Genomic DNA, 282446 nt, shown 5'->3' on the forward strand with positions numbered 1-282446 from the left:
TGCTTGGAGTAGATCTATAAATGCAAATATTCAAATTCAACAATCATCTCTCACTACTAGTGAATCATGCTATTGCTATCTGGAGACTAGTTGCTATGGCAGAAAGCTGTAGCAGTGGCAGAAGGCCAAGAATCCTGCCTTTGAGATGTTAACTGAATTTAACTCTTGACTTTTCTCAGACAAGGTTCATTACTTCGTGTGACTGTGTCATATTAAATGAGTGCTTTGTCTGCCCTGGGTACCGGTTTGGAAGGGATATTATTAATCACCAGGACAGCAAAGCAGGTCAATATCAACCATTTGTCAATAAGGATTTTTTTAATACCTTCGAGTCCAATATGTGATAGCTGCAGTATGTAAGGGCCTTTTTGCTTTCATTTCTTTTTCTTCTTTAATGCCTTTCTCTTTTTTTTCTCTTTTCTTTTTCTCTTTTCTTTTCTTTTTTCTTTTCTAACTTGTCTCCTTGCTTCAGGCAAGTTATATCCTTTCACAGCACCTGGACGCCCTCGGAGCATACCTTCGGTGCAGGTGCAATGGTGTGATGAGATCCTCTACTTTGAACAGTTACAGCCTGGGCACAGACATGCTGCTGCTCCATTTAAATGACAATGTAAGCTGCTGTCTATAATATCCACCAGGAAAATCAGGAGTTTAGAGACTTCAGCAAGGAACAGGTATAAACATCAGTTGAAAAGTAATTTTGTGAATGGCAGAACTACCTACACACAGAATTTAGGCACAAGCTCTTCTTTCAGATGCCTGAAGCATAGATCTGGCTCCCGGCTTAAAGGGTAGCTGCAGGTGTGTATATCGCACTTTGGCTTGAAGATCTCAGTCCTTTACAGCTGTGTAAATGAGATCCCTCAGATTTAGTTAGTGGGCCAGATTTGGCAATTTAGGATTACTGAGATCCAAGGAAACACCTAGATTAAACACCACCAAATTTTAAGCAGTGGTGCATCTGACATCTTTTCTTTAACACTATGATGAGCTATTAAGAAGGACATGCGCTTTGAAAGATAACTGAGAATGGCAGAATAAACCAGATGGTGTTACTGTGAAGACAACTATCAAAGAGAATAGCATATAAGGAAGAACTGCATAGGGAAGTGTAAGAACTGCATAGTTATAAAGATGCAGATTCACAAATTGTGACAATCATTTTTCTCCCACAAGCACAGCAAAGGCACTACTGTTGCAGTGGAGAAAGTTTGAATATAGCAGGCTATGTACAAAATTATAGCGGAGGCTGAGATGGTGACGGTAAAGGTGGAAGGCTGCTGTACAGTATTTCTGCTCCAGTCTGTACCTCTGGAGTTTTGCCCAGTCCCCAAAGTAGCTCATTAACTAACTACATGCCCCTGTAAACTGTTCTGTGGCCTGCAGAACATTTCATGTTCTACCTTCAGAAATCTCATTCTGACTTTCAACACTTGTTTTCCTCTATTACACAGTTCTATCTTCCAGGAATGAGTTGGCAAGGTAAGAGTGTTCTCGCAGTCTCTCACGCTTTCCTTCTCAATAGACTTTGACTACGTCCTCAGACTTGAAGGAGTTATTCCAGAGAAGGGAAACACGAAAGCCCTGCACAACATGCAATACACTGCTAGAGAACACTTAAAAAAATGACTTTGCAATATCACCCATGTTCTTTGTCATCTTTCATTAACCATGATTTCGACTGCTGCATCTCCCCTTCTCTTCTCAAGATAAATTGATGGTAAAGTTTTTTTAAAAAAACAACCCTAAATCATGTAAGCCACAAGCTCCCAATTTTGTGTTTTTTTTCTTTAAACTATTGGATCACAGTAAGATTTCAGCTTTTTTTTGTAGTTATGCATATAGATATCATTTGATGACACACATTTTCCTGTTTAATAGGGGTCCTTAGATCAGATGCAGAATATTTATTGTAACTTTGTAGACCACAGATTAAATCTTTGAAATTCAAGGATCCCTCAGGTATACCAGTGAAAAGCAGGCTTCATTGAAAAAGCAACAGCCAGGAACATTTAAAATGAACCATTTATTAAATCAAACTGTTATTTTAACAGTTACATAAGTTACACAGCATGTTTAAGTCAAAAGATTTCACAAGGAAAAAAAAATTAAATTTTTATTATGCAGGCAAAAATAGTACCACACAATATGTACCTGTGAGGGAAGAAGGGAAGGGGAATCTCTAAACATTCAAATAAGGCCATAATTATTTAAAAACAACAATAAAACAATAATAAAACTCCCCAAAGATCCATTTTCCTTTCAGTGTGTTCAGTGCTGCTAACTATATGTACTTTTAGTGTACAGATGTAATCGAGGCAGTGATATCTTGATAGCTAGTAATGTTTTAAAACACTATCAGAAGTGGAATAAGGCTCATTAGTACATACAGCTGCCCTTGGAATGTCAATCTCAGTTGCCTTCATTAACTTAAAATTCACAAAGTGCACAGTTAAGATATGCCAAAAAATTGAAACTGCTACTCTACCAACAGCTGCCCATGCTTAATACTTAGTGGTCTATTGGAACAAAGTATGTTCTTTCAAAAAAGAAGTGTAAGAAAAGCCACTGAAAACATTTAGTTTCAAAGATGCACTAGGAGCTTTTTGTAAACTGAAAAGTAGAAAAACATGGATTAATTATGTAAAGAAAAGAATACAAAAACCACTAGAAATGACCATCAAACTTTCAAAGAACAAGCACCACAATGGACATTAGCATTCGATTTTGCAGTGTACAGCAATGTAATAATTTTACTCTAACCAATCCACTTCATCAAATTCTGAATCATCTTCCGAATCACTGTATTCCACAGCAATGCGACGAGAAAGTATAGTAGCAACATCATTCTCAATACGCTCATGTTTAGCTTCTTGTTCACGTTGCTCTTCAACTTTGCGTAGCTGAATACCTAAAGAACATCAAATCACAAACATGTTACTCTCCTCCTTTATCATTATACAAAGTATTCACTTCATGATTCACAAAATGCTTTGCAAGCAAAAATGAAGGCTGAGGACATTGTCCTCCTCAGATGAAAGTTCTCTGTCAAAGTTTTAAAGAGAGGAATGTCAGAATTGCAACGGTAGACTAGATCATCAGTCCTTCCACCATAATATCCTGCTTCTGATTTCTGATTAAAAATACACCCACATTTTTAGTACCATTGTGATTAAGCCATTTATATTATTTGCATTTCCAGACACTTTCTGTACTCTCTCTTCATGATTTCAATTAGAAGTTATAGCTATTTGAGTATCCTAACAAGACAGGACTTCTTGTAACCCAGCTTTGATTATGTAATGATCTGGTCTGGGATGAAGTATTACTTAAAGATCAATCACAAAGGAGAAATAACACATCCTAACAGTATGAGAAAGTTAAATCCAGTAACTTAGTTAAAAACATGACAGAGATCATATATTTTGGTTTTATACCCATGACACCGCTGTTGCCAACTGACAGACAACACAAGCACAGGTCCTTAGGTGAGATTTAAGCTGTAGTAACTTGAGCCTTTGTTTCTTGCGCAAGACTTGGTCAAAAGCATTTTCAGGAATCACCTGAACTATACCAGCAGGCTCTCCTTTATTAGGTTTTTCACTGACATTCTCTACTAATGTTCAGGCACCACTGCTGTACTCAACTGTTGTCGATACTTCTTTAGATTCAATGATGTTATCAATTCATGTGCATACAGATGCTTTAAAAATATTTTGAGTTAGTATTACAGCCTATCCACTGATATTACAGTACCATACAGATTCTGTACTGGGTTGTAGGTGCAGGGGAAAAACAGAACAATGTAGTACTTGAAACATTTGAGAAAGATTAACTATTCAAAGATACCACACAGTCAAACAGCAGCACTCACAGTGCAGTGGGGATTTTTCTGGCCGTAAGCACATAAGCTGAAAGGTACAGCTTGTACATACAGCTCCTTGCTAGATCAGCAGGAAAACATTGCCCTGCACCTCTGCCATTCACTTGCACCCTGCCAGCGGGGCACCCTGCAATGTAAAGACTACTCCACTGCCGTGTTGAGACGTGTCAAGATTAGATACTTAACAGCTTTAAGTCTTAAGCAACAATTCCTAAATGTCATTTATCATAGAATCATAGAATGGGTTTGGGTTGGAAGGGACCTTAAAGACCGTTTAGTTCCAACCCCCCTGCCATGGGCAGGGACAACTTCCACCAGACCAGGTTGCTCAAAGCCCCATCCAACCTGGCCTTGAACACTGCCAGGGATGGGGCATCCACAACCTCTGGGCAACCTGTTCCAGTGCCTCACCACCCTCACAGTGAAGAACTTCTTCATTACATCTGACCTAAATCTGCCCTCTTTCAGTTTAAAACTGTTACCCCTTCTCCTATCACTACACTCACTGATAAAGAGTCCCTCCCCATCTTTCCTGTAGGCCCCCTTTAACTACTGGAAGGCTGCTCTAAGGTCTCCCCGAAGACTTCTCTTCTCCAGGCTGAACAACCCCAACTCTTTCAGCCTATCCTCACAGGGGAGGTGCTCCAGCCCTCTGATCATCTTCGTGGCCTTCCTCTGGACCCGCTCCGACAGGCCCATGTCCTTCTTATGTTTGGGGCCCCAGAGCTGAATGCAGTACTGCAGGTGGGGTCTCACCAGAGCGGAGCAGAGGGGGAGAATCCCCTCCCTCAACCTGCTGGTCACGCTGCTTTTGATGCAGCCCAGGACAGGGTTGGCTTTCTGGGCCGCGAGTGCACATTGCTGGGTCATGCTCAGTTTTTCATCCACTACTACCCCCAAGTCCTTTCCCACAGGGCTACTCTCAATCCACTCATTGCCCAGCCTGTATTTGTGCTTGGGATTGCCCTGCTTGCACTTGGTCTTGTTGAACTTCATGAGGTTCACACGGGCCCACCTCTCAAGCCTGTTGAGGTCCCTCTGGATGGCATCCCTTCCCTCCAGCATGTCGACCGCACCACACAGCTTGGTGTCATCAGCAAACTTGCTGAGGGCGCACTCAATCCCTCTGTCCATGTTGCCAACAAAGATGTTAAACAGTGCCAGTCCCAATACCGACCCCTGAGGAACGCCAGTTGTCACTGGTCTCCACTTGGACATCGAGCCGTTGACCACAACTCTTTGAGGGCGACCATCCAGCCAATTCCTTATCCAACAAGTGGTCCATCTGTCAAATCCATGTCTCTCCAATTTAGAGACAAGGATGTCATGTGGGACAGTGTCAAATAGTCATCCAGGTAGATAACATCAGTTGCTCTTCCCTTACCCACCAATGCTGTAACCCCATCATAGAAGGCCACCAAATGTGTCAGGCATGACCTGCCCTTAGCGAAGCCATGTTGGCTGTCACCAATCACCTCCTTATTCTGATATCATTTATATGTTGTTGTAATACACTGATACATGATCAAAATTCCAAAGCAAATTGATCTGTTCTGCTTTTATGTAACAGTCTGTGAAAAACAATGTTTTGGTCTTCTACACAATCTGTAGGTTATCAGAAATAGCTACTTTTTCAGGTAAACAGAAATGAAGAGATAAGCTCCGCAGATCATCTATAAACACATGTACTTTTTTTTTTAAATCTAACTTCCAAAGAGAACCAGTTTTGCCATCCAAACTAAACATCTGATAAGTGCAATTACAAATTGAAAAAAACCTGTCTACTTGGCAATGCATACACTGTAGAGAATAGAAAGCAGAAACAGACTTGAGATGCATACCTCTAAACTAACTTCTTACACATGTAAAGTATTCCATCTCTCAAAGCTAATGTGTATTTAGCAAGTTTCTGAGACCGTTCTTTTTGCCCCTTAATAGCCAAACATTACCTTTCCGTATTGCTTCCAGCAGAACGCTTCTAGCATCACTGATTACAGGAAGAGTTGAAGGATGGCGTTTGGGTTCAGGAGCAGGAATCACTTGGGATGGTGGAGATGGAGGCATTAGGGGGGCATGAGGGCCAGGGACAATGGTTGTGGGAGGAGGGTGCAGAACAGGAGGAGGGTGAGAAAGGGCTGCAACTGTGACAGGAGAGGAGGGTCGAACGCCAGGAGGAGGCAAGGGAGGAGGTGGGGGTGGTGGAGGAAGTCCCTGTACTTCAGCTTGTGGAGGAACTGGGTGAACTGGTACAGCTTCGCACACTTGGGCAGCTCTAGTGACAGGGGGAGAGGGTTGTGCTAGGGGAGGAGCAATTGGAGGTGGAGCTGGATGTAGGACTCCAGGAGCTATCTGGAGAGGAGCTGGTGGAGGTGGCACAGCCGGGGCTTGCAGAGCCGCTGTGGGAGGGGGTGGGGGAGGTGGGACTGGGGGTGGAGGGGTGGAAGTCATTGCAGCTCTTAATGATGAAGTTGACAAAGCAGATGGAAGAGGCGGTGGTGGTGGAGGAGGAGGAGTGGGGCTCACAAACACTGGTGTTCTGCCTGTTGCTGGTGACTGAGGACGATTTTCTACCAAGCCAGTAGTAGAACTGAAACAACCAATAACAGGACAAAGTTATTAGAGCTGGAGAGTGGAAAAAATAGTAATAGATTCAATTCTGCAACTTAAGAATATTGAACGGTGGGCATTAAAGAGCATTACGTACTATAATGATTTCAAGGTATTCATACCTCATATACAAGGAAATCTAATTCTCAGTATGGAGTATGCATCAGTCTTCCAACAGACCTCTGCTCAAATTCAGCTATTAACCAAGGTTATGCTCTTATACAAACCTGCATCTTTATCAAAGATTTCCTATACTAGTATAATTCTGCCCTCCCATCTCTAAGTAAATTGAAATTATTTTTCTGAAGTAAGCGAACTAGCAGTTGATTAACTGCTTCGATTCACTGAACTTTAAAAACAAACCAAAATATTATAAGTGATGAGGACAAGTTACATTTGAAATACATATTTAAGGTTTGATGACAAGATGAGTAAGGCTCATATCAAAGGTCGTCAATTCTACGTACAGAGTGGTATATTTATATGCTAGATACTCATAATAGTGCAATGAATGGGTGAAATGAAGAAAACAAAAGGGAACAGTAAAATTATTTTCCTGAAAGGCCACCAGAGGATTTCTTTCAGCTGTTGTGGAAAATTAATCTAAAGAGCTATGCATTTCTGTGTATAATCTCCTGAACACTAAAAAGACATTCTTTTCAAGAGACTAACATCTTGCCGATATAACAACTGTGTCTGAATTAACTGTCCTCTATTCCAAGTTGTATGTACCTGACCATAAAGTAAGACTTTGGGTATAAAACAACAGGGGAGTTACAACCAGATCCTCACTCTAGAAAATACTCTAAGTATGTAGGCAGTTCTGGAAAGGTACAGGGAAATAGAAAACAAAAACACTTGGGGGAAGAATGACAACAACAAAAAAGCACTTAAAATTTAGCCAACATGATGAATACACAGTTTTGACAGCTGACTGTCTTACTGCAATATATTCTTCCTTTCATGTAGGCTGAAACACGGCTCAGTTGTACAAATTTCAGATTTCCAAATTTCCAAAATTCCAAAGCTAAATCCTGAGATTCCAACATCTTTCACAGAAACACCTTCCATACAGTTGTCTTGCCATTTGACTCAGAAGGTGACACAGTCACAATACTAATGGCAAGATGAGGCCTGTCTCCACTATGGCACCCTACGGGGTTTAGATGCTGACCTTTCTCTCCAACTCCTGTGTGGCCCTGCAGCTGCAGACATGTCAGGACTGTGGGCTGACGTAGCCCCTAGGATGTATGTACTGCCTGGGCTGCACAGATATAATACTAATGACTATTAGCGGGGTGGTGGAAAACTAAAACTCCCCAATAAACCTGCATGTGGCTTGACTACTTCATACCTAACACAAGGAGGCACAGGTTTCACATCTCCTGCTCCATGCATGGGAGGTGGTGGTGGTGGTTCATGTGGTCTGACCAACACTCGCTCTTCAGCTCTGTTCAGAAGTTCAGACATCTGGCTATAGGGTAATGCAGAAAGCGAATATGATCCATCCATATGGTCCACATATGCTTGAGATCTGTAGGAAAATAGTGAAAAATGATCCAACGTAACCTTTAGTAAAAGTAAGTATTAGTGCCCTCAGCTACTGTTCTATACTTCAGTTTGATTTCTGACTTCAAGTATCTTCTCTGCACCAATGCTGCATACTGTACTTCATGGCTTTTTAATAATTTATCCCACTTTCCATGCCACTGCTTCTAGCAGCTCAAGGGTTTAATGATTTTGACAGGTATATCAGACAATTTCTACAGTATGTGTGTGATCTTAGTGTTTATTAGTCACATTATTTTGAGTTAAGTAAACATAGCAATACAATCAGAAATACGCATATACCAGAGTGTATTATGAAACAGACATTATACTCAGTAATTGTTTCTGCTCCTCAATCCCTATTTATATGCAACCATATTCTTTTATAACATTCATGAAACATCCATTGATGTTACAATGGTAGAATTTACAACTAAATAATTTAGCTGAACTTCTGTCAGAGGATCTATATTTCAATATATATGGAGAACTCACTACTTTAAACCTTATAATTAATACTCTTTTACAGTGTGCTTTTGGCCAGCAAAGGATAGGGGAAATATGTAACTATTTTTTGGAGGACAGTAAATACTTTTTAATTAAAAAAAACCCAACCCCCAAAAAACATGCCCCCAAACCTCCTAATATTACTTGTCAGCCCTCTTTCCTATCAGATGTTTCTCGGCTGGCAAAATGGACTTGGTTTTGCACAAACACCAGAAGCATAAACACAGCAGGTGTCTACCATGTCAAATGGTACTTTTAGCCACCAGCAAATACGTGCTGTGAAATGAGAATCCAACAGGTTGGATTTTGTAATAGACTATAACCAGAAATGTCAATCAAATCTTGGATTTGCTCAAGAGTAAAGAGAAGCTCAGCGTTCTCATTTGAGTTCCAAGCGGATGTTTGTTCACATCACACCCACTATACAGTCTTGGCAGTGTCTGCTTAAGAAAAATCAAGAGACTGGAATAATAGGGATTTTGTAGGTCAAGGCTGGAATGTAGTGACACACCTGGGTGCAAGCTTGCAACAGTGACAGTACACCTTCGTCAAGGAGCAGACGACAACACATCCTCAAGGATACAATGAATTCCAAGGATATAAGCTACTCTTAAAAATAATAAGATAATAACTACTCCTTTAAGGACACACTGACTAAGTATTTTAAAACTGAGTTTTGATTGAGCTAAATCAATGATTTCCAGTGCATTTCAAGAATAGCAGTAGCATCTCATCATTTACCATTTCTCAAGCATGTTCACTATGTAGTATGAATATCTGTACTTCAAGGATAGAAAAAATAAGAAGAAACCTTGATTCAAAATGTGAAGCTGGGCCATTAGCAACTTCAATGTGCTTATGTAAGAGGTTAGCGTCATCTTCTGCGAGCTCCGGACCTTGGGCTAACTTCTGCCACTCTCTCCGTCTGTCATGAGGTGCCCTTGGCACTTTTTCTGGTTCATGAGGGCGATCTAGATTTTTCTGCTGTAGGAGAGTTGTGCAAACAAAACTGACAACTAAGACAGTGGTTTTAACTAGTTGCGTTTAAACATCAGCCACAAAATAATGAAAAACTATCCCAATTGAAGGGCAAGAAAAATTTACTTTCAGTTGAAATATGATATGTAAACCAAAAAGACTTGTAAAAGGCAGAAACTTCAGTCTAGTCGATAATTAGCTGAATAATACAGAGAAAAATAACTGTGTAAGTAGCTTTTCATTCTAAGTCTGAAATGAAATTATGAATCCGACACTTATATTTACTGTCTCCATGTATGAAATATACAGAATAATAGTGAAACAAAAAAGTAGCATTACCTTTGCAAAAGTGTTTGTTTAATTTTAAAATATAAACAAAGCATTCTATTCCTACTGATTTCTTTCTAGTTTAGAGTAAACATACCTATCAGAATGTCATTCAAGCTTTTTCACCTGTGAGATTGTCAGAATTTTGTATTATGAGTGTTCAAGTGAAATTCTTTATTCTTGCTGTATTCCTCCTTTTTTCTCCTTTTTGCGTCATTGCTAGAAGACTTACAAGTTTTTGCAAACCTGCTGTTTTTTATATTAAGACAGCATGAAAGCCCTAGGCCCTTCTATATTATTTTATTATTATTACTATTAAATATTTATTTGTTAAAGATGATGGAATTGAATGAATACAAATAGTTTTAGTTGAATGAAGATGACTCTGTAAAGTTTGGATTGTTAATAATTGCATAACCAAAAATGTACCACATCTGCAGGCAAACCCTTTCCAGGAAAAAACAACCAGAAGCTATGTAAAGCTAACACATATACCTTTTGCTTCCTCTTTTCTTTTCTTTTGTCCTCCGTGTCCTGCAACATTTTTTCCTTCCACAGATCAAAGAAGTATGAAGGATTGGTATAAAACTTCAAACCCTCTTTTCCATCATCCCTGAAATATAGTGATGCAAACAGGGCATACTATTTATTTGACAACACATGAATTCACACATTAAGGCAACGGAAAGACATATTAAGGAATACCTAGTATCTCAGACCCTGAAATATTTTACTGAAGAGCATTTGAAAGATGAACATTGACCTCCTGTGCCATCATTCTTTACTATCTTTCCTTGTATTCAAGGTCTTGATTTTAGAAAAGTAACTTTAACGCAAGCTGTAGATAAAAGAGTATCATAAATCAGAGAACTCCCATTTCAATGACTCAAATCTTGCTCTTAAAATAATAAGCAAATTTGTGTGGCTCCTCGTGTTCAACTACTAATTCAAACTGACTTCGGGACAGCAAACAACATTAATTTCCATTAAAGACCTTTCTTTCTACATACCTAACTGCTTATTTTCTTCACATCCAAGAGCATTACATAGTTTAACAAATACAGGTAATAAAAATGGCTTTTTCTTACCATTGTTACACTGGGGTAAAATTTGAGTAAACTGGAGTGAAGTTTTAAGGTTTACAATGTCTTCTGCTGCCTGTATTCCTCCAGCAGCTTCACAGTTTTCTAGTGTGGCTCCTTAAATAATCAAGTGCTATTCAACATGAGCAAGGTGCCTGCATATAGCATCTCTGTTACATAAAATAAGCTAGAAATTGGTTTTGATTAATTGTATTTTACTAACCTGTAAGGGGTGAGAATGTTAAGTGGAGGAGGCTGCTCACAAATGTCATAAGTTTCTTGCAAAGGAATAGGCAGAGTTTTGCGGTCAAACAGCTGTTGATCTTGAATTGTGGAACTCCGGAAAGCTTTCCTCATTGTAATGTCCTGCAGCGACACTGAAAGGGGATATTGCCATTTAAAAAACCCATCAAAGATAGTTTATTTGGATTAATCTGGAATTGCTTAAAGCTGGTTAGAATGTAAATATTAAGCATTATTCCAAGTATCTTACGTGTTTTACAGCAATTATAAATTCATCTAGCACTACTACCATGGGAAGATATTGTCAGACTATGTGAAAAACATGCTTGTAACGTTCTAGCACATTATTCTCTATTTAGCTTCGCAAGAAATTTTTGCTCACCTGGATAGATACCAGAACTCTGTCTCTCCAAAGTAGTTCAATCAGATTGCTTACTGTAGCTGTAAAATATCATTCTGTAGTTCAGAAGTACCTAATAACATTTACCCACTGCATTTCACAATTCTTTTGGTACTGAAAAATGACTCTCTATCTTGAGGTACAGATTTTACCTTTATACTATCAGCAAGCCAAACTTTGCATGCCTTGCATGTAGGTACAGTTCCACTGAAGGCCCACTGAGATGCCAAACCAGCACATCACTTATGCTACTGATATCAGTGAGTTTTAATGGGAGGTGATACTATGTTCCAACACATGAAACTAGTCAAATGTTGTTTTTTAATCAGACTGTTTAATCGAGATGAGACTTCTCTGTTTAATTTAGGTGAGACACCTTGAGTTTTTAAGCACAGTAGTTAAGAACAATCAATTATCTTTATGTAAGATTCAAAGGAAAACAACAGTAGGTGAATGCAATAGATTAAACAGTGATTTGAAATATACTGACTTACTGCTGTTAAAGCCCATGCAATCTTTTTCTATTTCATAAACGTTAAAATTTAGAAAAAGATTAATGGAAAAAGTGACCAGAACTGATGAAACTTGCACTTTTAATTCTGGAAACAGTGTACATGTTCAGTCTCATGTTTCTCTCCTTCCCTGATCTTCAGTTACTACATCTGTGAAGTCTAGGTGTGTCTCAAGACTAACTTTGCAGCCAGCATTAGACTTCCACTCAATAAAGAAGCAGCCCTTTTCATTGGTTTGGGCTTTTTTTTTTTTTTTAAATCACAAACAATACTGAAAACAGGTTTAAGACATACTAGCAAAGAGAGTATTTTCAGCACATGTATTTTACCTATAAATAATTATGTTTAATTTAATACAAATAAGTTGATAGTAGTGCCCCTTTACTCAAGATGAGAGGACACCCCCACTTCTATGTCACAAGGGCCTTTGGCAACAATTTTTTAAGAGTGCATCTTTTTAAGCTGAAAGCTGCATTTTACTCTGGCTGCTGTAACACATACAAGTGTACACATACGTATGTGCACACACACACACAGAGCTGGATTTCTATTGTATGATCACAAAGGGGCAGAAGGCAGGATTTTTTTCAGAGGGCTTGCAATTCCTGGAATGTTCTATCTTCTTACCTAAGCGTATTGGCAACATCCTTTGTGAGGCTAAAGATGGGATTTATTTGATTTTCAGTTTGGCTTTTGAAGTTTATAACAGTTGGCAAGGTTGTGTGTTCCTGGAGAAGTTTCCTCCTTTTTACCCTTAGGTTCTATTTCACTACAGTGTCTTTTATTCTTTTTAATACCTTTAATTAGCTGCTCAGAAGCCTTTTAAAGTATGTGAAAGCAGTATTATAATGTATGAATATCAGCTAGGAGTCTCTCAATTTCTGCAGGCATTTTTGCACTCATAAAAAACCATATATATTTTGTACCTGTCATGAAGTACAGGTTGTTATTTGCTGGCAAAAGTTCACAGTTGGAAGAACTGGGGTTCACCTCATCTAAAACCCTAGTCTTAGATTCTTTTATACTTCAGCTGCTTTTCCTTTGGGTTGTTGGTTTTACAAATCTCACCAAATGTACTTGTTCAGAGTTTCTTGGCAATCCTGCAAGTCTTTAAACTGTCTGTTACTTACTGGAGACTATGCCAACAAAAACAAAAGTTAGTATACTTCTCTTTGAACCTGTGTCCATTCTGAAGGCAATGAAGTAAATTAATTTATTGCAATAAATACAGTTCTTTGTTTTAATATTAAAATGCTCATAGAGTATTTGGCATGTACACTGTTCTATAAACTCTTTATTATCATTCCTTGATCTCTTCAGTGAGCAAACGCAGCCAGTCTAATTGATAATCTCCATTTTCTTGTTTAAATATCCACTTTTAAAAAACAGGTAAAAGGGGATAACACACCTGAGGATAATCAATCTCCAATAATAAGCATAGATTACTTTCTCTCTAAAACTAAGCTACATAGCAAAGGTCTTCATAGAAAACATACGCTGTGGAATTTCAAACAGCTAACAGCATTTCCTGCACTGATATCCAACGACCGGCATTCACGGAAAAGCGTGCCATTATTCAAAACAACTGACTACATTACGGCAACATTACTAAGGAAATGTAAGGACGTGGCACACAAAGTACTGAGAATCATGACACCGATATAACTCGCCTACAGACAGGGACCAGGTAAATCCCACGTGGCAAGCACAGCGTAATCCTGGGCTGTGCACAGTTTGGCTTACAAAGCCATTTGTTTAGCTTGCCAGCTGGCTAAGAAACAGAAGCCCTGCGTGGCTTACCACCTCAGGGGGCAGAATATGTGAAAACCTGGCTGGTCATCCAGGCACTTAGCTTTGGCTGATTGACAAACTGGCACAGCAAGAGGACAGGTCAAGCAAATTGGATGTATGAATTCAGGTGTGAGAAGAGACGAGACTCCGAAGGAGGAGTTGGAAATGATGCAGGTATTTGACTTGATGCTGATAAATTTAAGCTTCCAGTTGCCTAATTCCTAACCTTCGTATAACCCAAGATCACAAATTTCATATGGATACATTTTCCTGAAAGTCCATCTGCTGCAACACTTGTGTTTACTGCAATGAACAAAAAATGGGGTCTTAAATAATTTCCTTAAATGTTGAGATGTTCACAATTTAAGTTAAAAATTCATTCAACAATCTGAACAAATGCCAGTTTATCTGTAGTGTGTCTGTTGTTTGGGTTGTACGAAAAGACCTATTGTGTATCAGCCAGTCTAACCTTCTGTACACGACAATATTTTCCACATAATTAAAAATTATCTCTGTCAGAAAGCTAAGCTACCAATCTTCTGTACATTTGCCTTTGAAAAAGAGATGCCAGTCCATTTTTATTTGTAATCAACAATGAACTGGGAAAAAGAAAAGGTATTTAAATTGCACTCTAGTAAGATACAATAACTGGATTTCTTTTGGGCTGAACTACAAATTAAATAAAAGAACACATCAGTAACATATATCCATAATAACGTTTTACCTCTTGTTAAGCATCTCATTAAACTGCAATCCCCACTTCATAGTAAAAGTCAGGTGAGGAGCACATGAGCGTATTGACAGAAAGTAGCTACTTTTACATTTCAAAGATATTAAATATTAACATTTTATTTTACCTCACCAGAAGAAAAAAACCTGTTACTAGATTTTTTAAATTCTTTTAAACTCACTCCAATGTACAATTTATGATGAGGTTCTAGGCCAAAAAATACCATTCTCCTAAAGGTGGTAAATAAATAAATTAATATATATTCCTTTTAAAAGCTTGCGCTCTCAACACTTTCTGCAGAATTTCATCCTGACAGCTTTTAAGACCATGAACTCTTGAATGCCACAGCTATGACTCCTTGAAGAACTGAATGACTATGGGAAATTATATACAAATCAATGAACTCACTTGCCCACAATTCCCTTTCTCTGTTCAAAATCTTACCCAGTGATATGAAAAGTACAGGGAAGAAAGAATGACAATATCAAATGAATAACTTAGTAATGAGATTCCACTTAAAGGTAATTCATTGGGGGGGGTTAAAAATTCTCTTCAGATAAAGATTTGTGTGATTCAGTTCCTAAAGATGCTGCCATCCCAAAGTCTGATTTCTATATCATATACATATATTTTTTTTTTTAATGATTATCCATTTCAACAATGCCTAGAATCGCACACATATTAGGTTTCTCTGCCATCAGAATACTTCTGATGTCACTACAGGTTTAATAGTTGCTAAGCAGAGAGACTACTTCTGCAGAACAGAAACTACTCTCCTTTGGGCTTGACCCCAACACAAGAAATTAAAATTTTCTGAAATACTGATTTAAAAAAAAATCCATAAAAGCTCGAGCACTCTTTGGATGGAGAATGTATGTAGCTTCACTACTATGTAAACAAAGAGAAGATGTAAATGTTAGAGCAATCATTTTAAGAGGACTCAGAAGCTGTTTTAAATGCAGCGTGTAGAACCAGGGAGCCCCGAGCAGCCCGTTAGGGAAGACGTGAATCACCCAGCTGCATCAAGCACTGAATCTGCTGGTGAGTCTCAACAAAACCGCCACATTATTTACCAAATGACATTTTGTCCAGATCCCTCTTTTTATATACAAAATACAAATTATACAGTATCATAGCTTTACCACTGAACTATTAAGCCTTGGACACACTAATTTAAAACTGATTTACTTACTAAATAATCCATAAATTGAATCAAGGGCTAAGAAAATTGGAGAAAAAGCATGCAGAGCAGTTGGAGCTCAGCCCATCTGCACAGATCTTTGAGGGAGGCACACTCAAATCCAACTTTCATTAAGTGGAGATGTGCCAGGAAAAGTGACCTGCTATTCAATTTAATTTAACAGTCTTTTTCTTTATTTGACTTTGGGAGTAAAAATTCTTATGAATGAATTAACAGTAGTGTTATTCTCCACATTAACATATTACACATGGAGGTCACGACCCAATTTTCATGTGGTCCCTGTTCTTAACTTTGATTACATTTATACTCAAGTCACCAAATTCCTCTTCAGAGGCGCATACTCAAATTCCTCTTCAGAGGCTAGAGACAGTAAGCAAGCTGCCCCTTAAAATGGGATTTACTACCCTTTCCTTCTCAGTCTCACAATGGGCTGAGTGTCCTGATTTGAAAGTTGACTGAGTCTCCCATTTTCAGAAGTATACAGACCACAATTAGCTGTCAAGCTTTTTAGGTTTCTCCCCACCAGATGGTACCTCTTTTGCCCATAGCAAAACATTAAATCTCTCTTTAGCATTAACCCAGCAAACTTCTAAACTACTATCCCTTTTATGACAGGGCAGTATTTCTAGAATGTTTAGAAAAAAACAAGCACATGTATTCAAAGCCAGAATCCTACTGAAATACAATTCAGAACATTGATTCCTTTCCTGAAGTATGCCAGGCTGCTCACCCATAGCACTTCAGCCATCAAGTTTTTTAAGCTGCTTATCACAGTTGTAACAGATATGCTGTAGAAATCAAAATTTGATACACTGCCTTTGAGATTAAAATCCTCTTCAGTTTGAGATTTAAATAGAATTAGGCAGTTCATATTAAAGAAACACTAAATTAATACCAAAATATACAGATAAAGTCTTAGTTTATGAATTCTCCTTCAGTCATGATACCATTTATCTGAGTGATACACAACTGTTTTCTAATATTTCATTACATTGTACATCAGAGCTGTACTGTGTATCCACATTTCAAAAAAGAACATAAAAGCTAAAATGCTTTTAAAAATTGTCAGATTTCTACAGATATGAAATTATTTACTTGTAGCAGCACTTCAAGCTTAATGGCACAAATAAATTCACAAAAATGTGGTAATTAACAAAATCTATTGTTATATTTATAAAATTTGCATATATATGGAGAGAGTTAGAAATGTTATTTATAAAGTAAATACTGAAATTAGAAATGGTTGCAAAGAAACTATACTCTTAGGGTTTATTTTCTAACTTATGAGGATATCTTACATTGCAGTGCTACTGAAACCATCAACCTTAGTTCACCTCCATAGCAAGAATGTGTTTTTCCAGTCCTAAAAAGACCCCAGATATGATAACTCTTGAATAAATATAAGCTAGTTTCCCATACAATTGAAATGAAGTTCAGTTTACTGAAGGAAAGCAGAGGATTTCTTTTCATCTGTATGCAAGTTTAGTATCTCTTCTGAAGGGGAAAAAACACATGTATGTAAAAAAGAACGTAAAAAAAATCAATTACAACATGAAATTAATAATTCTGAGAAATCAAGAATTTGAAAACAGTGTAGTAATTCAAACCAAACCAAGTTCATAGCATTTCTTCTATGACAGAAAGATTCTGCACCAGGAGTTAGTTCCTTCAGGATACAATCCTAAGCTTGCTTTCCTTTGGTTTTATTCTTTCACAGAGATATTGCAATAATTCAAAATGAGAAAACACACAGACTATTCAAAAAATTCAGAGCTTTTTATTACTTTGACTCTACCAGAAACATCTTGTCAAGTGTCTACACCTCATTCAATGAATCTGACTTGGGCCATTTTCGTTCATGCCACTTAGCTTTAAATGATCCTTAATTTCTTCCTCTTGTGTAATAGCATGGGCCCAAAGGAACACATTAAATTTTCTATTACTGCCTCCTGGCAAAGAACTAGCAAATGAGACTCATTTTACAAGTATAGCCCACTTTACACATGCTGTTAGCTGAGTACTGAAATTTGCTTAATTCTTGCATAGAGGGTTAAGAAAGGTAAATCCAAATGTTTTCCCACACCTTCATGCATTAACATCCTCCAGTTATTTTAGCCCAGATCAGGATTAAAATGAAACTATTTGTGAATTTCTGAATTTCAAGCCCAAAACAGGATACTGAAGGAGAAAGTTTCCTGATCCCTAATTTTTGAGGAAATATAGTATCAAATTTCCTCTCATCTCCTTTGTCCTCATCTGGTGACTCATTCTGGGCAGACATTTGTGAATAAGGAACAGTGGGTATGGCTCAAGGACTGGATATTCTTAGGTTAATAAAAATAGACATTTAATAGTTCCTGACACTGAGGACTGCATGTGTTCCTCTGAAGTACTAGCAGTCACTGCTATTCTATGGCGTCAGAGACAAATCCAGGGTATCAGGTTTGGGTCACACTTAGCCACTCTGGACTTGATCAAGTAGACCTCTTTTCAGCCCTGTTTTCTTTAATTGCAGTGACTGTCCCTTTCTTTAGCTATACAGTTTAGCAAATGCTACAGTATGCATAGTTCTGTGAAAAGTTATTGATCTGGTGCATTTGGGACTACATACTATTTAAAAGTATTTCTAGCAATTCTCAAACAGCAAATAGTTATGAACATTTAGCACTGAAACCTACAGCCAAACTTGTCAACGGCCATTTACACAGGAAAGTACAATTTCCATCTTGCTATCCTGTAACATCCTTAGATGCTTTAACTCAATGACTTAAAATGGTCTCTCCATTTTCCTGACATGTGAATGGTTGCCATATTAGATATGCCATATCAATACACATCCCACTCGGATTTAAACCAAAAACTAGGCTGCCAAGGGTAAACATAGAAATGACTTTTAAAACTCTGGAGTATTACAGCTCTTACAAGATTACAATTGCTGACAATTTGTTACTGTACACAGAAAGGATTTTTGTCATTATCCAATCATAGTAAACATGGTATTTTATTGGAAAAAGACGTATATGTGTATGATGTATGCTCAGTTGTCAAGAGACTTGGAAAATCCCATTAATGTAAGAATTCCCTTAGGCAAGTCATGATGTTGTGGAAAATCGGCTACTAGCTGTGAACAGCTGTCATTCGAAACCTGCTCTAAAATTAATGTAATGCAAAATACAGAATGAAAACTTCCTTAGCTTAAGTTTGCTATTAGTGAAATTTCAACATCAGTAACTAAAGACAGCCTGAAGACCATGTTCCTGGTTTGACACTTCATTTTTCCTGAATGACACACAGCTGGTATACCTAGACATTCAGAGCTGAAACAGCTTTCTATACTTTAAAATTGGATCCCACAAAAAATCTGAAGTTATTTTTCATGATAGGATGTTGGTCTACTTTCTAGGTCTTAGCTATATAGTCCAGAACACCCTAAAACTGCTTGGGGTTACAAGACCTTTCATAGTTCCACCTGTAACCAACAGATATTCAGGAAGGCAAAAAAGCTTCATGGCATTTACATATTAGGTGGTCTATGTTACTGTAGTCATCACAAAGCCTATGCATCATTTAAATTCCATACAAATTCTATCTTATAGGCGTGAGCCATACCTTATTGACTTTTGGAAATACTTGTTTTCTCAGTGCCAACCATTATTTATAGCACTTAAAGCTATTTAGGAAGAATCCAAGGGGATATATAGCATCAATAAATGAAGCTATAGAACTGTAACTTCATAGAGAAAGTAAGATGGTAACAAGTTAAATGCAAAAACCCTACTTGGACAAATGGTTATGATCTCATGGGAATTTAGTAGGAAGGTTAAAAAAAAAGAGTAAAGACTTACCTCCAAGCATTAACATAATATTACATATTATTAATATTATTAACACTAATACGTAACACTACTGAAGTGACACATAGTCCTGTAGCAGTTTTTATGTAAATTCATTGGTAACAGTACTGTTCAGTAACCATGAAAATGTTGAGCTCAGAAAGCTGCACAAGGCTGTGAAAGAAACCTGTAGCAGAAATAGAAATGGATCTCTTTCTCATGATGCTTTGCTCTGTGTTCTTATAAATATAATTTAAACTATTATTATTTCCATTTCACTTATCAGTGGTGTCTGAGTGACAAAATAAGAAATCTTCAATCCAGGAGTTAACTTACATTCCTCTTCCTTTGGATCAAGTTGTGTAACACTGACAGATAAGCGATCTACACGTTCTTGTAAGGAGTTGACTCTAAATGAGAAACTGTGTGCTTCATTGAAAAGTTCACCAAATATATCTTCAGCATATTTACCTGAAATATGAAAAAAAAAAAAAAAAAAATCAAGCATACTACAAGACAGCCAAATGAGTTTGCCTTGAAAAAGATTTCTATTTTGTTTAAGTAAATCTAAGATGCATGAGTATCACTTGTAACAACCTGTACTTACTGAGCCCCTTAAGAATGCTTCAGAAAAGTAAATAAAAGTTAAATAAATAATTTGTAATTTATTTATCAGAAATGAAATTATTTAATACATTACAGGCCAGATATTCAGCTGATATAAATTGATTTAACTATGCTGATATGCAAGAAACTAGACTGATTAGTTTCTTGGATATGTATAAAAGGATGATTTCCAGCACCTGAAGCTGCTCTTGTATGACCAATAACTAATCTTTACAAGTGAAATTTATCTCAACATTTCTCAAAATGAAGCACAGCTTCCACTCCTACTGTACAGAGTACCTGTCAAAACAGAAGATCAGATATTTACATCTAGGTTAATTAGAACCAGCCCATTCAAAAATACACACTAAAATAATAAATCCTACTTTGAAGGATCAAAATTCTAGTAACTGACCAATTTATACTGAAGTAAAAGAAGAATCTCCTTTGTTCACTTCAATGGCCATCACACATTTAGCTCAAAAGAGCAGGAGATTCAAATATCATGAGAAAAGGATCAATAACGAGTTTCTTTTCTACAGAGTACTCCATATAGTGCTTCTAATGCCCCCCTACAACTTGAGTAGTCTGCCAATGCCACTGAAAAAAACCACCAGACTGCCTAGCAAAATTTGTAGTCACATTTCTGAAATACCACTTGATAGCTTTTAAAACTTTCTACCATACTGTGCATATGTAATCTGTGTACTGTTTGTGCACTTACGTTGGGTTTGGAAGTATAAATCTCACAAATTTCTAACTGCCTGGTCCGCACACAAGTTCTGACAGGTACCATAGGAAAGGATAGTTATGAAAATTTTGCCTTTGGTGAACAATACATCTTGAAGTATACATAAAAATGAGGACATTTTTAAAAAACACACATCAAAAGGACAAAAATTCAATCCCTACAGGTGCTGTGGAATCTACTTAAGGATACTATGGAGTAAGCACAAGGCCGGTGCATACCATTTATTAAGACTTAGGTAATAGCAATAGAAAATCAGCATGACTATAAACAACAGGATATAAAAGGGGGTAATAGAAGAAACGTACAGATGAAGAAAATAGAAAGGATCATAAATTCTGGCATATTAAACATAAAACCCAAAAACTAGCCTGAGGAACAACTAGCAAACTAATAATAAATATTCCTTCAAATACGTGAGGAGCAAGAAATCCTTCCACGGAGTCTGTAGAGCCAGCTGGTAATGAAGGTATAAAGGAGTACTCAGAGAAGACAAGACCCCTGTGGACAAGCTAATTTAACACTTTCCACTGGTGTTCAGTGAAAGGAACTGGCGAGACCCTCCTGCCAGAACTCTCTGTGGGAGGCTCAAGTAAACTGAAGGGACTATGTAAAAATTAAAAAACTAAATTGACAAAATGACCAGTAAAATATTAGTAACAATTTGTAAGTCTCCTTAATACACACTGAAAGGTGGCAAGCACAACAGTAAGGTTCAAAAATTTTTTCATGGAACATCTTGAGAGCTACAAGCCTGTAAGCCCGACATCCAGACAAGTTAGTATAAATCACTATGAAGAACTGAATTAGTAGACACCTGGATGACTTGTTAGAGAAGAGACAACACAGCTTTTTTAAAGTGAAATCTCTGAAGGGTTTATAGGCACACGGATGGAGACTATGATCTAGTTAGATATCCAAGAGAGTTTTGAAAATCCTTAATCAAAGCTTTTTAGGAAAACTTAACAGATGGGGCATAAAAAAAGCAGCAACATGGCACAGATAAATAATTCCCCAAAAGGTACAAAACAGGAGTAAATCACCGGACTTCACAGTTGAGAAAGGTGAGTTTTCATAGGTTTCTGTACTGGACCTATGCTATTCAAGATACCCGTAAATGACCTGAAAAAAAAAGGAGATTAAAGTTTGCCAATGATACTAAGTAATGGAAGAGAAACACACTGACCACTAGTAAATACACAGAAACCCCAGCTGGTCGAAGAGGCTTCCACGCTGGAAAGAGTTGGAGGCTGGGACATTAGTAGGAGTATAGTACATGCTTGCCTTGCTCTCATTCTTGGAGCATCTGCTATTAGCCACAGTGAGAAGCAGATCAAAGGTGCAGCCATTCTTAGAACCTTTGTCTTTAAGTACCAGCCCGCAGTAAAATAGAGGTGGAAAGTTAGTAAAGTCTACTTAGCTGGCAACTCATCTAACATAAGACTTTCTAATATATGTCTTGAAACCCTGAAAAGTTTATGTTCTTTAACCTGTATCTGAAGCAAGAGAAATTACTTAAAAATGTGATCCACTAAGAGCAAGATTACTAAACTTTTAATACACATTTACTACAAATTTAATGTATTTCAGATAATATATTCAGATATATTGTTCCTTTTAATTAGACAATTCATGTAATATTCAGAGACATGCAAATTAGCATTAAAACCAAGTGTAAAATTTCAAGTATAGAATAAAAAGTAAATTGCAGGGGTCTCAAATCCAGTAACTTCCCTTTTATAGGTGTATCTAAAAGCTACAGTTTGTTTTATCTATATCATTTCATCAGGCTTACAATTCATCTACCTCATTAATGAGCTCCAATTGCAAATAATCTGTCTTAAAAATCTTTTCATTATCTTGCATACAGCCACAAACATATTGCAAGGAATAATTTGCCTATGTTTATGAACACTAATCCTCAAATGGGAAATACATTAAAAACAACCTGTCGTGTTTGAAGTGGTATGCCAACCATAATGTCTCTACCTACATGCCCGTTGGCAGCCTCTTTATTTAGCCTGAAGTATATTTAACTAATGCTTTTTCAAGCAAAGCAAAATGTTTGCTTTTAGTGAAATGTACAACTTTGTTCAAAAGAATACTGTATGTGAATGTATATATGTATACAACATTTATAAACCAGTATTTGTTTATGTTGCTGTCTGTGTGTATTCTATATGAATGTATCTTCAATTTTGAATGGATTACAAAAGATAACGATTACAGGTGATAACACTGAACAAAGTGTCACAAACTCAAATAAGTAAAAAAAAAGTATGAGAAAAAAATATATTAGTAAACAAAGCTGATCTCATTCTACTTAATTTATGGGTAATATGTTAGAAGAGTAAGGAATCAAAATTAATTCCATTATATAGAATGGATATTCCAAAGTATTATTAACATTTCAGAAAATTTACATCATTATGGGACTGCTTGATGAAAAACTCTACTCGTTTCATGCAGTACAATAAAGCGAATGACAGCTGACTATGACAATTAAAATAATAATGCCCTAGGATCTTGGTCACAGCTGGATACATAATACAAGCTTAGAAAGACCAGTGATCTTCGTTTGCTTATTAAAATAAATGACAATATAGACTTCTGTAAATAAATTATTTTAACATCTGTGAAAAGCTTATTTTACTGTATTTGCAAAACTTGCTAAATTGACCAGAAATAGACAAAAATTTGTCATTTGCAAAAGGCAAGCCATATTCCTCCAATATTACTAGCTGTTCTCTCAGTCCATCATACTGGCATTTATTTTTATTAACAGAGCACAAGTTTTTTTCATTTAAATAAGAGGAAACATTATTATTTATTTTTAATTAAGGAATGTATTATTCACCTCATTATTCTTTTCACAACTTTTGTCTTGTCTCAAAGGGCTCTATTCACAATTAACCCTTCAATAAGAAAGGGATACAGGAATGCAGCTCCCTCTGGTGTCAGTCAATGTCTTTTTTTGTGACAGCGAAATAAAATGTCTTGGAAGCAACATGTTGTCCTTCCTCCCCTAAGAATGTGCATGTATTTTGATAGCCTTTTTTGAACAATTATTTTCCTGACATTTAAAACAGACTTATGAGCTGAAAAGAGAATACTAGCTAGTAGCTACTAGCTGAAAATAGAATAAAAATAATACTGCTCGCTGCCTTCCTCATTTTTTTTAAATTAAGACCACCAAAACATGTATCATCCACTCCTGTTCATTACCATGGCAGCAAGTGTACAATGGCTTATAAAATCTGAAAAAACAACTGATCAGTTTTACAGCTCTCCTCTTTCACCATTTGTTTCTCTTAAATTGTTTTATCTCCTAATTTCCCCCCATAATTTCTCAAATATTTATCGAGCATTGGCCTCCATGCACAAATGAATAATTTCTAACTATGCAATACACTAACATGAGGGGATACTAAGGTAAAAGAAAGGTTATTTTTGTCTTGTTCTGGGGGACTGGCTATGTATCAGTTACAGAAGTCAACTACAATCACCACGTAAGGTTCTGAACCTTATTTCAGGCTAATTAAACAAAGCATGGCAAAGAGTTGTCTAATAAGTCTTATATATTGTGTTGTACAAATTGCTAGAACCATGCTAACATGCTGCAGGATAAGGGCATAAATTAGCAGTCCCCTCAAAACTCCAGTCATTAAATTCACCTCAAGTACGCATTCTCTATGCTGTATCCAGTAGCAAACCTTAAGGAAAGGGCATTTAAATTAATCATTTTACAACAGTAGATCAGTTACCATCAGATTTAGTTACAGGCTCTCAGACAAGGAGTGGGACACAGGTCCTGAAGCAGGACTTGTGGAAGAAGCCACTTCTTTACTATCCTTTTACATTTTTAAAGAAAAAGAGTTCCAAACTATTCAACTGCATCTAAACCTGAAACAGCATCCTGCAGATTGATTATGGCATCAGCAGACTCTAGGAACCATGGTCTAAATTTTAAGTAGCTATCTGGATAAATAAATTGAACACCTAAAGTGCTCAATGCTATAAAACAGCATCATTTGTTGGAAATTCAAGAGGATGACTGGTAAATCTCAAGCCAATGCAAGATGCATCAAGCAGGACAATCAAAATGAGACAGTTGTCCAATGTTGCCAAAAGTATTAATCTTAATTAATTTCACCTTAACTAATCTGTCAAATTTCTGGAGGTCAGCGGGGAGGGGGGTTTAACATGTACACAAACAAAATCTAAACCAACATATTTATCACTGGAATTGAATTATAAAAATGTTTAATATATTTAATATGCCATGACATTATTAAATGCAATGTATAATGAGGTGTTATATAATGAAATTTAATATTATTAAACATTATTTAAATATTAAAATAGTAAATACATTGATATATTGAAATATACAAACCTCAAAATATTATTACAGTTAAAAAAATATAGGTTTGGCAATTTGATTTTTTTAAAAGATGTAGAAACTGATAAAACATCAGAAAGAATAAGCTAAGAATTCAGTCTGTTACCGACCTATATGCTATCATTCCTTGGTTTCTATTATTTCAATCCCATTCACACACTAAACGATATTTTTGCCCTAAAAAATAAAAGCATAGAACAAAAGCAGCTGTAAAACCTGTCTCATGTCCTACTGCACAATCCCTTCCCAATATACTTACACTTCAAAATTACATTATTCACTACTGAATAGTTCCTTCCTACACAATATAGTGTATATATTAGAAAATACTCTTTCAGAATAATTAGTTACCCCATAAGCCGCTAAAAATATATAACCAGGGTCCCTTTATAAAGCAAACCAAGAAAGTTATTCTAAGTCTATTAATACATTTTTCCTCCTCCATTAATTCTGACACATAATTTAACATATCCATTGCCTGTTGATTCAGCTTCAGAACTTCACTACATTAATTTTATTTAATTGAATGTTTTAGCAAAAAAATCAAGGTATATCTGAGTTTCACCCGAAACCCTAGGCTTGTTTCACATCACAATCATTTCAATCTTAACAGCTCAGTGGCTAGGAGATGGACTAAAAGCTAGGAGACTGAACTGTCTCCCAGGCTTGGAGATAAGAACCTTGGTAGATCCTTGAGACTTTAGTGGCTATGGCTGAGTGAGCTCTGAAAAACAATGTACTAAATATTGTTCAGTGATGCTAATTAGGAAGCTACCATTATGAAGGTTAAGGGAAGTCCACAAGGACTGGATTTAAGGATCTTAGCAGGAATATCAGAGTAAGGAAGAGGTAACTTGGTTCCTTTAGCCAGCAAAATTGAACCAGGCATTTATCAGACAACCTGATCAGGGTATCAAAAATATCAAATAAACTGTGTTAAAGGCCATCTCTAGAGCAGGTCTGATGCTTCTTGTTGACATCCAAGAAGAAAAAGTCAGCCTTCCAAAATCTCCAGTCATGGAGCTCTGAGATACCATTTCTTATCTCCCACTGAGGACAGCATCAAGTAAACTGGCTGAGATTATCCATTAGGGATTCAGAAATCTGTGAAAGAGACTGCTGAGAGGTGAACCTGATGTGGAAAGCACCAGTCCTAAAGATCATTTCACAGGGAAGTCTTGTTCTTCCTTTCCTTTTTTAATATCACCTGAATTCACTGCTCTATAGAGGCAAGGAATTAATGACAGGTAGGACTTTTTTCTGCTAACACATAGTTGTTTTCAATGAGAAATTACTGACCATTTGTTCATCCCCTCATTATCATTTCAGGTGGAGACAAAACAGCATCACATTGCCAATACTGCCACTGCCGGGGAGACAACATCAAGCAATCAGACAGAAGTCTTTGAGGGGACAGGGGTCTCTGAAAAGCAGAGTAAGCCTTTAGTTTTCAAGTCCTTTAGTTGCCTTACCTCATAAGAACACTTTCTTTAGTGTTCCCTGGCACTCATAGTAATAACAAAGGAAGAAGGGTGACTAATGAAGAAAATTCACAGACTATTGAACAGGCTTGTGAGCACAGTGAGAAGGAGGATTCCCAGGGCAGGACCTGCCACAGGGATTCTGCTGGTTCTCAATTACTGACTGAAGGTCTAGCTGCAGATCTGCAGAGACCTACCTCTGACCATGCAACATGCAGGGGCCTCACCATGTGCTGAAGACGTTGCCCAGACAGGATGAAGAAAGAGAGGCTGGTCTTTGAGCTGAAGTCGCCTGGTTCTAAACATTAGTTGCAGTCCAGACACCTTGTTGGCAAGTATTTACGGAGAAACATCTCCTATTTATTGAATGTTAACACCCTAAGCCATGGCAAACTGAAGGTTTGCCTGAGGTGAGAAAATGTCTCTCAAGATGAGCAGTGTTTAAAACCCTCTAGGGGGTGGCATGGTAAGCAAAAAATAAGGAAGAAAAGTTAAAAGCATCTAAGAGGGAAAAAAAGGGGGGGAAAATAACATGCTCGAAAGTCAGGGTTTCACTCCTGAAAACTAACAAATAAGGGGTGAGGAAAAGAAATAACTAACTAAGAGAACATGGTAAAAACAGGAAACAGTACAAAGAAAAGATAGAAAGAGGGGAAAGGCTACTGAAGGTTCCATGTTAATTGAAAATTGTTTTCACTAACATAAAAGGCACTCCAGCTTAGCAAACAGAGTTATGCAGCATTCTCTTTCTTTATACAGAGGTAGAAAAAAAAAAAAAAAAGGGAAATGACATCTTGCTATGATTGAATAAAAGGCCTGGTCTGAATGCCTGCAATATAAATATTCATTAAAGGAACATACTCAAAAGGAGAAATGTTGTCCTCCCGAGCTGGAGGTGTCAGAGACTGGGGCCAAGAACAAACCTCATCAGTTAGGTTTCTTATGTGGTACTGAGATTCTGTGTACAGGGAACAGCTGAATAAAAGGAAAAACAAGATTGGTCAATAGCTGTGAACAAAATGAGGAGGTTACATTCACACAAGAGAACTATTTATCCATCTTCTAACAATGGCACAGCTACACAGTGCTATCAGTTGTGTTTCATGTATGCCGGAATGCTATGGGCTGACATACACCAACATATACCAACTCAGGCAGTACTGGAGTACTAACGTATCTGCAATATTGCTGAAAAAAATAGGTAAGCACTTCTCCAAAACAGATACAGTCAGAAAGCAAGAAATACAGGGAAGAATGGCTAGGAAACTAGAACAGCTGTTGCTGTTGTCCAGAGAGTTTCTGTTGCCACAGTGCTAAGAAAAGCTGTCAAAAGACAGATCCTTTTATGAAGTTAGAGAAGACTGGGAATAGACAGGGAAAAAATTACTTACTGGCAATTTTGTATGTTGGATCAAGACAGAATGATGTGTTTTCATGCTCCAGGGAGAAAGGCAAGGACTATCACTCAAAGCAGAAATAAATATTTCATCCTTTCATCTCTACTTCTTTTAAAGGTCAAAAAATTTCTCAAACTGAACAATTAAAAGCAACACATCAAATAAACTATGAAAGGATTGAGAATTTGTATGGAGACACATAGCAGCTATTGCTGACATACTGATGTAAAGCTCTTTTCATTTTACATTAAAACACAGGAAAACAGAATTCCTGTCATTTAATAGGTATTGTTTCTGCAGGCATGTCCTACTTACACATAGTATCCAAGATCATAGGAACACAGTCCTGTTCAGGTTGAAAAGACCTCCAGAAGTCATCTAGTTCAACACCCTGCTCAAAGCAGATCCAGTTAGATCCAGTTGCTTCACTAATCCAGTCAAGTTATTAGTACCTCCACGAATGGAGATCTAATGACATATATGACAAAACTCTACGCTTAGCTTTTCCAAATAATGGTTTTCGGTATCATTTAAAGTACTGGAGCCTCTAATTCCATCACAGCACTCTTTGTCCCTATCTTATCAGAAGAAAGGTTAAGAATGGTTGGTCTTGAGAGTCATAATGGCAGGAGATTAATCCTCTCTTTGAGGGCTGGTAACTGAAAAATCTTAGAGGCAGAAAGTGCTAATCAGGTCAAAGACCACTCATTTAAATTTGCATAACTTCACCATCAAAAGCAAAAGCAGCTTTAGTTTAAAGGAAATGAAACCCAACCAGAACACTCAGTTTCCGCTCTCAGAGCGAAGCCTTGTTTCATCTATAACTTAAAGGCTGATTCTCAAACATACACATTATCCGTAGAAAACAAAAAGGGAAGGCCTGCAGAGAAGGTGGTTGCCAGGGGACTGCTGCAAAACCATGCCTGCTGGCTGTGACTCACAGGCAACTACTAAAATTTATCTGCATGTCAGCAGGCCTCGCTGTACACCAGTAACAGTGACACACCAAGTGAAGACTGGGTATTTGGGTTTAAGTGCACTAGAGACAAAATTCCTATACCAGAACTCCCAAATCTTTTTGAATTTGTATTGCTACTAGCACAAACAGGCAGAAAAGCTAAAAGAATTCTGGAACAAAATACTTTCACAGATACTCATACCGTTGTAACACCATCTCCATTTTTATAGAGGAATCCTTAATGTTGCTGAGAAATAAGGATTATTTTGCAAAACATGTTTTATTTAATTGTAGAAAAAAATGGTTTTTTGTTGAAAACACACACAGTATAAACCAAAAACTTACTTCAGTTGGTATAAACACTGCCCATAGAAAACCTACAAACACCATGATGCTATTTGGAGGGAAGAACAAAAGATTGAAGTAACAGGTCCTGCTCATCAGCGTTTAACTTATAAAAAATTCTGAATTACCTATTCTGGGCTTGCTGTTGCAGAGTAAACCAGTGCATTTTCCCTCCTGTTTTACCTTCCTTGTCATTTCCAACATTGCATGCCTTTTTGACCACTAGTGAGTCACAAGTTCATGACAGAAACTCCTCTCAAGTGAAAACAGCTAATTTAGGGCTCATCCCTATGTATGCATGCTTCACATAGAACCACGTTCCTTTTACAGAAAATAAGTTTACATAATTATGGTTATATTCCCTTGAAAGTATCTCTCTAACTGTGCTATACATTAGGCAAGCCATATAACAAATGTGGTAGCATTCAATGGATATTCTTCAATACTTTTTTCCTCCCTTAATTGAGTTCTTTCTGTTCTGGTATTGCTTCATCCTGACCTCCTCCTGAGCAGCTGTACACAAAATGTCAGGCATAAGCTCTGTATACAAAGAAAACACAGCAAAGGCAGCCGAATCTCAATAGGTAAGTACTGAGACCCTGATGTTGAGTTAGGAGTTGGCTTTTACTTCAAAATTGAAAAACTAAGTGATTTGGTTTTTTTTTTTTAAGGTCAAATGAAACTTCCAAATGAAAATATCAAATGTAAATTTGGTATGCCACCTACAAAAGGAAATTCCCCTAGATTGAAACAAGCAAACTAAAATAAATGAATTCACTATTAATAAGAGTGACTTGGAAGGGGAGACTAGTACACAAACGGCTAGTCTGAGAAGGGCTTTTGGAGGAATGAAGCAAGACCACAGATGGTGATCATATACTGCATCCTAATCTGATATGCTCTTGGTTCACTGAAAAGAATTTAAATAGTTATTTTCCTTGCTGTTGCAGCAGCTATACTAATAATGTTCATATTTATGTGCTGTAAGCATTCCTGTCTTGATTGCATAATTCAGTGTCCTCAATTAGAGTCTTCAACCTAATAGCATCCTAACACCTTTGAAAGGCTGCCAAAACAGAGTCACCATACAGTATACCATCAAACCAATAACCAAATCAATCTAATTAACAAATTAGGCTACATCACCTATGACTAAGATACTGACGGAGCTGAAAGTTTTTTCACATTGTAGATGTATATACATGCACATTTTAATATTTAATGTGTTGGTAGTCTTACTAATGTCCTAGTGGTTAAGAAGTGCCTGTAGTATTGGAAATTCAAAATGCTATCATGCTGGTGCATCTGACAACTTGTTAAAGTTGCTGTAACGCAAAGAAAAAACAACCCAGAAACCAGCCTTTCCAGAAAAACTCCTTCAGAATTCTAGAGCTTGAAAAGTATTCACTCCTCTCAAATGCACCGAGGGAAAAATTGTTGACAGAAGGGAGAAGAAGGAAGAAAAATCTCTACCTGTTTGAAATACTATGTAATAATTACATTTCTGAGTTTATTATTTTAAAAGGCAGCTACTTTTTTTTCTGAATGACCACAACATGACCAAGGGTTTAAGTTACGAGAATTAAGTAACCAGTGATACGTTCCTCATTATGTCATATTCCCTACTCAAGAATTGCTCTAAGGTTAGCAATTACTGACTTCATTAACTACGAGATAGCTTTTTCTGTCACGTTTCACTGGTAACAGAAATATATGGCGGAAGAGTTTTAAGATGTGGTGCTGGAAAAATTCCTAGCTTTCTTTCACAGAAGTCCATGCTAGTCATTAGCCACAAAAGGAGTACATTCAAGGCGCAGCCACAATTTTCTACTGAGAATTTGAAAAAGTGTTCCTACTTCAACCACAAAAACTGTGTCTGTAAAATATATTAGTTCTAAATACAGCTATTAGGACAATGTACTTACTGAGACTACTCAGTTGTCTGATTATATTTGCCAAGGAGATATTGGTGACACATTCCAATTCATTCTTGATACCTCGGGGCAGAGCTGTGTGGCACAGGTGCCTGGGGTCTATGTTCCTTTTTACCAGCGGCATTCTGAAATGTGTCAGAGGACCAGCAAATCTGTAAAGGAGACAAAATGATGTTATAAGTTTAATTCTATTTTAAATTCAGATTATGTCTAAAGTTAAATTGACTAATCCTAACAAGATAAAAATACCTCCATAGTACTGATGGAATTCATTGCTCTGTGAGTACATAAATCTTTTCTTCTTTGCCCAATGAAAGACTATTTCATTCTCTCTCTTTAAACCTTTACCTGTCTCAGATGCCAGTGAAGTGACAAATAATTTTTTACAGTTCATGCTTTTTTCTTTTTCCCCCTGAAAAAAAAGACAGGAAAATCTTTGCGGTACAAAAACATTAAAGAATGTTTTCCTTCTTGATGGACTACTTCCTTATTCAGGCCAGGCAAAGTCCAACAACAAATTCCCTTTATTATGAGGTCAAGGTCAAACCAGTTGCTTATTCCACCTGAAAGGTAGATATGATCCATTCATTATGTAATGTCACACTACTAGCAGGAGTCACCCTTCTAGTCTAAACATAGCTTCTAAATTATACCGAATCAAGGTAAGAAAAGAGAAGATGTTTCCATTCCACCTACACTGCTACTGGCAATAAATTCAGCTAAGAACGCATCTTCCAAATACAAAAGTCTCCTCAGTAAACTTCTAGTGCAAAGTCCTCCACGACTCAGAAATCCTACCCCTCCACACCTTTCCAAATCCACATATGTTAAATTAATCAAGAGTCTTTACTAGTTCTGCAGACAGCATAAGAATCATCTCAGGCTGTGAATTCCAGGCTTGTAATTTTCTGCACACACAGCACTGATTGGAAGGAGTTTCCCAGGGGGCAAGTTATGCCTCTCATCTTCTTAGTGCTGCTTATTAAGATCTGTCTACTAAAACTTTTCTTCATGAAAAATGGATTCCTTAAAATTCTGTAATTCTTCTATCATCTGTCATGTAAAACTCTGGCTGACCAATGCAAACCTCCCATTTGATACGCAGAGAATGGATACTCTCGGTATTGGTATAACTTAGTCTCGCTTCCCATTGCAGAAGAGATTACACTTTCTCCAGACAGCAAGGCAGACAAGTTTTCCACAAACCAACCTGCAGTCCTAGTCCCTCAACCAGACAGCTTGCCACAACTTCATCTGTCCTCTGCTTAGAAGCTTTATCCCAAAATGTTCCCAGGATGCAGCTAGGGCTTCGTGTTGTGCCACAGAACGCATCTTCCCTACAGTATGTATTTAGCCACGGTTATCTTTACTTGGTCAAAACGGAGAGATTTTTTGGATAAGAATAACATAAGACCATGGCAGTAGGGCTGAAATTTTGCTGACCTAGAATGGCATAGGGAATTAAAAGAGTCAAAGACGACTGTAATGGAGTATTTTCCTCTCACAGACTGCTTAGATTTCTCCTTGCCACTTTTCCTGGGAGTATATTCTTTCACTGAAGCCAGAGCTCATAGCTGAGGGACCCAGGCAGGATCCTGAAGTCTACCTGAGAAACACCTCTCTTTCCAGGATCTGATTAGACTTCATTTGTTGCATTTTAACACCATGTCTTCTGCCCTTATTTTCTTGAGAGAACAATGAAAAATATTTTATGCTTTTGAGGGATAAAAACCAATGAAAATAATTATTCTAGTCACTGGCTTAAGGGAAAGATTATACAGTTCCTAAAATTTTGTAATTTAGTTTCTCAATATTAACAGTAAAAATTATGGAAGTGTGTATGGGGCAGGAGTAAATTATAAGAATAGATTTTTATTTTTATTGTATAGGAATATCCCAAATCTTTCTAGTCCCTCAATACCCAAGTACTAAAAAGCTAGCTGCTGCATACAAGCTAAATGAAATAAAAAGTGCAAATCTGAACGCTGTCTCGGATAGAAGCAATGACAAAGTGTTTATAATTAAAGTGAGACTTTATACCTGCTGGTACAAGACATAGGCGTAGCATGAAGCAAGGGAGATCAAACAGGCCCCACCAGCAGAGCTTCTGCTGTCTTAGGAGCGTGCAACCCCTCTCCCCCCAGTGACAAGACCCTGAAGAAACCCTTAACTACAGGTTCGTTATCACAGTTCCCCAACAGAAAATAAAGGAACCATTCTGTCACTGTCAAAGAAACACAACAAATGATACGTGAGCAATGTTCTACAGAAGCAATTAAATATTAATTCCAGAGTTAAGCCCTTTCTTGATTACTGCTTTAATGATATTGTTGTATAAACAGCACAGTAGGCAAGTCTTTTAAAAAAAAGTTCCAAACAAATATGTAAAGAAACTTTTTTACAGAAAAAGTAAAAATCTAAATATAAAAGAAACTTAAATAGTCTTTATTTCTATCTATCTAATATAGATCTGGGTTATAAAGGTAAAAATATCTGTAAATACCAAGCATAAAAGCAGTTGATGGCTAGTGCACTTTTTCTTTTATCTTATTATAATCAAGAAGTTAGTAAGTGATGATATTGCTCTCCCTCTTTGATTTTATATCATTCATGAAAAAACTTGTCCAATTTATAGCATGTACAGATAATAAAGCTTCAGATGCTCAAGTGACAGATACTCTAGAGAACTGTAATAGCAATAATAATAAAAAAATCTTAAAAGTAATTCCAGCCGTTAGCTAAATTTTAAGTAACAGCATTTGAGTGTGTACTGCCCTTTACCAGTCTGATTTGTCTCTAGAACACTTAACAAAATAGCTGAAAAGATGCAGTATTGGCCCAAATATTTTCTCCAACAGGCATAAAAAGATGCTGCACAGGCAGAGATTAAGCCAGAACTCCCTGGACCTCAAAATGTAAAACTCAGAACCTGAATAAAAGTCCATTTAAGACAATGGAAATTTTCTTGCTTTGACCTCTCTAGAATTTGCAGAAAATCTACTCTGTGACATTTTTTTCTCTCCAAAACTCCACAAATACCATTTTCTAGTATCTGAATAATGCAGTTGTGGCTGTCCTTACCCAAAGATATAGTGTAACAAAAAAGGTAGCAGAGGGAACAGTAAGTATGGTAAAAGGTATAGTTTTAAAAAAAGAATAAACTCAGAAGGGAAACAAACAACAGAAGATCTAACTGACACCTTCCAAATTATGCATCATGTTTGAAAACTATGCAAAGCCTGAACGGAGAGTATTTCCCAGTTTCCCACAGAAACAAGAACAAGTAGGCAACAAAGGAAAATAATACTCAAACATGCTTAAGACAAAGGCAAAGGCACTTCACACAATGTTTAATAAATTGTGGAACTCATTGCCACAGGATGCTGTATACAACAAAAGTACCTTCCAGTAATTTGTCCACTACGGACCACATATTCTTTGCAGTTTGTTGCGACCACTAGAAGGTCTTGATGATTCTTCCTCAATCGTACTTAGCGATCCCAGCACGGGAGCAACGGGTGTGCAACAGCAAACAGAACTTTACTGTACCCAAACAATTTCTTCACTCTTATAAAAGATGTCTTTCCTAACGCAGTTCTTAACAGAAACCTGAAAAATTCTGAAATCAGTATATTTACTGTGCAGCTTTAGAGCTGTGAAAGAGGAAAAAACAAAAAAGGCATTGTTACAATCTAGTACAGCCTTTAGGTTAAAAGCAAAAAAATACACCCCCCCACATACCCTGCTCCCAAACCATACGTTACCCAAGCCACTCGGGCAGCAAAGGAAAAATTCATTCCAAGATCATAAAATCCTGTTACCGTGTTGCTCCCAAGCAAGCCCTGGAAACTGTTCATAACCCCAGCCAGGCAGAAGGGAGAAGCAGCTTGTCAGTGCATAAGAGGATCCCTAGGCTGAAAGGTTACGTGACACCTCTTTAGAGGCTTACAGCTCTCCTGTCGCACAGGTCTCGGAGCTCTCCCTCCCCTCAGCCCCACTGCTCCCCAGCTCAAAACTCAGGGAAGGGAAGGCAATCCTCAAACACAAGTATCTCCTCTTCCCTACCGCCCCATACAAATCTTTGAGGTAATTCTTAAGAAGCAGCGCTAGTTTACACTCGAGTTAAATGGAAGTGCTTTACTCTATAGTGATCTTAAACTGAAACTCCTCTTTACAAAGAGATGCGATCTCTTTCGCAGAGCCACTATTGACAACTCTTCTCCCTCACTTCCTATGCATGCTTTGAAGCACTCTGAATCCACTCGAGAAGCCAACTCTAATCTTCTTTACAAACCCCTCTGCTACTTCAGTTGCACAATGACTGGCACAACCTCATCGCCCACACATACGCTGCGAGTACGAGTACAGAATACAAATGTGTGTACATAATGACTGTCTAATGTTTTTTATTAATCTATCATGCTTTGATACATGATTTTTTAGGAATTAGGCAACATGCTCCAGTTGCTTTTTCAATTCCTATTACTTAAAAAACTGCAGAACAATGGCACTAATGAAAGTTCATTAATATCTTTTTAGAAGAGCAGCTTTAATGGGATTTGACCACACTTCTTTTCAAAAGGCAAGTCGTTTAGTGTGCTGCGCAGCCCTCTTCAGTTATTAGGGGCCTTACGGGTGACACTTTTCTATCTCTGTCTCGTACTTCTCAAATACTGCTGCAGCAGCTGAGAAACCTGCTTGTGCCTGCACCGCAGGAGCAGTGCTGCTTCCACGGCTCCGACCACCATGGTTTCACCCAGCTGCTGGTGCCCAGAGAAGGCCCTGGGGAGCACTGCTGTAGGAAACAGCTAACGTTTTCCCTTCCATGTGCTCCTGGAGAAATATTTCAGAATCACAAGATGTGTGGAGAAATGTTACATTACTAGAAGCTTGTGAAAAATTTGAAATGTCAGTTGTCATAGTAATGATTCAGGTTTTCTAGCAAGTACAGTAAGACAAGTAGGAATGAAAGCACAACATTAAGGTGGGAAAAACTAACTAACCTGCCCAACAGTTTAACTGCTAATTAAACTATACTTCAGTTTTACTTTCAGAAGACTAATGAAATTTCACTATCACACATCTTTTTTAATGAAAGTTTACTTCTGATTAGGTTACATTTCGTCCTTACTAAACTTGACATTATTTTCTTAGCATTAATGAAAGACATTCATCTATAATTTTGATATAATATACCAATAATGCAGCACTGAATGCCCTTGCTTTCATGGAGTTAAATTTAATCCCAACAATTTCTATAGCATATCTTTATGAGTTAATATTACCATACTTGTAATTTTTCTTTACCAATGTGCAACAGCAATGCCTTTCATATGCCTCATTTAATTGATCACGTTCTAGCTGCTGGCAGAACAGACCACAGTTTGAAACACAACAACCAATTTAACACTTCCCCCACCCACCCTTAGAAACAGAAATAGAATATACAATAGTTTTTATATTTGCTTGCATAATCATGTACTAACTGCATCTACACTATACAGACTTTGGGACAGAATGAAAGTAGCTAATAAAAATCTGCAAATGTGTTAACAAATCTGGTAAAATCAAAATTGTATCAGTTAACAAAACAAGCCCATTCTCTTATCAAATTTTCTTTTAATTATACCATAAGACATCATGTTATACTAGTTGCAGAAAATCCAAAGATGAAGATCTTATAATACACACCTCTACTATGAAAAGGCAAATGTGCAAAGACTTCATGCAGCTTGTTTCTCTGCAGCTCTCACTGCAAGATCAAGGTCCAGGTAAAAGCTTCAGAAAAACAGACACCAACAGTATGGTGTCCTTCAAGAAACTAGGCTACTACCACCTACTGCTAAGCCAACATAACGATTTCAAAACTCTAAAGGCAATTAACATCCCTTAGAGGGTACATCTTGGAACTGACAAGATGACAACTGACATCTTAAATTGACAATTCAACAGAAATGTGTTAAAATTACAGTTTTGCAATCCTTTCTGTTATGAACCATGTCACAGAATGAAAGATCTCCTTGGAACACTTCCCTCAAATCTCAGTCTTCTGCAACTTGCTCTCAAAAATTTTTCTAACTGCAAGTGACGAGGAAAAGATGACCTTATTGTAACTAAAAAGCAGTGTCAAAGAAAATAAATGCAAAATATTTTACTAGAAAGTGATGTTGACATCAGCACTGTTTAAGAATGAGTGTAAAGTGAATTGTTTACATCTTAAGATCTCCTATACTAGATTGTCTATTCAAAAAAGTTTTTACACATTTGGTCAATGTAAGGAGCAATGCCTATTATAGCATATATAAAGGAAGTTGATAATTTATTTTTTATGAAACCACAGTCACTAATCAAATATTTTATTTGTAGTCACAAATATAAAAAATACCATTCCTGAAGTATAATAATAATACCAATAACAGTGTCTCAAACATTCTCTAAATAGTCTGTTGCTGAACTGAAGGTAAGATTATGCAAGGATGGATTAGTATGTCAATGGCCCACTGAAATTTCTATCTCAGCAACATTGTATAGGAAAGTATTTGATTTGCAAGATAATAATGAATAGATTGTAAAAAACAAATCGAACTTATATAATTATAAAATGTATTTTAAATGCATTTGTAATTTTTATTCTGTATTTAATACTGACTTCTGTATCGGTTTAATTGTCTCTGACAATTATTACAGAACAATCTGTAACCGTCTCAGTACATCTGTAACGTCAGATAAGCAGAAAACAGACAATGTAGTCACAAAAATGGGTAGGACTTGAGTTCTACTCAATCTCTAAGGCATAGTTACAGACACTGCTAAAAAAATTACTTTTCAGCTACTACCATCCAGCCAATCTTCTCCCAGATGTGTATCATAAGATTGCAATCTCTCCCCATGAATGCGTGCACACCTGCACACACAGAGGCACACTCATCTTTAAAGCACATGGAAAAAAAAATTTGAAAATTATGGGTTTGATTACAGACACAAGTTGCAACTACATCTACTTCCTTGCCAAAATTTCTAAGTTTCACCTTTATTCAGCTAAACAAATGAAAAAAGGGCAGTAATTTTTTACACTGGAAAAAAAATGTTTATTTTCAGCCCTATATTGGTTGCAACTATGATGAAATAATATAGTAAAATGAAGGCAGTTTTGGCAAGTTATGGGTGGGAAGAAACTGAGTGATTAATTATTTGTATGCTGACTTTTAAGAGCTTTATCTGTGATAAATTAGCTTTTCCAAAAAATCTTAAATAGTTACTGTGACTGAGATGACTCCAGCAATGGCAGCAGAATTCTCAGTATGGATAATACTGCAAAATATGAACCCCTAGTATCAATGCAGCAAGTACAACTTCTTTAAGAGAAACAGCAGCAGTATTTCAGGGAAGAAAGCTGACATACCAATTCATAAGGACAGGGGCTACCTCAAGTTTTAGAGAAGGCAACAGCATATTTTCACTGAGTGAAACACTGCAACCTGTGTCAAGTCAACAAGCTATGTCTAACAAAATAAAGCACCATAGCATGCAGCCAGCACTTTCTACTGAGTGAGTCCAACCCTCAGGGCTTCCATACCACTTCCAATTCTGTTGGGGAAGATCTTTTAAAGTTTGACTCCCTCTACAACCCGCTGTATAGCTTTGGGCTTCCTCAGGGTCCTTACACACTTGTCTGGAATTCCTCCCACCTGTGTTTTGTTTGTGCTGTCACTGGCCTCTCTTGAACCAGTACACAGATGACAAAGGTAGTCACCATCATTTACACAGTCCTCTCCTCCCCTCAAGCCCTAATGAAAGATTTCACTGCAGTCGTGTGTACAGAGCAAAAACCTAAGGTATCCTAAATACAAGGAGAGAGTACTCAGCTCAATATTGGTTTCTTTTTCCCAATACAGGTGTAAAATACAATAGAGTTAAATAAACAGCATGAGGATTTTGCAAATCTCATCCCTTTTGTTAAGCAGAATTCCTATGAGTGAAGTGGAATTCAAACACAAACAATTCAGAGTACAGCAGCTTACAAACTGTGGCTTTTTTAGATAGTTTCTTTCTACAAGGCTAAGCTCAGCTTGATGTCACGTAACTGAAGTTTTTCCCTTTGTTTTCACCTGTGATTTTTCTGGAATATAAACAAGTACCTACTGATTTGTCAATTTGTTAAGCATCGATTCTTTTAACCATGTTGCTTCCTTCATTCTTCCCCACTACCAACAGCTTCTATCTTACTATGCTAAGTGTCTTTTAAATGTAAGTTGTTTATATCAAATTTAACAAACCTACAGCAAAAGCAAAAAAAGTTGAGCCACCATAACTGCAGTTATTTGATGTGTCTTGCTAATAACTGTAAAAACATTTCTGTTCGACTTAATAAAGAAACTATTTAAATCAAATTGCTCTTGGAAAAAAAAAAAATTTAAAAAATCAGGTTCAACACTACCTACTCTGAACAGTAGGACTGCTGGGGGCAATAAGACAATAAGCCAGTTGCATTTCTGGCTCACAGACAAAATTCAATGAACAAAGTGAGACGTGACACCATTTAGCATGTCTACAGCAAGGAACATTTAGACTCATAAATTTCCTTCACAGTAAGTATTTTAAGCAAAAATGGAAATTAATAAAGATAGTGAACTTTTTTTGGTATAACAACGTACTTCCAAAATATATATAACAAAAACCACAGACCGCACAAAGAATAAAATTTCTGATTCAAAAAAATCCCTAAGTATATTAAAAAAAACCCAAACCAAAACGCTAAAGATTTCCAGATGTTAGATCAGAATTAATTGGTATTTGTTTTTTGACCCTTACGATTCTACTTCTCAGTATCTTTAAACTAAAACTTTTGTTACATATATGATGATCCAATCCCTTCATGACCTGTGATATTTTTAGTTTACAAAACAGTAAACAATCAGAAACTGAATAGAATATAATTGCATTCTTCAAATCCAAATACAAATCTTAAAGATACAAAATACTAATCACCAATTCTTTTCCCTCCAATATTGCAACTACAGTATTAAACTACAACGAAGACTTCCAAAACCAATCCTGTGAATAGTTCACAGAAAAGATGAGAATCATTGTCCCCAAACAGGCACAAGCTCTAATGACACCTTACTACAAATAATAAAAAAAAAAAAGTTTAATTAAATTAATCTTACATGTTCATGTATTAATGGAGAAGTCATGTGGAACACATTGCACTTTATTGTTAGGATACTAATCAAGGAAAAAACACAAGTGACTGCTTGCACTTATACTTCTATGAAGCTTTCTGAAGAAGTTAATTTAAAAAATATAAAACATATGCACAATGTATTTGCATTATATACATGCACACACATATACTGCTACCTCTAAATAGAAATCTTTTAAATTATTACATGTAAGATTTGAAAAAAGAGCTGCAAAATTTCTTATCAGCATTACTAAATATTATTCAGATTACCCTGTACTTGTTAGTTTTCTCCTAGTGAGCTCCTGTCAAGTCATTTGATTAAAAACAATTTTGGAAGTATCCTAGGTTCTAATTTAGGTACAGCCAAGAATGCTCAAATTAATTTTTAATTACAAGTTTTCCTCCATTCCCCAAAGGCTAAAAATGTATTAATGCATAACATACTATGTGATTTGAAATTGCTTTTTGAGACCTATGTTTTATCTGGTGACATTTTTTCTCTCAGCATTAATCTAGTCTTCCTGTTAACAGTTTCTATGTACGGTGTATAACACAAAAGCCCTATGATGGATTGCAACAAAAGGTCTTTATCGTAGTCTTGACAGAGACAGATAACTAATCCACTGTTAATTTAAAATCAGAACCTTAGTACCAGAACTAAGGGTACAGCTCCTGTGGGTTTAGCGTATCTATCATAACACACTGCCTTTGAAAATTTTCTACAATTTTTCTTTAAAATGTATATTCTACACATTAACAGTTACCTTTGTTACATATCCCTTTACCAGCTCAGGATGGGACCTATTAAACGCACACATCAATTTTATAACTTAATCTTATAAAATATACTAAACGTATGTAAAATGAATGCCAAGATCCTTCTATTTATTGCACAGATAAACAACCTGCTTTTGAACGGCCAGTACTTCGTGGCAGTAAATTATAAATATTTAAAGAAAAGGTACCTGAACTTCCCAGCTGCTAAGAAAGGTAACCTGGTAGGTACTGGGAAGGTAAGGTGTTCCACCCTGGCTACAGCACCTCAGCGGTGCACTGCCAACTTCCAGAACTCCCCACACCGAGGGAGCCCCCGGGCTGTGGCACTGTTAATCGCAGCCAACATCTCCCACGCTGGCCCTCGCTCAAAGGCATTAGAATTCAACACACAGTGCCCTGCCTTAACAACAGAGCTGCCCTTACAAAGGAAACACAGAAGCGCTCACCCCCAGTGACCAAAGCCTGCCCTTTTTCCCCAGACACAAGTAGAGAACCCCCTGAAGGCAGAGCGATTAAGAAATAATTATTCCTTTGATACCAAGCCACAGCTGGTAAATATTAAATTATGATGTGCCAAAAATGAAAGAAATGAGCGGCTGTGCCTGGGTGACAAAGGGAAGGAAGGAGAATATGACAGTCTGGGCCTCTCACGGTGTGGACCTTACTGCTGAATCCAAGAAGGAAATCGGATGCTAATGAAATAATAAATAACATCGGGAATCTACAGTAGTAATGAGACCAATGTACAGAAGGCTGTGACTAAGAAACCTCATACAATGCAGGAGCTACTTAGGCAGTTCCCATATCTTAATCCACCAGTGATACACACTATACTAAGTAGTACTCACTTGCTAAACTAAATAACAGGTGTCAACAATGACTATCAGAAGCTTTTCATGCCTCAAAACATTACTTGAGATTTGAAGAAGTGATGTTAGCACTGCAAGAGACAGAGATAAGCCATGTATTTCAAAATGAAATTTTCACTGCACTTTATGCTATGATACCAAATGCATAAATGCATTTTATGCTAGGATACCAAACCCATGAATGACAGATTACTCGTTTTGATTTTCACAGTTTTAAAGGAAGAATTGTACATCCCAACTATCAAGTGGGATGTACAGATGCGTAATAATCACCTTATTATTACTAGCCAAGCTTCTTTGTAGATGAATTTTCCCCCTTGTGAACAATAACATTCCTCAGAAGAGTGTTTGTTGCAAAAAATGTGGATGTGCATAAACCACATTTTGCCCTGTCTACTGCCATTTATGCTACTTAACATGTTTGAACAGACATGCTGTGGGAAAAAGGTATTAACATTCACAGAGAAGTTGTTTACTTTTGAACATAAATGTTATTAAATATTCAACAGTCCAGAAACACTGATGATTTATATTGTTGAAGGCTAGAAACTGATCATTTCATCCTTCACTCAGTATAATGTCAAAACTCCCCACTGAAGTGAATAAAAGATTTGCAACGTAAAGACTGGAGGACTCAGATGTGCTTGTTTCCTACCCAGTGCAGTGCTGTTTGGGACGATAATTTTTCCAGTATTTTTCCCATTCAATTTTCATCATTTTAGGTAGCGGGCTTCCAATAATTTCTTGGGTAAACTCTTCTACAACCAACTACATCTCACACACAGGAAAACGTGTCAATTTTCCCTCTTTCCCTCTCAGTTTTGTTCCCCTTTACTTTCAGATTACACATATTAATCCTTATTTATTGTTGTTTGTAACCTTCAGGTATTTAGAGATGTCATACCCTTTCTTTGCTAGCAATTCCACCAAGTTATATATTTCTGTTCTTATTTAGCAGGAAAAAAATTTGAAGTGTCACTAATTCCAGTGATGTTTATTACTCTTATTCAAGTACTGTCTAATTTATCAGCATTATTCTAGCAATGTAGTTAGTATTCAAAATTGAAAACAGCATTCTGGATGCATTTGTGTTACATGAGCATACCTAAACAAGTCTAAACATCAGGATGGTGTTTAGCCGACAAAGTGCCCTCGCGGCCCAGAAAGCCAAGCCTATCCTGGGCTGCATCAAAAGCAGCGTGACCAGCAGGTTGAGGGAGGGGATTCTCCCCCTCTGCTCCACTCTGGTGAGACCCCCCCTGCAGTACTGCATCCAGCTCTGGGGGCCCCAGCATTAGAAGGATATGGACCTGTTGGAGCGGGTCCAGAGGAGGGCCACAAAATTATCAGCAGGATAGAACACCCCTCCCATGAGGAAAGGCTGAGATAGTTGGGGCTGATAGGGAAGAAATTCTCTACTATGAGTAAGGCACTGGAACAGGTTGCCCAGAGAGGCTGTGGATGCCCCATCCCTGGCAGTGTTCAAGGCCAGGTTGGATGGGGCTTTGAGCAACCTGGTCTAGTGGAAGGTGTCCCTGCCCATGGCAGGGGGGTTGGAACTAGATGATCTCTAAGGTCCCTTCCAACCCAAATCATCCCATATTTCTATGAATACTTTCAGTTATACCATTATTTGTTACTACCACCTACTCTAGATTTGCACCTGCAGAAATTCAATTTTGCAAGTTAGGGTTGGGTTTTTTTCCTGATTAAGTTTTCATGAAAAGTTTAAAAACTTGTTATATTTTAATAAATTCTTATGTTTCATAATTTCTGCAAGCTGTAATTTAAACACCTTAAAACATATCATAAGGAAAAACTTATTTTCCAGACAAAATTAGATCTCCTTGTAATTTCATAAGCAGCATTTAAACACCTCATATTTATGTATGTATTTTTCCCTAAATTTAAATACTAAAATTAATTCTAGCCAGCATTTATTGCCACTGTCCATGTCCGTTTGAGAAATATTCTTGCCAGGAAAGGAATAAATATTGCAGAGAAAACTAATTTTTTTTCATGAACACTGGAACTAATTGAAGCTAGTCCTCCCAAGGCTTTTGTGTCATGGTTGACTGTGAGTTTTAACTAAAGCTGTTCCCATAATTGGGATATCTGTAAGGTGCCTTTCCTCTCTGGTTTCCTGTATCTATTTACATGTAAACTAACACTGTCCCCTTTCCATTGCCCATAACATTTGCAAAGACATACATTTTCATAATATATGCAGGAGTTTAACAATGTTTCAAATATCTGTTCCCCTATGAAATTGGTCTCAAATCAGACAGCAGTTTAGCAATTATTGGGATGAAATAGGAATCATAGACAAAAAGACAAAGAATGACTGCATTCGCCTCCTTTTCTTGACCCCACGTTGGGAAACTTGATGTTTAAAATAACCTAGTTTTGTGCTATGCTTCAAACAACAATTATTTTAAGTTACTAGCGTAAATAACTGGAGGCACAAACATGAAATAAGAACATTTTGAAATTCACACATTCTTGTACTTTCTGATCTGGGCTGGGAAATACAAAATCCATGGGAATGAAAACTGCCGTCACTAACTAGAGATGCCACCTCAGTTTCAAGCAGACGCAAACCAGTCACATTTGGAAGCTTTGCAAGGGAACTTACCTTCACAGGGTCAGAAGACTGTTTTCAGTTGTGCGTTCCTCTTACATCAGACTTCTTAATAAAGGGACCATAAACGTACACCTACAAGGCTTATGGCATCATCATTATTAAATCACTATGACCAAAAAACCTGCACGTACATATTTATGAGGGAAAATAAGGTGTTCCCAGTCTGCAGGGAAAACATCCATGGCCCTCAGGACCATCACATGTGACAATCACAGTATATTCTGTGATATGGGAAACACTGAGTAAACACAGATCACTGCTGGCTCCTTTGAGGGAGTCAAGGGACTACAACATGAAAAGGAAAAGAAAAGAAGATGAATCTGTTTATTGTCTACAATACAGCAATCAGATTAGCCCAGCCAGCCATGAGGAAGGGCAGACCTAGTAAGGGAGTTAATAAATTTGGCTCCTTCTTTCTTAACAACTATTTAGCAAAGGGTAGATAGTGATTGAATAGTGATGGAGAAATGAGATTATCTTTAGCTGTCTCTACAGGGAGCTCTGAAAAGATAGCATGGAATTGTTAGACTTTGAATTAGTACTTATAATTACCATGTAATAAAGATACCTGTTTGCCTCAGAGGTAGATAACGTTAAGAACCAAAGAACTCAAAATAATTCTTTCTGCATTTAAGATTATGTTAACTGTGGATATTCAGAGAATTTAGGACACAGTATTGGAATAAAACTGTATAAAATTCTAATTATCAAATATAGGTGTTGTCTTCAAAATGTTGGTTTCAAGCATAGAAAAAGGGAGGAAACTGGCATGGCTGGGAAGACAGCAACAGTCACTACAGCAGTCTCTGAGGACAGCAGTGGGAAATCACTGTACCTAGCTAAACGTCTGTGTTTCCACAGAATGCACTGATATCACACGTGCCTATAAAGAGTAGTCCAGTCCATTTACTTTTTTTTTTTTTCCTACCAAGGATGTATGGAACCAACAGGAAATCTAAAAGGCCTCCATGTACTTCAGATTAATTCTGTCTACCCTCTCTGAAGTATAGGCACCAAAGGAAGGATGGTTCTTGCCTCCTGAACAACAGCCTGCTGTTCGGAGAACTCACTCGAGTCTTGGTAAGACTGATTAAAGGATGGAAGCCAGATTAAGAGGAATGAATTCATGCCTCCCTTATTGCAGTAATCAAAAGCATTAAGCCACAGAACATTTTATGTGAAAGCACTTGAAACTGAGCAAGCAAATAAGGAAGCCAAATCTTAACCAGAAATGGGATATTAGCTGCAAGTGGCAGAACTAAGTTTCCAGATCTTAATCCCAGAAAATAATTGTGCATTTAAAAAAATACATAGTCATTAGATAAAACCATCTCCAGAATTACTGATTAAAAATTAGATATGCATCCTTCCAGTTTAATGTCCTGGTTACCTCAAAGGCATTTTTCCTCTATTGCCTAGCCCATTGTCCCCTAGAAAATGGAAGACATAGGTTCAAATCACCTAGCTTGAGTGCTGCACCCATATTTCTCAGTGCTCTAATATAAGTGCATAACCAACCAAATGCTCTATCTGTCAGGGACAGTAATGACCATTCTCACATGAGATGAAATCAGTCATAGATCTAATCCCCAGTTATCCTTTTCCAGCTTCTCCTGGGAATGACAGAGAATTTAGGAAGCTGTCCAGATATCTACACAAATTAAGCACCTCTAAGCATGTGTGGGTGACTCAACTTAAATGTCTCAGCTAGGCAGGGAGGAGCCTAATGTATTCATACACATAGTGTTAAGCAGTCTTGGAAAATAAATAGATTTTACTATCTGAGATGCCTATATTTTTGAGTGGCTAAATTGCAATCTGGGTAGGATATGTCATCCTTAAACCACAAATCTAATCCTATGCAATGCAGAAGACAACGCTGTATAATTCTATTCATGAACTAAACTAATCAAGCTCCATCTTAAATCTAGTTAAATTCTTGCCCCTGATATTAAATTTAAGCCCAATTCACTCCTTAGATGACAGGAGACAATATGCCAATTCCACTCTAGATTTTTTTTTTTCCCATTCTAAAAGTGTTCTTCATTGCCCATTTTCCTTAGAAAATTCTGTCTCTCCAACTGTACTTCTGTCCTTTACTATCTTCCCAGTTTTACATAACCAAAACATATTATAATTAAATTTAAGATAATTAAAACCAGGCAACAACATGCCTTTCTAATGGAAGGACAAGTTGCATAGTCAAGGAAGTTCAGAATACCTTGATTATCACATGGACTTTGGTTCAAGTCAAGAGCTGTTCTTCAGATGCTGATTCAGATTATTTTATTAACTTATAGATGAGAAGACTGTCCAGGATACTGTAGCTAGTATTTTGATGAAACACCAGTCAGGAATCCACATATTCCGAAGACATGCCTGACAATGAGTGGTTGTGGAATTTAGCATGGGATTCAGCATAGGGGCAGGCTGTTAGGTGGCCCAGAATACCTAAGGAGCTCATCAGTGTATGGGAAGAGGGTGTAGGGAAACACTAGGAAAAATCCATTGTACAGATCACAGCTTGGAGAAGGTAAGCATAGGTGGAAGCCAAGTCCAGAATGGGTCTGCTACTCTCCAGGGATTTGCATAGGAGTTAGTAGAGACTTTTTATCAATATTGCAAAGTGATTTGCAGGGAGCCTTTAACTAATAAAGAGAAAAGAGCTATTCTTTTTACACCACGAAAGGGATACTTTATGCATAAGAACTTATCAGCCCCAACAGCACACAACAATAATGGTCAGATCCCTACAGACTGCAAGGTGTTTTCTGCCAGACAGAGGATATAGAAGTAAGTGTCCTGAAAACCAAGAGATGTGGGCGAATATCTCTATTGAAGAGACAGTATCATTGTGTCTTGCACATTATCTTGAACCAGTAAATACAGGCATCCAGAGTTCCCCGATTCAAGATCTCTTTCTCTTTGGCATGAGAAAATAATTGCAGTAAATTCTTTTCTTGAGATGGGAAGGATTAATTCCATCTCTCTCTGGTTAGAAAAGTAGCTTCTTGTTATTTCAGGTTTTTGTTTAAAAAAAAAAAAAAAAAAAAAGAAAAAGAAAAGGTAACTGAAAAGAGATGGATATTTTAAGGCCAAGGGCTGCTAGGGAATCAGACTAGATGTAGGTGTTGCTGAACAGAATGATGTTGAATATTTCCTTTCAAGGTGAAACTGCTTCAGGACTGATCCCAAAGAGGTATCAGAAGTTAGAGCTAAAGGGAAGCATCTCCTAAGCAAAGATACAAGGAGATGTCTGAGGTACAATGAACACCGAGCACAAAAATTGTCCGCGGCAGTGGAATTGCCGTCTCCTCCACTGAGGGTTACAAAGTCTTAACATGCCTTTGAAACTCAGGAGGTTGAAGAAAACATTCAGAAAAATTAATCTTAGAACCAGAGGAAAGACTCCAAAAAGGATACCAAGGTAGCCACTGAATTCTTAAAAGGAAAGTTAAACCAGCACCCAAATAAATACCCTCCATCCACAAAAAGGAGATATGTTTTAGCAGCACATCTATAGATGAACAGCCATGTCAGCAAAGTCAAGTGATGTTTATTGGGGGAAGTAACTCCAGAATTATGTCTCTAAAAAAGTAGACCTTGTGTTAAAGGAAAATTTATTATGCAGCAGAGAAACTTTGTGCTCTGTGTTCATTACGCTTTTGGTGACACAAAAAGAAGGTCAAAGACAAGAAGCAGACAAAAAACAGCAATTGGGAAGGAATCGCCTGACCTCCCAATTCAAGTATTGCTGAGAAGTGATTGACTTTGAGTTATATGTGAAGCCAAAGAATTTTAGGAAGGATTAGTCTTTGCTTACAGCAGTTCTCATATCCCTGAGATAAGGCAGAGTCCATTACCCATGTGAGAACAGAAGAACAGTTTCCATTTGAGCTCACTCACTGTATGGAATTATTCTTACGGTGCTGTAGTCTTACACCGTAAGATTTCCTTCACACTGTTGACAACTGCTTAGGCCAAAGCTTTCAAGAAGGTTGAAAACAAACATCATTTCCGGAGCAGACTAACGATTTGGGTAGCTACACAAGTTCTTCTAGTGTCCTTGCCTTAGTACCACCAGGGAATGAAACATACTCTATGTCTCTGATTTACAGATGTCTGAGACAACCAACCTGCAGCATTCTTCAGAGTATGTCACTGGAGGCTTTGAAGACTCGGCAGAAAAGCAACTCTCTCAACTCTGGGTAACTACTGAAGTGGAAAAAGTATGAGCAACCAAGAAAGTGGCTCTAGGTATGGCAAGTATATTATGACACCAAGGTCTGTAAAGCACTGAGACGTAATACTAAGAGCAAGTAACAGGGCTACCAAAAGCATCACCTATATCCATTGAGCAAGAGTATCCCAAAGTTTCCCCTTCTTTGGCTTGTACATGAATGTCAATCAAAAATTTTGGAAGTGAGGAAATTCCCTGCCATGCTTCTCTGGCTCTTTGCAAGCTAATAAGTCTTAGAGCAGTTTTTAATGGAATGAGGAAAGCAAACCCATTGATCGTACTTACTAGAAAAATAGCTGAAGTATGAACAGAAACAGCTTGGTTGAGAACTTGTCCCTGAAATACACAATGGTCTCACAATCAGAAGCAGTCTTATTTGTCCTTGATGAAAAGTTTGGCTGAAATGAGAAAACACTTTGAACAGTTAGGTCTAGGATCTAAGCCCAAAACAATGGATTTTCTCAGAAGATTACATCTAGAGCTTCTCCTTGAATTCTGCTCTTGCATCTGGCTCAAAGCATCTGCAAATGCATTTGCCAAAGACATGGTACAGACATGGAAACGTCTGTTCCAATAATGAAATGTAGCAGTCACTCAATGTACAAACTTTAAAGCTCACAGACTTAGCTGAAGATTACTTCACAACAGTAAGAATCAAACTTCTTAATGGGAAAGGGTGAACCCTGAAGAAAACCATACCATGAGTAGAAGATCCAGAACCAAAGAGACTGGGGCGGGGGGGGGTGGGGGGGGGGTGGGGGGGGGTGGAACTAACCAACAAACAATAAAAGTTATACCACAAAAGAGAATGCACTAAAAAAAGCTAAAAAAATTAGCTGGAACTGCCAAATGCTAGAGTTTACTGCCTACAAATTATTCTGGCGCTGTAGATAAGCATTTGAAGCTCTGACCTGGCCGCACAGTTGAGAGGAGTGAAGAGTCTTTGCATCGTGTGTGCGAGGGCTGACAGTACCCTCAAGAGCGCTACTGAAGATAAACACATCTTCAGTTTTGAGAACTTCAGCATATCCACAGCTTATTTTTGAAAGGGAAAGGTAAATGCCTATGCAAATATTACTTCACGTTTTGTATCAGAGGTAGAATTCCAGTGATCAATGCCAGAAGACTAATAAAAACAAACCAAGAAGTTTTCTTCCTCTTTAAAACAGAGCTCCTACCTATACTGTCTCTTAGAGACATTGGTGGATGAGAGTATAAAGGCATCACTGTGACTAGCATCTCCAGGAAAGTTTCACAAACATTCACACAAATTGGAAACATTCATTGAGGTGCTGGAGCACATCCAGACAAAAGCAATGAAGCCAGTGTGGGGCATGGAGCACAAGTCTTATGAGGAGCGGCTGAGGGAACTGGGGTTGTTCAGCCTGGAGAAAAGGAGGCTGAGGGGAGACCTTATCGCTCTCTACAACTGCCTGAAGGGGGGTTGTAGCGAGGTGGGGGTCGGTCTCTTCTCCCAAGTAACAAGGGATAGGACAAGAGGAAATGGCCTCAAGCTGCACCAGGGGAGGTTTGGATTGGATATTAGGAAAAATTTCTTCACCAAAAGGGTTGTCAAACACTGGAACAGGCTGCCCAGGGAAGTGGTTGAGTCACCATCCCTGGAGGTATTTAAAAGACAGGTAGATGTGGTGCTTAGGGACATGGTTTAGTGGTGGACTTGGCAGCGTTAGGTTTACAGTTGGACTTGATGATCTTAAAGGTCTTCTCCAACTTAAATGATTCTATGATTCATACAAAGCTTAGTGAGAATATTCATACAGCAAATTCAGATAGTTGTCTGTCTTTTGTCAGTAAAAACTAACAAAATGAAATTAATTAATATTCTTCTGTTGTAAATTCTTGATTTCAATGAGATAGCACCGAATAATTTTACATCACTAAAATTCTTAGCAACTAATTTGAAATAAGCTAAAAATAAGCTAATATTCCCTTTTTCCTAATAAATGTAAGAAATACCAGCTGTAAATAAAACCCTTGCCTTACCCTATACACCACAATGACAGATGCAATGAAAAATGCTTGGCTTCTCTGCAAGATCTTAAATCAAAACATTTATCAAAAGGCTAGAAAATAACCAAGAAGGAAAGTAAAAAGCTTGCTCAAAAAACATACTACCTTTAGTGCAATCCAAAAGAAACTAATGCTGCTGACAGCAACAAGTAAAAGCTAAAGCAGCCACCAAATGCCATTTGTATTACTTCCAGATCAATACTACAAAAGAAAATAGACATGGCTATGCACATAATAGAGTAGATAACAAGTTCCTACTAATAGTCTGGAGATACTTTGCAACAGTAAGCAGGAGAGAATACCACACTGGTGACAAAACTGATACTGCTCTTTAGTCACTGAATAAACACTTATTTTTACATATAGATACAATGAAATGTCCCAAAGACGAGATCTAAAATCACAGATTTAAAAAAGAAAACTTAACTTGGTTTGGCATAAAATGATTTCTGCAGATTTCTCAAAAAACATACCAACTTTATCTATGTTTTTATAATCCATAACCTCAATTTAGTAGTGTTCCCAAAGGGCTAGACTCTCATGTGGGGAAAAATACTACCAGAATTCACACCTGAACCAATGACTAGAAAGACTAACAAAATTACCCACTCTGACTCACTGCAGCACACAGGTTGTAGAAATGCTCCTAAATTTTTTGCACCAACACCAGAACTTCTGCTTTGAACTACATGCATGCAAAAAGTGGAACAAACAACAGAACACCTCAGATTACGGAATACAGGCATATGCTAATTTTCCAGGAAAAAAAGCCATATGCAAACAGTTATAAATAACCCTCTTGTGGTTACGTCATGTCTGCATTTTATTTTCCAATTTAAGTTCCTGGCTATAACTGAAGACTAGTACCAGCTTAGATAATTAATATTTAACTCACATGGCAACTCCTACATGCTTGGAGTTATTCTGTTAGTACTGAGATGGTCCTTGCCGTGTACATGTTTAGATGAACTAAGGTTTACCTCACATGGCAACTCCTACATGCTTGGAGTTATTCTGTTAGTACTGAGATGGTCCTTGCCGTGTACATGTTTAGATGAACTAAGGTTTACCTCACATGGCAACTCCTACATGCTTGGAGTTATCGTCTATTAGTGTTGAGATGATCCATTCCAATGTACATGAGTCAGGGGGAGGGAGGGGCACAATAACCTGAGTATGAAAGCAACAAGAAAGGAAATGTTTCAGAATTTATATCCTAATCATACACTGAACCCACTTTCCTCCAGAGAACTAACCAGAAAGAAACTAACTAAAAGGAAAACAATAGGAACAAGAAAACCCTTCTCTTTTGCTATTAAGCTACATCACAAGTCCAAAGCATCTTCTTCCAATACCCAGTTTATATCAGGCACCACAAGAAGAATATTTTGCTAGTGTAAGAGGAAAGGAAGAAAAAAATAACAAAAAGCAACCTTGTACCAGACTTTACAGTAATACTATTAAATTATCATTGTGTAAATATTTAGACAACCTTATACATAAATAAAAAGGCTGAAAGTGATCATCCAGCACTTGTAGTCATACAGTCATTCATAATGAAGGCTATAAGTTTACCGAGCCATAATTATTCCCCATAAAGAAATTATTCCCTACTATTGCTGTAACTCAAAAATATTACTACTTCTTGAAGAAAGAGAAGCATCTTGTCACATCATTAGAGAAAATAACCAAATTATTACACAACAATTAGAGCAAAACTGTTAAGTTTAAGACCAAAGATAAGAAGAGGAGGTTCTTGTTCTTTGTAGACCCAGTCAACGTAACAGCATAGTAACAATTAAATTGAAACAAAAAAGCTTTAGGAACAGGCTTTTCTCACTACAAAAGCAGATAATTTTACTTTGAAGGTACTTTGCTGAGAATGTTTCATTTAGATCTAAGTTTTCAATCACTGCCATATTTTTTTAGTGATTTCTAATAGCTGATACTGAATGAGCAGAATGTGGAGAAAGTAAGTTTCCACAGTTCTCAGAAGTTTGCATGAGACTGATAAATTTTATGTCTTCAAGAGGCCCCAGTTTCCTACCTGCCACTTCCAACTTGCTTAAAGGTCACCTGTTTCTTCCAAACATAACTGTAGATGAGAACACCAATTTTAAAAATCCCCTTTCAGCTTCTGGTCAGGATTGCTGAAATAGTACTGAAAATATGATATTGGGCACCCCTGCACACGAGGCGGGTACAAAGAGCATGAAGCCTGCTGAAATGGCTCCACAGGTGAGTTTCCTTGGCAAGAAAGCACTCTCACCCAGAGACTCCATCTCCACTTCAGGACGCCCTGACATCTCCTGCAACAAAAAAGACACTCCACTGCAGAAAGCATGAGGAGCTCTGCCAGGGCTTTCCAAAGGTGATCTCCCTAGGGACAGCTGGCAGAATTTCCTGCTGCTTTGAGTCACTTTGGACAGACCTCAACTCAACAGTTGGACTCTTTAACCAGCCATGCTCAGCAGAGCATCCTTCATGTCTCTGTTGGCTTTCCTAACTCCTCTGGGCTTTCCAAGGGGGAGGGAGGCAGCAAAGGCACCTTCAGCAAAGCACTCCTCTCTTCAGCCTGCCGCCCTGCAGAGGTGACTTGGGAAGATCTGTCTCTGTGTTAAACCCATCCAGGTGCTCAGGAGACTGAAGACTGCAGGAATCCACAATAAGCAAATCCCAAGAGTGCTCCTGTGGGAGTTTTAAAAGACTCTAAGAATCACAAAGCTGAGTACAAGAGCAGGGAAAGTTTCAGGTCATCTACAGTCCATTCTTCCGTTCTAAGGAAGGATCAATTATATGCAAGTTATTGCTAGCAAATGATAGGTTAACCTGTCTTTAAAAACATCCACAGATGTCTCAGAAAACCTGGCAAATTCCCAAAGAAAGTTGCTGCAATGTTTCACAAAAACCACAGGTCACCTGCATACTTGAGAACAAGTATCTTTCATCATACCTGGGAATAAATCTTATTTCTCCCAAATAAAAATACTGGGCAAACACAGGAGAAAAGAAGGAGATGTGGCGGGAGAGTTCTCACAGCAAAAATAGCTTGTTAGGGAAACAACGTAATACCTGGAAAACTGTACCTTGGTTTTCTGCCTGTCTCAAAGCTTCAACCACACAAGCTCTGGCAAATCTAGCTTAAGCTATCAGTGATATCTGCTGACGTACTGAACTGAGAACAGGTGAAAAGTAGACAAATCTATTCCTGCCCTTGCAAAGGGGCATCAGATAGGTGGGACGGACAGCAGGGAGCAGCATCTTAAACCTCCATAACAAACTCCAACAGAATTCATTTGTGAAGAATCTGAGTCATCTATGTCAGCAGCATAAATGCCAGTCATTCTAGGACTTGTACTGACTCCACATAACTGCCAAAATTGTAGCAAATCTAGAGTCCTTTATGCCTTTTGTACATAAGGAAGATGGTTTATATAAAAATATTATGTCTTTATTCAACAGCTTAAAAAAAATTTAAAAAATCAAATCTCAGATACACTTAAGTCCAAGCCAAATATGACAGAATTTGAATAGTTCTGCTGTTAACCCAAACCAAACTCATTTCTCAGATCACTGGATGGCTCATGGAATGGATAAACAGTCCCTGCATCTTCTACCACTCAGCTGAAATCCAGGCTAGACTGGGAGTGGCTGGCAATAACTACTATGTAATTCTTCTCAGTAACCTGTGCAGAAACAATTAATCAAGTAAATAGATGATAAAACTCCATCGCTCCAATAAGTTTATCCACAATGGCCCGTATCAGAGCAGCTACACAGGGGTGAAAAAGCCCAGTGAAACAATGGAATTATGTTTTTACTCACAGACTAGGGACATCATTCAGAAACTCAGCTATGCTGAGTCTCTTCTATGTTGGTGCAAGAGCCTTAGGGCAGCGAGGATGACTACTTATGAAGAACATGTTTGCCTTCACCAACTACTACACCTCCTAAAACACCTCTTATATGGAAATACCAACCTTAGCCTGGAAAAGAAAACCTGCCTGAAAAGAAAGGCAGCCAGAAGAATAAACTGAGCCTGCCTCTTTATGGTGAGGATTTCTGAACTTTTAACACAAGCTCTGTTTCTGAGACCGCTTCCTACATTCAAGGTTCCAGTGTTAGTATCAGTTTCTAGTTGTGCACTACCCTCAATTACCTGCATTCAAAGTACAATCAGATGCTCTCTGATTTCTCACTTTAAAGGTGAATGCTTTTAAAACAACACTGTAAAGAACTGCATATAATCATCATACTCCATACCAAGATGCATTTTATTCACCTCTGTAGACTGAAACGGGGAGAGAAAGAGCCTATTGTCAAGCATAATTATGCACTGTGCAAGTATCCTGGGAAGTTGGAATGTGCTTGTTTCTGACTGAAAACACTAACACTGTCTGGCACTGCTGTCCCAGCAGCAAGGTCCCCGGATCTTCTCCTGACATTGTAATGAACAACCTTATCACTCAGCCGCTCTCCTGTCATCACTGCAACAGCATCTTAAACTGTGGGATTCGGATGAGTCTCTAATAAACCTTGAAATGCACACAGAGGACAAATATTTCTAATAATTTCCAAATAAGGAACCTCATGAGGGAGGGCAGAAAGTAAGAAGTGTATTAGACTCCACCTCTAGATTCTCCCGCCTAGAGAAGGCCCTGATAGTTCTTGTAATTGTAATAGGGCCAATTCAAAGTAATAAGCAATGGTGGTAAAAATATTCAAAGTATTTTTCAGGGATTAATTAAAATAATTCAAAGCAGAAAAATCAGTACATCAACAAAAAAAAATTAAATTTTTCATCTACTGTATTATTTCAAAAATAAACATATGCACTACCTGGGAGGCAAATTTCAATAGTTACAAATATTGTACACACTCAAAAATGTAATTCTTAACTTCAACTGGTAATGTTACTGGATTCTTCGCTTACATTTTCCTGTTTAAAAGAGCAAAGAATGGGCAAATTTCACAGTAAAACTAAGAGCAAGTGTTAAAGCTGTATGTTCTGAGAAATTCAAGCTAAAGCTGTTACCAGAAAGTATATAAAGTGAACACTATATTCAGTATTTAATACATTTTAAATTACCATCTTTGGCTGGGTGCATACTACATTTGCCACATTTCTGTGTTAAAGAAAGCATTTCACTTTTTTAGTATTAAAATAGACTCTTTTAAGATGCTATATAAATTAAGCATGAAGTAACTGCTTGTTCCCATGCGCTACAGGAGATTTCCTCATGCATTAATGGAACTTATATATAAAATAAGACAATTAGAAAATCTTGAAACAGTTTGTTACATATTTTAGCAGCTTATTTTCTGCATTTGTAATACTATTTTTAATTCCTTCTGACAATACAGAAATATAAAGAAAATGTAAAGACTTCATCGTACAGCTCTGAAGGGATGCTGAATTTCGAAGAATTTGGAGGGTGGAGTGAAGAACACAGATAGTGTGAATAATGTAAGTACTATTTAAACTGCAAGCTTCCTGGAGCTTGTTCACTGAATGAGGATGGTTAATCTTAAGTATCCAGTAAATTCCATGGATCAGCTGAAAAGTCTTCTGAGGCACGGATTAAAGAACTTTCACCAGGCATCTCTAGTTCATGCATGGGGTAACTACTTCAAAACACCATATACTAAATCTGTATAGGTAGAGAACACTCTCTACAAATCCTGGTAGCATAATTCTAAATTGTTCAGGGTGTTAAATTTAAATAAAGTTAATCCAAAAAAAGGCCAAATTATTTGTGCGAGTTCTCATAGTAGAATACACAGAACAAAGGGTAAAGAAGTGATCATGAAAATTGCAAAGATTTTCTTTTTGCGCTTATTATTATTTTTACTGCAGTATCATGTTGAGACTCTATTTAGTGCTAGATGCTGAATAAAGACATTACTCCTGCCCTGAAGATCTTATTTAGCTTTAGAGGCCACATCCCAAGTAACTGTGCAATCCTGACCTCCTGGTACCAGACTCACCTAATACTAGAGATCAGAGGGAGGAAATGCTGATTATGTGACTTGGCTGGTTTGGGTTTTTTTCTAAGACAAAATGCCATTTCCTTTTTTTGAACAAAACAAATTATTTACCCCTTAAAATGAGAGAGATATACATTTAACATAAAAATGTTCAGTCAAGTATGTAGTTCTAATGTAACTATTCTGGCTGATCTGTTCAGCTATTTGTTCCATTTTATTATTGTGGGCTTTCAACAGAAGAGCTGGAAAAAGTACACATTTGCATATTTCCACATCACCAGCATTTCTACATTAACAGAATGTACTATACAGCTCATACTTTTAGCGCATAGCACTTAAGACATTTCATTTTGTACTCTTCCATGCCAATTTTTCTTTTCTAATTTTCATTTTATATACAATTACATTTTAAACTATGTTTTAAATGCTTAATTTTATCAAATTATTAACGCCTATGTCTCAATATTTATGGAATGCATTAATGAAGCAGAATACATTATTTATACTTTCAGCATTAGAACAGGAATTGGAAATTCAAAGGACCATTTTAGATCAATTTCTTGTCCTAAATAAAAACATTAATATAGCAGGCATATTGGAAACTTTGTAAAAGGAAGCCTGGGGACACAAAATATACAAATAAAGGTAAACTGCGCTAGGTGTACAACAGAACTATGTATCAAAAGAGAGTTTAAGGTCAAATCTAAGTATCAAACTACCATTTCAGTGACTAGCAGACAAGCTGCATGGACTGAAATTTCAGACAGAAGTAAAAAGTTTTGCTGCATATTGCTACTTGCCCAACCATGATAGTGACACCAATCGCAACAGGGGCATCACCTAACAGACATCAGAGATGTAGCAAAGGCAGATCATTCAGTTGTATTAGACATTAAGTAGATGGAACAAACATCATAAATATGACATTTTTTAGATCCCACTGATTTTTTAGATCAGAGGTTGTTTCATGGTTAGCATCACAAAACAGGAAATACAAGCCATAACATGCTTGCACTGAGGAATGTGTAGAGCCGGTTCAAGACCTCCCAGTGAAAAGCGCCACTGAAGCAGTGACTATAATGTACTTAAAATCAGTACCACTGCATGAGCAACAAAGGCCAAGAAAAATCACCACAGTTGTGCTTATCTTCATAAGGTGGAAATATGTAAAAATGAGGATGACTGTTAAAAAAGCCAGAAGGGGCTCCTAAACCAACTGAATTCTTACAGGCAGTAGTAGAGACTACTGAAGGATACCATATTGGAAGCACAGTGCCAGAGTACACAACTTACTAAAGCAAAACCTGGTGCAGGGTAAAGTGTAATCAGCTGACTAAACAACTAAGTTATTAAGTCACTAAGCAGAGGTTCGGTTTAAAATGAAAGTAACTATGGAAGAAGATATGGTACAAACACAGAAATTAACATATCGCCTAGGCTCCGTGGTATTCACCCAAGCGTTCTAATGAAATACAGGATGAAGTAGCCAAATAACTACAACTTTTTTCATACCTAAACACTGGAGCTGACAAATACAATGCCAAGCCTGAGAAACAAAAAAGTTCTGGGGAATACATTTGGATAAGCCTGAGATTTGATAATAGAAAGTATAATAAAGGACAGAATTAGTGGACATCTCACTAAATACAATCCATCAGTGAAGAGCCAATATATATTCTGTAAAGGCAAGTCCCACTTTACAAACCTGCTGAAGTTCTCTGCAGGGGTTACAACCTTATGTACAAGAGTGATCCAGCTCACACAGCCTACTCACTTTAAATGGGCTTTAAACAAAATTCCTCACTAAAGGCTTTTCAGGAAACTAAGCTGCCAAGACATAAAAGCAAAGGTTGTGGTATGGAAAAATAACTGATTAAAATAGAGTAACCAGAAGACAGGAGTTCAGACTCAGCTCTCACAATGGAGGGAAGGCACTTGCACAGGGGGCTGTACTGGGAACTGTCCTTTTTCACACATGCAAAAGTAACATAGCAAGGGAGAAGGAGAAAAGGATGGCAGTACATCAGCGAGGTGAGAAAGTCTACTGATGGTACATACTTATTCAAGGTAGTAAGGATGAGTGCCTTAAAAAACAACAAAAACACCTTATCAGTCTGAGTGATCAGGTAATAAAATGGCTGGTGAAATTCAATTTAGATTCATGTAAAATGATACATGTATGGAAAGCTAATCCTAGCTTCATATATAAAACAAGAGGCTCTGAGTAGACCAGTAACGCTAAGGAGCAGAACAGTGGGGTTATGCTAGATAATTCCATGAAAGCATCAGCTCGATGCCTGGCCATACTAAAAAAGCAAATTAGGAAATTCAAGAAGCATTATGAAAATTAGGAAATATTAGGAAAGGAAAAGAGTATAAACTAGAAAAAGGTCATTCTATGTAATTCTATAAACTTATGTTTGTTCCATACTTTAAATATTGCATGAAGCTTTTGCCTTTTCCTCTCAATAGAGGACACAGTAGAAGTAGAAAGGGTTCTGAGAGGGCAAGAACGACCTACAGTATGAATTGCCCCCATACAAAGAATACTCAAATAGATTGGGACTCTTCTGTTTGCAAAAAATGTGAGTTTGGGAGCTGCTATGACAGAGATCTACAAAATCTTTAGTGGCAACATCTTAGAGATTAAGTATTCACGGTTTCTTCCAATAAAACAAACAAATGGATATCACATAGAGGCAGGAGGAGGCAGGTTCAAAGCAAACGTGGTAGGACTCCAAACAACGAGCAGCAGCCCCCTGGACTCTGTGCTGGGGACACTGAATGCAAGAAGCTCACATGATGAGGTCAAGGAAAAACAGACAAGCACTTGTGAGAGAGATTCACTGCAGGTACCTAAACAGACTAACCCCCAAAGGTTTACAAAACCTTCATGCTGAAAATGCTCAGAAGCTGAAAGAATATTAGAAGTATCATATGGGCTAATCCTAGTCTCACTCTTCTCTAGGCATCTGCTGGTGGCTACGGTTGAAGTAAGACTACTAAGCAAGATAGTTTGGTACAGCATTCATTATTTGGTTAGCTACTTGGGTGCAACACTTTCTGCAAACTACTAACAAACAATTCACATTACAAAGGCTGAGATAAGGGGGTACAATCATATCTAATAACCTTACATAAGCTTAAATATTTAAAAGATAAGCACTCAAATTGCATTCCACTGTCCTTGAACTCATGTTCATGCGGAAGTTCCTATCCTTAGAAGCCCAAACCGTTCTTGCAACTTAGTTACTGAACCTATGAAAGCTAGGTAAGATTACTAGTACACTAAATAGTTTATTTATAATAATTTATTTGAAATAATCTTTCTTCTGGATTTTACATATTTTCCTTTTTTTATTTCCTGTTCAAAACCAGGTACATTTATTCTCATCTTTTATCAATATAACTGTCATTTCTAAATATTTTCTGTACATTACTGTAGCACATTCATTTGTCATGTCATGGCTGTATTTTTCTCCTCCTGATTTTGTCATTAGATTGCACCATTAAGTACAAGATTATGTAAAATTCCTGTTATCTGCTATGAAAGCCCGGTCCACTTGAGACACATGCCTTGAATGTTTGTATTTTCCAAGTTAATATCCAGTGGGCAACAAAGGAGAAAAGGTTGCAGGTTTAAAAAAAACAAACAAACAAACAAAAAAAAAAACCTGAAGCCTAAACCATTATACTGGCACTGAAAACCTTGACATACCATTCTGCAGAAGGGAATCTTTTAATCAGAACTTGAACTTCCTTCACGTTATACACAGAAGGTCAGCTTACTTTAGAGTAAACCTCTTAGATGGAAGAATTTATAGAATATGGGTGATGTTCATCATTCCTTCTGTTAATACAGTGCTTCAGAGCCACAGCTGTAGACGAAGGCTCTATTGTGCTGCTCTGTGTTGCTCAAACAGCAGCATACAGCCAGACTTAGGTAAGAAAGTTCAACATGGCCAATCCTGTCATACGATTTTTCTTTAATCAAGTTCCATTTGACATCTACTGCAGGGCTATAAAAGATAAAACTTTAATTGAAAGCTATTTCCGAACGACACAACTCTGTATGGTTAAACACTCCTTCCAATTTCCGACCTAAATGTATTCATGCCCAACCTTACAGATATTTGTTCTTTTGCCAGAACCATCGTTTATCTTAAGTAATTCTTCTTCCTTCAGTATTTACCCTCTGATGTACTTACATGGGAAGGGGTGTCACAGCTCCTTTAAACTTTAACTTTGTACATCAAATAAATCACTCTACTAGTCCTTAGATGCATGTATTACAATCGTAATGTATCATTCCTGAATACAAAATTTTACATTAGAACTTTCCAGTGCTTTGTAAAATGGCACTATTTTATTCCTAGCTATTTCAGAAATACTTCATCTAATACAGCTTAATATCAAATGTGCCTTTTACAGAATTCAGATTCATTTTTGCTTGGCAATTATCATCCGGGTTGGCTAGCGCTTCTCAGTTTTCTCATGCACTCTTCTACTGATAAATGTAAAAATGCTTTTTTTGACATTTGCACTTTCTATTACATTTCACCCTAATCAATTCAGTCTTCAGAATTATTCAATCTTTCCTCTATAATATGATCTTTCACTATTTAATGATGCTTTTCACTGCCTCATCTACAAATTTCATCAACATCTTCCCACTTTCTATGTACTGATTAAGACTGGTATCTCCAAGAGTCTTGCAACAGGAGGCAAGAAAATAAGAGACGGAAGAACATAGACACAAACAGTGGCATTAGTATCGCCTATGCCTGTTTAGGTAGGTATTTGACAACAAATTAAAAGGACGGTTTTGACGGACTTTAATGAAGTATTTTTACAAATATTAAATAGTGAATACCATTAACATGAGCATGACAAGCAATACAGTTCTGTATGACTATGCATGCAAATTGCACCTGGAAAGTTTTCTTGACATACACACTGTCCATTTTGTAATATACTATGCACTGAAAACCTTTTAATTTTTTTTTTCATTGCTTGTGTTTCTTTTCCATTAAAAAGACACTCAACAGGAATCAAAGATAAGGCTGCTTTCAGAATCTTTAAAGAGAATTTTTTATATAACTGAAAAATGGAATCTTTTATTCTATAACAAATGTGCCTGAAGTGATCTCACAGAATTAACTGTACCACTTTTAACAGCTCTTGTTAAAGTGTATCCAAGGGTCAGATCCAAATAAAGGTGTGTGTAACAAATTAGGTGGCTGGCTCTAGGGATGGAATTCACAGGTTCTATTTAGTACGTTCCTTGTTGTCCTGGTTTAGGCTGGAATACAGTTAATTTTGTTCTTATTAACTGGTATAGTGCTGTGTTTTGGATTTAGGATGAGAATAATGTTGATAACACACTGATGTTTTAGTTGTTGCTAAGCAGTGTTTATACTAAGTCAAGGACTTTTCAGCTTCTCATACTACCCCGCCAGCAGAGGCTGGGGGTGCACAAGAAACTGGGAGGGGACACAACAAGGGCAGCTGACCCAAATGAGCCAAAGGCATATTCCATACCATATTACCTCATGCCCAGTATATAAACTGGGGGAGTTGGCCTGGGCGGATTGCTGCTCAGGAACTAACTGGGCATCGGCAAGTGAGTGGTGAGTAATTACATTGTGCATCACTTGTTTTGTATATTCTCTTCTTATTAGCAGTATTATTTTACCTTCCTTTTCTGTCCTATTAAACTGTCTTTATCTCAAGCCACGAGTTTTACTTTTTTTTTCCCCGATTCTTTCCCCCATCCCACTGGGGGGGGGAGGGGAGTGAACAAGCAGCTGTGTGGTGCTTAGTTGCTGGCTGGGGTTACAGTGTATAGACAATTGTCGTGGTTTATGTACATTAGGTATAGAAAAATAGTATTCACAATACTCAGTATCCTGAGTAGAGGAAATATGTACAACCATCAAAACAAAATGTGCAAGAGAAATGTTTCTGAAATTTTACCTCTTTTATGGATTTAGATACCTAAGCTACACTTGAAATAAGCACCTCAAATTATGTTAAACATTTCCCACATTTAGTTTTCTCAACCATATTATCCGTATCCAGACAACTAGATTAATTGATGTCATTACCCATTTCTTACATAACAGCCTAGGCACTAAGGGGAAACACTGATTCACTAAGCAGAAACTCCCCATCTATTCAGACCCATCCTTCTCACTTTCTAGTAGAATGCCTTAAGCACCAGGACAGAATCATAGAATCATTTAGGTTGGAAAAGACCTTTACGATCATCGAGCCCAACTGTCAACCATGCCCACTAAACCATGTCCTGAAGTGCCTGGTCTATGCACTTTTTGAATACTTCCAGGGATGGTGACCCAACCACTTCCCTGGGCAGCCTGTTCCAATGCCTGAAAACCCTTTCAGTAAAGAAACTTTTCCTAATATCCAATCTAAACCTCCCCTGCTGCAACTTGAGGCCATTTCCTCTCGTCCTATCTCCAGCCACCTGACAAAAGAGACCAGCACCCACCTCACTATGACCTCCTGTCAGGTAGTTGTAGAGAGCGATCAGGTCTCCCCTCAACCTCCTTTCCTCCAGGCTAAACAACCCCAGTTCCCTCAGCTGCCCCTCATAAGACTTGTGCTCCAGGCCCCTCACCAGCTTGGTTGCCCTTCTCTGGACATGCTCCAGCACCTCAAAGGATACAGGCATTACTACCCTGTATGTTTCTGAAATCTGGCCAAGAAAAAATGCTGTGGTTTGGGCTTAACTCCTTACTGTCTGTGCATCAAATGTGTTCAGTTTATTCCTCCTGGTTTGCTTTCTTGGAAGAATGCAGCAGTACGAATGTCCACCCATGGTTTCTAAACAGCCTTTACTGGAAAGTCAAGACACCTAAGCATGCTGATGGCTGTACCTCCAGGCCTGGGCTCAGCACAGTCTTCAAAGTTTTTGAAAGTTTTTACTAGAAACTTTACACACTGGTGATAGTTAATTAGATTTTTCAGTTATTCATATCACTCTCTTGACCCTGGAAATCTGAATCCCACACAAACTCAAAGCTGGGAAGGTATGTTAGGGGAGAATAGCTGTATACATGTCTTCCCTGTTCTTACGCTTTGCCAGTGCCATAGACAGAGTATGAGATTTGTTTCCTCCATTTTGGCTTGGCTCTGCACAGCTCTTAAGCAGCACTTCACACATCTGTGAGTTTCTGGAAATTCACTGTTCGGTTCTACGAATTTAATTAAGTTGGATATTTTACATATATTTTTCCTAACATTAGTGATTTTTTTTTTCTAACTTTACTGTTACTCTACGTTAACAACCTCAAAATTAATGCTTTGTCTGGAAAGATGGTATTTTCTACTTCAGGAAACATTTCAAGTATAGAAGACAAATATATTTATCACCTCAAAAACTAGCTGTCATTTGCCATGATAATTAAATATATGTGTAATGCAGTGATGATAGGAAATGTCAATAATAATTTCTTCAGCACCATGCTTTCTTTAATACTTTTAACATATGATGAACATACACATTTTTATATACCTGTGCTTAATCAAACACAGTCTCTAAAATTTTAAAGTGCCATTTATTTTTAATATACTTATTCTCTAATCCCCCCTGCCATAGTAGATTATCCCACTGTAAGGCATATCTCAACAAAATCATATGTTTTAAGGCTTCTGACAGTTTCTGTGGCTACTTCTATCTTGAGTCAAGGTTGTACATATATTGTATGTACAGTTGCATATAAAAAGATTTCTGCCATCCCTCTTCCTCCTTATGAAAAGAAATATATGGAGCTTACTATCAACAGGCAAAAGCAACTTTACATCATAAAGGAATTTTTAAAGCTTATGAAAATAATTACTGCAGGATAATAAAAGCTATTCCATTACACCTGTAGGGCATTCCCCAGTTCTGCAACACAGAATATATATAAGCATACAGATGCAAGTGCACACACCCAACACAAACAAAACCAGCTGAAGGACAGATTTCTTGTCACAACATGGTAATATTGTGAATTGAAGCCCTTAATATACAAGTTAGTTTTGTGAGTCTTGTGGTCAATTTTTTGCCACCTGTAAGTATCCAAATTTCTAGAGCTTTATGTCTACATTTGAATTATAAAAAGAACAAAGCCACACACCCCCAAACAAGCAAACCACAAATTACTCTTCACTTCCCAAAGTGCAGTTCTGTTAGCGGTTAGAAGATTTTCTAAAGGTGAGTGCCAACACTTTATTTACTGTTAGGAAGTAAAAAAGGCTTCTATCATTCCTTTTTATCACTCCATCTATTAACACCATTTCTTGGTGGTAGTAGAAGATTTGAAACAAACAAACAAACCACCAAGTGTAGACCAAGGCATAGAGAAAATATTTTTGATTTGTGACTTGCTCAGGCACATCCTGTGAAAATAAATCTGGCTTAATCTTCTTGCCTGAAAAAATGTGAAACTTCTTTTCAAGCACTTTAAAAATGCAGTTTCTTTTTAATAAGCACTAGCAGTGAAAGCAGCCCTATGGAATGAACATTTCAACCAATCTGCCTTAAATATTCATTGTATCTACTAGATTAATGAAAAAGGAATAAATGTTTGCATGATAAGCTGTTTCCACGGATAAAATTAACATTTGTTCAGGAAGCAGTGCTACTCCTTCCACAAACATCTTAGGAGCCTTCTGTGGAGCAACCTTCCCAACAGTTCTGGCAAAGAAACACCAGCTGACTCTGAGGAGGAAAGTAAGGGAAAATTATGAAGCTCTTCTTCCCTAGAAGACAGATCCAAGGGATGCAGTTTGCAGAAGAACTGATAGTTAATTTAAGACTATGAAAGTAGCATTTGGTCAGACCTGTGAACAACCGAGAACACAGGATGATCTCATGACTAACATAAAAAGTGAATTTATCTTTACTTCAGACAAATTCAGAATTCTAAATCAAACCCTTCCAACAACCCTGGGCAACATATGTATTTGAAAAGAGTTTTACAGAAATTCTGGACTTGGGCATATACCTCTGATTATCAACTAATACCAAAAATAGAATACATAGTGAAGTAGTTATGATAATCATTTTTTTCAACACAAACAATGTATCTCACTCTCAATTTTGCAGGGTGCTCTCCAACCTGCCTCCAGTAGAAGGAGTCTCTTCAAGAACATGGACTCTCAATTAATGGTACATGTACCTCTTACAATACCTTCAGTTCTTGAGAGCTGTACGCAGTCCAACACAAACCAAAAAAAACCCAAACCCCCAAAAACCAGCTTGGGAAAGAGTATCTTAGAATGTGGATTCTGAAAACTGATATAGAAAGATCATAATCACCCTACCTTAATTAGTTGATTATAGACAGATGGACTAACAGAAACAGATCCACATTTAATTTTTCTTTTTCCATGTAGATCATAATATAACTAGTTATAAAAGGCCATTTCATCCTTTCCTTGGGTGATGTTACCAAGATAAAACACCATTACAAGCCAACCCTAAAGAACCGAGTTGTATTTACATAATCCTAAAAGCAAACAAAGATCAAGAATTTGTGAGGAAAAGGAAATGCTACTGTTTCTAAACCTTCCTGAAATGAAAAGGCTTGGGAAAAGTAACATTTCCTTCTTTTTGAAAGTTACTCCCATCAGTAGAAGGCACAAGCATCAACGTCACACCCCAATTACTCTCTTTTGTTACTGATATGCATGCTTACCTAAACTTTTCTAAGACACTAGTATTTACTGGCATAACCTGGAGGGTAGGCTCACACATTGTTTCATAGCCTAGATGCCAATTCTGCTAAACAAAATTTAAAAAACAAACAAAAAAAAAGGCATACACACCAGAACTGTAGTCATAAACATATACATAAGAGTCCTTAGCGTTATGACTGTGATCGTGCCAAGCAGCCAGATTAAAAGCATGTAAAATGATTACATCATATTTTTTAATAAGCTAAGGAAATATACAGGGTTTTTTAAAGAAAGTTTAAAATGTCATAGCTAAATCAGCAGACATAAAACTGCTTTCAAAATTACTACTTAAAAAAAAATTCAATTAAGAGTAGTAAGGTTACCATAGGACATATCATACAAAGAATAAAAGATGTGAAGGCTGTATGTAGTTTTTTGAAATCATTATGTAATGCAGTTATTCAGTGTTGCAATACAGACCTCAAACTGGTCTAGGACAAGGTTATTAGCTCAATTCTATTAAGATAAAATCATGATGAAAATCATCATGAAACAAAAATGTATAATGTACAATTTTTTAAAACCCACCCTATAAAATAAGATATATTTACCATGTCACACAAAAATATGAGATACGTATTGCAGAGAAAAAATGCCGAAGTTTGCTTTTGGCACCTTTGTAGATGATTACCTACCTTTTTCTTCCTGCTCTCCTTTTAGCAAAGGAGAGCTGAAGACTTAAGATAGCTAACTCAGGTATTATTTAAATACAAAAGAAAAAGAATGCATGAGATCCTAACTGTCATATTAAAATAAAACTTCATGCTCTATTACAATGTTTGAAAGGAAGCCTCTCAATTAGAAATAAGAGATCACAGATTCCCTATCCCAAAAGCCTGTGGAAATCCCAATCCTACAAGCTGATCTAAAAAGAATGCTTTTGTAGTTCTACTCAGTCAAAATAATTTGTAGGAATGAGACCAAAAGTCAAACATATAAATTTATTAAAGACAGAAGGAATTAAAAAAGAATACATACTGTGGTCAAGACGGACACAGTCCTTATTTTGTACATACAAGGCATTAATGACAACGGGTTTTGTCTTGATTAAAAAAAAAGGAGGGGAGGGGAGATTATATTCAGGGGTCCAGAGTTCCTATGTAGGCCTAGTTCTCCCTCTGTATCTAATTTTTACCTGCTATCTGCAGGATGAGTAGTTTGCATTTTTGCTGTATTTGCATTTTGCTGTGATTTTTGCTGATAAAATTTGCATTTTATCACAGTGATGACAAGCCTCCACAGGCAGGTTGGTTGGGGTCTTTTTTTTGTTTTGTTTGGTGGTGGGTTTTTTGGTTGGTTGGTTGGTTGGTTTGGTTGTTGGGTTTTTGGTTTGGATTGTTTGTTTGTTTGTTTGTTTTTCCCAAAAAAAGCTTACACAAGCTTTTTAATATCACTATCTATTGTGCAGAACCTTTCTTTCCATTATTTTAAAGCCTTTTACAGAAAAACATTCATACACTCTCAAAATACCCAGCTCAGTTTCCTGTTTCTGAGAGTGGCTACATATAATGTCTAAGGAAGCCATCTAAGAACAGTGCAAGTAAAAACACATTTCTGTTACATCTTAGCAACTTTTCACCACCAGCAATTTAGGTACTCCCTAAATTATAAATTGTATCCGCATTAGTGATTCCTAACTGGCTACCTAATAATTTTCCTAAGGCTTAGCACAACTCATACTGTCAACATACACATCCAGAAGCAACTAATGTCAAAACTTAAGCATTACGTGAAAACTTACTCCCTTGTTTTAAAACATTCACATCATAATTTCATTACACTGAACACTAGCCTAATTCAGAAAGCAGCTTCTCAGCCACATTCTTCAAACTTTTGAATGTCTTTTTTCCGAGCTGAAAAATTCTAGTCCATTCAGCCTTTTCTGTAGAAACTAAGCGAAAGGCTGTTCAGTTCTAATAGAATTACCTTAGAAAATTAAAAGTCAAAGATACAATCCCATAATTGTGAAGTCTATCAATATTGTGACCGCTTTAATACCGCTTGAATGCAGTGATAGGACCTAGTCAAAATCACAGAATAGCCAGAACATATAATTACATCACATGTTCAGTCTGAAATCTGGGGTTGGGTTTTTTTTCCACTAAAATAGTGTATGGTTGGGGGGGTGGGGAGGTGCTTAATGGACCATCCTCACGTCTTTACTCCATTATGCCTCAGTGAGTCTGTACATTTCTGTACATAATACATAATTTTATTAAAGCACCAGAGCAAGATCAAACGGAAGCATGCCGTCTTTTCCACACGTGGTCCAAACCGAATCATGGGTATTTCTTACAGGGAACAATGCCATCTTCTTCCTACTATGCATAGCTCCCAGCTGCTCATCTCTCCCTTCTTTTTCCAGTCTTTGAGCACAGTAAATTGAAAATCAGAACTGAAAGAAAACCAAAACCAACCCACAAATAAAACACCTCTCTGTAAATAAAGACAAAAAATCCATGTATTTCAAATCATTATGCTTCTCTAAGGATTTTCAATCAACTAAAAACCCAGCCATTCACCTAGAATTAAATAACTAATTCAGGCTGAACAGCATCGTCTTTCATTAATTGTTTCTGCTATTTTGTGAGTATAAAAATCAGAAACACAACTATCGCCTTTGGATTATGCAAGAGTTCAGCTTTTTCATAGCAGGTCACCTCCCCTTAAAAACCTTAAACCTTGTCAGGACAGGGACACTATAAAAATTCTTAGTTACCATATTTGTGTCTATTTTGAAAAACTGATTTAAAAAAAAGCCTGCATGTAAATTACATACAACTATTCACATTTTGTTGTGCTAAAGTATGTAAGTCCTACTCTTCCTTCCAATTCTACTATTGCATATAAATGCAACTGAAGTACTTTGTGCAACTCAAAACAATAGTTTCCTTGTACATGCAATTTTGCCCACTTCAGGTCTTCAACTATGCAACTAATTTGCTGATTTTCAAAATAACTCAGACAACACTGATTTAAAAGTTAATTTAGTTTCCTGACTCCTCCTTTACTATATTTAATGATGATGAAAGTGGAACCACTTTTACTAGAGCATAAACTATGTTTTCAAGCACAGTTGGCAAGTTTCCTTTCTTTATGGCCCCAGATGATGTCAAACCAGTATCTAAGTATTTTATTTAATATTATCAAAAGGAAGAGAATGTATTTACAATCTTTTTAAACAATATTTCGGGATGTTGGTTTTTGTTTTTTCCTTTCATTTTTAAAGAGTTATATAAGCCATGGTTAGAATGAGAAGTACCAGAGACACCTTTCATGGGGACAGACAATGAGGAGGAAAGGGGGGTGTTATTTGTTGGTGGTTGGTTTTGGTTTTTTTTAATCAAACAGCTTGTGTTCATCTGTCTTGAGAATGATAAATCTGATCTGAGATCAAATTATTTAATTTTCCTTTGTCCATATCCTTATACCTATTTCTTTCTTCATCTTGTTTCCTCATGTGTTCTCTCCTTTTTCTTTTTTTTTTAGTTGAGTAACTGTCTCTCCTCTGCATTTCAATTCTGTTTTGGCAGCTTGGATCTCCGACTGTTCCTTCTTCCAGTTACCAAAAAGCTACACGTTGCCGGGTGAAGAGAATGCATTACCTCACCCAGAGTGCCAAAGGAACAGAAAAGAGGCTTAGGTCTGTGATCTGTTGTCAGAGCTTCCGCAGCCAACATTAGGACTAATACAAAAAGTGGATAGGAAAACGGGATCATTTTTTTAAAGACATCTCTTGCTTTCCTACTGGCAACGTTTTCTGTGTATATACACATAGATCTTAACTTTCTAAACCACTCAATTTTTTTCCCATGTCCTGTATCTGTTTAAACTAGCCTGACGACCTTAAGATTAACATTGTGCACAATGTAAACTGCCTAAAGTTGCATTTACTGAAGTACTTTTCATATTTAAATGTTCATCTTTATTGTACTGAATATGCTTCAAGATACCTTTTTTGTTTGCAGAAATAAAAAGATTAATAACTACTAAATTCTTTGCAAAGAGGTGGGGGGGAGTGGGGAGGAAAGTAAGTCTTGAATTTACATAACCTGACAAAATTCTACAAAACTTCTGTTATTTCAAATGTATTTTAACAACTGTTACTGCCATTGCATAAAATACAGAAAATGGGCAGACAGAACTATTCACTATATTTAGAGGAACACCTGCTAACACATACAAACCCTGCTTTTCAAGTTTCCAATCACACCACTGAGAATAATTGTCTGAAACCAAAGTACACTTAGCTATAATTAACTGTAAAAGTGAAAAATATTTTTTACGTGTTTTACTTCAAAACCATATATACTGATATGATACACTTATTACAGAAGAACAAGTAAATTTAGATCTATGTGCAAGTGTGCGCACAACTATGCAACTAGATCACTCAGTGAAGTAAGCATAATTTCATCAGCTGCACGGGTTTATATCAACTTCCAAAAACATCTCCCATAAGATGCGCACAACCTGAAACCGCCTACCATTCCAGAATATGATGTGCTGCAACATGATTTTCAGTGTTACCTCATTCCTCCTTCCTTCCCCCACCACCCGCCCATTTTCTAAGGGAGGAGAAAATACAGAACAGAACAGTGAGGACAGTCTTCCATTTGATAATCAGCATTAAAAACAATCAAACAAGCCCACACGCTGTAACTAGCATATATATGAAAAGCCATGAAAATTTACCATTATCTAATAGTATAGCCAATGTGACACTAGCTAAAGTGAAAGCTAGTTAGCAGCTAACATGAAGGGATTTGATTATTCAATACAGTTCATTTATTGTGGAGTCATCAAAATGGATCAGCATAGAGGCAAACTATCCTTATCCCAATGACAACCTCTCCATGTTACTGCTGAGGAAAAGAGAGCAGTGGAACTTAGGTACTTAAGTTGCATAAACTTACACCTGTTTTATGAACTGAAAACAGTTACTGATCTAGAAGCAAACAGTTACTTCAGATGTGTTGACCACAGATCTTTCATTGCTAGTTTGCAAGCACCCTGGTAAACTTGGGCTTCTTTTTAACCAGAAACATTTTCTTTTGCTGCACTGCCTCTATGTTACGACACCTGCACCATCAACCAACAGATGAAATTGTTCTTTGTGCATGTGCAGTGGCAGGAACTCTCAGATACAGAAATTGCAAACAGCAGGGATAGAAGGTAGGTCCTTGCGTGCGTAACAACAGCTCCTCAAAGAACTGCAGCTACAGGTGGTTAAGTTGCTTGGATCAATTCATCATACTGACCCCACTCACAGTGATTAGCAAGAATCCTTACTCCCTTTCTAAATCAAGTCTGATGAACACATGGATCTAAAATTCACAGGGAGACACAGAATCGCAGAGACATTTGGTTGGAGGGACCTCCAGAGGTCATTTACGCCAACCTCCCACCCAAATGAGGATTATTGCCAGCACTAAACCAGGGTAGCCTTGGCTTTGATTCATCATCATGTAGAGGCCTGAAAGGACAAAGACTACAATCTCTCTGAGCAACCCGTTCCAGTGCTGCATTATCCTCCTAGAATGTTTCCAGAAAGTTTAAAAAAGTCCACGTTTGAAGTTGTAAAAGCTCAGTTCAGTAGAAAAGCAAGTCAGAATAACTTTGGCCAATAAATCACTGAATCAATGCAGTTAAAAAGGACCTCTGAAGATCATCTAGACCAATCTCCTCAAAGCAGGGTCTGCTAGAGCAGTTGCTCCAGGCCTTGTCCAGGCATGTTTTGAGTATCTACACAGACAGAAAGTCCACAACGTCTGGACCACCTCTTCCAGTGTTTGACCAGACCCACAGAGAGAAAGTTTTTTCTTATGTTTAAATGGAATTTCCCGTGTTTCAGTTTGTGCCCATTGCCTCTTGTCATGTCACTGGGCACTGCTGAGAAAAACCTGGCTCCATCTTCTTTACTGCCTTCTGTCAGGCATTTATACACATTGATGAGATTCCCCCAAGCCTTCTCTCCTCTAGGCTAAACAACCCCAGCTCGCTAAGACTCCCTCCGTATTACAGATGCCCCGATCCCTTAATCATTCTTGTGGCCTTTCACTCCGGTATGTCCATATGTCTTCTGTACTGGGCAACCCACAACTGGACCCAGCACTCCAGATATGGTCTTGCTAGTGCTGAGTAGAGGGGAATTGTCACCTCCCTTGACTTGCTGGTGACCCTCTGCCTAACGCAGCTCCAGACACTGTTGTCCTTCTTTGCTGCAATAGCACCTTGCTCGCTCATGTTCAGCCAGCACCTCCAGGTCCTTTTCTGCCAAGCTGTTTTCCAGCCAGTCTGCCCCCAGCATGTACTGGTGCCCAGGGTTGTTCCTCCTCAGATGTAGGACTTTGCAATTCTCTTTGTGGAACTTCATGAGGTTCCTGTCAGCCTGTCCAGGTCCCTCTGAACAGCAGCACAACCACCTGGTGTATCAGCAGCTCCTCCTAGTTTTATATATTTTGTTAAGACCATCAAACATTTTTTCGTGATCTTTTGAAGCAGACACACTGAAGTGTGTACAAATCACAGTGAAGAACCAAAAATAAAATACTAAGAAATAATACCGAGGCATTTGGCTGAGCTTTATGGTTGTAATTTCTTTCCATCCATTAAATAAAATGCAAACAAAAACCATCATTAGAAGTCACAGGTACTTTACAATATGCTTGAGTACAGAACAGAAATTGTTTTATATATTGTATTAAACGAATCACATAAGCTCTGGATTTTTTTTCTAGTGTTTATTCTTTAATAAATCGTTACAGCCTGCTGGACAGATGTGTAAACATACTCTGGTGGTTTCTCTGTTTACATGTACAGTTGGCACTAGGCCAAAAATCAGGAACTAACAGAACTCCATCTATTTCTACATAAATTTTATTGTGAGGCAATCATAATATAGCTTTTGTTCTCTCTACAAATCCACCAATTGTTTCCCTGACCCAGTTAAAGATAGTGACTTTAAAGTCTCTAGCACTATCAACTCCAAATACCTCAATGGTTTTGTTAGGTAGGAAAAGGCAAGGTTTTTATATTAACACTTCCTCAGCTGAAGGGAGTTGAAAGAGCAGAGACACTTCGGGGAAGCTTCTTGGTTTTGGAGTACAGTTTGTATTTCTCTGCAGGTGCTGACTGTCCCTCCCTATTCTCCTGACTGCCCAGGAAAAAAAATATTAAAAAACCCAACACAGACATCAGACACATATATACCTTTATTTTACATATTTTTAGAAAAAAATAAAGACTTATTTTAAAGTAATTTTGGAGCTATTTTCTTTCTGAATATAAAACATTCAAGCATCAAGTGCTTTGTTAAATTAAAATGTATTTGATTCTTATATTCATCTTTGCAAAACTCAGTATGCCTACAGTAATGCATATGCCCAACAGGAACACAGCAACTGGTTAAATGTTATTAAAGAATGCTTTTTAAAAGTTTCATGTTTTTAATGTATGAATGTCAGGCAGCATTATTAAATTCAGTGTTTTCCCTGTAACTGTACTACAACGTTTTAGTCATTACAATATATTTAGAGACTAGATTATAGCTTTTATTAGTTCTCACTGCAAACAGTTAAAAACTCTTTATCTGCATTTTCTAAGATAAGATTAAGGTAAGATCCTTGAGTGAACAAACATACTTCAACTTTCTCCATTTCTTCTATTGTGTACATCCACCATAAACCTCCCTAGTTCTTCAAATCAGAATGGTTTGTGTTGGAAGGGACCTTAGAGACCATCTAGTTCCAACCCCCCTGCCATGGGCAGGGACACCTTCCACTAGACCAGGTTGCTCAAAGCCCCATCCAACCTGGCCTTGAACACTGCCAGGGATGGGTCATCCACAGCCTCTCTGGGCAACCTGTCCCAGTGCCTCACCACCCTCACAGTGAAGAACTTCTTCCTTACATCTGACCTAAATCTGCCCTCTTTCGGTTTAAAGCCATTACCCCTTGTCCTATCACTACATGCCCTTGTAAAAAGTCCCTCCCCAGCTTTCCTGTAGGCCCCCTTTAGGTACTGGAAGGCTGCTATAAGGTGTCCCCAGAGCCCTGCCATGGGCAGGGACATCTTTCACTAGATCGGGTTGCTCAAAGCCCCATCCAACCTGACTCTGAACACTTCCAGGGATGGAGCAACCAAAACTTCTCTGGGCAACCTATTCCAGTATCTCACCACCCTGTCTCACTTTACAATGTGTATATATATATATACACACACACACACTCTAATTTTCACCTGGTACTTATAAGTGGCTTACTCCTTGTTCCAAACACCTCAAAATGTGACACAAAATGAAGAAGCCTGTCCTGGAGCCAGCTGAAACTGTTCAACCTGGGAGCAACTCCTGGTGCTTTCTCACAGAAGCCACCCCTGAAGACCCCCTGCTACCAAAACCTTGCCACATAAGCCCAGTACAATACAACAAGATCTGATCAATTTATTCAGCTATAGATCACTTCACAGAAGTGATACTTCAATATAAACACAAGCAAAGTTGTAAATGTCATCTCCGGGGACTGGAGAGAATAACGATATCTCAAAAAGGGAATAAAATGAAATGATGAAAGAGATGCTGGCAACAAGAGCAGGAAAAAAATCTGAGATGTAACAGGCAGGTTACAAGATCAGGTGAGAAGAAATAGCAGAAGGAGGAGCACATAACAGAGTTCTAAAATGCAACTCAATGGAATGATAATTTTTATAAATTCCAAGATAAAAAGTCAGAGCTGGTAAATTCAAACGATATGAGAAGATTCCTGATGTTATGACAGCTCTGCCTTTTTCCCCTGAATGACTTCAGATTGCTAAGGACATCATGTGACAAGAAAGCATTGGGCTTCCTCATAAGAATTTTTACTGTTACCTTTGTATGTAGGCCTCCAGGACTAAGATAACTACTAACAGGTGCAAATCCTGCTCTTTCAGTGTGAGCCAAGCCCTACTTCTTCACATCTAGGGGGAGGAGAAAGGGCAGATTGTGCCAGATTATGGAACTGTTTCCTTAAACCGATGTATTTGTTTTAATTTTTCACATTTTTCCCCTTTCGGGAACCACCCCTTACTAGTAAGTACCCTTTTCAGTAAGTGTTCTTCATACACATACCAATAATAATTCATTAAAACTTAAAAGAACATATAACAATAAAAACATTAAATGGTCTGCTCTGTAAAAAGGAAGGTCAACCATTACTGCCAATGCTTTAAGACTGCCATTTAAAAAATAAAGATGTAAAATAAATATAAAATTATTAACTTAAAGAACTCATAATAGCTTTCAACAAAATGATACATTAAGATGATGGGCTTTTTTGGCTTCATTGCTCTCTTTCCTTTTACTTAAAGATAAAAGTTCAAAATTTGTATCAATGTTATAACTATATTTACAATGTTTACAATGTTCAAACTGCTACTCACACCAAGTCACTTGTAATGCATCTACATTAGCTTTTTCACAACTGTAACAGAAATATAGCCACAACGCAGAAAGAAAACACATGAAGACTACACAAGATTTTGTAGACAAAGCTTTACATTAGATATACAAGATTAAAGAACAGATTATGGAGCCTCAAAGGTTAACAAGAAGTGCAGAGCACCTCAACTATAGGGAAAGGCCGAGAGAGCTGGGACTGTTCATCCTGGAGAAGAGAAGGCTCAGGGGGCATTCTTACCAACATATACAGATATCTGAAGGGAGAGCACAAAGACGACGAAGCCAGGCTTTTCTCAGTGGTGCCCAGTGACAGGACCAGAGGCAATGGGCCCAAACTGAAATACATGAGGTTCCCTCTGAACATCAGGAAACACTTTTTCACTGTGAGGGTGACCAAGCACTGGCACAGGTTGCCCAGAGAGCTTGTGGAGTCTCCATCCTTGGAGATATTCAAAAGCTGTCTGGACATGGTCCTGGGCAACTGTCTCTAGGTGGCCCTGCTTGAGCAGGGGGGTTGGACCAGATGACCTCCAGATGTCCCTTCCAACCTCAACTCTTCTGTGATATAATATGATCTATCATATCATAATATAGTGCTCTTCCTAATCTAAACGTATACAGGAATTTCTCACAGCAGAGTACAAAGAATGCTGGAAAAGTGTTCATGTTTGAAGACACCTGAATGTGACTGTAGCATTCTTATTTACATCCAAGTGTTAAAATAAATAAAACAATTAAAAAAGGCATCTAAACAATTACACAAGAAAAACAAATCTGCCAAAATTTGTCACCATCACACAGTCCAAATTTCCAGAAACTTTTATTGACATTAGAATGAAAATTAACATCTTAATTTACTACAATATTCAGAGCCTTCCAATGGCATCATAATGCTAACCTAATGCTCATTGAATGACTACTGTTAATAGTGTATACACCAAGCAAGTGTACTGCATTCTTTATAATTCCACAGAAAGCCTTTGATAAATTTTTTACATTCCTGAAAAGCAGTTACAATTAATTTACCCAGAGAAGCGGCAGGAAAGAGACCTATCTTTGGTAATTTCAAGTAAACGTCAGCTATGCATGGGGGGGGGGGGGGGGGGGGGGGGGGGGGGAGAAAAAAATTACCTAGGCTCACAAAATATACAAAATACATGCACTTTTTTGTTCTATAAGCAAAGCAGCTCTCTGTACAAACTACACAATTCCACATATTTGCTACAACCACAGCTTTGCAGCTCTGAGTAACATCAACCATTATGGTATCTTCTGCTTGCTTAGAATTTATTACTCTAAGAATATAAATGCAGGTAGGCAGACAAATTCACTCTATCTGCATCAGGGATATAGATGCTATTCAAGCTCATAAATGAAGAAACTTAGCAATAAAGATTAATGATCCAATCCTGCAAGATGATGTAATCTTCAAATGCATTTCAATGCAAATCAGGATAAAACAATCCTCACAAGTTTATATTCCAAACATCAGCACGTGCACACAAACCCCAACAAATCCCAAGTCTCTGCCCTGATCACAAGATCACAGGCGAGCAAACAAGATTCAACATTGTTCTTCAGAAATCATTCTCAATTCAACACATCTAGTATGTGGTTGGATAGATCCAAACACTGAGATAAAACCACGATCACCAGAATACTTTCAGCCTCTTTGGAATACCACCATTTCGTGAATGACATAATTCAAGATACACATGCAACCTGCTATCCTAATTCACCTGACATGAAGTCCATGCTCTTTATTTAGGACCTTTCAAACATAGTAGGCGGAAAGAGACTGCAGATGAACCAAATTGCTCTGTAGCTGCAGTCTGCTCCTTACTGACACCTGTCTTTCTCTCCCTCCCTGTGAGAGATGCACATTCAGTCCTATGACAGAGTGGAGACTCCAGAAGAGAGAGAAGATGGAAACAGACTACAGCTACCTAACTTGTCATCAACATATTCTTGATGGTCCTCAGGAAAGAATATGATTGGGACCATACTATATAAATTGTTGTGGCCATTTCTGGATGCTGCCTTTCCAATAGACACAAGCAGGAACCTATGTTGGTGCTTTTGTTGTACTGCACATGTGCAATAAACATCGGTCCTCTCAGAAATATGGAGATCATGTGTGTCCTAAAAGTGAGCATATGACAAGAAGACGCCTGTGAGAAACACCCCCTATAGTTGAAGCTATATAGTTCATACGGAAGACAGAGAAAAGCCTATCTATAGTAAGTTTTGAGAAAAACAGAGGTTCTGTACAGCTACAGGAATTTTTCTTACAATTTCAACTAAAAACTGTACTACCTTACAGAAAGACATCACTTCTGACAATTTCATTTCTCATTTGTAGACTACCTCCCTTAAGGCTTCTGTCAGTAAGCAAACTGTCCATTAGATGCCCACTGTTGATGGTAACATTTATCTTTTAATTTCATCAGTGAAACACCAAAGCGATGCTCCCCACATGCTTTTCAGTCTTTTTTCCCACTGAAACTGTAGACTATAATAATAGAACCTGTTTCTGTCAGGAAAAAAAACAAACCAAACAAAACCACTCCACAAACACAACACAGTAAGAGCCCTTCCCTCAATTACAACTAAACTCGGTTGTCAAGTTTCAGCTTTAGTATCCAGGTATCTTTTGAGAAATATGTTTATGTCAGCACTGTTCTGTAACCTGGAACTTTGCAATTGCCTGAAATGAAATTTTGAAATGAAATTCTGAATGCTAAAAAATGAAAAATAATAATTTTGAGATTAGGGCATAAGGAGTCAGGGGAGTTGGCTCTTCTTCCAAGCTTCTCATATTGTGGTAATTTTAAGCAGACCACAAAGATTCTCCATCCCTTTAGCTTTTTGATATGAAAGACAACAGATAATTCCCATGTTTCTCACATGTTTTACTAAATCCAATTAAGCCTTAAAGTACCTAAATACCTTTAAATAAAAGATGCTGTGTAAGCAGAATTCTTAGAAGACCATATGAACTACAGAAATATTTCACAGGAAAGAAGAAACTAAACATTCAGGTTGCAATGTGTTTGGGGTTTTCTTTATAAAATAAGCATTTGTGATATAAAAGTTGCTAACATTTTCTATATCTTATTTTGAAAAGTAAATATTTCCTTCTCTATGTTAGGACAAGAAATATTCTGCTCATTTAAAAAAAAAAAAAACTACTTCCATAAATATCCAGTATCTCTCTGCAGAAGTTGCTTATGCATCAAAAGTTACCCTCAAAATGATGCTGCCCACACATAATGATTACTCATTTAAACCAGAAACTTTAAAAGAAGGGTGAACACTATCTTTATACCAAAAGAAATTTAAAGAAAAAGAGCCCAAAGAGTTAAAAGAGATAAAAGTAAAAAATCACACTTGTGGTCATAGCCTCAGAACTTCAGCTTCTATTTCCTCACTGACAATCAAAGAAAAGGGACTATGGCCTGTGTGCTGGGTAACAAAGAGATTAATGTACATCAAGCTTCCAAGCAAAAGGATTTTTCTTTTCAAAAGGTTTTAAGTTTCTATGAAGAATAATTCATGGCAGCAACAGGTTTGTGATCACAAAACACTGACTCAAAATTAGTCTATTTTCATTCTTTAAGCTTAGGAATTTCCTCAATTCATACATGGACGCACACCACCCATTACAGTGCCCAGCTCTCATGCACTGCAGCAGCCACTTCCTTCGTGCTCCAAGACCCCAAATTCAGGTGCCGTTGGCTGGCCTGATTAGCCCTACCAGCATTGTCTGCTGCTTGGGATCACAGAGCACAGGAGAGGCCAGACTGCATGCAGCCAAACAAAAACCAAACCCAAACCAAACCAAACCAACCTCTGCCCTTCTCCACTGCAAGAGCTTTGGTGGTGGTGTTTTGGGGTTTTTTTATAGCTATTCCAGCCCCTCAGATGATCTCGCATTAGCCACATATGAACATCCTCTGCTTAGCTCAGTCTGCTCCTCAGTCAACCTGAAGCAGTTTGGCTCTGTTTGCATACATCTTAAAGCTTACCTGTATATTAAAGTCTCTCTTTTTTAAAAAAATTTTTATTCTGCGTGTATTTCTATATGTATCTTACTGTTGAATCAATCTGGAAGTACTTTTATCTTTAAATAGATTTTAAGTTCCACATCCCCAACCCCCAAACATCAGTTCACAGCAATTCCTTCCTGCGCAAAATATTAGAGACAGAAAAACATTGAAAGAATTGTACGTGCTCAAAGCTTTTGTTTGCTTTTGCTGTGGTAATTACTATCCTTTGTATCCAACTACACCCAGTAAAACTCAATTAAGACCAAATGATTAAGATTTCACACATAACATAGCTACCCCTATGCACAATGTGAAACTGAATCACCTGTACCTTCAAAATAGCAAACACTAGTTAATATATTTTCCATATGCTTGAACTCACATGGTGAAAAAACTTGTAAATGAAATTGGCATCCAGGGAATTCCCTAAACACCCGGACTAGTGATATGCTACATTTTCTCATCTATGTACCTAACTAAAGTGCTCATCTGGTGAGATTCCAAAAGGCAGAGCTGATTTTTGCCTTCCTTCCCCCCACTCCCTTTTTTTAGTACTCACTTTTGCTTTTCTCCTGATGCCCTTTCAGGTTTCAAAGTGATTTTGGCTAATGGGAACATCAGTAACTGGGAAAAGACACCTCCTTCTCCCAAACTCTGAACTTTGGTGTAATATTAAATAACGACAAAAATGGACAAGCTGATCTGAAATGCCTTTACTACAGCATTATTTGATCTGTCTCAGATTTCTGTAATTTGCTTTGGCTGCTAAGCAACAAATTAAATATGATTTGGTATATTTAAATGCATTATTCCTCCTACTGCTCTTCTGACTGAAAAAATACAGTTATAATAATGCTCTTGTCACAGAGCAATAGTGTTGAGGAAAGGTCCTGCACTTCAGCAGGTGTATTAATTGTGAGCAAAAGAATATGCATTTGTATGCCCTGCAGTAAAAATCAGGAAAGAGAGAGAACACAATGTTCTACAATCTATTTCCGGAGTCACTATTGTCTGGATTGTCATGGTACCTACAGGGATTACAATTTTGCCTAAATTAGCCAGCTCGTGGCAAATTAATAGGTAAGACAAATATAAGATGGATAAGTAACTCCACCTGGGGCTCTCTGTTTGAGATCTACTAGTGTATTGGGAATTCCGTGCTTCATTCCAAGACTTCACACATGTGGACGCTACACTTCCAGCTGAGAAAAAAAACTGAACAAAACCAACCTTCAGTATCAATCAAAAATGGCCGCTGCCCAGAAATCAGAAGCACCACACTTGCCAGTCTTCCAGTTGCACTAAGCTACTACCGTATCAAAGCACAGAGACCTAAAATTTAATGTGGATTTCAAGTAGAAGTGCAGAGGATCACAACGGGCCTCTGTCTTCCAATTTATATGCACTACAAATTCAGAAAGACAGTTTTTCAGAATGCAAGAGACCACCCATATCTGTTCACCTTCAGTTTAAAACACAAAATAAAGTGCTGTCAAAGGTGGAAAATGACCTTTGAGTTTGGAGAAGGAACACCCAGCTTCCTTTCACATGCTTAAAGCAACTATGTTAAACATGAATTGAAAGCAAGTAACAGCATTTGGTGTGTGGGCAGGAGGCTTGCATTGCTACTACCAGTGTTTGTCGTGTATCTACTGAAATAAGCACTTTAAGTCTTAATCTCACAGTCTTAATTGGTAAAATGGTAACAAAACTATCAGAATCACAGGAAAGTTGTATTTGCGTACATCTTAGTATCTACTTGCCAGACAGAAATACTCTTGCATTCTTCATCTCAGTCACGTTAACTTTCTGTGCGCTCACTATTCAAATTATTTGCTATTAACTATGTTATTACTAGATGAACATTAGCTTGTAATAACAACTCTGTGAGGAATATTTTCTTTATTTATCCACATCACTATGATGGATGCTTTTAATTTCAGCTGCAATATTAAAAAAAATAAACTGCTAGATTAGGTTGTCAGAAAAACTTCCAAGTTTTTTTTCTTTTAAAATTTTAATGAACAGATTAACAAAAATTAGTTTCTTCACACACAAATATATCACACCTCATTCCTCCACTTCCTGTTCAAATTATATCTTCAAAATACTTAACTACAAAAATACTTAAATATAAAAGTGGCAAGGGGCTTAGCTTGACCCCATTATTTATATAAAAAGAATCCCAGTATTAACTGTATTAATCAAAACAAAGTATGTCAATAATTGTATTTGAAATACATGGGTATAAAGCAGGTTTTACTGCAGATACTCACAATGTGACTGTACCATTATTTTTGAAGTATCTGTCTAATTTTCCTCCTTTGAAAGCAGTTGGTATTTACATCCACAAAAAGGAGGTATTTATTCATCTATAAAGCAGATTCAACACCTGTAGTATATGGATGGACAGTCTACTGGGATGACATCCTTGAAGGCCAACACAGACTAATACCACATTAAAGTGATTGTGTAACCACTGGTAGTGCTACTACTAAGAAATTTCAGGCACACCACTATACAGCTGTTCAGTGGCAATAACTTCGCATCACTACAAAGATGAAAATTAAAATAGAAATATTCCTTTTCTCTTTAATTTACAAATCTGGAAATTTGGCTTTTTTTCCTAAGATAAAAATCTAAAAAAGCCCTTCTTTGGGGACTGGGCCTTCAAGATGTTCAGGGCCATTTTTCCCTTTGATGAGTCATTGATTCCTGAGTCGTCTTTAAGATTACCACAGATTGTAAGCAGAGTTGTACAGAACATCTAGCTCTGATCCTGTTTTGACATAGTAAAAAAAAAAAAGAAAAACAAAACAAAACCACCAACAAAAAAAACCCCACAACCAAAATCATTGTATAACAGTAAAAAGAGGGACATGGAGAAACTTGAGGAGCGAGTCATCTGAAACTGTGAAGTTCACCAAGAAGTACAGGGAGGTAGAGTTGCTCCACACGTCAGTACAGGCTGACAGCTGACTGCCAAGTGGCAGCCCTGCGGAGAAGGACCTGAGGGTTACAACAAACCCTAAGCTGAAGACAAGTCAACAATGCTTTTTCATCACAAATAAGGCAAACGGCACACTGGGCTATATTAGGAAGAAAAAGAACAAGACAGGAACAAGAACAAACATAACAAGAAAACTTACCATTCCTCTCTAACTCAGCACTAGTAAGGCAATACCTAGAATACTGCTTTCGGGATTCTCATTTCAAAAAGACTATTAGGAAACTGGAGAGGGTCCCCCTGGATGGTAAGGGGCTGAGAACTCACAGCCTCCAAGAAGCCTGGGCAAGTTAAACCATTTCAGCCAAAAGGACTCGGGAGCAATTTAGTAACAGCACATGACAACTACGGGACAGGAGTTATAAAGACAATGGAGTCAAACTTTTCTTGGTAGTAGCAGACAGTTAAAAGTGAATGGCCATAAATTGCAACTCAGAAGGTTCAGACCAGACCTCTGGAGAAAATTTCTCCACAGGAGGGTGATGCAGGGGTGGAGCTGGTCATAGAGGAGCCTGCAGAAGCTCCATCCTCATCAGTGTTCAAGACTCATCCAAAGGTACCTGGCCCGGCTTAGTGCTGGCCATAGTTCTGAGTTGAGCAGGAGTATGGACTAGCTAAAATGAGGTCCCTAGTCATCACACTAGGGTTTTATCTTATGAAAAGACTTTACAACTGCTAAGGGATGAAAAGAATATGTGGAGGCAGATACAGAAAAACGAACCTGATTTTCCTGGTGTATGATAATTATCTAAGAATTGTAGGACTATCTCCCCTTGTAGTAGTTGTATTCAATACAAAATGAAACAGGAAGTTTGGAATTACCACTGAAATAAAATGTGTCCTTTCACCTGAAGCACATAACATAAAAAGCAACAGTCTGAACTAAATGAGTCCTGATGCTATATTAAAGGATTATTTTGTGAGAAGAATGTCATGCAAAACAAACTCCCCCCCCCCATTACTTTAACTTTTTAATATAAACTATGTATTTCATTCTTCTGGAAAAATAAGCAATTACAGAAGTCTGTCTGACGTGGCATCAGATTACTGGTAACTAACTTATGCATGCAAATGCTTATTTGATTTTAGAACAATCTCCTTCTACTGTCTTACAGAACTGACAGCACAAAATCTCATTTCATTTTAACTGTCACCTTTATTGTCCATTTTATTCCAAAATCCCTCATCCCCAAGATCACCAATAAAGCTTCGCCATCCATAATGCTGCACTTACAATTAAGAAGTTAATTTAAGGATTCACAGAATAGGGTGTCTCCAGCTTGGAATAACTTATTTGCCAAAATTATTTTCTTCTGAAAAACAGTCCAAGTTTAAGAAGAATAAGGACCGTTTACAGCTATGACTTTAGAAAGAATGTTTTAACTCTGTGGAATACTCATAATTATTTCTGACAAAAGCCCAACTGATAGGTAAAGGCCAATTCCAAACCTACATAGATGCCCGATTTTCTTACTCCGCTAGTTTAAAGCTAAGCATACTGTGATGAAAATGGAAAAGATTACTTATGTCATGAAAGAGAAACCTCAGGAATTCCCTCCAGCCACCTAGCTTCCCCAGTCTACTTCTTTTTATAAGGAGTCTGATACTACCGAAATCAATTGCAAAAACCCCTTGATTTCACAAGTGCAGAAATAGATTGAAGAGAATTCTTGGAAAAGTTTTGCATAAATCTGCAAAGAATACTTAGGTAATAATTTGATAATCACTTTTTAAGCAGCACAGACAAATATCCTGCAGTTTCTTCCCCTACCTTTCTACCCCCAGCATGCAGGTAAAATTGTCTGAGAAGAACAGAAAATTAATCCAAGTAAAGCATAATCCAGCAAACAAAGCCAAAAAGACCTTGGGTGAGTACCCAATCCTGCTTACTGTAAGACCATACAAGTGTAGGGTGATGTGAATGCAAGAACCATCAGCAGGGGCTGCCTAACAAAATTGGTACCACAAGAATTTCTTGACAATCTACATTCTTACAAGTACATTTCTGAAACTCACTGAGCCTACTTAAAATACTACATCCATATAAAATCCATACTTTTTCAAAACAGAAACACAGACAAGACACAGAGACAGGGTTCCTGCCTCAAGTTCAGTGTCAACAGTGCAAGAATTTTATACAACACGATATTAGCTTAAGTTAGTCATGAAGTTATAGATTGTATGATGTTCTTAAAACCACACATTGCTGAGGCCTTGTGCAGACTGTTAACATAAGGCACTGAAGCCTCATACCCACACTTAAACAACTGGCTCTGCAAAACCTTGCGTTGCCATCTTTAAGGAAAAAAGCATCTACCAGAAGACAAGATGAAAACCTAACTGATACTCTGAGATTACAAGATGAATGACAATGGCTAATAAGATAGTAGTCTGGCTATCTAGATGTTCTTTTGAATAAAACAAATATGGCCCATAAAGAAGCTCTACTAATACCTACACACCTTTCAGATCTGCATAGGCTTTCTAACCTCAAGTTGTAGTTTAACCTAGTTTTGTATCCCATATCCCTCTTCCTCCCTCATATTTTTGTAAGACTGGTTGTAAATTCAGGTGGTTTTCTTCTCTTAAACAAGCCCCTGATGTAGGATGGATATGCGCTTTGATCCTCTGCACCCTTAGTATTTTTTTTATCTTTCTCTGCTTGCTTTTCTCCTTCCACTTTCTGTTTTTAGTCACATTTTCCACCAATTATATTTGTATACAGGATTTTGTTTCCCAGAAGTTTATTTTCCTTTCCCTTACTGCTGTTCCCTATTTCTTTTCAAATGTACACACCAGCATGTTAGAGCTTTCTTCCAAAGCTCCTTCACCTTTTATTTTTCCCTAAATTGTTTATCAACACACCAGATTTATCTTCCTTTCTCCCTTTTCCACCTCCCAGATCACTTCCTTCTCCTAGTACATCTTCTATCCTTTAATCCCTCTCCACTCATTAACTTCAACACTTCCCAGTGTATACGATCTGTATATATATATATAAAGCTCTCTATCAACATTCAATATATATCATTAAAGAAAACCTTGAGAATATTACTACCAATTTCAAAAGGTCAGGGCTTTAAATAATTTAAGAGAAAAATAGGCATTTTTTAAAGTGAATTTTCCTGAAAGAGAAAATCATAGAGAAGCCTCCAGTGCCCCTCAACACAGCAGATACTTGAAAAATCATGAATGCCGCTTTTTTTTTTCCCTATTCCATCTAACTCCTCCTTACAGTTTCTTGCTGCACTGCTTCACTCATCTTATCTTGGTGATTAACTTCTGTGCCTTCACAGATAATGCCATCTATTGATCCAACTCATCCATATGTCCTGCAGCCCCATCACACCAGGACGTGACCACACACAGCTATGAACATAACCACTCTCATTCCATGCTGAAAAAAACCAAAGACCTTCCTGTTTTGCACACATGGAAGACTGACCACAACAGGAGTTTCCTCATGTTTTCAAAACTGTTGTCTTCCTGATGTAAGTAGGACAAATTGGTAAGTATGACAGTGGTCATACTCCCCTTCTCATCATTTGTCAGGTTTAGCTATTCTCCAAGGACAGACAGAAGTTAAGTAGATAAACCACTACTTGAAAATAAAACCAAATGTCAAATAAATGGATTCAAAGCGTGAATGACTAGTCTGTGTTCTTGTTTCAGCCTTTCAGGTGAAAGGGGCGGGGGGGGTTGTTGTTGGTTTTTTAACTACAAGTTTTCACTCGCCTCTTACTTTGGTGGGGTTTTTTTTTCTTCTTCTTTAATAGTCATCCATTTTCTTCCAAAGATCTATCACAGCAGGCTTGGGAAAAGAACTTTGAAATCTCCCCATCCCATCCCCACCCACAGCCCACCTATGCTAGAAAGCTAGGTGGTTGTGATAGCACAAGAGGCCCTTAAACCCAATTTTTTCATCTTATGACAAAACTGCTGTATCCATAGTCTGTAACTGGAAAGAAAAGAAGTATGACAAGGCTTAGAGTCTGACTTTCCACTTTGAAATTTTCTGATAACTACCAAGGGAAAAACCAACTACACTGGCAAGCAAGCAAATATTAAGCTGCATTGTACTGGAAAAAATATGTATTTTTTGTAAAAAGCACAAGTTTATTGAAAGACAAGATTGCACTTGAACATACTAACTGACATATAAGGGTAGAACAAATTGTGAGTAAAGAGCTTATTTTGTACACCATCTTAGTAGATGTCAAGAGCATATTTTGTTTTGCTAAATCTGGCTCATTCCAAAAAGCTGTAATACTTTAAAAATTGTTTCCTGAGAAGCCCACATAAATTACGTGTTATAATGGTGATTTAGCAATATCCAGAAATAAGACTATTATTGCAGACAACAACAACACTTGAGGTTTCCTTTAATTTGGTGGCAGAATTTTTAAGACTCAGCTGGGAGCCTGAGCAAATTTCTTCTGGAATATAACTGCCACACATGATCCTGAACTGCTCACTGTTCTTGTTAGTAATTTCTTCTACTTTTCCACATCCTCTTTTTCACCTGTTAAACTTCATTTCTAGTTATTGGTTTCTTCCAGTTTTGAGACAATAATGGGACAAAACCAAATAGTTTTCTTCCTGCTGCTCAGGCTTTGAAAAGAGCAGAGAAGCTCTGAACATTCTGTTTGGCTTTCATTATAAGAACTATAAATACTATGTGCTGTTACATGGTATTTATCGTAGTTGTGAATGGTCACACAGAAATCCTTTAGGATTTCGCACACACATCACCTATCACCAAAGATGACTGGTTTCTCTGAACTTGTGCATGTTTCTTTACTTTAATAAACTGTTACAGTAAAAAAATCCCAGGATTATGGCTTCATTTTGTTCTCATTAAATACAGTTCTGCCTAGAACTACAATGAAAGCACAAGCAAAAGTTTTTAACAGTAACTGCAAAGTTTTGTTTAGAAAGGTATTTTTTCAAGTCCTATGTTTTCAGTCCAAGGATCTGCAGGGTGAAAATAAAAGCCATGTTCATATGGAGACTTAGAATAGATTGTGTAAACAGCACACGGATGGAGAGCCTGAGAACTTGCCATCAAAATTCAACAGCTCCAGCACAAGAGCAGCCTTGGTCTTACCAAAGTGATAACAAGGATGACAAAGATGTTGTGTCCCTTGCTCATTATCAAATGCATTGAGTTAGTTAAAAACTTCTCTCCTGAGTAAGCTTTACGTAGCATAATGTAAAAACAACACCCTCCCCAAAAAATCCCCACGTCTGAGAGTTGTTAATAATTTAAAACAAAAAAAAAATATTTAATTTTTTAATATGTGACATAAGGAATTCAAAATTCCAACAGTAAATTTCACCTTCTCTTCATATCCCTAGTTCTTTAAATTATACTATTTGTTACAAATAAAACAAAATTTTTCTTGTCTTTACATTCTAGAATTTACTGGTCAAAATATAATTCCTTTGCTATCCTCTTGATCTTGCTACAAATTTCTAGCTTTCAGTTTAAAATTCAACTGCTACTAAATACGATTTTTTGCTTTGGTTCATAATGATGAACTCCTGCTTATGAAAATAAGCACAATGTAACACATCTTATTAGCACTCCTACCTTTAAAATTTTCAAAAAAGTGATAAGCCTTACAAATAGAATAACGATGAAAAGAAAATTATGTGTTACAATTTATAGCGATTAGATTAAAAAAAATTCCAAGCAATATCTTTAATTTACACTCATTATTTAGGCTGTTAAAACGATTAAGCCTTCCACATACATTAAGGTGACCTGCCAATGTAAATAAGCATAGCTTGACACCTGCTGTAAGAGTTTGTAATACATTTACTCACCTAGCCTTGTGTACAATATCTACGCATTAAAACAAGTCCTGCATGTCATCATTCTGCTTTATCATGCAGAGAAGACTTACCTCCACAAGAAGAGAACAAAGCATTTTAGTTACCAGTTCACTTAGCAAGGAACGAAAAGGCAAGAACTGTGAACAGTAATTTTCCACAACTGAGGCTGTTGTCTCTTGCTCAAACTAGATACTACCTCAGCAAGTAAAACACTGCAATTTTGTAGAAGAGAGAAGAGAATGGTGAGATGAGGAAAAAAAATCAGAAGATAAATTAAATGCTTGTTTGTAGTGTTCATCTGACACAAAAACCAGACAAGGACAGTATAATATAGCAACAATATATCTACTAAGAAGAGTTTAAGTTACTGTTTGCTTACATTTTTTAATCTAAAAGATCAAAAAGCAGAAATCAACATTTTGCCAATGTCTGCTAAAACATGCTGTCAAGTTACGTCAATTTTTATTGTTTGGAGGAGAGTTATTTTTAGAAGACTCTAGAATAACTGTATTTAGGGTTGAGTTAAATTAGCCTGTTCACATTGCACACTACTTCTTAATACTTGTGACAGTAGCTGTTGTCTTTCTTTTATGGTCACCTTCAAAAAAATCCCATTAAGAAAACTACACTCTTGAGATCAGAGAGTAGAGCTTTAGAAGTTGTTTAACGGCCGAGTGAATGCAACTACTATCCCAAGCAGTAATGTGTATTGCAGAGGTCGGCCAGGGCTGAAGTGAAATGTTCATTTCAATTAGTTTCTAATACCTGAAGTTCAAAATGTTCTGACAAAGAGTAACTTACGAATTCCATGAAATATCCATTATATACATGTCACAACAGAACATTAAAGTGACTGAAGGTTCTTCTGCTCTTAAAAAGCAGCAGTCACACAACACCTGCAGAGACCTCTTTCTCCATGACAGCAGCTGTCAATCTGAGGGGCTTTTAACGTTGGACTGAAGCATACTGTAAGGGGTGACTCCTTACAGATAAGGCTCTCTCCGGGGCCATTTTGGGTAGGTGTGACAGACTATGGACGGCAAAGCTCTGAGGTGAGAAGAAAGGCATTAGCCAGCATTCTCTAAGGGAAGGTCATCACTGCCCTTTAGAAGAGCGATGGTTTTATGTACCTTCCTTTCTCCACTGAGAACAGACAGTGAACCTATTGCCTCTTTCCATTCCTCATTCTCAGCTGTGTTCTGTGGGTATGCACAGAGGTACAACAGAGCAGGGATAGACAAACCAAGCCGGTGGTTCTCAAAACACAGTAAACAGAAGCTCAGCAGCTTCAAGGAAAAAGGTTTGAAAACTGCTAGTTTAAGAAGTTCTATTTACATTCTTATTAGCTGCCTTACAGTAGTGGAAGTTTGCAGCACACCACCAGATTCAGGGAGAAGAGATTAAGGATATCAGGCACTGAAAAAGGTAGAAGACCACCAATAGGTGTTAATTTTTCTGCTCAAAATTTCTCTGTTGCCTATAGAAATAGATCACCTTTATAAATTCATGCTCCATTGCAATAAAAAAGCTGATAGTAAATCAGCACGTCTGGAGATGCCATATTTAGAAAATTGAGAGGAAAATGGCATGACTTTAAACCTCACACATCTAGGAAAGAACATGATCTTTCTAAGACTAGAGTTTGAGTGAGGGAGAGAAGTTTGTAATCACACATGAAACATGATTCCGCATTCTAGCAATTCTTCTTTCCCTACCAAACAATGATATGACAGTGACCGATCAGCTTCATTTTTATTGTCTGTCCCCAAACGGCATTCAAGATTACTGATAGGCTGTAAAACAAACTTAAATTACCCAAAATGCATCTAACAACTTTGCTTCAATCAATACTGAAATAATGGGAGGAGGGGACGTATTAAAAAAACAAAACAAAACAAAAAAACCAAAAACCACCAGTGTTTATTTTCAGGCATACTTCATTTTTCTAAGAAATGCACTGAGAAAGAGACACTATGACTCCATTTCCACAGATAGAAGCATGTCAGCTTTCATTTAAAAGATACATTTTTTTTTCAGTACTGCATAGACAGCTTTATTCTCACACAAAAAAAACCCAACTTGCTTCTATTTACATGTTGTGGCAAGCAACTTTGCCTTATATACCATTCAGTCAAATCTGATCATACCATTAAAGCCTAAATCTAATAAAACATTTATGGTATGTCTACCTGGACAGCTATCCGTTAAGGTATCTGGAAATGAGCCAGCACTGCCTCGGCCCCATCCTATGCCCATGGCAGTATGGACTGCCTTTCAGAGAAGAATTCTCACTTAAGCTTCTAGACTACCCACATACGGTATGATGTGGAAAGGGTATAATCTAGAAATCTATGGATGACAGCAAAGACAGGTGAATTTTATATTCCACTGTTTTCTAGATTTCATCCGTCAGATTTAAATCTATAGGCAAGCTTCTTTATCCACTAAAGATGAACCCAGCTGTTTACATTCATTCCTTCAAAGAATGAAGCAGATGTCCTCATTTTCTCTTACAAGATGTGGCCAGGAGAGAGGGTGCCCATCTTTGATATTAGGTCTGTTCCCTACAAAGCGGAAGCATCTTCCTTGGCTTTCTCAGAGTTCAAAAGCATACTTCCTACTGCTCATGGGAGAGAATACATATATTGAAGATAAACTATAGACAAACACAAATTAGAAAACTATTCACCTTCCCTTTGCAGTTGTTCCACTAACCACAAAACAATTCAAGATTCACAATAGCAGAGAAAGAGCAAGCATTACTGTATGACTCAGCGGTTAGGACACACAATACATCCTCCAGAGAGCCTTTCTGTATTTCATTTAATAACTTTCTAAAATTCTCTGTTACTACAACAAAAAAAAAGTTACAAACTCAGAACACAGACAACATCCTTAAAAACTGCATAAAGAAGAAATATATGTTCTCAGGAAGTTTGACAGTGTTATTTTCATTTTATTTGTTAGAAAAAAGTAGGTAGATACTAAACAGGACAAAACATCAAGGACAGACTTGCCTGACAATTTTTAGCCACAGTCCAAAGCAGCAAGCAGTTGACACCTTTTTTAAACGGTAAGGTCCACCACCAGTAACATTCAGTTGCAGTAGCCTGATTAAAGCCTAGCAATCCACCACCTTCTTCTTGAAAAACAAGATCCCTGAAGTTTGTGTTTTCTATCCCAAAGTCTCATATACTGGACTCACCGTATCTCAATTAGCACTAAAACAAGGCCAAACCACTTTCTCTCTCCTTTCATTTTCAGGCATGTTACACAGAAGAGATGAGCACGTACCCAAGTCTCAACCAAGCCGACAGGCATTAATTTCACTCTGCAACTTTCTGACAAAAATCCAAGCTGCAGCAGAGGGAATGAAACACACTGTGTATGAAACAGGACAAAAATTATTATTTTCTATTAATACTTGACAAATTATAGCTGTTTTACTGAAAGTATAAATTCTAAACTTACTGAGCTTTAGGTTAGTTTTCATACTTGATAAAGGAAACTTCCTGTTTACTGAGAAGTAAAGTGTCTTCTTAATATTGCTGGTTGTACTAAAGATTCAGTACATTAATTTTTCCAAAGCTAATCAAACTTACCAAAAATTATTTTCCCATATAATACATACTAGTTGCCTAAGATTTTTGAGTACTAGTTTCTGAATCTTTAGGAAAGTCTGAAAGTGGCATCCCAGGAGAACACTAAAATTAAGCAGGAGTCCTGTACCATGATCTAATTCTGATTTCATCAACAAAAGACAACTTGTCATATAATTGACACATAAAAATTGAAGAAGAAATAACAGTGTATGTAGGGGGGGAATTGTTAAAGGCCGTGCTTTTCTAAACAGGTTTTCATGTTGACATTCTTCAAAATACACTTCCATAATAAGCTCAATATGCTAAAAATAAATGCAGTTTCAAGAAAAATTGAAACTCAAGACTTTGCAAGAGTATGACTCAAATTTGTACTTTTGATGTAAAAAGTTTGGAACACAAGTGGTTGGTTTATAGAAGAGTTAAACAATGTAATAGAAGAAGCGAATACACACTTAGATCCATTTACTCCTTGTTTATCCGTGGTAGTATTAATGCTAGTTCTGATGATGAGCTTTATAATGCGCAAGCACGTCCACTGAAAATAAGTTTTGGCTCGTATTGGCCTTGGACCAGAGTCAAACTGGATGCCATTCACCCACCTGCCCAACTCACGCACTAGCTAACTATATTTAATAAACAAATTTCTCTCCCTAGCTGCACAAAACCAAACAGTATTAGCAATACTTTTACTTTCGAAATATGTAATAATTACAATTTATTTCATTTTTACTATAAACTTTCACTATCTTTGGAAAACAAGTGATTTTGAAGCACTCGATTGTAATTACACCTATGCAACAAAACCCACAGCATTTGTGACAAAAGAGATTACATATCAGTAATTACCATCATTTTGTCCAATTAAATCTAGAAATTAATTTACAATTTTATAGTTTTTAAATAGACCTGCATGTCACTTATTAAATCTTATCTCCAGAGCTTGCATAACTCCACCCAAAATTAACACATGCATTACAGTGAGATTACCAGGTACCAGTTATAAATTTTCATTAAGAAAATTAGGATAAAACCCCACCAATCTGAACAACAACATGATTATTATATTTATATTAAAATGCTTCATTGTCTGTTTTAGGCATCCTAAAATGTCTGAACTTTTTAAAGGGATGTAACTCTGCGCACAGAACATGCATTTTCTTTCTATAAGACTCCAGATATTTCAACATTCCTACAGTCTTACAGACATAAGGTCCTGACACAATATATATTTTTCTGAAGTGTATCTTTCGAATCAAAGTACTGTTCCCAAGTACAGGTGAATCAGGCTTCTCCAGAATACTTTCAACAACAATGTCCGAAGGGTTCCTCATGTTCCAACATGAATTCAAAACCATCTATCATTTTGTCTGCAACTCAAGCTTAGAGATAGCTTAGTACTCTAAAAATAAGGCTAACAGATGCGTCTTGGTATCTAAATGGACATTAGTGTCTTGAAAATTAACATAAACTGCTAACCTGCAAAATAGTATATAGGCAAGCTGCAAGGCAGAAAAAACATATGAAAAGTCTCATGTTGCAAGTCAGACTGTTGAGAAAGGTGGGAAACCAAGATTAAAAACTCTTACAGTGCATGTTTGAAAGTGTTGCAATGCGAGCTTATGAATTCCTGAACAGGGAGGCATAAAACAGGTAGAGAAGAATCTGTCCCTTCAGAGTCTTTCTCAGCCTTCTAGACAGTCACCATCAAGCAGAGTCCTTAGCTCTCTCTAGATAACATGCTTCAGAACAAAAACTGACCAACAACTAGAACAGTAAATCAACATCCAGCACTTTTTATGACTGCATCATACAGTTCTTATGGTTTTCTTTCCTAGCTGTCTCCATTTTAAAATCATATCCTTACCTCTTTGCTTAATAAAATTAATCTTTTTCCTAAAAAGATTCTCTCTCTAATGATACAGGTTTCAAAGGAAAAATGACTAACTATGAGTAAAGAAGCTCATTATAATCAAGGATGGACTAGAATACATACAACAAGCATATGGTTTGGGATTCTGAAAAAATGAAACGTTTGCTTTCTTACCACATAAAAAGGACTGGATGCTACATTCGTGCTCTAAAATCAGCTTTGGTAGCCAGTGCCCCAAACGCAAGCACTAAGCTAGGGGAAAGTGCTTACATTTCTGAAAATACTTAGACACAGAAGATGACCCATTTAGATTGTTTCTATACACAAATGGCTTTGCTTTTCAATGTATTCCCAGGCACAATGAAAGATAGAATTAAGGGACTAATTTATGTGACCGGGCAGGAGTCCGAAAGTATTCAAAGTAGCAAGGATTTTTCTCTACCAATAGGTAGAAATGAAACCTCTTACCAAGTATCACTTTAGGACAACAGTAACCATTAAGTGGCTATTTCCCATGGGAACTCTCTAATGTCTAGGCAGAGAGCACGTTCAGTTGCTGTCAGAAGTTCAGTTAATAAAATTTTTAGGCCGCAAAAGTACGTACATTCATCAAGATGTCCAACCATTGGGCCACACTGATCCACCACAAGAAGGTCATTCCAAGCATAACATGCTATGCTGTATTAAATAAATCAACAGACACTCACAGGGATGGTCCACAGGTTTCAAGAGAATAATCTTTTGGCAACACTGATCAGATCTCTAATGAATATGCAGATAGTAAACTTGTGAGGAACCTAGAGTTTACTAGAAGACAGCCTATAAACATATTAGTGCTTCAAGAATCTATCAAACATAGTAGATCTTAAGAACCAATCCCATCTACCTCAATTGCAATAGAGAGTTTGGTATACAAGGCATCAGGTAAGGCCTGAGGAGCCATAAGCATTCCTTTTCCCCTTCAACGTAGTATCACTACTATAACATTTTTTCATGAACACTGCCAGTATTTGTAAAGATTTGAGTAATGAAGCCCCACTCTGAACTCTCCTGCAGATCAGACAGATGACTGTATAGGAGGAATACAAATCCGTCCAGAGCTTAAAGACATGTACATGAGTCATCCTGGAATAAAATAATATGTTTATCAGCAGAGTAGCCACAGGTATGGAACAGAGGTCCAATTCTCCTCCAACTAGAAAAAACAGTAAGAACAAAAATCTTTCTCTTTGTTAATAAAACATTTTCTCCTTTCCCAGACAAATAACTGATTTTTTTTTTTTTTTATAGTCAGAAGTAGAATGGATGAAAGTCTAGCTAGATAGGCTAGCCACGGATAATCCCCATATCTGACTTCCATTACTGGAAACATCATAGCTGGTAGAAAGTATGTTCTTTTTGGAATGAATTGTACAGAACTTCTCCCTGTATCATGGAACTTGCTGAAGGTAGATTTACTTGAAGTTCATTCCCATGGGAAATGAAAACTGTTAACTTCTTTGTAACTCAGATTTATTTTGTTTTTAATAGACCACTCATGCTAGCTAGACCCACAGAATGCATTCCGTTGTCTTGCCTGGGGATACAGACAGTATTGTTTCAAGTGGGTAGCCACATCTGAAGTTTCCAGAGTGGAACAGTCTTGAATCTTCAAGACTATGGAATAACATCAGTTCGTTCTGTATATGAATGATATGCATATGTATTCTGCCATATAATGCCATTCTTCAGCTGCAATGTAGATCCCTGCAACACCAAATACTTGTATCATTTTTTATGTATTTTCAGAAGAGCAAATTCAAATCAGACTGCCATCAATGCCAGAAACTTTCATTACCACCTCCACAGCAGTCTAGGCCACCTATCACTTCTGAATTATTTGTAAGATATATTTTCCTCCTGCTATGAAGATCATATGATCATAGCACCTTTGAGGTTGCCCAAAGCAGAATCAACTAGAACAGGTTGCTCAGAGTATTAAGATGTAATAAAAATCACTGTTTGTATTACCAGCAGAGACTGACATTTGCACAGGGGATAGCTGCAAAGCACAGAAGTGAAATTTCCCTCCCCACAAATTACACAATTTTTGTAAAGGCCTTGCTCCTGAGGAGAGGCTTCCAAAGAAAGAGCACCTATAACAAACTCAACTTGTATTTTGGTTGTGTTCTCAAGCCTAGTAAGTTTCACAACCGCACATGGAATCACAACTGGAAAAGTTTGTCAATCACGGCCTTCTCCTTTAATATCAACAAAAAAGCAGAACCAGCTGAGCGTAAAAGACCTCTCTAAGCACTTCTGCACACACATTCAGTGACTAGTGGCTGAACAAGATTTAACAAGTTAAGCATTTCCTTTTTTAATGGAAAGCTGACTCTGCATGCCATTTTTACAAGAGCTGGTTGAACTACTTAAGTTCACGCATATTATCAAGTTACAAATGACTTGTTATTTTCCTATTTTTTTTTAATTACTTGAAGGCCCGTGCCAAAATCACTATAGAGGTTTATCTTATGATAATGAGAATCTTTTGTGGAAAACTGCTCTCAGCTACCAACAATGGCTCTTCAATAGTGACCCTGCTTACCTGGTATAGCTGATCTGGCAGACAATCTATCTGAACCCACATCACCATCCTGAATGTGCCTGAAGGTAAAAGATTCTGGACCCTCAAACCATGAACAGTATCACATTGTAGAAATAACAGCTGACAACTTTGATTTTGGCCACTCCATAGCCGTTGCTTTTGGCCACTCCATAGCCATTGCTTTAGAGGTGGCAACTGGGTGCTGCCGGACAAGCAGCTGTAATACAGTATTTAGCATAAGTACTACCAGTAAAGTACCTCAGTGTCAATCACTCTTCCAATTTTCCATAACCTATACATCTATTATGAAGAGCTGATAGTAAAGAAAAGGGTTAATCTGAAAGAGGACTCCACCCCCAGAAAGGACCCTCATGTTCCTTTGCCATACACCTTCACTATAAGCTTGCTGGATTGGCCTAAGATGGCTTCTCTTCAAACATCAATTTTCATCCACGGTTTGTGTTCAGACTGGCCATCCCCATGCTACAAGCCATTTCCATATTCAACATATTGGTGTAAGAGTTTCTCTCATTATCCCGCTGATTTGGACTGTTCCATTTTGCGTAAAACAGTTCATTACATCAAACAGCCAGAAAATTACTCCAAAGACCAGAAATTACAAAATTCATTTCAGCTATAGAAGACTGAGAATACCTCACTCCAATTAATATTTGAGCAATTTATTTGAGCAGTCATCTCTGATTAGAAAGAGCAAAGTTTGAATTATTGGTTTGAAGCAAATAAAGCAAGGAGTTTAAGCTGGTTCTGTTATTTAAGAGAAAAACTCTAACACTGAGTGACAGATAGACAGATACATACATACATATATATGGAGAGAAATACAGGTGCATTGAGTGGAAGCAGGGAAAAATTCTCAATTCACCTCTCCTTGCAAAAAAGTATGGTTTCAATAAATTGTCTTTCACTGAATGCAGCTTTTTTCTTTTACATCTGCTATTGGAGAGCATAAATTCACATCTATTTTATAACTTCCTACTCCTCACTTGTTTGATCTGCACTTCATTTCCTTGGGTAAATAACTCCAATCTTTTCAATCCCTTGAAAAACTCTGCCATATCCTTCATATCAAACTCTCTACAATACTGTGATTTATCTTTTTTAAACTAATTGACAGTTAAGAACACACTTTGAATAGCAGATAAGAATTAAGGATTTTGTATAGAATGGCACTTCCTTCTCTATGCTTTTTTCCCCACTTCTGATTACAGCTATAAATTGGGTAATGATACCTCAACAAATTGCAATGATGCCCAAATTTTCTTGTTATATTAATAGTGTTAATTTAAGAACTTCTAAGACATAAAAATGGTATCATATTTTCTGCCTCCAAAACAGCTTTGCATACACCAACAATCAGTTTTACTTGTCATCCTGCTGTCCTTTCACACAGCTTGCTTAGTATTTCTGAATCTGACTAAACAGTTTTGAATTCTCAGTAAATACTGCTATTTCATAAATTAAATTCTACAGATGATTAATAGAAAATATTGAACAGCGTCTGATTTAAGACAAAATGTTAAGCTTCCTATAACTTAACATTTATTTCTGTTATTTCCTCTCAGAGACTTTTGTGACCCATGAAAATATTTTACCTCTCAGATCATGGCTTCTTTACTTAATAGCCTGGTGTGCAGAACGTCCAATTACATCTTTAAAAAGTATACGTAAATTAGAACTATATTAAAATTTAATCTATTATGCTATTACTGCAATCAAAAACCCTAGTAGATTAGTGAGGCACCATTGTCTTTGCAGAAGCAGTACTAACTACACTAGTACTACTAGTTAATATTACGGAGTCTACCATCAGTCTTTGTTGTCATCATATACTTCTATCTACAGGCAGTTGCCACTGTAAGGGATGAGAATTACCTGTGCATGGTTTTTCTTTAAGAGCGCCCAACAATTTTCAGACCTATTTCCTACACAAACAAAGTTTATGAGATCACTTGCAGAGTATTTGTTGGAAGCTCTCCTTCAGTAACTTAAAATCTATTGACCAATTTCTACCAAACTGGACTCAAGTACATTGAGGTTCTCCAAATTTGTGAAAACAAGCCAGATAGAGAACAGAGACCCTATTAATACTGCCAGTAAATGAATGAGGCTTACCACGGAGCAGGAAAAAAGGGAAAAAACCAGTACAAATACCCTAGCTATAGGAAATGCTTCAACAGAATTCAGATGCCAAAAAAACTCACCTGGCTTTAGAATAGATTCCTGTTTTCTAATAAGTTTTAAGTGTCAGACAGTTATGGCATTCATAATAATCTACTTCTGTACGGAGTTTGCTGTCAGAAGACTAAATTCAGGTCGCAAGCATAGCAGCTAAGTCAATCAACAGCAAGGTATCAAGTCATTGAAAACTATCCATTATTTCTGCTATCCATTAAGTGTTTTGTTAAAATGTAACTACCTTCGTTATTCTGCAGTTCTTTGTGTGTAGAAGGTAATTTATTACACCAACACACTAACATAAGTAAGCTAGCATTCAATTTAGCTTCCCACCCCCCAAAAATATAGGCACCTAAATTAATTACTATATTTTTAGAAATGTATACACTTTTGATGACTTTTTCTGTCCTTTTAATGATTAAAAAAACATTTTTCAGAGAATTAAGAAATGCAATATTAAAGATATGAGACTTTCTAATTATGCTAATTAGTTTATTTTCCTGGAAGCCTGTAATTAATGTTTTGCTGCCTCTCTGATACATTCTTTGTTCAACTTTTGTTTTAAGATGCAGGCCATAGCACCGCATAAGCACTTGAGTATTTCGAAGAGGCTACACAGCTTCTGACCTCTAGGGAGGAGGTGACTCTGCAAAAAAATTCTGTTTGCAAAGTCGTTTGAAATAAATATGACAATCTAAGTTGTTCCAGTCTCATCCCATATCTTTTTTTCTTTAAAACCATGTGTCCTGGTTTCAGCTGGGATAGAGTTAATTTTCTTTCTAGTGGCTGGTATAGTGCTATGTTTTGGATTCAGTATGAGAAGAATGTTGATAACACACTGATGTTTTCAGTTGTCCCTGAGTAGTGTTTAGACTAAGTCAGGGATTTTCCAGCTTCTCCTGCCCAGCCAGCAAGAAGGCTGGAGGGGCACAAGAAGCTGGGAGGGGACACAGCCAGGACAGCTGACCCAAACTGGCCAAAGGGGTATTCCATACCATTGTGACATCACGCCCAGTATATAAACTGGGGGGAGCTGGCCGGGGCAGATGGATCGTTGCTCGGGACCTAACTGGGCATTGGTCAGCGAGTGGTGAGCAACTGCATTGCGTATCGCTTGTTTTGTATATTCCAATTCTTTTGTTATTCTTGTCACTTTATTATTGTTATTATTATAATTCCTCCTTTCTGTCCTATTAAACTGTTCTTATCTCAATCCATGAGTTTTACTTTTTTTTTCCCCAATTCTCTCCCCTATCCCACTGGATGGGTGGAGGAAGTGAGTGAGCGGCTGCGTGGTGCCTAGTTTCTGGCTGGGGTTAAACCACGACACTACGTCTTGTAAACATGAAATATATAGCCTGTAACCTGTGTCAGACGACCTCAAGATCCCTCCCAAAAAAGTTAAGAGACTGATTCACAGATGTACTGGAACACAGAACTCCTATTGCAATCTGGCGCCTTGATATCTTTGAGAATCCGGGACATAGTCCAAAAAAACAAAACTGGAAAAGAGGTATTATCACCCTTGCAGCAGTCAGAGGCTCCAAGGTGGCAGAAAAAGCAAAGCATGAGTTATAAAAGGTGCTTCACTCTCCACACAATTAAATTAAATAGAGTACATTAAGATGCATCAGACACACAGGCAGAACGTCTTAAAAAGGCCCAATCCGAACGCAGTAACAGTAACCTGATAAGACTTCCATCATGACACCTTTTCTCAGCAGCCAAAAGCATAGGAACAAAGGAAAAAAAACTTGTTTTCTTTCAAACTCTGCATTTCCCACAGACAATAGAGCCTCATATTTTAGTTCAATCCTCTGTCTGATAAGTATCTGGCTTTTTTTTTTTCCCCTTCCCTCCAAACTGCAGACTTACAGGTCTTGGTGGATGAGAAGTGTGTGTATATGCAAGTGGGTTGATAGTAGTTTAAAAGTGTTAAAAGAAATATATATAGAAAAAATAGAGCAAGCGGGATTATATGCATCATCTTCTGTGGGGAAGAAAAACCAACAGAAAACACAGGGTATGAGATAAAGCACATCCGTCAGGGAAAGCAACAAAAAACAACTATGAAAGAGCAAGTAAAGGGAAAAAAAGTAGTATAAAATACATTAGAAGCACAGGTAAACAGATTTCATTATCTACTATAGGGAAGAAAAGACTGTTATGAAGGAAAAATTGTGAAATGTTGAGTTAAAACTTAATATATTTTACCCCAGCTTTTTAAGGAAATTAGTCACATGCAGGAAGTGTTTAGGGGGAGGGGGGGTGTCCCCCACTTGGAACTAGCTGGCTGAATTCAATCAAATTTGACAGAAAGGTAGAGGTCTCAAAGATAATTGCTTAAGAAAATGCTAAGTTCATGAAATCAAGATGCTATGAGTGTCCTGGCCAAGGGAAAGGCTGCAGTACGCCTTAAGACCTTATTAGACATTAAATGATCGACAATAGAATGAGACTATAAATGTTTCAAACAGGGGAAAAAAAAAATCCATTAGAGCTTACAATCATCTGTGATATTTAAAAAAAAAAAAAAAAAAAAAAAGGGGGGTGGGTAAGAAGCCAGGCTTCCACTGCTCAAGGAACTACTTTTTTAAAAAACTTCTTCCTCTCTCACCTGGGGAAAAAAGGAAGACATAGTAATACTTGGTATAGTATTCACCATCGGGAGTAGTAACAGACAGGTGCCAAAAGGCCCTTTTTATATGCAAAAGTGCTGTACAAAGCAGAACATTTTTATCTTCCTTTGGAGAAATCAAAGCAAGAGAGGCAAAGTGACTGCAAGGAAAAACAGCAGTGGAAAAGCTGGATGGAAAGAAAAGCCAAGTAACCCAAATCACCTTCCACCCACTACTCCAGTCTGCCTTCAGAACTAGCAGCATCCAACGCACAACATAATACATTTTCTGGAACCTGATTAAAACAGAACATACTTACACCATACAATAATCAGTTAGAAGCCTTTTTTTTTTTTTTAAAAGCTGTATCACTCTCTTGATTTGTTTTACACCAATCAACCCCTTCTTGAATTCACAAATATGCAGTTAATAGCCACTATGTGTTAACGTATTATCTCAACACAAATGATGAGCAGCAACTCCTCGGCTTTTTCAATAAAACCAGATTTTAGATAACCACGTATATTATCCATCTACCCTTTTAAAGCATAGCCAAGTCAGTATTTCATATTCAAAAATGGCATCTGCATGCCTGCTAAAAATTAATCTTTGCTACAATTTAAGGAAAGAGAAACTTCAGACGGTGTTCCACTGAATACCTTCTTGTGTCCTTGCTTATTTCCTAGCCTGATGGTACCAGAGAGGCAACTAATTTAAACCAGTGAATGATTTTCACGGGTTCTACAACGAAAGCATCTAGAATCCCAGATGACTGAATTTCACTAGCAAGCAATCTAGGATGCTTGGACACAACGAAGGTGAACACACTTAAGCAAACTACCAAAGCTTTGTCAATTAAACATTTCCGATTTAAGGACAACAAAGCAGAATTAGTTCAATTGTTTTCAACACAATTCTCCAGGTAAAATACCACAGACTCGTTGCACAAATAGATCTTGAAATATTTCACTTTTCAGGAAGCGCACCTTTCAACTTCAGACAACACCCAGCATCTGCACGCCAAGAGAAAAAGGAATGCAGTCATATGGAATCAGTTAACAATTACAGACAATAAACAAATCTACTGCAGTGAAAGATCCACTTTTGATATTAATAAGCAGTGATTCACATGAAGCGTCATATAGCTTTCCTTACTTATCGATTCATCACCCATACATTTAAAAGTCAAGTCATTACCATATGAAACGCTAGCTAAACGTAGTACATTTCAGCCGTTGGAGATGCAAACAAAAGAAAGGTCTCAGTCTTGAAAATGTGGGACTTTTACCTAAAATCCTGTTTCTAGCATACAAAGAAGAGGCATGTCCACGTTTAATAAAGCAGACCGAAATGCAGCACCTCGCTCCACTCCATGCTGTGAACACTTTCTATCTGTCCTTAGGTTTATTCTATTCTTTTTTTTTTTCCAAAAAGAATCCAAGTTATATCTTCCCAAGCCAAGGTACTCGTTTAAAACCGTGACTGCCGAAAAGGGTGGAAAACCGAACTAGAGCATTTAATCTGGTTAAATGCCACCGTGTCGCAATTAGATGTCACTGTACGTTCACTTCAATTCCGAAAGCACATGCAGCATGAAAGGAAGTCACGGCAATGTACCGCTCCAGGTGCAAGCGCATGCAGTGTATACACCCGGCATTAAAGCGAGCCCTTCAGCGCTCTGTACTTTCCCCCCACTCCGCCCGCGAGCGAAGCGGGCGCAGGGAAAGGCGTTCTGCTGGCCGGAGAAGTTGGAACCCACGTCCTTCTCCCGCTCCCAGCCGGCCGCGATCCCCAAGCCAGCCTAACAATGGTAGCAGTGTTCCGGCGGCCCGACCCGCCGCCACAACCGCACCGAATCCCCTCGCCCGTGCCCGCCTCTGCCCTCCCCGAGCCCCCCCCCCGGCGGCGCCGAGGGCAGAGCCCCCCGCCTCAGCCCGGCCCGCCGCTCGCACCTGGCGGCGGCTGACGTCACCCCCGCCCGGGCCGCCTGCCCGCTGACCCCGCTCCCGCGCCGCCCCACCTTCCCCGCCGGGCGATCCCCGCCGGCGGCGGGCACGCGGGGCCAGCGGTCTGGGCGGCGAGGAGAGGGAGAGGCAAGACGCCGAGCTCCGCCACGAGTGCGGCCCCCTCCCCTCCTCCGCCTCACAACACGCCCCCTCCTCTCCCTGCTGGCGGGGGAACGCTGCCTCCCTCCCTCCCTCCCGCCGCCGCTCCCCGCACGGGCGCGGACAAAGGGGAGGGGGCCAACACCTGGCGGCCGCCGAGGTCCCTTTGTGGGGCGGGCACGTCTCGCAGCGCCGGGGAAGGGGAGAGGGGGAAGCGGGCTCGGCAGCGTCCGCCCCGGGGGGGCCCTCCGAGGGAAGGGTACGGGGGTGGTGGTGGTGGTGGTGGGGAGGAGGAGGAGGGGGGCACTTACTGGCCGGCCCGGCTGCCGTCCGCCGCCGCCGCCCCCTCTCGCCTCACACCTTCACGCCGCTCAGCCTCAGCCCCTCCCTCCTCCTCCGCCGCTCGCCTCGCGCTGCCCCCGCGGCCGTTGGGGCGCTGGGAACTTCAAACGGCGCCTGCCATTCCGCGCGCGCCGCGGCCGACCGACCGACCGGCGGGTGGGGGGGTGACGGGGAGGGAGGCGGCGGGGGCGCGTGCGGCCCCGGCGGCGGCGCGGAGCTTCCCCCGAAGGCTTCACAATAGACACAGGACAGCGCGTGTGTGTGTGTGTGTGTGTGTGTGCGCGCGGGAGGAGGGGCCTCTACCCGGCGCGCCGAGGCGGGAGGGAGGGAGAGCTGTTTACCCGGCGGCCGGACCCGGCCCCCCAACTCCGGCGACGTGAGGGAAGGCTGAGGCGAGCCCACCCGCCTTCCCCCCCCCCCCCCCCACCCCGCGGGCGGCAGGTGGTACAGTCCGACCCGCCGGTTCCCACTCCCTAGCCATTGTGACGTGCCCGAAGCCGGCTGCTGGCGGCCAATCAGCGGGAGGGGGCGGGGCTCCCTGCCGCACAGCCCGTCCCCCCGGGCTGACCGGGCCGGAGGCGGCGGGAGCTGGGGGTGAGCCCCGGGCCCGGCGGCCGCCCTGCGGTGCCTGGCTCCCTGGTTGCGCAGCGACCGGCTCTGCTGCCGCCTCTCTGAGAGATGGCGAAAACCCTTTGTGTGCGGGAGGAGGCGCTCGCCCTCTCTGTTGAGTGTTTTCCCCTGCCGTTAAGCGAGGTGCGGGCGAGAGCCGGTGACAGGCCGTGACGGGCGGGAGGCCGGCGCCCCCGTCATCGGCCGCCGCGCCTTCCCCGGGAACGGGCCAGCGGAGAGTTCCCCCTGGCGCTCGTCTCCCCGGCGAGAGCGGTGCCATAAAATTCCTCGGCTCCGGGCGGCAGGACGGCAACAGCCGCCGCCATGGCACCCGCGCCGCCGGGGCGGCCCGTGCCGCGTTGCATGCTGGAGCTTGTAGTCCCGCCCGGGAGTCCTGAAAGGTTAAGCGCCAACAACTGCGCAGGGAGACGACCCCCCCGCCTCAAACTCCTGTATATCCCACAGAAGACCACAGTTTGTCCTTTACAGCGTATCTGCCGTTTTAATGAGCTGCCTTGTAAAGCGCAGCCCCAGCCCGCTCGTCCTGCGTGGGAAGGGGCACGGCGAGCTTCCGCGGAGCTGCCAGGACCCGCTCGTCCCGTCATCCCCCGCGCCAAAGATGTCGGCGGCGATCGCCGCGCTCGCCTCCTACGGCGGCTCCGACTCGGAGCCCGACTCGGAGCCCGAGGCCGAGGCCGGCTCCCAGCGCTCCGCTGTGCTCGCCAGCCGCGACGCCGTGCTGCACCTCCGCCCGCCGCCCGCCGCCGCCCCCCCGGCCCTGGCCGTCGACGCGGCCCCGGAAGTCGCCGTGAAGGTAGGCGTCCCTCCGCCGCCCTGGGGGACCGGGCCCGCCGCTGTGGCCGCACCGTCGAGCCTCGAGCGCTGCGAACGGCTTCGGGGCAGCCCCGGGGCGGAAAGAGCGGGGTACCGGGGCGGGAGGGGGGACGTTGCCGCCGCCCGGCCTTGCCCTGCCCCGCGGGAGGGCACGGGCGGGTGTCGGGGGGCTGGGCCGGAGGATCCCGCTGCGGCCGTGAAGCTTATCAAAGCGTATTATCTCAAAACCGTGCCTTCCTTGGGCCTCCTCAGATGCTCTTGTCTTCTGTTCCCCCGAGTTTAAGATGTTTTTCTGTGCGGTTCGCTTTTGTGATTCCAGACGGGAGGGGCAGGTGTTGGTTTGGTTCGGGGGTTTTAGTATAGGCAACTCATTTCTCATCGAAGGCAGGCGTCTCACCGCGGTGGCTGTCACTGTAGTAGCGTGTTGCTTCCAATTGTTCTGAAAAGTTTCCTACTTTGTGACAAAGAGGTGGACGGAACCTTTCACTTTGTTGCCATTAGTTAATTCATATGCTATCGCAACTGATCATATTTGCGCGTGCATGTTATATCATATGTATTGACTAGATGCGCATTTTCTTATCCCTTAGAGCCTTAGAAATATCTAACTTCTTGAATTGCAGCCTCTGGCAGGCCGTCTTGTACAGGCTTTGAAAGGAATGCTAATTAACATCTGTAATATCTTTTGAGTGTAAATGATGATAAGTAGCAAGTAGTATTGGCTGGGCTCTTCACCACTCTTAAGGCTGTAGCAACAGGTTTTCCCTTTGCCATGGCCGGCACAAAGGTTTATGCAGTTGCTTGGTGGCTGACATCAGGGAACTGATCTGAATTTAAAAAAAAAAAAAAAAAAAAAATTCTGGTGGAGTTATTTGTCCTTGAATCCGTTCCTTGTTCTGGTTTGCAATGTACCTGCACAAATGCTTTGCTGGCACACTTAAATGCCCAGTGCTGGAGTAGGAACAAGCAGCTGGAGGAAAGAGTTAGGTGTCAGTCGCATGTTCTGTTCAAAGCTGTTCACCAGGCTATGCCCTGAAAGGAGTATCCACCAGTACAACTAGGACTGTCTCTGTCACAGGCGCTCTGCTAACCAAGATAAAAAGGAACTGAGGGTTTTGAGTATCAAGATGTTTCATTAAAATGTTGTCTTAACATTCTAATTTGAGGTCATAGATGATGAGGTGCATATAACTAAAAAGATCAATTACTTCAAGTTGAGGCTTTCAGAATACACAGCATACTGGAGCTTCTTTTAGCACCACAACTTTCTTTGTGGAGTAACAGATCATTTTCTTGTACAGTGATATCAGGCTTTCTTTTCAGACTTTTACGGTTTAAGAAAGAAGTGCTGGTCTCATAGACAACATGCTCTCAACACCTTCCGTGTCTAAAAATGATGGCGTCCCACCAATCAGCAGTGAAAGCTTGCCAGTCACCCCCTCAGGAATTTACCCTAATTCTTTAAGATTAGAAAGTCCTTACTGAACAAATGTAAAAGACATGATGTTTGAGTGTAGGTCGCAAGAATTCTTTAAGTACAGGGTTGGAAAAACAGCAAGGTGAGTGAGGAGGAAGGCAGAGTTGCAGTTCATTAGTATCACGTGTGCAAATGTTCTGTCATGAATAAGGATCAAGTACTCTTAAGTGCATGGATATGTATTACACGAAGGACCAGCCATAGATAAGAAAAGATCGTTGTCCTGGTTTTGGCTGGGGTAGAGTTAATTTTCTTTCTAGTAGCTGGTACAGTGCTATGTTTTGGATTCAGTATGAGAAGAATGTTGATAACACACTGATGTTTTCAGTTGTCCCTGAGTAGTGTTTAGACTAAGTCAAGGATTTTTCAGCTTCTCATGCCCAGCCAGCAAGAAGGCTGGAGGGGCACAAGAAGTTAGGAGGGAACACAGCCAGGACAGCTGACCCAAACTGGCCAAAGGGGTATTCGATACCATTATGATATCATGCCCAGTATTTAAACTGGGGGGAGTTGGCCAGGGCAGGTGGATCGTTGCTCGGGACCTAACTGGGCATGGGTCAGCGAGTGGTGAGCAATTGCATTGTGCATCACTTGTTCTGTATATTCCAACTCTTTTATTATTATTATTATTATTGTCATTTTATTATTGTTATTATTATAATTCCTCCTTTCTGTCCTATTAAACTGCTCTTATCTGAGTCCATGAGTTTTACCTTTTTTTTTTTTTTTTTTTTTTTTTTCCCTGATTCTCTCCCCTATCCCACTGGATGGGGGGGAAGTGAGTGAGCAGCTGCGTGGTGCTTAGCTGCTGGCTGGGGTTAAACCACGACGATGGTGGTGAGAAGGGAGGCTAGAAGGGTCATACAATAAATATAAACAACAGCTGCGTACAAGTGCATTTTTGGCAGTTGAGAATGTAAATCTTAAGTGGTTGGTGTTCTGCATCCTAGTTGTAATCATTGTACCTGTTTCTGGTTCAGGATTTTGACCTGTTAACTTGCACAGACGTTATGCGTTCCTCACTCTCTTTATTAGCAAGGCATAACTGTTAGCACACTCAGCTACAGCATTTGGGTTTTTTGTTGCTACTTAAATGTTCATATCAAATATAGCCCTAAGAACTTACTCCAAGATGTATTCCTTTATTCTGTGGAAATCTGCTGAGTCCTTGCCTCAAAGTACATCATAGATATATAAAATCATATTTCTGTGAAAATAATTTTTCTATAATTGAAAACTGTACTAATGGTTTGTAACTGTGTTTTAAAAGTTTGAAGGGATGGCTTTTGTTGCACCCTTTTCTTACATTCTCCTTATTAAAATAGGCCTATTGCTGATCTTGATGTTAAATTACTCATAATATATAGCATTGAGTTATAATTATTGGTTACTTCAATCCAGCAATACTTCTACTTTCATTTTAAATTGGAAAGCCAACTTGGTGAAAGTCTGCTACTCTTTTTAGCACCACTAAAGTGCTGAAAATGTTACAGTACCTGAGGGAAGACAACAGAGGAAGAAAGTGTGCACTTCTGGTCCCTTCATCCAGAAAAGGATACGGTATAACTGCAAAAAGTTATAAGAGGGGCAGTAGGGCTGAAGAAGCCTTCTGTGTGAGGAATTAATTGAGGAAGCCAAAACTGAAAAAGAGATGACTGAGGTGAAAAGTATGACAGGGACTTACAAAATCATTTAATGGCATGGGGAGGGGTTGAATACTCGCTGCCTCTTCCAGTACAGCAACTATAAGCTAACTAGTAGGAGCTGGGTTCAAAACAAACAAAAGGATGCAGTTCTTCACGCAACATGTATTCGGGCTATTCCCTTGCCAAGAAATATTGTGTATGCAAGAAGTTTACACTGCTACAAGGAGAGTCTGGACAAGTACTTGGAAGAGATCCATTGAAGGAAGGGGTGTCAGTAAATACACAGATTTCTTCAAGCTCACCAAGTCTTCCGACTTGAAAATATTTGGCTGTTGAGAGAGTGCAGAAGTAATATCATGTACGCTTGCCCTGTTCTTACTCTCCCCTAGGCGTCAAGTTATCGTAAGGCTGATGTCTTCTTTTGTGGGGAGAGCGGATAGGTTAATCAAGGTATTTTCTTACTGCAAATACATCATCAGGTAGCTGGTAAGCATGACACTGTTGTTGGTAGAGGCTGTCCACAAAGGGAAGGGAGCCCACTTGCTCACAGCCAGGGCTGGGAAATGTCTTCCCTCTAGCAGTGGTTATCGCAAGGGGCAGGACATATGGAATAGTTTTGTGGTGTCCTCAGCACTTGCACCATGAGAGTTGGAGGTTCAGTACTTCTGCTTGTCCATTTCATCATGAGTGGACTTTCATTCAGAGAAAAGTCAGGTCCTGTGACTTCTGCACGGATTTGTGTCAATTCGTTGACTTGTTGATGTAGATGCGGCTCTTCTCAGCTTCCTTGTAGTTGTGGGTTTTGTATGGAAAAAATAAAGTCCTGTTCTCCTTCTTGTCTCTAAGATACAGTAGGTTCCTCCACTCGTGGCAGAAGCAGATCTCACAAAGCATAGCTCAACCATCCTGTCTGACTTCGTAGTAACTGCAGCGGCTAAGCATGCACCATCTTGGTGCTTTGGCACTGTTTTTCTATGGATGTTTTTTGCCTTAATCAGCTTCATGGTGAGATTTAAGGCAGTTAAAAGCAATGGTAGGTATGGCCTTTTTCACTCTGTGATGTCTCCTATAAGCCACACATGTGGCTTATCTCCCTTCCTCCCTCCCATAGAGCAACACCAGTGCTTTCTGCTACTAATCAGGCCTCACACAGGCAGGGGTTCTTGTTGTCTGTTGCTCCAGCCTACTTTAAGGAGAAATAGAGCCCACCTGAAGTAAGGCCTTAGGCCTTTCTGCTCTGTAAGAGCATCTTGCTGCAGGTTGGGTAGCTCCAGGACGGTTGTGTTGACTGGTTATTGTAGGGTATGACCCTATTGAGAACTTGAGGCACCAGGTAGGAATTGGCTGTAGAGATCCCTTCCCCAGCATGGCAGTGCCCGTGATACTGGGCTAGGCGGGCTCTTCCTCTCTTGTGCTCTTAAAGCAATCAGTTTTGTGAACTGATTAACTACGGTTAACACCGCGAGAAGAAACCCAGTATATGTTTAAGTGATGGAAGTCTGATGGTCTAGAGCTCCTTTGCTGTTAGCTATCCAGAAACTGGCTAAGTAAAGTGTGTTTGTTAGTGGTGGCTTTTATGTGTGGAGTGAATTAGACTAATTAAGAACATAAACTGAAAAAGTCAAATACAGATGCTCATTTACTTGGTCCTTAACACCAGTGCATTATGAATGTTCATTCAGTGTTTTAATAATGCTGGCTTTGATTTGAAAGTAGAGGCCAGCATGTGTTTCAAGTCCTATAACACAGCGGTTTCCTTTTTTCACTCTAAACTTCTTATTTTAGGATTCTAAGTTATATTTTGCTAGACATTGCCAAAACCAATTATAATTAATTTTTCTACAGCTTCTACTGATATGAAAAAATCACCCTAAGATTGTTCAGGAAGTATTTACCTTCACTATTAAATTAAAAATGCTGAAGGAAATTCAGGAAACTGCACATTCTGTGAAGAAATCACTTTTACAGGAAATGTTGCAGCTATAAGCTTTGCTTTTGGAGAGAATGTTTACTGTTTGATCTCTATCAGTTCAGGGTGAGACTTGGATGGGGGCAGATTTTATGATATTTATCTACAGTATCTTGTTCACTGGTTTTGAGGAGAGGATACTCAACTGGGCTGAAATCAACTGCACTGGCCTGGCCCAGTACAGGAGCTGGAGGGTTTGTGTTGTCTTTAATGTGGGAAGGGGTTGGACGTCTCGGGTCTAATTCTCTGTTGAATCTAGTTTACCTTTGCCACTATGCAGGTGTCCAGAAAAATACTACTTCAGGGGAAGAAATAGACTTCAGTCACATTTCTTAATGTTCTTTAAAATCTAATCCCTGCCCAGCTATGGAGAGAGGAAAGATACAAAGTCAGTGTGTGACCATTCTGTAGCAGTGATGAACATCAGTGACCTGGGAGGTGTTATTTGTTAGGAATCTTTTGGCTTCTTTTAATATGGTGGGTTTTCCTGCTTTCTTTGACGCAAAATATCTTGTAGAGAATAGATGTTTAGAACTTGTCATCCTGCAAGATGCTGGGAATCTAGCCTAGTTCAATAAAACCAGTTAACATATGCTTTTCTTGCAGGTTTATTTTTATTCTGTTGAAGTTAGTGGGATGGACATTTACTGTTAAGAGTGTACAAATGGGTAGAATGACTAAAAGCTGATAACAACCAAATCTTAATGTTGGGACTTCACTGTAAATGCCATTCCTCTCTTGGTACTAAACCTGAAAATCTTTAGAATAATACTGTCTATTTGACAGCCCAAGTGGTTTATGCAAGTATTGGTAAGTGACAAGTTGCTTAAGCCTCTGGCTCATGGGATGGAGTCTTAATTTACCACGTTTTAGTTTAATGGATAATTAAAACTAATTAAATCTTATGCAAAGCAGGCTGCCCTTTTTAGCTATTTGGCTAATTAGTGATGAATTTACCTGAGGAGAGGGAACATTGTGGGTTTATTATCTAAAATGTCCAGGGAAAAAAAACCATATAGACATCACAACTCTTTCCTTGCATGATATGAAATTGGAAAACTCTGACCTTTGCTTTGTTCTAACAAACTTTGTGTTTAGACAAACACTTGAGATTTAACTGTCAAATTCTGCTTCTAAATGCATAAACAGCTCTCATTAAACTTACTGGTGGCCACATATCAGAACATTGGGGATTACAGAATTTGGCTGAAATTTAAAAATATTGTGGATTAAAAGGATTTTGAGTTGCCTTAACATAAACAACATTATATTCTTTCTAAGGAACCAAATTAGCATCCAGTGTTGCAGTCCACGCTGCAGCTTGTTTCTTTTATTTAAGGCTTTGCTTTGATGCCTATTACAGGGATTTGGCCTGTGTTTAATTAAAAAATGTTTTTGTCTTGCATACACATAAAAGAAAACTTCTAGCAAGCTTTTTTTTCAGATTTTTTTTTTTTTAACTTTTGAACTATTTTGCATTCTATAAATCAAGTACTTTTCGTAGATGGTAACGGGTTTGGTTTATGGCATTCAGGTGGGTTTTTTCCAAAGAAAAACAGGACTGTGGCATGTTTAAGGAACCTGTAAGAAGGAAAGCTAATCTGATGTACTGTGTTTGTAGTCTAAAAATCCCTGTCATTTCCTGTGCTCTTTCCTATGCTGACTTTTAACTGGCCAAAGGGCCTTTATAGCAGGACTAAAGGAGAACACCTTGGCAGGAGCTAGACCTTCTGTGATCTTTAGGGAGCTACAGTGAAGCACCTGCTTGTCTACACTTAGCGTCAAAAGCTTCTTTCTGTCTCAAGGTAGATAGATTCCTTAGGAAATGCTAATACTCCAGAGTACAGCCCTGAGTGCCATTCCTCTGTGATAGTGTGATGCTGTGTTGTAGGATGAAAGAGGCAAAAGGAGAGCATTTAAGTATCAAAGAAATTTTTTACCTGATCAAATCATATCTGAACTGTAAATCAACCTGATACTGCAAGTAAGTAGGCATCACATCTATTTAAAAAAAGCAAACAAAAAAAACCCAACCAACACACAAAGTAGTTCGGTGATAAGACATCATCTGCTTCTCTTTTGCCTTGCATCAGGAGTGATACCTGGTTCTGTCTGAAGAAACACTCATTTAACCTGTCTACCAAACTTCAGTGGATCTATAGACTGAGCAGTTTTGGCTGCCCCTTATTTCTGCTAAGTTGAATAATCTGAATATTTTTTAGGCTGAATTAGGTTGTTCAATTTTTCTATACAGCTCATATTTTTTTATACCTCTGATCATTCTTGATTTTCTCTTTTAGACCCTTTTCGGTAGCGTGTCTTACCTGATATGTGGTGCCCAATGTAGTCATTGTATTTCAGTTGGGCACTTATTACCAGCACTGAGAAGAGCAGAGGTGACATGTAGAGCTGAAGTTTGCAGCTCATTGTATTATGTCTTCAAAGAAAGCCATATTCCATAAAACATAACTTCCTAAAACCTTAATTTATCTTCTCCAGGTTATATGGGGTGTGCCACCTTTAATGATACTACAACATGCCACAAAGCCCATATTTTCCGAGTTGCAGCAAACACAAGCTGCTTCTCTGCCAGTCCTACAGCTGAACTTTTAGCTTTCTCTGGAGGAATACTCTGTTTAAATTGACAGATTCTTGACACACCCCCCCCTTTTAATTATTATTCCTGTGCCTTTGTGAGTGGGAAGCGACCTAGGGTAATACTTAGCCCATCACTGAATTCACAGATGCCCTCCTCTTTCAGCCTGGCTACTGATAGATAGTCTTCATCCTGCAGAGCCGCTTGTGTCACACTTGGGACATAAGCTGCATGATGAACTGCTCACCTTAGGCTTTTAGGTAAATCAAGACATATCATGTGTGACCAAAGGAAAAACTACAGCACAGCAGAGGGATGTGATCCCTTAGATTACCTTATCTCAGTCACAGCTCTGCCAGACTGCTGCTCCTGTGATCAGTTGTACCCAGTGATCTTCACCATGTGCAGAGATTGCTGATGAGTTCTTTCCCCTATAAAAAAAAAACCCTAACAATCCAGAATGCCCCAATGCAGATAGCTTGCCAATTTGTGAGATGATTGATGGACTAGGCTAATATTTTTAATGTTTCTGCTACCTACCAGAGTCTCGTAATGCTGTACAAAATGGCGTTTGTTGGATGTTGACCAAAGGATAATGTGTCTGCTGCAATTCAAACTCTTGCCATAGACTAAGATTTCAGAATATGTTCTATCAATACTTTATTTTCCTATCAAAATTTCAATTCTTTAAAATACTGAGAAGGTGAAGTGGGGAGTTGGGACACACTCAATTATATAGTTTAAAGCGAAACGGCATAGTGAAAAGATAACCATTATGTGCTTCAGCAGCATATTAACAGATCATCATTTGATGCCCAGATACATGAAAGCATGAATAAGGCTGGAGCTCTTGCAGAGTGTAGCTCTGATAAATTTAACATGTGCTTCAATTTCAAGGCTCGGTGGTTTTCACACAGAAAGACTATGCCTGTGGTGGTCTAGGAGTGAACATATTGTGTGGCTTCCAAGTGACTCAGCACTGTTCCACCAGCAGCGAAGTAGAACCAGAATTGCTATAATCATCCAGCAGAGGATCAGCTTTCATGGCACAATCTGTTTCTTTTCTCAATTACCAAGCGACATATAATAGGACTTAACAGGGAGAAAAGAGGAGGAAAAATAGCAGAACTGAAAAATTCTTGGCACTTCTGCAAAACTGGATTTTTCTCACTTTTTCAGTTTAAAGAGCAGGAAAAAAACCTGTGTCATAATTTCAAGTAAACTGATAACTGTTTAAATGTCACTGACAGTTAATCAGATAAATTTTGCCATATTATCAATGATACTAATTTTTATTTTCTCAAATTATAAGGTTGGTGGGTAAGATGTGAAGTCTAGCTGGCAGAGCAAGCTGTATGATGTGACTCGAAAAAGTTATCTATGGAAACTGTCCTCAGGTCATGGAGCTGTGAAAGCAAATATAACTGTGTAGGTAATAAAGGTTAGGAAATGGTTTTGATATGCTCCTCTTCTAGCTGGGTTTGGGGGGGGGTGTCTGGTTTTGTTGCTGAATGACTGGATTAGGCCTGTTGTGCTGTTCCAAGGCAAGTTCATAGTGTATGAAAGTCAGGGCTGTGAACGTACCTGTAGCCGTTGTCATCCAAGCTCAGTGAATTGGAAAGGTCGTGTGATGAGAGAAATGAGGTCAGGTTGAGAATTGGCAGCACTAAGGGCTCAAGCAAGAGCAGTGCAATGGCTGGACCTGCCTGTTAAAATGATTGATACACAGTGAGAGTAAAGCTTTCTAGTTGGACTTAACAATTCTACTAAGACAGTGGTCTTAGAAAAACGACTGATGGGATTGCTGATGTCATTCTCTTTTTAAAAAAAAAAAAAAAACAAACTCACTTTTTTTTTTTGAGCAGTTTTAACCAAACATAATCAGGCAACAAGGCAAAGATCTTTAGGTACTGTTTTTCTTTTCTGTGTTCTAGAAAACCAGGTTTTAAAACCTTTTAAGTCTTCCATGCCTAAGCAAATTTGTTTGTAATTGACCTGCTGTTGAACTGGGGAGAAAAAAGGCTTCTGGGCACAGCAAGTCAGAGAATAGCTAACAATATTAAGTAAGTAAAGAACATGCCATTTTGCTCTTTCAAGATACTATAATATAAAGCAAGATTGAGTTTGTTCGAGGTAATTTTCTATTAATGAAGTGACTGCTAAAATTCGATCCTCTATTGTCACTTCCTTTTGTGAGTTGCAAATGCTTTTGGATCCTATTGTAGGTGAGCACTGATTAAACACTGATGCTAAGACAGCTTTTTCAGTATAATTGCTAGGGATATTATCAATATACTAGCATATTGTAAATCCCTTTCAAATGCATTTATTCTAGAATAAAGATGCAGGAAGCAATACCAGTAATAATACCGCAAAATAATATTCTCCTTCATTAACTGAGCCCTTAATAGTGTGTGTGTGGGGGGGGGGGTGGTAGAGTCAATTAGGATCAGTGTAAATGTGCCTTTGTAGAGCTCTGTAAAACCAGGTCTTTTTGAGCTCTGCCACCTAATCAGCCTTTTTCTTTCCCATCTTCTCTGTCTTCTACTTCAGCTGCACATGCCCTTCTGAGTTCTTCCCCTTTGAGTTGCTTGAGAAGTTATTCTTTTGGTTAGCCCCTCTTTCTTGTCCCTTCATCTGTCATTTTTGTCACAACAGGCTTGGAAATGTGTTTAAATACTGAAGCTGAATTACGTTTATACCTTTTGGTAAAAACTTGGGAGATAAGGGATCATTGGATTCTTTGAAACTCATTGTTACAGATATGTTTGTGCTGATGTCTAATATTTTTTTCCCAACTGTCTTTCAGAACAGTTACTTGTGACTTCTACCTTTTGTAGAACTCTAGTTTTCACACTTTTATATTAAATTGGTGACTGTCTTAATTGGTTTTTCTTTACAAGGTCTGGTTTTCAAACATCCTCAAAAAAAAAAAAAAAGCTTGCCTCCAATCTTGCTACTGTTTTTAAAATGTATGCATGTAAAAAAAAGTAATAATATACATGCAAAATTCCACATGTATCTTGGACAAATTTCTCAGTGAGGACTCGACATTGGGGTTACAATCAATATTTTTTAAAAATAGAAACTTTGGCCAAGCTACTCTTCTCCTTTCATAGTGCTGAAAGTGTCAGCTTGAGCTACAGCCCTAATTTGGTCTGAAATGGGGTAATGTCATATATTTAAAAGTCTGTATGTGAAAAATGGTTTATTAATATGTCTGTTTTATTTCAGGAAGATGTGGAAACAGGAGTCCACCTTGATCCTGCTATCAAGGAAGTTCAATACAATCCCACTTATGATACCATGTTTGCACCTGAGGTAAGAAACTATATTGATCTTTAGAGCAGAAATGCCTTTGGCTTAAAGGGCAGAGGTTCTATAAATCTCATGTGATATTCATGTAAGACATACCTTCTTTGGATGCTTGCTGTGTTTTGGAATCTAGTTTGGGCAAATAGAAAAAAGATGCTACACAGATGTGTTGGTATTTTTAATGCTTGAATTTTAATATTCTGTATAAAGCTGTTTTAAGAAGAATCTTAAAGTGTTTGTCAGAATTATAGCTATGGAAATTAAAAATCAAGCTAGGAAAATAGCATTATAAAGATGTTGAGTAAAACATGAACTGCATTAAAGCAGTCTCTTACTATTTATTTTCACATTTTTGCTATTTACTCATTGTGCTACTTAGAGAAAAATGAATGGTTGTAAGTCTTGTGGATATATGGCTTTTAAGAGGAGGATTTAAAATTAAAATCCAAGTACTTTCAGTATAACTATTCACATCAGTGTTAAGTATTTTAGTAACTTAAGCTATGCTAAATGTGTGTAGTGAAAAAACATTTTAGGCTGAATTTGGACTGCCTGGTGCCATGTGAACCGCTCTATTTTATTATAACTGACAGGCTATCTGAAAGATAAAAATAGCTGCTCAAACATTTAGCTTTTTTCAGTATTTAACTTCTTTGTACAGTTTGTCTTCTGTTATACCAGGGATTAGCATTTTAGGTAGACAAAGGCTACATCCATCTGAATTTTCTACATTAGTTATGCTTTATGTTTAGAAAACCTTCTGTGGAACCACATAAATTGGCCTTCTCATAGCAAGCTTGCATTTTGCAACATACCAAAGCCATGAAGTGTGTGAGCAAAAATACTAATTTAAACTTACTACAGTGGTACTTTGTGTATGTGTTTTAGTTAGGGAAGCCTAATGCAGGACAGTCTCCGGTGTCCGCAAAGATGGCTGACAAGCATAGGGGTTACAATTGAGTTCAGTCTGGTATTAGTCTCAGTGTATTACATTTGTTTGTATTCACTGTTCTTTTCCCTAACCATGGTATGGTCAGGAAGACTGGCATTTGTCATCTCACAAGAAGAAAAGGAAGGCAAGGTTTCGTAAGCGTATTTCCTGGAATAATACAACAAGTCCCCAGCTGCTTTTTAAATGCATGAAAGTAGTGTTGGCAGTGTAATTTCTGTATTAAGTACATGAGTTTAGTAGGACCTGATATCTCTTTCTTGATATCTCCCCCTTACAAGGGACAAGTATGCTGTGGTTTTGTCTTCTGAATGCTTGTACTGATCACATACTGAACAGCAGTGGTTTGTGTCAAGTAGTTGATATTGATTTGTCCTCTGTACCAGTAATACAGGCTAGAAAGTTCAGTCATGAAACGAGCTGTTCAAAGCAACTGTGTAAGCGATTACTGTGTAAAATAACAGACTAAGAAGCTTATTCAGTAGTCATAAAGAAATATAAAGTTGAAGTGACTTTTGCGTTACAGTTTTTGAAAGGTCTCTATTTTGTTTTTTCCTGAAAAAGTACACACACATAAATAAGAAATGAGTAATTCTGATATACTTTCTTTTAACATTGTTGATGTAGTTTGGACCAGAAAACCCATTTAGGACTCAACAAATGGCTGCACCTAGAAATATGCTTTCTGGATATGCAGAGCCAGCTCACATTAATGATTTCATGTTTGAACAACAAAGAAGAACATTTGCAACCTATGGTAAGTCCTTAACAGTGGAATTCACCTCCATCTTTATTATGCCTGGACAAAACAAGTTGTTCTTTATAGAACAGTTAATAGGACTGGAAGTTCTGTAAATTGCTTTTTAACAGACTTAATGAAATGGGGCAAGGTCTTTGAGAATCCATACAGCTGGACATCATAGTATTTATTTGGGAAATCTCATTTTGTAATTCCCTTTGAAACTGTAATCAAGTGTATGACCTCCTACCAAACCCTTCTTAATTAATCCTTCCATTAGTTGCATCAGTGTAGAAAACAGAAATCAGAATTTCACACTTTTAATACGACAAATAACTGTAGATCTGTTATGCAAATAGATTCTTTCATGTGATTCTAACTGAAGGTAGCTCTCTGAAAACCAAAAAGAACGCTTACTGAGTTGTGAGGTTCTTCAGAGTGGTTGCCTCTAGATACAAGCTGAATGAACAGGAATTGAAAAAGTGGGAATACATTGCTAAAATATTCTTAGCAAAGACAGACCCAAAGAACTCGATATTGGTGGTCATTACAGTTGCTGCTTTCTCATCTTGAAGAACCTTTTCACTTGTAAATAGTTGCATTTGAAAAATGAAACATTTGAGTTTTGGAGAGGCTTGAGTTTAAAATAGACTTTTTATGGATTGTAAGAAAAGTGGATTTTTTTAATAGGGGAAACATGGAAAGACTATGGATTCTAAGCATTCTTTTGGACATGTTTGAAAGAACAAAACTGCCGTGTATTACATATAAGAGTGGTTAGTTTTTCTTCTGTGTTTTGTTGTAAGCTTTCATTTCTGTTTTAAACTTGACTACAAGTGCTTGTCTTGCAAATACGAATCTTTGTTTTCAAATGAAGTATCGGTTTATATTCTTCAAATTCAGTCTGTTAGGCAAGTTCTGATACTTCTGTGTAAACTTAGTGTCGCAACACTCAACTTTTTGCACAACAGACTTGCATCTTTCTTTATTCATATCTACATTCAAAATACTACTCCCTGCAAACTGTCATGCCTCAAAATCACCTCCCTACACACAAGTCCCCTTAAATTCATTAGGGATTTATGCATGCATGAATGCACTTACTGCATTCTATGATGGATGAGATTGGGACTTTATTGCTAACATCTGTGAGAGCCATGTATTACAGTGGAAACCTGGAAGAAAAAATTACCTACAGAGACTGTAACATCCTCAGTTTCTCTTTGTGTTTGGGTTTTATTAGAGGTTTTCCTGTAAATGTTAAAAATTGAAATATATTTAAGACAGGTTTTTTTCTTTTACAGTTTTAGCTAATAGGTACTTTTCACTGAGTTGTTAGGATGTGGAATATAAGCAAAATGCCAATATTAAGAAATGGATGTCTAGTTCCATAGCATAACTTTAACTTACTTGACAGCAATTTTGATGTTAGAACTTGCCAGACAATGCAGGTAGGAGCCTACTCAGGATCTGAATAGACAGATTAGAATTTGTTCTGTGAAATTAATGTTGCATTGTGTGGATTGTGCATTTTTGTGTGTGTAAAATAGATACTGGAAAAAAGGGTCTGTAGGCATATAGTGTTTGGTTGGGGGTGTTTTTGTTTGTGAAATTTAGTTTGGGGGAAGGTAGAACAAGTCAGTCAACTCAAAGCTCCTACTATTGGTTTATGTCATCAGTGTACAGCAACTGCCTTGAAAGCTGTATTACATGAGAGTATAAAAATACATTTTTAAGACTGATAACATTGGCAACTGTGCAACTATCATGTTCAGCTTTCTAGAAAGGTTCAATAGATAAAGATCTGGGTAGGGTGAAAATGGAGCTATGAAAAGGCTGAGATATAGGCAATTTAAACTGCAAGAACAAGCACTGAGAAGCTGAAGTTCAAGCTAGCAGATGTGGTAAATGAGCATGATATCCTGGCTCACTAAAAGGCCTGTTAAAAACAGCACTTCTTTAAGTTGTCAAAAAGTTGTCTGTTAAAAAATTCAGTATTCTCTTTTCCATTTGGAAGGACGTAATATCTTCTCAGAAAAGACCAAGTATAAAAATGCAAGTGTAATTGCTAGGCATAAACCTACGTCATACATGTTTTTAATGACAAAGTCATAATATATTGGAAGAACAGAGAGTACACTTCTTAATTAAAAGCTGCAGATCTTGAGACCTCAGGCCTCTGTTAGGCTGTTTAGCACCATTGTGCTGAGGCAGGAGATCTCAAACAAATCTGCAGTGGCTAGCATGTAGATAAGCAGTGACTATAAATGAAGGACGAGTGTGGTACAAGACAGAGAGGATAGTAAATGAGATCATGTATCCAAAACAGCTCAACTGCTGCAGAGTCTTTCAGAACAAACAAAAAAAAGTCTTATAGATCATCTTGAAAATCAATACATATTCAGTGAGAAACCTATATATTAATTACTAACAAAACCCAAGTATTTTTTGGCAAACAGTCTTTCTCATCTACTTCTCTTGCAATAAATATTTACTGTTGAAAGTACTTTTTCCTTGTGATGCTTGGATAGCTCAGAACATCCATGCTGTCATTGACTGAGGGTCCTTCCAGCCCTTTATCCTATTAGACAGGTGGGCAGCAATGGGTACCTAGTAAGGAGTAGAAGAAAGCAGCAAGCAAATAGTGATAATATGCAGTCTCTCAGCCAAGGGCAATGTCTCTGTATTTATTAATTTTCAGTGAATTTTGGGGTTTTGTTTTTGACAAATTTGTCCAGCTCCTTCTTGTACCCATATAATTTTTCTGTGTACATAGTAACCTATTGCAGGCAGTTCGTCAGCTTACCAGCACCTTGTGTGAGGAAGTACCTCTGTTTTGGACTTGTGGAACTTAATAGCCTTCTAGTTTGCCTTGATATCCCCTAGCCTCTTGTGTTGGAAGACACAATGAGCAGTCACTTCTTATTCACCATTTCTGTGTCGTTCCTTATTTTATAGATCTGGACCATAACTTCATTTCAGTCTGCTTTTTTTCCACCAGAAAAGATCTGGTCAATCTTCTGTTCCTCTGTTGCAGCCTTTCCGTGCCTATGACTGTGCTTGTTTCTCATCTATGTCTCTGCTAGCTCCACTGTATCATTCCCAAGATGAACAGCAAATCTGTGCACAGTGTTTAAACATGTCATCTTACCGTGAATTTGTTCTGTGGCTTAATAAAGCCAGAGGCTTTTTCCCTTCAGTTTCTAAGAATTCTTAACGTTGCATTTTTCTCTACGACTTTGGGTAACTTTGCAAAAGCTACTTGCTCCCTTTTTCCAGATTATTTACAATATGTTGAACAGCATGGACCTGAGCATGGATCCACCAGCACCTTTCCTGTGCTGTGGAAACCAACCAGTTCTTGCCAGTGTTTTAATAACTTCTTATCAATTGACCATGTAAAGACCTTTGGGGTTTTTAAAGTGTCTTTGAGGCATCCTGTAATAAGTCTAACTCAGTTTCATAAAGGTATGCAACATCAACCAAGCTTTGCTCATTCACATGATTGTCAGCTCAGAAAAATTCCGGAGGTTTTGTCATTGAAATTTACCTGTACAGAAGGCTGTGTTATCTGCTCTGCTGCAATATATAATGCTCATCCAAGTGCCTACTCATCGTTTTCTTTATTATAGTTTCTGCTGCTTGAAACTTCTAACCATACAAATGTCTGGCTGGCTGACCTGTAGTTCCCCAGATCTCTGAAGCACCTTTTGAAAGTTGGCATCATATTTCATATGTTCCATTTCTGTCATATTGAGACAATATTAGGCAAGAGTTTTTTCACCTTGTTTCTGCTTTAGATCTCTTGGATGACTGCCATCTGGTCCCCGTGTTTTGTTACCACTTATTTGACTCTTTAGTCTCCTGACATTTCACTTTGAGGTAGATATTTTGTCACATTACCCATAAAGAAAGGTTCTGGCACAGGAGCCTGCCCAAGCTCCTCCATAATGAACATGTGTTTTAAAAAACCTCACTGATGCTCTCTTTTCGTTCCTTGATCATCTGTTGACCCACATGCTGCCTGGTATGCTTTCTGCCCCTGCAGTTTTTGACAAAGGACAAGCGTTAGTTTTTATACCTTATGTGATTTTCTCCTCGCATTTGGTCGGGGGGTTGCTTACTGTAGTGTTTACTTTGCTAGAGTTTGGTTCTTTGTATTTTTCACATTTGGGTACAATTCAGCTCTTTGAAGAATAGTTCCTTATTTCTAATAGTTTCTCTTTACATACTGTTCAGCTGTGCCTACTTCCTTCTGGTCCCTTTAAAGTCGTCTTTTAATAGCTGGCAGGCATTAGTTCTTTTTCAACTACATGGTGTCTTTGAAGTGTCCCTGCATTTGGAAGAGGCTTTACCCTTTAGTGCTCACTTTCTGTTCCTCTTTAATATTTTCTTTACTTAATATAGCCCTCCTGTTTTGAGATTGAGATCATTGTAGTAAATGTTTTTATGGCTTTCTTTGCTTCCTCAACAATGTTGATTTATACTGCAGTATGGTCATTTGTAAAATGTGTATCCTTAGAAAAAATGTCTTAAAATCAGGTTTCCTGCGTTGCTCAATTGGCTTTTTTTCATGTGAATCTCTAACATGACTGCTTCATGGTACAAGTACATTGTGTAAAAATGCTGGTTTCATCACATCTTGGTGTGAGATTTGCACAGTCTACTACAGGGAGCTGACTAAAATATGTCATTATTACTGTGCTTCTTTACCTAGCACCTGTTTAATTTCTGTTACCATTTCATGGTTATTGCATCTTCTGGCTGAACGATCAGTTAGGGAGTCCTGGCAACTACTCACCACTGCTTAAACCTGGAATTTCAGTCCAAAGGATCCTTTAATGCTTGTTAATGCTATTAACTTGTTAATCTGATTTGTCTTGAAGCTTTCTGTAGCATACCGCATTTTTTTTCCCCACTGGTATGACTACCTTATTTCTGTATTCTTTCTGCCTGGTAAAGAGTGTATTCTATCCAATTATGTCAGTATTGTCCTACCAATTATGTTTATGAATTTAAAACAAGATACTTCAATTTCACTATGTATTATTTTTAGCCTCTGCCATTTTGTATACATGCTTGGGTTTTCCATTTCCCTGCCCTCAGGTTAAATAGGTTTCTGTGCTTATTGCTATCCCTGTTATCTGAGGTTTTAGATTTCTGTGCTACCTTTTGCTTAAGGATATGGCTTTAAGATTGTGTGTCATTCCGAATGGCTTATTTTTCTTTAACTATTGGCTATCCCCAACTATTTAATCAAAAAGCACTCTTTGAACCTTCTCAGTACCAACAGCCTTTTAAATCTAGATGAGACCTACCCATCTCAGTAAAGTTCCCTTCATTCCAGGAGTTTGGAGAGGTAAAGTTGACACAGGCACTGGAGATGTTTTCCACATTGGGGTTAATATCTGCAGCTTTTCTTTGCAGTAAACAACCTCTTGAGAATGAGCTGCCCTTCCAGAATATATTTTATACAAATACCGAATTCAAAAATACCATGACTTAATTGAGTCACTTTTGTACTGTTCCTCAGTCCGTGGAAAACTGAGGAAGAGCATGCTGAATGCAAACCTCAGATCTCTGACAGGTCAACTGGACCTCAGCTTCTTTATCAAGAATGTCTCTGTGATACTAGCATGTGGAAGTGGTCAGGTATCTGCTGCTGTCTTTATTCCTTAGGATACAAAACATTGTTGTTGGGGCATATAATATACAAAAGGGAAAGCCAACTCTTTGACTGCTCTAGTCATTCTCCTTCCTAGACACCGGATTCTTAAGCTGTCATTTCTTCCCTGATGCCCAAGAGGTGGTGAATCCTTGTTAGTGTGAATGCAAACCTGCTTCTCTTGTCTCCAGAAGAGTCAGGGGATATTCTGGTCCTGTATCCACAGACGACAACTTGAAACGAGTGATCTAGTCTCAGATCACTTGAGTGAGAATTGGTTCAAGGTCATTCCTATTTTTATACTATTCTGCATGGTTTTAAAATCTGCATAAATACTGTAGTTGTAGCTTTTTCACAAGTGTAATAGTTGAGATTTTATTGATACCACCCTGAACCTTCTGTGCTTCAAATTTAAACTATTTCTCATATTCCCTTCAGCAGTGCTATCAAGCCACAGGTCATTGTTGTCTTTAATGTTTCGCATATTGAAACTACCTTTGGGTCCATCAGTTTTTTGCCTTTTGCCCTTCATCTCTCTTTAGACTGACAAGGATGTTTCTTCAATCTTTTCTAGGCCTTTTCCCCATCCCAGTGAGTTTTTTTTTCTGTTACCCTCAATTTTTATCTAAATTTTTCTTCAAAATACATTGCTTAAAACTGCACATGCCAATCTAGATCAGGACTTGATTGTGCTGTTCCATGTTTTACATAGTTTTTGCTTTGCAATAAATCTCAGGTTTCCTTTTTCTTTTATTTTTTTCCTCATTGGTGTCAGACTTGTGAAGTTTATCAACACCACTACCCTTGCAGCCTGTATTTTTTTTTTTCCCCTGTACCTAATCAGTTTTTTTCTTCTTTTTTTTATTTGTCATTAAGCATGTCTTTGCTGAAGTGAAATATTTCACACTTGTCTTTGCTGTCAGCTGCATGTTTTACAGATATGAGATCCTTTGCTGATGGCATAATCCATAAAAACACTGAATAAAATATTCCAGGCGGGCCATTTTATAATCTTGTATAAGATACTCTCCCAGTCTGATAGAAAGCCATTAATAATTACTCTGTGAGTGTCTGTCCTTTTTTTTTAATTGGTAACCCATTTTGCATCTGCAGTCGTAGGTAATCTACTGCATTTTGAATCCATTGATGTAAGGCAATCTTCTTACATAATTTCAGTTATTAAAGAGAAGGCTTTCTCTCTAGAAAAACAAATTTCTCTTCTCAAGCCATTATGATGTAAATGGCCAAAAGCTTAACTAGCCTTATTTTTCCAATGTTGTGGTCCTTGGAGCATGGCTAAAAAGACCAGGAAGTCCTAAAATACAAGCACTTGTTTATTCTTCTGTATCTGTACCCTCAGCAGAAGCAGTCTCTCTTCTTGAAAATTCCCTTTTGAGCATTGTTTAAAAAAAAAAAAAGGCAATATAATCTCTTTAATTATGTGGGCATATATGAATTTTCAGTGTGAAGCAGAATTATGGATTATTTTTTACATGCTGCACACAAACTGTTCATGAATATGGTAAAAAAATAATTTTGTAGCTATTTCAGCATCAGTACTCATCCTAGAAGTGGACTGCTTCATTCATGCAGCATTTAGTATTTTAAAATTTCTCCTTCACGGGATATTAATGTCCTATTTAATAAGAAACAGTCTTCTGTCCATGAATCTCTAAGCTCTTTTATGAGTATTCACTAACTTGGTTGTAACAGGATTACTTCATCAGTAAGACTGATATTTTAAGAGGTTAAAATGACTCTGACTTGGAAATAACACTTCTGATTTTTTTTCATCTACTCGTATTACATGCAACACCTACAGTCACTATTACCTCTTACAGTTGTAGGCACTTTATTCTCTGATTACTTTGATTCTGTAGAGAGGCCAGTGCAGTCAGAATGGGTTGGTCCAGCTGCATTTTTCCACATACCTGAGCTACCTTGGGTCTCTGTATGCTGCATTGCATAGTACGGTGTAAACATACTTTAATTAGCTGTCTTTCTGGAATGCACATCAAAGTCTGATTATTTAACCAACCATTTTCAGGTGCACTGAAATTATGGATGTAGGTGGAATTGTACCTTTCCTTGCTAAAATGTGGCATGAAGTATCTACCTCCTAAATAAAACTGAAGGAGACGTAGAAGTCGGGGCACATTATATGGCATACCAGCTGAGTAGGATAAAAGCAAGCTGTCTTTTGCAGCTGCGTTTAGGAGTCCTAGCCAGAAAGAAAAGATTCTCTTTCACATATCCACTAGAAAGTAGAAATTGTTCAAAGCGTTTCTGTGAGAATGATGCTGGACCAAATTCAACCCAGCTATAAGAAGTCTCCGCTTCCACGGGAAGCTGTGCTTGGCCCAGGGGCCCTATTCATTAGAATACTGTCCCTCTTTTACAAATACTGAGCAAGTAGAGTCCCAGAGACTGTGTCAATACAGTTGGAGGACAAGTAAGCCACTGTATTGATTTTGACATAAATCCAAAGTAATATCTCTCTGCTGTTAACAGAAACCTTATAGCTTGGAGGAGAACTCATTGAAATAGTGGCTTGGTAAAAGCAGGCAGTTAAATTAGCAAAAGTCTAATTCCAGTGTCTGCTCAGTTTGGTTGTCCGTGGAAATAAATCCTAAAAATAGTCTAGAATAATTTTTTGTGGTTTGGTTTAGGTATAGTGGAAATTTATATTTCATAAGAGGGCATTGGTATATATTTCTCTCCCTGTATCATATTCATGGAGCATCTGGGCATATGTCATTCCATGACTGGGTTTTACAGGGTTTGAAGCTCCAGAGCTGGTCTGCAGATGGATTGTTCCATTTGTATGGGAACACTTGCTGTGTTCTTTGAATGGCTCTTCTACTAATTTCAATAATTATTTTTTTCCCATCATCTGAAAAGAAATCAACTGGACCATCTTCTAGGACAGTAGTCTTTCTGAGAAATATTTGGGGAGGTGATCTCCTTTGGCTATTGGGATGGTGTTGATAGGTTCTCAACTTGTATGCACCCCAGTGCTTTTATGGGCCATTGGTCTCTGAGGTGGACTGGATAATCTCCCGCTGTTCGTGATTGTCTCTGTGAATCAACAAAACCATAAGAATTACATTGTATGCTGTAGGATTTCTTTGATTTTGTGTGTGTGATTACTCTTACTTGTGGTTTAATATCTTCATTGCTGCTTTTTTTTTCTTTTTCTTTTTTCCTTCCTGATACAGAGAAATTCTCATTGGGTTGTCAAGGGGCATTTTGTCACTTGAATAATATTTAATAAAAATTGGTGATATGTCCACCAGGGTGCAGTCTTTCCCAAAAGAAAAGCCATGGTGGTCAGTAAGTGTTCAGTGCACCTGTTCCTTGGAAACTTTATTTGGCTCTCTTATTCTTGTAAGATCATGCTACCCTTTTCAGGAGAAATGGAGAAAAACTGTAAAATATGCATATTAAAATAAGAACCTCAGTATCAAAAATTGTAAATATCCTGAATATCTATGAAATGCTGGTACATTTTATAAATTATTTATAAGAGTAAATGCAGCAGTATTTGCTGTTTTCTTAAATGAAGACTCAATAGTTGTAATCAGGAAATGAAGATGTGAATACTTAATCCTTTTAAAAATCAAAGGCCATTGCTGCTGCTTCTGCTACCATCCACGTTAGTTAAAGCAACTGCTTTCACATTGAAGGATCAACAAGCTTTCGCAACTCTGGCAGGAGGGGGATGAAATGATTTCTTCTGGGGGAGACAGAATATGCACAAAGCCCTAGAAAACTTCATTTGCTTTCATTTTTTCCCTCCAGCTGCCGCCGTCCCCCGGACTAGAGACAACCCGGCGGAGGTGGTGGGCAGGGCAGGGGGCTGCGGGGCCGGAGGGAGGGCTCTCTGCGTGCAGCACCAGCGGGCTGGTTTCAGGGCGACTTACTGGCTTTGCAAACCAAGGAACAGTGCCCTGAACTAAAGCAGCATCTGTTTAAAATCACGTGTCACTAACGTAAGATTTTGAGCTAGTCTTTTCCTTATGCCGTGTTGCAACAAGAAGAGGTTGCTGTGGCATTCCAAAATCCTATGTTTGCGTTTACAGCAAACTGGTCTGAATTCAGTGCTGACCTCGCTTGGAGCAGGGTGTTGGGCCAGGGGCCTCCTGAGGTCCCTTCCCACCAGAAAGATTGTGTGACTTTGCTTCCTGTGACTACCCTCCCTTTGTGTCTTGTCTTATCTTAACTGTGCCCTATTAGATTTATTTGCTTCTCTATCTTGTGCAAATTTAAGCATTCTGGCAGCAATGCATACGCAAGGACCTCATGGTAATACTTCGTAGTAATCTCAGGCCAAGTGAAAAGTGGATGGGATTTCAAAGTATCAACCTTTCCTCATCCCTAGCTCCTTGAGAGCCAACGGGAAGAGATTTGGGAGTAGGTGGGGGGGCAGAGTAATAAAAGCTGTACAAAACCAAAAAGCTTGAAATAACAGTATTGCATTTCTTCTCTTGTTCTAGGTTATGCGTTAGATCCCTCTATAGATAACCCTGAAGTTGCTACCAAATACATTGGTTCTGTAGAAGAAGCCGAAAAAAATCAAGGTAATTAATTCCGACTTGCAACTGATGACTGTTTCCATTTCTTCTTTACTAAGAAATGGAATAGGTATTGGCAAAGGAAGGAATTATGAGAGACTTACCCGTGTCCAAAGACACAATAAAGAAAGATGTGTTGCAGTTGTAATGTGAAGAGGGAAGAGAGATACTGGAGTGCTTTCTTTTCTTGAAGTAGCAAATATTTCAGGCTATTATGTCAAATTTCAAATTAGAATTTGCAGTTGGAACCTAGCACGTGCCATTGCATGAACAGAATTGATCTGTATATTTGAAATAGCTTTTTGGTCCTCTTAAATTCTCTCAGCTAAAATTGTCCTGTGTCTACATTGGGATACCAGTACCTAATCACCTTAACTGTGCTACTCAGTAGCAAACTGATCACTCGGTATGCAACCTCTAGCACTCCTGTTGGGAATTGCATGTTATCTCTGCTTACCAGAGTTAAGCTGTTCAGGTTATTTGGAAAAGAAAAACCATTGGAAGGTTGCCAAATGGTAAAGGCATAGCATGCCACTGGGAGGATTGCCTACCGGGGGCATGGGGTTTGTAATTAATACTTTGATACAAGATATTTAACACTCAGAGTGACTTGTTTGCATTGGAAAATTGAACCTGTGTAAACTTTATGGTTATGCTTTCCCTTGCCTGTCTTTTTCTAACATCTTATTCACATGAGCATACAAAGGTTCTTTATTTCTGTGTCCTATTCCACGGAATACATCCAAAGTTATTTCAGTCTTTCCTTCTGAAGTAAGATAAAGAAAATAGACTTATTTTGGTATAGCAGCTACAGATGTTAGACAGAAATGGCTGAGATTAAATCATTTAAAAAATAAAAAAATAACCTTTTCATAATGGAATTTTAGTAATTTATTTTAAGAAAACTCTTGATTAATGTACTATTCCTTCATATGATCATTATTTCAATTTTTACATAGCCTGTTTCCCCTTGTTTATACAAAGTGCTTTTGGGCTCCTTTGCACTAGATGAGTATTACTGATGCTGTGGGAAAACATTGTTTGAAAATTGCACATAATTGTTTATACAAGCTTTTGAAAAACTTTTAAGTCATCAGTTTAACATCTTTTAATTTTTTTTTCCTCCCATATTGATATTGTTTAATGGTTTTGACAAATTCTGAGGGCACAGCATTTGTGAAAAGCTAGCATTTATATGAAAGAACAAGATAGTGGTTGGAGGTAGGTGACTCTGTCAATGGGGACAGACTTTTTAATAGGTTGTGTAGTGATAGGACAAGGGGTAATGGTTTTAAGCTAAAAGAGGGTAGATTCAGACTAGATATAAGGAAGAAATTTTTTACAATGAGGGTGGTGAAACACTGGCCCAGGTTGCCCAGAGAGGTGGTAGATGCCCCATCCCTGGAAGCATGCAAGGTCAGGCTGGACGGGGCTCTGAGCAACCTGATCTAGTTGAAGATGTCCCTGCTCATTGCAAGAGGGTTGGACTAGATGACCTTTAAAGGTCCTTTCCAACTTAAACCATTCTATGATCCTATGAATTTTTACTAAATTAAAATACACAGTTGTGGTTGGTGTTTGGGGAGACTTCTTTTATTTTCATTTGGGGGGGAACTGAGAGGGGTGAGGGGGATCAGAAGCCAATTGTTAGGACTTTACTTTCAAACACTGCACTATCTAAAGTATGAAAATTGATGTATTCATACAGTCCGCAGACTTATTGTTAAAAATGCATGGGAACATCCATGCTTAAATACTCTAAGAAACCATGACACACAGTTTAAGTGGTTCTTCTGTTACTGTACATAGTTAGCAGTGTTCATAGTTAGAAAAGTTAGCAATGCTTTGGCCAATTTTGCTCAAACACTTTTTCCATTTCGCTATGTATATTGGAAGGAGTGGTGGTGGTGGTTTTTTCTTTTAAACTGACTATGGTGTGATCTATGATATTGTATTTTGTGTTAGCAACTAGGCAGTGTATTGTTTCCTTGTTCAGGGTTAACAGTGTTTGAAACGGGACAAAGGAAAATTGAAAAAAGGAAGAAATTCAAGGAGAATGATGCATCTAATATTGATGGTTTTCTGGGACCGTGGGCAAAGTATGTCGATGAAAAAGAAGTAGCCAAACCATCAGAAGTAAGTACTACTTAAACACAATAGATACAAATCATTAGTATATTGCAGTGGTTTTAACAGAGATCAAGCTGCACTAGTAGTTTGTCCAAGCAGAAGATCCATGCTATGTTTTAGGGTGATAGAAACATTTCAGGTAATATATCCAAATAAGGTGTTCCAAATATTCTGCATTCAATTATTTGCAAGACTGTTTGGAAATAAAATTCATTGTATCTGTGTGTAGTCTGTAGAGTCTGATTAAAAGATGTTTATAAACAGAAGCAGCATGAAAATAACTGAAAGTAAAACCTGTTTAAAAAAGAAAAAACCCGCCGAACGAAAAAAAAAATAACACACACACCCCCCCAACCCTCCAACCAGCAAACATCCTTCTTGTTCAGTCAGTGATGCTTAGCTGTAGTCTATGAATAAAAAGATAATTTTTAATTCTTTTCAGTGTACATAGCTTTTCAAACTATTCTAGTTTTCATAAAGGTATTCTCTTTATTGATGCTTAGAAATATTTCTAATCTCATTTACCAAATAGATGTGTTCATAATAGTAAGTAAATGGTAGTACAGTTCTGGATTTTGTTATGCACATGTGAACGCTGAATTTTTAAAAGATCGTGTTTTATTTTTCCAGGAAGAACAGAAAGAGTTAGATGAAATAACAGCCAAGAGGCAGAAGAGAGGAAAACTAGAAGATGATAAACCTGGAGAGGAGAAGACTATATTACATGGTAATGGCATCTTCCTGCCTGTTCTCATTTTCTTGTTCACTGTGTTTCCTTGCCTGCTGTGTTAATTAGTAAGGATGGCAGACAGCCTCAGCAGTTTTGCTGAGGCACCTTGATGTTTCTGTATTAGACATAATAGCGCTCACAGGCATAAGCATAAAGGACAGGGAAAGAGATAAACTTGGACTAATTCCACTTCATACTGTGAAGAGTAGTGTGGAAATGTCATCTTTCAGGATATTGGTTTTATTTATTTATTGTTAATGTTACCAGACGCACATATCCCTTTCCTGTTTTCCAGAGCAGACGTTTTAAAGTTATGAGTTTGGCTTAGTTTCAGCTTCAGAATTACTGCAGTTTTATGTGTCAATACTTTCATCAGCAGGTAGTGCTTTGAGTTATGGCTTACGTACAATTTAGAAAATCACTTGGACTTTATACTTCCTCAATTCTTAATGTAAATGTTCTTGCTGTCATACTATGAATAATTGTATATCAAATAATTACCCAATGGAAGCCTATAGCATGTAGTACCTTCAAAGAAAATGGTTTGGTAAGTAAGTAAAATTAAGTGATTTTTTGAAACTGTTACTTCAAGTCTCTACATGCAAAATAGTCCTGCCTTATATTGCTTGGCACAGTTAGGTAAACTGAGTCTGTTTACCACTTTCTACAGCCAGGCTCACACACACAAGATGGAGCATCCTTTCTTACATGCATTAAGGAAGAAGTGGCTATGAGATATGCACTGCTGACATTAGTACTTTGTTCTGTTCATATGTAGTAGATTGTGACAATATTTATTGAACAGTGACAAGCATAACAAACCTGAAATTTTAGCCTTTGAGCCTCCTTTAGAATAACTGTTTTGTATCCAACTTTTCATGGCCTCTGCCTGAAGTTTCACAGTGAAACACCTTACAAGATTAAAGTTTAATCTTCTCAAACACAAACATTCTGGAAATATGCCACTTTGTAGACATGTGTAAACATTGATACTGTGCAGGAGGTCACTTGTGCAACCAAAACTGCTATAACAATATCCCAGAAACTGCGAAATTAATTTAGTCGGTGCACAGCTTAATGTCATGGCTATCCAACACAGGTCTACTCTGAAATACCCATTTCCATGCACAATGCATCCCTGCACATCTGACTGTCCAATCACTTCTTAAATCTAGTTAAAGAGCAGTTTTTAGCTGCTGCTGACCACTATTAGTTCACACTGGCCAAATAGATCTTTTTTTCTCTGATTTGTAATTCTATTGACGTGACTGACACAGCACGGAATGCAAATTGCAAGCAAATGCCAGGGTTAGAGTTGCACATTATAATCTGTCTAGAGTTAGTGTAAGCAAACCCTTGTTGGCCGGATCTTGCTGTTTGATGATGAGTAAGATGTGTAGGTGGGAGATTGTGTTAATGTTCAGGTTATCAGGTTCCAAGCAGGCTTCGCTGAAATGACTTAATTTGAGCTTAACTGATGTCAAATAAGATTCCACATCTGTATCCTATGAAGTGGGTTTTTCTTCCCCCTCTCCCTGCCACCCCCACCCCCTCCTCATAGCAGAGCAGCTGTGTTGAGAAAAACCGTAATTGTGTGTGGCTGTTGAGCCTTTTGAAGATTATAACCTCTTAAATACAGGCTCTTGGATTCTCACAATTCTGTATTTACCTTTCAGTTAAGGAAATGTATGACTATCAGGGGAGATCTTATCTTCATGTTCCTCAAGATGTTGGAGTTAATCTCCGTTCTACAGTGCCGCCTGAGAAGTGCTATCTTCCAAAGAAACAAATCCATGTGTGGTCTGGACATACAAAGGTAGGAAGTCATGTTTGTGAGCATGCATCATAAAAACCCACTTCACTTTGTGTCTGAAGCTAGTAACTTCTGTAACTGAAATATCAGTAGAAGGAAGGAGTATTTTCATCTTTACCACATCATGCATGTAGTTGGTTACATTACATGCTCACACAAGGTGTTTGTTTGCCTGCTCAAACGCAGTTGTTTACCTGCATACACTTTTTCATTAACATAGTGACTTCCTGACCTCCTTTAAAGAGACAAATATTATTCAGTGACTTCTGTGGGATTTGGAGTTATTTCCTAAACTACTACGTGAATAAGACTAATTCTAGAGATCCCTGAAAATGTTTTGGTTTTGGTTTTTTTTAAACAGTAAAAGTACTTAAGGGCTATTTCATATCAAGCTTATGAAAAGTTATGTAGGTTTTGTGATTATGATGCACCAGCCTAACAGGTTTCCCAAATACAGCTATTACCTTGAGAGGTGTGCATTGTTAAAGAGTTTTCTTTGATGCTACTTAACATCTACAGTTTCTTCTTGTGCCAGAGCTCATAACTATATACATACTTTTGGTATTAAAAAGTGTTTCACTGATCAGGTTTGTAAAGCTTCTACTCAATTTGCTGCTTCTTTTGTCTCTAATTTTCAGTATTGCTTGAGGGAATATGCTGTGCTGCATTGGACAGCACCTTAATGATATCTGAAAAATGGAAGAAAGGAAGACACAGTGAACACTTCTAGCTTCTACCCTTTTTTAGCTGAGTCACAGTTCTAAACTCTTCTTTAGTGATTGCTGCATCAAAGAGCTTGTAGCTGCCACTATCGGTGCTTTCCAGAATAACACGTCCTCCCCAAAGCTCTAGTCACTCCTCTGCCTATTATCCTATTAGAACAGACTGATATGTAAAGTAGCTTTTTCCTTCAAACAAGATGAATAACGATATTGATGAGAGAAGCAAAAGAAAAATGGGCTGACAAATGTGGAAAAGCTGGGGGATATAAGTAAATAATAAAGAGGATAAAGCACCCAACTCCAGCTAGGGGTGGGAGGAACTGAATGATACATGAATAGAGTAATTGACGTGAAATGGAAAGAAGGGACATCAAACCATGAGTACTTGGTGGTTCTTTGGAATTCCTCTGGAAGGAGTACCTGAAATACAGATAGATGGGAATATGCTGTGCCCAGGGAGTCTGAGTTCAGTGGGTAGAAGCCACTGGTAATACATGTAAGAAACGGAGCTAGCCAAAAACTTTTTTTGTGGAAAAATTCCTCATCTGCCCCACTAGAAAAGGCTTTTGTTATACAGAAACGGTCGCTCAAACCCACAGTTTGTATTTCTTTGCTGTGTTTACCACAGTAATGGTGTGAGTGTTGAAGGAGGGTATATATACAGCTGCTGAAGTGAATCAATTTGTTGCCAATAACAATTGTTTGAAATGCATCACTGTTTCTAAAATGGAATGTGGGTAGGTTATTTCCTTTCAAGATACAGTATCTGTATATTTTGTGAAGATAAGCTTTAGCTTTTTGCTTAGAAAAGAGGGCAAGTGAACTGAGGAAATATCTAGATGCTCCACTTACTGTTTAATTATGTCCTTATTTACAGGGTGTCAGTGCAGTTAGATTGTTTCCTCTCTCTGGGCATATACTGTTGTCTTGCTCTATGGATTGCAAAATTAAGGTGAGTTATTTTTCTGTTTTCATGTGTATATTTTATACCATCATTGAATGCAGACAATGCATTTTAGACTACTTAAATATTTGGTACTTCTGCCAAATACTTTTTGTCTGTGTTAGTTTTATTTTTCTTACTTGATTTTTAAATTACAAATTCATTGGAACAAAGATAAAAATAATACACAAGACTGGGTGTTAGAACAGTGTTAATCATTTCATAATAGAAGGTCACAAGTTCCTCAGGTTATTGCCTTTGTTATTATAATAATTCATTTTCTGTGAAGCCTGGTTTTACTACTAGCAATAGGTTTCTGCTGAAGTGTTTTACTGTAGCATTTGTGGTCTTGAACTAATCTCATTTTATTCCAGCATACAGCATATTGGGAAGTTGATAGTTTTTTTTTTTTTTTTTTTTATACTAGAAAAACCCTAGGGCTTTAAAGTTGGAATATGGTATGGGGGTTTTAGTTATTTTAAGGGGGTTTTGCTAACAAGAAGGTGATAGAGCATTCTTGTGAATGTCTGGGTAGGTAGTTGTGATTAATCAGTAGATTTCATATGTTTGTAATTAATTTCTTAAAAGATGTTGCCATATATGTTTGCGCTTAATTCAGCATCATTATTGTTTAACAACTGACATCTTTTCTCCTCCTCCCTCTTTTTTTTTTTTTTCCAAGCTGTGGGAAGTATATGGTGATCGAAGATGTCTACGAACATTTATTGGTAATAGTCTTTTTTTTTTAAAAAAAAAAACTGATTTATATTTAAAACAACTTCATGGAAGGATATGATTTAGGTTAGCTTATTAATTTATCATAGAGGGCACTTGTAGGCATCCAAGGCAAACAGTATTCAGTATGATTTTGGCAATAAGAATTGAAAAAGGTGCAAGTTTTTAGTCGACCTTTGTCATTATTCCAAGCAATTTAATGTTGATGTGTAACACCTTACAACCCTTAAAACAAAATATTAGTGTACTGCAGTCATCAATACTTTATGCAAGACTCCTTTCCAAAGGCAAAATTGTGAAAATAAATTGCCCCATCTTCATGTTGAGAACAGCAGCCCTCTGTTTTCATGCAGTGAGGGCTTCTCATGGTCTGATGATCCCACCTTAAATAGATGGTGTCTTCTGTGCTGAGTTTCTAGTGCAAAAGCATGGCAAAATTTTTTTTTTTTTTTAGGTTCAGGTGCTGTCTGTTCATGTAACAGGTGATTTTTTTAAAGCAGATAGCTGAGAGAGAGAGAAATACATACTTCTTAGCAGCCTTGAATACAGAACAAAAGCAGCTGATTCTCCTTTTGAAATGGGAACATTTCTAGAACACTGAGTGAATATATGTTGAGCAACAACAAAGAAGTCTTTTTGCACCTAATATTTCTTATGACAGCAGCGTGGTGAAGCTGATCGCTCAAAAAAGGTCCTCTCAATAGACTGCTCTTTCTGAACAGTTTGACTGTTTTTCTCAAAAGGTCCTTATTACCAACCAGATTCACCTGCTATTTTGCTATATTTAAGTTACTGTGCCAATATTTTAACTAAAGGGATCTCCTACAAGTCTGATGCAGTGGACAGATGAAACTATTGGGGTTGAGGGGTAGCAAGGTTAACACCAGATGAAAGCATTCTTCATTTTCTGATCTAATATTTCCCATATTTTGTACCTGTTTTATAATTAGAAATGTTTCTCCTGTAAGTGTATCTCCTGTAGTGTTTGTCTCTCCTCTTTTTTCATTAGATGTTGACATTTATTATAGTGTTTTAAATTTTTCTTGTAGCTCTTAACTGTGACCAGAACAATCTTTGAAGCCAATAGTACTTAAAGTTCTGCTTATATATCAATTTATGAATGATGCACAGTAGTTGATTCTGTGCAATGCTATTGTTGTTCTCTGCAGTGCTTTAGAGGCGTGGGAGTTTGGGGATTTTATTCTCATGGTTCTTTAGGAGTTACTTTCTCACTTGAATCATTCTTTTCTAGTGCTCATGAAAAATTTCCTTGTTCTCTTTGCATTGTTAAAGACTGGAGGATTTAACTTCAATAATGTTTAAAAAAAAAAAAAACATTAATTCTGAGCATGAGTGGATAAAAGTCTATCATTGCATTTTTTTTCTGTCTTGTAGGACATAGTAAAGCTGTTCGAGACATCTGTTTTAATAATGCTGGCACTCGGTTTCTTAGTGCTGCATATGACCGCTATCTTAAACTCTGGGACACTGAAACAGGTAGGCTTGTATTTGTAGACACTGTTATTTGGCACTGTGTTTAATTGATAGTAAATGTCAAGATATATTATCAGTCGGGTTGTTTCCAATTATCCTTAATATCGTCTTGTACTTCAGTGTTTAGGCTTTTATTACAGGATGAATAGTCTTTTTTTCCTAAACGTTTTGTTAGCTGTAGTGGTGCAATTGACACTGCTTATATATCTGTATTTCATATACCTTTTTGTTTGAGAAGTTTGATAGTTACTTGTGATGTTAGAACAATTTTCAGCAAAAAGTCAAAATTTACCAAATCAGTTAATTGCATGTTTACATTTACAGGCATGAAATTAAGTAATGAAATCACACTTTTGACCTAAATATGCTTAATTTAGAAGAATTATTTCACTTTATTTTTCGGTTAACCTGAACTTGAAGAGCATCCCAATAAGAAAAGGTGGTGGAAACTGAGCTGCTGGTATAGGGAGCAGGAGGGTAGGTCTGATGCTCTCACAGAACTGCCTGGGAGATGCTCTGTAACATTCTGCTCCAAACAGTTTCTTAAGCTAAAAAGATACAGGGTAGATTTTGTCAATATTCTTTTAAACTTAAGTCCATTCCTAAGATAGGAAGTTTCCATGTTTGAAAAAGACATTAGCTTTCTTGGCTAGCAGTGTCACTAGTCTTATACAGGTGACAGCCAGAAAGGTATAAGTCAAATTCTCCAGTCTTGAGTTTGAACTCAGTTATTTAGACACCTGAAAAACGTATTGAGCTTTTGGATTAAAACAGGCTCCTGTAAGTTACGGATAACATGCAGTCAGGGTATTTATGGCTGAGGCTATGACAGGAGGTCAGTGGTTTGTTTTGCAGTTGGATTACTGTTACCTTTTCCTAGACTTAGGATTGAGGAATTCTTGCCTGAGTTTAAGTCTCTTGTAGAGAAGACCTTTGTTCCTAAGGAGGTGATGGTTTGCAAAGACAGTGGTCAGCTTGTGATATCCTGACCAGTCCTGATGTCCTTGATATGCCCTGATGACATACAGGGTACTGAGCAGTTATATTGTTTGGAAAGCTGTAGTAAGGTACAGAACAGTTTGTATGTGTATGTGTTCATACAGGTGCGTGCATACAAACATGTGAAAGAAGGTCTAATCAAAGAGCAGGGTAAATTCTACCCTCTAGTCCTCTCAAGGGCTTTAAAATAAGTATTTTCTGCTGTTAGTAAAGTAAAATTAAAATGAATGGGTTTTATCACAATCTACAAAGAGTTAATCAGCCCATAGAACTTCCAACCTGATGCACTATGAATGGCTTTTCTGTTGCAGGGCAATGTATTTCAAGATTCACAAACAGGAAGGTTCCTTATTGCGTCAAGTTCAATCCTGACGAAGATAAACAAAATCTCTTTGTTGCAGGAATGTCAGACAAGAAAATTGTGCAGGTATGTCTACTTAATATCTCTTCCTCTAAAAATTCTGGTATTTAGTAAAAAACAAGGTCTTATCCTGACTTTTTTATTTGTAGTGGGATATTCGAAGTGGTGAGATTGTGCAGGAATACGATAGGCATTTGGGAGCTGTCAACACCATTGTGTTTGTGGATGAAAATAGAAGGTTTGTGAGTACATCTGATGACAAGAGTTTAAGAGTCTGGGAATGGTAAGTTTAAAAATTTTGAATTTTAACCTAAAGTATATTATGAGCAAACTGCAAAGAGAGTTTATTTTTAAAAGTATACATAGCACATAAGACACTGGAGTGTACTGAGCTCTAGCTAGCTGAGGAAGAGCTAGCTTTAAAACCCTACTCTAGCTTAATGCTTGAGACGCTTCATAGATTTCCTCTTCCCCCAAAGAAAGCATAAGACAGTCCTGTCAGCCTGAAGCACGCTGCACTCTATTAGTGATCTCTGTTCTCTCTCCTTTCCCCGGGGGTGTATTGGCCCTTAAATTAACTTTTTAAAGAAATGTCTGCTCTGTTACATTAGTGTGTGTCAGTTTTGAATGCTTTGAACTTGGATGTGCATAGTATTATACAATATTTGGCCCATGTATGAAATAACTGGTTTAGTGTAGCTTCATTTCTGGTTTTCTGGTAGTCTGGGTTTTTTTGGCAATCATTGATACACACAGTATGAATACAATAGATGACAGAAAAGTGAAAGTCCATCCAAGAAAAACTCGTAAGAAACATCATTCCAATTTTTAACTTATCTGGGGAGAAAACAAATCTCTCCTATCTGAAATGTTTTCCACAAGGTTCTAGGTACTAAGATTTTCAGCTTAGGACTTTTAAGATTTCTCTAGAACTTCAAATTTCTTTTTGAAATAATCACTCCCATATCTTTAGGTATCCATTTCCTTTTGCTGTTCACACATGCAAAGCTGTTGCACAATACGGACACTAGTTTGACAGCTCTGTGACTAATCAGTTCCTTCTTAGGTTGCCTTTTTTTTTTTTTTTTTTTTTTTTTTAAACCTAGGCAAGAGACTCCAATCTGTGGTATTTGAGTGTTACCCAAGCAGCCAGCAAAACCCTCAGCATGTCTGTGATCGGCTGCTATCATTGCCAGTAGCAGCGGTGGTAATGACCAAAGTCTGGGAACACAGGCTTAGGCTAGACATGTAATGCTATCACCATATGTCACTCCAAGAGAGCCTCTGTCAGTACTTCATAATTAGACCCATGCACTTACTGAGCTCCTTAAAGAAAAATCTTTACAATATCGTATCTGCTAAGGAATGTCTCCTCTCTGGCGAGTGGGAGGGTGATCTCACTTGCACAAATCTGTTACTTCCCTGAGATTGGATTGCCCTTGTTTTGTGAGCTTTGTGTTGATGGCTGAAATAAATAGCAAAGTGGGTGGATTTAGTCACTCTGTGGGGAAGAGCAGGAAAGGCAAAAAGGTTCTGGCATGGGAACATCACAACCTGATTGTTCCAGTAGCAGAAGTTTTTTCCTTCTGAAGCAAAAATATGTACTGAGCTTGCTGCACACTGAAGAAAGAGCTCCCTTGGTCAGATAATGGGGAACTCAACTGTAGGCAATATTCTGTAAAATACAGTCATTGGGGATTTTTTTTTTGTTTTATAAAAAGCAAATGTTTGGGTTTTATAAAAAGCAAATGTAATGCTGTCTTCCTAGACATGACTGAAAAACCTTTCTCCACAACCTGCCATGATATATGTTAATGGGTCTGTAGGCATGTTCCTTTAATTTCAAGATCCAGATTTTTACAAGGCATTAAAACTAAGTTAATATATTCACTACAGAAGCTTTTAGAGCTTGAAAACCTCCATGGCAAATTATTTCATGCTGCACCTCAAATCCTTTTCTCCTAAGTTCATAAGGAAAATTATTTGCAACTTAGGGTGATTTGGTTACTGCACCTTTTGGCGTGTTTCTTCATACGTTCTTCAGCACAATATTTCTTCAGTATCCTACAGAAACAAAGCAGAAGTAATTAAGACCTGAGTATGGCCTTAAAAGCCAGTAATTAAAGCTGGTCTAATTGCTTAGTTTCAATTGTCTGGAGGAATTTTCTAGTATGTTTTGTAAACACTTTGACTTGGCCAGGGCTGGTAATGGGATGCCATGTCAGACTTCATCACAGTGAGGAACTTCTCCCCTGAGAATTTAAATCTCCTTTCCCCAAGAGTTTATTCCATGCATACATTTCACTGTGCTGTACACTGAATTGCAGTTGGTTGCTGAAAGTTCAGACTGCAAGTATAGCACAGACTCTTGCAGATTAAATGGTTTCTTTAGGAATCTTAATGGGAGTACTTTAAAATTTGTCTGCTTTTGCATTTCATGTGATTGTGTTCCAGCAGGGACATTAAAGTTGGCATGGTTATCACATTCTGTGTTCTTTCTTCTAGAAATGCAAAATGTTATTTAGTCTTTGCCCGCTTCATATGCGTCTGGTCCTACTTGGATAAACAGTGAAATGATTAGGGCAATTGGCCTTGGAAGCTTCTATTTCCTTTTACTTTCAAGTCATCTAGCAAAGCAAGAACTGTACAGTGGTAGCTTAGTTATTATCCTGAGGGGCTTAAGAGGTTTGTCATCTCTGTAAAGCTAATCCCCTCAACTGGCCTTTTCTCTCCATCGTTCCTGGTAAAGATACCGTAGTCTCTGGAGACAGCTCTTCATGATGTGTAGATCCCAAAACTGGGTTGGGTTGCATTTGGGGTTTGTGGTTTGGTTCCCCCCGCCTCCCCCACACCCCTTCTTTCTTTAAAAGGATTTTTTTTCTCTCCTGGTTGGGGAAGAAGTTGTATTAGAACCCCAGAGTATCACGTTTCTAAATCTTGGCTAGCAGATACTACTTTTGAAATTTAAAACTTTTCAGCCTTAGAAATGCTGTGAAGTTGGGAAAGGACTTGAAGATCTTTACATTTAAAAATTTGAACAAACAATATATCACATGAGTGTTGAGGTCAGGCAACCATGACAGCATCTTTTAAAGTTTTGGGGTTTTGTGGGTTTTTTTAAGGGAGCAGACTGATATTACTAATTTAGCAATTTGACTGGAAGCAAATGTGAAACATAAATGTATCTCTTTATTTTGCCTAGTAGTTTAATGCAGCGTATCCTGCAGCTGTCCTAAGTGTGTCTGGTAGGTTTCAACATAAAGCAGAGCTGTCTTGAAAATTCCAGTAGATGATCCTGCCTTCATTTGTAAAGGGAGAGAAGGCAGGACAACCTGCGCTGCATTTAAATTTCTTACTGCAGTACAATTCAGCATTGGAGATGCATCTTCTGTGGTGAGACTTTTTTTTTTAATGGGGCTTCCAGTGGGATTGCTTTTACCTGGCATTGAGGACTCCAGGTGACTGGTGTGCTCAGGCAGTGTTGGATGGTGGGAGCTGATCAGGATCTGGCCTTACTGCAGCAACGACCTTGGGTCCTGTTGGAGGTGGGGTTTGAAGCTGTTTGGGTACTGATGCAAAGGACAGGATGGGGCACAGGGGGGCTGCACCTCCTGTGCTGTCATGTTGGTCAGCCTCAGAGGTTATGTGGGCTTTTTGTTGTTATTCCTTTACAGTTTTACTGTCCAACAGTATTCTTAGGTCTGCCTGCTTGGAAGCCAGTTATTCCTGTGCATGCTGGTATCCACAGTGTATTAAGTGGGTTGCCCTTCTTGCTGAGGGGTAAATGATTTTAACGTTTAACTCACAGGAGCATTTGTGTTGCTTCCTGACAACAGAGCAGCTTCTCACCCTGCTGCCCATGTGCACGTTGCTTAACACAAGATGACGGGAAATAACTTACAATTCTATTTTATTGTGGAGTAATTACCTTGCTAATGTCAACAGTATTGCCATCCAGCAAGGCTCGGTCAGCTAGTACAAGGCAGCCACCCACGCTCTCTGTTCCAATAGCGTCTCAGCAGCCCTTCTAGTGTGTGAATTAGACAATGAAGTCATAACCATCCCCTTTGTATTAATTAATGTTGCTACAGAACATTTTGCATGTGTTTTCTGCTGAATACATTAATCAAATCTATTTTCTGCTGGAGATTTCTTTTGCTTAATGAGAAAGACGTGCATGCCTTCCCTTTTTACCGGTCGTCTAGTGTAGGGTATGAAGAATGCTGTGAATATGCACGGACCGTTAGTAATTCAATTTATATAGTCAAAACCAAATGACAGTTCTGCAGAGTAAGGATTAGACTGTACTTGGTTTTTCCCTAGGCCTTTGTACAGGACAGTGTACGTTCTTAACATACACTGGCACAGTCCTGTATGCAGTTGAGACTAGCGAGTTCACAGTTCAGTTCAACTGTGGACATTTGGAATTGGTTGGCATGCCATTTGGGGAAATCAGGAGGAAAAGGGCATTGTTAGAGAGACGAGAAAGAGACTCCTGTTTTCTTTTCCTTTTTTTTTTTTTTTTTTTAAAAAGAAATTAAAAAGCAGAAATATTCTAGTTAAAACAAAACTCAAGTCAGTAAGATATTTGAATAAGATACTTGCATGTATCAGTCTATTCTTGCTACCTACATAAGAATTTTGTAAAAGCTGCCATTAACCTGGAGGCAATAGTGTATCTTTGTGTTACAGTTTTACTCTTAACACTTGGAATTGTGATCCTGCTTTAGACTCTAGGCCATGTGATTGGGGTAAATTCGCTCTATCAGAGGTTATCCTGTAGATGGCTCCACAGCTGGAGCTCTCTAGGTGGGCATTCACAATATTTTTGAGCTTTTGCACATTCTTCCTTTGGACACCACCATACACTCTCCATGGCTCAGTGGCTGAGTACATCAGCTGACTGGAGGCAACCCTTTGGAACATCTCCATGTGTTCAGAAAACACATACTTCTTCCTTTTGCAGGGACATTCCTGTAGACTTCAAGTACATAGCTGAGCCAAGTATGCATTCGATGCCAGCCGTGACTTTGTCTCCAAATGGTAGGTTAACACTTTACTGCCTTCTTAGGCCTAGTTTACATAGGCGTGTCTTACTGATTATATCTCTGTAATGTTGCCATGTTGCATCTGCCTGTCACCCCACGCTACCTCTCCCCCCAAATCAGTGTGTGCATTTATTCCAAGATTGGGCTGGATCTGGTTTTGATTTAAAAGTCTTAAGAACAAGTATGTCAAAATGAGGGGTTATATCAGGATACGTGTATCAATTTAAATTTAGACCTTCATCCAGACAGGGCAAAAGGACTCTTTCTTTTTACAGAGCTACGATGTGCTCTTTGCTGTATTTAAAATGTTAAGAGAAACAATGGTGGGAACTGACAATGGCTGCAAAGTACTAAGCAAGTTCAGCAGTCCTTGTGGTGCCACTGTTAAAGCAGAAACTGATGTTGTACGTGATCCTGTTAATGCTGTTCCTTTCTGTTCCAAATATAGCCCAAATAACTCTTGCATAAGAGAAATCCCAAATTATCTCAGTGTTTCTGTATGTTAATGTTTCACTGGTGTTCATGTTCTTCAATTAGAATCAAACTGAAGGAGGATAAAGGTTTAGTGCCTCCAGTAATCAGTGAAAATCCTTCTAACAGGTCAAAATCTCTGTTATCTGTTTTGGCCAAAATTAAATAGCTTTAGTGTCAATATTATTGAAGTGTTGCCAGATTCACAGTTAACAGTCTCATTATGCTGAGTAGTGACAGATCAACTTGTTGCACAGCTAACGTTTTAAGCCAGCTATCAGCATCGAATTGTATTTGCTTTGCAGTATAAATATTTTATTCTTAACAATAGAAGTGGGTTTCTAAAATAAAAAGGAAGATTCTGGAAAAAGAGGTTTAAAAATGTTAGCTTCCCATGCTGGCCTTTTTCAACCCCTGTTTCTGAAATTGCACAACTTGCTGTATTCCCATCCAGTTTTTCAGTTCATCTCATTCTTCCACATTGAAATACTGGATTTCTCATTCTTTTTCCAGTTCTGGCTGGCCAGCATTTGAGTGTTTGATTTCTGAGATGAGACAGTAAATGATGTTAGGAATGAAGTAGTCATCTTTTCAGCTCAAGACATCACCTGTCACATTAACCGACATTATCTCGACCTACAGTCGTCCGATATCACACAAAACAAGTTCTTTCGGAATAGTAATGCTACAGATTGTACCAGAAACATCATGCATCATTTTGGAGTTAAATGAGTCCTTTAAAGAAAAGTAAATTGAGAATTTTACAGATCTGGAACTTTTCTGCTTAGGGGCACTGATTTATGAATCTCATCAATTAAATTTTTCCTCCTGAGTGATGCAGGAGACAGACCTTTTAAAAAGTAGAAGAGGAGAGTAACATGCTTGGGGTATACACTTGATTTGTTTCTTTGAGAGGCTGAAGAAAATCCTCAAATTCCAAGCTAGTAGCTGGAAGTGGGCCAGATTTACAGTCAAGTCAGCACATTTTATGTTATCACTGTTTGTGTGAAACACTGGAAAGGCAGTGACGGTATGCAGGGTTCAGGACAGAAGTGTCTCTTCTATGGTGTTCTGTAGCACATCGTCTTCACTGGGTTCTCAGGCAGGAGTTAATGCCTTGCCAAGACGCAAAATGAGGTAGAGTTAAGATTAGAAAAGCCTGGGGTTTTTTTTCTTTCACTAAAGTATCTATTAAATTGCATTCCATTAGGGCAGAGAATACTAAATAGTTGGAAAAATGTAAGGATTTTCAAACTCCTGAGTCTACCTTAGACGTGTTTTTCCCATAAAGAAAATAAGAGGTGACCATCTTAGAGTACCCACAAAACAGGTAATCAAAATAGATTGCAGCTAGATGGGTTTTTTCCCCTCATCTGAATTACTTGATTGTGTGTACCAGCAAGCTTACTCAGTAGCTTAAAAACTTACCAGTAAGTCAGTGGGGTTGATGGAGCACATTTTTGTAACAGGCAGAGCTTTTCTAGAGTCCTGAGTGCATTTTGTAGTAATAGGCATCCCAAATCCTGTCAAACATAAGGTTTTGCCTCTTGGCAGTTGTACCAGGCAGAAGCAATATCAGCTGCTACCTAGAACCCTGATACATAATGAAAATCTGGATTAAGATAGTGCAAGAAAAGTTATAAAAATATCTTAAGTGGAATGTTTTAAGTCTGTTTCTTCAGGTGCAGCACTCTGATACCACCTTTGTTTATTGCATTTGTAGGGAAATGGTTGGCTTGCCAGTCAATGGATAACCAAATTCTGATTTTTGGAGCTCAGAACAGATTCAGATTAAACAAAAAGAAAATTTTCAAAGGTCACATGGTAGCTGGCTACGCTTGTCAAGTGGATTTTTCACCTGACATGAGGTAAGTTTTTGTGGGAATGAGCTTCATCTTAAAACTTGCTGGCACAGATGCTAAATTTCTTTTTGAACCCTCTGCAACATTCATTGATGCACAACCATCCTATTAACTCAGCATCAGAGCCCTCTAGCCAAGCAGCAGAATGGAAAGTTTACTCTTGTCATTTGATAGGACTAAGCTATACTCAGTGGTTTCTCTGAGCAATATTTAGAAAACAGTCCATGTAGTCCAGATTCCCCATTCTGCAGAGATGATTTACACTGCTGTTAAACCATCCAGAGACTTCCCTTGTTTTACCCGGCCCTGGTACAGCGCAGGAGGCTTCCACTTCTGACTTGTATCTGGCTGGTTTTGTGCATGGTCTGCAGCACAGGGTCTGTTCCCACGGTATGCACTTGTCTAGAATACCTGGGATTCAGGCTTGACCAGTTTTCCCAATTTGCAGGTCTGGTGTGGGTATCCTAATTTATTTTTTCAGAGAACCATCTTTTTCATCCAATTTGCTTAGTAATATGCCCATACATTTACCACTGTTCTTACACAAGTTATTCATTACTATAAAAACTGGAGAATAACCTCAGCAAAACTGGAGGCAAAAGTGGAGAGAAGTGTCTATAAATTTTAGAGAAACTTCTGGCACTTTCTCTTTTGCTGATGTATTCTCTTTAGTTCCAGTAACACAGTGTATGGTATAATCGCATTGCTTAGCACATTTACCTCGCAGTTGATGAATCACCCTCTGCAGGACTTGCGTGCTTTAGAGCACAGCATGAATGCTAATTCTTTGGTAGGTATGTTTGCAGATTGTCAGACAGGAAGCTCACTGGGTGAAGCTCTTTTCCATTGCTCAGTGTAAAAGTATTATAATACAAGCAGTCTTCACACATGATACAGCTTTTATTTTAATCCTGTTAATATAGCTATGTGATATCTGGAGATGCAGATGGAAAACTTAACATCTGGGACTGGAAGACAACAAAACTCTACAGCAGATTAAAAGCGCATGATAAAGTCTGTATCGGTGCAGTGTGGCATCCACACGAAACATCTAAGGTCATTACGTGTGGCTGGGATGGTCTTATTAAACTATGGGACTAAAGAGGATGCTACAAAGATCAAAAGATGCAAGTCCTGCATACACCTGAGACTAGAGTGAATTCTGCTGTAAGAATGGGTAGACATTTGTAATACTGCAGTTCTCAGCTAGCTGTATATATGCAATAAAAAATGGGAAATCTTCAGAAGATACAACTGAAAGGATATAGTTCTAAATATGACCTCTGAGTATGAGAAGCTGAGGTCATCTGAAGCATGCAGAGTCAAGTGTTAATTTGTCATGTCACTGTTTGTGTGAAACACTCTTGTAAAATAAAAAAAATTTTAAGAAAAACTATTTTTGTGGTTCTGGCTGTCAGAGATGTGGGGAATGAAAGAAGAAAACCAGCAATTGTGTAACTCTCTTCCTAAGAAGAAATCTTTGATATCTACTGCAATAGAGCTGAAAAACATGCATTTGTTTACCTGGTTTTAGGTGGTATTTTGTTGTCCCCAAAATACTTCTACATTTGTAGAACACAAACCCACTTGCTAAGACCTGTTAATTCACAGTAGAAATGAACTAATCGGAAGCTAGCAGTTGTCAGATAAACTGTGTCAACCGAAGACTGTATTCGTAAACTCTGGGGTTCTGTCTGTATTTAACAATAGCATCATGCTGATTACTGAGTTTCATCTTTGCAAGTAGTCCTCAATTTCAAGATTTTGCTTGCAATAGTTGTGTGTTAAGTGTTGTTTTTTTTCTCTTCCCATATGCTGTTATGTTCCAATAAGCATGACATATTTAAAGAAGAAGTGAATGTGTCTTGTTTGATTTGGAATACATTGTATTATAAGCCCCATAAAGGTTTTGACAATTTAATGTATATACATGTCACACTTTTTCTCTTTAAAGAACTTATTTTTAATAAATCTTTTTATAAAATGTCTCCTTATCTTCATTCAATTCTTGTGTCTAGCAGTGTCCTTATAAAATATTCCTTACCATTTGGTATTTTAATTTGCAGTTGTACCAGCATTCAGATAAACTCATTCTCTTGCATTAGTTATATATGAACAGCGCAAGTTGGAAGCAGGAGAAAATCCTTTCAACTCCCTATCTGCTCTCTTTTTGAGCACATAATGGAAATAAAAATATGTAATGAATTTATCCCATTGATCAGTCTTTAATTACAGTTTTGAATTACACTATGTTGTTTACTATAAATCCAATCACTGCTCATCAATTATGAACAATAGCAGAAGAGTAATTGACTTAATTTGACAGCAGGATAGAAGATAAGGCAGTTCCGTAGATGAGATGCAAAGAATCTCAAATTGTGTAGACAGAAGGAAACGAGTTGGTTGTAATGTGGGTTTTTGGTTTGGTTTTGGTTTTTTTGCTTGATTAACAAGACAATTCTGTTCTTTAGCAAGTACTCTTCGAAAGTTAGGCCCTTGTGGGTGAACGTGGAGCTTACACATTTTTAGACCAACTGTCTGAAGCTGAGCTTGAGCACCTTTCCACTGTCCGTCCATGCTGTCACATAACTGCACCAAGTTTACATGTTTCTGTTTACTTTCCCGTCTCGGTAGCCTTGTGTGCCTGAAAAACTCCACAGACTGTTTTCACAAGCGCTGTACTGGTGGTAACTGGGTATTGCCTAGCCGTGCACCCGTGCAAGTACCGAGACGGGCCGTGTTAGAGCCGAGAGAGAGGGCAGCGCCGGTCCCGTGTGTCCCGAGGACTGTCCCCCCGGCAGGGAGAGGAGGCTGTTCCTCTTCGGAGGCTCTTCGGGGCGCGGGTGGGAGCGAGCTCCTGCCACGAAGCAGAGGGTGAATTTCCAATGTGGTTCTCTTCGCAGGGAGGACTCGACTCCTGAGCTGGGAGTTGAGCTCTGGTGTGCGCTCTGCCCCCGGTGCCTCTTCAGGAGAAATTGGGCTGAAATAATTTAGAACTGATTTCTTCCTTCAAATACATTTCCTAAATGGATATGTGGCCGTGTGCCCTGACCATGAGCCCCTTGTAAGTATAGGGAAGTGGGGAGGAGAGGAGGAATAGAGCAGATAGATACAAAAACTTCTCGCAGGAACGTATATTAGCTTTCATATGAGAAACACCTTTCCCAAATGCTTAAAAGCCTTTAAATCGTAATACACAAAATGCTTGGCTCTGTAGTTGGTACTGTGTTCTTCCATGTCACCTACCAGGCAGAACTTTATATATATAATATATACAAAGTATAAAAATAAGTGTATAAACTTTTGTAGTAATATACTAGGTGTTGTCTTTGGGGAATAAAAATAAGAAATGTTGACTCAATAAATTCTGCTGGAGTTGATGAATTGGGATTAAATGTTCACAACAAGCCCAGAACCAAAATTCCCTTAGAAACTTTCAGATAAAATCCTTTGTCCCTCTCAGCTGGTCACCGCGTTAATCTTTTGTGGAATTTCTCACATCTGCATTGAAGCCTGCAGGGGGAATTTTTATGAGGATAATTTCCTCTTGTCGGCTCGAGAGTCGCAAACTCCAAAGCTCACGATGTCAGCTAGTTTGCTGTGCACGAGGATAGACAGCGCGTGTCTGTGCGAGTCTAGACTTGTCTCTGCAGCAGCCACCTGGGAAAAGATTTCTTGCTGGGCTAATTAACTCGAATCATGTCCTTCTCTTATCTTCCCAATTTCATGTTTTGCCAGAAATTGGCCTGTTACAGATGTTGGTCAGAACAAGTCTAGACTGAGACCCCTAGGCTGAACTCGGTGTGTGAGCAGACAGAGCCAGGGAAAAAGCAGCGCTGGGGGGAAAGGGAAGAGCGTGTTTCCAGTTCCCCCAATTTTTTTCTTCTCTAACATTAGGTGGAGAATGCAACAAAGTGATTCGAGCCAAAAGGAGCTTCTTGGGAGGGCTGCAGGCATGGGTGCTACGCTGCCGGGAAGGGATACATGCAAGGTGGAGTGCCGGGCTGCTGTCACAGCATCATAATTTTGTTCCCCTTGATCATGCATCTGTAACTTTCAGAAATGATGTGCCAATATGTTGACACTTTTATTAATACCAATTACTTTTACAGCGGAAGTTTTACAGATAAGTGAACTATATCTCCATCATTCTTGGAGTTCTGCCTGGGAAACTTGATAGTTCCTTTGGCCTTGTGCCATCTTTTTCTTGGACTTTTTTCATATGCAAGAGGGGGAAATATCCCACATATCCTCATGCAACTTGCTGGTAAGAAGGCTGTCTTTCTTAAAGCAGATGGTCTTGGCATCTGTCTTGCTCAGAGTTTATAATTGTCCCCAGTAAGATGGGGCTGCTCAGTCTTCGCCCTCATTACGAGGAACAAATACCTAAATTACTGTACATCCAGAAAAGTCCAAGATTGTCTTGTAAAAAGCCAATTTTTAGCAACAGGCAGATGTTCACTATACTGTTTAATGCTGTGGTCCTTAAAGGCTGATTTAAACAGTCAGCCTTGCAGCTCTGACAGCCCAGTAACACAATGTACTTTCCTTCTTTCTACCAGCTGGTCATTACAAAATCCTGCTCCCGTTTGCTAGGAAGACTCCATATGACAAGCAGCCTGCACGAGGGGGAACACGTGGCGGGGGGGGGGGAGTTTTGCCTGGAAGACTTTAAACAGTTGAACCTATACACCAGAAAAACCAGTTGCCAGGGAGGTTGTTCCTCTGGAGACTGCTCAAGGACTTGCTGCTGTAGGTTGGCTTCACTAGCATACACTCAAAATTAAATCTCATATCTTGCAGTAAAATGTGTCTTTTCTGTCAGGCTTGCTGATAAAAAAAAAAAACCAGATACACCATGGCTGTCTTGCAGCGCTCAGAGAAAACTGCGTGTGGCAGGGTTATGTTTACAGAAGCTCCTTGCAAGTTTAAAGCTTTTAGAAACAAGTTGCAATGACTTTCAATGGGGCACGGACCTCTAAGTTCACCAGGTACACTGGAAGTTTGACCTCAGACCCGTTTGTTATCTTGTTGTGTGATAGAACGTTTAAACTGTGTTAAATGCTAAAGCACCGAGCCTTTCTGAGTCTCCTTTTAACCTTCTCCGCTTCGTGCCACTGGGAGACTGCTAAAATGAAATGTTATTGCAGATGCGTTGGGTCTATCGTTCAGAATAAGAGGTTCTCATTAGGCCTTGGGGTTTTTGGGTTGGTCTGAAAGATGACAAGACTAACTGAGCCTGCTTCTCCTCTGATTTGGGAGAGGAAGACAACACAAATCCTCTAGGGAGCCATGTCAGTAATAGGAACTTTACGGAGCTTCACGACCACTGACAGTTACCTGGACGTGGTTCTGCGAGCTGCACATCTGTCCAGTTCTCCCAGCATAACTGCCCTGCGGTCGGTGTCTTGCTCTAACTCCCCACCTAGACTCTTCAATTGGGGAATAAGGCTTTCTTTTCAGTGGCGTTTAAACTCTTGCAAAGCAACATTTTAAAAAAAAAAAAAAAAATGAAAAAATGCCCTGTCCTAGAAGAGCTGGAACAATTTAAGTTCCTACCTTAGCTTGCACCAGGCTGATTTCCCCACGCAGCTGTGACTTTGCCCGCCCAGGCTAGTTCTTTATATTTTGCTTCCGCAACCTTATACGATCTTGGTGCTTCAGCTCCTCCGTATATATTCTGTAAAACGTAATCCCTTCCAGTATTCCTTGCTCAGGAGATGAAGAGGGAAGTCAGACTCTGAATAAGTCAGTTGTCAGGCCAGACATCTACAGGAAAAAGAAGGCCCATTCCCTCGAGTTTTCAAAACCACATTGAGTTTTGTCAGAACAGCTTCTCTGCAACGAGCTCCTCTCCTTCTCTGCCCCGGTGCCGACCCTTTGGGGGCGAGTTGGTTTTGTTTGCTTTTTGTCATTGTTCCTCCAATATTAAAAGAGCGGAATAACATTATGGAACATTTCTTCAGACGCTGGATTCTCCGATTTCTTGGAGCAATTTTCCTTCCCTTCGTAAACGAGAAGTGAGAAGGCATTTCGGGGCCTGTCCTGCCCGGCAGGTCGGTTCGGGAGGTCCGCGTGGGGTTGTCCGGTGAAGCCCCAGCCCCTGCGCCGCGGCTGCTCCTGGCTGGTGTCGGTGGAGAGATGCGGCTGCTGCTGCGTTAGAGGTCTGACACGGGGCGGGCAGCCGTCCCCACCTCCCTGCCAGGGTGGTGGCACCACTCTAGATATCTGAAGCTGGATGCAAGAGTGGGATTCACATTGTTTGGGTTGGATTCAGAAATGGAATTTCAAGTACGGGGCGGGGGGAATACCAGCTGAGGCACAGGAGCATTTTAATTACTTGCAGAAGTTTTGTACGGTGTACACCACTGCACCTTCTTTCAGGAAACTGCTGAAAAACAGACAAGTATGGTGGTAATCCACCAAAAAGAGCAGGGACATTGATTGGTATTCATGTTTGAGTTGTTTTTAGGCAGCTCAAAGCAAGCTCCTGTTTTCCCCTCGTGTAAGGTCCTGCCCATCAGGACAAGGGCCATAGCACGGGCTGTCTCTGCAAAGGTCGCTTTCTGAACCAGCTGAAACTCTTTACAACAGGCAGGTCAAACTACACTGTGAACAGGGACTTCTATTTAAGGGAAAAGATGCATTCATTATCACAGGTGATTCCCCTCAAGTGCCAGGCTCGCTCGGCTCAGGCTGCCCCTGAAAGCCAGTGGAGGGAGGCAAGTATAAATATGTCTCTGAATGTAGGTCAGCTCTGAACTTCCACCGGCACTAAACCAGGTCTCTACTGACTGCAATTAAATGTCACATTGTGTTAACAAGCAGGAAGAAGTCAAGAGTGATTTCCTACTGAATAACCCTGAGGATCCTTTCAAGCGCAAGGGAGCGGCTAATGAAGCTCATGAAATCAAAGTTTTTGAATGAACCAGATGGTCTCAGCTGTTGAATAATTCACCAGAGAGAATGAGTGCTATTTCTTCAGGTGTGCTACCGGGTGATACGTCTTCTTGGCATCTGCCAAGAAAGGCCAGACATATGTTCCCTTCACGCTTTCTTTGATCTTTCACAGCTGAGAGGCGCTTGTGAAGAACAACCCTTCACAAGTCACCGACGGCATCAAAGCCTGGGGCCAGAAGGGCATGCGATAAACGTCAGGTTTCGGAGCGTGGCAGGAGGTCAGACCTTTCTTTGGTCAAATTTTGGAACCTCCAAGGAAGCCAGTGTGACATTCAGAAAGACACCAGTTTCCCTGGAGAAATGTGTTAGTGTCCTAACACATCCCTCTCTGTGCTGCCGTGGGCTCCCTGTGGAAAGCCCGTGTTGTGGTATTAACTGTGGTAGTTTGGGGGAATCATACCTGTTGCTGCTCTTCGTCTTCACCAGGTCACCTGTAAATTCTGATTCACAAATGTGTGTGATTTGTAGGTCGCTGTGGGCCTCTCTGAAAGGGAAATGCCCTCACCCCTCACACACATAAGGACCTGTGCAAATAAAACTGCCACTACACGCAGGTCATCTCTGCAAAGATCCGTTTTAGATTGAGCCGAAACATCTCCTGGTGGAGGTGTCCGACTAACGCGATAATGACTCCGCTTCAGGAACGCGACCCGGTGGGTACGTCCTCGTTAGCTGGGGCTGGCATTGCCTGTGGCCGCCGTGAACGACCTGAGGTTTGGGCAGCAAGGAGGCTCCTGGGCTGGGATTCTCCCGGCGCCAGGCTGGAGGCGATGGGCTGGCTGCGCTGGAGAGCTGATGCGGATACCCACAGGGGTGCAGGGAGATGCCCAACGCACCTGGGGACCGACGGCCAGAAGCCTTGGGGGAAGAGTGGAGCTGGGCAATACCCGCGACGGTGATGCTGAGTAGATCTGGGGCAGCGGAGGGTGCCAGGGGCACCGGGTAGACGGCGTAGTATGGACACGTGGCTGCGGAAGGGGGCCGCGCCACTCTTTTGCAATGAACTCCTGTGCAAGTGCATCGCTGCGCACGTTGCTGGAAGGTCAGTCCGGAGACGCGCGTTTGCCGGCTGCCACCCGAGGGCTTGGGATGCTTTGGCGTCGGTGCTCCTGCCCTGCCCTGATGTGGGCTGAGCACCTTCCCGGGCTGCTGGCTCCCGGCAGTAGGAGTTTGCAGGCTGGGTCTGACTTTCTTCCTCAGCTGCTGCCGAGGGCAGAGCCCCACGGTGGGTCTCTGAAGAGCCGTCTCTCCCTCCCTCAGACCAACCAGAGGCAAAAATAGGCTTTATTGCATTCCCTGCAGGAGATGCTGGATGCTGCCCAGGCCAGGCACTCAGGAATATTTTAGCGATGCCAGGAGAGGCCAGTGGCCCTTTCCTCCTGCCTGGGCACGGCCACGCAGTTCCCAGTCTCCAGGCTGTGGCTATAATGGAAGAATGCCTTGCCCACGCTGGTTTTAATGGCGCGCTCTGAACTTAGCCCCTGAAGAAGGGAGCAGCTACCGCGGTTTCTGCGCGGGTCTGATCTGGGAAGAGACGCGGAGTGCAACGCTGGCATGCGGTTACTGCAGGGAGATCATCTCAGCGAGCTCCTCGCCTGCTTCACGGTCTCCGACAGTCCGCTCTCCTCCCAGGCGGTGCAAGGCTCCCAGCAAGGAGCCGTCCTCCAGGAGCAAGGCAGGCTCAAACACGGGCGCCAGACACGTGCGGACGTCCCCGAGGTAACCGGTATGGTTGAGAGCCAGCACGTAGCGGTACCTCTGGGGGGGGGGGGCTGGCTGGTGGATCTTCAGCTCTGGCTGTCCAGCGGTCCAGGATCCCTACCTTTTTCCCTCCGCACAGTCCGTAACGGGCTGCAGATACCGCCCGAGCAGGGCGTACGGCTGGGACCCTGCAGCGGGTCGGGGCCGATCGTGCCGGGGTATGGCAGCGGGTGGACGCAGCCTTACCCCCCCCCCGCGGCATCCCTCAGCGCCAGCCGGAGTCCGCCAGCACCGGCTGGTGCCCCTGTGCACGCACCGCGCAGCTCAGTCGTTAGGGGACGGGAACTGAATTCGTTTAAGAGTCTCTCCTCTAGGTGAAAGAGACCAATTAAAAGAGAAGGGGTAAGGGCACAAAAGCAAGACCTCAGAAAGGAAGGCTGTAACTCTACTTTAAGAGAGGCGAAATAGAAAGGCACAGATAGTGCGTAAAACGAGCTGTTCATTTTCTCCCATAATATCAGATAACTGCCTTCAGAATGATAAACGGCTTTTATCTATCCTGTATCTGAGATAAGGTTTCCTTAAAAATTACCATAGTTATTGGAATCTTTTCTTGCAGAAGATGTATTTGCTACAGCCTGAATTGTTCCTGACACTACCTAGCAATCCTGAGTAAGAGATTAGCTGAGGGTTTACTAAACTCTTAACCAAAGAACCAGGATGGACCTCTACTCCATTTCTGTAATTTACATATACATCACCATTTTTTCTTCAGGGCAATAAATGATGGAATATGTGCATCCCTTTGGAAATTTATCTTCTGAGAGAGAGAGCATGTAATTTTTTTTTTAACCTCTACCTATTGGTTTCTTAAACAAATGATAATAAGCTAGTAGGCTAGTTAGTTACTCTAAGCCTAATCAGGAGGAAAATAACTGTGCAGTGCTACAGCCCATATTTTTATGCTTTATTAATAAATCAGGACTCTCAGCTGGGCTTTTGCCACCCCGTTATTTGAAAAATGGGAGTTGAGCTATTCTGCAGTGTAGCAAGCGTGATCATTCCAACAAGCTAGATATTGGTTTAGGAAATCCTGGCACCCTCTTGCATTTTAATTAATCTCCTCATGGCCCTGCATCATTAAACAACCTCTGTACTTAATGTACAAAGGTTGCAGCAAGCGTGGCTGTCACGGGGAAGGCATTCCCTACTCATTTTCAGAGGTCGTGGATCTCTCGAGTTGTGTATTACCTGGCTCAGGGACGGCAATATGTAGCTTGGCCCCGAGGAAAGTGCTTTGCCCAACATCTTGGACGTGGGGAATCCAACCCATCTGCAATAGGTCCTCTTGATTCTGAGCGCTGCAGAGCTGAGGACACGGCGGGCCCCCACAGCGCCCTGCTCTGGGTGACTGCAAAGCCCTTTGCTCCCTGCTCTGGGCAGGATGTGCAGGAGCAGAAACAGGAGCTACGTTTACAGAATCATAGGCTATCATCATCTCAGGTTGGAAGGGACCCAAAAACGATCATCAAGTCCAATTCCCTGCTTCTCACAGGACTACCTAAAACAAAACCATATGACTAAGAGCGTTGTCCAGATGCTCCTTGAACATGAGGTCACCCTTCGGCCTTCTCTTCTCCAAGCTGAACAAGCTAAATGACCTCAGCCGCTCCTCCTAAGTCTTGCCCTTGAGACCTTGCACCATTGTCCTGGTTTCAGCTGGGATAGAGTTAATTGTCTTCCTAGTAGATGGCACAGTGCTGTGGTTTTGAATTTGGTATGAGAAGTACGTTGATAACACACTGATGTTTTCAGTTGTTGCTGAGTAGTTTTTAGACTAAAAGTCAAGGATTTTTCAGCTTCTCATGCGCAGCCAGCAAGATGGCTGGAGGGGCACAAGAAGTTGGGAGGGGACACAGCCAGGGCAGCTGACCCAAACTGGCCAAAGGGGTATTCCAGACCATGTGACGTCTTGTCCAGTATATAAACTGGGGGGAGTGGGGGTGGGGGGATCGCCACTGGGGGACTAACTGCATCGGTAGGCAGGTGGTGAGCAATTGCAGTGTGCATCACTTGCATATTCCAATCCTTTTATTATTACTATTACCATTATCATTATTAGTTTCTTCTTTTCTGTTCTATCAAACTGTTCTTATCTTAACCCACGAGTTTTACCTTTTTTTTTTTTTTCCCGATTCTCTCCCATCCCAATGGTTGGGGGGGGAAGCAAGTGAGCGGCTGCGTGGTGCTTAGTTGCTGGCTGGGGTTAAGCCACGACAACCATCTTGGTCACTCTCCTCAGACACACTCTAATAGTTTGATGTCCTTCTTACGCTGAGGCACCCAAAACTGCACACAGTGCTCGAGGTGGGGCCGCACCAGCGCAGTGCAGAGTGGGACAATCGCCTCCCTCAACCAGCTTAGCTGTGCTGCGCTTGGGGCACCCCAGGACACGGTTGGCCCTTGTGGCTGCCAGGGCGCGCTGTTGACTCTTGTTCAACTTGCCATCGACCCAAACCCCCAGATCTCTTTCCGGGGGGGCTGCTCTCCAGCCTCTCATCCCCCAATTTGTACATATAACCAGGATTACCCCATCCCAGGTGGAGAATCTGGCACTTGCTCTTGTTAAATTATACCAGAAAAAATGGTATCAGGGTATTCCCCAGCCTTGACACAAACTGGCAAAGATGGGCTGGCCATGGCCGTTTTCTAAACTCTTTCAACTTCCCAAACAAGGTGACTGCATCCAAGCTGTCCTTGGCTCAGGCTGACTCCATGGCTGTGCCTAGGAATCATCTGGGAGAGTCCTAGATGGCCTCAGCCAAAATTGTGCCAGGGATTTCATTAATTAAGCAGGTATAGCCATTCCTGTGCACGCTGCCTGCCACTGCTTAATCGACTAGCACAGGCATAGCTGGGATCATCACCTGATCAGTAGTCCCGGTCCGGCTGCACCGTCCTCCTTCTTCCCTAAACGAGGCGTTTGATGTGCAGAAGCCCTTGTTAAGTCCCCTTAGAATTAAACTCCACTTCAGCAAATCCTAGTGTAACTAAAGAAGTAGATGGATTTCTTTCTAAAAGGAAAATAAAAACGGGGCAGCAGTAAATCAGAGACTCCATACAACCCAAGGCACTGTCAGCGTGACTGAAAGGCAGTAGATTGAAAACCAGCGTGCATTTGTTATAAAAGAAAGGGTTTGACATTTAGCCGCAAGTTAAAATTTCAAATGTGATTAGGAAGACTGATACAAACCTGAACGCGTGAGAGCACAGAGCTGGCCTTCACCGAAGAGATTAAAATCCCTCCATTTCCACTAGCCCCTCACCACCCTCGTCCTTCACCACTGAGGCAGGGAGGGGTTTTTCTGCATCTTCCAAAGCAGCCCGAGGTCTGTGGCCAACACGGGTGCTCCAAGCCGGATTCACTGCGGCAGTTTCAAGCCCCACGAGGGGCTCTGCAGGGGCCAGGGCAGGCTGCTCAGGGTCACCCAGCCTCCCGGCCTCTTTTGGGAGAAAGGGAGCTGAGCTCGAGGGCTGAAGTAGTTTCTGCTGGGGAGACCAGTCCCTGCCCACCCTGGGGCAGCGGGAAGCCCTCGGAGAGGTGGGAGAGGAGGAAGCCTGGCTTGGGACGGAGCCTGGGGACGGTGAGGGGGATGGCTCGATCCACTGGTGAGGCGAAGCAGCGGCTCTGGGAGAGGGCTGACTTGCCTGCCTGGAAGGAAGAGCTCCTACACTTATTTTTCCCCACTTCTGGCTGCTTGCCAAGATCCTGTCCTGGGCATGCTGGGTCCAGTGCAGGGCTCTGCTCTGGGAAGGAGGGGATGAGGGAGCTGAGGCAGCGGAGAGGGTGAAAAAGGAAAGGAGGGTATGAAAGGAGAGAAGGAAATGCCAGGATTGCAAAAGAAGGAACAACATGGGGACAGAGAAAGAGAGAGGCTTGTTAAAAACACAACACCGGGCTGAGGCACACCAAGGGGAGGAACGCCGAGCCCTGCAGAAGTTGGAAACCAAAGGCAGTTGCAAAGACTGTATATCAAAGACGCAGAAGTGCTGTCATCTTGTATTTTAATGCAAAGTTTAATGTCAAAATTCTTTTAAAGAGAAGAAAAAAACCCAACCCGCTACATATTTTTTAGCTCCCCTCATTCCTTGGCTCCTCAGAGCATGGCCAAGGCTGGCTCCTGGGAGCGCCCTGCAGACAACCCACACGCCAGCCCCCAGAGCCCCAGCACGGCCGCCGACCAGGGCACCGGCCCGCACCACCGCCTCCGGCAGCATCGGTGCCGACCCGGGGTCTGGCCTCCTTGTGTCAGGGAGAGACGGCCGGGCCGGCGAGGCGGTGAGGAGGCAGCAGGCGTCCAGGCACAGCACTGGGAAAGGCACGCGGCAAAACGTCCAACTAAAGCCCGAAAGAAACAATCAAAAAGGACCAGGTTTCACTTTCGGTTCTTTTAAATAAGTATCTCGCTAGATGAAAGACCATTTGCTACAACCGTTGCAAGGGTAATTTAAAACGAGCTGTTCTTTGAGGAGATGAACCAGGGAAGCCCTGTCTTCTGTGGCTGAAGCCTCCGGAGGGTGAGCACTGGTGGCAGCTTTTCTGGCAGCTGAGTCTCTCTGTCCCACTGCCTCCTGTGTCAGAAGCGCTGAACTCACTTTAAGCCAGACTGCCTTAAAGAGCCAAAGTCAGAGCACTCAGGAGCTGCTCAACAAAACAGGTAGGAATTTAGTTTGGTGGCGATTTCTGCCTCTGCCTAATTCAGCTGAAATTTGTGAGTGGGTTCAAGAACAAACTGTTCTTGCCTAAAATTTGTTCCATAGGAAACAAGGCCGAAGCAAAGAAGGTGCAAATCAAAGACGATTGCTTTACAGAGAAGTAACGCTTGACCCTTCCTGAGAAAGGCACCTCCTCGTGAGCACTCTCCTGCCCAAGGGCCAGCAGAGCTCAGCGAGCAGAGCTTCCCAGGACAGCCCCAGAAGGATGCCCTCCATGCCGGCATGCTCAGGCATGGGGCGGCCTGGGAAAGCCCTGCTGTTAGTCCCCCCAGAAAAACCTTTACAGAAACCTCTGTCCTCCGAGAGAGTGCACCCGCTGGCAAATACATTGCTACATAAATCTGCACCATGTATCTTCTCCTAGTGCCAGTTCTTTTGACAATATATAAAAATAAAAGACAGTCCATTTTGTTAGCAGTCACTGTGTGCGTATTTAGCAACTTTAGCCAGTGACGCCAAAGTCCTCTTCAATAACGCTACAAGGCCAGATGGCTCGCAGTCACACATCATAAATTCCTTTCTGCTATTTCCATCTTGTATTTACCCAGCTCAGTGTGTAACAGCTACTGGCGTTGAAGGCTTCCTTTTTCAGAAACATCTGTGGTTTTGATAAGTCTTTGTAGGTATGGAAAAGCCTGAAGTCCTTCAGCTCCAGTTCTCGGAGCAGACTGTACCAGTACCGCACCACAGCGCTGTCATTGCCGCTGACCTCAAACCCAGGCCAGTGGATGTGCACCTCAAAGACCAGCTGTCCTATCTGCTCAACAACATCTTCCAGGATCAGGTTTTCCAAAATTTTCCACTCAGCGCTCTCCACGTCTGCCTTGAGGACATCAATCTGCAACAAAAACACCATTACTATGTGAAAATGAGAGGCTTTGCAATTATTGCCAGTAACATCTGAGGCCAGGCTTGTCCATTTTATAATATACATAATTGTTCTTATGTACAATTCCTTTCGTATTAAAAAAAAAATAAAATTAAAAAATCTCAGAGCATCCTGGGGCTAACATGGACAGTATGTGAAGTTTCATGCTTGCCTGTTCACAGCTCCTCTCCTCCTGCCTCTGACTCCTGGTCGAAAAACCTTTGTACACTGAGTTGTCCAATGTAGCTCATCCTACGACCAAAGCATGTTACTGTTCCTTCACAAATCTTGTGGTGGCATCAAAGCTATGGAAAAAAGAAACCCACCTAACTAAACAAAGACACTAAGGCATTACTGTTCCTTACTTCTCCATCACAAAATCCTGCGACAGAACAAAACACACCAGCAGTGATTACCTGCACCACAGTAGAGAGGGGTCCTCGTGCGCCAGATGCTACATGCACCGCACAAGTGCAAGAGAAAAGCAAAGTGAAATGAATACTGTGAGCAGCTCAGGTCACCAGCTACCCAGGGCCAAGCTGCCGTCTGAAGCTTTTGCAGGCACCGCTACGGATGCTGAGTGAGGAGAACCAAATCAAAAGAGAATTATGCAAAGAGTCTGCAGGGTTTTTAAGGGCAGCTCCTCCAAAGAAAAAGGGATAGCAGGAAAGAAGCAGTGAGGCTTTTTGAAGGGAAAAATACATCTAATAGAAAAGCACCCTGTTTTAGTTTTAGACCATTATTTAATTTTGTAGGAAGATATTTGGCAATCCGACTTCTCACAGTCCAACACAACTGTGGGTTGACTTTGCCTAGAGATTAGCTATGGGAGGGGAGTTGCATGCTTTGATAAAAAAAAGAGCATTTCATCAGTTTCACACCTGGTAGAAAACGATGCCCACGGTAGCAGTCACAAACCGCAGAGCTCAAGGTCCTGTGTTTCCCAGAGCCGAACAGGGGAAACTCCCCTGCCGTGAGAGCGGACTTTACCTGTGCCGCTTCCACCTCAGCCGCTGCTTCTGCCCATCCGCTCACGCTCAAGATGAGTTTGAAGTAAAAAACTGAAGACTTTATTTAGAGTCAAGAATAGTAAAAACAAAAAAAAACAAAAAACCAACAAAAAAACCCCCAGATTCTCGCTGGCAGCCTACCCTAACCGTCGGGGCGGTGTCGGAAAAGGCACCTGTGCAGGTACAGGAAAGAAATTTGGGCAGGTGATGTAAAAGCATTGCCAAGGCAACCGCTTTCCTAAACCGTGCCACCCCAGGACGCCTCGCCGGCGTCAGGCCATGCCCCGTCCGTGCCGGCTGGGGCCCCGGCTCGCAGACCGCTCTGCCCAGGGGCGCAGGGCAGGGGCTGTGCTGTGGGCACCTCTCCCGTACAACCAGAGCTCTGCTTCGCACGGGCCATGGCCAGAAACCAGGGGACCACGGCAAGGGGCGGCCACGTCTACCTTCCCGCGTTCTCTGGGTGGCCAACCGGAGGCACCGGGGTCCGACCTGCTGCGGTGCGGAGCGCTCACAACCACGTCAGCCCTCCTCAGGGGCTGTGCTCCAGCGCTACCGACGGGCACGGGATGGCAGGAATGGGTAGGCGTCAAACGCTTGCCGCTTCTGGTCTCCATCTGTAAAACGAGGGCATTAACCATTGAACGCCCTCTGCAGGGTGCAAGGGTTGCGCCCCTGAAGGGCTGCAAGACTTTTGCGGGACAAGCTGCAGAACAGCTGAAAACAAAACGCTGCATTTTCAGAGCAGGACTCGGAGAGTGGGACTTGAATGAGGTCCACAGTCACGGACCAAATAATAACAAGCCAAGCCGCCGCTCGTCTGCTCATTAAGGCGGCATTGTGCCTCCTCCACGCCGAGGGAGGCAGGGGGCCAGTGGAAAATGACCAAGGGATTATGGAATTAAAGCCCGTATTGTGGCACATCCACATGGGGAGCAGAGAGGAAGGTTGCACAGACAACCTTAGTTCTGGTATTTCCTAACTTGACTCTGCAACAAAGAGCCTGTCAGTCTGTCCATCCGTGGGTCAGTGAAACAGTTTAACATAGCGCTCCTTTGGGTTCAAGGGGAGGCTGAATGTAAATGATGCTGCGCGTGACATTTCAGCTGAGAACTACTTCATGGTTGAGATCACTTGTTTTCCTTTATACATTTAAAGAGGTTACTTATTTTTCAGGCACCAACTCGCAGCTCTACCTGTAATGCAATTTCGTAGGTAGTTGATTCCACATGGGTGCAATTGCCATAGGACCGTGCCGCAGGACTTCAGAAACCACAGATTTTTATCTTTGGGACACTTCTGTGACTTTGAAAGGAGACAAATTATTCAAAACCTTTTTTTTTTTCAGGGGGGCAGGGGGGTCAAAAGTTTCTAAGTATTTGCTTTTGTTTTCCCATGATCTTGCTTTATGGCACCAGTGGGACATCTTTTTCCCATGGTAATGTTTCCAGTCATCATCTAGGTTGGTTTGTTTTTCTCTTGTGACACTAACTGCTGCTCTGGCTGCTCAGCAGGCACTCTGTACGCTCTGCACTGTATTTGCAAAATCGATCCGAAAGGTGGCTGCTAACCAATGTTTCAGTAGGATAAAATGAGTTACCACAATAACTGCTTAAACACATACTGAAATGACCAGGAAACAAACACAGGGGTAGTGGGGATGTGCTGCATACACAAACCAGAGGTTCTTTGTCGCCTTCAGAGCCCCGCACTGCTCAGAGACCTGGAGGGAGGAAGGTACCTGCCTCTACCCACCAACTTTTGTGACTGCCTTGCAGGCAAGGCATCCATCTCAGCCCAGTCTCCATTTTATGCCATAGAGAGGGTAAATAAATAGCAGAACAGCTTTGTGTCAGAGTATCTGAGCAAGTAACAAGCACCCTGCTAACACCGAACACAAGTTTTGTGATGATTAGACCACTCAGGAGATATTTACCATCAGTGATAAGCAGCACACTACTGATAAGAAATGCACTACCACCTTTCAGATGCCTTGATTCAAAGTGCCAGTGAAAGGATTAGTGGACAAATCCATAAATTCAGAGCTCTAATTCACCTAGGAGAGCAGCTGGAGTCTGCTGCTGGGAGTAAATCCTGGAGGGCAAAGATCTACAGTGCCTGAAGGTAAAGGATAGCAGTTGATTGCCCACCAGTTTCAACTACTCACAGACTAAGGCTGGTTCCTCTTATCTTCCACTAATCCTCTTGTCTTCCACAAACTAACTAGATTATCAGAGAAAAGTAAAAAATGTGGATTTTTTAATGTTTTCTCAGTTTAGCTCCCTTGAAAAAGCACTGCAGCATTGTACCAGTTACACTTGGAGGAAAAAAAAGGCCTTTCCTCTTGTACAACCAAGCATATAAAACAGCTGAAAAAGAATGTGTTTTAGTTAGTGAAGGTTCACACGTACTGTATAAAGGCTCATTTCTTCTTTTTAGGGTAATGACTTGTTACAACTGTGCATCATTTCCTAAATCAGAGATCAGAGCTCTGTTTGCCTTGATCGTTTTTGAAATACCAAGGTTAACGGGGATTTCAGGCTCTGTGCTGCCCCGTGGGCACCATTTAAAGCTCCCCGTGGAGAAGAGTCAATTGAGAGTGAGTAGCTGGAGGAAGCAATTTAGCTGCATTACTTCCAGCACGAACTCGGCATGTGAAAGCGGCAGCCAGGAAAGGCAAAAACAGCAAATGCGATACAGGTCAGGTAAGGAGGATCCCTCTGTTTCTGTGGGAGCAGCTCTGTGGCATAAGCTGGGAGCAGGGAGAGGTGAGCTGGTTACAGCTCTCAAGCAGAGGAGCGGAGCTCAGATCCACCCCGTCCTCCTGAACCACAGGATTTGAGGCTGTGAGAAATAACCCTATGCTCCAGCTCCCTGATAGCACGTTACCTTTTTGACATCAGCTGTACAGCAAGATGAACTCTGCTTGCTTATGCGTCAGTTTTTCCCCTCTTCACCTAAGTACAATTCTGTATTTTCAGCAGACAGAACTCTAGAACATGCTGTTTAATTCATATTTTGATAGCACACAACTTTGCAGGTAAAAAACAGGTTATTGAGTGAGGTTTTTTTAAACATAGCTTCCCTCTTTTCCTATCTGCAACCTTTCTGCATGATACTTCCCTCACTTTCTTTCCTTTCAAAATGCATCCACAGCCCCTCCTCGCCAGCCGGCCATGGCATGGATGTTAAGTCCCTTCCACTCCCTTTTATTCCGAGCCGAGGCTGTAATTGATGGCAGACAGGATGCCACATAGACTAACAGCAAATTACGCTCCCAGCAGCTTGTGACTGCCTCTCCCCATGGTCCCTGTGATCGGTGGGAGGGGGAAACCATCCCGTCTCTCTCCGAGCCATCCGGCAGGGAGACTGGGACTGCTGTGGGCACAGTCTGAGCAACATGGGTACTGAAATCAGGAGAAAAGTCAATCGCTACCGGTCAGTGATGTACAGCTCCAAACAGCAGCACTTCTTCAAATTACCTCCCTTCCTTCCTACTCACTTTTACACCCCCCTCTGTGATGGTCCATATGGCCAACTTCAAAATGACTCTGGGACAAATGTGTCATTTGATATTATTCATTCCCAACGTGACAGATCGGGCACATCTTCAAGTACCTGCTTAAGGCATCAAAGCCACAAAGCCGGTTTGTGCAGCTGGGTGCTTACATGGTCTTTGGTCTTTTTTTACAGTAAAGGGCAACTGTCCAGTTGAAGTCACTCATACAATATACACATCACCAAAACAGAAAACTGGCACCAAGTGCAGACGAGCTTCGTTCCTCAGCTCTCACCGCTGATCCTCCTCAGCCTTGTGAGTGCCAGTGAAGTCTTTTTTTTCTCCCCATTTCAGTGATGTGCTTCCATGAAAGCATTACACAGCAGGAACAGGATATTAAGTCATTTTATGTTTACCACTTAAGCTGGAGAAAATGTTTCAAAATCGTATTAAGAAAACTTATTTAACTTTCTCTGACGGCCAACTTCCAGTATAGCAACAGCTTCCCAGAAGCAGTAATGGCCCCAGACAGACAAACGTACCCATCTGGAAAGCCCATCCAGTGCACAGAGGAGGCATCAACCTCAGCTGAGTGCTCAGGAGCACTACCAGCACTTTGCCCATGCTGTCCCATGGGGGACTGCTCCCAGCAAGGACCCATGCAGGGACCCCAAGTGACTCCCTCCCACAGCCGCAGAGCCCAGGCGTGAGGGCGACCTCGCACTTTTATTCCCAACTTCTTCCCTTGGTCTCTGATGCCGAGATGTTTCCCACATACTCTCTCTATCTGGAAGCAATTTCTCTGTGAAGACTCATTACAGAAAAAGAGACACACACACACATACCCCTTCTGTCCAGCCCAGTTAAGTGATGCCACTTACTCCAGTAGACTGGCAGAGAAGAGGCCTTTTAGCTGGCAGGAGGTTTTTTTCAATGCCACTTTACCAGAGGACAAAATAATCTCTGGACAAACAACTCCCACCTGACTTACATCATCAGCATTGCCTGAAATCCTTTCTCCCTGGCTGCATTTGGTCAGGAGGATGCAGGGTTTCACCTGCGGTCTTCCTGCCATCATGAACATCTTTCTTCGCCGTAGGATTAATTCTTGGCATCTTCCCATCTTATCTCACGCTTGGCACCAGAACAGCCAGAGATGGCAGCTCACTAGTTAATCATCTTCTGGTCATAAAATAATACACGTTCATGATTTCTAGGCAGGTGCTTCTACAACTTCAGAATAGTCATCCCCAAGCCTGAATTGATTTTCAGACAGGTTCGATGGGTTTAGCTAGCATTACGCTATAATGAATTTTAAGCTAGAGGTATTGTGCTTAACATCTTCTCTAGCTTGCTACCCAGCAAGACCAAGGCTCCTGTACAGTGACCCGGAGAACAGGATCTACAAGCCCTCAGCACGGGGCAGGCCTGCACTACACGTAGACTATGCTGAAGGAGAGGACCTTCCCCTCACAAAAATTCTGAGCATCAAAGGTCTTGGTTTCCCATCTCTTTAAACCAAGACCAGTCTGCAGAGCAGGCAACAGGAACCTCACCACTAGCTGAGGACTCAAAGTGATGCTTTCTCAGAGGAAACAGGGTGAAGAGCCACCATGAGGACATGAGCCCCTAAACAGTGACCTCCTCGCCTGCTCAGAGTGGCAGCAGCTCACTAGTGTGCATCCCCGCTCAGAAACACTGTGCCCCAGCTCCCATTTGCACCGTGTCACCTTTTTCAGTTTGCACTGCTCTTCTGCTGTACAGAAAAAGATGAGAACAACATCCCCTCACCAGGTCCCTCAGTCCGATGGCTAGGATTGCCCAAGTGGGAAAAATCCCACAGGGGAGCTGCAGAAACCCTGATCTTAAATTATTTATCAGCCTGATCATCAGCAAGAGCTCTGCTCACCAAAGCCCGTGCTGCAAACAGACACTTTAAATATTGTATTTATTCCACCAGCAGCCAACAGCCCAGGCTGGAAGCGCAGCCGCCCCGCACGCAGCCCTGGCTGAGCACACGAGTTGCTTTGCAAAGAGTGCATTCAGCCATCTAATCTCACAGGAGATGTCCCGCTGCCCGCTCCCCCTGCAAAGGGGGGAAAACCCTTTCATTTCTGTTCTTTTGATCCTCTCTGCCAGACACTGCTGGATGCCTGTGGGAACGGATGTTTACTCAAAAGAATAAATGCTGTACGCTGGACCCTCAAGTCTCTTCATTAAAGGGGAACAAACATTTGCAGTCTGTTTGTGTTGCCCCAGCACCAAGCGAGGACAGAGGGACCCAGCTCCGTGCTTACATAAAGCCACGTTATCCCGGTCTTGCTAAAGGCGAAAGCCAGCAGCAATACGACAAATGCATTGCGAGGGGATGAGGGGGCAGTCGGCCCAGGAGGTTTGCATCAGAAGGCAAATAGTTAAGCAGCGATCGATCCCGAAGCCCTGAGGAGCAAGACCCGCGAGTGTGTGCACACGTGCAAGGGACAGAGGGCTTAGGGTACCATAAAATGGTTGTACATAGTAAACAGCATTTTGGCTGCAAGATCTGCTATTGTTTATCAACGCAGTGCACATGGGGGCCTTCAAAATGTAAGTAATTGAAGAAAGGGCTCAGAGTCCCACCTTCAAAAAGTGTTCACCACACCTTAAAGAATGTCTCTTGCAGGATGAGAATATGCAGCCCCGGTATAACTGAGCAGCTCCAGTTAAATCTGCCGGAGGACCTGGTTCCCATCTGCACTAGCCAGTGCAATAAAGTCCTTTAAGACTACACCTCTTCATGGGGTTCTACTTGTTTCACTCCATTTCTGGTCCAAGGTGCCAATCTGCCTCTCTTCTGCTTTACTGTTTGTCTGCCCACCCTGCTGTTCGCTTCCAACCATGGCAGGAAGAAAGCCGCGCGTTCCTGAAAACGTGAATAAGGAACAACCCTGAACTGTGTGCACGACTATCAGATTTCATCTGGGACAGGCAGTGAGGAGGGGAAAAGAGAGCTGCTGTGGCTTTGACCTCTGGATGTTAAATTTTTGAGAATGGAGGGATACCTTAAACTGCTGTCAGATCAAAAATGAGACCAGAAAGGATCCAGGCACTAAGGTGAAAGTATTCAAACAAGAGATGGCCAATTCCAATGACAAGAACTTGTAAACAGTGACAGGAGGAGGGATGAGCTACTGGGGACAAATGTGGGGGGGAAAAAAAATACGTTTTTTCAGAGAGCTCCTAAGTGCTCTGGATAGGGCATTTATCAAAAGAACTTGTTAATGTCAATTACTCCCCAGAAATTTTGAGAAAGATGGGCAGCAGAGAAAGACCAGGATGCTCATGGAAAGGGGGTTGCTCTCAGTTCTCATAAAACCAGTGTCATGTCATGGATCACCCCCCTGAGCAGATATTCAGCACCGTGGCCAAATTAAAACCGTACAGATTCACACGACTGTGCTTAAGCCGGTGTTAATGGCTTAAGCAGGAGCTGGGGAACACGAACACAGGTCTGAGCTCAGCAGGTGCCCTGCATCTGGTACCACCTTCTGGAGCAGGGCAGGTTCCCCGGGCTCCTGCCGAACTCTGGTTTCGGTGGGAGGAGGGAACCAGGAGTGACTGGTTTCTTAGAGCAGCAGCATACCAATGATGACTCCTCGGTGCCTGCAGCCTGTGCCGTGCTCTTCTGAATGTAACGTTCGACACTGAAATAGCGGTACGCTGCTGCTGCTGTCGAAAAGAAGGTGGAGTGGTGTAATAGCGCACCGAACTGTGCTGGGAATTGCGCGCAGCTTGTGCAGCCCTCTAGTAAAGCTGGGGGAAGGCAGATTTTTTTAATACCTGATTTTTGCTGAAGGGTCTTAACAACCACAACAGAGGCAACATAAAAAGAATAAAACCCTAAAAAAAAAAAAAAATCCTCCTTCCTTTCTAGTTTTTAGCAGACAATAATATGCTTCAAAAGGGCTTTTGGTTTCTTTTAAAGATGACCTGCATAAGTTCTGTTTTAATAGTGAGATACTTTCATTACAATTCAGGCATTGCACTAGCCCTTTTCCTAGGAGAAGAAAAGGCTGTGGATCGCACCACATTCAGCCAATGGTATCATTAAAAAGATCTTCGCTCCATGCCTGACAATTGCATACTAAACAGAACCTTCAGGTCGCTCCCTAGAACCACCACTATTCTTAAAAATATCTTGACAACCACTCCTGGTGGAGAGAATTTAAATGAGGCAAAAGGAGATATAAGGGACTAAGAGAAAACCCGGTAAAGGAATGCGTATGAGGCATTCCTTGAATACGACGCAGAGTGGGAGAGGTGGGGAGCACTAAATCACTGTCCAAAGATCTTTGCTTCCAGAAACATCAGGTTGTCAAGGCCATTTCTCCCTGCAGCCAAACTCTTCAATCTAGTTACAATTAAAATACTTTACACAGCAGCAGCCCCAGCTGACTGTGCAAATACAGAGCAATTACCACCTTGATTTCATTATCATTAAAATTAAAAATATATATACATCCAGGAAAGGAACACTGTGTCAGGAGCTTGTAGATTACTCAGGGGCAACAATTACAAGGTTACAGAAGACAGCATTTCCAACTGCAGCTGGAAACATCTGCATCAGTTTGATTCCCCCTTTTCAGCAAATGGAGTAAAATTCGCCAACACGCTGACACACCCCCAAACAAAAGGTTCACACACGGCAACGGTTAGTGCTCAAACTGCAGCTCTGCTGTAACTCTAAGGAAATCAGCTGCATTACACAGAGAATGAGTTTGGCCCAGCATGTACAAAGATAACCTCAAAGGGACTGAATGTGTGTGTTACGGGCAATAAGTCTCACAAGAACTCATCAATCAAATTACAGAGCTAGAGGCAGATGCTTATTGTACAATAACGTGCTCTCCACAACTCTGAGCTTTTGCTCTAATGGGATGACTTAAAAGAAAAAAAATTACATTTTCTGGCTAGCTTGCCCAATGTTATTATCTCCAACGCTCTCCCTTTCGGCCCAACCAGCACAGAAATCAGGCACGTGAGACAGGTTTGCAGAACTTTTAAGTCCTGATCTCAGGACTTGTCAGACAGATGCTGAGAACAGACAGCACCTCGGACGGACAGATGCTGAGCACAGAGTTGAGTTTGTGGGCAAGTCACTCAAGATGGGATGCACCTTACCCAGCCTTAGATATCTAAACCCAAACCAGTTGTCCAAGCTCCCTTTATAGACCCCTGAGAAGAACAGGAACTTCTGAAGGGCAATTTGAGATGTGCAGGTCACATCATCCAGCCTGTTTTAACCATCTGCTCTTGAATGAGATGAACTGTGCCTTGATGGTTTCCCTTGAGTATATGAGGACCTCAACAGCTATCTCAAATGTAGAAATTTAAGTTAATGGAGGTGAGTTCCATGTTCCTCCATCTCCTGGCAGGTCATTTATTTAGCCTATAAGCTCTTACAGCTACAGTATTACACCTGTCTAGTGCAAAAGGGTCCAGTGCTAACGTGGGACTTTACTGTGTAGTTACTCCTGCTACAAATAGGCCAGGACCAGCCATTTACACTTGAAAAAAAGCAGTGCTCTGGGACAAAACTCTTTCTACTGTGCCATGCAGAAACTGATATAACAGACAGACAGTCTGGTATGTCCACATAAAAGCAAATGAGATGACAAGCAGTAGCAGTGCAGACGCTGCCAGGGGAGGAAGGGGAATAAGGTTGTCAGAGCCTGAGCCTTAGCAGAAACCCCACTGGGACTTCTGAATAGTACTGACTGCTCATGCTCCAGCTGCAGGAGGGGCAACGAAGCACTAATAAGATGTTATGGGAAGTACAGGATCTCTCATGTTGGAGGAGACTTAGAGAGGCCAGTATGACAACCCAACTAAAGCAAAGGCTGTTCTTCACATATATATCTGGATGGTACAAATATATCTGGATGCTAAATAACAGCTGCAGAAAAAGGGCCACTTAAGCCTAAAGACCACTGACTGCAGAAGAAAACTTGGATGTGAAAATAATGAGGCTAAAAATCAGATGAAGGGTGGGGTTTTTCCTTCTGGAATTGAGATTCTGGAAAAGCCCCAAAGCAGCATAATAAAGCAAAGAAAAAAATAAGCCCTTTCAAGACAGAACTCCAAACATTTACTTAAGGATTTGTATGATGCAGCGATTCAAGAGATCTGGTCTCATTTGGACTTTCTGACACTAAGCTAAACGTAGCAGAGTGCAGATCTGAACTGTGTGTGCCTCCCGCTCCAGCAAGGTGAAGGGGGCTGTTCCCCAGCTGCAGCAGCAACGGTGACAAGGACTCACATCCCTGCAGGAGCTCCCAGGCTTCTGAGCTCCTGGCTTCTCATCCCAAGCTCAGGCTTCCACAACGGGACATAGACCAGTCTGCAGGCGCTCACCAGCCAGCACTGAGGACCTTCTGTGAGTTAAGATGGCAGCTGAGCTGAGCTTATGAACACCGCTGGCATCCACACGTTGAACTTGGGCACGGCCACCCCTTAGTGAATGTAACTCACTCTAACTAACCCCCGAGCTCCCTGTGCAATACCTAAGTCTACCCTTGCAAGGGATAATCAAAGTTAAATGATTTTGCCTAAGCAGGGTCAAGCATTCAAAAGACTATTCTGGCCCCTGCAGTCCTGAGGTATGTCTAGTAAAGAGTAATTGCATGGATTTGGCTGCTCCAAACTTGAACATGCACTTTTCCTAACCCGGAGAGTTAATTTTTTCGTTTTGTTAATCAAAACTCCACGTATAACTACGTTGATATACAGTTTTCCCAGGGCTTTTATTTTATATTTATTTGTGTACTGCCAACAGAGCCAATTTTAAACAAAAATGGTAAATCAATTTTCTTTAATCTTTGCTCTTTCACACCAGTCTTCACAAAACTTAAAGTGCAGCCAAAATAGACTCTATAGTATCTGCTTTAAGAGAGGAGCAAGTGATAAATTACTTGCCTAGGTGGAGATGAGGTTATTAATCAAAATGGCTTCAGGGTGTAGTGTTTTGAAGTTGTGTCGAGTATTAAATAACAGGTGAAAGGAAGAAGGTTTTTCCTTTTGAAACCCTAAACCTAAGCCTGTTCAATAAAATGAAGCAGACACCTGTTAGCCAGGCTGTCACAGAAAAAAATCTTCATGAAGAGCCAGTGTAAATTAAAGCCTTCAAATCAAAATCGGGACTTAAAGATTGCTTTGCGTTTCTTTTCATAATATACAATGACACAGTTTGGTCTCTTACATAATTTGTTCAAGACTACTTGAATGGCAGGAGTTGACCACAACTCTGCTGTCCCCTGAAAGTTACACCTATGAGCACTTCCTGATTAAATGAAGGTTTTACTTTGCATTCGCAGATTCTCCTTTCCAGCTTGATTCGTTCTCCAAGAAAACAAAGTTTTCCACTGCTGAGCTCTACTGCCAAGGAATGCAAATTCATAGCACTTACTGATGGCATCACATGAGATTTGTCCTACAGAGCTCCAGAAAGAGGAAGACTACTACTGAAGTAAGAGTTTGCATGTGTGAACACACATGATTTACTCATGCATGCCCATTCAGGACAGAGTGAACTCTTGCTTGCTTCTGCTGCTCAGGGCCTTTCTGTCAAAGTTTTTTAATTTTGCTTTATAGCATAACCTTTAGAATACAGAATATATGGAGTAACTTGGTTTGACTTTCTGGTTAAGGGTTAGGACTTCTTGTGGAGGGGATAATGGTGGAGTGGGGGGAGGGAGCTTGCATTTCCATACGGTCTTCCCCTTATAGTTTTATTGCATACTAAAATCTGGGCTACATGGAACATAGCACCCTTCTGAGGAGGACACTGTACCATACACAACACAAATCTATGCTGGGACTAGGTGAATGGTTTATTTACACAGCTGAATTGGCCTCCTTGGAACTGAAATTCAGACTGATGATCCCCTTGCAAGACCATGGAACCAGCTGTGACTAGTCTAGAAGAGCACTGGGATATATTTTTGACACTGCCTCCCACAGTAGTCTTGTATCCAAGTCAGGACAGTACAGTCCGGATGAACAGACAACCACACAATTAAGAAACCGGTTGGATGGTCAGGCTCAGAGGGCAGTGGTTAAAGAGTTGTAAGTGACCTCCAGGTAGAGTACAAGTAGAGTGCTACAGGGTCTCTACTAGGATTCATCCTGTTTAATATCTTTATCAGTTACCTAGAGGAGGTGTTAGATGACACTCTTGCCATGTTTGTGGATGACACCAAATTGGTGGGACCAGTCAATACACACATTCAAGGGCAGAGCTGCCATCCAGAGGGACCCAGACAGGCTCAAGGGATGGGCTGGCAGGAACCTGATGAAATTCAACAAGGACAAATGCCAAGTCCCGCACCTGGGGAGGAAGAACCGCGTGCAATGACACAAGCTGGGGACTGCCTGCCTGGCTGGGGAGCAGCTCTGCAGAAAGGTCCTGGGGGTCATGGTGCGAAGAAGGCCAACAGCATCCCAGGACGCATTAACAGGAGCATGGCCCGTAGACCAAGGGATGCGATTATCTCCCTGTCCTCAGCACTTGTAAGAGTGCATCTAGATCCTACGTCCAGTTTTGGTCCCCACAACACAAGACAGATGATGATAACCTGAGGTGAGTTCAGCTGGGAGCCACCAAGATGGCTGCGGACTGGAACACTTGACCTGCAAGGAGAGGCTGGGGGAATGGGGCTTGTTCAAACTAGGCAGGAGGACTGGGACTGGGGGAGGCTAACATCAGCCCGTAGAGCCTACGAAGAGGTCATCAAGACAGCAGAGACAGACTCTTCAGCAGTGCATAGAAGTAGGACAAGAGACAACAGGCATAAATTGAAACTGGGTGCTTTCAGACTGGACATAAGGAGAAACTTTTTCACGATGAGGACAGTCAAGCAGGACAACAGCTGGCCCAGAGAAGTTGTGCAGTCTCCATTTTGGAGACAACTCAGTGTTTTTTAAGACCTGAGTGGGTAAAGCCTTGAACAACCTGGTCTGACTTCACAGCTGGCCTTGGTTGGAGCGGGGGATTGAACTACAGGCCTCTCAAGATCCCTTCTGACTTGAATTATCCAGTGACCCTGTATGAAGGAAGTTCCCCATCCAGCTATCACTAATCCACGGGGAACACCAGCACTATAGCATCCTCACCCCAGTAGAGAATATGAAAGTGAAAGCTTTCACAAAGTTGAACTCTACTGCAATAAGAAAGAAAATCTTGTGCATTCACTGACTTTCTCCCATTTTTCCACTGTTCATCAGCAGTGCACTACAGAGTATGCATGTTCAGCAAAAAAATTGGGGCAGGGGGGAGTAGGAAAGATGAGCAAGATCAATTTTTACATCTTTATCCTTTCCTGTGGCTGATAAAATACTGCTCTTCTCAGAAGATACACCAGTAAATTTTCAGTTTAGATTTATGTACCAGGAAATAGGACTCTCATGACATCCTTTGGAGATTATTCCAGGGCTTAAAAGATTTCACACTCTAACAGTTCCCCAAAATACTCTGACTACATGTTTCCTTTGTCAGTCTCATCCTAATATAGTACTAGATAAATCCTCTACCTCCAGGCTATTTACACTCCCCAGAGAACTGAGGACTGTTACGCCACATAGCCAATTAGAAAGATCAAGTTCTTTTAATCTTTCTTCAAATCCACTAACACCAAAAACCTGTTTGTATTTCTTGCCATAATATCAGGATAGGTTTCCCTTTCTGTGGATGAGGTCCCAGTACTGACTGCAGAATATCAGGCGTGCTCCCCTCTGAGCCAGAGTGTAAATGAGCCCATCCAAGTTCTTTGATTCCCTTGCAGACAAAACCCCCAAATTGCATGTTTTCTTTTCAAGGCTACAACGGCAAGAACTCCAGGAGGCCTTGTCTGTCGTCTCTTCATCAGCCCCATCCAAAGTCTCTGATGTCAGTGGAAATAGTCTCAATCACTTAGAGGGTCTTGGATCAAGTCCCAAATCTTAAAGAATAAAGGCAAGGAGAAAATGAGGCATTAACTTCAAATGCAGCTGCCTGGAATTCCTGCCTTGAAGTGGGAACAGAACGACTTTGAGGGTAGGCAGAAGGATTTTTAAAATTAAAAAGAATGGGATGAAGAGCATGTTTTAACTTTCTAATTGAAAAAAGTGCTTTGGAAAATACTCTGTGAAACTGTTTTGAATTAACTTATTTATTCAGTCAAGGGAACATTCCAGTCACATTCACCGGAGGAATAAAAACCTGAATGTCACAATATTTACTTTGATGTTCTCTTCATAAATTGGAGCTTATCGGTATCTTTATGCAACATACAACTTCTCAGGCTGCCTTCCAAATTAAAGAAAAACTAAACAGAACAATGTGAGGAGAGTCAGCCCGTTCAGGTATTTCACAAATAGGAAGTAACAGAAGATTACAAAGTGTATAACTGCTTTTACCTCACTGGGAGAAAGTCAGCTCCTGACTTCACTAATGCCATCGTTTTGCACAGGGAAGCTACCCGAATGCTAATAGAGCAAGAAGCTGTATACGCTTTTCATAACGTGCCAACACACTTAACCAGATCCTATGCCATGTGTACACAGCTAGAGGAAAGCCTGATTGCATGATTTACATGTGCATTATGTTCCTTGGCCTTCCAGCCGGCTGCTTTCATGTCAGGTAACTTTCACCCAGAAAGCTATATACTCAGAATTCATAGCTACACCCTTCTCATTCACAGAAGGTCTTACAATCACTCTGTATTACCATGATTACCTGAGAACCGACTGTTCACAGCAAGTTTGGTATATCGCAAGACTCATACACTTTCTGGATCAGGTCATTAAACATTTGATCTGTGACTAATTCTTCTAAAATCAAAACAATCAATGCAAGGCACATGTCAAAGGAAAGTCATCTCTCTCTCCCCAGATGTTTCACTAATGCACAGCCTAGTATAGTTACAGTATGACTAAGAAGTAGGAAAAAAGCTTCTTTTTTCTGCTCTTATCTTCAAAATGGTCCAATCAGTAGAGCTGAACCAAAAGAAAACACTGAAGAAAAGCAAGAAGTGAACTGAAAAGGACATCTTGCATTTTATAATAACAAACCAAACAAACATTGCACTGCTTGCTTTGTAAATCTTGCAGAAAAGCTCCTCCTTAGCTCAGGCTGCCTATTTCTTAAAAAACAAAGACAAGCAGAACTAGCTGCAGGCAATGAAGTATATTAGCATTTGAATTCATGCTTGTATGTCCTCTGAAGGAAAAACTCTCTTAAAAGCAACCTAAAGAGCTTCCTCAAATGTATTCTGGCAACAGTTATTTGAGACTTGAAGATTTCTGATGTCTTTAAGGTTCCTTAAAAACAAACTGGGAAATGGTAAAAAAACCCACAGATTCCTGCCAATTTCAAAACAGGATGTTTTTGTTGTTGATGACTGTAATTAAGACCAATGACCTTGAAAATGTAAACGACCCATCCACTACCTCTTCTCTTCTAATTATTGTTGCAAATATTTTTTTTTTCTCTTTATAAACTTGGCTGTATGAGTACTTTAGAGCTTATACTCAGGCAAAGACCAGAACTTCCACAGAACTGAAAATACTAGCACCCGACGTCACCAGCTAGTTGAAGGGAAAAGGAAGGAAGGGAGAAGGAAAGTATTTCGTATATAGCTAGTGATTTAAAATCAAGGTGGCTGTTATCAGCACACAGAAAAAGCAAGACAGAAAAGGCACCCCTAAAAGAAATGCATTACAAGTATTGCTGAAGACCCACCCATTGTCAGGAGATAACCTTGGAAAGTGCCTGAACTCCTGAGACAGCAAGGAGAAAGTTCTGCAGCTTTCCCAACACCTAGTCCTGCAGCCAGAAACCTGACCCTCAAGTCCTTACCTTCTGGTGTCCAAATTCATTCAATACTGTGCCCAGCTTCTTCGTGTTGCTGTGAAGTTTATGAGCAGCAATGGCTGGATTGGGATCCCTCCAGTCAATGGACAAGCGATGATACCAGAGGTGGCGACCCTCCTGAACGTGTGCTGACTTGATGCTGGGGTCAAAGCGATGCACCTCACATCCGCTGTTGGCCATGCTGATCTCAAACTGGTTGTCATCATTGCCTAGCCTACGAAACAAACAAACAAAAAAGTAACTATTAATGCTGCAAAAAGCACTATTAGTGAGTAGGACATTCTGAGGATTCACAGTAAAAGAAGGTAAAATCCAACCTATTTGTTTCTGAAGCAAAGCGGAGGAGCTGTTGTGCTCCTTCTTGGGATATATCCACAGCATTGAGCACAATCTAACCCTAATTCTGCCAAGATAACCAGAAATAAAGTTAAGGGTCCACAATAACACCTGCTGAAGATTTGGAATAAGAAGTTAAAGGAAATTTAAAGGAACATGTGTTTTTTCCCCAATGTCACGTTCATAATTGACCTTAAGAAACTTTTAATGAATTTTTTTATTTATAGAATAAAACCACTGGAGTGGATTGGATGAACTAACCTCACCAGAAAATTCAAGCTCAATGCAATATACTGCATACAATTAGAAAGAAGGGCTCCTTTCAAGGCAAGAACTAAACCACTTTTAGACAGGCTGATAACCTTCCCAAAAAGATTCTTCTTAATTCAGAAGCTGACATCATTTATAAGAAAGTAAATTAAACGTTAGAACCTTTGTGCTGTCATTATTCCTCTATTCATATTTTATATTTATACATATTACTCCATTTTCAATCTACTTTTTCTTGACAAGATTACAATATGTTCCTTAGTCCCCACTGCACAAACTTCCAATAACCAAGCCATAAGCAAAAGAACAAATACATTTAAAATTTATACAATACTGTTTTGTAAAAATCAGGCATATTTCCCAACACGTCTATAATCTGGTGTTACAAGGGTGAGCCACAATGGCCACCAATAGGGACAAGACACAAGAACCAAATGCCTCTCTTTCTGTGTGCACAGGAAGAAACAGATAAAAAAGCAAATTTAAAAATAACCCTTCACAACAATAGCAGAGTTTTTACACAGACTTAAGAGAAAGATTGCTGCTAATTTGGCAAAGACCTCAAAGAAGAAAAATTAATAGCCCCATCATACAGCAGTGTTGTCTCAGTCCCTGTCTCTGCAAGGAGAAGATGTACTTTACAAGGCTGTACCATAGTCCCACCTCCTACAGTCCACTGGTTCAACACAGGGTACACTAAAACTAAAAAATTCTGGTATTTACCATTGCAATCACACGTCTGCACCACAGGCCTTCCCTACTGCATAAAATAGGATGTCCTCTTCATTCCTACTCCTCCAAGTTTGTTCCAAACGTGGTTCAAATCATGCACTAAACCTTAAACTTAATCAAAATTATGCTGTTGGATATACACACATGTAGTGCTGGGAAGCGAATCAAGATTTTTAAATCAGCACTTCAACCAGTTGTACTAATTGAGAATATCCACTACGTACTCTTAAGCATGGCATTTATCTACCATATACAAACCATTACAGGGCAGTACTCTTAGAGCTTCTGTCAGAGCACCTGCTACACTACACCACACCGCAATTATCCTTAGAAATGGTGTGAGTCTGAAATAATTCTGGCTATTTGCACCAATATGTAAAACACAACACATTTTAAATCATGCTACACTATGGTACAACATTAAGCCAGCACTAAATGGTTTTCACAGATGACATACTGGTAAACTAAAATGAATCCAACTCATGAAACAATATTTGGAAGAGCGTATGTTTTGGAAGTTACCAATACAGCATGACACTTGCTCTAATACTGGCTAAGCACAGCATAATGTTGCCCTGTTACAAGGTTTTCTAACCATCTTCCCCTTCAGGTGTCCTGGGAAAGGAGGAGGAGACAGGGTTTGCAAAAACAGCCCAGCGTCCTTTTAAGAACAACTCTATTTCACAGGATTCCAGCCTGTACAGCCGTGTAGGAGGAAAAGAGAGGAGTTTTAATACATTCAACACACATTAGGAAAAAAGTTCAGAAGTTAACCAAGTGAATCGACATATTTGTTCGCGTGTGGCTTTCTACAGAAGGGACACTGATGAACAAAGACCAGTGTAATCCCTTAGGAATGAGAAGCTGGCTAAAAATGAACAACATGCAAATTGTTGGGGACAGTTACAGCATTAGAGTGATGAGCCTACCAGCGACTGACAGACACATGCGTCCGTGACACACTTCTAACCGTACCAGCTGGTACAATCCATAGGGCCAGATGCTTTTGATGTAGACAAACCTCAGGCTGCCTCCAAACAGATTGCTATTCATGTGGACTGCAAAGGGAGGTTCACAGTGGTGCAAAACAGGAAAAAAAAAAAATATGGATGAGGGTGAAGAAGGTGCTGATATATCTTCTGGCACTCTAGCTAACAGCTCAAATTTATGCCTGAAGAGAGATCTAACCAACAGCAAACATTTAGGAGAGAAAAATAAGGTCATCTCCAAAAGAACTGGTTTGAAAAATTCCTGGCTCACATGTGATCACACTAAGGGATAACGCAGCATGAAAAAAGTAAACAAATGAGGTCTCCAAAGGAAGATTTTGCGTTACTTAAAAAGGGACTATGATTTTAAAAGAAAGGTGTGGAGGTCGCAAAAGAGTAGAGAGGCCCTTCCTCACCATCAGGAGAGAGCAGCTGCTGCCTCCAGCAACAGCAAGATAAAAAGTGCTAAAGACACCGACCTATTTTTACTGTAAAGGAGAAGAGGGCTCGGTTACAGAGCCGGCAGTGGCACACAGTCCCCTGCAGCGGGGACGGAGGTGGGCTTTCAAAGCAGCAGGACCAGCACCTGCGGGACGGGCTCTCCGAACCTGCACGCCAGCGGGAAGGAAGGGCTGGCTGGCTCTGCTCCCCCCGGCAGCAGGCAGGGACGCTGACCCAGGGCAGAGCGCGGCACCGCAGGGAGCAGCGTCCCTTGGCTGTCCCCTGCTCCCAGGGTTGGCAGAGGGTCACGGCACACAGAGCCTCACGCTCGGAATAAACACTGGGCTGCAGCTTGCACCGAACGGAGCATCCCACCGGCCCCCGCGTCATCCTGGAGCACGGCAAACGCGCAGGTGGCACAAAAGATGCTTCGTCTCCTCCGGCACAGCTCTAGTGGACACCAGCTGATCCAGCCTGATAACCGCAGGTACTCCAGCTCCCACGGGGACCACGGGACAGAGCTGTAAGAACACGCATGTTAAGGTCCAGCTTTCCCTTTCTGTGCCCCCCCCCCCCCCTTCTTTCTTAAAGGAAGATAACCGAGCTCTGAAACTCAGGGGAAAAAAAAAAAAAGCATCCCCTGCTTGGATCCTAAAGCCTCTACACTTTAAGATCCACCTGAAAGGGTTTTTATACAGAATTGCAGCGAGTCTCTTTAAACCTCAACTGGTAAGTTTCCGAAATCCTATTCATTTATATTATCCCAGCGTGAGTGCCTGCCTGTGGTGTTTGTAACAGACTTAGCTTAATCTAAGCAGATTTAGCACTAATAACTAGAGCTCACTAATGCATATTGCAATTACGTATCATACTGGGAAATCCTGTCCCCCAAGCAAAAACATTGCTGCCTCCCAGCAGTGGAAGCAACTAATACCAAAAAGATCTCCAGACATTTCAGACGCTGCTTGCTCCCATTCACAAGTAACCTCTTCTAGAGCATTCAAGAAGGCAAAGCCTCAGCGGCATGTTTTGTTCCATTTTTAATGATATATGGATTTAATTCAGAATTCCCAGTAACACTCACACTGAACTTTCACATTTGTCCTCCATCCATCCTCTCCACAGAGAATGTTCTTCATTGGAAGCAGCTGCTCCCCCTTTGCTCTTTATGAAGTATATGAGATAACAAAAATGTTTAAAGGGGACTTTTGTCTTACTCAGAACAAAATTACTTTTCTGCCTGTGATAAACTAAAGGAAGTGAGTCTGAGAGAAGAGTTATGCAGTAACAAGCTCCAAAGGCTGCAGAAGTAAACTGGAGGATTGAAGACTGCTCCTCCTTAACCTCAAATATTTCCCTTTTATTTTTTAGCTGTTTCATGTGATGCATCATGGTTGGGTATTTACTGCACATGTGATTCTGATGATTGATGGGAGAACCAACATCAATTTCAATCTCTGCTAAGCCCTGCTGTTCCATCAGTACAGAAAATCTGGCATTCAGGCTCCCCATACCATACACAAAACAGCACCACATATAAAGCACTGGTATACATGCACTAGCTCAGATTTGTTCAAAACCATTAGCAAGTTAACTTTGTGCTGGTCAGCTTTGTGCCAAATCTGCATTTCCTAGCACAGGTGAAGTTAACTCTGCATTGTGCCTACTGGCCAATTCAACAAAAATACTGTTCTCAACCCACTCTTGGTCCGTAGTAAGAGGGAAGAGGGACATTAATAATACAGGAGCTCAGGTCTAATATTAATGATCATGTAACTTGAAGGGCAAGTCTAGATTAATTCCACTGAATTTTGAGTACTTTGCCAAGACATCTAAAGTCAGCAGCCACATTATCCCAGACTTCCTCTACAATCAAAGGAAAGCTACACCTACCTCCAGAACGTTATTTAGCTTAGCTGATTTTCCACCTGAATGTGCATGCCTCTCCCTACTGATTACTAGAAGGAGCCTCAGGCAATGAGCCAGTACTACAGTCAAGCAGATGAAGTCTGGACCTGAGCATGGGATAACACAGCATCTCTCCTAACTTTCACAGGAATGTGAAAAACTGAGGAAAAAAGAAAAATCATATAAACCTACATTTTGCATTAAAACCAGGTAAGTATAATTTGAAACAGATTACAATGAACATTCAGAAAATAAGAAGCCACAGCAGTCAAGAGGAGTTTGCTCTCTGTATATGTGATTTGTCTCTAAGGGGCATGTTATTGTTGTTCTGCCACAGAGCAATGCAGCTGAACAAAACCTGAGTGCCCCTCACCCTTTGAGGATTTTGGTCTTTACAGCTCAATATAAACTCAATCCAAATACAAACCCACCCAAATTAACAGAAAACACTCCCTTTAACTGCAGTGCACTCTGCATCCACTTTACATTAATTGCTGGTGTTAACTGCCACGTGCTAATCACTGAGAAATGCCACCCAGACACAGTTCCTTGATATCTGCCATTTGTAAACTCACAGCAGCAAAATCACAGAAATAAACTGCGCTGGTTCAAGGGAATTAAGCCTTTCAATACATCTCTAACCTAAAGCTGGCTCCCAGAACAGCAGAGACAGCTTTATTAGGCAGCAGCCATGTGGTTATCTGTGTGAAACAAGCTCCAGATCCCAGCGATCATTCTCGTAATGCTGATGGGCAATGCAAAAGGCCAGTGGCCTGATGAACTCAAGAGAACTGACCTCCCTCGTCCTCCCGGGAAGCAGAGTGTTTTATTAGCAGGGAAACAGGCTGCATTTGTGGTTTTATTACCTGTGAAAGCACTTGTTCTGTGAAGAGTGAAAACTTCAATCTCAAGTGCTGTAAACATCATAAACACTACAAACATTTTGAAATAAAGCCGCAACTTCCTTTATTATTATCCCTTCGGCACATGTCACCCCCGAAGTGCTTAGCAAACACACTCTCATATGGAAATGTACTATTTTGTCCCAGGAGTAGTTAATGAAGTTTTATAAGTAATGCTGCTGAAGTACCTGGCAATTATGCAAGTCATTTCTGCTCAGGGAAGATGCTGTAGGTTTCTCAGTTTGTCTTATTAATTTCCATCTTCCTCTATGTTAACTACCACTCACTACCCACCATTAAGCGATTTGTTTTCATACTGGTATTGGAAAAGCAAAGGAAAACAAAGACCCTCATGGACCATGGTTTTTCCCTAAAAACAGAGTTTACAGAAGCACATCAACGCATAACAAACACACCTGAAAAAAGCCTGTATTTTAAAAGACAACCTTGTTGCAGCCTGTGTTGCATTTATAGGGCTTTTTGAAGCTAGGTGTCATGAAACAATTTGCTGTCTTTTAAAGAGAGCACTTACCCAAGGGAATAGAGACGGCATTGCTTGCTTCTGATTCGATGAATGAGGCTAAACCTCTCGTCAAGGCAGATCGACCAGGGCTTCTTTGCAGTTTCAGAGTACCCTCTCAGGCTGTTCAGGTTCATGTGTTCACATGAAATCTGTTGAAATCAAAGGATGTGTCATTTTAAGACATGACTTTTAATTTGTTTTTAATTTGCCTTCTGGGGAAAGAGCGGAAACAAGAATAATGTTAATTGGTTTCATTTGAATCTGATTGTCAATCTGATACACAGCTATGGAGATCTGATGATTTTTTTTCCTTGTTCATCTGTTCTGCTCGGTGAAACTTAAGGCTTACATAATCCCCGAGAGAGCAATGCAGTTTGAAAAGCAAATAATTAAGTATTAGTACTATACCCAAAAATCAATTTTCCTGAGAAAAAGGTATTTCGACATTAAAATATTTAATTTTTTTCTTTTCAAATCTTGGGAGTGGATTCTGCATCCTGAATAATGTTAAAATCATGTCATGATTCAAGATTGTAATCACAAGTTGCAGTGTCACCGCAATGTACACTGTATACCTTACCTAGAGTGTCCTGGATCTCAGTTCCAGAAAGGATTTAATCATTACCACAACACATCCCCTCTCCAACAACAAAGGGATTTAAGCAAGTGCTTAACTAAACAGAGTAATCATAGCATGAGTGTCTATGCTGTGCCGGCTTAGACACTGCAGTCTAAAGCCAGGAGAAAAACACTGCAAAAGGAGGAGATAGAGACCCTGCAGGGAAGAACACTAAGTCAAAGTCCTTGTAAAGACCAAGAAAGCAAGGACTAAAACGTGCTGGATTCATCAGAAACCTGGAAGGGTCAAAAATCAGTTAACTGAGAGGCGAAGTCAGCTTTGCCAGCAGCTGGGCAGCTGCCTGCAACAGCCAAAAGACAGCCGTGACTGAGCCAACGAAGCTACGGCCCTGCGAGTGACACCCTGCAGAGGAGTCCCTGCCTGCAGCACCAGCCCTGCCTAGCGCTTCACCCCCACCATTCTGCACCATCCTCTTCCTCCAGACCCACTCTGGAAAAGGCAGGCATGGAGCTGGGGAGCGCCGCAGCCCTTCCAGCGTTTGGGAGCCAGGGCACAGCAGGCGATGGAAAGGCAGTGCAATTTGTAGAGCTCTCACCGTAGCAGGTAACGGGAAGCAGAAGAAAGCACCAAAGCTGTGGCTACTTCTGCCCAAGAAAGGCTGGGCTGCTCTACACCAGCATCAGCTTACATGTGGTGGCTGAAGAACTTTTCAAACCACGTGCAGCCCTGCCATCAAATTCAGGGGTTGCAGGGCACAGGCTGCTAACACGCAGATAGGAAAGCAAAGACTGAGAAGAGTTGCAGGAACCCAGCTGAGCCAACGTGACGAAAAGTTGTTCTTCGGGTCCAGTACCAACCCTGGCTGCAGGGATGGCAGCTGGCACTGCCAGAAACCCAACGATAAAAAAGGTGGAAAGAACAGTACTAGAGACAAAACCAGGTTAAACATCAGTCCTGAAGTGACTGTTCTCATCTTGCTCCTTCCTTCCTCTACAGCAGACTGCCCAGGCTCAGCTCTCAGTTTTAGCCCAACCAAAAAGCACAGGTCTGGCTCCACCTAGAACCATAGGAATGGAACAATTTTACACAGGGGTGAAAGTGAAAACTGAAACCCAGCCTTCGCTGTGGTAGGCACTCTCCACCATTTGTCTTACAATAAGCAAATAAAACTCTCATTCTTTAAGAAGCTTAAGCTCTGAAAGGTCATTATCTGGAGCACTACATCCGAAGAGCTGCACGCTGCATCACCACCTCCCAGCTCCTGCTCAGCTCATAATTCCCATGGAAAATTCATAAAAGCTAATATAGCATCTCTTCATGCTGCTCTCAGGATTCACAAAGTTTTAAGCAATGATTTACGCTGCACCCCACCACCCATTTCCCTTCAGTCACATAACAATCAAGGAATAAATGGCATTGCAATAACAAGCACTAATTTTAAGACACAGAAGAATAATATGCTCTCTACAGAAAAGTAAGATTCTGCAATGCTGCCACTTAAGTGACTCACTTTATTATGAGCAATTACAACACTCAGAATTTGGAGCAGTTTTAATAGCTCTTGCTACTTAATAGCTGTTGCTATGAAAAATTAAAAAAAAAAAACAAAAACTGAACTCTGCCTTTAGCACTATCACCGGTCTGTTGCATGATTTACAGACCCCGATGCACTGAGCTCACATCCTGTTCTGGGCTTCTACTTGCTACTATCACACAAACAACAGCACATGTATGATGGTTCTTCTGATCATTAGATAACCAGCATTGAAAAAGCTTTTTCTGGCCACACCTCGACCCTGCTGATATGGAATCCTCCCCCTCCAGCAGTTCGAGCCATTTTACACTAACGGCAGGGAGCTGAACTGGGGCACAGCAATTAGTAGACACTTGCTCAGCAAACAAGGAAAATGAGATCCCATGCTCATCTACGTAAGCAGGATCCCACTTCCAGAAGTGCTCGTACCAGTCATGGTGTTACCCTGCCAGTTATTAATCCTATAACATCTGCCAGGTCACGAACAAGGATTTGTCTGGTTTTTTCTTTTCACTTATGCTTGTCCCCCCCCCCCTCCATGAGGGTCAGTTACTCTGGGAACGAAACTTCTCGATTAGTGTGTCCGAAGCAATAAACTCTCTGCTAATTGATGTCCTTGTAGGCTTTGACCCAACTAGTGGAGTTTAGCAGCATCTGCCACTGTTTATTAAGTCACCAAGATGAAGGATGTTTTCAGCTTAATATGCCTGCCACAGCCTAAACTTCTGTACAGCAAAACAAGCAGCTCTACACACATCTCTTGCTGTCTCCACATGATCATCTTGCCTCCTGCCCTCTCAGTGCTGGCACGAGTGGAGGCAGAGATGTCATTTTCTTGAGTGTTTAGCCAGGGGTACCTGCAAGCTGGAGGATAAGTGAACACTCTGCTACCCTCCCAGTTACCATACCATCAGCACAGCAGCGTATTTTTAGATGTGTTTCAAATGAATATCGTCTCAGCCTTGAAAGTATTGCATTAACAAAGAATTTCGCATGTGAATGACATTTCAGTGACATTAGCACCTGAGGCTTTTTGCTGTTCTCCAGTGTAAGCGATGGTGCGGTTAAATCTGTATTCAAGGGTCAATTGCTGAAAGACCTGGGTACGGAAAGCAGCCGCCCTGTCGGAACTGTGGGCATCCAGCACCTTTTCCATTTTTTTATTACAGGAAATGCATGCATAAATGCTGTTGTGCAGAAGTGATGCCTCCATTAAGATATGATGGCCCAATTTCCATATATGCCGAACCCTGGAAGTATCTGTCAACACAATCTGGATTTGAAAAAGCACATAAAACCACTGATTTTCCAGGTCATCATTTTTGTCCTCAAAGTATCAGGACTCTATTAGTACCATTGGGACCACTTGTCCAAGCTAGGGACTGATGCCTTGCTCTCATTTTACTGGGAATGTCAAATGCATCCTTTTTAGCTAAAATGAGCCCGGTTATCACATTATTATTGAGAGGTGGAGTGGCTGAATACACAGCTCTCTCACTACAGAATGGTCTGTATTTTTCTGTGTCAGAGAGAGTGCGAAAGAGAGAGCAAATGGGAGAGGACAACCATGTCTGGAATTTCAGTCATATCGTACTCCTGTCAGGACACGGACGCATCTGGAAATAAAAAGCAAGGAACTAATGCATTCTTTCTACCCTGTGTTTTGACCTTTACATTCATGTTGACCGTCACTGTTAGGTTAAGTAACTTTAGAAATAAAGCAGTTTTGAAACAAGTTTGGTGTGACATTGACGTTAATTCCTTATCTGAGAGGGAACAGCCTGTGCCAGGCAAACTGTTTTCTAAATGAAATGAAATTAAAAACCTACCTGAGAAGTGCTAATGTACTTCAGGAACCTCAAGGCCTCGTAGTTGAGGGAAGGAGTTGGACTTGCCCATGGTTGTAGTTCAATGTGCCATCTTACAGTCTGCAAAGCAAAGCAAAACAAAAAACACCTTAAAGGAACAGGATTCATTTCTCAGCACAAGCATAAAATGCAAGGGCTAATAAATTAAGGAGATTTAATTTCAAACAAAAAGAGTTTCCTAGGGGCTTGTGTACACATGAAAGTCATTTCAGAATAAAGTAGGGTTTGAACTACAGTGAAAGAGCATCTAACTATGATTTATCATGATCAGCTTTGAAAGCAGATGTAGGTAATTCAGAAAGAAAGGGCTCTTCATCCAGGATACATGTGTCAACACAGTTACTTTAGGACACCCAAGTAAGCCCTGGCTTGTAGAAATGCATGAAGAAAACTAAGATCTGAATAACTAAATCCTCCAGCAAAACATCTGAAAACAGTGAAATAATTTTAATTTTATATCTATTGCATATCTCCGCTTGAACGTCCACTGAAACAAGAACTTGGATTGCAAACACTAATCACCAAAGGAAACCTCTGCAAACAATCTCTTTCCTTTTTTAAAATCAAGGTTCAATAGAAAAGCAAGCTTCTTGTGGTCTTTGAGAAAATTCCTCTTCCTCTCCCACGCTTGCCTGACAAGAAACACCAGAATTCTGAAAAAACAGTCAGTGTGGCTACGTGTAGCCCTACCACTCCTCATTTTCAGAGCCCCAGGGAAGTAGATTTGGTGGATGTTTTCTGTACTCTGTACGAGTCCCCTCAGCTCTGAACCTTGGGGATCCTGTCAGCTCTTCCAGCAACACTTCCCACATAGAGTGGGACAGAAGAGGTCTTTCAGACACGTGCTTGCAGAGCAACGGGGCTCTGCGCTCCCATCTGCACCGCCTTCTCCAAATTCTGCCCGTTTTTGTCACACTGGGAAGTTTAGACATGTTATCTCTTGCCCTCAAGTAGATATAAATACAAGCACGGTGTTAAGTTGTACTAAATTAAGATTGATTCCTCATGACTCTTCATCTTGGGGCTCCAAAACTCACTTCTATGGCTGGGCAGGTATTATCAAGCTTCCCTTTAATCATCTCTGACTAACTGAGCTTCCATAATGAACAGGATAGGGTTTTTTTTTTTCCATAGGTTCATGCTGACATTCTATAAAATACCAAACAAACAGGAACCTCATTTGGGATTCCCATAGAACCTTATTTCAAATGAAGCCCTGGAAAACTTGGAAATAGCAATTAACCGGAGGGGATGGAGGCAGATCAGAGAGGCGAGGTGCTGAGTCCCCAGACAGGACCGGTCTGCGGCACCAGGAGAAGAGCCAGCATGGTGACAGCGGGAATCCTCTGACGCCATAAAGGAACGCAGGAAAGAAAGAGAGAGGTGAAATTAGAAAAGAAAGATGATTAAAGAGGACCACCAGACCAGATGGTGTTTGCCTTAAGCTGATATCATGAATTGATATTTTTGCAGCCTAAGTAAACATAGTCTGGAGTGAACGTGAGCCAGGAGGTCTGTATGAGGTTTATTGTTCCTTTAGGGTTTCCTGGTTTGTTTGTTTTTTACCATAAAGAGATGCTGAAAAGGACATTTGAGATTTTTTTTTTTTTTTCCCCCCAGAAGCAGACAAAAGTAGCATTTCCCACCCTGAAACTTGCTGCCTGCAGCACACACGGGCTCCTAACACCCTGCCCAGCACAAGGCTGTGGAAGCAAGCTAGCAAGCAAGCTCTGCAGCAGCACATAGCCCTGACCCGCTGATTGCAAAAGGCAGCCTGCAAACAGCTAACAGCAGGAGGATAGGTGCACACCGGGGAGGGAAATGCCTGTAATCTTTCAGAATGAGTCACAGTTCACATGGCTGAACAACGTTTGCAATGACAGGAATGCTGCCGTTTCAACAGGCTTGAAAGCTGAAATGAAAATGAAGACCGACAATCATTTTCGGGCAACCCCCCGCCCTCCCCCAGACACCTAAACATCTGTGCCCAGTTATTCTGAAACCTATTTGTGTGAGAAGTAGCTCATTAAGTAGGGGAATTGCAGGGTGGCCATTGTGGCACCATTCAGCAAGAATTCCCTCTGCACAGAATTGACGTGGAAGAAAGAGGAAAAAAAAAAATCCTTATAATTAACCACGTGAATGAGGTTCTTTTTCAGCAGAGTACAATATCAAAGAGCCACTGTGGCTTTCTCTCAGATTCTTAAAATCTTGAAGATGACAAACTGCCTTTCCACTGCCTCCAAAATGTATCAATAAACACACGACTATGAAGATTAAAACCCCAGTGACTCAATAATGCAGTTTCACTTTAAAAGGGGGGCTGGGGTGGAGGAAGAGATCAACCTTTTATATAGTTCTTTAAATTTAGGAGAACTACACAAATGCTACTTTTGTGACAGAGATCAGAGCTGAGCTTCTGTTTGACAGCAATACTTTTGAACAGCTTCTCAGGTCCCTGGCTCCTTACTAATCAGCAGCCATTTTCCATTCACTAACTAATGCATTAGAGAGGTCTGCTCCTAACACCTTCTAAACACCCCTGTGGGGCACTTCAATAGCTGCATTACAGTAAGATTCACAGACGACGAATGGGGGTGAAAATCCAGTACATCTCTTGGACCAGGAACACCCTCCCAGCTGGTAACTCACTGACACTGGTGATGTGGTATGGGCATGTTCAGGACTCACAAAGTATACTGCTGAAGGAGCCATTCCCTATGTACATTGGTAGCCTTTGTTTATAGTTTTTTTCCAGGTGATTTTCAGCCTGTTCCATAGTGTTTCCATGTAAGCCTTCTCAAATAAACTCTGCAGATAAAATGCACCTGGTCCCCGAGAACCAACTACTTTGTGAAAATCAGGTTTATTCCTGGTAAACACATGTTCCTTATTTTGAGGAGTTTTTCACCTCCAGACTTCACAACTTTATCTCCTCAAAGCAGACCTGACTGTGGCATCATGATTTGGATTTTCTCACTTGTCTCACAGACACCCCTAGAGTAAATTACCAAGAGCAGGTCCCTGTGGCTGCTGTACAAAACAGGCTGAGGAGCAGCTCCTTTCACAGGGGGCTTCTACAGCAAGTACACAAGAGGAGCAGAGGAGGTATTATAGTCCATATTATACAGCTTTGGATATGAAATTCAGACAGACCTCCCCAGGGTCACCCAGGAGGAGCCAGAAAACCACTTCAGACATCCTGCATCTCTGGCTATCGCCATCGGTGTGCTATCTCTCTATGGTAAGGACGCATCTAAGAAGACACCATGACTCTGTTTGCTGAACACCAGTGCCTCCTGGTTTCACAATACAAAGAGATGGAAGTACCTGGAAAGTTACAATGCCACTTAAAAAATATCCTACTGAATATCTTGAAGTATCCCTATATTTATATTGTTTCACTTACAGACACCTTACCTGAAATTAGCATTGTATGAAAAATCAGTCTTCAGCAAGAAGACTGGCACTGGTCAGACACTGACTTCAGCTACCACACAAGTGTAAGAGATATCTAGAAAGTGCTGTCCAGAGTGATGTCTAAATTTTCACCAGATGAGATAACCACAGAGCAAAGAAAACCTTAAAGCAATGCCATTGCTTTGTTAGGAAAACTAAGACACATTTGAAGGTCTGATTTCTTTCCAGGTACTTCACACTTAAGGATAAGGAATGATGTTTCCATCAGACCAACCTGATAGTAATCTATAGTGACTTCTCTCTGGAGACCACTTTCTAGATTTTTCTCCCTCATCAGCCATCTATGATAGTCATCTGATAATCCCTTAATAATCTGTAGTATACATATAGTATCATTTGTCCTAAAAATCTGAAATCATAATATAAAGTTTAAATCAATATGTACAAAGGGCTCACAAACTAGCAGGTGTAAAATTGCAGGTTTGCAGAATTTCTGGCTTTCCTAGCAGAACTTGAACACAGAAGTATAAATCATTAAGTTCTGTCCAGATCAATCGTACAGTTTCAGTGCACTCATTCAAACAGCCCAACCCCACCCTTCCCTTCTGTTTACATTTGAAAGGGAATTAGTAAGTTTTCCATACTTCCATCTTTTTTAACTCAGTAACTGGTTTTTTCCCCTCCTTTAAATCTCCTTCCTTTTTAGCAGCCTATTAAAACAGAAACATATTAGCCATGTTTATAAACAAAAATTTGGGAATCCCACTGCCCTGCCAAGCAGTCTGTTGATTCAATGAAGAAACAAAAGACTTGTCAATACATACAGAGATGTCTTAATCAAGGCAAAAATATAAAATCCTCTAATTAGACTGTGCAACAATAATTTTTTACATTTGAGGCAGGACCAAATGTGAGCAAAAAGCACTTGTGGCAATAAACTCCATCAATAAACATAAATATTTGCTAGCCATAGAAACAAGTGACATGCACATCTTCATCTCCAACCATTCTGGCTGTATTCTGTGTATCATCATGCTCATCCCTTTTGGAAGGGTACAGTGGAACGGAGCTTGCTCATGGGTGAAATTTTGGGTTTAATCACTTTAAAATGCAATGGGTGGGATTAAAATTGCAGAATTTCAGACATCTACAAGGCAAATGTGTATTTATTGGATGGCATTCCTGAAGGCTAGCCTTTCTGAGAGTAGATTGACCCTAGATAGGATTTACAGGGCTTGGCCATCATTTTCTTTGGGCTCCCTCTGGAGTTCCAGTGGTCCTAAGCATATTATTTTGTGGGCTTGGGGTTTTTTCCCCAATTCAAAAGTACCTTAAATAGTGAAAGCAGCGTGTTGCAGCCCACCCAAGTACTGGCTTTGCCTCACGAGGGACATACAACAAGTGCAAAGCCTGCCGAGATGAGTGGGAGGGCTGCTGAGGGTAGAGGCGGCCAAACCTGGCACTTTGCTCCTCTCGCTGACGACACGGAGCGGCTCCAGCGGCGAATGATCCCTCGTGAATGCCCATATTTAGTTTCAGAGGCAATTAGCTGGTTGACTCCAAGGGAGAGCCGGGAGTGAAGAAACATTCCTGCAGTGCAGACAACCAGGGACCAAGCTCCCACAGCAGGCTGGGGAGCTAAGTTATTTGACAGGACAGACGAGGCAGACAGGCTCTTTAAGGGAATGATTCATCTCACTATAGAGAAAACGTCTAAAATAAGTAAGATGACTCATGCACTGGAAACATCCATTTCTCTCCATGACCTCCAAAGGAAGCCTGGAGGACAGGCTCAGATGCGCTTACACCATAGATGTTCAACATCACAGAAGAGGAACCCCAGACCAGAATATCATACATGCCATGCTGCAGAAAAACTTGTATTTTAGAGGGCTGAGCCTACTCTTTAGTTGCGAGCCTCAAGCAACGCTTAATTGTACTTTATTCTTCAGCATGGTTGCATAACTCCAAATGTTTTATGTTTGGAGCAGCAATACGTGGCAAAAGTAAAAGAAACTCCACCTCAAAGCGGAGGTGTCAATAGGAAAGAACAAGCATGCCTCAGCCTTGGCAAAGACCTCCTACAGAAAGGTCAATTCATACGGTCCCCTTTAGCTAAATGTAATCAGCATCATGCAGAGGGCTCACAAGAGGCACACTCATAAAAACATGCTATGCTACATCATTAATGTAGAAGTAGCGGGGACACGAACAGGCTCAGTAAGCTGTAATTTAAAATACAGGTTTACAAAGTGACTATGACTCATATTTAAAGCTCCGAGTGAATTCATTTCTAACGTGGCTGGCTTTATACATAACCCATCCCTACATGTCCGAACTGTTTCTTTCCCTTTTATTTCTTTTATATTACTATTATTTTCTATTTTCCTTTGCAGTTTGGCTTTCTAAAACATATGAGGTTTTTGCTTAAGAAACCATATTGCAGAAATTGCTACATACGCTCCTGCTCTGTATGTGTGTGCCTGCACTGAGCGCAAAGCAGTGGGTCCCCTCTGAGGCATCAGGCATCGGGAGGATCACAGGGAAACACAGCTGACATCCAGTCCTGCAGCCACCTAAACTGAGAATTTCCATTCCAACAGTGAAACCTTTACATGCTACAGAAAGTCCATAATCAACTGAAAAAAAATTAATACAGGAAATCTTTCTATTTCCCCATTTTTTACTTTTCCAAGCTTATCTAAAGCAGAACCATCTCTGACAACACTGCACGCAAGCACACGGCCTTCTTCATACCCAGCCACCGCAGGATTGCTCCATCCTCTGCATGCATTGGGTTGGTGCAGTGGAACAAGCTGGCCACATCAGGAGTCCCTCCCACAGACAAACTCCAGCGCTATAGAACTGCAGCGTGTTACAGAATCACAGAATGGTTTGGGTTGGAAGGGACTTTTAAAGATCACCTAGTCCAACCCCTCTGCCATGGGCTGGGATAACTTCCACTGGATCAGGTTGCTCAAAGTAAACAGTATTGGTCCCAGTACGGACCCTTGAGGGACACCACTCATTATTGGTTTCCACTTGGACATTGAGGCATTGACTATAATTCTTTGGACGTGGCCATCCAGCCAACTCCTTATCCATCTAACAGTCCATCCATCAAAGCCATTATCTCTCCAATTTAGAGGTAAGAATGTTGCTGGGGACCGTGTCAAAGGCCCTACAGAAGTCCAGGCAGATGACATCTGTAGCTCTTCCCTTGTCCACTGATGCAGTCACTCCATTGTAGAAGGCCACTAGATTAGTCAGGCACGACTTGCCCTCGGTGAAGCCACATCGGCTGTCTCTAACCACCTCCCTGTCTTCAGTATGTTTTGGTATATCTTCCAGGAGGATCTGCTCCATGATCTTATCTGAAGATTTGATTGTGGAACATCAGGCTGAGGAACAAAAGCTTTGTGCCAAGATGAGCAAGCAACATAACACATACAGTCAGGCTCTCCCGTGCAGCAAGGCTACTTACCAGAGTAAACCCTGCCTATGGAAACCAGTCCTGTGATAAGAGTGGTTTTTTTCTGCATTAATAAGTGGGTGTCGTCAATTTAAATGAGTTTTTGACGTGACTTGTGTATGAAGAATTTTAGTAACTAGAGGTGTTTCTATGTCTGGACATGTGTGTTTTACTTTATTGAAGAGCGAACTTCTAGGATCCACTTAACTCTCCCCTGGCTCCTCGCTCTCTGTGCACGACCTCCTCGGAGCCCCAGCAGCGCAGCACACATCTGTCTGCCTGGGAGCAGGAGGCGATTGCTGCAACAGCCAACTTACACAGCTCTGAGCATCACCCAGAGGGCTTCGCTTGAGAGCGGTTTATCAGCACTTGCTTCCCAAGGCTGCAGTTTGCATGATAAAACTCTTACGCTTAGCAGGGAAAAGGGAAAAAGCAATACGTCGTGAATGCAAAGTTTTACATTGAAATGAAGAAAACAATTTTCTGACTTCAATTCTCATTAGAAACCAAAAGAGTCTTTACATGCATACATAACAAGCCCTGTAAAGGCAGCAATCATCAAGCCTTTCACCTCTGCTCTCCTTTTGTTAAAGTTCATGTTTATTTTCTGCTCCTTCTGCTTCTGATTTCCCATCTGATGGTATGAAACGGAGCCACACGCATACAAATTACAGCGCTCGCAGGGAACTGCTGGCCTAACCTGCAGGCAAGCCACACCAGCGACCTCGATGCAAAACACCAACAACTTCCATGTCGTGGGAGGTTCAGTGTTTCACATGCAAAGCCCACGCTCAAGCTCTCCCCAACCCTACTTTTAGTTTTGCGTCTTTTCCCCCAAACAAATGTCTCATAAGAAAAGTATATGCAGAAGAAAAGGATGCTTGGCACCGACTTAAATGACAGAATTTATATCACTTTAAGAATTAAGAAATGGCTTTGGAAAAAATAAAGAACACCTTCCAAAACTAACATGACACGGCCAGATCTGTAGAGCAATTTAGGTGACTAATGCTCCACTGAATTCAAATCGAAACCCTGACTTCCATAGGAAATGAGTATTGGGAACCAGCTTATCAGGTTTAAATTAGCCGTTGCGGACACCCCCTTGTAAATTCACTGGCAGACCTGGGCTTCAGCAACTAATATACATCACCCTGGGCGCAGGTTTGTGACTTACAGGAAGCACATGTTTGAGAACACTTGCCAAAATATTAATTTGTAGGTACTTATGAATTTGGAAAGCATTGCATCTAATTTATTATTTACATAGCATAACTACCACCCCTCGCTACCTCTGAGGAATAAATCCACTGCAGCCAAAGGAGCTGGGAGCTGCAGAGGTAGGAAAGGGCAGCGTTGCACTGGGAACTCCTCCTCCAACCTTCAAAGGTCACCAAAGACTGACGGCTCTGCTGTTGGAAATCCCAGCAACATCAGGGAGAAATATACATTTATTAAAAGAGAGATTGATTTTACTCTGCTAACAGACAAACGGCTTTAAAAACAGTCAAGTGGGATTTCTTTTCTATGGTAATAAAATAAAATAAATAAATTGGGCAGCAGCATTCCAGTGTTATCCAGAGGCTGACAGTGTGATAATTTATATCTGACGGAGATCAAACCAGGAGCCAGAACAGATTGAAATTTATGGAAGCAAATTCTCGAAACTGCTTAAGCAGCGTAATAATCAGGTGAATTATTTCCAGTGCCTGCATGCCTTTGCCAACACTTAAGGATAACAGCAAGAAACAGATACAGCAACTACTGGTCACTGCTTGTCAAATTCAGACTTTAGCTAAGCAGAGGCAAGACCATGTTTTCAACCTGTATTCATAACTGCTTTAAATGAAGTGCTTTGGTTGAGAAAATACAGGTTATGTCATAATCCATACAATAGGGAAAAAAAAAAAAAGTTATTTTCCTCTAGGTTGACTTCATTGCAATATTCAAACCACAGAGTACAACAAACAGAATTCATCAGTAAATAGTCAGCTAGCCAGATAAGCCGAGTTTATTTTGTGCAAATTCCAGCACTCTGTGATTTACAGATAGGGATGCCTCTGGCAGTCTATCCGCTGACTTCAGCAGGCTCTGCCTGAGGCTAAGAACTGGGGAAAAAGAAGGCTCTTTAACGTAAAACTTAACATTTTCACACAATTAAGAGCATTTCGCACTTGTGCAACTTTCTGTCACATGCAAGTGGAGCACAAATGTCTAACCAGAAATGGTCCACCACACCTTCCAGCCTAAAGGGAGGTCTGAAGCATCAGAAAACCCCTTCCCCTTCATCTGCCCCTCCTGAGCAAGGACCAGGAGGACCTTCTGTGCCCAGGGAGCAGGAGAGGGCAGTATTTGTCACTAGGCATCTATAATATCATAAAGCAAGTAAACATTAATTCTTATCCATGGGTAAATCGAAAGGCTGAGTGACTTCTACAGGTATTTAGATTTCATAGCATAAAACCTCAGGTAAGATAGAAAATATTCACAATAGGTACCTAGGGGCTTCAGTTCACTTGCTCACACTGGGTTTTACTGGACAGCCAGGGAAGACTTAAAAAAACAAACTTCACTTTTTTCTTCTTCAACTCCTTATTTCATACAAGCGTTAGTTAATAAAACAGGGTAATGGAGCTCCACAGAATGAAACATATACTAGCTTTAAATGTCTACAAACATAGTTCCTTTCTTGTTTTTAATATGATTATGGATTACTGCCCTTAGCCTAGAGCTATGTAAATGTCTTCCAAGCAAAATAAAACAGTGTGTTGGGCAATTAGCTCCCCATGTCTAGAAAGGGAACGAGAGCTGGCTTACAAGTTGTTAGGACTTTAAGTACAACCCATTTATAAAGAAGAAAACCAAGCTTGTTTCAAAGCACACAATTTTGAAATATTTTTTATTCAAGACAAGTATAGACCCCAGTATCATAAGCCCATGGAGGATGGGCTGGGGCAAATATGCACCATCCTCTTTAGTTAAGGACATTTTCCAAATGTTTTATTACTAATTCTGAGCATTATACAGAATATAGCACTGAACAGCTACAGGGTTTGACCCTGAACTCCTGAATGTACCCAGAATTCCCACAGATTTCATAATGAATAATAATTGCAAGATCAAACCGTTAATCAAGACCTCTAACTAAGAAGAAACATCAGCTCAGCAGCAGCCAATTGACACATAATTGCTTCTTGTTTAATTTTCTCAAAAGAGCAAGGGAAAAGCAACAAGATGCCATTGCTTTGCTCTATTCAGGATGAAACAAAGTTAACTTCTTTGAAAGTTTCCGTTCTGCAGAACAACTATCAGGAAAGCCCCAAAAGGGACGTGACATCCGTATTAAATTTTATTGTTCCTTTGGGGTTTTTTTTCAGGCAGCTCCTACCCTGCAGCATTCATCTCTGGGATAAATCTCAATCCTCCACTAATGCCATCAACTCTGCAGGGAGCAGGAAGGATTTCAAACTGATTCTTACCATTTTTAGGCTTCTAAGTGGCAAGTATTATTTAACATTACATGCCATATCAATAGACATTACCATCTCTTCCCCCTAGCATTTCAAACACAGTCTCTTTGTAAAATATGAAAGACAATGTTAAATAAAGGGCACTGACTTTGAAGCTCCCAGTTAATTATTTGACTTAGCTAGCTGCTAGGAGAGGAATGAGGAAGCGGGCTGGGGATGGATGGGGCAAAGTGGGGGAGGTTAAAGCGCCGATGGCAACTCTACAATATTAACGTTCACTTGTTCTAACATCATTTTCAACCGCATGCATTTCCCAACCAAGTCCAGGCCCTGGCACGCGCGCGCGCGCACACACACACACACACACCACACACACACCACACACACAAGTCACAAGTTACTTATTACCTTATCAAAAGCAATAGCAAGAACACAAAGCATCCACTGTTTCAGCAATATCCCTAAGGGAGACAAGTTGTCCAACTGGCTCTTTGCATGCCTTTCCTTGATAAGCTCTCAAGGCTCACAAAGTTTGTCTTCCACACCCCAAGAAGTGCAGAGGGTTCAATTCCTTCAGTCTGCAGGAGCCACAAGGTCAGTCCTGGAAATGACCCAGAATTTTGTCACTTCCAGAAAAACCGACAGCAATGTACCTGAAGCTGCACCTGAAATCTATCAGAAAGCAGAACCCGAAGTAAACTTCAGCGGGTCACTTGTTAAATGAGCTGTTGGTTAGCTTTTTCTGCAACAAGCATGTAAACTCAGAGCTTTTCCATGTAAAATCTGAAGCAGTTGGCTTGACCCGAAAATCCTAAAAGACTTCAGAAGCCAATGGCTCACTGAAAAGTCCTCCTGATCCTACACTCCCAGAGACAAGAGAAGCTCCCATTGCATGATGGGGAGAGGTGGCAGCAGGAAGGACATTCCTCACAAGGATCCCCCAGGTTGGGGATTTGCAAAGCCAAAACAGTTCTGTGGTACTGACTTTCGAAGAACACTGCAAAGCTCTTTTGTTCCCATCTGCAGAGCATAAGGAGAAGACTTCGGTGAGAAGTAAGATTTCTGTGTATGTGGTAACAGCTGCTGGAAGTATTACATTTATCATTACACAAAGGCATAAGGGAAGATTTATTTATCATATTTATACATGTGTCAGGAAGGACGTAAATTACAGGGCTAGTTTTCAAATGTTGCAAAAAATGGGGAAGAAAGCAAAATATCCACCAAGGCGTTCCCCCAGAGCCAGACCCAGGACTTGTGCTCTTCAGGGGGTCAGCAGTCACCCAAGGACACCCCGTCCACCCATTCCCTGACAGGGCAGCCCATGAGCACCTCACAACCAGCGCCTTGCTTGATGGCACCTGAGCCTGATGGCACATTTAAAAGAAAGACTACTGAAGACGAAACAGAAGACCAGGCAGGGGAAAACACGTGTCACTGAAGATCCAAACTCTTCCACTTAGTACTACATAAACAGCTGGGAACGCTTCCGCCATCTCCTGCTTAAAGTCACCGAGTTGTTGCCGTAAGAACGAGCTCAATATCATGGCTTTCATCTATCTGATACCCAAGGCATCAGTCTTGGCTTCCGTTACCCTTAGAGATTTGCTAACTCAAAATAGGACAGTGTGTCAGTCACCCTGTCACTTTTGTATACAGAAACACTGACATAAACAACATTGAGGTGAGTAATATGTTATGGATTCCAGGATATACATGCTATACCACAACTGAAAGAAAAATTAAATCAAATCTCTTTTTTTCCCCTTTTACTTGTTCCAGTGAACTGAATGCCATTTGATCTTAGACTTCAAAAGCACGGAAGGGCTCTGGACAACGTTTCATCATCCACAAAAGTATCTTGGTCTGTATCTGCTAGCTACGATAACACTCGGGTTGATTAAATGACTCACATCCACCCTACACAGCTCTGGAGCGCTGAACGGCCGTCCAAGACAAACACAGCTCAAAGTTAATATTAGAACAAGTGATAAGAGGGGGCTGCTGCAGATGCCATCAAAGATTAGTGGTGATTCACGCAGACTTTCTCACCTACATGTTAAGTCTTTTATCTAAGCTGTGCCGTGAGTGATAGCTGTCACTGCCAGGCTGCAGGAGGAGTACAGTGTGGTCTAGCACAACCAAATCACACTTCTTGTGGGAGGACCGGAGGTCCCTCACTAACGCTATCTAAACCTCCAGATTCTACATCTGTTTTGTAAGAGAGATGATGCACTTGTCACACTGTCTGTACGAGTCTGCAAGGCAGCTGTTAGAGGGTTTTGTTCTTCACCACTGGATTTCAGTACTGCATCCCTTGTCGTGGACCACTGGAGTTTTGCTCTGAGTTCACACCAAAGATCGACCAGCTGCACCTCAGTCTGAACCACGGCCACAGTTCAGTAAAGGTGGCACGAGAGAGATGTCTGGCATGCTAGCACCTACCATGCAGCCTTGAAGCAGACACACATCTCTGTTAACTGCTTGGCTGGATGCGTAAATGTTGATGTGAATTGACTGAGCAAACTGGGATGGAAAACCTTACTAGCGAAGTTAAATATTTGTCTCATAAGGCGGCAGCTAAAGGTCAGAGATGTAAAGGAAAAACCCTAAGGCTTTCTGAGAGAATTTTACTTGTCCCAGATCTCTCTTTCTGGCCTCTTCTCTCTCCAAAGAAGGAAGTTTTAGAAAAGAACGAAGCAAGCTTGGCCACCTTGAGAACTGCTCAAGCAAAGAAGGCTGTGTGTTCAAAACTGTCCTCGCTTCTATTATTTCTAGTATAAAACATGAAACGTGACAAAAGATCATTTTTGGTACTAACTCGTTGTGCTCGTTGTCTTCAAGGCTGTCAAAATTTCTGACTTTCAGGGACTCTTGCTCTTTTCCCATTACAAGACTGTGACTTGCTGTACAATTGACTTTCATACCAGTGCTCACCTCCTCCCATCTCCTGCTCAAGCGCTGCTTTCATGCAGAAGACATCCTTCCTCCTCTGAGCATGTACACAGCTTGTGAAAGGGAGTCCTGCTTGTTTGCTGCTAATAAGGTCTGATAACCAGCAGTACCTCAGACAACACAATCCAGTACCCCAAACAGAGTGAACTGTGGAGGGGTGAAGAAAGAGGTGAGAGCAGAGGACATGTTTACGGAATTGCTGCCCTTTAGTGGGACACAGAGGCCACGACCAGAGCTGCTCAGCCACGCTCTGAGCATCACTGTGCAGGCAGGAGGGCAGCGCGGGTCGCTTCCCTGCACAGCAGTCCCATTCAACAGTTTGAGCTGAAGACAGCAAATGGGACTGGATCAGTATGGGTTTTCTCTGCACCTGCTACCACAGTCATAAGGGATTCATGTTTTGTACAAGGCCCGTGGACCATCTAGCCTGGTTCAAGAAAAAGACGGCACGACTGTAATGGCCATCATGCAGCAAGGCATCTGCAGAAGAAATCACCGCCTTGGTCCCTGAGTTATGTCCTTAAATAGGAAAGCTTATACACACTGAAAAACATTTTTTTCTGTGCCACAGCTATCTAGAAAAAATTATTCCCCTGTCTATGTGCTGAAAGAAAGCCTTGAGTAGGTATTTGAAAGAAATCTATATTATTGGATATAATTAAGTCTCATAAAGCTGTAATGACTTTCTGAAGGATAATATTCCCCAGCTGCTTCTCAAAAATTCATGAAGGAATAACCTATTTTAGGTAATAAAACGTGTGTAAGAATCAAGGTGATTCTGAGTGATCATTTACCTCACAAGCTCGCAAGTGACATCATTGTCAGAGAAAACATTACAATCTCCTCTTTACGATCTACCATAAACACATTTCATCTGCAGTTAAAATACAGTGAAAGCCCAGTATTGGCCTTGCTTGGCTACTTGGAGAAGGATTCCCGTGCTTCAGTACCTTCTGGTACCTCAGCTGCCCCCTTTTACAGGCAGAGCTGGCTGGTGCTCCCCAGATTTTGTTGTCCGCTGTTGAAAACTGCTATCAATACAAGTTTATTCTTTTCTTCCAAACACAATAGCCTCTCTCAGTCTGTGCTATTACCCTGAATATTTGAACAAAAACCAACCAAGGCTCTCACAGCTGTTCCCCAGGTACTAATGGCCTGAAGCCATAAAGCTCCTACCTTGTGCTAATCTTACAAGCTAAGCAACTTTGGGTTGGTTTATATTTGGTAAGAGACCTCCAAGTGCTGCAGGGAAAAAGGTTGTCAAGTAGCACTCCTTCCTCTGGGGTCCACTAAGTCATCACAGGACAATTATGGTGGGGTTTGGTCTCTCTAGTGAGGTATTAAGCCAGGGCAAGGATCCCGTATAGTCTTTAAAGACCCCATTACCTCTTTTTATTACACTGACATTAGATCATTGTTCAGGCTAAATTCCAGTTTGACTAATCACGTTGTACCTGCCAGACTGCTTCTCTAATTGCAGAGCAGGTAAATGTAGACAGAAGGACCTCAGGTGGCTGACTGACTCTACCTCCCTGCCCTGAAGCACGACCAAGGATACCTAGACCTTCCCTGTGTGGATACCCCAAGTTCACATTTTTCTCGGCAGTCTTTCCACTGCTTACCCAACCGCAGAGTTAAAAGATTTTCCTAATATCTTGCCTGAAAAATTAAGCCAGTTACTTCTTGTCCTACTTGCAGTGGACCTAGGGAACAATCGGTCATTATGCCCTTCAAAAAAAATTATTTTCTTTAGTTTGAAGAGTCTTGGCACACTTCTCTCAAAACCTCCTTTTCCCTATTCAAAACAAGTATCATTTCTGCCAGGCTTTCCCTGCAGGCCTGCCTTCCTGCACCTCTTAATGCCTTTTTCCTCCCATTGAGACTCTCTCCAGTTTGTCTTCCTGTTATTAAAGGAGGTGCCCAGAAGTAGGCACACTCAAAAGAATAATCAATACCCAGCTCTTCAGCACTGCACTCCTCTGCAATGGAACCACAGCTGCAACCCACGTTCATCAAAGCTAGGACGCTATTCAGTCCTCGCCACAGCATTTAAAGAACAGTGCTGCACGCTGTAAAGCTTGTCAGGTCTGGTACACAGGCGAGGTGACTGGAATAAGCTCTGGATTTAAATTCACTAGGAGATCCAAAAGGCTGCCTTGACCCATGCTGCTGCCCCAGCAGCTCCGTTGTTTTGGCTCAGCCTGGGCAAATCTGCTCCTTTAAACACAGCCTGATGCGACTCGCTGAACAGCTTCCAAAGCCCTGTCGCGTTAAACTTTGCTGTAATGTTAAAACATTGCTCCAGGCATACATAATGAATAAACTGTTATAAAAGTTAAGTCCCAATCCAAAACAGACCAGCTATTACACCATGGGATATGGAAAGACAGATGGATACACTTGACTTCAGAATAACCAAGTTTTCTCCAAGAATTTTGGCTCCTGCTCATCAAGAGGCAGAGTAACTTCCTATTCAAGTAGTACCCAAAGTTTACCAGATTTTTAAAGATGTGAAGTCAGCTTGAAAACACTATGTATACAAATAGGCAACGAAAACATCTGATACTTTTTTTTTTTTTACCAGATTTGTAGAGAATTAAAAAAGACTCTTTGCATAAGCCCTACATATTGCTGACATAAACTTAAGTAGCATTGTCATTTTTAAATTAAAAATCGAACATAAAATTTAAGCAAAACCTTAGCAAAAGTAACGCAAAATTGCATGAGGATAACTTCAAAGCTATCACTCCAAAATAATTTGCAGGTTTCAATTACATTGACCATGAGACTGTTATCAGTCATTACTGCAGAGAAGCAGTAACCTCTCGGAAACAGTTGCTATTTAAAGAAAAACAAAACCTGCAATCCAACAAGCAACAGCAAAGGACAAATAGTCTGTACTTACAAAGAACCAAATACACATGTATACAAGCGTAAGTAATGCCTATAAAAATATAACCTCACAAGGTTTTTCTGTTTTAGGCAATGATACTTCATGTTTCAAAATACGTTTTTAATCCCAGACAAAATACAAACGGGCCCAGCAGCAAAATCTAACTCTTAGCTTTTAATCATTGAAGGCAAACATTTTTATATCCCTAGATATAGATGAAAGAGCATCCAAAATAACATCAGGTTAACTTCAGCAGTGTACCACACTCCCCACCTTTGGACAGCCACAACAACAAAGTGATTTCCAGCTGATATTACCATTTTCAACCTAAATTTAGTATTTTGCTTGTCTTCTAGCAGGCACACTTTCAGAAGACACACCCATGGCTGCAGCCTCAAGCATCTCTCCAAGCCTAACTTCCAGGAGTCCCCCACTGCTACACCCATGCAGAAAGCAAGACCCTGAACCTCAGTTTTTAGGAGACACATGGCCACAGCACTTGCTGCATCAGCAAGCAGAACTGCAGGAACTTAAAACACCTGCCCAGACTAACATCGGCCTTTTTTCTTTCATGCATAACCATATAAAACATTTTTTTTCCCCCCTCCTCCTCCATGGAAATAAATCTGCCCAGAAGGCAAAGGACTCCAGCTTTTCTTAACCAGACTCTCAGAGAGGGCTCCACCCCATTTCAGCGCACAAGAGCCAACATAAGCTTGTCATTGCAATCATCGTGATAAGAATTTGCTGTTATTTCAAATTCCACATGCAACAATTTTTACTTTTTTTTTTTAATTTACCGTCACACCCTGCAATAACATTTTAAAACTCACCTCACGTGTCTGCAGCACTATGTGGGTGCAGACCTCACTAATACCTATTGCAAGAGCAGGTACACATGGCAGAATTTGTGTGTTTCCATGTAGCTGGAGTTTTTATCTGCTGCATATGTTACCAGACCAGTGCTTAACACAACCAGAGCGCAGAATCACAGTTTATAAACATAGTTGGGCATTTTATTAGCAGCAACACAGTTTTAAGGACTCCCACCAATATACAAATGGGATTACAAACTTCCATTTGCTGTACATTTACAGCGCAATATATGACTCTTCCCATTCTTCAGATGACCATCATATACTCTCAATGCCGAATTTTGTTTATTATTTGTCAGCAAGAGCAGCAGCATCTGCTCTTTGGTAGGCTCCACCGGGAGCAAACAGCTGGGAGCAGCATGGCTCCCAAAAGCACCAGAACAGGCAGCTCCCAGAGCTGTCACATAGCTAAATTACTTTATTTACTTCATTCCCTCCTGCTTTCAGTCAGGAATTTTTATGCATGCATCTTAAGGCACAAACAGACACTTGTAACCTTGGTGGCCAAACCCTCCCTCTGCCGCACAGTCACTCTCTCCGCTGACGGAGATTTACCAGCGGTCAGGAAAAGCCCACGACTGCACAAGCAGTTTCCTGCAGACGCAAGGGCCATTTTTGGATGAGTCTCCATCTTTCCCATCCTGTCTGGGTCTTTTCTCTCCCATTCTGGTACTGTTGGTTGGTTGACTGCAGTTGTGCTTGGGAAATAAATAACACAACTCTGCTTCAGGAAACTGTATAGTGATCCAAAGTAGGCATAAAATAATTTTCCTGCATGTTTTTGCCATTTTTTTATATGGTCACAAAGTAGGATATTCAACTAGACCTATGGAAATACACTGTTCATCAGTCTTCTGCATTAATTTGGTGATGTAAGTGTGAGCAGAGTTATAACCAAGTGGCACTAGGAAAACACAGCGAAGTTTGGCCCCACTGATTTTTCATTACTGCCATCCTGCTGGCTCACATATCGCAACATATTCCAATACCACCACCACAATCAGCAGCGGGGGGGGGGGGAGGAACCTACCTGAAAGCCTCTGCAGGCTTCAAAAACGGACTGACAATGGTTTTCAGGCAGACAGAAGACATGAAAGCGCACAAAACCCACAGCAAAAGGCAATCCCAACCTGGTACCGCAGGGAGCCCGTCTCTCTCCCCCAGGCAGCATTTACACACACCAGCACACTGCCCCAGCAGCAGTTGGATGCTGCTGCCTTTCTCCAGAAGCCACGGATCACCAATTTAAGCAGCCTTTTCTGATAAGAGCCCCCGTCTTGTCTTACAACGGCCTGAAGTGAAGTACAATGTTTCCTGATGGAAAAAATTAAAATAAATCACCCTTTTTTTGTTTTTAGCTATCATGCATGATCACCACTTGCACAAAAAAAATGGCAGTACTCAGACCACTTCTACTTTATTTTCCCATCACTTTTCCCCCCCTACATTTTTATTTAACAACTCTATTTCAAAACCAGTAATTCCCAGAATTTCAGTCCCACTATCCCCAAAGCCTTATCTTCACTTTAAGTAGATTTTTCTTAGCCTGAAGCAACATGCTCAAGTCAAATAGCTGAACGTGGAAGACACGCGATGGTCTCAAACTTAACCTGGCAACTCCACCCTGTATTATATTTACTAATATTTTTCACTTGACTTAATTAGCGGCATTCAAATGAGACCTCAGCAGCAACGTGCCCAACACCACAAACCACAGTGGTGATGTTTCACACATTTCACCTGGAGACTCACCAAAACATACCATGGGCTTTCCAGAGCCTCGAGCTCTCTACCACCACAAGGCGCTGCCAGTTCTCCAGTACGACGAACTGCCTCTCCTGATGCTACTGCTCCACTAGGATTTCCTCAAAAATCATGAGACAAATCAGGATATGCTTTACTGTTGCCTCCTGTGTTTTGATGTGTTGTGCCATGCTTAGCACATGTTTTCAAGAAACTGCCTGAATCCACATGATTACAATTTTCCACCCCCCCCCCCCCCGTGAATGCTGAAATTCTTGCATAATTACAATCACTTAAAAGTTGGGCTTTAGGAAAATACCAAGTAACATGGCACTGACAACAAAACTCACAAACTGACACTGTAATATCTAGATGCCTCAGCATGGTATCAGACCCCACGATCACTAGACATTTGCTCAGATGGTGGTTTGGACGATAGCAAGAGGTCTCTTCATCAAGGGAGTCTGAGCAAACCCAGATAAAGCTTCAGTGTAAGGACAGGAGAAGGTTTAGCCATTCCACAGATAACTGATTTTATTCTTGTCAAGGCAAACATCAGAAATAGTTATTCACTTTGACCAGCAAGGTGGTCCCATCTCTAGCAAAATCCCATTTGCTCCTCTTCACGGTCATTCCAGCCTCTTTAAGTACCTGCACATCTCCACACAGACCGTTACTACTGCACCCTGACAGCGGGACCTCAAAATAGATGACAAGCTACTCTGTCCCAGCCTCTTCTCCCCCTGAAAGACTGCCAGGAAAACTCCACAAAATAAACGTTGGAATTTCCAAGTGATGCCGGAGACAGTGGCACCTGCCAAAACCAAAGATGTCACGGAACTTGTTGAAGAAGGCAGCGTCCCGCTGCTGGTCGCCCATGTGGCTAACAGGGAGGGGTGGGAGAAGTCAGTACTGACGCTCCTCACTCTTGGTGAGCTCCAGATACTAATGATGGTCCTCACGTCTCCAAAAGGCTTTACAGTCATTACCACGCCTGAACCTAATTACAGGTCCATTTACCAACTCATTAACTGACTCATTAATTCTCACACAGCCCATGTCTTAGAAACATTTCTTGCCGGCCTTCAGCGAACGAAATGGCTTTCAGATGCCAGGAATGCCAAGGGCCAGGGACCTTTCTGGAGCTCGCTTCAGCCTGCTGAGCGAGCTTGGTGACTCCAGGTCAAGGCCACCTTTAGAATCATAGAATCATTTAGGTTGGAAAAGACCTTCCAGATCGAGTCCAACCATCAACCATGCCCACTAAACCGTGTCCTGAAGTACCCCATCTACTCGCTTTCTGAACACCTCCAGGGATGGTGACTCAACCACTTCCCTGGGCAGCCTATTCCAATGTCCGACAACCCTCTCAGTAAAAAAATTTTTCCTAATACCTAACCTAAATCTCCCTTGCCTCAACTTTCCAGACCGAGGCCTGACCTCGTTCAGCCCCCGCAGCGGCGCACCCCACCTCTCCTGTAGCTGAGCACCACGGCTCCCAAAATGTCTTGGCCGCAAGACGGGCACCTTCCTAGGAAGCTGCCACCACCTCACCTCACCTCACCTCACCTCACCTCACCTCACCACCCTCCAGTCACCCCTTCTCGGGCGCCAGCAACACCTCAGCAACGAGAAGACCCACATCTGCCAAGCGGGGCTCCTGCGGTCGGATGTCCCCCCCCGGCCACAGAGCCCAGCCCCGACCGGGTCGGCACGGGGACCGCAGGAGCCGGGTCACCCTCGGCTCCGCCTGTCGCGACACGGCGGGCCCTCCCCCCCCCTCACGCAGACGACACACCGCCCCCGGCCCGCCCTACCTTCCTGCGGCGGCCGCCCGGGGGCCGCAGCGGGCAGCAGCCGGGCGCGGCGCTCCCCCGCCGGCCGCTCCGCACGTAGGTGACCCGCCGCCTGCCCGCCGCCGCCGCCGCCGCCGGGTGCTGCTCCGTGCCGAGGGCCGGGGGGAGCGCCCGCCCCGCCGCCGCCGCCGCCGCGGGCGCCCGGGGCTTCTCCTCCGGGCACCAGGATCGCCTCATGCCCAGCTGGAGGCAGAGGAAGAGCGCGGCCGAGAGCAGGCAGAGGCGGAAGGCCGGGCCCCGCCAGAGCGGCCGCTCCTTGGGCATGGCGGCGGGGGCTCGCCCTGCCCGCCGCTGCCGCCGCCGCCCCCCCGCCCCACCGCAGGGCTCATGCCGCCGGCGGGCCGGGCCCCGCGGCCGCCGCCGAAAGCGGAGAGACCCCGCCCCGAGCGGGGCCGGCCGGGGAGGGGCCGCGATGCCCCCGGGACCCGGCGGGGGCTGCGGGGCAGCCGGGGGGGGGGGGGGGGCCGGTCCCACGGGGCGCGGGGCAGGCGCTCGCCCCTTGCCGTGGAGTGTGCCACGCGTGGGTGTCACTCCCGTCAGGCGCCCAGACCCCGGCTGCCCTCGCAGGCCGGGCCTAACGGGCGAGAACTCCCCTCCCTAACTGTCACATCAACCCGTCTTTACAGGGTGGAAGTGTATTCACCTGTTAATGTACGTTGGTTCACATTATCCACTGTGACGCCACGAGGTAGTGGAATTTCTCTGGAGACTTGGGTATTGCTCGTGCTTAAGTAAAACAAACTAAAGGACAGCCCGGCCCTGGAAGTAAGGACTTCGCTTCTCGGAAGGTTAGAGCTGTCCGTGAAGGATAAAGGATACCCCCGGACAGCCAAGGTAACACCAGCACCCTAGCCCCTCTGACAGCTCTTCGAAACCCTCCCGCTATCGTCTGGTGTTACACATAAGCGACTCCAGCAAGGCTGACTCCGGGGACATCTGGATCAATAGGCAAGCAGCAAGAATGCTGCAAAAATAAAGTCGCTTTGCAAAGTTTTACTATGATTAGTAATCGGTACTGCGGGTGTTAGTGATCAGTCAAATCGTGTCGGACCTGAACGTTTGAAGGCTATGAGAACCCCGCGTGAAACCACGGTTGGGGTGCCCCAATTTAGCTGGGACACCTCATGCGCATGAATAACTCTTTGAAGTCTATATTTTGCGTCCTAGCCTCTCCCCTCGGTCGGCACAGACCTGCTGCGAATTTTCATGACACATCCTTGGTTTCACCCGTGAAGGAAGGCTCTGGGTGAGCCGAGCAGGGCCGAGAGGCAGTGCAGAGGACAGATGTCCCGCTCACCTCTGCGGGAGCACACAGGGCCTTTTATTCTCGCAACGGGGACACGCTGCACAGAAATACAAAGTGCACAGGCCGGCTTTGGTCTTAAGCCGCCGGCGCTAAGCCATCTGTGAGCAATGAGCAGGTAGTGGTGGTTGGTGGGATTTTCAGCAGCAGGAGCCGCAGGTGGAGAGACGTGTCGGCGGCAGGAGGCAAGCTCTGCGGGAGCCGGGAGGAGGGCGATGGCAGCCAGTTTGCAGCACATGCAGCTCAGTGAGTAATCAGTACGTTCTCAGGCGGGATGTGCAGGACACGGGCGCACAGCTACTCCCCGTTTCTTTGCCGAGTAGGGGAGAGAGGTTGTGACTCTCGTCCCCTGCGTGCAGCACTGTGCTTCCAGCACCCCTGCCTTGTCCGCTGGCAAGGGAGAGGCTTTCTGCGCTGAGCTCCTTCTCCCTCTTTTCCGCCGTCCTCTTCCCGGCAGCAGCCTGAACCTCTCCTGTCTGTTCACAGCCTGGGGCAGAGCCGGAGCTGGCTGCTGCTGGGGGAGCAGGTCAGAGAGGAGCACTGGGAGAAGTGGAGCCTGCCAGCAGCCGAGCAACCAGACCTGCTGGCAGCAGGATGGAGGAGCTGCACGCAGGAAGATAAGGGAGGGAGCAGTGATTTTTCTGCAGAAGTGGGATTTCAAGCATGGCTCCAAGCACAGAGGCGCTGGCAGGCCAGGTGCATGCTCCCTTGCCATTTAAACATTGCTATCCTCTTTTTTTAGGCAAACTATTCTTCTAAATTAGGTTAAAGCAATTCCATGGTTGCTTTAAACCACCCTAAATGCAGGCTCCTCTTGGAAGGGGGTAGGTGGCAGTCCTGCCTGCCATTCCTGTAGCAGGAAGGGGACCCCTTTGTCCTAAGCTAAGTGAAACCGGGGCAATGACCCAGAAAAAAGCTAACTCCAGAAAAACTCTATCTGGAGCAGTTTCCTAATAGACCTGGACACCCTTTTCAGTACCATCCTGTCTTTTGGTCAGCCTACAGCCAACACGGGGCAGCCTCTGGGTGGTTTATGCCTCAGGGGAAATGCAGCGCAGATCGGAGCGCTTCCCCTGCCCCTGCTCAGGGGTCCCTGTCCCTCCCTTGGGCAGGCTCTGGTGCTTGCCACAGGGAAGCGAGTTGGCTCTGGCAGCTGACCTGTCTGACAACCACACGCTTTTCCTCTGTTTCCAACCTCCTTAGGTGGCTCACAAGTGGATCAGAGAAGCCCTGGTGCTAGCGCGAGGGAGGAACACATTTGTGAGGGCAGAGGGAGAGTGTGGCTGCAACAGCCACAACTGGCATCAGCTTAAGAGACGGGCACCTGTCTCCATCCGTGAGCATCTCCTGGAGTTCATCAGCAGAAGGTCACTCGGGCAGGCACGGGGCCGCCTGGCCATCACTTTGCTCGTCTGTGTGAAATGGCATTGTTCATCTGGAGGATGGAAGCAATGCCGCTGCTCAGGGAAGAGAGGTTTAGACATACGTCGAGTACGCTAAATGCAGGGATAGATGTGACAAGACACAAGACTTGCAATACTGCTAGCCAAAATCGTTATATCACAAAATTCTTAGCACCAAGGTTGTTTTAAACTATCAGCATCTGGTCAATAAATAATGGCCTTTGAAGGTCCTATTAAAATAAAAGTTTGTGTTTGTATGGTTATGGAGAAAATCTTAAAGGCAGGAGTATAAAGGTCAAGACTCAAAAAGTATATGGTGCCCAAATACATTTTAAAACTCTCTCTTGAAGTTTGATCCTTGAGAAATCAAAGCTTTCCTAAAAGCTTGAACAACACATATTCAGATAAAAGAGGTCTAACTGAGCAGAATAAAAACCACAAGGTCTTTCTTCGTTTTAGCATCGCAGGTTCATTTGTTGTTCTTCTCTCATTGTATAGCTTCAACAGAAAGCTCAAATACTTGAATCCAGCTACTCTTCTTGTCATCGCTGAGCTGTAACTGTAAATGCTGACCTTGTACGAGACATTCCTTTCCTTAGAAAGCTGATCAGCCCCAATCTGTAAGCATGCTAGGAGTGGTCCTGATAAAGAACAGTTCACAAATTTAACTCGATGTTTTCATTTTGCTTTTGTGTTTTAACAAAGGATTGAATTTCTCATGCTTGCCCCCCCATCTCTTTTGAATGTAAGTCTCCCCGTTTAAAACACAACAGAGGGTTTCTAAAGTTAGAGAAAAAGGGAACAGTGGTAGAGAAGGACCTCAGAAAATCTTGGGAACAATGAGAAATCTTATCTGGATTAGCACGAGAATCAATGGACATTAAGATAGTACCTTAAGCAGTCTTACCTCTCCATTTTAACAAGTGTATTATAAACTAATTTCTTCCCCCAGGAATCAGCTGCAAAGACGCCTGTATGCAAGCAGTGCCTGTTAAGAAGAAAAGCAAATTAAAATTGCAGCATAACGCATGCAACTCCAGTTCAACTCAAATCACCTTTTCGAGGTGATTGCTGGTAAATACAGCTTCTGCAAAACATGCCCACTCTTTGAGTCAGGCAGCAAATGGCCTCCCCTCCCCGTAGTCCCCAAAGCAAGATGAATAGTGTTAGAGGAACACATAACATGCCGCATCCAACAGAGCGCAAAGTACTGCCATGTAATGCAAGAAGTAACCAAAACAGTGACTCTGAATATGAGCATGCAATTTGTACTGAGACCAGCGAGCATTAAGCCCTGATAACCAAAATCAGGTATCGGTCCTACTGTATCTACTTTTTATGTAGGTGCCACAGATTTCTACAGCTCCCTTCATGTCTCCAGGAAAAGTCTTTAAAAATGTAAAATTCCTCCTGCATTTACAAATTTGTCTATGGGGAGAGCACAGTGCTAAACCTCTGGAAGGAAAAAGTTTAACATCAATGGAAGTTCATTGCTTCGGTGCTGCCTTTGCTGCTTATAAATTACATCTTGCCTGGAAAGTTGTTGGTAGCAAAATCTCTCCTTTGCAACAGTTACTTAATGTTGATCTCTCTTATGGCCATTTTCAGTTCAAACATCTTGCCCACTGCCATCCATCTTCTGCCTCCACCCACTGTCAAGGCTTCTGTTTATCTTCTGGCTAGTCAAAATGCCTGCCCAGATCTGTGCAAAATTAAACCCCAGGCAGCAAAAACACTACTGGGAATTCCCTGGATTCTCCAAGGACTGTTAATGGAACATTCCTCCTACAAAATGAGTAAACAAATAAAAATGCTCTTTTCGACTCCACTTAACAACGCCGCTGGATTTGGTATGAGCCACGTGCCACAGTCTACAGGACAGAGCGAAGGAAGACTTTTTTCCTTCTCCTCCCTCCTACACTCATGGCTAACGCTTTGAAAACTGGAGTGATGTTGTTGCCGTGCCCATGAAAACAGACAGGTTTTGTGTAGAAACTTTCACAAGGTCATTTTAAAAGTGGCTACATGAAGAGAAGCACGGTGTGTCCTTCCCCAGAGAAGGTGCGTGTGCCTCTGATCCTGAGTCTGCAGGAGTCAGAGCTTTGGTCCAGGCCTGTTTTATCGCCTTGCACATTTACGTGCGAAAGCTCTGCCATAGCCCTGAGGAACCTGGGATGATCCCCAGGTGGCTTCTCAGTGATGACTTCGGTGCAAGCCCGGTCTCACTTCTGTTCCTTAAACCTGCAGCTGGAAATCCTGGAAATGTTTCTCGATGCACCAAATGACAGACCTCCCGGGAGCCTGCACGCAGCCCAGCAGCTCTGCAAGGGAGGTACAGCCCTTACTCCTTCCTGTGCCTTAAATCCCACTGAAAACTCAGAGTAAGAATCTCTTTCTGTTATCTTTTAGATGTTAGCAATGGAGAAGTAAATTGGCCGCATTGGTCTATTACCCACTTACCGCTGCTGAGAAATACGTGTCTGAACAGCTGTCAGGGCTAAAGCTCAGCTGCGTGGATCATCAAAACCACTTCTCAGCTCACCACTGGTAGGTTGGAAGATAACAGCTAAAAAAACCCATGTTCATGCAGTCTCCCATTAGCTCTCCTCAAGCTCGTGGGCTATTTCGGCAGCTTAACGCAAGATTGATCTTGCTGTTCGGCAGCTCAGCGCGAGGCGTGGGCAGAAGCTCTCTTTTCCTTCCAGCTACAGAGAGATTCAGACACCACAGCCTAGCTGAGTACTCGAAATTTGATGAAAGAGATAGCTTACAATTAATGGCCTGGAGAGGGGATTATAGATCAAGATTTACCCCTGAGTTACACTCTTGTGCGTTTGCACACATAGATACCTGTACCTGTGCACATATATTCACTGCAGGAACGAGAAGAGGAATGAGACGGCCCTTTGGTAGAAGATGCTCTGCAGTTCTCTGCTATCCCTGGGCCCTACCTTTATTTATTTAGCCCCAATCTTCGGGGTATCTACAAATGTGACTCGAGAAGCTGTGTTTCACTCCTGGAGAGGAGCAACAGTGGTTTTACGGTCTGCCTTTTATTAAATTGTCTAATCATTCTGAACAAGCAAAATTCTCCCTGCTTTTTAAAGTAAGCATTGGCAATTTTATTGCACAGATACTAGTATAAAACTTGAAAACATTTATCACCATTTTTTAGAAAAGATGTTCCAGTTTACAGGAATTAAGCAGTGGTAGCTCATATGCAGCTCACGTACTATTGCACAAAGATTTTTGCAACATTAGTTTGTTGTCTGTATTTCGCCTGTATCTATACTGTAATCCCAGACAGATGTCCAGCTTTGCTTAAAAATTACCCTGAGTTTCTATTACAAAATCCTATTTTCTGTATGTTTTAAAGATTACCTTGGTGTTATTCTGGGCTCAGCTTTCTCCCTTTTTTTGGATGCAATCAATTTTACTGGCATTTTTACACTTCTGAGCTCAAGGATAAATGTCTTTCATTAAAAAATGAAATTTGGCAAAGGGATTAATCTATAATGCTCAGAATTCTGCAAAACACCACAGCTGGAGTAGTAATTATGGCTTTAAGAAGTTATATAAGCCTTTTTATTACATGTTTTTAATGGGTTTACATAGTACAGTACAAATGCCAAAGTATTTATACAGGGGATGGCAACAGCACTGGAGTAATTGAGCAGATGTCACAATTTGATCACTGAGAGAGAGTTTCATCTGCAAGTGCTTGGGGAAAAGGGGAGAAGAGAAGCAAGCCAGAGCACTGGGGCTGCTAGGGAGAAGAAGAGCAGCAACACGTTCCAGGTAGCAGTTTCACAAACAAATAAAGACCCATAATTAATGTGCTGTGCACTTTTTCTACAGGCTGTCTTGCAATGTTGTTTGATATACTGGCATGTGTCTGTACAGTTTATGCCTCATTAAAGGCAATGGGATAAAATAAAAGCTGGGAGTGGCCGACAGCATCTTTGATGGACCTGATGGGTGAAAAGCAGCTTTCATGGGAGAGGAGGCATGCAAAAATGTCCTGGACCGGTATGCAGGCCAATTTAATAATATGTATCCATCTTTAATAAAGGTCTCACCCACGTGTCTGAAAAGTGTCTGATTTTTGCAGGACACTAAATTCAGTATCACTGTCTTTACCTGTAACAAAAAAGGTTGCTTTTCTGAACTATTACCGTGTGATCAGCCAATCCTCTCCTCCAACTGGTTGCATTTTAAATGTCTTAAACAAAATCCTAACGAGGAGAAGAGAAATGGCCTTGCCCTCAGCAGAAAAGATGCCATGGATCCCCTGCAGCTGAGCAGCCTGGCCAGGACCAGACGGTGAGGATAAAACTCTGTGCTCTTCCCGCAGGCTCTTTTCAAGGCAGTTTGCCCTCAATGCCGTGTAGAGCAGCATCAGTGATGCAGAGATATCGGTATCGATTCAGAGTGGAATAACCTGCATAGCTGAGAGTTTGTATATAGATTAGGTGTTACCGCAGGGGGTATCCTTTTAGCGCACGTCTTCCCACAGCGCGTCTGCCTCCATCCCCAGAGGCCAGCCAGATGCTTCAAAGATGCACTGGGAAGGATGAAGCGGGTTTGTGAAGATGCAGGCACCTCTACAGGCATCACTCCAGGTGATGAACACTCGGCCAGGCTAATGCTTGTGGTTCTGCCCCAGCTCCTACCTCGCTTGCGGGCTCCTTGTTAGGAGGAGATCTCCTTGCCAGAATGCGTTGAGTTTCTTCAGGATCAAGGGCATTTCTCTGTACTCTGTCAGGAGGTAAAGTACACAGTCCCAAAAGCATAAAGGCTCTTTGCAGAGCTTGCACGCTGCCTGCTACTGTCCTGCTGGCAAGGCTGGAGGCAAAGCCAGTGGCTTGCCGTGCCGTCCGCTCAGCGTAGCTGCGGTGGCATAGAGCAGGGAGGACCGTCTCGGGGGACACTGACCTCCCCCCCAAGGCAAAGGAGAAGCAGCTACTCTGAGCCGTAGCTGGGTCAATGCCCGAAGCCAGGGGAGCGCAGGAGCTTCCCGAATGGAGCCCAGGGCACTGGCACAGGCAGGGAGACGCCCCAGCGCTGGCACCCACAGGGCAGCGGCTGGAAGAGGCAAATTTTCCCACTAACTTCTCAGTCCTCCTTCAGGCTTAACGTGGAGGGAGGAAGGTGATCACTGACGTACAGCGATGGGAGCCTTTAGGAATCGATGGCTTTTTGCTCGATCTTTGTGCTGAAGTGCTCAGCCTTTCACTGTGAAGACAAACAGCGGCAAGATTGCTCTCAGCAATCCAGACAAGAACATTTCAGTGCGTAATTATGGATGAGATGCAAGAGGACAAAAAAAGAAGGAAAACATCTGTTCGCATAGAGTTTATTGCCATTCACTTAAGAGGCCCATTAAATGCCAGAAAAAGCTATTTATCCTTCTGTTTGAGGCAATTATCCTGCTGCAAATCTCTGTGGCAATTCGCCCCGTGATTATTCCTGGAGTGCTGACACTGTGCAGATACGCTCGCAACACGGAAAAAAGATGTGGGCCTTGTCCACCAAGGCTTACGGAGGGATTTTCAGAAGCGGGGTAGCCAGTGCTTCTCAAAGTTTTTAACTTACACTTTACCTCTGTGGAGAAGCATTCTTTTTCTTGGAGTCTTTGCCTGGACTTCAAAGCCCTAAGTCTTTGGACTTTGCCTAAGCCCTTCCAAAAATCAGAAGGAGCTTATTCATTCAAAGCACACCTAAAAGCGGGATTGCTCTTCTTGTAGCCACTGTCTCAGCGATATGGGAGGTGAGAAGCCCAAATCCAGTTCCTTGCACGCTCAAAGGAGACCAGCAGTCCCACCGACCAGGAGACAGCTCAGCTCACCAGGTGATAAGGTGTGTGGGGAGGAGAGGCTTCATTTCCTTGAAGCCCAACCCTGCACTCATTTGGAAAGGAGAAAAGGCAGCATGAGGCTCCCTCCGTGGCTCTAGTGCATTCCCTGACGGAAGGGTTGTTTTCCAGACCTTCACTTTAGCCAAAAATCTGACTGGAGTTGCATATGCAGGTGCTTCAGAAATACCTGCAGGTGGCTTGGTTGCTTAATTCTCCGGTGATACAGAAAATAAACAAGCCTCCTCTCCCCTTTTTGGCTCATAAATGTAAGTAAAGGCCAATGTAAGGCTTGGATATCAGCTGGTTGACTCGGGCTTTGCAGAAGTTAAATAAAAAGGCAGCAGAGGTGACAGAGACGGGAGCACAGCATGTGGTGCACACCTCTTGCAATGTGAGAAATATATTGTCCCCATGGTAGGTAGTAGACATGAACAGGAACGGAGGAAAGCAATGTGAGACAGTGCTGTTCTAAAGCTGGCTGCTGTCAGTGGTGTGAGGCAGTCTCAAAGGAGGAAAAAAAAAAAAAAACCATAGGAAAAAGATTCCCTTGAAACTTCTTTTATATTTGGAAATACCATTTTTATGAAGTTCACTTTCAGAAAAGTTTCTTTCGGCTTTCTTTTCTTCCCAGCTGCTCCCTTTCCTCATAAGGCTGACTTTTGACTCATGTCCACTTTCCCTTCTCCAGGATATGGAACTTCGACTTCTTCATTGAGAAAAACAGACACATGGGGGGAAAATTCCCAGAAAGAAAACAGACAATTTCAGATCAGCTTTAAACCAGTGATGGTTTCTAATACCCAGAGCGGTGTGCGAGCTCGCCAGGAGCCAGTCCAGGCAGCGGGCGCACAGACCAGGCTGCAGCCCCACAGAGACCCCCACCCCCGCGGGATGTCTAGCCCAGGCACAGCTCAAGGGGCCGGGGGACCCCAAGTCCCCCCAACACAAGGAGCCGAGGACACTTGGCTACCCGAGACGGTGCTTTCCCCTCCAGCCTTTTGGTGGGGGAAAAGCTCTGGGACATGCTGCTATAGCAACAGCTTTGCCTAGGATTATAATCCTTTATTTTTCTTAACAACAGCTTCTGGTGTGCTGCTACCTTCACATTTCTATTTCCTCAATGTACTTTTTTTTTAAGCATTCCCCATGACATTTTACTGCCCTAACTGATTCACGATTATGTCTTAAGCCCTACTGCAGCACCCAAGTCCTCCAAGCCTTACAGGTATGTGGGAGCCCGACACGCACCCACATTTCCACCGAGTTCAGCATCCCTGCAGCTGCTCTTTGAGATGGAGTGTGGGGGTTTCTTTCAGTAACTGCTTGATCCAACATCTCCCTCTGGTGGAAAACAGGGAATAAAGCAAGATAAAATAAAGCCTCGTACAACATATACATTGGTTTAAGACAGTTGTGAAAACAATACAAATCTCGGTCCAGCCCATGATTTTCTCTCTAATTCTCTCTCTATTCCAAATGAATTTGAATGTATCAAACTGAAGTTTATCGCAAATAGTATTCGACTGGAAAAGAATTGTAATGAATGATGAATCCCAATTTTCCCGTATTTTTTCAGAAATTTGGCAAAATTGTTTTAAATATAGGCAAAAGCCTATATCGAGACAATATGTCTTTATGGCTTTGTTTCTGCAAAGAAAATCAACAAAATTCCCTGTTGCAGCTCAAGCTCTAAAACCCATCATACAGCCCATCTGCTGTCTGCAATCACAAGGATTGATATAAATGTCTCAAAATATAATTATTCCCTTTCTAGGCCATAATTATGCCTTTGAAGTTCCCTGTGAGCGTGACAGATCGGTTGCCCTCTGCCAGGAGTGCCTATTCAATGTAGAACATAAAGTGCAGATGAGAAGGAAATACCCAAGTACGGTCCGGTTAACTTTTGTCCGGACACACATGGGCTTAAGGAATGGCACAAGGATAAAATGCTTTGCATAGGTGACAGCTAAGTTTTTCTTTAAGGGTGCCTTTCATCACCATGGAAAGTCGTGGAGGGTTAACGACCTTCCACGGTTAGTCCTCCCCCACGTGCGAGTGTTCCCCTGATGCTCTGTGTTTCTGGATGAAGACTACAGAGCCGATGCAACAGCACAGACAGATTTAGGATCACAGTGGAGTTTTGCAAATTCCTCAGCCGCCAGCTCAGCTTCAGCTGGAGCTGAAGAGTTAACACAGGTCACATCTTTGCTTCAGCTCCTGGCAAGGGCGTTGGGTGAGGAGCAGACACTCGGCGGTGGCTGATGAGATATTGCTGAGGCTGGGCAGCTGAAGCGAGAAAGGACTCATCTCAACAAACTCCAACTGCCTAAAAGCCAAGCGGTCAGTGTCAGTGAGCCAGCTTGCAGGTATCGAAACGTCGTAACTCCACTTTGTGGGTAGGTGTATAGGTGGCACAGGGCAGCGCCACTATGTATCTGTGGATATATTTTAGAATATTTACATTTTCCATGCCTAGGGAGAAAAATGAGGGAGGGATGTGCAATTATTCCCAAAATATTAGGACATATTCTTGGCAAATTGAAAGCTTCTGGAATAAAAAGCTGAAGCTCCTGAGTAGGATGCTCAGCCTTTGTGTGGCATGACCTCAGCAGGGAAGAAAGCCTCTGTGAGAAAGAGCTAGATTTTAAAAGGAATTTCAAGCTAGAGACTGGGGGGAAGTGAGCAGGCAGAGAGGAGCAGGAGTTCATGATGGCATGTCCTTAAAGGTGCCGTTTTGACCTCTTCATAACCAAAAGTAAGCAGGAAACAGCAAGGTGCAATCTGGACAAATAAAGCTCCTTTTAACAGGGCACAGGAGCTGGAGCAATCAGGTTGAATGTATGCTTGTTTCTATTTGCTATAATTCTGAAAATAGGATATGCGTCTAAAATGCTTGATTTTTATATAAGAGTATTGAAATATCAGAGACATTCCAGAAGAAAGATAATTACTAGCTTATTGTAATAGCATGATAAAAATTACATGGGAAAGAACCAGAATAGATCCTGTCCAAATGAGGAAAAGGACATGAACTCTGTCAAATTAAAAGCAGAAACAGAAAGGCAGACTAAAAAAGATTTTGAGGAGATAACTCACTAATAGCCAAAAAGCTTCCCCCAGCAGGAGCAGGGAGCCTGCCGGAGGGTTCTGCAGGTGACCAGGGTATGCAGTCAGCAGACGATCAGGGTGGCAAAGGAGTTTGAGAGAAAACAAGCCCTAGCACAACAGCGAAACAGATTACTTGTGTCTGCGTTTGGTGCAGAAAAGCTTAGTGAGATTCCCATGGCAGAGCCATTTGTTAAGGCGATAATGCAGAGAAGCTGCCTCAGACTGAAGAGCCATTAGATGAGGTTTTAGAACAAATAGATGTGAGGGATAGTAACAAATTCCTGAGAAGCAGATGTTACTTGTTTGTGGGGTTTTAAGGAATGTTAATGGGAAATTGCTGCACTATTAGGGCTGGTGTTGTGGTGGGTTGACCCTGGCTGGACACCAGGTGCCCACCAAAGCCATTCTATCACTCCCCCCCCACCCCAGCTGGACAGGGGAGAGAAAATATAACAAAGGGCTCCTGGGTTGAGATAAGGACAGGAGAGATCACTCACCAATTACCATCACAGGCAAAACAGACTCAGCTTGGGGAAAATTAACTTAATTTATTGCCAATCAACCAGAGTAGGGTAATGAGAAATAAAACGAAATCTCAAAAAACCTTCCCTCCACCCCTCCCTTCTTCCCCGGGCACAACTTCACTCCCGGATTCTTTACCTACCCCCAGTGGTGCAGGAGAATGTGGGTTGGGGTCAGTTCATCACACGTTGTCTCTGCTGCTCCTTCCTCCTCAGGGGCAGGACTCATCACACTCTTCCCCTGCTCCAGCGTGGGGTCCCTCCCACGGGAGACAGTCTTCCATGAACTGCTCCAATATGGGTCCTTCCCATGGGCTGCAGTTCTTCACAAACTGCTCCAGCGTGGGTCCCTTCCCCGGGCTGCAGTCCTTCAGGCACAGACTGCTCCAGCGTGGGTCCCCCGCAAGGTCACAAGTCCTGCCAGAAAACCTGCTCCAGCGTGGGCTCCTCTCTCCACGGGGCCACAGGTCCTGCCAGGAGCCTGCTCCAGCGCGGGCTTCCCACGGGGTCACAGCCTCCTTCGGGCATCCCCCTGCTCCGGCGTGGGGTCCTCCCCGGGCTGCAGGTGGAGATCTGCTCCCCCGTGGACCTCCCCGGGCTGCAGGGGGACAGCCTGCCTCACCATGGTCTTCATCACCATGGGCTGCAGGGGAATCTCTGCTCCGGCGCCTGGAGCATCTCCTCCCCTCCTTCTGCACTGACCTGGGGGGCTGCAGGGCTGGTGCTCTCATATGTTCTCACTCCTCTCTCTGGCTTCAATTGCACAGGGTTTTTTTCCCCCCTTTTTAAATCTGTTCTCCCAGAGGCACTACCACCATCACTGCTGGGCTCGGCCTTGGCCATCGGCGGGTCCGTCTTGGAGCCGGCTGGCATTGGCTCTGTCGGACACAGGGGAAGCTTCCAGCAGCTTCTCACAGAAGCCACCCCTGTAACCCTCCTGCTACCAAAACCTTGCCACACAAACTCAATACAGGTGTATAACCTTTTACTTAAAACAGCCAAAGAAAAAAGAGGATGGCATGTGACACTGTTTTCTTTTAAGTGCTGTGAGGGATCTAGAGAAATGCAAACCACTAAATCTTGACACCCATGGCAGGCAAACGGTAAAAGCCATGGTAATAGAATAGTTGCAAGGACAGGTACGGACTAAGAGGGAAGAATTGGCAGAGCTTTGCAGTGAGGAGCAATGAAGCTGTGCTTCACCACCCTCTTATGGCTTCAGAGGAAACAGTGAAGCTGCAGACTAGAGCAATCCACTTGGTATGATCTGCTCAGCTTCTGAAAAACCTTTAATAACATCTGTCACCAAGGATTCATAAAGAAGTTAACCTGGCATGGGATAAGATGGAAGATCCTCTCATGAGTCAGCGACTGCATATAGGATAATAGAGAGACAAGGTAAGGATAAATCAGCTGTTTTTCACAGTGGAGAGAAGTCACCAACGACATCTTAGAGGGATCCGTGGTAGGGCCAATGCTAACCCACATACCCATCAGTCACCAGTAAATGGTGAAGTGGCTCAGTCTGCTGGTGGTACCGGCTTATTCAAGGGAGTAAAATGCAAACTGCCTGTAAGGAGCTGCAAAAACCATCTCGTGAGCCTGGGCAAAGTACTGGCAGGTGAAATCCAGTGTGGATAACAGCGGAGAAAAACACATGGCTGAGTTGGGAGGAAGACCTCATTACCCAGCCTCAGCAATGGCCTCTGAACCAGCTAGTACCATTCAGGACAGATATCTTGCAATTAGGTAGTTCTATTCAAATGTCAGTTAAAAGCTTGTTAGTGACTATAAAGCAATTAAATGTAAGAAATTATTAGGAAGGGAAGAGAGATGTAGTCAGTTGAATACAAGGTTCATCCTCTATCATGAGTACTGCGTGCGGTTCTGGTCCCTCCATCTCGAAAAGGGTACGTTAGAGTGAGAAAAGGTATAAAGATGGGCAACAAGGAATACCAAAGATATGGGATGACTTTATGTGGGTAGCAGCTACATAAACCAAGATTCTTCAAGGTGGGAAAGAGGGCTCCGAGAGGGAGTATGGTGCAGCATTATAAATTCAAGAAGGATCATGGAAAATAATTAGTCACCATTTCTCATAAGAGGCAAGAAAGGGGCATCAAATTATGTTTCCAGGTTCAAGACAAAGATAAAGGCAAGGAGCTCTGCTTCTGGGCAAGGAAATATCTCCCTTTACAGAACCTGTTGTCACAAGATGTCGGGGACTACAAAAGCACCATACATGGTTTCAGAAGTAAGTTGACAAATGTGTGGAAGATAAATCATCTGAGGGCCATGAAACATTAAGCTACCCCTCAGCTGAGGAAGCCCCTGGGCCAGGAATGGCTGGAAGTGGCCCTCCCCACTGCTGGCCATGGCCAGAGCTAGGACACCAGACTGATGGGCCCTGCAGCTGAACCTATTTTGACATTTTTTTGTCAACCAGACAACTTTTAGAAGTCTATTAGAAGAAACCCTGCCACCCTGAAGAGCAGAAGCACACAACCAGAGCTCTGGGGCTCTCGTGGGGCTATGAACATCCCATTAGCATTAGTAGTGTTTCTTGCTCCAGGATAAGATACACTGTTTGTTACTTTTCAAGATTAAAATCAAGATTAAGAAAAAATAGCCCATTCTCATGTTCTTTTTCCATGTATTACTATGTTCCATGTTAGCTGAGGGCAAAGCTGCAGTTTGACAAACCCTACGCCAACACTGCTGCCAAAAGCAGCAGCTCTGTCCTCTCGTACTGCTGGAAAGGACAAATGATGGGGGAAGGAATGCAAAATTAGCCTTCAGAGCTGAGGAGAAGAGGGCAAGGCTATTGAAGGCAGGGCTGGCTTAGGCTGATCCCAGGTGCTTATTGACCTACAATTTAATTTGGTGATGTTTCTTCTGACAGCTGTCCCTACAATTTAATTTGGTGATGTTTCTTCTGACAGCTGTCCCTTGCAAAGGATAACTGTCCTCATCCCCCCTGAGAACAGCAGGAGCTGGCAGCCACGTCTGAAGGTGGCCTTTCTTGGCCCTGTCAGGCCATCCCAAATCAAAGAAAACCTCTTGTTTATGAAAGGAAACACTACAGAAGTGACCCTTGCTCCATTATTAGAACTTTATTTATCAGTTCATCTTAGCCATGTGAATTCTTGAAGGAGTTTGATTTGTTTTGTAGCTGTAAGGACAAAAAAACCTAGACAAAAGTGGATGCTAACGCTCTTGAATGAGCCATTTAAGAGCTAATGAGTGGTTTAATCGCTAACAGTCAGACCTATACTTTGAGGTAAGCTCCAACTTTGGGGAGTGACTATCATCAGCCACATCAAAGCGCTTGAACTGCTGAGGGGAGTGTAAAGCCCAGCTCAGCCTCTGCCATGAAGTGAGGGTCTGGGCTCCCGTGGCTCAGCTACCTTACAGCAGAGGAGCTTGCTCATGTCCAGTTACAGACAAATTTCTCTTTGGAGTGTTTTAGTCTTAAATGGCTCTTCTCTCCCTTATGAAACTGAGGCTGGTGTTAAGATCCTTGTTGGTTTGTCACCGGTTTATTCGTATCAGCTGTTGCAAGAAAAGCAGCCAGTGCTCATGCGAAGTAGAAAAGAGATGCTTGCACTCCCTAGCCTACCCTGAAAAATCCTCTTCTGTAGAACACGGGCCATGTCAATGCTGCTATTGGGGGGGGGGGGGGAAATCATCTGTGTCTGAGAGCAAACCCTGAGAGGCTCTGCGAAGAAAAAAAAAGATTTGTAAACAAGCGTGAGAAAAGATGCACAAAACTGTAGCTCATATGGGGCAACTTCCTCTCGCAGAAACTTTGTGTTAAGTTCCCTGAGGAGTAATATGAGCAAATGCAGTGATCAGTGTCACAGATCTTCTCTTAAAATCATGCTTGCCTGGTCACTGTGCATGACAGTGACCTACTGTTGCTTTCTGTAAGAGCTGACCTGGACCACTGTAATGCAGCACTGCATAGGGTTTTCTTTTCCTTGTAAATCATATGGAAAATGGTAAAGTTTGGTAGTAAGATGCTGGGAGCAAGGGCAATACTAGATTAGATTTGGTACAAGAGGAGAGAACTAGTTCTTACCGAATATGAACCTAGTGCATCCAATACCCTTTAGATGCAGATGAAGAAATGCTAAATTGATGTTATTTGTATTATACTGCAGCAATCTGATCCCTGTCATATGAAGAATATTTACCATCTTGCCTTCTCCTTAACATGAGGCTAGGAGAAATGCCCAGGGTAGAAACAATGCCAGATAGAGGAGAAGGACAGCTGGACTAATACTTGGATCAACCCATCATGCCTTTCCAAGGTGGCAGCTGGAAGCCAGGTGAGATACCACCAAGCATCTGCAATGGCACAAGCTGCTTTCTTAGGTTCCTTCTATCCAGTAATAGAATAAAAGTCCAAAGCTGCTACTAGGAGATGCAATACTAGCCTGTTGTAAATGTGAAAGTAGCCTCTGGGATTCAAAGCTTGGCCCTCGATGAGGAGCCTGGCAGGGTAGCAATGCACTCTCCCACCAAGCGAGCAGCCTCTTTGGCTGTGCCCCTCTGCACCGAAAAGCCGCCTGCCCCGTGCCCATAGTTGTGGACCACCGGGAACTTAACTCCTCCTCGGCTCAAGACCTCTCTCTGCAGTCTCACGCACCGCCGGGACGGCCTCAGGCCCACCTTCACCTCGATATCCCGAGCTCCCCGCAGCGCGGGCTCAAGGGAGCAACATCTGTCAAAGATGTCTTTGGTAGTGCCAGGATCAGGGGAGAGACTCCAGCTCCCCTTTTCCCTGGTCCCCCCTAGGGTTACCCTGTGTATCCCCGGGTAGATGTAAGTTAAGCCATCCCCGTCCCGGATGAAGTTTTTTACCCAAGGAGCATGAACCTTGAGTACTTGTCCCCTGACGGGGAAGAGCTTCTCATCCCCCACCAGCTGGTGGGCTCCGATGCCCGCGCAGTTGACGACGACATTATATTCGCTGTGCAGGTCCCACAAGTCTGCAACTTTTCTGGTGTGCATCTGGACGCCGGCTGCTTTCAACCTACAAAAAGACTCCAGAAGTGAGGCAGAAAAGAAACCCCTAAACCCTCACACAATTATTATGCACATTAAGTAAATGAGATAGATTGCCTTTAACATACCGATCAAAACTAAACAGATGTGACAAAAAGCAAAGAAAATGTCACGGGGTTTCTGTTTGTGATTTGTCTGATTTTGTCGGATCAAAGCTATTGTTTATCTTGTTTGGGCTGGAAAAGATACAGCAAGTTGATCAATATTAGAGAAGGGTCTGGCATAAGACCCTAGGCAGACAGTCAGCTCCTCGTGGTCTCACTGATTCATTTCTATAACCATACCAAGCTTTAACAGCTCAAGCAAGCTGAAAAATATCAGACTTATTCCCCAACTTACTTCTGCTGGTGACAACACTATCATACTACACCCCCTTTAATGTGCCTGTTACGCACCGTCGCATTCATTCCCAACTCGCCCCCCCTGATACTAGGCACCACTTAGTCATCTAGTGCCATGTGCGGAGCCCTGGGGTACCCAAGATGTCCCCGCAAGCTGGGCAGATGTGGCACGGGACCCCCAGGAGACCCATAACCTTCTAGAGCAGCAGCCAGGAGTCACCCAGGACAGCTCAGAGCACTACACATCCATGTCTGCTCTTCAGCAAAATTCACCCCTTCTTGAGGTTCATCTTTGAGCTCAATTTCCAGCCATATTCCACCCTGAACTTGCCTGAAGCCCGAAGCCTTTCCCTGGGGAAAAACATTGGTGTGAGATGGATGCTGTCCCCTGCATCCAGTCAGCTGGGGGTCTTTAGCGGGGATCTTAGCATGAGCAAGTCAGGAGACAGGTCTGTGATGACAATGCATTAAGTAGGGAATCCTGCCCTTTGCAATACTCCGGCAGCTGGCAAAGCGATCAACCCCACTGCAAAGGCAGCGGTTTCCTACAAAGCACTCCCAAAGAGTGAGCCGAGGATGCGCGGCACAGCTGGTGCTCTGGGGACTGCGGTTTGGGTGCAGCAGGACACTGAGGCTGGCTGGCAAGAAGAGGGGAGGTCTCGTGCAGCAGCTCTGGCTGGGCAAATTGCTGGGAGAGCTCCTAAGCATTGTAATTGGGACTCTGCCATCATGCCATAAAAAATACACCAATAAAAAAACCTGCTGAAAACTCCTGAATTCAGGCAAGCAAGCAGGAAAAAATTCCTGAAGTCCATTTTTGGACCAGCAAGGTGGGCACAAAACCAATTTTCCTTGTGGATTGCCAAGAGAATGGTCTATAAATACTGCTCAAGTCACTAGGGGTTTGAGAATTAGTTACATGTTTAATATGCTCTCATTTCTCATCACCAGAGAGAAGAGAAAGAAAAGGAGTTCGATCATCTTATTCGACTACATCCTTGGAGAAATAAGAAGGCTAGAGCAGGAATAAGGAGAGAGCAGAAATCACATGGCAGATACTAAATGGGTTGTACAACTTAGTTGTGCTTCAGCAGAAATTTCCGATTCAGTGAGGCAATGAAACATGACAGAGTGTGCGCACCGAGGAGACAGCACAGAGCTCACGTGGCACTGGTGCCACTGGAGTACTCCCAGCCTGGCTGGCTGCTAGAACAAGAAACGTTTTTTTCACATTTTGCAGTGAGATGAAAGGCATCCAAGCAACTGGCTGAGCTGGCAATTTGTACCATGGTGTCGGTACACGTCTCTTTACTTAACCTCAAATCAGCTTGCAGCCTATCACTTTCTCTCAAGCGGAGACAGCTATTTGCTCACTTTAGGGGTACTTAAATGGATTAAATGCATATCCCAGGTGTCAGAAGCTTTTTAGATCTGCATCCTGACTCTCCTACAGTTCTCCAAAATCCACGTATTTTGGGGAAACCTGGAAATTGGCAAATTGGCAAATCTTCTAACTTTCATGTCAATCCAGGCATGAACTCTGAAGCCACGACTCCTTGGAGTGGGTACATCACCCATCTTTGGCAGGCTAACATTTCCAAAAGGTTTGTTACAAGACGATGCTATTTGACATTTTTTTACCCGACTGGATTAAGAAATTACTCCAATTGTTGACCAAATTTGAGATTAATTGGTCCAGCTACCTCTTCAGTGCAAAATCTTCTGGTAAGACATCTTCCCAGAGATGCCTATTGTCCCAGGGGCTGGACGTACCTTCAAGAACAGAGGGATATTATTTGGGAAGTTTGACAAATGAGGAGCACCCACAGGTTTTCTGAGGACTTGGCACGCTCCCGATGTACCTTCAAGGTCTGGCTGGCCAAGCGTGGCCCCTGTGGCTGTGTTGGTCCGATGCCCAGAGGCGCTCCCACGCTAAGCCCCACTGTACAGCCACAGCGGTAGAAAGTGGACATTGCAAAAATGGGGTCTTTCACATTTTGGAAAAATTGGGTATTTATTTCTTGTGCTTGCTGCATTTTCCCTGGTGAGAAACAGCCCTTTTCTAGTTTGGTCCAAACCTAAGGCTCTCAAGGAGTCTCTAGGTTGCCCTCAGTCCCCCTGCCTGGGTTTTTCTCTGCATGCCCAACCTGCGGCAAAACCAACCTTTTCTCCAGCCACAGCAGGTAGGGTGGACAGTCACATTTCAGTGTCGTAAAGGTCTGACCAAATCGGTGTTCTGGAAACTTTTGGAGTTCTGCTTCGGACATTGGTCGAAATCCCAGGACGACATCTGACCAGAAAGGTAACTCTTCCTTGGGAGTGTTTTTAAAGACCTGCCACCTAAAGGACACAGAGAAAAAGCCGCAAAACTTAGCTGCTATTGCTCTGCCATGTTATGTGTCACGGCAATCTTAGCACAAACCCAGGAACTCAGGAACCTCTTCCCTCTCATCAGCGCAGCTCTGCAAGGGTAACAACAACGGGGAAACATTGCTGCCTGCTACTGCAATACCCGCCTTGGCAAACAGGCAGAGGGCTGCCACAGCCGAGCTTGAGAGTGACGCACCTGGGTAAATAAACCAGAGAGAGTTCTTCCAGCTATACTGTATGTACTTCCAACTGTAGAAGTACAAAATCCCCTCACACAGTGTCCCCACCACAGCTGTGGCCACCCTAGCTGGACCTTCGCATAGGGCCACTTGCACACCTGGTCACATTTTTTTGGGTACCCATAAAGCTACAGAGTGGCCAGCCTCAACACTCGCAAGAGGCAAATTTCTGTGTGCATAATAGGCAGCATGAAACACCCCCAACAACTCCCCTCCCCGCCAGTTGCATCCCTATACCTAGCTGCTGAAGCTGGAAGATCCTGCAGTCCCATCCCTATGGAGACCACCCCTGCTGCCAGCAACTGGTGGATGACAGTATGGAAAACATTAGCTATTAAAAGACATTTGGTGCCGGCCAGTCTTGAATGGTTTCTCTGTGCACACCTATGCATGAATTTTGCTTGAAAATACATTTTTTTCTGAGCAGTTGCAATGCAGTTTCTTGGGTATATGGTTATAAGAGCTACTCCATGAAGGGAATACGCCTGAACTCCAGCAAGGAAAACCTCTCTGCCTGCTCCAGCAAACAGCACAAACATACCAAAGGCTGCCCGGGGCGGAGGGGGGGCTGTTCTTACCCAGAGACCAGGTGAATGCCAGCCTCTGATGCCTCAGGTGAGTTGCTGATGGCAAAAAGGAAAGTGAAGGTCTCTTTGAACCACTGCTTCTGCACGTGGATTGGTGTGCCTGCATATAAACAAAAGCAAACATGCAGAGAGGAATAACGCAAAGAAGAGAAGCCAGTGTCGAGGAGGCGGGACAGATGGGGAACACAGGTCATTGCACTTTTCTTCCTGAACGTCTGTGCATCGCTGCACACCTGGGCACGCAGCCGTATGAGGTGCCACGGGCGCCGGCACACCAAGTTGCACGCACCTGGGTAGGTGTGAGGGATGAGCATCCCGGCTGCAACATCGCTCGTCGTGTTGGGGCTGAACTGGTCTGAAAGGACCGTCACAGAGCAGCTGGGGCAAGTCTCCGTGATGCACAGCGCCGTGGACAGGCCGATGACTCCCGCGCCAACCACTGCGACCTTGGGTGCTGCCATCTCCAGGGTGCAGGGCCAGAGGAGAGGTACCTACCTGCATTTGGAAATAACATATCCCGTATCACCAATAGCCCTGCTGGACACCCTCGTCAGGCTATGAAATACCCACACAAGATGTAACATAACCCGCCCTGGGGCAGCTAATTGAAGACTAACTGCTGCACACAAGCAAGACTAAGGTGAAGATCAAAAAAATCATCAGCCTTCGATATGAAGACAAATTTTTCTAAAGTATTTCAAGAGTCACTACCCCATTCTCAGCACAAGAGCAAAGGGCAAGAGAGCAATCTGTATGGATAGCACTGATGTTCGGGCTGTAGCAACGTGGGGCAAGGTTTTTTCAATAAAACCCAAGGGAGTGAGGCACCCGTCAATCTTCCATTGTGTCAGGGGCAAGAGCTGGAGCTCTGGGGAAACTGGCTTTTAGGCACCATGAGCAAAAAGGTTGTCTGAACATCAGGATCTCCAGCAATGAGGCCTGTCACTGCCTGGGCAGCAGAAGGGAATTGCCCAGGAGGCAAATTGATTACGCAGAGCAAAGGGTCCAGCGCATTGTGGAAGATGTTTTTCTTAACATGCATCTTAGTTCCGCTGCTGTGTAGGGCTCTCCCTCCGACCCTGAGGACTGGGTTGCCTGCTTAGCTCTGTCCTACAAAACATGAATTTTAGCTATTAAACACAGTGCATAGTTTCACAAGGTACAGCCTGGCTGTTTACACTCCCACATCCAAAAATTGTTTGGGCCACGATGCCTTGGTGGGAGGACTGTGGGAAGAGAAGCTACCTGTACCCTGGGGGATTTTGTGTCCCTAGTGACCTGAGGTCTCCAACCCATCCTTGGCCCCGTACCTGCCAGCGTGACCACTGCCCTTGGACAGATTCATGGGCATCTGAGTTGGCCACGCTCTCCTGGCAGCACACAGTGCTCCCCAGGAGCCAGCCAGCCTCGCTACCCCAAGAGCCTCTGTATTTGCTTCTCTCTGCCTTGCTTTATAACCTGCTTTATGTCCCGGAGCAGGTCCACTCTACTCCTCAGTATCTTCAACTGCTGATGGCTACTCCAGGAGGTGCAGCGTCTCTATTTTCCCTTGTCCCGGCCAAGTTTCGGACCTTGGCACCTGCACTGGTGAGTGGCACACAGCTCCTGGTTGACAATCACCCGGCTGCCCGTCCCAGTGAGGTACCAGCCTACGTGCCTGACCACGGCCAGGTAACAGGTTTCACACCGGTGGGGGCACAAAGCACAACTGAACCCTGCAACTCGGTGTGCCTTGCAAACTCCCCAAAGGCAGGAACTAAATGGGCCCAAAGGAGACTGGGCAACGTCAGGGGCGATAAATCCTTCGGCAGGTTTGAAACAGGCGAGTCGGGGTGCACCTGCTGGCTCGGACACTCCTTCGAGGGTTACTGCCAAAAGCTGAGCAGCGATGTAGGGGAGAATCTCCTTTGCCTATGGCTCTTACGTTTTCCTGGAGCATCACCAGTATTCACTCTTGGAGTGGACGCTGAGTGATATGGACATTTGCTCTTGCTCCCTTACAGCCTTGCTTTCTCCTACAGGAGTCGCTCTTCGTTGACTGTAGAAGTCCAGCCTCACTAGCTGCTTTCCGAGAACCTTTTCTGGAAAGCAGTGCCTGCAGTTATAAGGATGGGCTGACTTCCCATCTTCCTGTGGCTTTTGGCATCTTTGATGCAAGTTTAGGCAAGACAGACTGTGTGGGATTATGATAGGTCAGGTTTATTTATGAGATCCTTGCTCATAACTCTTCACACAGCTTCTCACTTACCCCTGAGGTTTTACTACTTAAAATTTGATATCCCTACTATGCAGGAAGGGAGAGAGGAGCAGGCACTTTTGCCCGTCATTGCATTCCTTCTGCATTGCAGCCAAGGGTTCTTACAACCCCTTTTCTTCCTCTCAGGGAGATGCTTATGTTTCTTCCTGTTTGCTAATTATTACATCTTCTTTCACAAGCTGACTATAAAAGTGTCCACACAGCAGAGAAAGAGGACGCAGTGCAGGGGTAAAGATGAATCCTGAACCAGGACCACTGGCCTGCGCTGCTGTCACCCCCAAACCCAATCTGATAAAATGCTGATTTGAATGGGAGCTGCACCCCTCAGCTCTACCATTGCCCCAGGCTGCCTCAGCCACCTGCACCGGGAACACCTGCGGAGGGTCAGAGCATGGACGGCGTATGCTTCCTTACCATAATCTCCAGAATATTTTGTACTGGTAATTGTTATTAAAAAAAAAAAAAAAAAAACCACACACAGAAAGAAAAAAAAAGAGTAACAAGAAATTGGGGGAGTTTTAGTAATGCTGAAATTCCTTTTGTTAGGAAAACTGGTTTTGAGAAAGGTCTCTAAACATATTTTTATTAACAAACCTCACTCAGCCCTGGCCGCTGTGGAAATCGCGTGAGGCTGTCAGCATGCCCAGTGAGCCTCCCGGCAGTCCACGGACGACCGCAGTCCCGCTGGAACATATGCGCTGGGTACATTATGCATCTGCCAGACATGTGCTCTGGGTCGCTGAAGCCCTTGGACCATGATGAAGATTGAATTTCCTGACTGACCTCCCCGCTGCTGGGGAAGAAAGGGGAGCCGTGGCTTGGCGGAGGTTCAGGTTTCACAAGTCTTCCCAATTCGGATGGGATTTCCGCAGATGAGGCAGTTCGATATCAACTGATCCCAACGTTGCAAAAGCCAGCGAGGGTGGAAAGGGGCTGCTGACGGTGTTGGAGCCTGCGGGAACGGCTCGGAAGGCCGTGACAGGCACCCATCATAAACACCGTTTTTCTAGCCCTTTCTGCTGCAATCCAGCAGCACATCCAGCCCGAATGTGCTAATGTGCCAAAAATTACCCGGGTGCAAAGCAGAGGCTACGCGTGCTTGTACGTGCAAGCGCAGCTCGGGCTTTGCAGAGCCGCTGACCCCGCCAGGAGCGCAAGGCTCGCCGGCGCGGAGCCCTGCACCTTGCTGGGAGGGCACGGGAGGAGAAACTATTTTCAGCTGATGTGGCAGGCCAGCTTAATGCCAGCGGGGTGACGCTTCCCACCTCCTCAGACTGGCTTGTGCTGAGGGTTTTTCCAAAAATCAGCATTTAAAAGGCAAATCAGTTGCAGTGACTGTTGGGGAGGGAGGGGAAGGGTGTCAGGTACCCTTTAGCTCTCTGTCCTTTCGTGGTGTCAGAAGAATGGCACAGAAGCCAGACAGAGCCACCTGGAGCTGTAATTCTCCAGCAAAGAGGACACTGGCTGCCTGACGTGAGCTTCGTGCCCCTGCCACCCTCCTGCTCCTCCCAGGCCAGAACAAATTATTTTTAAAAATATAGCAACGTTTTGTGATATGACTCAATCTTCCAACTCCCGCAGCTGAGGAGACAGTGTCAGCTTCATGTGATGCAAGGGGGTCCTTATTCTTTCTTGCCTCACATACCTGTGTATCACCACTGAGTGCCACTAACCTTCAGCCTTAACATCATTCTAGCAGCGGATAACATAATCAATATGGACAAATACGATGCTCCCCAGCATACGTACATGCACACGCACACGCACAGAGGACCATGCACACCCACCGCCAGCTGCAGCCCCTTGGCCCACAGTCCCTCCAAGCTGCGACGGACCCCGGGAAACCGGCGTCCCTCAGCTGGAAGAGCTGCACGAACACTATTGCTTTGGCATCTTTGTGTTCCAGGCACAGCCCCTCGCCATACCCTTTTCCCCCTATGGCCCAACTCCGCACGCGTGCTTCCCCGGCACGCCGGCCGCTCTTCGCTTGTGTCGCAACCCGGCTGACCTACTAAACTGAGCATATTTACATGCCCAACTGAACAGCTGAAAAAGTCCAACCGAACTGTTGACCAGAAAATGGATCAACAGGAATTAACCAAAGAAAACCAACACCTGTTACCTTTGAAGTCCTGTGGTTTTCTTTTTTTTTTTTTTTTTTTAAACTAACTCTCACCACGTCTAAGTGCTGAAACATTGGATCGCCTGAAGCCTGCAGTACCGGGGAGCAAAGGCTCCAGCCTTTCTGGACGAGGAGGGACTCCTCGTTCACCCGGGGCGGCTGCGCCCGCCGTCCCCATCCATGGAGCACTTTCTCCCTTCCTTTTTTTGCAGATCACTCTTTTGTGTGTTCGCTTCCCCAGTTTACAAGCACCCTCGGTGTTGCTTCCCTTTGCCTGACTCCAGAGAGGGGTTTTGCCAGGCTCTTTGCTAAAGGTAGGTACAGACCCTCGTGAAGCTTCATCCATTCCTGGGGGTTTGCTAAGAAGGGGGCCCTGATTTTGGCCTTTTGACTCTGGCCTGGGCCCTTTTCTGTCATTTGGGCTGCTCTGCGAGACGCACATTCGGGACCTGCCACGGGAGGAAGGTAAGGATGCTCTCTCTTCACCGAACGAGGGACACCGAAGGCTCCTTGAGATCCCCTCAGCCCTTCCGCACATACGGCACCACTGCCAGAAAGCAGGTATTTCTGAGCCACCATCACAGGAGACCCCGAGGCCACCGGGGAAGCCTCAGCTGCTCTTTCAGGTACCCGTTTGCATGTGCATGCACGGGAAATACCTCCTAAATGTTGGTAGGTTATACCCACCCTATAAGCTACCAGCAATAGTAACCTCCACCTGCAGCACCTACGTGCCAAGCGATGCTCTTGCTTTCCTCCCAAACCGGAGAGTCTGCGATCCTCGTTCCCCGCAGGGCGAGCGCTGTTGAGTCCCTTGCCTCTCTGTGCAGGGAGAGGGTGGAAGCAGGGAGAAGCTGAGGTTTAGCAGGCCCCGAAATCCCCCCCCGGCCAAACCCTGCGGCTCACCACCCACGCCACAACCAGCCGTGACAGCCACCGCGCTTATACTGCATGGCCGCCTCTACGTGTGACCTAAATCCCTCCCTGCCTGAGCTTAAGGAGCTGGTGGAAAGTCCCCGGGGCAGCGCTAGGTCCCCGCGCAGCCCCTGCGGGCACCCTTCCCAGCCCTCGGCAGCAGAAGGGCTCCGTCATCTAATGTTTCCCAATTTGGCTGGAAATACGGTCCAAAAAAAAAAACAAAACCAGAAGTGGGGAGAGAAGGCAATACCTGGTGAGGAGGAGGCCCCCGGTCCTGCCTGGAAGAGTTGCCTTCCCGGGAAGCGCGGGGAAGCGGAGCGGGAGACGATGGAGCACGTTGCCGGGGGTGTAGGGCGCAGGGGCTGCTGGCAGCTCCCCCTTCCCGAGGCTGCTCCCCGAGCGCCCGGCTCCGCGTCCCTCTGCTAATGAAGGGGCTGTTTGTGCTCGGGCAAAGGCTGCCTCCAGCGCTGGCACCTCTCCCAGCAGAGCCTGGCAGCTCCGCGCTGGCACCGCCGGAGCTGTGCCCTTCGCCGTCCACCGATAACTTTTTCCCTTGATGATTTCCCCAGTGCGCTCCGGAGGAGGCTCAAGGGGCCCCGCTGTCCTGCACGGAATATATTGTCTTTTTCCCTCTCTTACAAGCAATTAATCATATTCTGAAAGTTTCTGAAGCTGCCTTAAGACTGCCATAGTGCTTGAGCAATCGTGCTAGCAGTTAGGACAGCAGTAATGCAGCATGTCCGTGGGCCTGGTCATTTCAGTCATCAGAGGTTGATGAAAAACAAGTCCCTGCTAAACCACAAACGCTTAATGAGCACAGCCAGGCAGGACTGTTTGGATTAACCTTTTTCAGCAGAAAAACATAAGTTTGTGAAAAACATACCTGTCTGCAGGATCACTAGAATGAAATTGTATACCGAGGTTTCTTGGCTCCAGGGCATTTGCCACCGGCAGGACATTTTGGCTAATATTTGACAGCCTGAGCATTCGTCCCTGAACAGGCTCAGCAGGACAGTGTTTGCTGACCGCTCCCCTCCAGCCCTGACGAACAGCACTGGCCATAGATCTTCCAAGCAGGTGCCCTTTCTTCGTAGCCATTTAAATACAGACCAGCAGCCATCCGAAGAACATCTGTACATACAGCGACAGCGTGCACAACGTGACCAGCTGTTCTCACCTCCCAACCCAGCTGTGTTCTTAAATTGTAAAACTAAAGCCATGGTATATTACACATATGTAACTGCTGACCTTTTTAGACAAATACTGTTTACGTTTTTTTCCCTTTAACAATGAAAGGAACAAGGAATAATTCTGCCAAAGTTATAGTATAGCTTGATTTTTCTGAGTGTTCTGAAAATAGGGTATTGAATAAGACCAGGAAGGAGGCAGAGGAACAGAGAAGGTTTTGCTTGTTTAGAAATGAAATTGTTGATGGGCTTGGTGTATTGACTGTCAAACGTACACTATTCTAAGTCATTGCAGGATATCTGCAATAGCTTTGGAGGGGATCCTTTCACATATGGAAATCTCTTTCAAATATAAACTCCCAGCGTGTCTTTTCTTGAGAATGAGACTCAGGAAGTGCAAGCTGGTTTGGGATACCAGGGATACCAACTCTTACAGTAATTTCATTGAGAAACTCTTACTCTTCCATGGGCTAAAGTATTTTGGAAGGTTGAACACACTGTGTTTTGCTAAAGTGCCCATAATAAGGTACACCGTATTTTAGGACAAAGAAAAAGCTTTGTTTGTCCTTTCTATGTAATCAAGATGCGTGACTTCCCACCACAAATGTTTGTTTATCCATGCAAGCATCTATAAGGGGAAACAATTTCAAATCTTTAGTGCTGCCATTGTTTTTCTTACCTCTGCTCTTCCCTAAAATGAACAGCACAATATAGATCCTCTTTGGTCTAACTCCCACAGCCCTGATTAACCGAAGATCAGCCATTCTGTATTGAGGCCTTCAAGATATGAGAAGTTTTTTGCTGTAGATGTTGGTGCTCTCTCGTGAAAGATGGGAAAAAGCGCAAGGACAGACAAGAAGCTCTGATAACAGCCCAACTGCTAAAGACCACCTGGATGTTTGTGTATATATTATTCTGTGTATTGTGCAAAGTATGTCATTCTGAACTAACAAATAATTGGCTAAATAGTATTCCAAGTGCTACACCCACCTATTTGTATTTTGAGAACGCTCCTGACAAACTCTGTGATAGTGGCTCTCGTATCCCTTGACTGAGTGCAAGTCATGATTTGGTCACTCAGGAAGAGAGCGCCAGCCTTCTGGCATAGAACAAACACAGCCCAGCCCTGATCGTACTTGGAGCTGTTTCTGAACAAGGACCGGCAGTGGCATCCCAGCACACCACCAACCCAGCTCGAGCAGCGCTTCAGAAGTGTTTCCCTTTACCCTAGCATTCCCTTCGCTTTCCGTACTCTCTTGAATAGAGCAGTAAGGGTAAGCAGAAGTGACCTCTGTGAACACAGCAGTGCTGACCTGTTTCTGATCTCATGAATGACATGGATCACTTCTCCGCCACTTCTTTAACCAGTTCAAAGATCAAGTCAAGCATCAGTGTCCATGGCAAATTACCATTTCAGCAAAGAGGTTAAGCTGCTCCTCATCTTGCTGTTTTCCCGTGTTATTTACTTACTTCTGGGGGAATTATCTCAATATGAGGAAGATAGCGGCAGTACTGACATTCCTATTGAAAAGCTTTGTGAAAATATTTACTGAGAGATTGCCCATTTATCCCTGGTTCTTTTGCTGTGTTCATGATCACCTCAGTCAAAACCGCTTTTCATTCTCATTACCTGCAATGAGACTAGAGAGAATATTCACAAGGATCATCCCTTGGTGCTGTTTTTTTCTTATTCCTGTGCGAGTCAGTTCATCTCCACAGGGAATACTATGAGGCAACGCTAATAGCTAGATGCCTGTGAGCATTCCATGGCTGGATCTTACTCATCTGCAACAAACACCCGAGCAGTATCCAAGGCTGTGTGTTAAACAGGAATGCAGAGAGAGAAGAGTTAGTTTGTCACTAAATGAGATATTCCCCATTACTTCTGATTATTCATAAACCTAGGTTAGTAATTTCTTTGAAAGAGCTGATTTTATGTACAAACCTCTCTGCAATCATTTTTATATATCAGTCATACTAAAAGAAGGATACTTCCCCATTTGAGGTATATACTTTTTAGGCTTGATTTTTCTCAGCTTGATCGAACTCAGTGCTCTTGAAATCAGTATATCAGGGATGACTCAAATTTCTCAACTTTAGCAAACAAACATTTGAACCATTCACTATGGTTACTTTCAGGGAGGAACCTAAATCACCTGGCAAGGACATATAAAGCCATTAAAACACGAATGATGAAGCCAAGTGATAGGTGTAACTTGATCAGAAAACGTAAGATTGGTAAAATATGCATCAAAAATTGAGTAATTTGCACTAATTCAAGATTTAAGGGAAGTGGAAAATAAATAGGTTCCTGAGAAGGGCTAAGGGGACAAATCACAAAGAACAAGGCTATAAATTGCTGCAGTTCTAATTTTCTTTGCACTGTCTGCCCACTCCAATTCCTGCATGAGGAAGTTAGTTAGTTTTCACATCCACTGAACACCAAGTGGTTACAAGTTATATTCTTTTGTCATTCCTATAAGTGACCTACTCTCTTTTCTGATCAACTCATACCCATTCTACAACACTGCAGCTATTTTTGTCACTGCGGATTGTGTCTGAGGGACTACTGCCCCAGCCAGTTTATACAAATAAAGACAGAAAATAATCATATTCTTCCTGCAACTGAAATGCAAAACATGTCACATTTTTAACGCGCATTTTGTCATAGTGACCGCCTAACACATCACCCAAACCTTGGTTTACACCTGCAAACACAAACACGGAAAAGACACGCACAGGATACTTGCCAGCCTAAACCATGGGATCTCCATCCCGAAGCACCAGCCCAGCTCCTACAAGGCAGCATGTATCAAACCGAGAGTTGTGATAGGAGTTCATTAATTTTGTAAAGGTGTAAAGATTAAATAATGTGTGTTTGATTTTATTCTTGCACATAATTGCAGATAATAAATACACATTAAAAAACCATTAACATATGTTGTATTAAATCCACATATTCTGGGCAAACAAACTCCTTCCTATGAGTACATACTTCCCCCATGTTACCAAAATGCACACTCTACCTGGTACAGAATCTTGTACAAAATTATTATGTCACCAGTACATAGATGTGCTTTAATCTTTCTTCAAGAGAGATGTAACAATGCAGTATTGCTTGACTGTTCTTTTGTCAACGCTTTTTTTTTTTTTTTTTTTTTTAATCTTTGAGTTTAATTTCTCCCCTATAAACCTGTTCTGGGATTCAGACAAGCACCTTTAAGATGTTTGTAAAGGGCACAGGATGAACCCAGACCCTCCCTTCCACAGCCACAAATACCCTTCTGGCATCATGCCTCCATGGCACAAGTGACCTCACCTTTTTATAAACCCTTGTGAAAGGCACTCACAGGCTTTGCATGCTGCTGAGCCCGATGCTGCAGAGGCTTCCTAAGTGACTGCACCTAAGGAGTTGGTAAAAATAAGCTGTGAAAGATACAGGAGAATGCCAATGAGTCTTCCGCTCCATCCCAGAGCTGGGAATTCAGACCATCTTCTGTTTCCACAGAGCCATTACACAAAAGCCCTCAGCCTTCAGGCAGAATTCAGCCCCTTGTTCAGACATTCAGGGTACCACCCAAAGCATCTGACGGACTGCACATAGTTTGCATAGTTATTTTTTTTCTACATAGTTGTTTAAACTACAGAAATTTGCACAAAGAAATTGGAGTGAACTGTTAAAGTAGAAAATACATCTTTTCACATAGTTTTAAAATACAGATTCAAAATATCAAACACATTTACTTACTATTTTTCCTTAGTTATCATTAAACTAATGATAATTGCTCTCATTCCTATATTCAACCCAGAAAGTATGTCCTTAACAAACTGCAAGATTGTCTAATAAAATATGATATCAAATTTAGGACAAAAACATTTGTCATGGTGCAATAGTGACCAGCAATTAAGACAGATAAGAACTCTAATCCACTATCTCATAAAACCATTATGTAACTCCAGAGACATTGATCAGCACAATAAATTTGTGCTAAGATAGAGATGACAAATACAAACATAAAAGAACTTAAGGACTCAGATAAGAAACTATGAAAAGGAATTCTTTTTATGAGCAATGAGAGGAAAACATGCCCCACAGGAACAGAAGCATTTGTTCTCAAACTCAGTGCTCTCTTGTGACAGGATTTAGATAATCTATGAATATTTAAGAGAAAGAAATAACCCACCCTGTCTACGCTACATTTATAATTTATGACTAGTGGTAAACATATTTTTGTCCATATGGAAAAAACAAGCAAACAGAAATGCTAGAAACATATAGACACGTGCTATTCCCTTTTTTACAGTAATATGCTTCCTCAGGTTAAAGAATAGGATACCCCAAGGCATCCTCTAAGCTATTCATGCATAAAATCACAAAAGGTGTACCTGTAGATCAATAAACTTTTTATTTCCGGGAAAAAAAGTAACATTAGTTCAGGGAAATTCAGGTCTCATTTGAATCAAAGACCAAATACCAATGGACATTAGTGACAGGAGGAACTGGCTTTCAGGGTTAAAAGCCATCAAACTACATTGTGGTTTAGAATCATCATTAAATTCTAGCCTGTAAGCATCACTCAGTATCACTGTGCATTTAAGTTTTTCCTTTTTTCTTTTTTTTTTACCTTATGTATACGGATTACAGATGACCAGCTCCTGAATCCCTCAAGTCAAAAGAACACAGAACATGCATTGACTGTTCTTAGCAGGGTAACCCTCAAATCAGTTATTCGGCAGGTAAGGAAGTAGAAAAATTAATTTTAATTGTTCTTTAGTACCTTGTTAGAAATAGATTACTGTCCCCAGCACTCAAGACTAAGGAGTTTAAGACAGGACCTTGTACTAATAAAAGAAGGAGCATCAGTGTGAAAGAACCCCAAAATAATGTAAGTACTTGGAGCTCGGGGCGGGGGAGGGTGGTTGTAATGTCAGACAGCACCAGTTTAATTCCTTGTTAGGTGTATTGCATGACATTTTGTTTTTTAGCATGATTAAACCCTTGTTTAAGGCAGGGCATGCAGAGTTTCGCAACAGATCTTGCAGATGAGAGTTGTTCTGCTCTGGGAAGTGAAGGGGGATCTCAAAGCAGTGGAAGAATACTAGGTCGGCTCTTCAGCAAAATAAAAAACCACATCATATGAGTAATCCTATCTTCAGTCATCAAAGTATGTATTCAAGTCGTTATCTGAATAAGGATGTGGTTACTCATGCAAGTAAGGTTAAGCACATGCTTTTGCGGAAGTAATATATCTGGACAGAAGCCATAATATCCTATGCAGTTCTCTTTGGAGGTTTTCTCTGCAAATACTGGAACACCCACAGAATTGAAGGGAGCATAGAGATTCCTTTCTGCTTTCCATGTAATCATCATACAGACATTCCCTGAACTTAAACTTACTGATTTTTGCTTGCTTCAAAGCATGTTAGTCCTCATATAGGATATGATTTTGTCCTAATATCAGGACCAACAATGCTATTTGACACTCTAGAACAGTACAGTGAAGAAAAAAATCTTTTATAAGGGGATATAAACCATTATTCTGGTTTCAAAAGTCACTGAAACTAATATGACTGTGCAGATAGAATCGAAAAATGTGACCATTAAGCTCTACAGCATATAGAATATTTATCTACAGTAATACAGATGTCTTTTTGGGGGGTACATACCAAAGAAGTAAACAAGGAAGACTTGTTTTGATGAGATCGCACCAGCTAGCATGAGAGTATGTGCTTAAGATGAGAAAAATTCTGATTTCAAACCACAGCTGACAGGGTTTACACAGCCCAGGCAAGAGAGGGCTGTCTGAACCTCGACACACAGAATGTTCCTGTACTGCTCCCCTCAAACCAAAGGTGGCCAAGCGAAGAGGATACAGATCCTCAGGCAAGGAAGAAACCCCCAGGTCTGGAGGTAGACTGGAAAATGGGAGGTGGGACAGAAAGCCATAAAAGTAGCAGCCAGAATGATGCATTCCTATCTACCAGTTTTCTGTGGTCCACAGTCATAAGGCAGAATCACTGTACCAGCAAGTAAGTGTTGATGCACACATGAGGTGTAGCAACAGTGGGACATTTACAGACACTTTGACTAAAACTACCAGAGTAACTGGTAACTCTTCTATTGATCAGTGTCCTCCAGCTACCATTTTTAAAATTATATTTTTCTAACTGATTTTGTGTGGTATAAAGAAAAAATGAGCTACAGACAGATGATCTATGAGAAAAATGGTGTGTAGATACCATGCCTACTAACCATTTGTTAATAACTAAGTCCACCTCTGTGCAGAGAGCCTGCATAAGACCCATATGCCATTTATTCTTTTCCACTGAGGACTGAGAAGGCCCTGATGGAGGCATTTGGCAAAGTTGCTGGTGTAGCTCTTAAAGGTTATGAACAATCTGATGCTAGATCTGAGCTGAAATAAGTGAGAAGAGGAGCACTGAAATAACCGTCTGGAATGAATATGACTTTCAAAGGCATCAGGCATTTTAGTTTTACCTAAACTAAAAAGAACTTACTAAGACAGCAGTAGATCCAGTGAACATTTTTTCTAAACCAGTAATAAAAATACATTTGCCATTCAACAGAATGAATATACAAACTATTTGCACATTTTGCAAACTTAGTATTATTTTCTCAGTCGGAAGCTGTTCCACAGAATACTTTCCTTTGTTAGCAATGGCACCTTTTCTAGTAGAAAACTTGAAAAAAAAGAATAAATTAGTTTAAGTTTAAAATTATTGATATGACTTGATGCAATGTTAAGGCTTCTCTCTTGAATTATAACTCTCCCAGTGTACCATGTTTTGAAGTCCCAAGCCTGTAACCGTCAGCTGCAACAGGACGAGAGCAGACAGGGCACTTTGCAGTGGGTTTACAAATCTAACTGCAGAAAATGTGAAGCAAAGAATTGGCATATTTTTTACATATGTGTAATCAGGTAGGTTCCAACATCTAGACTAATCATTCCAACTGGTCACAGTAAGTCAGACAGGTTTTCTAAAGCCTGGGTAAGTTTGACAAGGGCTTTAGAAATCTCATCAAATTTTCTGCAGTACCTCAGTCACGTGGAAAAGGTTTTACATACTTGCTCTATTGAAAAGGCAAGACTGGATACAAAGTAAAAGGCATAGTTATTATAGAACAGTCACATTTCTTGAATAAAAAGATCTTATAAATTAGATAATGATTAAAATTGGGAACAACCATTTTGCTGTTGCTTTATTTCTCAGTGCTGACTGCTTCTTGACCAAACATCTCTATCTTTTCTAATGCTGCACCACTGTGTGCTGGAGTCTTTCCTGAACAGCTTTTCTTGTTTCTTCCAATTTCTGTAGCTTCCACCAAAGTATTAGTCAATGGTTTTCCCAGTGTTTCTGGAAGCATTATTGTTAATATTCCACTCAGAAGAGCCATGATTCCAACAAGCAACTAGAAGAAATAAACAGTAGCTGTAAAGGTAGAAATGTCTTTCAAGTTATGCATATCTTTGATCTTGCTTGAGAGTACATTTAAAATAAAGCACAAGGAACTGTAATGTAAAGCAAAGATTGTAAGTCTTAAATGTTGACTGTATAAAAGCTCTGCCTTTTTTTATTGCATAAATGAAAGATTATACAGCAGAATTAATGAAGAGCAAGTCAAGTGTTTTGTTCACAAAGGATCAATACAGTGCAAGGAGGAATAATTCTGTTTGAGAAAACAATACATATATCTTCATTTGGTATTTCTACTATCAGGTATGTAATTAAGAACTGATTCTAGGACTGCATACATTTATTTTTACATGCATGTTCATAGTGCTACAATTTCCCTGCCACCTGTAATCTCAATTTGCACTCCAGCTCCTGAACCTATTCCCCCTGTACCTGTGTTCCTGTTCCTCCTGCACACAGCCACATCAGAATTTCTCAGCATGGCTTATCGGCCTGGAGCCACAAAAGTGCACATCCCTGCTCAGGAGAGCTCTTGAGCAGATAATGAGCTAGCTCTCAACAAGGAATACTTTGCCAAACTGAGTTTCAAAGAGCTGTTAGGGGTGCAGGCATCTACTGACATTTGCACTGGGATCGCATCCTGGATTTGTCCATGGTGTACACAGTTCCGTAACGACAGCTTACGTTAGCATGAGTGGTGCAAGGATCAGGATCATGTGGGGTAGATACAGAACCACACACATGCTCCAGGAGTATCTTTTCTTTCCCTTCATTTCTGTGTCTTGTTCAATGAGAACAATTCACACTTTCCTCCTTTGAAGTACAAAACAGCATTAAAACCCTGACATTCTTCCAACACCAGGTTATAAATGACCCAAATCTCTCTTGATAGAAATGCTTCCACACAGTACATCATGCCTGGCCTCAGTGTTTTTCCATTTTATGACTGTGCACTTTGATACTGTATTATCCTTATCTTGCTCTATACTGCTTCTCAGGTCTGTCCTGCTTGTTTAATACTTTCTTTCCAAGTGTGAGAGAGAACATTTGGAATTATTATGTCTGTGTCTCTCATGCAGAGATTGAGACAAGAACTGGCCAGCTACCATCTGCAGCTAAGCCAGACTGTCTCTTCAAGTCAGAAAGGTGCTTTAAAATTGGAATTCTCCATTGTAACCTTGAACAGTGCTATTTTCATGCACATGCACCGTGCTGCTTTTGCTTCCGCTCCCCTCTGAAACAAGAGGACAGTTTGTCCTAAGCACTCTTTTGAGAAGCAGAATTCACACTGTTGCATACACTCCTTTTTGCACTTGCATTAAATATAGAGGCTGACAAAATAAAAAATTAAGCAAAATACTGTTGAATAGTACAAACTACAGTGAAAATGAAATAATCATGCTCTTACCATGAAAAATTAAAAAAAAATCCTAGCAGTAACAGGACCAGACGAAATGGCACTGAGTGACAAACTGAGGGAAATCCTTGTAGGTATATATATGTGGCAGGAGTGATATTTAAAAATCTATTCCAAAAAATGAAAGTCTCACCTCTGACTGTCAAGACTCTTCTCCACTAGTAAAATATGATTTTCTGCCATGGCAAGACAGGATGAATTGACACATGGCAGCTATTTCACAGTAACCTCTCTTATGCACATCCTTTAGGCTGTCATAAGTTTGTATTTGAGGATATTGAGGGCTGTAAAGGATATTGAAGTTTATGGACTCCCATACAGTTGCAGTTTATGAGAACAGGGTCACTACTGACGCCCAACAGAACAAGGTTAAAGCAACACTGTGTGCTTTGAGTATGAGTGTCTTCTCTGTTTCAGTTAGTCTTTTAGGCACTTTGTATTCTTCTCATGTTTTCCTTCCTCGTGAACCTACCTCGTATTCCCCTGCAAACTCTCACTATTCTGTAAGCGTACACACCACCATCTTTCCTGCCTTTTCATCTCAGCTCTCTTAACTCTATTCCACGACGTGTTAGTTTTCTTTTTTCAATGTGAAAGCTGCTGCATGCCAACTAATTCAGTGTGTTTCCTTTCTCCCTGACCCTACAAAGCATTTTCCAATATCTCCTATGAAAGACAGAATGTCAAACAATTAAGTCACAGTATATTAATGAAAGGACTTCTCAAATGTCATCTACCTCTTCAGGGGCGGTAACCACACTTATAAATGAAGTTACTCACATTTAGTCAAAGCAAACCTCTTGCAGTCTTATCTTAGCATGCTTCTTCATGAGGCATCTGACATAATTTAGGCCTTTGCTTGCTCATAACAAATGTGTGCATTTTGTATTTATGTACTATTTTACATATATAATTCAGCATCAGAAAATGTTCTTCTGATATAGTCAATGAATTAAATGCTTATGGATTAAAGTGTACTATGGTACAAAGTATTTAAGTATGTTTAACCTCCATTGAAGTTAACTTCACAGGAGTACCAGCTTAAATTCATTGCTTTTTCAGGATCTTAATTTGAAACCTGACTTTCTGCTTAGTCAAACACTCAAAATATTCCCAACACTTCAGTACAGCCAGCAGCTTCTAACAGCTACCATAAAAAACTTCAAAAACAGATTTACCACTATTTTTCATATGTTCTCCTCCCTACCTGGAGTAACAATTTTAATTTCACAGTGGTCTAAGATCGGGACTTAATACATTTAGTCTAGAACAAGAGATAATTTGAATTAAATATCCCTACAAAATAATACTTTTACTTCTGAGAACAAATGATTATTCTAGTCTGCTATTTATATTTATACCCACATCTGATGGCTCTGAACCAATCTAAAATGTGATCTTATTTACAAAATTCCTACTTCAACAAAAAATGTTAAATTTTGTCCTGAAAATCCACCAGTATTAGACATAGGATTTGCATTAACTTTACTGACCTCAGTGGAGGTTTTTTTTAATTTATAATTTATGGTTTATCAGAGAGAAAAATCAAGTCTGTTAAAGGGATACCGGAACATAATTCTTAACAGCTGAGAAACACAAATAGCTTATACATGGAACAGTTGCTTTACTGTAAGTTTTCTAGAAAGTTGTCACATGAAAAACATACTTGGCAAGTTATTCAAGATTTACAGGCATTCAAATGAGATGCTTGCATTGCTCACAGGGGGCATAACTGTACATGAGGCAGACTGTCAAACGAATAGCAGTAGTAACTTCTTGACAATGTATGGTGTATACAATAGATGAACATGATGTATATCAGCTTACTTACAAACGTAATCCATTTCATTTCATTTCCATTCCAAAACACTTAGATGACCTGAGACTTGGCATGCTATGCTCCAACTCAAGACAAGCCTATTTAATAATCTGACAAACATTTTTATAATAGGAGCTACTAACGAAAACTTATTCACTGTGTAGTACTACACAACTCTACAAATACTCTGGATACTTTTTGTACGCTGAGAGTTGTTCATAGCTGAAATAATTCGTCTGTTTATACTGTCATTTGCACTGCTCTCCAGCATGTTTGAGCATTCCCCATCTGTGGTTTAACTGCAGCGCTTCTGCACAGATAAAGCTTATCTCAGCCAGTAAAGGCAAAACACTGACAAGAGAAAAAGAATGTTCTCCCATGACCACTCTGTTGTGCAAATGTTTCTTCATCTTTTCTGGGATGATATCTTGGTTTGTATGGGGCCATTATTAAGAAAGAAAACATTTTTTAGGAGCTTGAGGAAATAAATTAATTTGTGGTCTCCTTCATCCTCTTAATTTTAATCCAAAACAACTGAAAGTAATTAATTTAAACAATGAAACGACTTCCCAAGAATTCTCTGAAACCAATCTCTAGCATCTATAATTGAAGATTTTACAGTTGCAAAATCAAAAGGACATGATGCCACTTTTTCAGGGAATTCCAATGCGGTAAACAAAATTAGAGTAAGAATCCAGGTTAAAGACACATCCCATTACATTTTCACCTTCTGACCTGTATAATCTACATATAATATTGGTGTGCCAGTCACAGCGAACCCTTAGGGGTTTTTGAAAGAACTCAAACTATTGTTAAATCATTAATAAACTCTTCTCTACTTAAAGCTTTAATATAAACTTTGGAATTCCTTCTGTTTTTACATATATGGGCATAAGCTATCTTTCAGGAGAAAAAAGGGATTGAATAGCTGCAGGATTTCTAAGCAGCAAATGCTTCATAACAGAAATGTAATGAAGTGATTCATCTGCGAGCAGAAAATACATAAAATATTTTGTCCAAAATGGATCTGAAGCTCCATAATGCAGACAAAATGCCCAAAGTCCATGAAGGAATGGTCCCACCTCTGTTTTCCTGGGGCAACTGGTGGTAGAAGACAAAACCTAATGGTAGCATGACCTGGATTTACCTACAAGTAGGATGTGCTTAATGAATTCAAGGTTCTGTTGCTTGTCAAAGTCACTGTGAACCTCATGAATATACCATTTGCTTCTCTTTTTCCACCTCATGAATTGTTTTGTTCAGTTCTTGTAAATGAAAAACACAAAAAGGGAGCTTTGGGACAGCTGTGAAGACCAAATATAGTAAGCATAAGACATTCTTGATCTTTTGGAAGGCTATTCCAAAGATGCAATGTCCCAGGGAAGCCATGGAAAAGATTAAGGAATAATATAAGAAAAAACAGCCACCCATGGTGAATTCCAAGAATGGAAGGACTACACCTTTGAAAAAGGGTAAGAATAAATCAGGAGCATGGACAAGAACTGCTAGGCCTGCAAAGAAGTATGGACTAAGAGAATTCCTAAATGTTACATGGCAGATGAAGTATATTTTTATGGAAAATACTTTTATCAATTTTATACTAGGATTCACTGCATAAGTTTTTTTACGTCTTCCATCATAAAAACATTTCAGGAGATTTCAGTGACTCAAAGTCTTCCTTTCGCTTTAGCTGCATATTTTTAACAATATGAAGTTACTAATCTTTGAGACTTAAAATTTAGAACAAGAACGGTTCACTCAATTTCCTTTTCAAAATAAAAGTTTGGCTTTTGGTTCCTGAGAAACCAAGTGACATATATGCCTTTTCAAAACCAGAAACATTCACCATTGAAATAAATACTTACAAGTGGCATGAAAATCCAAATGCTTCTCAGATATACACAGAAAGGAGCAACCACACTACCTACACGGCACATCATGCTTCCACTTCCAACAGCAAGTGACCTACACATAAAACAAAGACTTTGATAAGAATTCTGGCAGATAAAGGAAACAATTAGAAATGCACAGACACTTAAAACATCAGTAGGATACATGTCTTTAAACAATTATACTAGGAAGCTATTGCTACACCAATGTAAATTTATATTGTAGTGAAATTCAGCTGCTTCTATCATTAAGGTTAAAAATATAATCCTTCAGCATAGACCACAGGATGAACAACCAGGACTTTTAGGAAAGGCATAAATAATGTTTAAGAAAGTATTGAGTATTCTTCTAGTTCCCCAGTGAAACCAATCAATGCACATGGAATGAAAAATAAATACAAATTTATGGTACAGCCAAACACTAGGCAACTCTGAAGCAGCCGAGGCACTCATCCCATCCCAAGTCTTTCAGACTACCACCACTGATGCCAAAAGCTGCTGGATCTGGCACAGGAGCATAACAAAAGAAAGGAAATAACAGCAAAGTAATGAATAATACGTAACTGGCAAAAGTTCTTACCTTACAATTGTTGGGTACAGTTCTGCTGTGTAGAGATATATGAGGCCAAATGCCACACCTATTGAAAATTTTCCAGCCATATTTGCTAAGATAATTAATATATTGAAATCCTATTGAAAGAGAGCACAGAAAAATAAATGCCAGAAAATAACACTGTTCCAAACTTAATTTACATCTTTCAAAAGTTGTGACCCTTCTTTAAACAATAAGCAATACTTATTGCTTGCTTTTTTAAAAATCGGTCTCAATAAGTAACTAGTGTCCATTTCACTTTTTACCAGTCCTGGTTCACTGAAGCCCTGGGAACATTTTACACGTGACTCCAGAAATGATAGTGAATCCTGTACTGAAAATACAGAAATCTATCTTAGACTGGCAGCTGCAATTTAAAAACAGCCTTTAATCAACTATATGATTTAGAAAGAGCAGCTGCATCTACAGACTTAAGAGCCTTTAAAATCAATTTCTACTACAGGAACACTTTCAACAATACGTGACTAACCTGAGGTAGGAACATAATTAAAACACAGATCAGTGCACTTAAAATAAGGAATGGAATGAGTGTGTTTCTCCTTCCCAGTTTGTCCATCCCAATGCAAGCAATGATATAGCAAGGCAACTCCACAGCACCTGTCAGTATGAAATTATTTCGTTTTAAGTCATGATTACACATATTCATATTATAACTCTAACTTCCTCTTTATGAGGATTAATTTAATCTAGGGGGTAATAAATAAGTGAAATCCAGAGATAAACAGTGTGTTGGGCTAGTTCATTCGGTAACAGAAATGGCAACAGAAGGCAGAAAACACACTCTAACATACGGTCGTGGGGGATGGAGAAGGACAAAGGAAGTGGGTTTCACAGCGCAGAGCAGCTCTGTTCTCTTTGGGGTGGAAAATTACAGAAAGCAGCAAGGCCACGGTCCTGCTTTTATGACACTGGCACTTGTGACTGAAAGCTCTCCATTTGCGGCTCTTCTGCTTCAGGTATTTCCACATCAACAACTTAAGCATGCCCACAAGGAATATTGCTAGTGTTGCACCGACACACCTCTCGGGATTTGCCAGCTTCCACTTGGGCACAGAACTGAAGCCGCAGGCACCTTCCCCAGCTTCAGCCCCAAATCACCCCAATGTAAAAGGCAAGCAAGGTCTCTCCAGGTCTGGTTTTCTGGGTCAGCTCCACAAATACAGAGAGTGCGGTTCCAGCTTTCTCTCTTCTCCATGAAAAAGAGGGCAGCTGCTTACAATATCCCACTCTTATTTAGATCTTCTCTTCTTAATGTCTCTTTCCAGAGAAAAACTTCAGCAGCTCTGAAGGAACTGGCATTTCACTAGGACTGTTCACAAACCCTGTGTAAACATGATTTGCCCCTAGACAAATTATATTGAGCCTAAGCCAGTTCAGACATGTTTTAATCCAACTTGCTCATGAAGAATGCTACTATATCCAATGTAAAATCAAGGAAGAACATAAGATACAAGCCCTGAACAAATATGCTGCATTCCTTTACTAAGCACGTATAGTATGTCAATACACCTATAATATCAGGAAACAATCTTTTGGGCTTGTGTAGGTAAAAGCAGGTTGCAATTATTCAGTGTCAGTCTGCTAAAATATTTTTGGAAGAGATGTATATGGTGATTTACACACTCTACTCCACTGTAACAGCTTAGTTATCTGTGCAACACTAGCAGCCACTCTTCAATGCATCAGTCTACCAATATGCTATAATATGCAACAACACAAACAGAATTCACGAGAGCCCCAGTCCTTCTGTGTGCTTGTGTACATGAACAGTCATATTCACTTTACTGAGAGTAATCAGTTGCATAAAGCAAAGCGCATGATTTAATTCTTTGCTGGCGCAGAGCTGCGTGCCTGATCTAGAGTCTTCTGAAGTCAATGGAATATTTCCACTGATCTTAACAAACTTTGGATCAGGCCTTGAATGCACTGAGCCGCCTTTATAAACAACTTACATACCAGAGGAAGATTACAATCAGACTGACAAAATTAAAAGAATACTACAACTAAATTAAAAATAAACTTTTGAGAAAACTAAAATTACTCTTGCTTCTGAGAATTATGAATCTATTTTCTACACAGACAGACTCAATATATCATGACTGTAAGTGATTAAAGGAATATTTTTTTTCCTCTCGTTTTCCTAGTTTGTGCCTTTAACAGAGCTGTGTGAATTTTGTGTTGTTGGTCTGCTTCCCTTGGTGTTTATGTCGATCTGCTACATGCTTGCAGGGCAAAGAGGAGACAAGCAGAATATGGTTTTACAATCACAAAGACAGAGAAGAATTTTGTACACCAACAAATTTAAAATTCTCTTTTTTTTTCTGAAACAGTGAGATTTGGAGTGAACAATACTCCTCCTGTATTAGTCAACTTTATGAAGAGTTAGCAAGAAACTTTTTGAACAAGGTTTATAACTGAATGAACAAAGTTAAAAAATCTGCTGTCAAATCTATAGACATTTCTAAACGTTATGTTCTAGTTCTGTCACAAACAGAATAAGGTACAAAAATATTTACCTATGAGAAAGAGATTTAAATATTCATTGCCTCCTAGACTGACAGAACTGAGGGAGAAGACGTAGTACCCCAAACTTCCAGTGAACCAGATCAGCCAGACTGTGATGGTCCTTCTTGCAATGTGCCAGTTACAAAACAGGTCTAAGATGTTGTGCTTCTTTGTTGAGGATGTGTCATTGTCACCCGTTCTGACCAGATCATCTTGTTGGACTGAGCACAGTTCAGAAACTTTGCAGGGAGTGCTTACTTTATTCCATCTTGCCATTATATTAATTACTTTTTGTGCATCTTCGTATCTTCCCTCTGACAGGAGCCAAAGAGGTGTTTCTGGGAGCATCCAGCAGCACAAGACAAAGGGAAGAGTTGCTATGGAGAGAAATATCTGATAGACCCACCAGGTCCGAACCAAATATCCCACGAGTGCCACAACCATAATTCCCACAGCAAAAAAAGCATGGACATGCATAGAAGCCCAGGTTCGTGCTTTTATGCCAACAAATTCAGTCACATAAACAAAAGCCACAACCAGATAGCCACTTGAAACCTGGGAGGATGGGAGAGAGAGAAAAAAAAAAGAGTGAGGTTTGTATCTACTCTCCTTGTGCAACAGCGGTAAAACAAACAGCTAACAGTGTTCCACATTTGCGTATGCTTAATTGCCACTGCACTGGCATGTCCCACACTGACAGAAAAAAAGGCAACCCTGAAAACAAATCAGCTGGAGAAAAAGTGCACTCAAAACTTCAGACTGCCCAGAAACTGTATTTAAAAATGTGAAGTGATTTTGGATGCTTCTCTGGAAGTGGAGAAGAGCCAGCGACAGACACCTGAAAAAGAGACTAATTTGCTGATGTCACGAAGCCCTTCACCTCCAAAAATCAGGTCTCTTAATGACATCATAAACTGGAGGCTTGGGAAAATGAGGTCCCCTGAAGTAACTGCCACTTTGAAAATCTTGACCTCGGCTTTTAAGTAGACTATTAATAATCTGTATGTCAGGGAACGGCAAATTTACTGAGAATTACCTTCCACACCCTTGTAAATTATCTCATTAAATCAAATTTTTACAATGTTGGAAGAGGATCTCATATATATGGTTATAGGTCCTCATATATTATCTAGCCAATGCAATTACTGGCATGTTCTGCATTATAGTATTTCTTCACTGAATATATATATATATATATTAGTGAATATAGATATATTTCAATTTCTCTAGCAACAGTCAAACTCTTGGTATCTCAAAACATTTCAAAACACAGCTAGAAAATCTAGACTAGAAAAAATTCCAGTATATTGCTTTGATTAAACTATTTTCTGGTTAAAAACCAGAACATTCCATTTAATAATCTCTGATTCTGAACCCACTGAACCTGATAGGAAAGCTGCGCTGATCTCAGTGGCACAGGACTAGAGCTTTAGACCTCCGTCTCAAAAATCAGTCCCAGTGGGAAGTTAAAACCTACAGCATTGGTCTGGTCAGAGTTTTTTGCTTTTCTTAATTGCCACAGCCCCTAGCATCAACAGCCAAGGGAGTCAGTAGAGGGACTCCTGTTGATCTCACTGTTCAAGGCTGAAATGCCCATGCAGTTTTTCCTGCTAGAAAATCCTTCTGAGCTCTAATCAGGCAAAAGAAGCTCCGGATGCAAGGTCCTGTCTTGACTAATGTACTGTCAGCAGGAATAAAATAAATTATGTGATTATTTTCAAATCTCTAACCTACTTTAAATAAATTACATAATTTTTCTTGTGATAGCATTCCAATTTCTTTATGCATTATATAGTGAAAGACTACAAATATTATACTTTTGGATGTAAAATAGTAATTTAAAATTGGTTACTATGTATAAATATTGAATATATATCAGATATATATCATACATATATATAAAAGTATGTGTATAGATATGCATAAACACATACACTGGAATACCCTTAAGTACAGTATAAACATCTAGGTGTTAAACATGTGTACCTATGTATTTAGTATTCCAGATGTAGCTTAAAAGACCAAAGAGATGCATGGAAGAGAAAATGTGCATCTCTCCTCCATCACACAAAATGGTAGAGATAAAAATCATACTTATTATAGATTTTTTTATTTTAAGAAAAATATACTCCATTTTTAACAATAAAGAGAAATGCCATGACAGCTGCAATGCAGAATTCAGGGTTTGCTGCTTGCACTTGGTATTTAATTACCAGTCCAGCAGAGGTTGGGATGGAGGAAGTACCAAGCACTGCTTCATACAGACGCTTTCTATTAATTCAAAGAGGAAAAGTGCTGTGGTCCAAGAACATTCAGACTCTCCCTGCTCTGCTGAAATAAGTGCAACAGAGGGGGCTTTAGAATAATGAAGTAGGGGAGGAAATAATAACAAAAGGGAGGTTTTCCTGAGAACGGGTAGGAAGTAACACATAAAAAGAGCCAGGGTGAACATCCTTTCTTACCATAGCAAGGAGAAAGCGCACAATCACGAAACTGTAGTAGTCAAATGTGAAGGCCACTGCGATGCCAAATACAAACTGACCAGCACTTGTGAACCATATAACACGCTGTCTTCCCAGTCTGCAAATCAGAGTAGTAATAAAATTATGCATAACCACAAACATTCTACTAAAATACAACACCTGCAACTCCAGAAAGCCTATCTGGAAGTGAGTCTGAAAATACAGTACTTGATACTTTCACTCACCACAGAAACTCTGGTTTAGTTACCTGCAGTAATTTTTCAGTAATTCCAACTTCCAAGAAAAAGGAAGCTCCTATGGACAGAACTTCCATTCCACAACTCTTGGCTGGAAGCAATGTGCAGAAGTGGGCATTACATATGCTCACCTCCAGTTTCAAGTTTAACTTCTACATAACTAATCTGCAAATTTACTCTGTCTTATTTATGAGGACAGTAGGTAAGACTCGCTTTTTCAGATATTTTATATTAAGTAATGTCTAGTTAATAATTTCTAACAAAAGTTAGCTGTGATAATACATGCCATCTCTTGCCAAAGTAACAACCAATTTGGAGTAATCTATCTTCCCTAATATTCTCTTGGACTCTTATCATCTACTCCACTCCGAACAGTTTTTCACAGATGTGGACATTACATTTAGACTGAGAGTCTGAGGACTTTCAGGTGTGTGGGCTCGTTTGTTGATTTTTCTCTATGAGTATTTGGTAGTACATTAAAACAACTCCTATTTTTCTCCAACCTTGACCTGGAGTCATGCACATTTGGTCTCTGATCCCTGCCAGGAGATCCCAGTGAGTCTTAGCTGTCAGAGCTCTTCTGTTGGGAAATCTTTTAATTGGGAATGGGAGGAACCCACAAACTTATTTCCCACCAGCCAGGATGTGTCAGAAAATAATAATTTTCAGCTGTAAAATCTACAGCTGTAAATCTGCAACTCAGAATGTGTGTATTATCTTAACTGGCTGTCCATAGCTTGAATTAATGGAAATGAGAACAATATGATGGTAACATTATAAATCACATCTGAGTATTAATTAATAAAGCTATGAATAATTTAAAGGGATGCAGAACAAATGTTGGCATTATATTCAGGTTTTGAATTAAATATGGTTTTACAAAGCCTTGGATTGGGAGGCAGGATTGATTCCATGTGTTCTAAAAGCCAAATTGAAAAAAGATCATCTTTACTTCTGCATTACCATGTTGTAACTGTCACATCGTAGCGTTGTGCTAATGAAGGAAAATCAAAAAAGAACAAGCCTGGTCTCCTTTTTCTGCTTATACTGTTAGCTGTGGGATAAAACGTCACCCTCCACCTAACTGAGCTGTTAGTTAACAAGCTCCTTTATAGAAAGAGATAAATAACACTAAACCAGCCTTCAAAGAAAAAAACAGGTACATAAACTGCCCAAGACAAAACCAAGCACAACGTAGCTTAGGCGTTTGACTCTCCTATGGATAGAGGGTCACGGCTGGGCATTCTTCCGAGGTAGGAATACGTGTGTTTGTGTTGAGAGAGAACCCCAAGAGAAGCAGGAGCATGCAGACATACATCCTGGATCTCACCATTGCTTCTGAGTGCAGCTCTGCTGCTGGATGTCCGTGCGTGACCCGAGGTGACATCCAGGGAGGCAGCGTCAGAGGGGAGCGGGCTGAGGGACAGCCTTGGCACCGTGAGCAAGGGGCTGCCGGGCTCAGTCCCTCCACGACTGACTCTCCTTGCGCTCAAACAGAGCTACGTACGTGCTGGTAAACAAGTGAAACTACAGCACAGCTCACTGACAAGCATTTTTCCTCCTATCTGGACTAACCTTCAATAGACTGAAGTTTAAGCTAAGCATTCAGGGAAAAACTACAATTGGACAGCAAGGAAAAATAGAGTATGCGTGTTTATTTTAAGAACGTGGGGCCTGATCAAACCCTCAAAGCCCTTTTTAACAGCCCCACAGAGCTGTATTCATGTCAGAGGTTAGGAAATTTGTGATTTTAAAATAAATTATTTTTAACCTTCCAGTAGCCCTTCAGCTGTTTATCATATCCAGAAATAAAAATCTATGTTTCCATGAGGAATCTCTCATGGAAAATGAGGTGAAAATCTACTTCCAGGTTTTACTGTTGCTATTACCACTAACTGTTGTTATTCCTGTTAAAAAAAAAAAAAAAATTAAATAATGTAAGGGCAAATACTAGCTGCACAGGGCAATCTAAGGCATCAAGGCCTAGGACAATGGATGATATAAAGTAGGAAAAAAAATCTAAAAGCAAATGATTTGTGAATACATTTTAAAATTAGTACTTGGCCATTGGAAAAAGAAATTGAGTTAAACACATATATGAATAAAAGAATATCCAAACCTCCTGAATTGTGAATATATAATTATGAATACACAATTATGAATACACAATGAATGAAAACAACAAAACAGGTAGATACACATGGAGTTACTGCAGTTTGAAGCTACAATTTTCAGAGGATGGCACTTTACCTGTCAGCAATGTCACCAAAAATCACTGCTCCAATCAAGACTCCAAGCATGAATGTAGGCTGGATTAATTTTGCAAGCCATTCTCGGTCACAGACCAGATCCCACTGCGTAACAACAGTGCTCTTCCACTTTGTGTCATCATAGAGAAATCCATCAGAACAAGAAAATTTGGACTTGTTGCCTTTGTATTCATATGCCAGATCCAAACTGACTTCTCGTTTGGACCTGCTGCACTGATTAAGTTCCCAAATTTCTCCATTTTCCAGCTGGACTACAATGTAATTTTCTGTTGATGTCCATAGTGTCCAGATGTCCTCTATACTCGATTCAGAAGAGTTGTAGAAAAGAACACTACTCACATTTCCAGGGATCCCACATACAAAGTTAGGAGTAACAGCCATGAACACAGACGCTAAGTAATGGATACCACATGACATAGCTTGAAAGACAGATGCAAAATAAACACATGCTTGAAATCTGTAAAGGGAAAGAAAAAAGTTTACTGAAGAAAAGCCCTCTATACATGAAAAAAAAAAATCAACATAATTGTTTTGCTAGGATCAGTAAATGGAGACATCATTAAAGTTTCTAGTGTTTTGTTATATAGTTTTGCTTCAATATTAGCTAAGCTCTGCAAGAGACCAAAGCTGAGAAAAGATCCACAGTAATCTATTGTCAGGAAATAAACGCTGCTCTTAGTCATGAGTTTAGCCATACACGGAGAAGACCATTTAAAAAGAAACAATCCTGAACTTAAGCACTTAGTTTGAAGCAACCTTCTACCCTCCAGTTCTGTGCAGTACCTCATCCCAGAATAAGGCCTTAGATGACTGGAATGGTTAGAAAAAACAAAATGTTGCAACCTCAGGTCCTGAGGGATAGAGATATGTGCATCAAATAAAACAAACCAAAGACATTACGCCCTTCATTTCACCTAATTGTATCTATACAACTGTATTCTATCTATCTTCCATCTCTCTCTATTGCCTCCAAAAGACAAAGAGAGAATACATGTAGAACATGCAGAGGAAGATAGAATCTGAACAGTGTGAAATGTTTTGTACCAAAACATAGCTGTAAACTGGGTTGGGTTTTGGCTTAAACAGGGTGTGCAGTTATCCATTAAAGATTGTATCATAAAGTAAACATGGTAAAATAATGTCTTATGCATAGTCTAAATTTTAACAGCTTTTAAAACATGCTTGAGACACAAGTAAACCTTAGTATATAAATTGCACACGTATTCTGAATTTCAAAAGGCTTGCAATGAACTCTAGTATCACTGACTGCAAATTCTAGACAGTTTCTGATAATTAAGCCTAAGGAGTCTTTTCCTCAATTAAATGTTAAAATTATGCACATAATTAGTACAACACCTGTTCAGAAAAAACAATAGAGCTTTGGTTTCTCCTCCACTTTTTATTTCCTGAAGGCCAATCAATTGCATTAATTTGAAGAAGCATTCAATGAGCTTCTATATATACACCCTTACTGCAGTATGCAGTGGGCCTTGACAGTATGAAACAAAAAGCAGCTTTTTTTAAATAATCAGAGGCTATCTCTGCAGAAGTTACAGGAAATGATGCCTAAAAAACAATTGCCTTGAAATGTCTTCTGGGAAAAGTCAGAGCAATTCAATCCCCATAACAAATGCGACCTCTAGATCACTCCTCTCCAAAATGTATCTAATCTAGCCTTGAACTCCGGTAATAAAGATTGCAACAGTACCTGGCCTAGGACTTTTAAATCATCTATCATCACAATTTCTAATTAATTTCTAAACTGTCTATAACCAAAGTATTTAAACAGAAATTTCTGGATACATTGTCTTAATGTCCAATTAACCTTTCCAATTAAACAGTTCTCTCGTATAACCTAACTCCATCCACCATCCTCATTCTCCTCTGCCTTTTATCTTGTGATTCTTATTTCTTTCCTTGGTAAATGTAAACCCAGTTGCCTATCCTGTCTTTCCAATGGCATTGTTGCTGTTCAGATGCAGCGCTTTTTATCCCCCTTTCTCCTGACAACAACTCTATTGACTTTTCCAAAGCAGTCTGAGGAGAGGGTTGAATTGCTAAACCCACCGAGGCAGCTCAAAAGCTGGCTCCACTTCCCTCTTAAAGATGCTGTAAAGCAATCCTCACACAGAGGCTGTGCTGCTCTTTCCCAGCAAACCTCGTGAGAGATATGGTCAAGAGAAACTGAACATAACCACAGCATCCCTTAAGTCTATTGATCCCCTCTCAAGAGAACAGCTTCTTGAGGACTAAGCAGCTAGCCATAAATCAAAGCAAGGCTAAAACAGCTCTGAAAGGCTTTGGGGATATCTTGGACCACAAAAAGCAAAGGTTATTCTGAAATGTAAGCTTTGTCCCCCTGTTAATGCAGACAAATGTGGTCAACAACATTTTTTAGTTCCTCTTCTCTAGTTTCATCCTAACTGTTCCCATCAAAACACAGGAACTCATTTTAAAAATAGCAGAGCAAGACCAAATTCGACAACTTGGGCTATTGTTGCAGTATGCAGAATGACTGAAATCAGGACTAGAAGACCTGTAGCAAATTAGCAAATTAAATCCCTAGAAGCTGTGTAGTTACATCCTCTACTAGCTAATAAAAAGTGGCATACCTGGAACCAGGTTCCCCAGTATTTGCAATATCTGTCATTATGCATCAGGAAACTGCCGTGTCAGATAGCCCAGTTAGTATTTCCCAGACAGAGGAAGAATGAAATAGTTTCAAACTCCCATACATTCTTCTTGAGTTTCCTAATTATCTCTCGCAGTACAAGAAACATCAGGTTCATCATTTCTTTTCTACCCAGTAAGAGTGAGCAGGAAAAATACATTTATGCCCTTTCTTGTTGGAGAGGCTTGAAAGAAGATAACAACTTGTAAGGATACGGACAGAGAAGACGGCATGAATCAACACACTACATTATTTTTTAAAAATCCAAATCCCAAGAGCATCACCAGGGCTATGATTTGGATCAGGTCTAGCTAATCTCTGCACTAACTGCTCCCTCGAGAGTTTTATCTTATCTCTTCCTGAACACTTCTTGTGATCATACTTCAACAGCCATTTTGACAGACTGCTCCACTGTCAAATCCTTCTGTTGGAAAGTTTCTCATTAAACCTAATCTTGATGTCCCCTTTTCCAGTGTAAGACTATTAGCAGCTTATAAAATATCCTTGTGCAACCTTGAATAAATCTTCCTTGTCTTTTATCACTTCGTTGTACAGAATTGTCAGTTATCCCCCTCCAGTTACTTTCTAAAGCTATATAAATTACAGTCCCTTACCCTCTCCTCATTTTTCCTTTGTATCCTGTAGAACAGTTTCCACCTCTATAAAAAGCAATAAAGGATTTATTTTAGAGAAATATCTGTGTCATGCCATATTTCACCCATCTTTGAAGGGTTTAACTTAGAACTAGATATAACTCATTCTTGTAAAAATGTTCTTCCATTTTCAGTGTTATGAAAACCTTATTCAGTTCCAACAAAGAAGTCCACTCTGTAGTGTCATTATTTTTCTTACCTAATTTGCAGCACCTATACTAAGCAAACACAAAAAGTCAAACAGAATGCCAGATGTACATTAATAGACATAATTTATGCTGTTTATGACTTCATTTAAGAACAGCAAAACATGTGTTTTGACAGCAAAATGGCCATGTCGTTGCAGAATCCTGCAGGATGGATTGCACTGCAGTTTTTGACCTCTAACTGCTCTATAAAAAAAGCCAAGGATCAGGCAGGAGGAGCAGGAATACGGGAGAATAAGGCCTGATGTGAAGTTAGAAAAGTGTTTGGCAGCACCAGTGGCTGAAGGCATCCCACACGACACTAATGAGCTGCCACCACACTAATGGGCTGCCGCTCCCCTGCCTGTAAAAACTATCTGCTGCTCTCTCCAGTAAAGTTCCACAATGGGCTGGCTAAGCCTCTCTCTGTATATATATATATATATACATATATATATAAAAAAAAAAAACACAAAAAATATCCTGAAAGCCCTCTTGTGCTGTGAAGGCAAAATTCATTGCCGACTACAGTAGTGTTGTAACAGCATCCCCACTGATGCTAGATTGAAAAGCCCAACCTTATCAGCTGCATAATGAAACTCCTGTGGGTAGGAAGAGCTTTTCTTCCAGAAAGACCAGTTGCGTAGAGGTCAGGATATTCGTTAACTTGCATCGTTACCAAAAAGCAACTAATTAGGCTGTTAGTGACAACATATAGAAAGCATGAAAAATATGTAGGGAGGATGATACGTGGGATGGGAGAATACTACAGATGCATTGAACTTTGCTTTCCAGAACAGCTGAAGATTGAAAGGGGACAGAGAAAGACACAGGCCCAGCCTCATGGCAGACACGGGTTTGCTGGAACAGAGACTGGGGCAGGAGACAGTGCTGAGCGAGGAGGAACATAAAGCTGCTGCCTGCTCTATTGCTAGCCCGGGATCCCTCCCTTTGGACCTTTGGGTGCATGAGTTTCATCTCAGCCCTCTCGCTGTGGCCATGCCAATGCTCTTCCCCAGCCTTAAAACCCCGGGGCTGTTTCTGGGCCCATGCTCATGGGAGGGCTGAGCAGCTTCTGCTCTTTGTGGGAGGACTTGGTGCTGGGGGAGCCTGGAGCAGCCCCCGCGGCAGGCTGTGCTGGGGCAGGGGGTCGCAGCAGAACGTATACAGGTCACACACTTCACTGATCCTCAGGCACAGGTTAGTCTATGCTGTCCTTGCTACCGACTGTAAATTATTAACTTTTTTCCCGAATTCTTAATTTAAGAACACCAGACTGATAAGAAACTCCTTTATTACTAAGCTTAAATCTCTCTATTGCAGGCAAACATGTAATATAATCCTTTTGGTAACCTCACCAAACTCCATTTTAAAAGATAAATTTCCCTGAATAAAGAAACACTGCTGCTCATGGATCAAAATGGTAAGAAAATACCATTGCAGTAGCAATAAATACTCTTGAAATTCACCAAAACAAAACAAAGTCTGTGATTTATTTTCCCGGACTGATCTCAAAAAGGGCAGTTTTTAGCAAGGGTATTTTATATGCCAGTTATTTTCACATACGCACATCAGATTACATAACATATATTGTTGCAAACAGTAGTTTTCAATAACCTATTTTATAGATTTTCTTCTTTTTAAAAAACACACTTTTTCCATTTTTTTTTTTTTTTTTAAGATCTGTGAACATGATGACTGTACTAAAAGGTATGATAATCTCTCTCAGTGTTTTTCCATCTCTTCAGTGACTTGCCATGGGAGATAATTATTTGGCAAGCACATTTTGTCACTCTTGCCAGGAGTGTCAAATATAGAAGTCAAGAGGACTTTGTAGGTTACTGCTCCAGTATAGAGACACTTAATGAATGCCAGAAGTCAAGTGAGCATAAAACGGTCTTCACAAAAGCTTGAGCAAGACACAACATGAAAATGTTCCAGTCTTTCTTAAAAATATTTCTGTGAAATTTCTCCCCAGTTATTCTTTTTTCCAGTTTACAGCTTACAGTAAAAAAGACTTTTGCATTCTCTAACACCTCCGCACAAGTTTTAATACCTCACCAGTAAGAAAAGCAACTGGTAATATCATAATGTCACTACCTGAATAGAAAAAATATTCTTCTACAAAGATAATGAACTAGATCTCAGACCACCGTCGCTCTGGCTGTAGTCTCATGACACAACACCTCTGTGGCACTGTCACTGTGAGGTACCTCCTCCCTTCTCCTTTCCCACTGTTTATTCATCCCCTGAGACACAGTGCACTCTACCCTCAGTTGCGGTGGTACTTTTTATGTGGACCAGCTGTGAATTTTATCTAGGAAACTGTTCTAACTTGAAAAAAAAGTAAAAAATAGACAATGATTAAAAAAACCAAACCAAGCCAGATTAGTTGCTTGGTCCAATTTATACTGCATCCATGCAAATGATCTGCACCAGTCTGTTTGAAAGTTGGTATATCTGGCATGCAAAAATACCTAAAGTGGACATTGCTGCATATATGTTAGAGAATAAATCCCCAGCCTCGGAATACTTTTACCATTGTCAGTTATTGCAGTGTATAGCAAGGACAAAACATGGTTGTTAGACACTAATTTTATGTTAAATAAAATATGTTTCTGATAATATTTGTTTCCTTGTCTGTCCATCAAAGAGAGGGGGAATTACTAGATACTCATCAAAAGCTAACATAAAAATTTAAAAATCCTTTTAGTGTAGGATAGAGTCACAAGGCTGTTCTGTGATTAGCAAAAGATTTGTACTATTCCACAGGTTTTACAAGAACTATTTTTACTGTTTGTCTTTTCAATCATCTTGTTAGCAAATTGCTTAGTCAGAAAACACAGTACGTTTTTGTTGTGCAGTGTACACTCAACAGGATTGCTTCAGTGGAAAAAAACCTTCCAGATATTTACTACTTCTGAAAGAATTTGTGTTCAGTAACCACTTTCACCTCTGTATTCCATCCTCGTTTTTTTTAATGTGAGAAAAGCCATTCAGCATTCTTTTCACTCTAAACCAGAAAGCTGTGATGCCCTTACACTTACACACTTATTTTTGAGAGGAAAAGAGCTGAATGAGACTCAGGAGCAGTATTTTTGCTATGGTGCAGAGATGCAGATTTGGAAGCAGCCTTAAGTATACAACAGACATGGCCTTATTTGACTTACAATGTCAAGAGTGAACTTGCTTCCCTCCTAAGGGCGGTTTCAACTACACTAAGACTTGGTCTCAGTCCACATCAGCAAGATGGTTATTTCCAGAATTTGTTTTCAGAGGCAGAAGATGCTGTGTTGCATATCCAGTTTAAATGTACCAACAGCACAGACGCAACAGGAATAAGAAAGCCTGTAGGGATCAGGAAGGCCCCAGGAATAATATATCATCACTGGTGACAATGTGTGCATCAACATGCAGTCACCAAACAGCAGACACTTAACAAAGCATTCTTACAATCATTTAAAACTGATTCTCTGAAGAATTGTAACACTTCTATCCCGTTAAACTTAGGCATATTTCCCTTTGATTAAGACAAGCCCAGCATTTGTTCACTAGAGTCAAGAAGAAAAATATGTCAGCTGCTCACTGCTGCACATTTGGTATAACAGCTTAGATGAGTCACATCAGTGTAAAAATCAGGAATTAGTGCTACAGAATTAAGGGCTATACTTTCAAAAAAATTTTTTTTCGCAATTAATGCAACGTCTTCATTTTTTACTATCTACATCAGGCACATTAGGTTTCTGTCATCACTTGTGACAAAATAATCCAGTTGACAAATATTGCTGGGTTTCAACAGTCTAGTAGCATAGCTTTCATCTATGGACAGCCACGCACAGCAGAAAGGGCAGCTGCCATTAAAGACGCCCTGATTGTTTCTTGCCGCCCCTCTGCCAAGGGTTACGGCTGCCGGGGGAGAGCCAGCCAGAAGGACAGTGTGTTCACGGCTCAGCCGCTTCGGCACAACGCCCAGCCTTCTGGTTCAACTGACCAGGGAACGGGACTGGGCACAAAGGCTCCGGATTTGCAATCAAGCAACCAAGCTACATGCACATGTTCCACTCTTGACTTTACTGTGAAAGTAACTTCTGGCTGGGGGGAACACGTCACTGGGAGTGGTAGCTTTTTAATTGCTGGGGCTATATCCACTAACTTTCCGTCAACTACAAGGGATTCTGGAGAAGTCAATGGACTTGGAACAGTTTAGCAACGTTAGAGGTGAGCACAGCTCTTGCACCATACTTTAGGCTACTTAGGTGAAAGGAAGATAAATGATACGTCACCTGCCATGGAGGGATCCATCTACAGATGGATTATGTAGTGAAGAGAGAGATCTACAAGACCTGCCTCTGTAACAAATGCCAATCAAACATCTCTGATGCAAAAAACCTGCAAAAACTGCAGTTTTTCTCCTTCACGTATTTATAGTATCTATCTTATAAATAGTAGAAATAAAGCAATAAAAGGGACAGAAAAAGTGGACATTAAAACTATCCCTGAAAACAATGGTTAAACATTAAATGGTGCACATTATTGTCTACCCTTCTCCTGGTCAGCCTTCTTTTTGATTATCAAAATCAGTATGAAATAAATTTTTGTAATTCTGGTACATTTGCACCCATATGCATACCAGTAAAGCAGTCCTCGAACTTGAGGTCACAGCTCCAAGAGGGGCTACAGCAGTTACCAGTGGAGCAGCAATCACAATGGGAACAAGGCTGGCAAGCAGGAATGGACTGCGATTGCAACAGCAATTCCAACACCTTTCAATGGCAAAGCGGGAATCAGTCTATTTTATTCTAGTTATCCAATTGTCCTTTCTGCTTTACATGTGTCACGGATATATACCTGTTAATTTAATTAAAAAAGAACATGATCGTGCAGTTTTTAAGTTATTTAGGTTTGTTTGGGAATTATTTGGGTCAGTGCTAAACACAGCAGAGTGGTTATGCTTGAACAGTAGTAACACTTCAGGCTCTATACTTGGATGTTTCCATTGCAGGAACAGCATTTTTATAAACATCTACCATTTAGAAAATTAGCATGTACTCTGTCTGCATGATATATTACTAGCATTACTTCTCACAGGGAAAACTCAATTCCAGTATCTTTGGCAACACTGTTTTCTTTCGGTCAGCCTCTTTTTTGGGGACAAATCCTAATTAGGTGTTTAATTCCCTTCCATGCTGTAGCGTTTCCATCAGCTTATGTAAGCAAACCATTTCACATCATAATCTGTAAAGTATCTAAAAGAATTTAAATGTTTTTATTGAGATTCCATCTAATTATAGACATAGGCAGTATTTCATGTATAAACTGTTATATTCCATTCTTCCTTTCCCATTTAGGAAATCAGATGCTTTCTGCTGTTTACCTTAATGACACATCGCACTAACTTCGTTCAAACTATGTAAGTTTATATTTATTTTATCTGATTTTTTTCCTGTCTATAATCCTGAAATAAAACTAATTGGTTTTCATATGAATTATGTTCTTACTTATTTGTTATTCTATTTACATATTTCTGTTGCAAAACTCTGAACCTGGTATAGCTGAACATACAAATGCACGGATTGAATACCTACTTCACAGTGATGAAAACTGTCTGTTCTGAAGCAACTAGCAATCTATTCTACAAAGACTATTCTGCAAAATAATTAAGCCTTACTGTTGTCATAATTAAATTATGCTTTTTAAGAACTTTTTTTTGTTTCCTGTTCATAGTAACACCTAAGAAGATTTGGATGCAGACAGCTCATTTTCAGTCTGAATTCTACATAAATTCTCTTCATGCCAAGCCACACTTACTGTTAAGCATGCTACCCAAGGCTTTAAATTTCTATATTGGAAATTTAATTCCTCCCTGCTTGGAAAATGATTGTAAAATTTCTCATTCTTACTGGTTTTTGAAAGTTCTCATGGGAAAAGGTGAAACAAGCAAGAAATCTGCGTAATTAATTGAAGAATACTGGACATCACCTTCCTAGCAAACATTGGTAACCATTCCTGCACATACTTGTATCTTCTGAGTTTTCAGTTAGAAATAATAAGGAATATTAGCTCTGTGGATCAAATTATGTTTAAACCATTTCTGTAAATATTTGACAGAAACGTAATGGAATTTGGGGTTGCTCCATTGTTTCCTTCTTCCTTAATATAAGAATCCATAGCATTACTTTTGCAGCCTAGAATATGATTAAGATGATTTGGTCTATTTCTGTGGGCTACACAAAGCATTGTATCACCTGGACAATGGGTCATTTTACTCTCCCTGCCTCCATTTGCAACTCTTACAAAGTTCTTTTGTTAACTCTGACTTTCACCACCGTGACTCTTGATCAAGAGCAAAATAGAAAAGCTAAAGCAGACACCTTTGTCATATTAGCTTTTTAGGAATATTTCACTTTAAAAAAAATAATTACTTAAGAAGATGTTACATTTAGGGAATTAAGTGTCATATAATACTGTCTTCTAAAATCTGGGACAAAGTCAACACATAAAGCAAGGCATCACTTTAGGAAAGGGAACTCAGTTTCAGCCAGAGATTCTTTGCTGCCAAAGAGAATACACAAGTTGCAATTCTACCTGTACAGAATTCTACACTTGTAATGCTACAGTTCTACAACTTGAAGAAAGGGATTCGATTTAATGCACATTCTGGTATGGTCAAAGTATTGTCTTCTATTAAACTTGGTTTTGCTTATGTATGAATTGTTTAAGCACATCCCTATTTAGCAGCTATGTTCTACATTGAAAAGGAAAATAGCCTCCACACCAACAGCTTTTCTCTCTTTGTGTAACAGAGTAGCTGGTATCTTCTACAGACTTTGTTAAACTCAGTTAGGACACCGAAGAGGAGTAAGACATAGCTTCCTTCTTCCTCTCTTTTCCGGAGTCTACACTATGATCCACCAATAAACAGTTCATCATCTCTTGCAAGGTCAGCCAGTCTGTCCCACCCATGTTCCTGCTCGGCCAGGTAAGTATCCCTGGCAGGCTATCTTCTCCGAGGCAAGACAGGTTATCTCTAAACCCACATAAAAAAGAAGGTTACTGAGCGCAAGAGTACTTTCAGCTTCTTTTGCAGGTTCGTAGCTCACCTTCCCTCCAAATTGTTCCTCTTCACTGCAAATGTGTAAGCCTCTCTTTGCCTAGAAGTCCTCAAACCCTTCTCCCCAAATGGTCATGGGAATCTGCCCCATAATGAGACCTTATTGAATGATTAATTCCTACTAGAGAGCTTTTCAGTTTGTTTTGTTTTGATCAGCAGCCTGGTCATGAACTTCTGTGCAATTTTTGTTTACTTATATCCTCTTCCAGTTTCAGTCCTGGGTATTGGTTTGGCTAGCCTGTGTCTTCACAAGACAAGAAAAATATTTCTGTTTTCTCTCCTCTGAGAGATTTACACATTGTAGAGTATATAAAATAGTATGGAATGCCAAAAGTTGATTTAATAGATCTTGCATATTTTAATTACTGCCTTGATTTTAACTAGACAAAGAGCTTTTCTACAACCTCTCTAAAGAAGACAAGTCAAAATCTTAATAGCATTATTGATCTTTCCAAAGAAAAGGTATTTTCATTAGTTTTATTGGTTATTTATCTCTTCCATGACCAACTGAGTTATTCTATATTGTTCTTGATTTCTTAATGGAAAGCAACCTTTCCATTTCCTGTCATTCAAGGAAGATGATCCTACTACCCTTCTCTTTAAACTGTTACAACTGGAAGTAATTTAAATTACAAACAAAGAAATGCAAATTACAGATTTGACTGTTTCCAAGGCTAAGAATGCACTTTGGCCTCATATTAAATATATTCTGTAACGCTCTTTTACCTGCTTATACTTTCACAATACTGTCAGGTTCTTTCCTTGAGTCTTTCTCTTATGGTAGCTCATACAAGGGAATGATCTGAAATAATGCTGTTTTCTAACCTTACATAAATATTTACAAGCAATATATGGGTCCCATTCTCCACAAGAATCCAATAAAGAAGCTGGATTCTGCTCAGACCTACCAGGATTCTTCTACATAAATCTATTTTTGTACCAACCACCACCTCTCTTCTCAGTGGAAAAGTGAGACAGAAGTGAGCTCAGCCACACTGATCTACAAAGGATGACAGTTCTGCGAAGAGCCTAAAATACAAGTGTAAATGAGATGAGGTCCCAGTCGCTCTGACCCTGGGACTAACACGAATTATCTCACTCAGAAGGGTGGAGCTGTAACAAGTTTATGGTATTTCCCAGCTCTGCTGATCTACACCAGTTCCAAAGGTGCAGGAAAAAAAATCCAACCAATAATTTGTTCTGGAATATAAGCCATGAATATAAATTATTTAAATGAAATGTGGCCTCATCAGTGTAATTTCACCATATATCCAATGGCTTTGTGTCAGAGAACGCTTTTGGACATTGCTTATCTATTATTACTCATTTTTCACCTTTTGTATCTGACTTTCTCTCTAGCACTAGACAGACATCCACCAAATGAAATATTACATTATAGATATGGTAATATTTATTTATAGAACAGGGGCTAAATGAATATTATTAGTAATATTTTCTAATTTTTCATCAAGGACACAAAGATCTGTGCCTGCAGTTTGAAGGCCAAAAAAATGTATTTTCACCTGCTTCATAAGTTCTAAATGATTGCATTTATCTTCCTTTTTCCTTCTCAGAAAGCCAGTTGCAGGTTTTATTCCCTCAATTTCCATTCCTTTGGGATTTCCATGTTTTCAGAAATGGCTTGATCTCTTATTTCTCTCATCTTAATGCCCTCGATTCAACAGTTCACCTAAATCAATCTTTCCTGGAATTACCTGTATTCAAGGAACTGACAGCAAGGATTGCTGATGGAAAGCCAACAACGTAGCAAGCATTTTAACAGTAGTATTGTTGCATACGTGACAATTTTTCTGATGTCTGACAGCAGAGCGATGCAAGGATCTTGGTATCTACTTCACATTGTCTTGAGATGCTGGCTAATGCTGTGACACAGAAAGTGTCCTGCCAGAAGCATTTCCCACATCTCAACCTTATAGTTAAGCCTTAAATAGCTAATTTAGGTTGAAAGTAAAGAATCTGCATGTATACTGTACACTTGGATACAAAATACTGTATCCAGTATGCAATCCATATACATCTATCTATACTACTTCTCTAGATACCCTTCTCACTCAATGAGGAACCACAGACAAATCTAGGTGCACCATTTATCTTGTCCTAAACCACTCATTGAAAATAAGACAGATGGATCATGTCCTTAAAGGGTCTAATTCTCCCCCTTGACAAGGTGACTAATGCAGATGTCTGAAGTTTATACTATATAGGCCTGTAAAGTACGTGAGAGGAGCTCACTAGCGCCTTGATTTGGACAGCTGCTTTCCCCACACAGCTAGCATAGACTTATACAGATGTATCAGGTAGGAACTTGGATCCTTCCAAAACTCTTTCACAACTTAGAGAGAAGAAGTTGCAATATGGATGGAAAATTCCGGGCCATCATGGATACAACACATTTAAATGGCACTGAGCCCCATCCAAAGTGTGGTGCTGACTGCTCTTTATAGAGCAGCAAATTATTCCCAGTTCCTTGAAGCACCTTTTCGGCACTTCTTTTCTACTTCTTGCTGCCTTATCGACCTTTTCCATCTATTCTCCAGGGCTTGTCCTGTATTCCTGCCTCAGCACCACTGCTGAGGCTGCACCTCTGATGCTGCTACCTTATAGTAATGCCTCCAAATAATAGGAAGAGAAAACCCAACTTCACCTCTTAATGAAAACATATTCTTGAGGAAAGGGTTCAGTCTGTGATCCAATGGATGGTGCTTCTAGATTACTCAAACCACATCTTCATTGTGTGTGATTTTCAGAGAACATCTGCTCTGAGTGAGGTGAGCATTATAGTTTGGATGTCAATGTATGATATTAAGGCATACATTAGCTCTCCAGGTAATCTCAGTATTTTTCAAAGACAGCTGAGATTTGTCTCCAAGTATATGGACAATCTGACAGATCAACCATCATTATTAGTACTTGAAAATCTCTGTCTTGTATCATTTGTCATCACAAACAGTCTTGTGATGTTTGTTTTTCCAGTCTTGGCCTTGCAACTGAGACATAGCTACCTCAGTTGATATTTTCTCTGTCTTGCTATTTTTTCCATATTTCTGAGAAGTTCAGAATCTCATGTTCTTGCTCAGCTGCTAGAACTTCATGCCTCAAGCTACCCTAAATAAAATGTCAGCTGTGTATGTATCTCAGTTCCATTCTCGTGTATAGCAAAATGGCAGCCCAGAAATTTTCATAGCATGTGCTGAATGAAGGCTTCTGGGGCCTTAGAAAAATTCCCTAAATTTAACGTTGTTTTCTACTTGTATTATTTCACTTCCTGCAATAAACTGGTCAAACTTTCCATGACTAAGCTGTTTTATAAAACATTTCCTTCCAACTTTAACATATCTTAGTACTGCTGAAAATCATTACTATTATGAGAAAATTATTGACAGAGCTTTTATAGGAGTGATATCCCAGTCCCAGGCATTGTATTACAGGGAACACACTGTGCAGTGCCTTACATATTTCATTTTCGTTCATACCATAATATTTCGGGATGAAACAGCTGATCATCAGCTCCTTGATGTGTGTGATAATTGCTTCATGCTGCCATAACTATGTCCATGCTACAACTTCGTCTAGAAGCCACTCTGGGGGGTTGCCAACATTTCAGAGGTGCAGTCTGAATCTCAGCAGCTGGTTTACAAGTCCTAATTGATTTACTAGCTTGAATTTTGAGTGCTGCTTGTATTGCAGGTTTTAGCCTTAGAGAAGTAATGGGTAGTACAAGTGTAATTTCATCCTGCTCTTATTTAGTTATTTTTCTATTATTGTAATCTACTTTTTAATCTACTTCTATTATTAGAATCTACTTTTTCAATCCAGAAACAGGCAGGGTGAGGTTGACAGCACGTTCTGATGCAATACACTTTTGTCCATGCAGATCCTGTACTAGACTGCCTCTGATATGACCCGGAACCCAGCAAATACTGTTAGTACCTCTTGCAGACCACACTGCTAGAGGAGCGTGGAGCATTATCCAGGAGCTCTTGCCAGTATCCAACTTGGGTTCTGAGTCTTGAGAGTGTTTCTACTTTGCCTAGTCAGGCATAGATAATAAGATTTTTGTTTAAGCTGCTAGAGTCTGCTCTGTGAAAACACATGGCTTGTCTTGCTTGTCCAAGGCTACTAAGATGCCATTCAACCAACTGATCAAGTACTCTTTGCAAAATATCCGGACCTGCCCCTGCCCCCCAGAAAAGGGAAAAAAAAATGAAATGCAGCCAAGTCCACATATTTTATCCTATGAACATCTGAGATGAGCACAGGCTGAATCAGATGTTATAATATAGCATAGTTATAGAGCTGAAGAACATTTATCAAGCATTTCTGTCAACCACCACCCCTGACTAGGAGCCAAAGGAGGACTTAGATTTGAGATTCTTCTGTCCGGCACATTCCGGTAAACACATCAGCTGTCCACTGACACATTTTGAAAACTGAATGACAGATATGTTGCGATAAACTTTTCCACTGCATAAAGTAGCCAGTATATGGGGAAAAAAAAAGGTTTTTTGAAAACAATCTCTAGACCACAGTATTTTCAGTTCATCTTCAAGAAACTACTCAAAGCTTAAACAGAAATTCACATTATATTGTTTAAAAATATTAATTTTGTGTAGGATGTACTAAACACTAAATGTATTAGTATTTCAGAAAAAAGCTTGTAATGTTTCCAGTTTCTAAGTTAAAGCTAATGATCTGTTCAAATGCTGAATATGATTGCCTGTTTCTCCATACTAACTTGGTAAAGGAAAACCAATTTCTTTGCATGTCCAGGAAGTACACTTCTCCACTTGAAAAATGTATTTTTGTTGGGGAAGAACCTTTCAAGACATCTGTAAAATATTCGAGTTTGAAAAATCACTGCTTGAAAGTATTCGTATTTTCTTTTTGTGAAAAGAAGTGGTGAGCATGATCTTTGAGATACTTGGGACTCTTTGTTATTTGATACAAACCCAAGAATTCCTGGAAGTAACATGGACACACCACAATTTGCAGGAGACGTAATCTGATCACAAGAGCTGTGAGCTATGAAACAAGAGAGAGGATAAGGGCATCAGCATGAAAATAAGAGCCTGGAAAAGTTCTGAGATGTGAAAAGAAGATAGACCATTTGGTGTAGGACTTTAGAAGTGAACCAAGACCCCTACAAAGTAGGAAGAAGAGAAATGGTGTTAGCACTGAGTGTTCAAATATTGCTACTACGGCACTGACCAGCAGCATCTGCATTGCAAAAGTCCATTGAAAGAATCTCTACAGAAGTCAAGCCAGTTTTTTTTATGAGCTAAGCATAGTCTCTGGTCTATTTATGGACACTAGAAAAGTTCCAGGGAAATTAACAGAAAGTGTTGAAACTGCTGGCAAGTGTATTAATCTCTACTAAACTCCATGTTTGGCTGCAACAGGTGAGCATCCTATCCAAACAGGCAGCCTGTCCTGCTTCTCTCGTCCTCACAGCAGCCATTGCTAATCCTTGTATTCATCGCTTCTAAAGTCCAAATTGGAGCAACTCCACTGACCAGGCAACAAGTTCATATAAGACAACAATGTAAAGATGTTAAAAACTGAATAAATACACAAACATTTCAGTAAAGAGCAGTCATTGTTAATTTATTAAATAGTCTAACTGCTAGTAAAATAATTTATTTATAAAACCAATGTTTGAAAATCTGGATAACTTACTCAACTTTGTAAAAGACAGAATACTTTAAAAGAAAAGGCAAACTTCTAAAAGATTCTGGAAATACTTCATTACAAAACCTGGAAATAGTGTCAGTGACACCCAATCTTCCCCTCTCTCCCTGACAATTTTCACCACCTGCTTTTAGCTAAAGTATAAGCCAAGATTTGAAAACTGTAAATCACAGGGAAAACTCTACATACCACATAAGCTGCATCTCATAGCTACCAGACGTTCCGGCTGGGAAATCAAATCCTCACTCTCATCCACACTTAGGATAAGAGGTACCTTACCAGATTTCTCTGTAGACAGCTATTCCTGATTAGAACACGACTCTGTTCAGTACTCTGTCATGGGGTAGATCAGAGCTGCAAAATACATAGCCTGTTTCTAACCAGCAACCAGATAAGTTCTGTGTCCTGCTGGTAGATTAAAGTCACTGAAGTTATTAAAAGTCCTTTAGTTTACCTGGGAACTAGATATGCGGGCAGCATGAGACAGCCAGCCAGGTCCTAAGGCATGCCTCCCCTCTATGCACATGCTGGGCTACCAACCTTTCGGCCGTGGGTCATCTCTCCCCGTTCCCAGTGCGGGGGCCTGCCAAGGACGGCAAGTGGCTGACTCTGTCTTCTTTACCTGACGGGCTCCTGAGCGGGTTTTTGCAGCTGAGGTGGGTGGGCAGAAAGGGGCTGGGGAAGGGGCAGGGGGCAGAGAGGGAGAGCCCATGGGCACAGTCTGGCAGGAACTGCTGCACGGGAGACGGGTGCAGTTCGGTGCAGGTAAATTGGGAGGTTTAAGGCCTGGCAGGTCATTAGAGATGAGGCCATTCGAGGCAGACAGGACCATTTTTTTCTCATTCACCTCTGCAAAAGGGAGCAGTGATCTCGTGCTCCAAAGACAGACTCAAGAACAGTGTTTAGAACAACCTCCTTGAATTTATAGGCCACAGATGCTACCCATGCCCAAATTCAAAGACAGGCGTAAAGTCTTCCTTTAATGGCAAAGGATACAGAAGCCATTACATTTTTATGGTTGTACATGCATGTCTCGAGACCCCAGTAAGAACTATAGCATCACTGAGACTTCTGAAGGAGAGCCAGAATGGAAAGCAAAATACTGTCAGCATCCATGTGAATGTCAATTCCGCAAAATTCACAACCTTAACCAAAGTGAAAGGTTTCTATATTACCTGTATATGAATAATTTTTATAAAGCTATATATGTTATATATATTACATATATATATAATGCATACATACTCTCTCCATGTAGATATTTATATACACATAAACAGCTGGCCACTCTTTACTGCATCTGCCAGATTTTAAGAAAATCAAAACAGTCTCAAAATACTAACAGTCATGCTTGGATTGCTCAGCATCTGACTGTGGCAAATGTACAGAACCTCTATGTAGTGCATAGGTTATATGGGCCTTATAAGAATTGCTTGAACTGAAGAAATGACCGATTATCTGTCAGTGTCATGATGCATAAATACAAACTGATCAGAACTAACTTCACAGTTACAGTTAAGAACAACTTTTTATACGAAGTATGATCATTTATCTAGCAGTATCAAGGGATTAAAAAGAGTTTTTTACAACCTTTTTTAAATAGGTGCATCCGACATAAGCTACTATCATACTTACTTTTAGCATGTGGTCTCTGAAATCTCAAACAGCCATGAGTCTAACACGACTATGCAAATTTTGGGGAAATGCAGTTCATCTCAAAGGTCCTAAACCTAAAGCAACCCCTATTGAACTGCATCTCAAATAATCTGCCCCCTAGATGTGAGGTTATCACTGTGGAATTGTTCTCCCTTCAATTGCAAGAGGTAGTTGTGGAAACATTATCTGAAGTATTGATAAATGTTCTCGAGTAGGAAAACTACTTCGGTAGTTAGGAATGACTACTTTCCTGTTATTTCAGTATTCAGTGTCAAGTGCCTGCTTTCCACAAAGACCATGCAGGACAGAAGAGCAACAGCAAAATAAACGGATTACTAGGATTTCTCTCCCAGTTCACACAGAACAAGGTATTTTTGTTGCTGACCCAGAACTGCTAATGAATGAGTTATTGTTCAGATAGTTATGCATGTAAGTCACAACTTAGCCAAACGTGTAATTTAAGGATAGGTCCCAGTTAAGCAAAGGAAAAGTCTTTACATCCTAACCATCTACAGATGCTATTGATAGCCACCACTACTGCTTGCACATGATATTAAGAGCCTATTCTGCTGTGGAGTTCAGCTATGCACTTCTACCATTAAAAGGAGTTGCCAGGCTTTGTTCAAAACGCCGCTCCTGCTTGCCCCCAATAGAGAGATCAACGTTGTGGGCTAGGCTAGCCCACTGGTGACGGAGCTAGAAAGTGCAACACTGCAATTCAACAACTTGAACTTGTAGCCACATTGTGACACCTGGGTCTATTCCAGACATCTGCTCCGAGGAGTATGCGCCTTCAAAATCCACACTGATCAGTGCATCGTGAAAGTACAGGACAGAACCCACTGTGACGATGTGTGCCTCCTAGTCTTACAAATCATATCCTGTAAAATTTCATTTTCTTGCCAAATGTTTCTTCTCCATTACCTGCTATAAGCAGAGTCTCATATACCAGCCCTGCATCCACAGCTACAGAAGCACACATACCACATCTGTGTATCCCATCTAACAAAACCAGGGCTCTATACACACACATCGTAACCACAAGCCACATGGAAGAAAACTCACCACAATGCATCACAGCATCTACCATACAGATAACCCCTTGCCGATAAAAATACATACTCCATGCATCACATGCGACAAGCCCAACCTCAATAAAAACATGTAATCTATCGCACACAACAAAGCTGTGCCCCTGTGCAGAAACAGCCCATCTGCGTGTCACGCAATACTCCTAAATGTGCTGCTTGTACCCTCCTATTGCCCATCAAGTGCCCAGGCTGTCCCAGGGCCTGGGGCTCCGTGCGTGTGGATGCACGCGCGTGTGCGTGCACACTCACCTGTGCAAGAAATGCGTGAACACTAAGTGTCTACGACTGCACGTACGTGAACGCGTGTGACCGCACGCATAGCGTATATGAACGGACACGGCGCCTACAGGTGCGTGAGCCTACATGTGACCGGATAGCGCGCGGGCACGTATGCGAACATACGGGTGCGTGCATGTAGCACATCTGAGCGTGTGCACGGGTGCCAGCGTGTCCGTGGAAGACTATATACGGGGAGGGGGCGTAGAGTGCCGCAAACACGTGTGCCAGCGCCTGTCCCGGTAGCGTGAATTTATACACCGGGGTGCGAGCGCGCGCTGTGTAACACGTGTGTCGGCTCCTCTCCGTGTCCGTGTCAGTCTGCGTGTGCGTGTGCACCCCCCCCCCCCCCCCCCCCAGCACACGCAGGGCAGCGAGGACACGCCACGCACCGTGCCGTCTCCCCGCGCCAGCCCCTGCGTGCCCGTCAGTCCCGGCGGGGGTAGCTATGATACCCTGCCTGCGTGGGCGTCCGACACTCCCTGCACGGGGATGGGCGACCGCGGGGTCGGGCGGGCAGCGGCCCCCAGCCCACCGGCGCGGTCCCCCCCCCCGCTCGGGACGGGACGGGGCTGCCCCGGTACCTGCCGAAGTGTCCCAGGGAGTCGAAGAGCCGCTCGGAGCCGGGAGCCATGGCGGGGCGGTAGCAAGCCGGCAGCCTCGGCGTCGCTGTCCCGGCGGTGCGGAGAAGAGGCACCGGCCCGGCACTGCCCGGTCCGGCCCGCCCCGCCCGGGGGAAGGGCGGCGCGCGCGGCCCCTCAGCGAGGCGGGGCGGGGCGGGGCGGGGCGGGGCGCGTGCCTAACGGTCGCCGCCCCGCCGCCAACCGTCCCCGCTCCGCGCGGGAGCCGGTCCTCAGGCGGGACGGGCGGGACCTGCAGCCCCGGCGGCCCTCTTCGCCTCAGCGCGGCGGGGACACCGCCGGCCGGGCAAGGGGCAGGGGCAGGGGCAGCGGGGGGGAAAGCTGGGCGGGCTTAGGTCGGCGGCAGCGGGGGCCGCCGCTGCTGCCTTCCCGCGTTAGGGCTGTGGTTCCTGAGGGAGGGGTTTAGTCTCTCACAGCGAGTGGGCGCCTCGGACGCTTTCCTCTGAGGGATGGGTCTCTGCCTACCCCGTCGGGCAGCATCTTTTTTTCCCCATGAAAATTAAATTAAAGGAGCCAATTACGGGCTTAAATGCTCCTGTGACAATCGTTAATAATCTGGTGTTTCAGGCTCTAGTGTATATCATGTGGACGTTTTCAATTAAAGCAGGGAACAAACAATTCTTTCCCAGGACGTCTTCTGAATAAGACTCATTTTTAGTAGCCTTATAATCTGCTCTGTTATTTGGTTATATTACATGGGGGTTTCTCAAAGTATTAGCACACAATGTAAAATAGTATCATTTAATAAAGGTAAAATATGTAATGTGTCCCATCTCTGCCTGACTGTCATTAGTACTCCAATTTGTAATGAAGCCTCAATTAAATTTGGGCTTATTTTTATGTCTTACCCAGAGCAGGCCAAGATAATAATTTTGAAATTGTTTGAGGATTAGCAAAGCAAGTTATGACAGGAGGCTTTTGTAATTAACTTAGCAGTGGGTTTTGTTGGAACAGGTAACGCTCTAGCAGCCCAGTCACTCTGGGCTCTAAGAATTAGGCAAGATACAGAAAGAACTGTTGCAGGTGCAGCTCTCGTATTGAACGTTTTTCCTCCCCAGAGCACTTGATTTCCCCCTTCCCGGGTGGATCCAAGTTCAAAGTTGTCCCTGCTCTGAGTGAGGAGACAGACCAGATGCCCTCCAAAGTGTCCTTCCAGCCTAAATTATTTTATGACTCTGTGATGAAAGACACATTTCCAGCAGGTTGCGTGAGCTCTTTCTGGGCTGCTCTAGTGGAAAACACAAGGCAAAAAAAAACCCCAAAAAGCCAAGTCAATTCAATCTTATTAGATGCATACTTCATTTTTTAGGAAGCACAGAAAAAGCTGAGAAGTAAACCCCTGTTAAATCACTGGAAGTCAACCTTCCCTTTCCAAAACCTGACCAAAATACTTCTGCAACCACACAGGCCATTAGGCTCCACCATTTTGCAGGGAAATGTGCCTTCAAGAGACTGGCACCAAGCAAGCGCCACAACTGTCCCTCTGCACAGAGCAGACGTTGGGGCTTTGGGGTGGCAATCTGTTCCGGCATAGACCTGGAAGAAGCAGATGTTCGCCAGGTTCCTTGGCTCCGAGTGACTCCTGACCGGACCAGCAAAATGAGCAAATACCACGTTACACAACTAGGAATCTGAATAGTAAGTTCAGCAGAGGATTGCTCCTCACAGTGAGCGTGTTGTCAGGCCCCTCGCCTCACCCAACAGTTTTGAAGGCATTGCTACGTTTGGCAAAGCTCCCCATATGTCTCTGTGCATCTGCAAAGGACATTTTTAACACCGAGCCTAGGGTTTGCTGCAGTTACTTTCTTAGGCTACGTAAACTAGTCAGTCTAAGGACGGATTTGTTTGCTTTCAGTAAGAATTTTTGTATTACATGTTTTTTGCTTTATAAATATCAGCATTAAATTTAATCGTCCTTGGTTTTTTTTTTCTGGAGAATGTTTTCCAGGTTTGAAATGGTATGTGCTTGAATGCAGCACTGGTACTTTAACAAAGCATTTCTTTCTCCAAAGAACCACACTAGTTAAACAGTTAGTTGCAAAACCAAACACCACTGAATAGTAAACACTCCGGCTAAATATTGCATTGCTGCTCATGTGCCTGTTTTTAGTGTCTTGCCTCCTACAACAAGTAAATTCATTACTTTTCAACAGCATTATGGTATAGGGAAGAACTATGTTTGGTGTAAAAGTCAAGCAGGAAATAGATAAATCCCTTTCAGTACCATTTTTTAAACCTAAAAAGATCCATCAATAGTTTTCTCTTTGTAGAATCTCTCACAGGCATTCTTGCACGCATTTCTCTCTATGCTTGCCTCTTTGATAATACCATGACTTTACTGCCCATATCAAAGACAGGAAATTTGCACTCACTCCTATTAAAGTTAATACCAAACTCCCACAGGTCTGCATATCCAAAGGTTGTTAACGTATTGTCTGCAATGTCTGCTTTCTTAAACATGTGGTGGTCACAGATTTGCCTTGTTTCTTTCAAGCCTCAGAAGATGCACAACATGCTTTAAGCCTGCCTTCCTCCTATCCTGTTACACCAGCACTACATGAAGCAATAACTGTGCTTTTAGTCACTGTTTTTCCTCACTGAGTTGTTTTTCACCGGAGTCACCCAGAAACAGTCATAGTACTGTTCACGTACAGTACACAGCTCTCTTTCCACAGGATTGTGCTCTGTGATAAACTCTTGTGCTACAGAAAGTACAGGGAACATCTAAAGAAGAAATGAAACATACCTATAATTAAAACGTCAAGATTAGACCATCCGCATCCAAGCTCAACTTACTTCAGAATTTTAGGGATTTTTATTAGCCAAAGAAACTGAAGAGAGGTTGTGATCCCTTTCCTATATTATCTTTGGAAACCACTGGGATGCGAAGATTGAGGGTGTTCACAAAAGACAACACTCTCCAGGGTATTCCGGAGGTTTAAAATGTTGCCCTTTTAATCCTGCAAGGGGAATACGCAACGGTGCATCACAAAAAACTTCAGTTACAGGTTTAACCTCATTTCTGACACAAGCAGGCTGTTGTTCAACAGAGACACTCAATATTACACAATCCTTGAGGAAGAAGTGATCTTAACAACTCATAATGGGAGAAGAGATGGCTTACAAAATAATCTCCTTCAGTTTGTCATTCCCACTAGGAAATATCTGGCTTCTACTGGTAAGGGCTGTTCCTGGCCTCCTCTTTTTTAAGTCAAATGACAGTGTCACCAAAATATGAGAGGTGTATGAGGAACATGCCTGCGATGTGAATTTCTGTACGTGTTCTCATACATTCATATGTGCATGCTGAGCTTCATATTACAGCTGCACCCTAAATACCAAAGTGGTGAGGACAGCAGATAACTGGTAGTGTTGCCAACACTTTTCCATGGACACAGGTGATGACTTCTTAAATGGAGACAATTTGTGACCCATCTGTTTCCCCACTCCTTTTGACAAGGCTTGTAAACCACAGATGAGGAGCAGTATTACAGGGAACGCAGGAACTGCAGTTGTGTCAAGCAAGAATCACAGATGGTCTAACTACTGCCACCAGCACTCCAGTCAAGCACGCAGGTAGAGTCCATCCCTGAGTGGTCTCCGATGTCTGCTTTATCACACTAGTGAAAAAAACCTCACTGAAATCAACCACAACATAGCTTGAACATAACCTTCTCTCACCTCCTGTTTTGAAGTTACTGATTCCTGTTCCCTTGCAGGGAAAACCTGCAGGATGATTGCAAGTGCATTTATCAATGAAAACACAATGGAAGCTTCTAGAGAGTAAGCCCAAAATGGGTCTTACTTGCATAAATGTCTGTCAGCCATTGAATTGCTGATGTTGAAAAAAGCTTGCAGAAAACTTGTTTTTACAAAAAGTAGGGAAGTAATGCAGATGTTGCTTTTGTCTGCTGGAAAGTAAAATAAGGCATTATATGAGTTTTACTTTGGTGGTTTGGGGGTTTTGCAATTACATTGCAATAGCTTGCGCGTCATTATGCATTTACCAGACTTAAAAACATGGTCAGTAGTGTAGCAAGTAGGTTGATAAAGTGGATCAGCACATGCACCCAGCTATGCAAAAACTTTTGGGATTCTCCTGAACTACAGGGAAGGAGCCCTGCAATTCCCTGTTTTCTCATGACAGTCCAAGCATTTTCTTATCAACCTTAAAGAACCAGAGCCATAGTAAGGTTGACAGGAGAGTGGTTGGTCAGCAGCTGTTACAAGACAAATACACTCAGTACTTCTTTTCCCTGCTGCTGCTACTCAAACAGCAGGCCAGGCAGGCGTAAGGCAGTTGTAGCAGACCCAAGTCATTCGCTATGGCTTTGGCTATATTTTTTCTTCCACTGTCTCCTGGATGGGACTCTGGAATAATCACAAGAGACTCCTCCACAGAACTCACTCAGGATTTATATTCAGCACAATAAAGGCCCAGATAGATAGGATTTTGAAAGCCTAGCAAGTGTCTCCTAGTTGTACTGTGGACATCTGCAAAGATACAACTAACCATGGTACTTCAGCGTGGGCTACTTCAGTTTCATGTTTTCAAGAACTCTTCCTCCACAGCATCCTTTTGTCTGAAGTTATTCCAGCTGTACAGATGATGAATGCATACGAACAGACTACTTCATCATGGAAGATTTCTATACTGGTCCAATATGAATAAACAGTCTTCCTGAATAATGAAAAAGTAATTCAGACATTCAGAAAAGCAAGCAGAATGTGCAGGAAAGCAATGAGAGCTTTGCAGGTCATTACTCCATCTAAACTCTTTGGGGGAACGGAAGCCCCTTAGTCAATAAGGAAGACGGCAATGAGAATTTGTCTGAATATTGTTTCAGTTTTGGACTACACCTACAGTGTGTACACACAGGCCTGGCCTCCTAGGGAATGCAGAAGGTAAACCCTATGGTATCTTTATGATAGAGTTCTTCAGGGATGCCTTATAAAAGTCAGAGAGCTCTGATAAACATCTTAAAAATACTGTTTAGCAAAAGTTTAATCTAAAGAGAAATTCCAAAGAGAGCACTCTAATTAAACATTAACACAGTGCACTCAAAACCCTGTCTTTAATTTTGTTTCAATTATTATTTTTGTAGTATGTTTCCTCCCTTCCTGTAAGATCAGTGATCACATTAGCCAGGACACAGCATCAGAAAGCATGCCAGGGGACACAGGGCTCAGTGGCAAAGTCTGGGCAATATTCTCTCGAGCTCTGTCTGCTCCCCTCACCATTAATGTGACCAGGGGAGTGACAACATGGTCTTGTGAACTCCCCAGCGCCCTCCTAAAACAGCAGTATGTATGATTGCAACTGCAGTGTTAGCAGGCTTACAAAATTGTTCTCTGCCAGTCTGTATTTAACTGGAGAACAGAGAAGGCATCCTTGAATATGCTGCATTTTGTACTGGTTATGTTTTGCTGTTTTGTACAGACAAAACAAACAGGAGGACAGAAATAAAAGATAATGGGAAGAAAGTGCTTCAAAGAGTGGGAAGGGAGCTCACAGTTCAATTTTGTAATCCTGTTAGAAGTAAAATTAAGAAGTGACTAGAATTTAAGCTGCACTGGAACCTGCATAAGGAAAAAATACAATTACCAAGTGACCCTATACACTAGCAGAGACAGAGATAATATAAGCCAGAAGCTGAAAGTTAAAGCCAGATTCACTGAAATGAGAAACGAGGTCCATGTCCATAGCAAAAAGTGTAAATAATTATTGGAACCACTAACCAAAGGAACTGATGGACTCTCCACCCCTTGAAATTTTCTAACCATCATCAAATTAGATGTTTTTCTCTTTTATAGATAGATAGATAGATGGATAGATATTCTCTTATATAGAGGTATTCTCATATATAGGGGTATTCATCAAATGAGTTCAATAATAAAACAAGTTGAAAGTCTATATCCTTCGCTATGCAAGTGATCAGGCATGCAAGTAGTGTCTTCTAACTTATAAATATATTCAGAGAGAAAATTGATGAGGTTAATTTTGTGTTGCAGTTAATTAGTTAAACAATGCTGGCAATTACTGAATTCCTTTAGCTGCTGCCATGCCGATGTATTGAACTCTGAAAACTGGAGTTTCTTTGGGACCTCACAGACAAGCACTGTGGCTTCTTAACAGTGCAGAAAAAACAGCAGCATATCATGTTAGCTTAAGCTATTTAGCATGAATAACCAAGGACGCAGTCAAGAGAGATCTGACAGATTTAGATGAAGTGACTGAAGATGATACCAATACCAGCTGTCTGCTCCATTGCCCTCCGCTTGATGCCTCAGCAAATCTATGGTCTGTGAAACAGGCTGGCTGAGGTACAGATTTTATATTATTTGGCCCTGTCTATGTTGGCAGAAAGGTGGGTTGGACCTGCGTGCCAGTAGTGTCTTAAACCACTGCATTTTGGACTCCCAGGTCCTGTCTGTTGGTGGTCTCAGCAATGAGGAAGTGGCAGGACAGATTTCAGAGCAGGAAGGATGCCAAGCACAAGCGCCTCAGGGATCTGGAATACATACTGTGTTTACTGTATACTGCAAAATAGCACCCTGGCTAATAAAGCAGACGAGCAGAAATTACTTTCCATACATCCATAGGAGCTACTTATTTCCTAATGTAAGATGACTTTAACATAGGGTGAAGAGCAATGAAGTGTAACTGAAATTTTTGAGAAAAAAATACTTCCTTCTTGTAAGAAAAGTA

The 282446-nt window shown here is 41.1% G+C and overlaps 5 protein-coding genes and 1 long non-coding RNA gene across 16 annotated transcripts; 1 reads left to right on the forward strand and 5 right to left on the reverse strand.

The window, feature by feature from the left end:
* Nucleotides 1–2011: 2011 nt before the first annotated feature.
* WASF1 (WASP family member 1) lies at nucleotides 2012–105016 on the reverse strand. 5 transcript variants are annotated; one of them, XM_030005625.2, is made up of 11 exons: nucleotides 35278–35505; nucleotides 34916–35166; nucleotides 31763–31925; nucleotides 31505–31665; nucleotides 19979–20113; nucleotides 11156–11309; nucleotides 10346–10463; nucleotides 9357–9529; nucleotides 7845–8024; nucleotides 5833–6470; nucleotides 2012–2911 (listed from the first exon to the last, which is right to left on the reverse strand). In XM_030005625.2, exons 4-11 carry the CDS (start codon nucleotides 31635–31637, stop codon nucleotides 2754–2756), a joined length of 1689 nt encoding a protein of 562 aa, XP_029861485.1. In that variant the 5' UTR covers nucleotides 31638–31665; nucleotides 31763–31925; nucleotides 34916–35166; nucleotides 35278–35505; the 3' UTR covers nucleotides 2012–2753. The 5 variants fall into 5 exon arrangements, with proteins under 5 accessions (XP_029861485.1, XP_029861509.1, XP_029861503.1 ...); XM_030005649.2 differs by lacking the exons at nucleotides 34916–35166; nucleotides 35278–35505 and adding an exon at nucleotides 104616–105016 and having other exon boundaries at nucleotides 31862–31925; XM_030005643.2 differs by lacking the exons at nucleotides 34916–35166; nucleotides 35278–35505 and adding an exon at nucleotides 104616–105016.
* A 632-nt stretch (nucleotides 105017–105648) lies between these two features.
* On the forward strand, nucleotides 105649–148315 carry CDC40 (cell division cycle 40). Its single transcript, XM_030001223.2, has 15 exons — nucleotides 105649–106069; nucleotides 117012–117098; nucleotides 118669–118798; nucleotides 128942–129025; nucleotides 131016–131155; nucleotides 131780–131876; nucleotides 133556–133695; nucleotides 135292–135366; nucleotides 136040–136085; nucleotides 137488–137589; nucleotides 138897–139012; nucleotides 139096–139229; nucleotides 143913–143989; nucleotides 146189–146333; nucleotides 147251–148315. The coding sequence occupies exons 1-15, from the start codon at nucleotides 105761–105763 to the stop codon at nucleotides 147426–147428; spliced, it is 1860 nt and encodes a 619-aa protein (XP_029857083.1). The 5' UTR covers nucleotides 105649–105760; the 3' UTR covers nucleotides 147429–148315.
* Nucleotides 148316–159036: 10721 nt separating this feature from the next.
* Nucleotides 159037–208169, reverse strand: METTL24 (methyltransferase like 24). 2 transcript variants are annotated; one of them, XM_030002583.1, is made up of 5 exons: nucleotides 207754–208169; nucleotides 187070–187168; nucleotides 183136–183275; nucleotides 177011–177239; nucleotides 159037–160602 (listed from the first exon to the last, which is right to left on the reverse strand). In XM_030002583.1, the coding sequence occupies exons 1-5, from the start codon at nucleotides 208054–208056 to the stop codon at nucleotides 160288–160290; spliced, it is 1086 nt and encodes a 361-aa protein (XP_029858443.1). In that variant the 5' UTR covers nucleotides 208057–208169; the 3' UTR covers nucleotides 159037–160287. The 2 variants fall into 2 exon arrangements, with proteins under 2 accessions (XP_029858443.1, XP_029858449.1); XM_030002589.1 differs by lacking the exon at nucleotides 207754–208169 and adding an exon at nucleotides 207516–207534.
* A 2639-nt stretch (nucleotides 208170–210808) lies between these two features.
* On the reverse strand, nucleotides 210809–211632 carry LOC115338668. Its single transcript, XR_003922494.1, has 2 exons — nucleotides 211406–211632; nucleotides 210809–211139 (listed from the first exon to the last, which is right to left on the reverse strand). It is a non-coding gene; the product is annotated as an uncharacterized LOC115338668 (long non-coding RNA).
* Nucleotides 211633–220865: 9233 nt separating this feature from the next.
* Nucleotides 220866–234633, reverse strand: DDO (D-aspartate oxidase). 6 transcript variants are annotated; one of them, XM_030006633.2, is made up of 6 exons: nucleotides 234139–234633; nucleotides 228881–229086; nucleotides 228583–228691; nucleotides 227559–227735; nucleotides 224866–225022; nucleotides 220866–223702 (listed from the first exon to the last, which is right to left on the reverse strand). In XM_030006633.2, exons 2-6 carry the CDS (start codon nucleotides 229050–229052, stop codon nucleotides 223670–223672), a joined length of 648 nt encoding a protein of 215 aa, XP_029862493.1. In that variant the 5' UTR covers nucleotides 229053–229086; nucleotides 234139–234633; the 3' UTR covers nucleotides 220866–223669. The 6 variants fall into 6 exon arrangements, with proteins under 6 accessions (XP_029862493.1, XP_029862466.1, XP_029862459.1 ...); XM_030006606.2 differs by having other exon boundaries at nucleotides 220866–225022; nucleotides 228881–229082; XM_030006599.2 differs by having other exon boundaries at nucleotides 220866–225022; nucleotides 234139–234632.
* Nucleotides 234634–237938: 3305 nt separating this feature from the next.
* Nucleotides 237939–275818, reverse strand: SLC22A16 (solute carrier family 22 member 16). Its single transcript, XM_030005397.1, has 8 exons — nucleotides 275681–275818; nucleotides 255725–256201; nucleotides 253218–253335; nucleotides 250767–251310; nucleotides 248720–248847; nucleotides 248218–248327; nucleotides 247614–247713; nucleotides 237939–242507 (listed from the first exon to the last, which is right to left on the reverse strand). Exons 1-8 carry the CDS (start codon nucleotides 275728–275730, stop codon nucleotides 242298–242300), a joined length of 1737 nt encoding a protein of 578 aa, XP_029861257.1. The 5' UTR covers nucleotides 275731–275818; the 3' UTR covers nucleotides 237939–242297.
* Between the last annotated feature and the right edge of the window lie 6628 nt (nucleotides 275819–282446).

Source organism: Aquila chrysaetos, chromosome 2, assembly GCF_900496995.4.
Source record: "Aquila chrysaetos chrysaetos chromosome 2, bAquChr1.4, whole genome shotgun sequence".
NCBI lineage: Eukaryota > Metazoa > Chordata > Aves > Accipitriformes > Accipitridae > Aquila > Aquila chrysaetos.

Coding starts and splice junctions, on each gene's coding strand:
- METTL24 (XM_030002583.1), bottom strand. CDS start 208,056: ATGCCCAAGGAGCGGCCGCTCTGGCGGGGCCCGGCCTTCCGCCTCTGC. Junction 183,276..187,069: donor AGTACATTAGCACTTCTCAG/GTAGGTTTTTAA, acceptor TGATTTCAACAG/ATTTCATGTGAACACATGAA. Junction 160,603..177,010: donor ATGAATTTGGACACCAGAAG/GTAAGGACTTGA, acceptor TTTTTGTTGCAG/ATTGATGTCCTCAAGGCAGA.
- SLC22A16 (XM_030005397.1), bottom strand. CDS start 275,730: ATGGCTCCCGGCTCCGAGCGGCTCTTCGACTCCCTGGGACACTTCGGC. Junction 253,336..255,724: donor TTTGGTGACATTGCTGACAG/GTAAAGTGCCAT, acceptor TCTGATTTGCAG/ACTGGGAAGACAGCGTGTTA. Junction 248,328..248,719: donor TAATTATGTTCCTACCTCAG/GTTAGTCACGTA, acceptor CTCTTTCAATAG/GATTTCAATATATTAATTAT.
- CDC40 (XM_030001223.2), top strand. CDS start 105,761: ATGAGCTGCCTTGTAAAGCGCAGCCCCAGCCCGCTCGTCCTGCGTGGG. Junction 139,013..139,095: donor CAGACAAGAAAATTGTGCAG/GTATGTCTACTT, acceptor TTTTATTTGTAG/TGGGATATTCGAAGTGGTGA. Junction 143,990..146,188: donor CGTGACTTTGTCTCCAAATG/GTAGGTTAACAC, acceptor TTGCATTTGTAG/GGAAATGGTTGGCTTGCCAG.
- DDO (XM_030006606.2), bottom strand. CDS start 229,052: ATGGCAGCACCCAAGGTCGCAGTGGTTGGCGCGGGAGTCATCGGCCTG. Junction 228,692..228,880: donor CATCCCTCACACCTACCCAG/GTGCGTGCAACT, acceptor GTTTATATGCAG/GCACACCAATCCACGTGCAG. Junction 225,023..227,558: donor CTGCTGTGGCTGGAGAAAAG/GTTGGTTTTGCC, acceptor GTCTTTTTGTAG/GTTGAAAGCAGCCGGCGTCC.
- WASF1 (XM_030005635.2), bottom strand. CDS start 31,637: ATGCCGCTGGTAAAAAGGAACATAGACCCCAGGCACCTGTGCCACACA. Junction 20,114..31,504: donor CAGACAACTGAGTAGTCTCA/GTAAGTACATTG, acceptor TTCATATTTCAG/GTAAATATGCTGAAGATATA. Junction 2,912..5,832: donor GCTGGAAGCAATACGGAAAG/GTAATGTTTGGC, acceptor GATGTTCTTTAG/GTATTCAGCTACGCAAAGTT.